We start from the raw sequence: 288,358 nt of genomic DNA, 5'->3' as shown, positions 1-288,358 counted from the left end.
TAAGAAGTTCCTTAATGTGCCCCAGAGTTCCCTCTATGTGAAGTTCTTTCCCTGTTAAGATAAGATGCCTCCAAAATTTAATATTGGCGGTTGGGAGGTTCCAGGTTAGCATATAAGGCTAGTGCATCCTGGTGATCTAGTGTCATGTCTCTGTTTATAGTGCGACCGATCCCGTCCCGCTGTTAGGACTTAGAACTTTCTTTCGTTTCAATTCCCTGCCCTACCACGTTTTGGTTGATACTGGGAACATTCAGGTTTGCAGTTCCCTGATGGTAAGTGTTTTCCCATAGGTTATCTGCACCCTAAGTGTACTAGGGGTATGTTCTGCTCCCCTGTTCAAGTGCAGCCCAAAATTGACCCCCTATACTCCCCTCTGATGAGGGAGAACACTGTGCAGCCCTAGAAGAGGTACTGCTGTAGGACTTACTAGCTGCCCCTCTGTGACTAGTCTCCATCTCATGGAGCTGCCAGTTACCTGCTCCAACAGCCGCTCCAGCTGGTCCCGATGCTCTCGGGCACCCAACCGGCTCCAATGCACATGATCACTGGCCATCGCGGCTGCTCCTGAAGCCGTTACTCCTGAGGCTGCTCCTACTCCAGTTCCGGCAGCCAGCCCAGGATTGACTCTCGGTGTTCCCCTCTGATGAGTGAGAAACTCTGTGCCGCCCCACAAGGAGTACTGCTGTGGGCTTGTTAGTTGCCCACTGTGGCTTTGCCTCTTTGGAGTATTTCCACTCTGCAGCCCCACAAGGGGTACTGCTCCTGCAGCCGGTCCAACCGGCTCCAATGCTCTCGGGCACTGGCCGCTCCTGGCTGCTCTTTATTCTGCATGCTGCAGCCGCTACAACCGTCCCCGGTGCTCACAGGCACTGGCCGCTCACGGCTGCTCGTCATGCTGCAGCCGCTCCAACCGACCCCGGTGCTCACGGGCACTGGTCGCTCGCGGCTGCTTAATTTCTCCTGCAGCCGGTCCAACCGGCTCCAATGCTTTCGGGCACTGGCCGCTCCCGGCTGCTCTTTATCCTGCATGCTGCAGCCGCTCCAGCCGACCCCGGTGCTCACGGGCACTGGTCGCTCGCGGCTGCTTAATTTCTCCTGCAGCCGCTCAAACCGACCACCATGCACATGGGCACTGGTCGCTCGCGGCTGATCCTCTCCCGACCGGCCGGGCCGGCGCGGGAGCGAAGTCGGGAGCGAAGTCGGGCACAGCTGTTCCCATTACGGGAGATCAGCATGCCGTTTGCTGCTGCTGCCGGCTGCCCGCAATTCTGCGGTTCTCCCCCGCCAGTGTTCCCGCATCCTTCGTGGATCTGGTCCATGTCTCCATCTAAAAGGTAAGTGGAAGGAACGCAGAGTCTCTTACCTGCTCCCGGCTTTCAAATTTTGCCGCTAAGGGGAACGTCGTTCCCCCTGCTGTGACTCATTGCAATGCGTGTAGCGATATGACACGCATGCGTCCTAGCGGGGTTCTTCACGTAGTCACTCACGTGACTCCAAAGTAAAATTCAACATGCAGGTGGACTGGGAAAATCAGATTGGTACTGGACCCCAAGAAAGGGAGTTTGTGGAGTGATTCTGTGATGGATTCATAGAACAGCTTGTATTGGAGCCTACCAGGGAGAAGCCAATTCTGGATTTAGTATTGTGTAATGAACCGATTTGATAAGGGAACTCGAGGTTAAGGAGCCATTAGGAGGTAGTGACCATAATATGGTAAGTTTTAATCTACAATTTGAGAGGGAGGAGCTGTCAGTATTACAGTTGAACAGAGGGGACTATGGAGCCATAAGGGAGGAGCTGGCCAAAGATGACTGGAAAGATACCGTGGCAGGGATGACAGTGGAACAACAATGGCAGGTATTATTGGGAATAATACAGAAGGTGCAGGATCAGTTCATTGCAAAGAGTAAGAAAGATTCCATGGGGAGTAAGGGGCCACCGTGGCTGACAAGGGATGTCAGGGACAGTATAAAGATAAAAGAGAAGAGGTACAACATAGCAAAGATGAGCGGGAAGCCAGAGGATTGGGTAACGTTTAAAGAGCAACAGAAGATAACTAAAAAGGCAATATGGGGAGAAAAGAGGTATGTAAGTAAGCTAGCCAAGAATATAAAAGAGGATAGTAAAAGCTTCTTTAGGTATGTGAAGAGGAAAAAATTAGTTAAGAGCAAAGTTGGACCCTTGAAGAGTGAAAAAGGTGAATTTATTATGGGGAACAAGGAAATGGCAGATGAGTTGAACAGATACTTTTGATCCGTCTTCACTAAGGAGGACACAAACAATCTTCCTGATGTACTAGTGGCCAGAGGATCTGGGGTGATAGCGGAACTCCACATTAGGCAGGACATGGTGTTGGGTAGACTGCTGGGACTGAAGGCTGATAAATCCACAGGGACTGATGGTCTGCATCCCAGGGTACTTAAGGAAGTGGCTCTAGAAATCGTGGACACATTGGTGATCATTTTCCAATGTTCTATAGATTCAGGATCAGTTCCTGTGCATTGGAGGGTAGCTAATGTTATCCCACTTTTTAAGAAAGGCGGGAGAGAGAAAACAGGGAATTATCAACCAGGTAGCCTGATGTCGGTGGTGGGGAAGATGCTGGAGTCAATCATAAAAGATGAAATAGCGGTACATAGCAGTAACAGGATCGGTCTGAGTCAGCATGGATTTACGATGGGGGAAATCATGCTTGACTAATCTTCTGGAATTTTTTGAAGATGTAACTAGGAAAATGAATAAGGGAGAGCCAGTGGATGTAGTGTAACCTGGACTTTTAGAAAGCATTTGATAAGGTCCCACATAGGAGATTAGTGGGCAAAATAAGGGCACATGGTATTGGGGATAGAGTGCTAACATGGATAGAAAATTGGTTGGCAGACAGGAAACAAAGAGTAGGGATTAACGGGTCTCTTTCAGAATGGCAGGCACTGACTAGTGGGGGTACCGCAAGGCTCGGTGTTGGGACCGCAGCTATTTACAATATACATTAATGATTTAGATGAAGGGATTCAAAGTAACATTAGCAAATTTGCAGATGACACAAATTTGCAGCTGTGTGGCAGTGTGAACTGTGAGGAGGATGCTATGAGAATGCAGGGTGACCTGGACAGTTTGTGTGAGTGGGCAGATGCTTGGCAGATACAGTTTAATGTGGATAAATGTGAGGTTATCCACTTTCGTAGCAAAACAGGAAGCCAGATTATTATCTAAATGGTGTCAAGTTGGGAAAAGGTGTCCTTGCTCATCAGTCAATGCAAGTAAGCATGCAGGTACAGCAGGCTGTGAAGAATGAATGGCATTTTGGCCTTCATAACAAGTGGAGTTGAGTATAGGAGCAAAAAGGTCCTCCTGCAGTTGTACAGGGCCCTGGTGAGACCACACCTGGAGTCTTGTGTGCAGTTTTGGTCTCCAAATTTGAGGAAGGACATTCTTGCTATTGAGGGAGTGCAACTTAGGTTCACAAAGTTAATTCCTGGGATGGCGGGACTGTCATATGCTGAGAGAATGGAGTGGCTGGGCTTGTATACTCTGGAATTTAGAAGGATGAGACGGGATCTTATTGAATCATATAAGATTATTAAAGGTTTGGACACACTAGAGGCAGGAAACATTGTCCCGATGTTGGGGGCGTCCAGAACCAGGGGCCACAGTTTAAGAATAAGGGGTAGAACGGAGGTGAGGAAACACTTTTTCACACAGAGTGTTGTGAGTCTGTGGAATTCTCTGCCTCAGAGGCCGGTTCTCTGGATACTTTCAAGAGAGAATTAGATAGGGCTCTTAAAGAAAGCAGTCAGGGGATTTGGGGAGAAGGCAGGAATGGCGTACTGATTGTGGATGATCAGCCATGATCACATTGAATGGTGGTGCTGGCTCGATGGGTCAAATGGCCTACTCCTGCACCTATTGTCTATTGTCTATTATCACATGGGATCAAAGGTGAGATAGCCAACTGGATTCAACATTGGCTTGGTAGAAAAAGTCCAAGGGTGGTACAGGTTTGTTTTTCAGAATGTGACCAGCTGTGTGTCTAAGAGATCAGCACTAAGTCCCCTGTTATATATCATATATATTAACAACTTGGATGAAAATGTAGGTCGCATGAGGTAGAAAACATTTTGACTTGGTTGGAGGATTATGACATGAAGGTGCACATAAAACTGAAGTCAATCGGCGTCAAATGTAATGTACTCCAAAAATTGGATTCATACCTCGTATAATGAAAGACGTTCGTGGTTGTTGTCATAAATAAATCATATGCCACAAAGAGGGTGAAAGGTAGCAGGCACATGGGAGCACCACCACATGCGGGTTCCCCTTTCATGTTGCACACCATCCTGACTTGGAAATATCCAAATGTTCCTTCACTCAGGCTCGGAGAAAATCCTGGTTCTCACTCCCTTCTCACCGGAAGGACCACAACAATTGAAGAAGCTGGCTCAACATTATCCCCTCAAGGACATTTAGGAATGTTGGGGATGGGACGGTCCTTGGAGCATCCTCCCCCCGTTCACTGTTTACCAATGAAGCCCAGATCCCCACAGTAAATAAAAGAATTGCGGAGATGGTCTTAATTATAATAATAATAATAATAATAATAATAATACATTTTATTTATGGGCACCTTTCAAGAGTCTCAAGGACACCTTACAAAAATTTAGCAAGTAGAAGAAAAACATGTAAGGGGAATGAAATAAATAGTAGAGACATGACTAGTACACAAATTAAAGACAGAATTCAATTCAAAACACAATATGAGGCAATTCATGCACAGATGAAAAGGGAGGGGGACGTGGGGCTAAGGATAGGCAGAGGTGAAGAGATGTGTCTTGAGGCGGGACTGGAAGATGGTGAGGGACACGGAATTGCGGATCAGTTGGGGGAGGGAGTTCCAGAGCCTGGGAGCTGCCCCGGAGAAGGCTCTGTCCCCAAAACTGCGGAGGTTGGACTTGTGGATGGAGAGGAGACCGGCTGATGTGGATCTGAGGAACCGTGAGGGTTGGTAGGGGGAGAGGAGGTCAGTGAGATATGGGGGGGCCAGATGGTGGAGGGCTTTGTAGGTGAGGACCAGGATTTTGTAGGTGATCCGGTGGGAGATGGGAAGCCAGTGAAGTTGTTTGAGGACTGGAGTGATGTGATGCCAGGATTTGATGTGGGTGATGAGTCGGGCGGCTGCGTTCTGGACCAGTTGGAGTCGGTTGATGTAGGTGGAGCTGATGCCAAGGAGAAGTGAGTTGCAATAGTCCAGTCGGGAGGAGATGAAGGCATGGATGAGTCTTTCAGCAGCGGGAGGTGTGAGAGAGGGTCTGAGTTTGGCGATGTTGCGGAGATGAAAGAAGGAGGTTTTAATGACATGGCGGATATGAGGCTCAAGGGAGAGGGTGGAATCAAAGATCACGCCAAGGTTGCGGGCCTGGGGAGATGGGGAGACAGTGGTGCCGTCGATGGTGAGAATGGGGTTATTGATTTTGCTGAGTGTGGATTTGGAGCCTATGAGGAGGAATTCTGTCTTATCGCTGTTGAGTTTGAGGAAGTTATGTTGCATCCAGGTTTTTATAGCTGACAAACAGGAGTTGATATGGGAGAGGGGGGGGGGGGGGGGGGGTGTGGGGGGATTTGGTGCCGAGGTAGATCTGGGTGTCATCGGCGTAGCAGTGGAAGTCCAGGTTGAAGTGGCGGAGTATCTGACCAAGGGGGAGGATGTAGATGATGAAGAGGAGGGGGCCGAGTACGGAGCCTTGGGGAACGCCTTGAGTGACTGTGGCTGTAGCAGAGGTGTGGTTATGGAGAGAGATGAAGTGGGATCTGTTGGAAAGGTAGGAACAGAGCCAGTTGAGTGCAGAGCCTTCAATGCCGAGGTCTTTGAGTCTGGTGAGCAGGATGTTATGGTTCACTGTATCGAAGGCTGTGCTCAGGTCGAGGAGGATGAGGATGTTGAGGGAACCAGTGTCAGCAGAGGTGAGGAGGTCGTTGAGGACTTTGAGGAGAGCAGTTTCTGTGTTATGTAGGGGGCGAAAGCCAGATTGGAGGGGTTCAAGTAGGTTATAAGCAAGGAGGTGGGAATGAAGTTGTGACGCAACGATACGCTCCAGGGTTTTTGAAAGAAAGGGGAGGTTTGAGATTGGGCGGTAGTTAATGAGAGAGGAGGGATCAAGACCAGGTTTCTTTAAGATTGGTGTGACAACAGCAGTTTTGAAAGCGGAGGGGACAATTCCTTGGGACAATGAGGTGTTGAAGAGATTAGTGAGGTAGGGGCAGAGAACGGGGAGGCAGGACTTCAGCAGGGGAGTGGGGAGAGGGTCGAGGGAGCAGGTAGTGAGTTTGGAAGAGCTGATGAGTTTGGAGATTTCAGTAGGGGTGACCAGGTCAAACTGGGAGAGGAAGCAGTGTGGAGGAGGGGTAAGGAGGTCAGTGGAGATGTTGAAAGGAGGGGCCTTGGTAGGTGGTGGAATAGATGCTGGGGAGTCGGGTACAGGGGATAAAGATTGATAGATGGTGCTGATTTTATCAGCGAAAAAGTGGAGGAATGAGTTGCAGAGACCCGGAGTAGAGGTAGGGAGAGTGTTGGCTCGAGGCTTGAGGAGGTTGCCCACTGTGGAGAAGAGGGTTCTGTGGTTTAGGCAGGTGTCGGTGAATATGGAGGAGAGGTAGGCAGATTTTGCAGCAATGAGGGCATCTTTGTAGTCAGTGAGGTGGAGTTTGTAAGCTTCATGGTGGACTGTGAGAGATGATTTATTTGTGAGTCGTTCAAGTCGGCGACCAGTCTGTTTCAGCTTACGAAGTGCAGGTGTGTACCAGGGTGAAGATGTGTTGAAAGTTACGGTTCTTGTTTTGAGGGTGGCCATAGTGTTACGGGAGGTAGACAAGGTGGAGTTGAGATGGTTTGTGAGATCATCAGGTGAGATATGGGTTGAGTCCAGGGGGAGAGTGGTGGCGAGCAAGTCAGAGAGATGGTGGGGATCAATGGATTTTAGATTACGGAAGGTGATTTCTCGGAGGAAGCGGGGGCGAGGTGTAGGAGAAGGGATGGTGAACCGTATAAGCTTATGATCAGAGAGGAGGAAGAGGCATGGATGGAGGTCGAGTACAGGTTGATTTGTGGAGCAGACCAGGTCAAGGATGTGACCTTTGTCATGGGTGGGAAAGGTGACGTGCTGAGTGAGAGAGAAGTTGTCAAGTAAAAAGGCGAATTCAGATGCGAGCTTGCACGTGGGGGAGTCCATATGAATATTTAAGTCACCAAGTAGCAACAGACGTGGGGAGAGGGATGAGGCAAGTGTGAGGAGTTCAGTGAAGTCAGATAGGAAGGAGGGGTTTGGTTTAGGTGGCCAGTAAATGAGGATGACTGTCATGGAGGAAAGGACTTTGAAGGCGAGGAATTCACATGATGCCATGGAGGGTGAGTTCAGTGATCCAAAAGTTCTGGTTGAAAATAACAGCGAGGCCACCTCCATGGCGGGAGGGGTGGGGTTTGGAGATGTAACTAAATCCAGGTGGGGATGCTTGATTGAGGGAGAAGAAGACATTGGGTTGTTGCCAGGTTTTAGTGAGCAGAAGGAAGTCCAGAGTGCATTGTGCATTGTGTTTACAACAGATGAGTCGGTAACTACCAGCTGACAGCACCATTTATATGCATCACATAAATTCTGCTTCACATAAAGTTGGACAACTGCATTTTCTATTACAGAGTTATCAATATCCTAACATCCAAATAAATTTGATGTTGTCGTGTATGGTGGTAACTCCGGTGCAGTGAGATGAATAGAGTGTGAGCCACATGAAGAATCTTTTACAAGATTTGCTGCGGGCTCTAACAGATGGATAGGCAGCTGATTACTGTGTTTTAGTTGAAAAGCACAAAATCAGTGGAGAACCCATAAAAATTGAACAAAACAGTGCATGATAAACAGCAGACAGTCTGTTAAAGGTTTCATTCAGCTTGTCACTGAGTATTTTTTATCAGCCTCCTTAATCTCTTTCGCATGACAACTCAAAGTAAATACCCCAATGAAATGAGTAGTGGATCAAATATCACAGAAAAACAGTGCAAGGAAACAGTAAAGCATCATCTGCTTTGTTCACTAAGGAGTGGGGGTTTGGGAACGGCCAAAGACAAGTTTCATGTCCAGGATTACCACTAACAAGGCCTCTACCCTATAATCTCTGGGAAAACTTTATGGCGAGGAAGCTGTATTTGTTGTTTGCTGAGATTAAATTCAGCGGTGTTATAAAATATAATGTATTTATGTAATGTAAATTATGCTGACCTACCTATATTTTGCCTGTCACGGCCACGAAATGTAACTTACCTACACAGACAAGAAAGCAATTACACATTTAATTATTTTAATAAAAGTATGGGCCTAAGATTTCATCCTTAAACTTACTGACTGTGTTTCTCAGTCCTGAAAAAGCCGACGGCTGAAGGGAAATTAGGATTCTGCATACCCCGAAACATTCTAATCAATCTCTTCTGCACCCACTCTGAAACCTTCCCAAATGCCAGTGATAAACAAGTTTTATAAAGGTGTGTTCCAACTTCTTTGCTGTTGTACTTCATGTCTCATGTTTCTAAACACTGTGCCTTTACGCATGATTAACTGCTTAGCACTTGTGCCAGCACTTTCGACAGTTTTATGCACTCATATACAAAGATCTCTTTCTTTCCATCTTCCTCCTCTTTGCAGGTGTTGTAGGAGGGAATTTTGTGTTATACCTGTACCCCAAATCTGGCTTTACTTTGGTCCCAGCTCAGATAGGAATAGACACAAAATAAAATATCTCGCAGATCAGTGTTGAGTTTCTCGAACAAGTCGGTTTATTGAAGGCTTTAACAGCATGCACTGGGAAACACTCTGAGAGAACCCACAGTGTTTCAAAGATTCACAGTACCTACAGCGTATTTATATTCACATGACAAAATGGTTAGTTATGGAATCTACCTTTATGAAATAATTCATCATTGATCAATGTCACTGTAACCTTTCATCCATGTCTTTCCCTATAGAAACATTTAACGTATACTCCCTATTATTTGCAAAACCACCCTCCCGTTTGTATATCAAATGGGTGCAGTAAATGTCAGTACCCCCTGATCAGTGTTATTATCCTCAGCTTAGTTTACATCCTCCAATGTTTATTATGACTAAACTAGCTGTGGTGTGGAGCCTACAATACCACAATATATCTATTTATTGCCTCACTAACTCCCTTAAGTTCCCTATGCTGCCCATTTTTCTGATTATACAAGATAGAAACATAGACACATAGAAATTAGGTGCAGGAGTAGGCCATTCGGCCCTTCGAGCCTGCACCGCCATTCAATATGATCATGGTTGATCATCCAACTCAGTATCCCGTACCTGCCTTCTCTCCATACCCTCTGATCCCCTTAGCCACAAGGGCCACATCTAACTCCCTCTTAAATATAGCCAATGAACTGGCCTCGACTACCCTCTGTGGCAGAGAGTTCCAGAGATTCACCACTCTCTGTGTGAAAAAAGTTCTTCTCATCTCGGTTTTAAAGGATTTCCCCCTTATCCTTAAGCTGTGACCCCTTGTCCTGGACTTCCCCAACATCGGGAGCAATCTTCCTGCATCTAGCCTGTCCAACCCCTTAAGAATTTTATAAGTTTCTATAAGATCCCCTCTCAATCTCGCAAATTCTAGAGAGTATAAACGAAGTCTATCCAGTCTTTCTTCATAAGACAGTCCTGACATCCCAGGAATCAGTCTGGTGAACCTTCTCTGCACTCCCTCTATGGCAATAATGTCCTACCTCAGATTTGAAGATTAAACTGTACGCAATACTCCAGGTGTGGTCTCACCAAGACCCTGTACAACTGCAGTAGAACCTCCCTGCTCCTATACTCAAATCCTTTTGCTATGAAAGCTAACATACCATTCGCTTTCTTCACTCGCTGCTGCACCTGCATGCCCACTTTCAATGACTGGTGTACCATGACACCCAGGTCTCGCTGCATCTCCCATTTTCCTAGTCGGCCATCATTTAGATAATAGTCTGCTTTCCTGTTTTTGCCATCTTGGATTAAACAGATTATAAACTACTCATCTTCCTTAAATTTCCTAAATTTCCAACAACATTTCTCCCTCTTCCCCAAGTAAGCTGTATTAACTAATACCATCTAATATACCTTCTGGAACCAATCAGGGGCGGAAATCACTATCAAACCATAGCGGGGGCACAATTTCTTGGCACCCACACGCGCATGCGCACACACTCGAGGCTTCGGAGGCTTCGGCCGTGGGCCCTGTGGACGGTAACATCGGGAACTGACCTGGTTGGTGACCTACTCCGAACTCCAGCAACAGCAGCTTCGCCACCCCCGAATCATGGGGCTACAATCGGCCCTTTGGTGGGGTTTCATCGACCGGCGTGGCTTAAAACCAGCCGCGGGATCTTCCATTGCCCGGAGGGGGCTTCAACATCGGGTGCCCTGATCGCCTCGACGCAGCAATTTGACCGAGGTAATGGAAGATCCTGCTGCCGATTTTAAACCACGCCGGGCCGGGCGATGAAAGGCCCTGCGAACGGGCCGATTCTAGCTCCGCTCTATGATCTTTACTCCACCAGGACAATAAACAAGATGGCGGCGCTGCCTTAGCAGCTGCGGCTCGCCTGCAGTCCGTTTGGTTTTTATTTTTTTTGTTTGTTCTTTTGTCCTGTTTTAGTTAATTTTTGGTTTTATTTTATTATGTTGTGTATGGGTGTGGGGGGAACGTGTTTTTGATCTCTTCCTTCAGGGGGATGCGACTTCTCTTGTCGTATCCCCCGTGTCCGTCTCCGTCTGCGCCGAGGCCTAATGGCGGAGCTGGGGCAGCGTTCCAGCGGCAACATCGGAGCTGTGGCGTTCCGGCAGCAGCGGCGACACGGCAGCGGTGCTGTGGCATTCTGGCGGCAGCTGCGACCCGGCATCAGAGCTGTGGCATTCTGGTGGCAGCGGTGCTGTGGCGTTCCGGCAGCAACATCGGAGCAGTGGCATTCCAGCGGCAGCGGCAGCAGCGATCCGGCAGCGGTGCTGTGGCGTTCCAGCGGCAGCAACATCGGAGCTGTGGCATTCCAGCGGCGACCCGGCAGCAGCGCTGTGGCGTTCCGGCGGCAGCGGCAACGGCGACCCGGCAGCAGTTCTGTGGCGTTCCGGCACCAACATCGGAGCTGTGGCATTCCAGCGGCGACCCGGCAGCAGCGCTGTGGCGTTCCGGCGGCAGCGGCGACCCGGCATCAGAGCTGTGGCATTCTGGTGGCAGCGGCGACTCGGCAGCGGTGCTGTGGCTTTCCGGCAGCAACACCGGAGCTGTGGCGTTCCAGCGGCAGCGGCAGCAGCGATCCGGCAGTGGGGCTGTGGCGTTCCAGCGGCAGCGGCGACCTGACCTCGGAGGACAACAACGTCGGGAGCTCACAGGTCGGAGCAGAGGGAGAACAAGGAGGGAAGAGACAAGAACTTTAAGATTTTTGCCTTCCATCACAGTGAGGAGGTGTTTGGTGTACTCCCTGTGGTGGATGTTAAATTTGTGTTTATTGGGTGTTTTTGTCATTTTTATTATATGTATGACTGCAGGCAACGAAATTTCATTCAGACCGAAAGGTCTGAATGACAATAAAGGCTACTTTACTTTACTTTACTTTACTTTCCCTCCTCCAATCACCGCTCTCTATCCTCAGTCCCACCCCCCTATTTCCACCTCTGACTGACACCTCCCTCCTCCAATCATCACGCTGAATCATCATGTCCCTCCCACCCCCCCCCCCCACTGCCTGCTGACCGACTCTCTCATCCAATCGGCGCACTCCCTCATCGGTCCAACCTCAACTGTCTCGCGGAAAGCGGAGATTTTTAATAATTTCTTTCACCAAATTTCAAAATTTGGATTACAAAACGTGTGGGGGATTGTCCCCCACCACTCAAAACATGGAGGGGACGCCACCCCCCCTCCCCCCCCCCGGATTTCCAATTGATGTCTATGTACTTCTCTTCCTACCAGCTTGACCAATATCAAGGTTTTTAACTTCATCCTGCTTCCTGTAAGGACTCCATCCCCTACTCCCAATTCCTCCGTCTACGCCGCATCTGCACCCAGGATGAGGTATTCCACACCAGGGCATCGGAGATGTCTTCATTCTTCAGAGAACGGGGGTTTCCCTCTTCTACTATAGATGAGGCTCTCACCAGGGTCTCTTCTATACCCCGTAACTCTGCCCTCACTCCCCATCCCCCCACTCGTAACAAGGGCAGAGTCCCCCTTGTCCACACCTTCCACCCTACCTGCTGTCACATACAACAAATAATCCTCCGACATTTTCGCCATCTCCAACGTGATCCCACCATTTGCCACATCTTCCCATCTCCTCCCCTGTTTCCCTAGACAATTCGTCCCTTCCCACCCATACCACCCCCTCTCCGGGCACTTTCCCTTGCAACCGCAGAAAATGTAACGCTTTACCTCCGCCCTTGACTCCTTTCAAGCAGTCGTTCCAGGTGCGGCAGAGGTTCACCTGCACCTCCTCCAACCTCATCTATTGCATCCGCTGCTCTAGATGTCAGCAGCTCTACATCAGTGAGACCAAGCGTAGGCTTGGCGATCGCTTCGCCAAACACCTCCGCTCGGTTCGCAATAACCAACCTGATCTCCTGGTGGCTCAGCACTTCAACTCCCCCTCCCATTCCAAATTTGACCATTCTGTCCTGGGCCTCCTCCATGGCCAGAGTGAGGACCACCGTAAATTGGAGGAGCAGCACCCCAGCGGGATGAACGTTGAAATCTCTAATTTCAGGTAGTCCCTACTTTCTCCTCCCCTTCTGAGCTCTCCCTCAGCCCACTGGCTTTACCTCTTCCTTTCTTCCTTTCCACCTCAGCCCCCCACCCTCATATCAGTCTGAAGAAGGATTTTGACCCGAAACATTACCTATTTCCTTCGCTCCATAGATGCTGCCTCACCCGCCGAGTTTCTACAGCATTTTTGTCTACCTTTTTAGCTTATCATATTGCTTTCTATAATACCACAATAAGAAGATCAAAACAATTTAAATCCCTAACTGTGCAAATACTAACCCAAGTGATAAATTCCTAATCCATGGGTGTACGTTAGCATTCAGTCCCCAGTTCCAGGCTCTTTCCCACCAACTCAATTTTTCAAAATGTCCTTTCCTGCTCTGCCATGCGTTCAAAAAGTCTTAGTGCTCTCGGACCATTCATGACAACCATCTCACCGTCCTTTATAAGTGCCTTTAAATCAACATGGAGGTATGTTATTGGTGTAAGTTTGGTTGCAATAAACCTCTTTAACGTCTCATCCGAGTCATTTCGTACTGTAACCAAGTTTACTGTTATTGAATATTCCTCTGATGGTACCATCAATTCCTTGTCTCCGTTAGTGATCTGTCTTGTAAGGATTATGACATTATGACCAGGTAGAGTACACTTCCAGACATTCTTTCCACACCATTTAGCAGAGGTAGAGACATAGTATTTGCCTTACGATAGAGCATCACTTGCAAAAGAAGCATTAGGTTTTAGATCAATGGCAAGCTTATAGTTATTATAATAATGTGTAAATCCACAACCAGAATCTATCATACTTAAAATTTCTTCTGGGCAGGCCCAGTGATTTCCTCTTCAATGAGATTTGTCCAATCTAATGCCCCATGATTCTTCATCAATTATTACAGCATGGTCAGGAGCATTGTGCACTGTTATCCAAGCTCCCTGTTAATATTGTCCAATATTATGCTCTGGTGTAGGACAAAAGTCTTGTTTAGTTTAGTTTAGTTTAGAGATACAGAGCGGAAACAGGCCCCTCGGCCCACCGGGCCCACGCTGACCAGCGATCCCCGCACATTAACACCATCCTACACACACTAAGGACAATTTTTACATTTACCAAGCCAAATAACCTACAATCTTGTACGTCTTTGGAGTGTGGGAGGAAACCGGAGATCTCGGAGAGAATCCAAGCAGGTCACGGGGAGAACGTACAAATTTCGTACAGACAGAACCCGTAGTCAGGATCGAACCTGGATCTCTGGGCTGGCAACTCTACCGCTGCGCCACTGTGACCACCGTGACTTATTCTTCAGCTGCTGTGGAACATGGAGAACAAGTCCAATAATATATGTTCCCTGAGCATCTTGGCGTATCTGATCCACTTCACTAGCTATGGTCAGCGATCTTAGCTGACAGTCAGGGTGCATGTCTTGACTCCACTGCTTCAGTTGTTAAGTTGATATTAAATTGGGGACTTGGTGGTTGGCTAATTGTAGAATGCTACCCTGTACCTGAGACATTAGCCGGTTGGAATAAACATCACACACCTGTTCTCTATGCTCTTCATGAGAAATATTATTCATTCTAACATTCTATTTATTGTTCCCTCTTACGGTTTGAGTATTTCAACTTCCTTAAGAAATATTTGCATTGCTTCCTCCTTTGTATTACTCAATGTCTTGGCATCATTAAATAACATTGTTGCCATTCTCTGTATCTTCCCTATCTTTTCCCTTACACGTTATAATTGTTCACCAGGTCCTGTTAAATCTATCACATTAACTGTTTATCCTACTAGTCCTCTTTGATTTATTAGTGTTTTTTAATCTCTTTTCAGTCACTGCTCCCTTAACAAATATTGAAATAATCCATTGTAGTTGTAGAGCACCATTCCGAACTGCCCAACCCTGTAAGGTTAAGCATTGCCTGAATGCGATGGTAATAGAAGACAAAGGTAATTTTCTCTTTGTTCCGGGTCATCACTCACCTGTGATCATCTACCATCCTAATATCCTCATCATAAAGGGTTGGGATCTCAGCAGTTGTGGTCCTGGGTAAGTGAGTTAAACACCCATTTAACTAAACCATATAACATTGATCTCCACGTATTACAGTAATGAGGTCTCTGAATGTCTCGTTTTCATTTTCCCCTCAGCTAACAATGAACCATTCTACATTTACCTTGATCACTGCCCTCTTTGATCTGTGTTTTCACACCTTACCCTTCCATATCTCTGTGTCTCCCTTTCCCCTGACTCTCAGTCTAAAGAAGAGTTTTGACCTGAAATGTCTCCCATTCCTTCTCTCCAGGGAAGTCTGTTGAATTATTCCAGCATTTTGTGTCTTTCGTAGGTGTAAACCAGCATCTGCAGTTCCTTCCTATGTATATGTTGTCCTACAAGCTACACACTCTCCCATTTGGCACATCAACTATCTGATACCACCCTTAACTTCCCTGATTTTGAGTCGCACTGTACAATGATGAGAGTGTAAAACTATTGTCCCCCTCACTGCCCATTTCACAGGTTGAGTGTTTGAGCACATCAGTGGATCTCAGCTATCACTGGACTTTGCCTAGTTGAATATTATGCAAATCTCCTCATTCTGTCCACATGGTTTGTGTTACTACTGCTTTTAGTACGCTCTCTCATTATCGCAGTCAAATGGAAGAATTTAGTCAAATGTGGGAGACCCAGTTTTGGGAAGAGGGTCAGGGTTTGCTGGATTTTTGCAAATGCCCAAATTTATTTCTCCCCCCAATCTACTTTCTCTATCTTCACTGTTTGCCTCCACTTTTTGTAAGATCGGATCTGACGTAATCGACTAGTACAGTACAGCATGGACTCACATTTGTATTTACCAGACACATGCTGAACTTCAATGACATACATTAGCTTTTTAGAATACAGGAATCCTGACTCCTGACTGCTCATTTACATTTTACAAAACAAATGTTGTGACTACATCAAAACATGCTTTCACAAATCAACTCAAACTCAAAATCAGTACTGTAACAATGGGGCAATATCTTTAAAACCTTCAGAAATACATTGTTATTAAGAAAAGCAATTTATAAGATTATTCCCCAATTGTTCCAATCTGTCTCACAAAATTTCAATTAAAAATTCCTGATCTAAATGTATACTAATCACAATTACCCTAAAGGCCAATTTATTTCTGAAATGGTGGATTCTCAAATCCAGAATAGAGACACTCACATGTCACTTTAACCTGGATACCACATGGCCAGTGTGGAATTCAGGTCTCTCTTTGAAATCAATTCAAAAGGAAAGAATTAGGAAGAAAACAAATTTAAAACACAGATAAGACAAAACAAAATTGCATCTTTGCATCTTTCCTTTGTTAAAACTGTTGCAAGTAACTAAAAATGAATAACTAGTAACTAAAGGATAAACAGTTAATTGAAACATTGAAAACTTCTAACAAATATCCAAACAATCTATACTATATCCAAACAATCTATACTATTACTAAAACTCTCATCTTGACCACTTCCATTCTGCGTTGTAATTAAATTTGCGCAAAAACGCTACCCTATATCGCTAGGATTATTTCGCCACCTTACTCACCGCTCTCCTCTGCTCCAAGCCACCAAGTTTTGTCCCGATGAGTAAAATATGAGAAAAGTTATGAAGGTTTAAAAAATCATGAGATCAGCAGATTGGTCTTCTCGCCTGTCAGTCACCATGAAGGTAACACCCCTTTCGGCACTCGCTGGAGAATAAAGCCCCGGAGGCGGGACTGATTAAACAAGCCATCCTGATTGAGTCCGTAAGAATGGAGGCGGGAAAGCCATTGTGTGGAGTCGGGAATGCCGCTGTATGAAGTCAGGAAAGTCACTGTGTGGAGTTGGGAAAGCCACTGTGTGGAGTCGGGTAAACCACTGTGTGGAGTTGGGAGGTGCTGTGTGGTGCCACAGTTGGTTGCCGCTGAGTGGAGTCCCCCCCCCCACACCACCCCTCCCCCCACAGCCCTCTTCCTCCCTCCCGCTTCCCCCTTTCCCCCTCCTACTCACACCCCCTCCCCCTTCCCCCCTCCCCCTGGGGAGCACTGTCTGAAATTCACACAGTGCAAAGCCAAGGTGATATTCAATTCAATTCAATTCAATTCAATTCAATTCAATTCAATTCAATTCAACTTTAATGTCATTGCACAAATACTGAGTATGGGTACAACGAAATGCAGTTTTGCGTCAGTCCGTAGTAGTAGTGCATATAGAAATTTAAAAAAAGAAGATACCGAATAATCAAAAATACAGAATAATTAAACAATGGGGACGGAGGGACCGGAGAAATCTATCGGCGGGACTCCGAGTTCAGCAATGTGATGGTATAATTGTAGAAGCTGTTCCTCATCCTACTGGTACGAGACCTGAGGCTCCTGTACCACCTCCCTGATGGGAGGAGGGCAAACAGTCCATGGTTGGGGTGGGAGGGGTCTTTAATGATCTTCCCAGTCCGTCTCAGACACCGTTTTCGGTGGAGGGCATCCATGGCAGGGAGCGGGGCACCGATGATGTGCTGAGCGGTTTTCACCACCCGTTGTAGTTCCTTCCTGTCCGCAACAGTGCAGCTGCTGTACCATACCGTGAAGCAGGTGGTCAGGATGCTCTCGATGGTACAGCGGTAGAAGTTGGTCAGTATCTGGGGGGACAGGTGGGCTTTCTTGAGCCTCCTCATGAAGTAAAGGCGCTGCTGTGCCTTTTTGATCAGCTTGGAGGTGTTGAGGGACCAGGACAAATCCTCCGAGATATGTACCCCGAGGAATTTGTAGCTGGAGACGCGCTCCACCTCAGTCCCGTTTATATGGATGGGGGTATGACTGCCTCCTCTGACCTTCCTGAAGTCGACAATAATTTCCTTCGTCTTGTTGGAGTTGAGGACGAGATTATTGTTGGCACACCAGGTTGTCAGGTGCTGGACCTCCTCTCTGTAGGCTGACTCATCATTGTCACTGATCAGTCCTACCACCGTGGTGTCGTCAGCAAACTTAATGATGGCGTTGGATCCGTACTTAGGGATGCAGTCGTGGGTGAAGAGGGAGTAGAGGAGAGGGCTGAGCACACAGCCCTGTGGCACGCCGGTGTTCAGTGTTATAGTGGAGGAGGTGAGGTTGTTGACCCTAACAGACTGTGGTCTGTTGGTGAGGAAATCCAGTGTCCAGTTGCAGAGGGAGGTGGAGATGCCAAGTCCGCTGAGTTTGGTGATCAAGCTGGCGGGGATGACAGTGTTAAAGGCAGAGCTGAAATCAATGAACAGCAACCTGATGTAGGAGTTGTTGTTGTCCAGGTGGGTCAGGGCAGAGTGTAGAGCCGCCGATATGGCGTCCTCTGTAGACCTGTTGGCCCGGTAGGCAAATTGATGGGGGTCCAGTGTGGGGGGGAGGCTGGCTTTGAGGTGAGCCAAGATCAGCCGCACAAAGCACTTAGCAATGACAGGGGTGAGTGCCACTGGGCGGAAATCATTGAGACTCCCTGTGGCTGACTGTTTGGGCACTGGCACGATGGTTGATGTCTTGAGGCAAGTGGGGACACCCTGGGCCAGTGAGAGATTGAAAATGTCGGTGAAGACTGGGGATAGTTGTCCAGCACATGCCCTAAGCACCCGGCCAGGGATGCCATCGGGGCCGGCAGCTTTGTGCTCATTCACCTTTCTCAGTGCATCTTGTACAGCAGAGGTGGAGAGACTGAGGGGTTGTTCATTCGGGGGTGGAGCAACTTTGGTGGCTGGGTCAAAGCGAGCATAGAAATGGTTTAGCTCGTCAGGAAGGGTGGCGTTGTCTGGGGGAGGGGTGTTAACTTTCTGGTAATCGGCAAGGGATTTGATTCCTTGCCACATGCGCCTGGGGTCAGAGTTGTTTTGGAAGTGCTCCTCAATCCGCCGTTTGTGATTGAGTTTGGCATTCCTAATTCCCATTCTCAGATTGGCCCTGGATGAGCTGTATCCCTCAGAGTCGCCAGATCTGAAAGCGGCATCGCGAGCCTTCAGTAGGAGTCTGACCTCCCTGCTCATCCACGGCTTCTGGTTAGGGAAGGTCTTTATCTCTTTGTGGGTAGTGACATTATCGGTGCAGAATTTTATATAGTCCATAACTGTTGAGGTGTATGAGTTGATGTCCACTTGTGAATTGAAGGTGGACTGGGTAGCAAACAGACTCCAGTCTGTCTGCTGAAACTGCTCCTGTAAAACAGAGACGGGGCCCCCTCAGGCTAAACCTTCACTGTCCTCATGGTAGGTTTCACACGTCTGATCAGAGGTGTATATTTGGGGAGCAGGAAAAGAGAGAGGTGGTCAGACTGACCAAGGTGGGGGAGGGGAAGGGCTTTGTAGGCTTCAGTAATATTAGTATAAACTAAGTCTAGAATATTGTTTCCTCTGGTTGGGCAGGAAACATGCTGATGGAACCTGGGGAGTATAGTTTTAAGGTTGGAGTGGTTGAAATCACCCGCAACAATAAATGCCCCCTCTGGGTGAGCAGATAGATGTTTGCTGATAGCAGCTTGCAGCTCTTCCATTGCTAGCCTGGCATTAGCGTCCGGGGGTACATAGACTGCAGTGATAACAGTCGATGTGAATTCTCTGGGCAAATAGAAGGGCCTGCACTTTAACATCAGGTAGACACACACCGCGATGAACAGGAAGGTTGGCGCTGCAATTAAGATGGCTAGCACAGTTTACGGTAAGTCCTTTAAAAGTGGGAGAGGGGAGAAGGAGGAGAGGGGGGGAGAGGGGGGGAGAAGGGGAGAGAATGGGGAAGAAGGAGTGGATAGAACGTTTAAGAAGCCAGACAACGTTTAATAAGCCAGAGATACACAGCTGTGAAGTTCGGCGGACATTTAACATTACCGGTCGGTTATCCTTGGTTCTGAAAACTCCTGCTTACTTTTTTTTTCCCTCAATGAGCCAATGAAAATGCCTGGTCTGCAAAGGTGATTAACTAAAACTACCTCCGACTACCTCGACTACCTACAACTACATGGCGACCCCACTACAACTGCACCTACAACTACAGGATATTCGATTATCTCCATGGCGACCAATTTTTGGTCACAGAAAATGTTTCAACAGGTTGAAAAATTTGCGGCAGCCATACTGAGGCCGCGACTAGTTCCTAGAATGCAGGAACTCCTCGCGACCATGAAGGAGACTCACCAGGGACCACCAGCGAACATGTGGCGACCATGTGGCAATCGCAGAGTCTCCTGCACTCGCCTAAAAAGTCGCCTAAGTGGGACAGGCCCATTAGTTCATCAACTCTACTCTAAATACTCCTTACATTGAAACACTTCAGTCCATCAGCCCATGCCCCTGCTTGTTCTTCCTTTCAGACATAGTTGTCATAATGACTAACTTTGCATTAGTCCCTCCGCTTGCTGATCTGCTGCTCTGGTTCCCACCTCATTACCACTGGTTTAAATTCTCTTGTATAGCACTAGCAAACCTTCTTGCGAGGATATTAGGTCCCCTCCAGTTTAATTGCAACTGCCCCTCGAAACCTGTGTCCCTGGCCCAAATGCACCAGTTCATCTCTTTTGCCTCCACCCTCCTTTGCCGTTACATTTCAAACCTATTTATCATTTCCACCCTTAGCAACCCCTAAATTTAGTAGTAATATCTTTCGTCTCTCTGTTAGAAATGATATCAGTTTATTATTGTCATGTGCATCAAGATAAGTGAAAACAATTGTTTTAGTGTGCTATCCATTCAAATTATACTGTACGAGTAAAGTCAAGCCACACACAAGTACAACAAATTGTGGAAAAAGGGAACTAATAGTGTGCAGAATGTAGTGTAACAGCGTTATTGTGTTACAGTTACAAAGAAAGTGTATGTAAAAAAAACACAAGGTCTGTAATGAGGTAGGGTGGGAGATTGGGACTACACTGCCTGATGGGAAAGTAGAGAGGAGGTAATGAGTGGGGTGAAAATGGCTCTTGATAGTTTTGAAGTTAGATGCAAAATGCTGGAGTACCTCAGCAGGACAGGCAGCATCTCTGGAGGGAAGGAATGGGTGCCGTTTCGGGTCGAGACCCTTTTTCAGACTGATGTCAGGGGAGTGTGAGGCACATGGATAAGGAGATGTGAGGAGATGGTAGGTGTGAAAACATGTTAAAAGGGAATGGAGATCAAGGAAAATGTAGAATAGATCATTGTTAGTTGGGAGAAAGCAAACAGAGATAAAATGTAGTCAGAGAACTGGGAAGGGGGAGGGGATGGAGAGAGAGAGGGAAAGCAAGGGTTACTTGAAGTTAGAGAAGCCAATGTTCATACCACTGAAGTGTAAGCAGACTGAGCGAAATATAAGGTGCTGTTCCTCCAATTTGCGCTGGGCCTCACTCTGACAATGGAGGAGGCCCAGGACAGAAAAGTTAGTGTGGGAATGGGAGGGGGAGTTAAAGTGTTTAGCAACTGGTCATATAAAATCTTGGTTATTTTGGCTGCTTTCACAAGGCAATGTGAGCGATAGATGGAGTTGATGGATTAAGTGGTGGACTGGGCAACATCCATAATTCACTGCAATTTCTTATGGTCTTGTTACAAAGCCAAGCTATGATGCATCCCACAAGGATGCTTTTTATGGAATTCGTGGAATTGCAGCGTTGTTGCAGACGTGCTGAACTTCTTTGGTCTTCAATGATTCAATTGAGCTCATTGAATTGAAACCCAAAGTCAATAACTAGATCCATCATCTTGGTGACATTGAGGTAGAGGTCGTTGTTTAGACACCATGTTACTAAGCTCTCTATTCCTTTCCTGTACTCCATCTCGTCATTGCTTGATCTCAAACTTGTAAATAAGATAGAGTAAAATTTGGGCACACAGTCTTGAATGTGTAGGGTGTATAACAAGAGGCTGAGAAAACGTCCTTGATGGGCACTGTGGTTCAATACATATGGATCTGCAACAAAGATTTCCATTGCTTACATAGATCATTGCTCATGTTTCCTATATACTGAATTCACCACGCTTGAAGTCTCAGATCACAGTCACTGCTTTCAAAATTGTACCTTATGGCTGAAGAGAAGTAATTCATTTGTAATCAAAATGAGTGGCCAGTTTCAATGATTGTACTCTTCCCTTTACCAGTCTGTTGGTCCCTTTGTTGAAAGAAACAGTATCCGAACAAGCTGCTGTACTTCTTGGTGATGTATCCCCCATGAGTACATAATAACGTAATTGTTGCACTTAAACCTGTTCTGCCATTATTAGCTGACTTGTAGCCGAGCCGTATTAAGCCACCATTCTTCTCTGTTACTTGATACTCAGAGGAACCAAACTAAAACAAAAAACAACTGAAACTGCTCAGCAGGTTTGGAAACTGATGAATTAAAACAGAGTTAAATGTTCAAGGTGATGACCTTTCAACAGAGTTGGAAAAAGTGAGAAATTTAGAATAATTTAACTTGCAAAGATGGAAGGTTGGAGATAACAGAGGTTGTGCTTGTATTAAGGTAAAAAGCAATGGACGTTGACTGATGCAACTGGTGGCGCTACTGACTGTGGGAGAATACTAGAGTCTTGTTAATCACAGATGATACATGTGCAGAAGATGCAATTAGAAGAAAATTAATGAGAATTGAGAATAAAAATACAATACTGGAACTGTGCGATAGAAAGCTGCATAAAATGAAGCAATGCAGTTAGAACAATTGAGGAAAGTTTTGGGGCAGTGACCAATCAAATTTGAAACCAATTTTTAATGAAATTGGCTCTATTTTGTTAATCAGCACCTGCACTATTTTATCTCCTAGGATCATTTGTTGACTTATTTGCACAGTAATTCAAGTCAACCAAAAAAAATGAGTGGTTGTAGGTTGTTGTAGAAGTCAAATCTGTTTGTTTCAAAGAAAAATTTGTATTGAAAATATGTACCTTCAAATGTACACAAATATAACAATCTCTTTACATGATTAGGTGTGTTAGGAGGAACGGCATATGCTGCTTTAAACCAAAGATAGGCACAAAAAGCTGGAGTAACACCCTATACACACAACACTGCCACCAAGGTCTGCTCTAACTCCAATTTTTTATTTTTTTTATTTGTATTTTTATTAGAAGCAAAGTACAGTAGTATAGCCTGCGGCATATGACAAAATACATTTAATGTACATCTTCTATTTTAAATTTACCAAGAGTAAAATAGAACAAGAGAGAAAGAACGAGAAAGAGAGAGAGTGAGAGAAATAGTAATGTGTAAACCCCTAGACTAGCATAGTGCAGTTCAGGCCTATAGAAGAGAGAGAAGACAAAAACAAAAGATAATAAAGAAAAAGAAGAGAAAAAAATAAAAAATAGACCCTTATGTGTTGATATACCTGCTTCATTGCTCACTGCACCCATCACCCTGTTCGTGAATCGGTTTAATTCCAAAGTTGTGTTGCACCATACTATACTTGTAATGAATCAATAAAAGGAGACCATATCTTTAAAAATTGCTCTGATTTTCCTGCTAAGACGAGTCTCATATCTTCAAGATGTAACGTCTCAGACATGCTTGTGATCCACATTTTAAGCGTTGGGGTAGATGCATTTTTCCAAAATTTAAGTATACGTTTTTTTTGCCATTATCAAGCCGTAGTTGAGGAACCGTCTTTGAAATATTGATAGCTCAACGCAGGCACCTGTTGTTCCAAAAATAATCAATTCTCTATTGGGGTCCAGTTTTATTTTTAATAATTTGGAGAAGATTTCAAAGATTTCTTTCCAAAATTTATGGAGTTTTATGCAAGAGGCGAAGGAGTGTGTTATAGTTGCTTCTTGGGATAAACATTTGTCACAGATGGAAGATACATTTGGGAAAATTTTGTTCAGTTTAGTTTTTGAGTAATATAGTCTATGTAGTATTTTAAATTGGTTTTGAATATGACTTACATTAATTGAACAGTTATGTACATATAGAAGATATTTTTCCCATTGTCTTTAGGAATTTTTTAACTTAATTCCTGTTCCCACTCTCTTCTAATTACATCTGACAATGGAATTTCTATATCTAGAATGATATTGTACAAGTATGATATTAAATTATTTGATTCTGCGTTTCTATTCATATCTTCATCTAATATGTCTGGCAGCAGAGTTTGATATTCGTGGGTATATTTTTATCAAGTAATCTCGAATTTGAAGATATCTAAAATATTGATTACCTTTCAGATTGTATTTGGGTTGTAATTTCTGAAATGATAAAAGGTTTCCCATTTCGTACAAATCTCCAACTTTTTAATTCCTAATCTTTCCCAGTGACTAAACATTTTATCTATAATTGATGGTATGAACGACGGATTATTAGCTATTGGAGAAAGAAGAGATAGATTTCTTAATTTAAGTTTTACTTGTGTCCAAATTCGTAAAGTACTATGAATATTGTATTCTTCGACTTTATTGGGTAGAGAAGGATCGCGCCTATGTTAAAATGCGAACAATCCTCTCTCTCCATTATTAACCACTCTAGCTGTTGACCTGAATTGCCAACCAGTGAATTACATTTTTAATATTCACTGCCCAGTAATAGTAAAATAAATTGGGAAGCGCCAGTCCACCGAATTCTTTGGGTTTACATAAATGTCGTCTATGAATTCAATGCGATTTGTAGTCCCAAATAAAATTTGTAATGTGGGAATCATGTTTTTGCTCTAACTCCACTTACAAGTTCACAGATTACATCACCATAGTGGGCCATGCCTCGAAAAATGACTAGAAGGAGTGCAGGAAGGAGAGCTTAATAAGACGGTGTCAAGACGACAACATCTCCCTCAAGAACAGCAAGATAGAAGAGGTTGTTATTGACTTCAGGAAACTAGCTGGTGTTGTAACGGCAGATTTTCATATCTTTCAGGTAATTAGCACGCTAGCCACTATTTGGATGAGAATGGTTGAAAGTGTTTTCTAAACGCATGCAAGGTTGCCGTGACGGAAATCGCTATCAAAATATGGAGGGGACTGGGGGACAGGGGGACACAATTTCTTGGCGGCCGCGCACGCATGCGCACACTCACACACACATGCGAGACTTCGAAGGCTTCTGCCATGGGCCCTGTGAATGGTAATTACATCTCAATCCAGTGCTAAATGCAGCTCACTCTGCCTGTCTCGCCGGGTTAACCTACAGCCCTGCCTGGATTGAAGGAATACCAGTCCGGAGCCGTGGAGCTAGCGCTGCTTCTCCGCACTAGCTGTAAGCCTGGGCCATATTTCCCTTAAGTCCAGGCAGGGCTGTAGGTTAACCGGCAAGTGCGGCAGAGTTGAGCTGGATTTAGCGCTGCTTTTCTGCGCTGGCTGTGGGCTTGGAGGCACTGCGCCCGTCTGACTCCCAACATCTCTGGCCACCAGGGGGTGTGGGGGGAGGGGGCACTCGGGTGGGGACGGGGGTGGTCCAGTGGCGGTTCAGCAGCGATTGCAGCGCTGGAGAGCCGGCAGGGATCGATCCTGGCTGCAGATGAGGTGCAGGCCTGTGTCCAGGGCTGCCGTTGTGACCCTGGGCACGTCTCCCTCCTCCAATCACCGCACTCTATCCTCAGCCCCACCCCCACTGTCTCGCGGAAGCAGAAATTTCACCGGGTTTTAAAATCCGGATTACAAAAAATGGGGGGGGGGGGGGGAGGGATCGTCCCCCACCTCTCAAAACAGAGGGGGGACATGTCCCTCCTGCCCCACCGGGATTTCTGCCACTGCATAGATGAAAAGGTGGAGAGAACAAAGGACATGACTGCAATACAGTAAACGTATAATCCAGGTTGCTTTTCATTGACTGCCGCTCGGTGTTCAACACTATCATACCCTCGAAATATATCTCCGAGGGCTTCCGGTGGCGCTATGGAGTAGAAGAGACTCGCGCCAACTAGCTCCGTGAAAAAACCGAAAAAACGGGAGGAAAAGACATATCCTACCTGCAGAAAACGGGACCGATTATTTTGCACTAAGCCCGTGACGTCATCAGGCGCGCGACACCGGCAGTATGTTGACTCAACATACTCCCCCCCACAAGGCAAAAAACGGCAAGACTAAAGAGGTAGGCCCAACTGAAGCCTCGGCCTCAGATTTAACAGCATCCCGAGAAGACATCTCAAAGAAGAAGAAAAAGACTGAGATGGAAGAATTAAAAACGTTCCTTAAGGAGGAACTTATAAATCTTAGACAGAACTTTCAAGAGGATAAAGAGGAGCTAGCATCTTTTAAAAAAGAAATGAAATAACAAATTAAAGAAGATGTTACAGAGATTGTACACGAAGTCCTTGAAGACTGGAAATTAGAAATGGAAAGAAATATGACTCAAAATGTTGAAGAAGTAAATGAAAAACTGAATAAGATGGATTCCAGATTTGATTCTAAACTTGAACCTATTCTCCTGACATTAAACCAACACTACAAGATTGTAAAAGAACTTGAGGAACTTGCTGAGACAAGCACCGCAACTACAAAACAACTCATCACTGAGAACCAACGCCTATCAAAGTTATTGTATCAAATAACTGAAAAATGTACAGACTTGGAGGGACGACAGAGGCGTCAGAACTTAAGAATCGTGGGCATCCAGGAAGGCAGAGAGGGGACTCGTGACCCCCGTGAATTTGCTGCAGAAGTACTGATAACAATTTTGAACCTGGATCAGGCGCCATTACTTGCCCGAGCGCACAGAGTGCCGGGACGTCCCCCAAAGGTGGGCGACCGACCAAGAATAATGATAGTAAAGGTCCAATATGACCATGTATTGGATGACATGATGAGGAAAATTGGCAAAAGCAGAAATCTTGTATATGAAGGAGACAAGATTAGCGTATTCAGAGATTACCCTGTGGAAGTTGCTAAGAAAAGAGCGTTGTTCACAGAAACAAGAAGAATACTGAAGAACATAAAGAATCTGAGATATGGACTGTTATACCCCGCAACACTGAGAGTCAGTTACGAGAAGAAGGAATACTTCTTCATCAAGCACACGGAAGCATTTGAATTTGCCAAGAACGTCGAGGACAAGATCGAAGATTGAAAAATATTCAACTCTTAACACCTACCTCGCAGAGAAGATATGGAACTCTAAACTTTAAACTATTATATTTAAGAGTTGCCTAAAATTCGCAATAAGAATTGGGTATATTTCCTGCAACGGATATATAATACTAACATTCTAGTACTAACCTCTAACAACTATTAATAATCAAGAATATTAACTAACACTAACTAATGATAATAAGATTATTTAGATTATTTAAGAATTAATTAACAGTATGAAATATAAGTAAAGTATGATTCAGGTATTTTATAATGAGAAATGTTTGATGGCTCTCTCTCTGATGTTTTCGTTTTTGATTATTCTTTGATAAATGTTTATATTATACAAAACGAACATTTCAATTTGAGACTACTAATTATACCATTAATGGAATATAATCAATATTTCTTTCCCCCCCACAAATTGTATGCATCGAATTGGAAACTTTCCTTTCAAGGAAAGTACGGAGCTAGTATTTTTATAAACCAAAAGCTACGGAAGTCCATAGATGCTTAGCCACATTGGCTAATCACTATCACTATTGACTATCACTAACTGCACTAATTGTAGTTGTAGTTGCTTTTCTTTTTTACTTTCCACACTTTACTAACCCTATTTGCTATCACCTTTTTTATCTTATATCATATTATATTTTGTATTTGGAATGGAATTGCATATTGTATTTAAGGAGATATGTTCGGATGGAAAACAGACGTGACCTAAAATTCATCTACCTGAAGTTCAAGTATAAGGTAGGGTTGAGTGTGCTGAATCATCTGCTCTACCACTTAATCACAAGATGCAAGACATGAATATAAAAATTGGGGGTGAGGGAATTAAATTCTGTAGTTGGAATGTTAAGGGAATTAATGAACCTATCAAGAGAGGCAAAGTGTTAGCTCATTTAAAATCATTGAAAACAGATATAATATTTCTCCAGGAGACACATCTTAAAAAGGAAGCACAACACAGATTGAAAGCAAAATGGATTGCTAAAGCGTACCACTCTTCATTCTCACATAAATCAAGAGGTGTTGCAATATTAATTCGTAAAGGTATACCCTTTAAACATATATCAACGATAGAAGACATTGAAGGCAGATATATTGTAATAATAGGGGAGTTATACTTAAAAAAGGTGACTCTCCTCAATGTGTATGGACCAAATTTTGATAGCCCTCTGTTTTTTAAGAGAATTCTTAACAATATCCCGGAAGGTACACAACAAAACTTAATAATCGGTGGAGATTTAAATTGTGCTTTGGATGCTTGTTTGGATAGATCATCAACTCAAATTAAACTAAAATCTCGATCAAGTGAATTTTTAAATTCATACATTAATACTACTAATATTAAGGACGTTTGGAGAATTGAAAATCCATCGGGCCGAGAATATTCATTTTACTCACTAGTACATAAAACTTACTCAAGGATAGACTATTTTTTAGTAGATTCAAAACTTATCCCATTTATCTATAACTCACAATATCATAACATCATAATCTCAGACCACGCCCCATTAACATTTATGATCAAAGTAAACGGAATGGCAGAGACACAGTCACAATGGAGATTTAATCCCCAAATCTTAAAAGATAAGTCATGTATTGAATATCTAGTAAAACAGATTAAAATGTTTTTTGAGGCTAACGATAGCCCTGAAATCTCTGCCTCCCTTCTTTGGGAAACATTTAAAGCATTTGTACGAGGAGCATTAATTTCTTCCCAATCATTTTTTAATAAAGAGAATAGGGCCAAACAACAGAAACTGGAAATGGAAATAAAGCAATTAGACACAGAAAATGCAGCAGCACCATCCACGATAAAACACAACAAAATTGCAGTATTGAAATATAAATTAAACAAGATTTATTCAGACCAAGTTATAAAACTTTATCAACATACAAAACAATTAAATTTTGAATTTGGTGACAAACCATAAAAACTATTAGCGCGTCAACTTCGCAAATTGGACGGGGAAAAAACAATATACAAAATTAGAACAGATAAGGGAGAAACATTAACACTGCCTAAAGATATTAATGATAGATTTCTACAATACTACCAAAAATTGTATTCATCTAAAATAACAGAACAATCAACGGGAATGGAAACATTTTTACAGAATTGTAAGTTTGCGGGTCTAAATCAGAAAGAGAGAGAATTGCTAGGGGCTGAAATTACGATAAAAGACATTGAAGAATCAATAAAGTCCTTAAAAAACGGAAAGTCGGCAGGACCCGATGGTCTAAATTCGGAATTTTATAAAAAAAATTATGATTTGCTTTCCCCACGCCTACAGACAATGTACAAATATGCCTATACTCCACAGAAACTCCCAGAAACTCTAAATGAATCTACAATCATACTTATACCAAAAACGGACAAGGATCTTGAAGACCCAGGTTCATACAGAGCTATAGCCCTCTTAAATACTGATCAGAAAATATTAACTAAGATTCTATCTAATAGATTGAGCTTAGTGATCAGCAAATTAATACATCCCGACCAAACAGTGTTTATCCCCAAACGGTATTCATTTTATAATCTGAGAAGATTATTTAATATTATATACTCCAATAGAATCCCTAACGCAGAGCTAGCAATTATCTCGTTAGATGCTGAAAAAGCATTTGACCAGGTAGAATGGCCATATTTATTTTCGGTGATGGAAAAATTCCAACTAGGAGAGAAGTACTGTACATGGGTTAAATTGTTATATTCTAATCCAACAGCTAGAATATTAACAAACAAAATGTTATCAACTAAATTTAATCTCTCTAGAGGCTGTAGACAAGGATGCTCACTATCCCCACTATTATTTGCTCTTGCAATCGAACCCCTAGCAGAAAGCGTTAGAAACCATCCAGGAATATTTGGATACAATACTAGAGACACAAGGAATAAAATCTCCTTATATGCAGATGATATACTAATATATATTACAAAATTAGAAACTAGTATTCCAAACCTATTAAATCTAATAACTCAATTTGGTCAGTTTTCAGGATATAGAATCAATTGGAATAAACGCGAAATCATGCCAATAACAAAATTCAATTTACATACAATACAACAATCCCCTTTTAAAATAGTTAAAGATAAATTTAAATACTTAGGAATCTATGTAACTAAGACATATACCTCTTTATTTAAACTAAATTTCCCACCCTTACTGAATAAACTACATAAGAATATTCAATACTGGAAAACACTCCCCATTTCTATGCTTGGGAGAATTAATGCTATAAAAATGATTTTTTTACCGCAACTGCTGTACCTACTTCAATTAATTCCGATATATATCCCAAAAACTTTTTTCAAAAAAGTCGATTCCATTGTTACAAGTTTTGTCTGGGATTATAAGAATCATAGAATAAGTAAAAAACATTTATGTAAATCAAAGATAAATGGAGGTCTGGCTTTGCCAAATTTCTTATTTTATTTTTGGGCAGTCCATATTAAAAACATGAATTTCTGGCTGGAAGAAATGGATCAACAACCAGATTGGCTAATGATGGAAAAGGAAGACTGTCTACCTTTTGAAATTGGACCGATCATATTTGCCCCCACAAAACTGCACAAAAAAACCTATAAAGAAAACCCCATAATACATAGTGGAATACGAATTTGGAAACAAATAAAAAAAGATTTAAAATTGAATAATATACCATTCTGCCTTCCCATTGTAAATAATCCTTTATTCAAATCATCCTTTATGGACAAAGGTTTCACACAATGGAAAAATTATGGAATCAAAAATATAGGACATCTTTATGGGAAAGGTACTTTTCTTTCATTTCAAGAGTTGCAACAGAATTATGGACTGCACTCAAATAATTTCTTCAGATATCTACAAATTAGAGATTATGTTAAATCTAATACACAAGTTTACAGGAATAGGGAATCAGAAATTCTTGATGAATGTCTGAACAAGCATCCTAATACTGAAAAATAGCTTATATTTATAACACCCTACTAAATAACGAGGTACCACCGACCGAACCATATAGATACAAATGGGAAAATGAAATAGGTCATCCTATCACGAAAGATATGTGGGACGAAAGTTTACAACAAATACATCAATGTTCATTAAATGCCAGACATACTTTAATACAATTCAAGGTCTTACATAGACTACACTTCTCTAAAATAAAACTAAATAGAATCTTCCCACAAATCTCTCCTATTTGTGATAAATGTCTACATTTAGAGGCTAATTTAACACATACGTTTGCAAACTGTATAAAACTTAAACATTTCTGGACTGATATTTTTGAAATAACTTCAGAAGTTATTAATACAAAACTGGACCCAGACACAAAATTAATAATACTTGGAATATCAGAACAAAGCTTAACACTCACAACAAACCAAAGAAACTTCCTCAATTACAGTATAATAACCGGAAAAAAATTAATATTAAAATTTTGGAAAGGCCCTACAACCCCCACAATTAAAATGTGGATTACGGAAATGTCGGAGACCCTATACTTAGAAAGAATTAGACTTGTCTTAATGGACAAACAAGATCTTTTCCATAAAATTTGGGCTCCATTCATTAACTATCTGAAGGGATAGATTGGCACAGCACGAGGACCCAGCTGAAACTTGAACTCAAGAATAGATGAAAAGCTACACTTTTTAACCTATAAACCTATCTCCATTGATGTATTACAGGTAACCCATTCCACCTCCCTTGTTTTTCTGTTGTATTTTTTTTTGCTTTCTTTTTTATTTGTAACTTTCTACCCTCTCTTTTTCCCTCTTTCTATAAAAAATAAAAACACTAGAAGCAGAAGTAATTGATAATGGAAAATTTTAATAATGTATGACTGATGGATATGAAAAGTTTTTTTTATTATAATATGTAACTACATTTTATAATATGTCTACTTCTAATAAATAAATTAAAAAAAAAAAAAAAAAAAAAAAAAAAAATATATATATATATCTCCGAGCTCAGAGATCTGGGTTTCTGTATCTCCCTTTGCATCGACTTCCACATCGGCAGACCTCAATCAGTGCAGATGGTTTAACAGCATCCCTTCCTCTTTCACCATCAGGGCAGGTGAACCTTAAAGCCTCGTGCTTAGCCCCCTGGTCTACTCACTTTATACCAGCGATGAGTTTATCATGAAGGAGACAGCTGTACTTTGCGTTCCAGGGGGACGGGTCCATGGAGTGAACAGGGCGATCATAGGATCGCTTATGCATTTAAATGGCTTAAACACCAGTTCATTACTACAGTACCTCTGACTGCTGATTTCAACTTTGAAAGGTCAGTATGTAAATAAACAACTTTTCCTGTGCATGCTGCCTGCAAAAAGTTGCATAAGAACATGGTACTGATAGTAATCTGAAGGATACCATAAATTATCTTTCTAACCACTTTCCTAACCCCCTAAATTAACTCATCACCTTTTCTATGTACTTCAGAGAATCATAGAAACAGAGCACAGAAATAGGCTGTATCTGCACACTTTTTTCTCGCAACCGTTGTTTATCTCTGTTAATTATATTTGCCTGCAGTAGGACTGTATCTCTCAGGGGTGCCCGAGAGGGGTGGAGGATGAGCACTTCAATTTGACGGATCAAAGGTTAACGACTAATGGCAATGGACAACCGACTATGAGTATCAAATGCAGATGTGGTAAGGTTTGCAAGAACAGCCGAGGCCTGAAGATTCACCAGACCCGGATGAAGTGTTTGGAGGGACAGGGAGGGTCACATCGCACAGGTATTTTACCTGGTGAGACGCAGGAGGAGCCGGGCCCGGAATCACCCCATAGAGCCCGAAGCCTCCAAGTGGTGCAACTAGTCCCTCGGAAACGTTCTCCGGAGAAGGTTCGAGTCAAATGGCCTCAGGCCTGCAAGACGGCAGTCTGGTATCAGTTCGACGAGGATGTCAACAAGGTGCTAGAAGCAACTGCGAAGGGAGACGTGGACCGAAGGCTGCGGACAATGACGACAATCATCATCAGCCTAGCTGTGGAAAGGTTTGGAGCAGTGGAGAAGAAGCCGGCCAGAACACCTTTCACCATGAAACAACGAGCACCAAAGATCCACAAGATCCGGCAGGAGCTGAAGTCCCTCAAGAAGCAGTATAAACAGACCAGCGAAGAGCAACGTGCCCCCCTTGGCTGAACTGTGAACCGAAGCTGATGACCCTCCGTAGAGCTGAGTGGCACTGAAGATGCCGGAAGGAAAGAGCCAGGAAGCGAGCATCCTTCATAGCCAACCCCTTCGGCTTCACCAAACAACTGCTAGGGCAGAAGCGCAGTGGGAGTTTGGCTTGCTCTAAGGAGGAGATCGACCGACACATCCAGCCGACCTACAGTGACCCCGTCAGGCAGCAGGAGCTGGGCCAGTGCAACATCCTGATAAAACCACCTCCACCCATCAAGGAGTTTGATAGTAGAGAGCCACTTCTGAAAGAGGTCCAGGACGTTGTGAAGAGAGCAAGAGCTGGTTCAGCTCCTGGCCCTAGCAGAGTCCCCTACAGGGTCTACAAGAACTGCCCCTTGTTACTGAAACGGCTGTGGAAGATCCTGAAAGTGATCTGGAGGAGAGGGAAAATGACACAGCAGTGGCGATTCGCTGAAGGAGTCTGGATCCCAAAGGACGAAGATTCCAAGAAGATCAATCAGTTCAGGATCATCTCCTTCTTAAGCATTGAAGGCAAGATCCTCTTCCTCTCCAGCAATGGCTACATCAACAGCTCAGTGCAAAAGGATGGCTTAACTGGAGTGCCCGGGTATCTAGAGCACACGAGAGTGGTGACCCAGCTCATCAGAGAAGCCAGGGAGAACAAGGGAAACCTGATAGTGCTCTGGCTTGACCTGGCCAATGCCTACGGCTCCATCCCGCACAAGCTGATCCAGACAGTCATGGCCAAGCATCATGTGCCGGGCCAAGTGGCAGATCTCATCCTGGACTATTACAACCAGTTCAGCATGAGACTCTCATCAGGGTCAGTAACATCAGAGTGGCACAGACTGGAGGTTGGGATCATCACAGGCTGTACCATCACTGTGATCCTTTTTGCCTTGGCGATGAACATGATCGTCAAGTCTGCTGAGCCAGAGTGCCGGGGACCTCGGACCAAGTCAGGAATGTGCCAAGCACCAATCAGAGCCTTCGTGGACGACCTGATTGTCACCACTGAGTCAGTGGCAGGAGGCAGGTGGATCCTGCAGGGGTTGGAGAAGCTGATTGGATGGGCAAGGATGAGGTTTAAGCCAGGAAAATCAAGGTCACTGGTGCTGTAGAAGGGCAAAGTCATGGACAGGTTCCGCTTCAGCATCGAAGGGACACCAATCCCAACTGTCTCCGAAAGGCCAGTGAAGTGTCTTGGCAAGGTGTTTAACAGCAGCCTGAAGGATACAGCATCTGTCCAGGCAACCTGTCAGGAGCTGGAGAGTTGGTTGAGAGCGGTGGACCAGTCGGGGCTTCCCGGCAAGTTCAAGGCATGGATTTACCAGCTTGCTATCCTGCCATATATACTCTGGCCACTGTTTGTCTACGAAGTCCCAATATCCATCGTAGAGAGATTGGAGAGGAAAGTCAGCAGCTTTCTCAGAAGGTGGCTGGGACTGCCCAGGAGCCTTAGCAGCATCGCCCTTTACGGACTGGGATGAAGTGGAGAGCCGGCAAAGCCGTGCTGCAAGCGGAGTCTCGGATACGCCACAGAGTCCTGGTGGGAGCAGTGACTCGGGGAAGAGCTGGTCTGGGAATCTTCCCAATCCCCAGTTTGACAAGGCCAAGGGGAAGGAGAGGTGCAGGCTGGTCCAGGAGGAAGTGAGGGCAGTCGTGGAGGAGGAGAGGTTTACCAGAGCAGTTGGATTGAGGCAGCAGGGAGCCTGGATAAGGTGAGAGCAGGCCATGATCGGAAAAGTCACATGGACTGATCTCTGGCAGGCTGAATCACAGTGCATCAATTTCCTGGTCCAGGCAGTGTATGATGTCCTGCCCAGCCCATCGAACCTCTTCATCTGGGGCAAAGCGGAATCTCCAGATTGCCCGCAATGCTCAGGCAAGGGGACGTTGGAGCGCATCCTGAGCTGCTGCCCAAAGGCTCTTGGGCAGGGCCAGTACACCTGGTGTCACGACCAGGTTCTTAAACCCATTTCAGAAGCCATCAGCATGGGAATCAACAGCTGCAGACGAGCGCGGCCCACCACCCAGATATCACCTTCGTGAATGCCGGAGTGCAGCTGCCAAGAACCACAGCAGCTTGGAATCCGTCAGGAATCCTGACGACTGCGCAGGACTGGTAGCTTTCTGTAGACCTGGTGAAACAGCTGAAGTTCCCACAGCACATTGCCACAACCACCCTGAGGCCAGACATCCTCCTGGTCTCAGAGGCGACCAAAAACATTGTCTTGTTGCAACTGACAGTGCCGTGGGAGGACCGTCTGGAGGAGGCTTACGAGAGGAAGATGACCAAGTATGAAGAGCTGGTCATAGGGCTGGAAGGCAAGGCGTATGCCCATCGAGGTTGGTTTGCAGAGGTTTTGCAGGGCAATCGCTCTACAAAGCCTTGAGTGCACTGGGCATCAACGGAATGGAGAGGAGAAGAGCCAACAAGAACACCACAGAGGCAGCGGAGAAGGCCTCGAGATGGCTCTGGATCAGGAGAGGAGATCCATGGGGAGGAGCGAATGCCACCTGAACACGTCGTGGTCTGATCAACCACGGCTAGGTCGCCTGGGTGAGTGTGTCTGATGTTGAAAGACCCGAAACACCCAATGACCCAGATTACATCACTGATGATGTGTTCAGGAGCATCAATAGATGATGTATTTGTATCAATCACAAGGAGTAGCTGGCTGGAGTAAATGAATACACCAGCTCATTGTCCCAAGTGAGTGCAATAGGATGAGCCAAATGCTCCATTTAACAATACACTGAGATGGCTTGTTATCTAAAGATTTATGGAGCTTTTTGTATAATGAAAACAGCAGTTAATATGTCTGGTGGAGATGTCTGATTTTTATGCACATTTTATGCACAGTGTTGCTTACTCAATGCCCTTCATAGAATTCAGTGAGCATCATGATAATAGTGATTAATATTGGTCGCATGTTAAGAATTTAAAGTCAATGTTTTTATTATTGGTCCTTTCCGACAAATAAGATACAAAGCGAGATATAAACATTTTAGCAGTAAGATTGCATATTGAGGTAGACTCCATTTTGAATCACTTCATTCTTTTGCTATTCCAAATATAATTAATAATGCTGATGTAGCATGAGCAATACTGATTAAATTATAGAAAAAGTAGTATAACTAAGTATTTTGCTCATATAAGTAGTTTGCTTATGATTGAAGGATGTAGTGTGATTTGCAGTAGCTTATTGGTGTGCTTATGTGCTATAGCTTAATTAGAACTAATTTTAGATTATAAAATATACATCTACATATTGCTCATTTAGAAAGTAATAACAATGTATCTCCTAAAGCCCAGCTAATAATATAATAGAATATCTTGCATTATTCTCATATGTGTATGTGACAAATAAACTTGACTTGACTTGATTACTTGAATTGAATTTAATTGAGTTCCTTTATTGTCATTCAGACCTTACGGTCTGAACGAAATGTCATGCCTGCAGTCATACATACAATCATACAATAATAAACAACACTAAACACAAATTAACATCCACCACAGTGTATCCTCCAAGCACCTCCTCATTGTGGTGGAGGCAAAAATCTTAGGGCTGCAGTCTCTTCCCTCCTCTTCTCCCTCTGCGCTGAGGCGATTCCCCACCGGGCGATGGCACAAACAGTCCCGCGGCTCACCGAACCCCGCAAACGGGCCGGCTCAAACACCGCGGCCCGGGGTGGTCGAAGCTGCCGCCCTCCAGTCCAGCGGAAGCAGCCGCTGGCCCGCGGCTGAACCCAGGACTCAGGTCATAGCCGCCAGAACGCCGTTCCAGCCACCCGAGCACCGTTCCAGCCCCGAGCCGGATCACCCTCACGTGAGTGCCATTCCTCCCTCGAGCTGGGCCGCTCTGATGGGAGCGCCATTCCACCCTCGAGCTGGGCCGCTCCGACGGGAGCGCCATTCCACCTCGGGCTGGGCCGCTCCGACGGGAGCGCCATTCCACCCTTGAGCTGGGCCGCTCTGACGGGAGCGCCATTCCACCCTCGGGATGGGCCGCTCCGACGGGAGCGCCACAGCCCCTCACGGGAGAGTCTTAGCCCCTCGCCAGGCCGCCCTCACGGGAGCATCACAGCCCCTCACGGGAGCGCGTTCCAGCCCCGAGCTGGGCCGCCCTCACGGGAGCGAGCCCAGGGTGAGTCCTGACAGGCTGCCTCCAGAGTCTCGAGGTCGCCAGCTCCGCCATTAGGCCTCAGCGCAGACGGAGGCAGAGAAGGGGGATACGACAAAAAAGTCGCATTCCCCCGAAGGGAGAGACAGCAAGCCCCGTTTCAACCTCCCATCCCCACATAAACACAACCTATAAACCAAAAACTTAACTAGACAAAACGAAAAAAAACAACACAATAAAGTAAAGACAAACGGACTGCAGGCGAGCCGCAGCCGTTCACCAGCGCCGCCACTTCCGGAAATTCCGCCACTTCTTCTAATTCAAATACCTCAAGGCCAAGCTTTAAATAGTTTATTAATAGAAGTGTAGATTGCGTGTGAGAAAATATTATTTATCAATCCTTCTAGCTATTCATTGTGTGGGAACCTCAGCTGTTTTGCTACATGGAATGTGAGATCAGCTCATGCTTTTTTGAAGCATCACCACGCCATGTGATGTTTGTCTGGTGCAACTAAGAGCAACAAAATGCACCTAAAGATATTTTATGCTTGTAGCTCAGCAACAGGCTGGCTCCACCTTCTCAAGGACAATACATAACAAAGACTCCTGGATTCTGAGCATGAATTTAACAAAAGACCTTCAGTACAATTGAACTGATCACCTCTTCAGATGCTTTCTTAACAGTTCATTTACATAAAATACTACAGCACATGATCATGTTCTTAAGCCCACAATATTCGTGCCAAACACGAAGCCAAGATCAATTAATCAAGACGCCAAAATTTACGAATACTGGGAGTAACAACTGAGTTCACCATGAGTTCACTGCGAACTTAATCAAACATGTACTCAATTTACCTGTGGAACTGGAAATTGAAGTGGCACATCGAATACCCAGATTTAAGCCAAGATCACAAGCATATCCAGCCCACCCACGACAGATCATAGTCAAACTTCGGGATATTTCAGCACTTGAAGAGCTGATGAAAAAAATCAAATACGGAGTGAAGATGACGTTTGGAAATGACTCTATCAAACTCCTCCGGGATTAACCCTATGAGATCGTGCAAAAGAGAAGAAAGTTCTCACAGACAAGACAGATTCTCCATGGAGTTAAAGATGTCAGGCAGCGGGACGATATGGACAAATTCTTTCCTTTTATTACTTCACAGAGAACACCCGAAGATAAGGGAAGAAACACCATTTTCTAAAAGTTTAAAATGGAAGAGCATTTCCACGTGCGCTGATCTAGACACCTTATCTCCTTTGGATGCTTTGGCATTCAACTCAAGGACATTCTTTGTTCAAAATGAAGGAAAGACTGATAAACAACGCAGAGACGAACAGGAGAGCCGAATGTGGAAAACATCACAAGGACAAATGGCGGTTTAATATCTTAAAATAGCTTTACAAAATATAGAGAATTAACAATAATTAACAATACTAATATAGAAATAGAAATGGAAACTAACTTGAACTATATAATGGGCAAAATGGAATAATGTTTTAAAAAGACTGACTATCTCGTATATAGAGCGAGACAGTTAAGCAGGGATAAAGAAATAAAAAATAACAAATTTTAGAACTAACGTAGATAATACTGAAAGTTTAAGTGCTATGTAGTTCGTGTGGGGAAGGGAGGAGACTCAGGCACCTGGCATAATTCCAGGAGCCTGATTCTAGTTAACCCTTTCAGCCAACAGCTTACTGTTATCAAAGGTATAACTAATTATAAATAATTAGTAGATAAAAGTGTTAGATATATAAATTTCACAGTAGCTGAACACACGATCTGATAAGTCTGAATTAAATATATATATATACATATATATATATATATATATATAGTGTAATTGGATGAAATATAACTGATTTTGAAATGGTACCGCCCTCCTAGGTTTAGAGTAATAAAAGGAGCGGAGCTAATTGTACACCATCAACATCGGAAGTCGAATAGATGTCGAATCCCACAGCCGGGTGGGACACTCACTACAGTGTCAAATACTCCAGACACTGTAATTTTACTTGTTCAATTTTTTTTTTTATCACAATATGTCACAACTATGTGTTTTTTTTTCAAGGACAATCGCAAAAGGGATCTACCAAGGAAGTCAGTAATATAAACGCCCCCCAAATATCCAGAGTCCTGAGGTATGGATGCACCGTATTAAATAAGGGTATTAAAATCAGCGAAAATGCAAGACGATAAACAAAAGAAAATGGGAGGAATCACACTGTGTAGCTGGAATATAAGGGGTATTAATGAACCAATTAAAAGGGGCAAGATCCTAGCTCAGTTGAAATCGTACAACACGGACATTACTTTTCTACAAGAAACGCATCTTAAACATCAAGATCAGATGAGATTGAGGGCGAATTGGAGAGGCCAAACATTTCACTCCTCACATACTTCGAAATCCAGAGGCACCGCAATTATTATTCGCAAAGGAATACCATTTAAATCAAAGAATATTATATCAGATAAGGAAGGGAGATATCTTATAGTTACAGGCGAGATCCATGCTACGCCAATCACTTTGGTAAATATATATGCGCCCAATTTTGATAATCCTCAATTTTTCAATAAAATCCTGAATACAATCGCAGAATTTAACTACCAAAATGTTATAATTGGAGGAGACTTCAACTGTGTTTTAGATCCGTACTTAGATAAATCGATGCAAAAACAAAGAGGTAATATGAAATCTAAAACTAGTGAACTCTTAAATACATATATAAAAAATACAAATATAGCAGACGTCTGGAGGATCGCGAATCCGACTGGGAATACTCGTTTTATTCAATGGTACACAAAACATATTCACGTATAGATTATTTCCTAGTGGATACAAAACTAATCCCTTAAACTATGAACCCTAAATATCACACCAATACGATTTCAGATCACTCCCCCGCTAACTTTCGTTTTAAAATTAGAAGGAATGTCTACGAACTAATCGTTCTGGAGGTTTAACTCGCAAATTCTGAAAGACCCACAAGGGAGTATATATCTAAAAAAACAGATGGACCTATTTTTTGAGACAAACGATACACCAGATATATCGGCCACTTTACTATGGGAATCCTTCAAAGCATTTATTAGAGGAGTCATTATCTCGTATCAAGCTTTTCAAAACAAAAAGAATAAGCATGAACAAAGACAATTAGAAGAACAAATCAGACAACTAGATATAGATAATGCTAAAGATCCAACTATGGATAAACATAATAAAATTTTAATACTGAAATTTAAGCTAAATAAATTATTGTCAGAGAAAGTTATAAGACTATTCCAAATTACAAAACAAGAACATTTCGAATTTGGGGATAAACCCCATAAACGTTTGGCACGCCAACTGAAAAAACGGGAAAAAGATCATGCAATTTTAAAGATTAAATCAGATAGAGGGGAATTATTAACACTACCTAATGATATCAATAAAAGATTTGCTCAATTTTACCAGAATTTATACACATCCAAAACGCTAATAGACAATAATAAAGTTTCAGAATTTCTGGACAATTGTAACCTTCCAAAACTAGAACTGAAGGAACAAGAGGAACTGGGAGCACAAATTACATCTAAGGAAATAGAAGACACAATAAACAAACTTAAGAATGGAAAAACACCAGGACCAGACGGATTCAGTAATGAATTTTATAAATGTTTTTACGACATAGTTACACCACATTTACAGAAAATGTATACATACGCTTTTAAAGAACAAATCTTACCTGAAACACTAGCAGAATCAACGATCACATTAATACTTAAAAAAGATAAAGATATAGAAGAACCAGGCTCATATAGAGCTATTGCTTTGTTAAATACGGATCAAAAAATATTAGCGAAAACACTAGCTAGAAGACTAAGTAAATATGTTAGTAAATTAATAAACGAGGATCAAACGGGATTTATACCTAAGAGACATTCATTTAATAACCTGAGACGTCTGCTTAACATAATGCATTCACACAAACCTCAAGAACAAGAGTTATCTATCATTTCATTGGACGCAGAAAAAACATTTGATCAAGTAGCATGGGATTATATGATTAAAGTATTGCAAAAATTTCAAATGGGAGAGAACTTCATCGCATGGATAAAATTATTATATAACAAACCCACGGCTAGAATATTAACTAATAATATACTACCTACGAAATTCCAATTATCAAGGGGTAATAGACAAGGATGTTCATTATCACTGCTGGTATTTGCTCTGGTAATTGAACCTTTAGCTGAAAAAATCAGAACACACCCGGATATTTACGGTTATAATACAAAATATTCAAATAACATAATATCTTTATATGCAGACGATGTACTACTGTATGTTACAAAACCCCAAATCAGTATACCAAACATATTAAATCTAATTGAGGACTTTGGATCTTTCTCAGGATACAGAATAAACTGGAACAAAAGTGAAATTATGTCGTTAAAACCGAAAGACTCAACACATCTCTTGAAATTCCCCTTTAAAATAGCCACAGAAAAATTCAAATATTTGGGAATTGAAATTACTAGAAACTATCACGCTATGTTTAATGCCAATTATAGTCCCTTACTTAAGAAACTAAATAGTCTAATCAAATTCTGGAAAACGCTCCCGATGTCTTTAATAGGTCAAATAAATGCTATAAAAATGATCTTTTTACCACAAATCCTATATTTATTTCAATCAATACCTATATATCTTCCAAAAAAGTGTTTCAAAAAATTGGACTCAGACATCACAAATTTTATATGGGATTATAAATCCCACAGAATACAAAGAGCACACCTTAGTAAACCAAAAGAGATGGGTGGTCTAGCGCTCCTTAACTTTATGTAGTATAATTGGGCAGTAAATATTAAAAATATGATTCACCTGCAGGACAACTCTGCCCAGCAGGTGGACTGGATTGTAATGGAGAGAGAGGACTGCTCTCCGTGTAATACAGGAGCGACTCTCCTCTCACCAATGAATCTGAATAACAAAAATTACAATAAAAATCCAATGATACATAGCACAATTAGAACTTGGAAACAAATAAAACAGAATCTAAAATTAAGAAATCTATCTCTTTTAATGCCAATAGTCAATAATCCGTCGTTTAAACCTTCAATTATAGATAAATCATTTACACAATGGGAAAGAATGGGAATCAAAACGCTCAGAGACTTGTATGAATTGGGAAAATTATTATCATTTCAACAATTACAACTGAAATATAATTTGAAAAATAATCAATATTTTAAATATCTTCAAATCCGTGACTATCTGAAAAAATACACAAAAGACTATCATAACATGCCACCAGACTTATTGGATGAAGCAATGAAGACAAAGGCTGAATCAGCAAATCTAATATCATACTTATACAACATTATTTTAAATATAGAAATACCTACAACTGATGGTATTAGAAGAGACTGGGAACAAGAACTAGCTATAAAAATTTCAAAAGAGAGCTGGGATAAACATTTACTATATGTGCATAAATGCTCGATCAACGTACGACATACTCTAATTCAATTCAAAACATTACATAGACTATATTATTCAAAAACCAAAATAAATAAACTTTTCCCCAATGTCTAACCCACTTGTGATAAATGTCAGTCTCAAGAAGCAACTCTTTTGTTTTTTGTATAAAAATTCAAAAATTCTGGATCGAAATATTTGACATTTTCACAAAATTAATTAAAATAAAACTTGTACCAAAAGCAGAATGGATCATTTTTGGAATGTCGGAAGGTAACCCCGAACTAAACGTGTTTCAAAAGAACTTACTTAATTACGGGCTAATAATGGGAAAAAGCTTATACTCAAATTCTGGAAAAACGCTCCAATACCAACAATAAAAATGTGGATTTCAAACATGTTCGAAACATTACACCTGGAAGAGATGAGACTCCTCCTAGCAGGCAAAGCAGACCACTTCCAAAAGACGTGGTCTGCATTTATGGAACTATTACAAGCATAAGGTGCAATAGTAATTTAAAAAATAAATGGCACCAGGATCTGGTAATGGGGGATAAAAAAACATGGTTGGTATATCCTTTTTTGCGGAGTTTTGTGTTATAATAGAGCGATTGTTTCTCCTTTTTTTTCTTTCCTTTCTGAGGTCTATTTCCTTTCTTTACTTCCTTCTCTCACTTCTTCTCTAAGGGGCTTTCTTTTCCCAACACTTTCCTGCACCTTCACGACTCTTGCTCACTTTCCTTACTTCTTTTATTTCTACCTTTTTTAAAGCTCGAAAAATGAAGTGGTACAACAAATGTAATAAGATATATGTGATGTGTATTACTGTAATTTACTGTACTTCTAATAAAAAAAAAATATATATATATTTTTTTAAAAAGATCAATTAATCTCATCTGCCTGCACATAATCAATATTCTCCATTCCATTCATATTCACGTGCCTATCTAAAACTGCTTAAATGCCACTATCGTGTTTGCCTCTAGCATTACCCTGGCGGCACGTTCCAGGCACCCACCACTCTCTGTGTAAAAAAATCGCCCCGTATGTCACCTTTAAACTTTGCCCCTCTCATCTTAAAGTTATGCCTTCAAGACGTTTGACATTTTCACCTTGGGAAAAAAATTCTGATCTATTTCAACTTCATCATCCTACTTGTAAGAGAATATTTTTTTAAATTGTATAATAAAGAAGCTCAACCTTGGAAGCTAGAAGGTGGGAGCTGGAAACTTCCTTTCTTTACCACAAATATGTATGCCTTTATTAATTAATATTTGAAAATATGAAATATGGTATCCATTCACGTCGCTTTGAATGCTCGTACTGCTGCTTACAACTCTGGCCTGGCATCCGGTAGCATGGATGATTACAAGGCAGAGTCCTATAGACTGAGAAGGGCAGTGAAGGACGCAAAAAGGAGGTACAGGGACAGGATGGAGTCGCAGATGGGGCAGCGTGACACCAGATGCCTATGGCAGGGGCTACGGACCATAACAAATTGTGGATTGGGTGAGCAGCTTTAAATACCTGGGAGTACACATCACAGAGGATCTGACATGGACATCACACACTGCCACACTGGTGAGAAAGGCAAGGCAGTGCCTTTACTACCTCAGGCAGCTGAGGAAATTCAGAGTCTCTCTGAGGATCCTTCACTTGGTCATTCCGGGCCAATTTATCATGGTAGCCTCCACGCCTGGATGACCACCGTGGATCTCCTCATAGTACTCATTTCGCAGGGATGAGGGGATGACCGTCTTGTGACCTTTAACAATCACTCCATCCTGTAGTACTAGTTCGTCACGCACTAGGAAGTAGGGTCGTAATTCAGCGGAAGTGCTAGATTGTTTGTTTGGCCAACCGCCTTTGATGATGGCAGTCAGCAGTTGGGAGGCTTTGTCTGCGGCAGTGTCTTCGGCGAGGCGGTGTGGGCTGTGGGAATAAACAAGACTTTCAAAACGGATAATTCATCCTGTTCGAATGGAGGTTGTTCGCTGGTGGTGCATGGAGCTCTAGATAGAGTGTGCGATGTGCATGTCTTTACCTTTATTGTAGACAATGCGAAAATCGAACCGTTGTAGCTGCATCATCATGCGTTGGAGCCTGGCTGGGGCAGCCTGAAGTGGTTTGCTCAGGATGGTGACAAGTGGTTGATGATCAGTCTCTACCGTGAAGGTTTTGACAAAAACAAAGTCTCTAAATTTGGAACAGGCGAAAACCACGGCAAGCAGTTCCTTCTCTAGCTGTGCGTACCATTGTTCAGTATCAGTTACGGTGCGCGATGCGTAGTACACGGGCATTACCTCGCCGGTGAAAGAAGTTTGCAGACATGCAGCACCTAGTCTGTACTGGGATGTATCGCAGGTGAGTGTGACAGGCAGATTAATAATAATAATATAATAATAAACTTTATTTATAAAGCGCTTTAAACAACCGCAGTTGCCACAAAGTGCTGTACATGAGAACTCATGGACAAAAAGTTATTACAAATCATTAAAAACCGTAAAACGAAGGACTAAAAACAGTAACAATTAAAAGACATTAAAAGCACTAAGAACAGGAGCAATGTCTCAGCCAGTGTCGAAAGCCAGAGAATAAAAATGAGTTTTTAGGGAGGATTTGAAGATGGACAGTGAGGGGGCCTGTCTGATGTGCAACGGCAAGGTGTTCCAAAGTGCCGGAGCAGCAACAGAAAAGGCTCTATCCCCTCTGAGCTTCCGCTTAGACCTCGGTACCTCAAGAAGCAGCTGATCAGCTGACCTGAGGCACCGGGCAGGAGCATATAGGTGGAGCAGCTCAGAGAGGTAAGGCGGGGCGAGCCCATTCAACGATTTGAAAACAAATAAAATAATTTTAAAATGAACTCGAAAGTGCACTGGGAGCCAGTGAAGGGAGGCCAAAATTGGCGTAATGTGCTCCCTCTTTCGAGTTCCGGTCAAAAGGCGAGCGGCAGCATTTTGAACCAGCTGGAGACGAGCCAATGAAGCTCATGCAACTCCAGAGTAGAGTGCATTACAGTAATCCAGCCTAGATGTAATAAAGGCATGGATTACTGTTTCAAAATGCTGCCGCTCGAGGATGGGCTTCACCTTTGCCAGCTTCCTTAGGTGAAAGAAGCTGGGCTTAACCACCGCGCCTATTTGTTTATCTAGTTTAAAATCACCGTCCATCCTAAAACCCAGGTTTAAAACTGTTGGCTTTACGGACAATGCCAGTGGACCCAAGTCAACAAAGGGAGGATCACGGCAGCCATTGGGGCCAAACGAAATCACCTCTGTCTTTCTTTCATTAAGTCCCAGAAAGTTTAAGGCCATCCAGGACTTAATGTCCTCAAGACAAGACAGAAGTGATTAGATTAGATAGATTAGATTAGATTTGGTTTATTGTCATTCAGACCTTTCGGTCTGAACGAAATTTTGTTTCCCTACAGTCATACATATAATTTAAAAAATGGCAAAAACACACAATCAACACAAATTTAACATCCACCACAGTGAGTTCACCAAACACCTCCTCACTGTGGTGGAAGGCAAAATCTTAAAGTCTCTGTCTCTTCCCTCTTTGTTCTCCCTCTGCGCCGAGGCGACGGTTCAAACTCCGCGGGTGGTTGCTGCCTCCGCCACAACTCCAGGGCCGAGTCGGGTCTCCGCTGCTGCTGCTGCCGCCGCCACAGCTTCGGTGCCGAGCCGGGTCTCCGCTGTGAATTTTATAAAATAAAAGTGAATTTTATAAAATAAAAGTGATTTTAGAGAGTAGTCGTCTTCTTTCCTGAGTGGCATATATAACTGGCTATCATCTGCGTAAAAGTGAAAGGAGATGCCATGCCTTCTTAAAATTGAGCCCAGAGGAAGTAGGTATAGAGAGAAGAGCAGGGGCCCTAAAATTGAGCCCTGTGGGACCCCATATGCCAACGGAGTGGAGGAGGATTCAAAGCCAGCAAGGCTTACACGCATGGTTCTGTCTGCCAGATAGGACCTGAACCATCCCAGGGCACTGCCACAAATGCCCACTTGGTGCTGTAATCGGGAAATTAAAATTCCATGGTCCACTGTATCGAAGGTGGCAGATAGGTCCAGCAAGACAAGAACCACATAATTACCGGAGTCGTTTGCCAGGAGGATGTCGTTAAAAACCCTTAGCAGAGCCGACTCTGTGCTATGCATAGCTTTGAATCCAGACTGGAAAACCTCCCGAATATTGTGCTCATCCAGGAAGAGTTTCAGCTGAGCATAAACTACTTTCTCCATGATTTTAGAGATAAATGGAACTTGGAGATCGGCCTAAAATTGGCCAGAACAGTTTGATCCAGGCCAGGTTTCTTAAGTAGTGGTTGCACTACTGCATGTTTAAAATTTACGGGGACAACCCCAGAACACAAGCTACTGTTTATGATGGCGAGAACCGACTGCCCTATACTCGGGAAAACCTCTTTAAAAAGAAGAGGAGGGACAGCATCACAAGGGGAACCCGACGGCTTAATATGCCTAACCACATCCTCTAGACCTGACAATGTCAGAGGCACAAACTTATCGAATGCCACCAGGCATGGGGCCGGAACAGAGGGGTCAGAGGCAGGAGCTGAGATGAGAGCCCTTATAGAAACAACCTTATTGATAAAGAAGTGCAGGAAGTCATTGCACAATTCGGACGATGCTTCCAGGCAGACAGGCTGTGGGGCATTTAAAACAGAATCAATGGTTTTGAATAACACACGTGGGTCGTGACGCATAGACACTATTATATTAGACAGGTAATATCTTTTGGCCTCTTTAACAGTATTTTGGTAATTTCGCCAGCTGTCCTTTAGAATTTGCGATGAAACCTGCAGCCTGTCCTTCTTCCACTTTCGTTCAGCTCTGCGACACTCCTGTCGAGCTGTACGAGTTGCGTCACTGAACCAGGGCTCGGGTTTAGCTCTGGGCTGCAAAGTTTTTAACGGAGCCACAGAGTCCAGTATAGTTCTGCAGGAGGAGTGGAACCAAGAACTAATCTCCTCCGTACCAAGGGAAGTGGACGCAGAGGGGGCACAGAGCTGATCGAAAGCAGCAGATAATTGGCCAGCAGCTGAAGGGTTAAAGGCCCGACAGCGCCGAGCAGACGCTACAGGTCTAACTGCAGCACTGGAAAAACCAACATCAAATAGTACAGGCATGTGATCAGAAAACACACTATCACAGACCTCCAAGTTCAACACAGGCAAGCCACAAGAGAGAACAAGGTCCAATGTATGTCCATGTTCGTGTGTCCATGTTGAACTATGCCAGGGTTGGTGCACTGGCGAGCTGTAATTTTAACGTCTCAAAGGATCGATGATGTGATGGGTACAGTTGACGTAGTGGGGCTGACAATTCACTGAGATTGGGGATGAATTTGCCCAAGTAGTTGACCATACCCAAAAATCGTTGAAGGCTGGTGACGTCGGTTGGTACTGGCAGCTCGTTAATTGCTGCAGTCTTCAATGGTTCAGGTTTTAACCCATTGTTGGTGAATACGTGACCAACGTAGGTGACTTCTGTAACACTGAACTTGCAGTTTAGAGGGTTGAGTTTAAAATTAATGTCTCTGGCACGGTTCAACACCCTTCTTAGGTTGGCATCGTGTTCGGTTTCATCTCGGCCGTATACGAGGATGTCGTCAACAATGATGGCACAAGGAATTTTGGCGAACATTGCTCGCTGGAAGACTTCACTGGCAGAGTTGATACCAAAAGGAATTCTTAGAAATCGGTAGCGGTCGAACGGGGTGGCGAAAGTTGTTAGTGCGGATGACGCCTGATCTAACGGGATTTGCCAAAAGGAATTCTTAGCATCTAAAACTGAGAAGATAGTTGTGTTACCGATCTGAGCCGCTACATCATCAGTGGTCCTCATCGGATAGTGTTGTCGTTTCATTGTCATGTTCAAATCTTTAGGATTGATGCAGATGCGTAATTCCTTCTTGTCTTTCTTGGTGGCGATGACCACTGTGGAGACCCAATCGGAGGGTTCGCTGACCTCGGCAATGACTCCGATAGAGACCATATGTTTTAGTTTGTCGTGTATTCTCTCTCGCATGCCGTGGGGGATGCGGTGAGGTGCACGAATAATCGGGGTGACTGTATGGCCAACAGAGATTTTGTATATTGTTGGTAGCTTGCCGAGTTTGTCGTCAAACAAGTCCTTGTAGTTGGATAGCATCTGTTGTGCTGGTCCTTCCGTCAAACAGAGTTTGTGGACAGCACGCCCGAAATAGACCAGACCTAAGTCATGGCAGGCATTGATGCCAAGCAGGGTTTCCGAGCTTGGCTGGACAATGTAAAAAAGTAAGTTCTTTGTCTGCTCGTTGATGATACATTTCAGATCAGCTTTACCCAATGGGTGAAGAATTTCACCTCCATAAGCATGTAAGGTGAAGGAGTCTTTTGTCATGAGCTCAGTGGTTCTTATCTTGTTGAACGCTTTGAGTGACATGACACTTACCCTGGCGCCGGTATCAACTTTGGCGATCAGAGGTTTGTTATTGATTATCATGGTCACCGCAGGATCAGTTACTACGTTTGAGGTGCGCAGGTTTAGGGAAAGTACGGTAGGCTCAGTGTCTGAGTTATCAGAGTCGTTCCTGTGGGAAGATTTGTCCTGTTCATGGGAATAAGAATCGGACGGGTCTTGTTGAATCAGGTGCAGCTTCGTCCTTGAAGCTGTACTCCCACTAGATCGACAACAATTGGCAAAGTGGTTGAGTTTCTTGCACTTATGAAATACTCTCCCATGGGCTACACAAAACTGGCTCCCCCTGGGGTGGAAATAGTTACAGTTAGAGCACCTCGTGGCAGGCACATTCTGATCTTTGCGGGATGCATTGAGAAATCTTTGTGGAGAATAGCTAGCCAGATTCTCATTCTGATTGTAACCTAATCAACAACTCAATAGTTGTTGATTAGGTTACCACTATCAAAGTCAGCAATTGGTGCTACAGTCTCAGCCATCCGACAAGCATGAATTGCTTGCTCCAAAGTCAGATCAGCAATACGGCTCTCAGCTTGCGGTCGCTCATTCCTCCCACAATTTTATCACTAGATCATTTGTAAACTCACTAAATCTGCAATGAGAGCTGATATGTCTCAGATCACTGATAAATCGTTCCACAGGCTCATCAACCTGCTGCATACGGGCAAAGAATCTCGTCCTCTCAAGGATCCTGTTAGACGGCAGATCACATAGTTCTCTGAACTTCCTCAGCAGAACCATAGAGTTGTCAATAGTTTCAGCCGGCACCACTACCAGACCATTCCCGTCCAGACTCCGACCATCGGGTCCGGTGACCCGCGCCACTCCACCCCCCTCCAGCAACCCACAGCCGTCGCCTTACCTGGAGCCTGGACTCTGCACTGGGCCTGCAGCCTCCACGCTGCTTACTCCCACTCTCCTGAACTTAACTCCACTGGGTCCTAGCGCCCGTCTGCCCAGCCGTGCTAACCTCAGTGGCTGCTCCACTGACCCTCCCCCATCCCCCCCCAACCATGTCACACCCGCTCTTCCCCACCCACATTACAGCCCTCTCTCCCCCCCACCCCCTGACCACCCACCACTCCTCCAACACCCACAACCCCCCCCCCCACATCGCCCCGTCCCCAGTCCACCCACCTGCCTTCCTCTGGCCCCAACTCCCACCCCTGCCGGGTGTTCACCACATCCCCCGACCTCCCCCTCTCCCCCACCCAACGGTCTGTCCTCAGCAGAGGTCTTACCTTTGTCCCCCTCCGCCCCCATCTCAATGAGTTCCGCGCCCACCATGACTTGGAGCGCTTCTACCGTCGTCTCCGCCTCACAGCGCACTTCCATGGGAAGGAGTCCTCGCCCCCCAATGATGACCCCTTTTCCCGTCTCCAACGCACCCCCTCCTCGTGGAACCCCCCTCATAAAGTCCCGGCTCTGGAACTCTTCATTCAGAACTGCCGCCGCGACGTCAACCGCCTCAACTTCTCCACTCCCCTGTCTCACGCTAATCTATCCCCCTCTGAACGCACTGCCATCGAATCACTCCGCAAAAACCTAGATTGGGTCATCAAACCAGCCGACAAAGGAGGTGCCGTGGTAGTCTGGCGCGCCGATCCCTACAAAGCTGAGTTCACGCGCCAACTCTCGGACACCTCCTCCTACTTACCCTTGGACCATGACCCCACTGACGAGCACCAGGCCACCATTTCTAGCACCATCACCGACTTCATCAATTCCCACGCCCTACCTGACCAAGCCTCCAACCTCATCGTTCCCCAGCCCCGCACGGCCCGTTTTTACCTTCTCCCCAAAATCCACAAACCCGGCTCTCCCGGCAGACCCATTGTCTCTGCGTGTTCGTGCCCCACCGAACTCATCTCCACATACCTTGACTCCATCCTATCCCCCTTGGTCAAATCCCTCCCCACCTATGTTCTAGACACCTCAGACACTCTCCGCCGCCTCCACGCATTCCACTCTCTGGGCCCTCACCCCCTCATCTTCACCATGGATGTCCGGTCACTCTACACCTCCATCCCCCACCAGGATGGCCTCGGAGCCCTCCGGTTTTTCCTCGACCAGAGGAGCAACCTATACCCAGCCACTGACACTCTCCTCCGCTTAGCGGAGCTGGTCCTCACCCTCAACAACTTTACATTTGACTCCTCCCATTTCCTCCAAACACAAGGCGTAGCTATGGGCACACGCATGGGCCCCAGCTACGCCTGCCTCTTTGTCGGGTACGTTGAACAATCCATGTTCGAGACGTACCAGGGCCCCATCCCCGACCTCTACCTCCGTTACATTGACGACTGCTTTGGCGCCACCTCCTGCACCTACACACAACTGACTGACTTCATCCACTTCACCACCAACTTCCATCCGGCACTCCAATACACCTGGACGATTTCCGACACGTCCCTACCATTCCTTGACCTCACCATCTCCATCGCAGGGGACAGACTCCTGACCGACATACATTACAAACCCACTGACTCACATGGCGATCTGGAATACACGTCTTCCCACCCTGCCCCCTGTAAAGACTCCATCCCCTACTCCCAATTCCTCCGCCTACGCCGCATCTGTTCCCAGGATGAGACATTTCATACCAGGGCATCGGAAATGTCCTCGTTCTTCAGGGAACGGGGATTCCCCTCTGCCACCATAGATGAGGCTCACACCAGGGTCTCATCCATACCCCGTAACACTGCTCTCTCTCCCCATCCCCGCACACGCAACAAGGGCAGAGTCCCTCTGGTCCTCACCTTTCACCCCACCAGCCGGCAAATACAACACATAATCCTCCGCCATTTCCGCCACCTCCAACGTGACCCCACCACTCGCCACATCTTCCCATCTCCCCCCATGTCTGCCTTCCGCAAAGACCGCTCCCTCCACTACTCCCTCGTCAATTCTTCCCTTCCCTCCCGCACCACCCCCTCCCCGGGCACTTTCCGTTGCAACCGCAAGAAATGCAACACCTGTCCCTTCACCTCCCCCCTCGACTCCATCCAAGGTCCCAAGCAGTCATTCCAGGTGCGACAAAGGTTCACCTGTATCTCCTCCAACCTCATCTACTGCATCCGCTGCTCTAGATGTCAGCTGATTTACATCGGTGAGACCAAGCGTAGGTTGGGCGATCGTTTCGCCGAACACCTCCGCTCAGTCCGCAATAATAATAATAATAATACATTTTATTTATGGGCGCCTTTCAAGAGTCTCAAGGACACCTTACAAAAATTGAGCATGTATAGGAAAAACATGTAAGGGGAATGAAATAAATAGTAGAGACATGACTAGTACACAAAGTAAAGACAGAATTCAATACAAAACACAGCATGAGGCAATTAATGCACAGATGAAAAGGGACGGGGACGTGGGGCTAAGGATAGGGAGAGGTGAAGAGATGGGTCTTGAGGCGGGACTGGAAGATGGGGAGGGACACGGAATTGCGGATCAGTTGGGGGAGGGAGTTCCAGAGCCTGGGAGCTGCCCTGGAGAAGGCTCTGTCCCCAAAACTGCGGAGGTTGGACTTGTGGATGGAGAGGAGACCGGCTGATGTGGATCTGAGGGACCGTGAGGGTTGGTAGGGGGAGAGGAGGTCAATGAGATATGTGGGGGCCAGATGGTGGAGGGCTTTGTAGGTGAGGACCAGGATTTTGTAGGTGATCCGGTGGGAGATGGGAAGCCAGTGAAGTTTTTTGAGGACTGGAGTGATGTGATGCCAGGATTTGGTGTGGGTGATGAGTCGGGCGGCTGCGTTCTGGACCAGTTGGAGTCGGTTGATGTAGGTGGAGCTGATGCCAAGGAGAAGTGAGTTGCAATAGTCCAGTCGGGAGGAGATGAAGGCATGGATGAGTCTTTCAGCAGCAGGCGGAGTGAGAGAGGGTCTGAGTTTGGCGATGTTGCGGAGATGAAAGAAGGAGGTTTTAATGACATGGCGAATGTGAGGCTCAAGGGAGAGGGTGGAATCAAAGATCACGCCAAGGTTGCGGGCCTGGGGAGATGGGGAGACAGTGGTGCCGTCGATGGTGAGAGTGGGGTTATTGATTTTGCTGAGTGTGGCTTTGGAGCCTATGAGGAGGAATTCTGTCTTATCGCTGTTGAGTTTGAGGAAATTATGTTGCAATAACCTACCTGACCTCCCGGTGGCTCAGCACTTCAACTCCCCCTCCCATTCCCAATCCGACCTCTCTGTCCTGGGTCTCCTCCATTGCCAGAGTGAGCAACAGCGGAAATTGGAGGAACAGCACCTCATATTCCGTCTGGGGACCTTGCGTCCTTATGGCATTAACATAGAATTCTCCCAATTTGGCTAGCCCTTGCTGTCTCCTCCCCTTCCTTAACCCTCTAGCTGTCTCCTCCCACCCTCCCATCCGCCCGCCCTCGGGCTCCTCCTCCTCCTCCCCTTTTCCTTCTTTCTTTCCCCACCCCCCATCAGTCTGAAGAAGGGTTTCGGCCCGAAACGTCGCCTATTTCCTTCGCTCCATAGATGCTGCTGCACCCGCTGAGTTTCCCCACCAATTTTGTGTACCCCCGTCCAGACCTGCTAAATTCAGCAACAATGAAGCTTTCAAATCATAGGGATCGTTTCGGTGAACGATGCGGATATAATGAGAGTAGTCCTTCTCAAACATTTGCCAACGCTCAGCAATATCGGAATCAAACACGAGCGGGCTAGGTTTTCGACAAGAGTTAGCCATGTCGTCAAAATCACTCACAAATAAAATCTGATAAATAAAATAAATTGCGATATACAGACGCGGGCTAGACCCGATTTTTTGACACCATGTAAAGAGGTCAAACTCACACAGGTTGAAACACAAGCATCTTTATTATTCAGGTCATAATCTTGTAAGCAGGTCATTACACGTTCACACTGCTACAGTTACCGGCAGGCAGTGGGCGAGTCTTTACACTATGAATGTTATAATTAGGCGGAATTATAATTACTAAGCTTTCTAATTGGCTAACATGCAAAAGCCAATCTACAGTGAGATTTAAAAACCATGTTATATTGTGAATTCTTGTGTGAATGAGATCAGTTTGTTATTTGGATACTTAGGCTATTTAAAAAATTTAGCCTTTTCTTAAGAAATGGATAGAAATTTAGATCTAGTAATTGAATTTAGATAAATTTAGCTGAATTTAATTGATTAGATGAATTTGATGAAACTGATGAATATGAATTTTTTGTTGGGTATTTACTCTTTGTTTTAGCATTTAACTTTATCATTTCTACCTTTTTTTCTAAAACTGCAAATAATAACTTGTTTCTGTTAATGCTGTTCAGTGTTTTTTTAATTTACATTATAAACAGATGTCTCCGAAGAAGAAATGCAACATTGTCAATCCAAAAGCCCAGCCAGGCATAGCTAGAGTTCACCTTGAAGTTAATTTCTCTGTCATGCCCGAGTCTAAGAGGGATCTTAAAAATGGACACATCTTGGACTTGTATACCTCGTATGGAAAAAGTCTGTCGGAAACTGAGAAATCGCTGAGTTCACATTTCTCTTTGTCGGATGCAGAAGGCTATTCATTTGCTGCTGTTAACTCAAGGGTGAGAACTCTCGTTAACCAGACTTTGCTTAAGTTTAAAATACTCAGCAAATCCCAAGGAACTAGGAGCATTTATGAAAATTTGTGATGAAACTTTTAAAGTTCCAGAAGGCCAGTCAACACATGTCTTTACATGACATTCCACCGCCTGGTGCTCAAGATCCTGAATCCTTGACATCTGCTGAAAGCCAAGTGCCCATAGTTCAAGACATGGGCGATGAAAGTGATTGTCTACATCCTCCACTGAATTTAGCAACGCCAACGACAGCTGCTGCCTCACCTGAACCAATGCCATTGACATCTAGTGTTTCAATAAGATGTAGCAGATAATTTCTAAGTCTTTCACCAAGGAAACAGAAAAGTAAGAAAAGACTAAACTTTGTCTACATCCAAGGTCGCTCTTGCACTAAAGTATCGCACAAAGATCATTGAACTTAGGGCACAGTTGAAAACTCCCAAACGTGTAGTTAATCAAGCCTTAAAGAGAAAGCAAAACCAAATAGATTTAAATGACAGAAAGATTCAGGAACTCAAAACCAAATGACGTGGGAAAACTTTTGCACGAGACCTTGCTGAAACCAAGGCAGAGCTTTTGAGACTTAAAAAAGCACACAGACAATTGCTCAAGTTTTGTAGCAGTAAGAACAAGAGGAAAACTGTTTCAATTCACCAGTACAGAAAAGTTCAGAAAAAACTAAAGGACAGGGAAGAGGAAGTGAGACGCCTCGAATTTGATAATCTTGTCTTCAAAGAAACAATCAAAACTCTGCAGGCTGCCAGTATTGTCAAGTCAAAGGTGGACCAGAAGACTTATTCCTCAACAACAAGGATGCTTGTGTTTGACTGTATTGTAAAAAAACTCCCACAGCAAACATTCTAATCCTGATAAATCAGTTCTACACGAGGTGTGGATTTAATCTGGATCATGTTCCTCGACGCAGTGCAGTTGAAGTTATGGCCCGAGAATTGGGAGTTATTGCTGAGTTACAGACAGCAGAGATGATCCTAGCAACAAAGTGTTTGACTGTGGGTTTTGATGCAACCACCCAAGAAGAGATCCATATTAACAGTGCACACTTCACCACCACAAATAAGTGTCTTTCTGCAGCAGTCGATGAATTGCCTGGTGGGACTGCTGAGAACTATGCGCAACATATTTGCCAAACAGTTGTCAATTTGTGTAAAACTTACACTTATTTCAGTGAGCAAGCAGATTTCCAAGACACCAGGCAAAAGATAATCGACAACATTTCAAATACACTGAGTGACAGGTGTGCAGCTAATCATGCTGCTATTAGGATTGTGAACAGTGAGTGGGGTAAATCTTTGAATGAGCTCTACTGCAACTTGCATCCTCTTGACTCCATCACAACATCAGTTCGCTCAGCCCTCAAAATGCAGAAACAATCCAGAGGAAAATTCTTGTTTGGAAAGGTCTGTCTAGCAGGAAATGTCATACTGCAGATGAACAAACTTCGTTACGAGAATGGAAAAGGGGACCCCAATAGGATTTGTTGCATTTTTGGATGAAAGGAACATCCCCTGAGGTGTCCTCTCATGGTACTGTGGCACCAGATTGCATATACTTTTCCATATTAGTGGCAAGCTCATAGAACATTATGATGACTTTGTTGCCCTGCTGAATAGTGGAACATCCTGTGGGGGGTTGAGAAGCGCCATCCTCCATGACTTCACCCAGGCTGAAGCAAAAGTAGAACTTCAGATATTAGGCTTACTTGACAAATATCTGACTGGGCCTTGGATGAAGCGCTTCTACACATCAAGCCAGAATCAGATCAACCATGTTGATGGCATCAAAGTGGTTAAAGGGGTGATTGCTGCTCTAAAGGAAGCCACAGAAAATCCAGAGAACTTGATATTGGCAAGGGAAGATTTCTTTGGTGAGGAGGTGGATCTTGACGCCACATTGACAAAACTTCAGGAGCTACCAGTACATCCACAGTTCAGTTCAATGTAGAGGAGCTGTCTTCAAGCTGTCATCACTATGTTGGAAAGGCAGTATAGTAAATTCTTTGAACTTGATGCAACTGAGAAACTGAAGGAGGAGACTGCATCAGCAAGATCACACAAAATTGATGTGGAGGAGATAATGGGGATGTTTAGCTCATCGAAACAGAAATCTCCCAATTCCACCATGTGTTATTTGTCATGTAGGATGCGGGCCTGCACGAATAGACCAGACAACTTCCTTGATAATCTCGAGGAGCAACGCAGGGAGGAGGTGCTCTGTAAGGAAATGAAATGGGGTAGAGTTCAGAGGAACGGACGGAAGAAAAAACAGAAGGAATTGAGAGCAGAAATCATCAAGCGACAGAAAGACAAGGAGCATGCTCGGCTCGGGACATGAAAGAGAGGAAAAATCGAGGAAAAAATTGAAAGAGACTGATTTAAACAGCATTCGCAGAGATTATCCGAATTTGGACTACTCCAAATGTGAATGCTTCAATCTATAATAACTGAAAATTTCATTAAATTCTCTTAATCTTTAAGGAAGTTATGGGCTTTTGACTGTCCTCGATCACAAGTTTTGTGTAAGTCAATGGAAAAGCAATAGGGAACAAGATGCTAATTTCCGAGTATGAAAATGACCATATTTTTTTTTATACTGAAGATTCGAAAATGATTTAGGTATCAAATGAAACTTCTTTTTGTGCTTTATCTGATGGGATAAATTACACTTGATTTTTAAAATCTCAAAATTTTGTAACATTCCTATACTCTGGTGCTGTAGAAAGCATCCTGGCCGGAAACATCTCTCTCTGGTTTGGCAACAGATCTGCTCAGGACAGGAAGGCTCTGCAGAGAGTAGTGCGTTCGACAGAACGCACTATAGAAACATAGAAACCTAGAAAATAGGCGCAGGATTAGGCCATTCGGCCCTTCGAGCCTGCACCGCCATTCAATATGATCATGGCTGATCATCCAACTCAGTATCCTGTACCTGCCTTCTCTCCATACCCCCTGATCCCTTTAGCCGCGGGCCACATCTAACTCCCTCTTAAATATAGCCAATGAACTGGCCTCAACTACCTTCTGCGGCAGAGAATTCCAGAGATTCACCACTCTCTGTGTGAAAAAAGTTTTCCTCATCTCGGTCCTAAAAGATTTCCCCCTTATCCTTAAACTGTGACCCCTTGTTCTGGACTTCCCCAGCATCGGGAACAATCTTCCTGCATCTAGCCTGTCCAACCCCTTAAGAATTTTGTAAGTTTCTATAAGCACCCCCCTCAATCTTCTCTGGGAACTACACTCCCCCCCTGCAGGACCTATACACCAGGAGGTGCAGATCCAGAGCCAGCAAGATAATGAAGGACCTCTACCACCCCAGCAATGACTATTCCATCTGCTGCGGTCAGGCAAGCACCTCTGCTGTCACACAGCAAAAACAGAGAAGCTGAGACGGAGTTTCTTCCTACAGGCCATCAGGTCTGTAAACTCTGATATCACCAGGGTGTAAATACTGTTGCGTCTTCTTTTTTTCATGTAAATACTGGTTCTGGTCTGTTCTGTTGTTTTGCACAATCCCGCAAGCATTGCCACTTTCATTTCACTGTACTTCTTGTATGTGCATGTGACAAATAAAGTTGACTTGACTTGACTTGATATTAATTTGTTAACATTATACGGGTTTCAGTCCATTAATGTTTGATGGCCTCCTCACTTGAGCAACATATTACCTGCCAGGCTTTGTCCTGCCACTCCTCTCTTCCAGCTTTCTTTTCTCCCCCGCTACAGTAAGACTGAAGCAGAATTATGAGGAGCAAAGATGGGGTAGATAGATCTGTATGAAGAAGCGTTGTGACCCAAAATGCAATTTATCTACGTTCTCCAGGAATGATGCCTGACCCGCTGAGCTACAGTAGCATGTTGGGTCTTCTTTTGTAAACCAGCATCTGCAGTTCCTTTTTTCTGCATTCAACTGAGTTGGTATTGTCTTAGCTGTGTTTCCAGCAACAACCTAGACAACACCAAGTCTTGTGGTATGTAATCTTTCACAATGAATTTTGGCAAAGATCTCTGCATTCTTTTCTTACACATCCCAGAAGGAGATTGAGGGAAACACAATGTACTGGAGTAACTCAATGGGACAGGCAGCATCTGTGGAGGGAATGGACAGGTGACATGTCGGGTTGGGATCCGTCTGAAGAATCACTCCACAGATGTGCTAAACCTACTGAGTTCCTCCAACACTCTGTATTTTGCTCAAGGTTCCAGCTTCTGTGTCTCCAGGAGATTGAGGCGGTTCAGTAATTGTTCCTGTGATGGCCAAGACTGAATGTTGAGGAATGTTTGAACCAAGTGCATACCTGCCAACATTTGAAAATGAAAAACCTTACTCTGAGTGACGGAGTGCGAGCGCCGAACGGGTGATTACCCATTAATCGCCCATTACGGGTGAATCATACCCATGTAAGAGTACAAGAATGCATAACTTGTTTACTTTGTATTTGTAATACAGTTTATTGCGTATTATATGTCATAGCAGCTTTCTTGCATTTGTCCAGAAGTTTATCATTGAAAGTCATTTGGTAGCAATGTTTCCCCACGGCCTGGGGAAACGTTAGGAGGATGGAATATCTATCTCTATCTCTATCTCTATCTCTATCTCTATCTCTATCTCTATCTCTATCTCTATCTCTATCTCTATCTCTATCTCTATCTCTATCTTTATCTCTATCTCTATCTCTATCTCTATCTCTATCTCTATCTCTATCTCTATCTCTATCTCTATCTCTCTCTCTCTCTCTCTCTCTCTCTCTCTCTCTCTCTCTCTCTCTCTCTCTCTCTCTCTCTCTCTCTCTCTCTCTCTCTCTCTCTCTCTCTCTCTCTCTCTCTCTCTCTCTCTCTCTCTCTCTCTCTCTCTCTCTCTCTCTCTCTCTCTCCCTATCCCTCTCTCTCTCTATCCCTCTCTCTCTATCCCTCTCTCTCTCTATCCCTCTCTCTCTCTATCCCTCTCTCTAGGAGAAAGAGTGGATAATTCAATCTTTCAAGACTGCTCTCCCATTTAACAAAGCTGGACAAGGAAAGCAGTCACATAGGAATACCACTCCTACATCTTCCTCTACAAGTCATGCACCTAATGGGCGTCATGGTGGTGCATGGGGGCAGCACAGTGGTGCAGTGGTAGAGCTGCTGAATAACAGAGCTTGCAGCGCCGGAGACCAGGGTTCGATCCCGAATATGTACGGAGTAAGTACGTTCTCCCTGTGACTGCATGGGCTTGCTTTGAGATCTTCGGTTTCCTCCCACACTCCAAAGACGTTCAGGTTTGTAGGTTAATTGGCTTGGTATAAGTATAAATTGACCCTAGTGTGGGTGGGATAGTGTTAATGCGCAGGGATCGTTGGTCGTTGCGGACTCAGTGGGGTGAAGGGCCTGTTTCCACACTGTATCTCGAAGCTAAAGTAAACAAAACCTGACGTGGGCATAGTTCACTGCTCCTAATCATATTAGGTCTAAATCCTAGAACATTCAACCCAAAAGTATTTCAGAAGTTTACTATGGTGGCTCACTGCCACGTTTTCAATGACAATTAGGAATAAGCAATAAATGCTGGGCTTGCTAGCAATGTCTTCATCATGAAAAAATGAATAATTTTTTTTTTTTTTTTTTTTGAAAATATTTTTTATTGGAGATAGGTACATAACCAAAATTACATGTCAATTATTATTACATTGTCTCCAATACTTTTTGCCTTTTTTTTTAAACTAGATAGAACTAAAGAGATAGATGAAGTAAAGAAAGAAAAGAAAGAGAAGAAAAACAAAAAAAAAAAAAAAAAAAAAAAAAGGTAGTTAAAGAAGAATGGAAAAATTTGTTAAAATAAAAAAGACTTCATTCGAGATATATTCGTACATTTCAGAGTATAATATTTCATCCATTATTTAGCCCGCGTGCTAGTCAGGTTCCTGTGCTGAACCATTCTGACCCTTTAAGTAATCAATAAAAGGAGACCATGTTCCAACGAATGATTCCTGTTTATCCAACAGGGAAAATCTGATTCTTTCCACGTTTAAGGTCTCCGTCATTTCTATAATCCACATTTTGATTGTGGGGGCCGTAGGGCCTTTCCAAAATTTTAGAATTAATTTTTTTCCTGTTATTAAACTATAATCCATAAAGTTTCTTTGTGTTGTTCTAAGTGTTTGATTTAATTCTAATATTCCAAGTATTATTAATTTTGGATCTGGGTCCAATTGTGTGCTGGTTACTTTAGATATTATACTGAAAATATTTACCCAGAATTTTTTAATTTTTATACAGTTTGCAAACATATGAGATAATGTAGCTTCTAAATGTTGACATTTATCACATATAGGTGAGATATGTTGAAAAATTTTATGTAGTTTTGTTTTTGAATAATGTAACCTATGTATTACTTTAAATTGTATTAGAGAATGTCTGGCGTTTAGTGAACACTGATGTATGCGTTGCAAACTTTCTTCCCAAGTATCTTTCGTTATTACTTGATTTAATTCTTTTTCCCATGTTTGTCTGTGTAAGTCCGTCGAGGGAATGTCACTGTCTAATAAAATATTGTATATATAAGATATTAATTTTTCTGTATTAGGATGTTTGTTCCAACATTCATCAAGAATTTCTGAATTTCTAATTCGAAAATTTTGGGAGTTCGATTTTACATAATCTCTAAGTTGAAGATATCTGAAATAATCATTTCCTCGAAGTCCATAAGTCTGTTGCAATTCCTGAAATGTCAGAAAAGTGCCTTCCTTGTAAAGTTGTCCCATATTTTTAATTCCATAATTCTTCCATTGTGTAAAACCCCCGTCCAACCATGAAGGCTTAAACAAAGGATTATTCACAATTGGAAGAAAAAGTGATAAATTATCTAATTTTAATGTCTTTTTTAATTGTTTCCAGATTCGTATAGCACTAAATATTATAGGGTTTTCCCTATAAATTTTTTTGTTTAATTTAGACGTAGCAAATAATATCGAACCGATATCAAAAGGTAAACAATCTTCCTTTTCCATTTTTAACCAGTCTGGTTGATGATCTATTTCTTCCAACCAGAAATTCATATTTTTAATGTTAACTGCCCAGAAATAAAACAAAAAATTGGGTAAAACCAAGCCTCCATTTATTTTTGATTTACACAAGTGTCTTTTGTTTATCCTATGATTCTTATAATCCCAGATAAAATCATTAACAATAGAGTCCAATTTTTAAAAAAAGTTTTTTGCCAGATATATCGGAATTGTCTGAAAAAGATATAATATTTGCGGTAAAAAAATCATTTTTATGGCATTGATTTTGCCTACCATTGAGATAGGAAGTGTTTTCCAGTATTGAATATTCTTATGTAGTTTGTTCAGTAATGGGGGGAAATTTGCTTTAAATAATGATGTATATATCTTAGTTACATAAATACCTAGATATTTAAATTTTTCATTTACTATTTTAAATGGAAATTGTTGTATTGTCTGTTTGTTATGTTCCCTTATTGGCATAATTTCACTTTTATTCCAATTTATTCTGTATCCTGAAAATGAACCAAATTGGGTTATTAGCTTTAATAAGTTTGGAATACTAATTTCTGGTTTTGTAATGTAAATTAATACATCATCTGCGTATAGAGAAATTTTATTCACTGTGTCCTTTGTGTTATACCCATGTATTTCCGGATGCCCCCTAACTCTTTCTGCCAGTGGCTCAATAGCAAGTGCAAATAATAATGGAGATAATGGGCATCCTTGTCTACAACCTCTAGATAGGCTAAATTTAGGTGACAACCTTTGGTTTGTAAATATTCTAGCCGTGGGATTTGTATATAACAGTTTTATCCATGTACAGAATTTCTCCCCTAGCTGCATATTTTCCATCACCGAAAATAAATAAGGCCATTCGACCTGATCAAATGCTTTTTCAGCGTCAAGTGAAATTATTGCTAGATCTTCATTAATAATTCTCTTAGAATATATAATATTAAATAATCTTCTTAGATTATAATATGAGTACCGTTTCTGAATAAAGCCTGTTTGGTCAGGGTGTATTAATTTATTCATCACTGTACCTAATCTATGCGCTAGTATTTTAGTTAAAATTTTCTGATCTGTATTTAAAAGTGCAATTGCTCTGTATGATCCCGGGTCTTCCAGATCTTTATCAGCTTTAGGAATAAGTGTTATTATTGATTCATTTAAAGTGTCTGGAAGTTTCTGTTGAGTATATATATACTCATACAGTCTTTGTAAACGTGGGCTAAGCAAATCATAAAATTTTTTATAAAATTCGGAACCTAAACCATCTGGTCCTACTGCTTTACCATTTTTTAAAGAGCCAATAGACTCCTCAATATCCTTTATCGTAATCTCCCTTTCTAATAATTCTCTATCGTTTGAATCTAAACCTTTTAAATTACATTTTATTAAAAAATCTGCTATTCCTTCTGATTGTGCTACGGTTTTAGTTGAATAAAGGTTATGATAGTATTGGAGAAATCTATCATTTATATCCTTGGGCATTTTTAATAATTCTCCTGTCTCTGTTCTAATTTTATGAATTGTTTTTTCCCCTTCCATTTTTCGTAACTGACGTGCTAATAATTTTTGTGGTTTGTCTCCAAATTCAAAATGTAGTTGTTTGGTTTTTTGATAAAGTTTTATTACTTGTTCTGAATACATTTTATTTAATTTATATTTCAATACAGCAATTTTATTATGTTTTAAAGTAGATGGCATTCTCGCATTTTCTATATCTAGTTGCTTGATTTCAATTTCCAATGTTTGTTGCTTAATCCTGTTCTCTTTATTATAAAATGCTTGAGACTTCCGGTGGCGCTATGGAGGCTTGAGTCCAGCGCCAACTAGCTCCGTGCCGAAGAAATTTAAAACGGGAGAAAATCGGGTCTTACCTGCAGCGATCGTGATCTGAACGGCTGCCTGCGTGACGTCATCAGGCGCGCGACTTTAAGATATGTCGTCGGTACAACATACCCCCCCCCGTGGGACACAAAAAAAAGTCGGTAAAGGGAGACAGCAGAAGGAAGAGGAAGGCCTTACAGAGGCCTCGACCTCAGTTACAACAACGGCCCAGGAAGACCCTTCGAAGAAAACGAAACCGAAAAAGTCTGAAATGGAGGAGCTTAAAATTTTTCTCTCTGCCGAGATGAAAACCTTTGGAGAGAAGTTTGGAGAGAAGTTTAAAGAGGAACTTGACTCTTTTAAGGTAGATTTTAAAGCAGAAATGCTTTCTACCGTTAAACAAATGCTGGAAATCTGGAAGAAGACGAGGGAGGAAGAGATCAAGGATCAGATGGAAGTGCTGGAAACCAGGCTTGTTTCGGTGGAAACGAAGGTGGACCCCATTTATCACATACTTGATCAGCACAGAACAGCGATAACCGAACTTGAGAATTCGGTGACGACAAGTGCGGAAACTGTAAATCGACTCCTTATTGAAAACCAACGCCTCTCCGATATGGTGATCAAATTAAATGATAAGTGTATTGATTTGGAGGGGCGTCAAAGACGTAAGAATCTAAGAATTGTAGGGGTGAAAGAAGGAAGTGAGAAGGAAATGGGTATGCGGGATTTTGTGGCAGACCTATTACAAAAAGCCTTAAAATTGGATCACAAACCTTCACTCGGTCGAGCTCATAGAGCGCAGGGACGTCGTATACAAGATGATGGCCGTCCAAGACAAATTATCGTAAAGGTACAATTGGATCATGAATTTGATGATTTAATGAAGAAAATTGTTCGAGGTGGACAGCTCCTTTTTGAAGGTGCGAGATTTAGTATTTATCGAGATTATCCGGCAGAAGTCTTCAAGAAAAGAGCGCTGTTCACTGAGACAAAGAGAATACTGAAGGAGGTACCTGATCTGAAATACAGTTTGTTTTACCCCGCAAGACTAAGAGTCCTCTACAAGTCCAAGGAGCACTTTTTTACAGACCATGAAAAAGCACTGGAATATGCCAAAAAAGTCAATAACATGACCATAGACGGAAGAATTTACATTACCCCTTAGGAGTCAAGCCAGATCTAAAAGGACCTTTAAAGTTCTTTTAAGAGCTTTAAGGACATTCGGAAACCGAAATGGACGGAGGACATTGGATAAAACCGTGATCTTTGTATTTTTGTTTATTAATCAATATTATTATCTGTATATTCATGCCTAACTATATAGGTAACAACTAATACTTATTAAATATCTATATTACCACTAAAATTATTAACATTAACATTTCTCATAAAAATTTAATACTGTATATGATTGATAACAATGATTAATAATTAATAGTCTTCGATTAACGTAGAAATGAATTACATACATATTATATAGGAAGATATGCAAGAGGTAAATTAGATTATGTCATTAAAAAAGTTTAACGGTTTTTCTCTTTATTTTTCGATTTAAAATTAAATTTATAGATTTAGCGAAAAAATTAATATGATATGTGAGAATAATAACGTTGGGAATTTTTGCTGTTTTTGAACTTTTCTGCAGGGTCACGTGTTTGTGTATGTATACATATGGGTATATATGTATATATAGGTATATGTATATATATATATATATGTGTGCATATTGTGCGTGTGTACGTATGGATATGTAAATAAGTTTGTTACTCCCAAAGAAGTTATTTGAATGTTAGAAATAATCTTTTTTTTCTTCGGGCACGGAGCTGGAAATTTTTTTTTTTTACAAAGGCTACGGAAGTCTTTAGAATTCTAGCCACGTTAGTGTGGCTATCACTAACTACACTAATTGTAGATGTAGTTCTTTTTCTTTCACCCTACACTAACCAACTCTATCACTTTTTTCACTTTAAATATTTTTATAATTTAATGTTTGAATGGAAAAATAAGACTAATACAAGGAGATGTGTTCGGAAGAACGATGTATATGATTTTAAATTCATCTATTTGAGGTTCGGGAGCAGGGTCAGGTTCTATGTGTTGTACCTTCTGCTCGGTTATAGACCACCTTAGAAACAATATGCAAGATGTTAATATGATAAGAGGGGGTCAGGGAATAACATTTTGTAGTTGGAATGTCAAGGGAATTAATGAACCAATTAAGAGAGGTAAAGTTTTGGCACATCTAAATTTAATCAAAACAGATATAATATTTCTACAAGAAACACACCTTAAAAAGGAATCTCAACATAGACTTAAAGCTAAGTGGATCGCTGAATCATATCATTCCTCCTTTTCCCATAAGTCCAGAGGAGTTGCAATACTAATTCGTAAAAAAATGAATAATTTAAGAACAAGATGTTCAATTTTGTGTTATTCAAATTAAATCCTGCACATTTAAAATATAATACTTTGAAAATCAAATTTCCACTGGAGATATGTGCTATTGATGCTGTAAGGCAGCAACTCTACCGTTGAACCACTGTGCTGCCCATGTCCCCGCCTGACCCGCTGAACGACACCCGCGCTCTGTGCCTTCAATTCTTAATCCCTGATGGATTCCTCCCCTTAAAAACAGGTGCTAATATACATGTAGTGCATTCAAACCCTAGCACACTTGTCTAATAACATGATCCCAACGTGAACTTCTCAGGAAAGAGATGTCCACAAGAAACATTTTCACACGCAGCACCTTCAGAAAAAAAAGGGTAGGCAATTAGAGGAATTTTTGTTTCAAAGTGGATATCTCAGCAGAAGTGACTTTTTCCGCAGCAGTCTTGTCTATTTCTATTGGCAAGACTCGTTTTGCTCAGAATAGGGAATTGAGCATTAGCCTTTTTATTGCTTGTCTGCAGAAGTAATTAATCATTGGCATGCAAACAATGTCTTCATGCAGCCTGTGAAAGTGTGGGCAGTCGGTCATAGTGCATGGATGTTGGAGTCCAAAGCTGCGGAGGCGAGTGAGTTCAGTCATCAATTGTGTGAAATTTTATCACAGGTGGGAATTCTTTCCACAGTGGAAATGACATCAGAATGACACAGGCAAATGGAGATCTTCATTGGAAACTTATGAACTATCTTTAATCAGACTTTGCACTAAATGTTGTACCCTTTATCCTTTATCTGTGCAACACAGATGGCATGATTGTATTCATGTAGTCTTTTCTTTGACTGGATAGCACGCAAACAAAAGCTTTCCACTGTACCTCGGTACATGTGATAATAATAAACTAAATTAAACTAAAATAATTCTTGAGGGTAAGATGATGGAGGTGGGGAGGGGCAAGCAAAGGTGGGGGCTGGTGGGAAGAGAGAGAGAGAGAGAGGGGGGGGAGAGGGAGAGAGAACTTGTGTAAATAGAGAATGTTGGTTGGAGTTGCTAAGTTGGGCAGAAGGGCTTGTTTCCACACTGTATAACTCAATGACTATGAGATCTTGTTATTATTACAAAAACATTTTTGAGTCTGAACAATAAGCACTGGATGGTTCAGAATTTCAATGACTGATGGGGAAAAGGAGAGACACTCTCAGGAGATTAACTCTGCGGAGGGAAAAAAAATCACTATAAATTAACTGTGCTATGACTGGAAGACCTGACTAAATGCTGCCACTGCATTCAGTTTTAAGATAATGGAACTTCACTATCATTAAGTGGTATAATTGAATACATTTTTAGGCAGACGATCAATGTTCACAAATCAATCATAAAGACCTGACTTTAATGCTGAAATGGCCTTGTACACACATTCCTTGGAAAATAATTAGAAAATCTGTACTCAAGTCTGAAGGTTATTAAGGAATTTTCAGGGCTGCAAGGTGGTGTAGCTTGTAGAGCTGTGGCCTCACAGCTCCAACCCTGGGTTCAATCCTGACTCTGATGCTTTCTGCAATCCTTTTACAACACAATCTACAGGTTTGCAGACTACACCTCCGTACAGGTCCATCACCAATATGGTGGTCCGGCGTCCCCCTTAACAAAATTATGAGAGTGCGCTTGAAATCCCTCTCAGAAGTTCCCCCCCGAAAATGTGGTGCCTAGGCCGGATGAAGTGGCCGATCTCAACCTTATTTGGGACTTCTGCGCTAATCGGTGGGCCGAATTTGCCCCCTGCGGCCAGGGCTCTGGAACTCCAGCAGATGAATGAATGAATGAATGTTCATTGGCCAAGTATGTACACATACAAAGATTTTGCCTTGGAGCTCTGCTCGCAAGTAACAACACAACATCCAGTAACAATTAAGAATGACACATAAAACATTAAACATTAATAATAAAACATCATAGTTTAAACATGTGAATGAAATAAAATACCAGAGCAAAGGAAGGCTACTGACTTTTGGCTATTGAGCAGAGCTACCACTCGTGGAAAAAAGCTGATTTTATGTCTGGCTGTGGCAACTTTGACAGTCTGGAATCGCCTTCCAGAGGGAAGTGCTTCAAAGAGTTTGTGGCAAGGGTGAGAGGGGTCAAAGATGATCTTACCCACTCGCTTCCTGGCCCTTGCAGTGTACAGTTTATCAATGGGGAGAAGGTTGCAGCCAACAACCTTCTCAGCTGATCGGCCGATTCACTGCAGCCTCCGGATGTCGTGCTTGGTGGCTGAGCCAAACCAGACCATGATGGAGAAGGTGAGGACAGACTCTACTATGGGCCATATAGAATTGGACCATCATTGCCTGTGGCAGATTGTGTTTCCACAGCTGCCGCAGGAAGTACATCCTCTGTTGGGCCTTTTCGACTGTGAAGGCCCCCCATTTCAGGTCCTTGGAGATGATGGTTCCAAGGAACTTAAAAGACTCCACAGATATGACTGTGGTGTTGTTGATGGTGTGCGGTGTGAGGGGAGGGGGAGCTCTCCTAAAGTCTACAATCAATTCCACTGTCTTAAGAGCATTGAGCTCCAGGTTGTTACAAAGGCACCAGGACACCAACTTTGTTACTTCCTGTCCGTTGGCAGATTCCTCTCCATCCTGGATCAGTCCAATCAGGGTTGTGTCATCTGCAAACTTGAGAACCTTGACTGAAGGGAGTCTGTGTGTGTAGTCGTTGGTGTAGAGGGAGTAAAGGAGAGGAGAGAGTATGCAGCCTTGCGGTGCTCTAATGCTGAGCGTTTGCTGGTCCGAGATGTGCTTTCCCAGCCTCACATGCTGCTTCCTGTCTGTCAGGAAGTTGGCGATCCACTGACAGAGGGGTTCAGGCACAATCAACTTGGAGAGTTTGTTGTGTAGTAGCTCTGGCACAATGGTGTTGAATGCAGAGCTAAAATCAACAAACAAAATCCTTGCAAAGGTTCCCTGGGATTCTAGGTGCTGGAGGATGAAGTGCAGGCCTAGGTTGACTGCGTCATCCACCGATCTATTGGTCCGGTATGCAAGCTTCAGAGGGTCCAGCAGGGGGTTTGTGATATTTTTCAGCTTGGCCAGCACATGTCTTTCAAGGGTCTTCGTGACTACAGAGGTCAGTGCGACAGGCCTATAGTCAATAAGACCAGTAATCCTTGTCTTTTTGGGTACAGGAACAATAGTGGAGACTTTGAAGCAGGCAGGGACAGTACAGGTTTGCAGGATATAATTCAGCAACATATATATATATATATATATTTTTTAAAATATTTTTATTTATTTGAAGCAAATGTACAAAAATAGAACCAACGGCATATAAAATTATACAGTTATGGTACAGCTTCAATTTTAACTTTTTAGCTTTAGTTGGAAGAAAAGAAATGAGAAAAAACAAGAAAGAGTGAGATGTGCAAAGATAGAACACCTAGACTACCAAAGTAGTGTAGCCAAAGAGTGAATAAATGAAAGAAAGAAGAGAGAATAGAAAAAAAATAAACGGACAAAAAGAAAAAGAGAGAAAAAAGTGGCGATATACCTGCCTCACATCCCTCCCCACCCAACTCACCCAACCCGTAATTAGATTTAAATCCAACGTTGTGTTGTGCCATGCTATCTTTGTAGTAAATCAATGAATGCTGTCCATGTCTTCGAAAAATGATCTGGTTTTTCTGCCAAGACAAGTCTAATATTTTCAAGATGTAGCGTCTCGGACATGTTTATAATCCACATCTTAAGAGTAGGGACTGATGTATGTTTCCAAAATGTAAGTATTCGTTTTTTCGCCATTATCAGGCCATAATTAAGGAAACGTCTTTGAAATAGTGATAGCTCAGAACAGGCCACTGTCCCGCTGGGCGGCGCGGCTCACGTCGCAGCGGCCTCTGCAGTCCGTTTGTCTTTTTGTTATTTTTTGTCCCGTTTTAATGTAGTTTTTATTATTTTTTTGATGGGGTATGTGTGTGTGTGTGTGTGGGGGGGAAACTTTTAAAATCTTTCCCCTGCACGGAGAACCCGACCTTTTCCCTGTCGGGTCTCCGTTGTCGTTGGGGCTGCAACGTGGAGCGGCCTCCAGCAGGAACGTCCTGGGGCTCCAGTCACGGAGCTGCGGAGCTACTCACCATCGCGGAGCTGGCCGAGTCCGGAGCGGGAGGAGCGGTGGTGGCGCGCTGCTGCGACCCGACCCCGGGGATTCGGAGGCTTACCGCAGGTCTGGTGGACAGTGATATCGGGAGCCCGCGGGCCCCTGGTGGGAGACCGCTTTTCGAGACTTCTGCAACGGCGACTTCACCCGCCTGAGTCGCGGGGTCGAGGAGTACCTGGAGCGGGGCCTTACATCACCGCCCGGTGCGGCTTCAACGGCTGCGGGACTTTGCCATCGCCCGCCGGGGGCTTTGACTCTGACATCGGGAGGGGAATGGGGAGTGCAGGGGAGAGATAAGTTTTTTTTGCCTTCCATCACAGCGAGGAGGAGATGCGCTGTGATGGATGTCTGTGTAAATTGTGTTGTGTCTTGGGTCTTTTTTTCATGTGTGTATGACTGCAGAAACAACATTTGAGCCTCTATGAGGTTCAAGTGACAAATAAATTGTATTGTGTATTGTGTATTGTGACGTACCTAGAGTGATCAGTTCCGTGTCGGGATCCAATTTTATTTTCAGTGTTTTTGAAAAAATTTCAACAATTCCTCACCAAAAATTATGTAAATTTATACAAGAGACAAAGGAATGGGTTATAGTTGCTTCCTGAAGAAGACATTTATCGCAAATAGGAGATACATTTGGAAAGATCTTATTCAGTTTAGACTGAATAATAGAGTCTGTGCAGTATTTTAAATTGAATTAACGAATGCCTAACATTGATCGAACAGTTGTGCATATATAGAAGGTTTTCCTCCAATCTATCTTTAAAAAAATTTAGGCCAAGCTCATCTTCCCAAGCTCTTCTAATTACTTCTGACGATGGGGTTTCTATATTTAAAAGGGTGTTATACAGATATGATATCAACTTGTTTGACTCCGAGTTTCTATTCATACATTCATCTAGTGTGTCTGGCAACAAAGATTGGTAGTCTTAGGTATATGATTTCAGATAGTCTCGTATTTGAAGAAATCTAAAATATTGACTACCTTTCAGATGATATTTCAATTGTAATTCTTGAAATGAGAGAAGAGTTCTCATCTCATAAAGATCTCCGACTTTTTTAATTCCTAATTTCCCAATGTGTGAACGTTTTGTCTAAAATAGATGGCTTGAACAAAGGGTTGTTGGCAATTGGTGAGCGAAGAGATAAATTTCTCAGTTTAAGGGTTGACTTCACTTGTCGCCAGATTCATAAGGTACTGTGGATAATCGGATTTTTCTCATATAGTGTTTTCTTCAAATTTATTGGAGAGAGAAGAATCGCGCCTATATTAAAAGGCGAGCAATCCTCTCTCTCCATTATTAACCATTTTACCTGTTGGCATGTGTTGTCCAACCAATAGATTACGTTTTTAATATTTGTTGCCCAATAATAGTATAAAAAATTGGGGAGAGCCAGTCCACCCATTTCTTTGGGTTTACAGCGATATCGTTTATGGGATTCTATGTGTTTTATAATCACAAATAAAGTTTGTGATCGAGAGTCAAGTTTAGGAAGTAATCGTTTGTTGAATAAGACAGGTTTTGGAGGAAGATCTCTTTATGGCATGTATTCTGCCTAGTATTCGAACTAATACGGATTTGGTATGGAGGAGGTTGCTAAATAGACAAGTTTATGGAATTTATGGTCTGAATCCAAGATAAATTTTTCCGTAGCAATTGTGAAAGGAATTTGAGGAGATGTTTCGGCTCTGGGTTTTATTTTATTGAAATAATTTGCCACTTTTGTTCAATTTGTTCTATATCCTGAAAAGGATCATTCCTTTATAAGATTTAATATAATTGGAATGCTAACTGGGAATGGTGATATAGAGTATGCATCATCTGCATATAATAATGGATTTATTATTAGAGTATTTAGTGTTGCAGCCGTGAATATTCAGATGTACTCTTATACTTTCCGCCACCTGTTCAATCGCAAGGGCAAATAACAGGGGTGAAAATGCACATCCAGGTCTATTGCCCCTGGATAGCTGAAATTTGGGTGAGAGTACATCATTAGTCGGTATTCTGGCAGTAGGCTTGTTATATAGCATGTTTATCCATGAAATAACATTTTCTCCCAAATGGAATTTTTGCAACACTGTAAAAAGATATTTCCATTCTACTTGGTCAAATGCTTTTTCTGCATCTAATGAAATAATTGATGTCTTCTTTTATCATTCTATGTGAGTACATTATATTAAACAGGCGTCTCAAATTGTTAAACCTCAAAAACGTAGCAAGATTAAGAGGACTCGTGTCAGCTCAAGACTTAGAAAAACTTGTAAATGCCTTTATTACTAGTAGGCTAGATTATTGTCACGGTCTACTTGCAGGTCTTCCGAAAAAAACTGTCAGGCAGCTACAGCTTGTTCAGAACGCTGTTGCTAGAGTTCTAACAAAGACCAAAAAATGTGAACACATTACACCAATTCTTAAATCCTTACATTGGCTCCCTGTATGTCAGAGAATTGATTTCAAAATCCTGCTGCTCACCTATAAATCACTACATGGTTTAGGGCCAAAGTATATCACTGACATGCTTCCACTATATAAGCCTACTAGACCGCTAAGATCTTCAGAGACCAATCTGCTAGTGATTCCCAGAGTATATACAAAACATGCGAAAGCAGGATTTAGTTACAATGCAACAAATAGTTGGAATAAACTTCCTGAAGATTTAAGACACCTCAACTTTGACCACTTTTAAAACAAGACTGAAAACTTTTATGTTTACTTTAGCTTTCAGCTAAATCTTAACTACATTGCACTTTTAACTTTTGCACTTTTTATAATGCATTTTTAATTTTGCTTTATTTTCTTTTAATTCTTCTATTTTATTTCATTTTATTGTATGACATGTTTTTATGTAAAGCACTTTGAGTCTGCCTCGTGTATGAAATGTGCTATATAAATAAAGTTGCCTTGCCTTGCCTTAAACGAGTGTCTCTTGGGTATAAACCCAGTTTGATCAGAGTGTATTAATTTATTAACGTATTTACTTAATCTTCTTGCCAGGGTTTTAGCTAATATTTTCTGATCTGTATTTAACAGGGCAATTGCTCTGTATGATCCCGGATCTTCCAGATCTTTATCTTTTTTGGGTATAAGTGTGATAGTTGATTCTGCTAAGGTTTGAGGTAGCGTCTGTTCTTTAAATGCGTGTATATAAAGATTATGTAAACGCGGGGGAATTACCTCGTAAAATCTTTTATAAAATTCATTACTAAACCCCTTCGGGGCCTGGTGTTTTGCCATTCTTCAATGAATTGATAGTCTCTTCTATTTCTTTAATTGTAATCTGTGCTCCTAATTCATCTCGTTCCACCGCCTTAAGTGTCGGAAGATTACAGTTATCAAGAAAGTTTGTAATTTTTCTCGTTTCTGTTGATGTTTTGGATGTATATAAATGTTGATAGAATTGGGCAAATCTTTCGTTAATATCTTTTGGAAGTGTAAACAATTCACCTTTATCTGATCTGATTTTTTGAATAGTATGGTCCTTTTCCACTTTTCTCAACTGACGTGCTAGAAGTTTATGTGGTTTGTCGCCGAATTCAACATGTTCCTGTTTAGTAATTTGAAATGGTCTGATAACTCTTGCAGAGAGAATTTGATTTAGCTAGAATTTTAATACTGCTATCTTATTATGTTTATCCATAGACGGATCTGTCGCATTTTCTGAGTCCAGCTGTCTGATCTGTTCTTCTAGTTGCAATTGCTCCATCCTATTCTTTTTGTTTTTATATATTTGATATGAAATGATAGAACCTCTAATAAAAGCCTTAAAAGATTCCCATAATAATGAGGGTGAAAAACCTGGAGTATCATTGGTCTCAAAAAAAGAGTTTCATCTGTTGTTTTATATATGTAAAGCAATCTGGGTTGGTTAGTATTTGGGGATTAAACCTCCTGAACAATTTATTATTTTACATTCCTTCTAGTTTTAGGGAGAAGGTTAGCAGGGAATGATCGGAAATAATACTATTATGGTATTTGGGATTAGTTGTAAAAGGTATTAATTTTGTGTCCACCAGAAAATAGTCAATACGTGTATAAGTTTTATGCACGGATGAATAAAAGGAGTATTCTCTTCCGGATGGATTTGCAATCCTCCATATGTCTGCTATATTTGTATTTTTTATATACGTATTTAGAAGTTCGCTGGATTTTGATTTTGTGTTATATCTCTTTTGTGAGGATTTATCCAAGTATTGATCCAAAACACAGTTGAAATCTCCTTCGATTATCAGGTTTTGCTGGGTGGAATCTGAAATTATATTAAAACTTTTGTTCAAAAATTGTGGGTTATCAAAGTTGGGAGCATAGATGTTCACCATAGTAGGTATACAAAATGCTGGAGAAACTTAGGGGGTGCAGCAGCTTCTGGAGCGAAGTAAATAGGCAACGTTTCCGGCCGAAACCCGTCTTCAGATTATGGATACCCAGTCTGAAGAAGGGTTTCAGCCCAAAACGTTGCCTATTTCCTTCACTCCATAGATGCTGCTGCACCCGCTGAGTTTCTCCAGCATTTTTGTGTACCTTCGATTTTCCAGCATCTGCAGTTTCTTCTTGAACAAACTGTTCACCATAGTAAGTGGGGTAGAGTATATCTCCCCAGATACTATGACGTACCTACCATCTTTATCTGCTATGGTGGTTTTATGTTTAAATTGTATACCCTTATGAATTATAATTGTAGTACCTCTGGTTTTGGAGAGTGATATATTTGACCAATCCAGTTCGCCTTCAGCCTGATATGAGCTCGATGTTTGAGGTGCGTCTCCTGTAAAAATATAATATCAGCATTAGTCGATTTTAATTGGGAAAGAACTTTACCCCTTTTAATTGGCTCATTAACGCCCCTAATATTCCAGCTACAAAAAGTAATTCCTCCAGTTTTCTTCAGAGGGTCGTCTTGCATTATAGCTTACATGGATTCCCTTGTTTCAGATGGGGCAACACAATAAATCAACCTTCTGGGTGTTGGGTGGGTGATTCCAATTTCAAAACCCTGCTGGTATATCACAAGAAAAATTGTCATCTGAAGAAAAAGTGAAAAAAGTGCTAAATGACGTAAATAATACAAAAAAATAGCATTTAAAATACTGTGTGTGCCCACCCCCTGGTGGGAAATTTCAAGTGAGCTTCGTGGGTGTTAATTGCAATTAGCTCATCCCCTTACAAAGTAATATTGCAAAAATGAAAAACTGGACTAAACAGGATATTATGTAAACAGAAAAAAAAACAGAACAAGGACTGTAATAATTTCCTCTAAGAGGGTTACATTTCTTCTTATAGCTTGTCTAAGTGGGTATTTACTATTTAAATACCCTATTTAAATTAACAAAAATCTTGCTTATTGATATTTGTTTGTTAAATACATAACTGGTTGAAAACCGTCAGGCTTGAAGGGGTTAATTGAAATCTCCAGCAGTCCACTGGCAGAACGAGAGCTCTCTCTCTCTCTCTCTCTCCCTCTCTCTCTCTCTCCCCTCCTCTCTCAAACCACCATCACATATTCCCTCTCGCTCTGACCTGGTAATTGCTGGAAGTTCCAACCCCCCCATCGGATAGATATTAAACATATTTTAAATATAAACCAATACATTGACCATTGCCTAGAATTCGTAAATCTCGTAACTATTAGGTATTAGATTAAAATAAACGGATTAGTATTAGGTATTAGGTTAAAATAAACGGTTTAGTACGTTTGTTAATATTTATGTGATAATAATAGCTTTAGTTATATAATTTGTTAGTATATTATATCGTTAGCATACATTTAAATTGTTTTAAATGCTGAGAAGTTCAAAGGTCTTGAACATTCACCTCAAAAACACAAAGACCTTGAACAATCTACCCGCTTACATTCCAATCTATCTCTGATAAGTATGTCTAGACTTAAACGCCAGTGAACCTGTCGGCCATCTTATTTGCAGGTTTTTATATATATTTGTATATGAAAGATTATATCAGTCTACCCCTTATAAATACATATAAAAGGTGTACGTTAAACACATGATTTAACAGAGGTTCAGTGAAAGTTCAGTAGGGCATAACCCTACTAATCAAACAGAGCTATGTCAATTATTTCTTATCTACTACATCCCTTTAGATCCTTTTTTAACTCTTGCGCATATTTAAATGCATCTTCTGGGTCGATAAAGAAACGTTCCGATCCTCCGTATGTGACCCTTAATTTGGCATCATTCATTATTCCATATCTCAGGCCTGGGATGTCTCTGAGAATAAGATGTGTCTTGGTGAAGAGAGCTCGCTTCTTGACCACCTCTGCTGGATAGTCTCTAAAGATTCTTATATTTTCTCCATCAAACATCAGAGTTCCTGCGCTTGTCACTTTCTTCATGATATCTTCAAGAACTGATATGTCGTGTAGTTTAAGAATAATTTGTCTTGGGCTCTCTGGACTCGATTTGCTTGACAATTCTTAAGTTTTGGCGTCTGGACCGGGCTTCAAGATCTAGGCATTTGTCGGTCATTCTGGCCAGTTGCCCAGAAACATGGTCTAGATCTTCCTTCAGTCTTTGTGTTGTGTCAGAGATGTCCATAGTTGTAGCTTTGAGTTCTCTGATAGCGTTGTTTTGTTTTTTTGAAGTGAGGAGAATGGGCTCCAACTTTTTGCTAAGATCTTCTTCAACCCGTTTGATTTCTCCTTTCAAAATGGTGTTTACCTCTTTGATGCGAACTTGTAGAATGTCAATTTTTCCGCCAATTTCTTTATTCCCGACATCCAGTCTTGTTTCTAGCTTTCCCAGCTTATCAGTCAGAATATCTCCAAAGTCTTTTGCCATAGCCCGTCTTAAAGATTGTTCTTGTTCTTGCATTTGCTCTTCCATGGTGGAAATGGCCTTCTTCCCCAGATTCTTCAGAAGTTACTTTCTCTTGCTCTTGAAGAACCTGCAGTCGGGTTCTTTGTCTAGTCTGAGGTCGAGTCGGCAGAATCCGTTTACTCATTTAAAAATTCCGGTATCCAGTTGGTATACGTCGATTTCTGATGACGTCACTTACGTGACGTCAGGCATCTAGCGGTAAGTATTTTTCAGTCGGTCCGTTTTTCTTTACAGGTCTTTTAATGCGTTTTTTTTGTTGTGTATTTTTGTTTATTTTATTAGAAGTTAATACAGTACAAAACAATACAGTGGTACCTAATTTTAGGTGCCAACTATGTCATAACGTAATACATTCTATGTTCAACCTCGAGTTTTATGTTTTTGAAAAGGAAGTAAGAAAAACAAAAACAAAAAAAAAAAGAGAGAAGAAAAAGAGGAAAAATAGATAGTGGAAAATAGAAAAATGTGAAGTGTGTATATATGAAAGGAAAAAGTAGAAAGTAGAAATAGGAGAAAAAGACGCATAAAAAAGAAATTTTCAAATCTTTGTTCGGAGATGTAAATCTATCCACGACCTGACCTGAAATCAGTAATCTTTACGGTACTGCTACATCACATGATTCCAAAAAGTCGATGAAAGGGGACCAACTCCTTAAGAATTGGTCATATTTATCTATTAGGCGGAGTCTCAATTCTTCAAGGTGTGCTATGTCCATCATATTCCTAATCCACATTTTAATGTGGTATAGCTGTATTTTTCCAAAATTTAAGTATCAATTTCTTTCCAATTATTAACCCATAATTAAAAAAAACTTTTTGGTCTTTATTTAAATTGATATCTTCTACAATTATTCCAAATATAATCCATTCCGTATTAGGTTCTATTCTTGACTTGAAGAGCTTTGTAAATATATCAAATATATCGCTCCAAAATTTATTCAACTTTGTACATCCTACAAATGAATGTTATATTAGCATTTTGAAACAAACATTTATCGCATCTGGGAGAGACGTTTGGGTAGAATTTATTCAACCTCTTTTTTGAATAATATAGTCTATGTAATAATTTAAATTGATTAAATTATGTCTTGCATTAATGGAACAATTATGTGTGTTCATCAGATACTTTTCCCATCTATCTTTTGGGATCTTTATCATTAGTTCATGTTCCCAAACGTCTCTTAGTGCCTCTGTTGAGGGTAATTCTCTATTTAATATCTATATTACTAAAAGTCTGATCTTGATCGCTTTTGGCCCACTGTGCTGCGATTTCCGAGAGAATGCCGCCACCTACGGCCGTCATTTTTGGCCACCTCGATCAGAGACCATGTCTGCCTTCCTGGACCAGAGTATTTTTCCCATCGATGAAAAATCAGAGAGAAATTAATGTTTTTAGTAAATCACCATTCTCTCTGCGGCCCCTGCTGGAGGGAGGGTGAGGGACTATAACACCAGGAAGTGGTGTGCCTCAATCAGTCTCTGCAAGATGGAGGTCACTCTGAGCTCTGAATGACACTGAACAAATGTCAACACAACTGTGAGTACCCTTAATGTGGTTTGAAAATGAAAATATGGTTAGTTTGAAGTAAAAAAGCACTGCCTGCATATGGTTGTTTGGGTTGAAGTAAAAAGGCACTTTCTCTCTCTCTCCCCTCCTCTCTCTCTCCCTATCCCTCTCTCTTTCTCTCTCTCTCCCCCTGTCTCTCTCCCTTTCTCTCTCTCCCCTCCTCTCTCTCCCACCTTTCTCCCCATCCCCCCCTCTCCTCTCCCCCCCTCTCCTCTTCCCCCCTCTCCTCTCCCCCCTCTCTCCTCTCCCCCCCTCTCTCCTCTCCCCCCTCTTTCCTCCCCCCTCTCCTCTCCCCCACTCTCCTCCCCCCCTCTCCTCTCCCCCCCTCTACTCTCCCCCCTCTCCTCTCCCCCCCCTCCTCACCTCTCCTCTCCCCCCCTCCCACCCTCTCTCACTCTCTCCCCTATTTTTCTCCACCTCCTCCCCTCCATCCCCTCCCCCACCGTCCCTCCCCTATACCCCCTCCCCTCCACACACCCCTACCCCCTTTCCTCCACCCTCCCTCCCCCTCCCTGCTCCCCACCTCTCCCCCTCCCCTCACCTCACCACCCTCTCAGCACACTCTCTCCCCCCCTCTCTCCCCCCTCTCTCCCCTCTCTCTCTCCCCCTCCCTCCCCCTCTCTCCCCCTCTCTCCCCCCTCTCTCATCCCCCCTCCCCCCTCTCTCCCCCCCTCCTCCCCTCCATCCCCTCCCTCCCCTCCACACCCCCTACCCTCCACACCCCTACCCTCTTCCCTCCACCCTGCCCCCTCCCTCCCCCTCCCTGCTCCCCACCTCTCCCCCTCACCCCCCCTCTCAGCACCCCCTCTCCCTCCCCTTCACTCTCACCCTCTCTCTCTCCTCCCCTCCTCCCCCACCTTTCCCCCCTCACCCACCCTCCCTATTCTCCTCCTCTCCACCCCCTCTCCCTCTTGCCCCTCTCACTGTGTCTCTGTCTCTCTCTCTGTCTCTGCCCCTTCTCTCTCTGCCCTCACTCTCTACCCCCCCCTCTAGATGTGACTGCAAGTTGGGGGCTATGCGTCAGTAGATAGGGTGGTTATGGGGTAAAAGGAGCAAATTAATAATATTAATATAATATCAAGGGGGGTAATTAGAGTGAGTGCGGGGGGGATAGTTAGTGTGTGTGACGCTGCATGCCGCCTCCACCCCCACAACCGCACATTGGGGGAACAGACCCAACGGATCTGCACTTGGTCCAGCACTATTATAAAAATATGATATTAGTTTTTGTGAATCAGCCTTAATATTCGTTGCTTCTTCTAAAGGGTCTAAAAATATAGTTTGAAATCTATGTATATATTTCTTCATAAAGTCACATATCTGTATATATTTAAAATATTGATTATCATTCAGTTTAAATTTTGATTTTAATTGTTGAAATGATAACAATTTGCCCAATTCATACATATCTCCTACTATCCTAATCCCCAGTCTATCCCATTTTTAATATGTTTTGTCGATAAGAGATCGTTTGAATGTAGGATTGTTCAATGTTGGGGTTAGTACTGATCGATTATTTAACTTCAAGGATAATTTTATTTGTTTCCAAATTCTTATTGTATTGTGACTAATTGGGTTCTTCTTATATATTATACTATTCAATTTTATCGGTGAGAACAAGATCGTTCCTATATCGTACGGGAAACACTCCTCTTTCTCCATTCTTATCCACTCCGACTGGTGAGTGGAACTATCCAACCAGTACATTATGTTCTTAATATGCACTGCCTAGTAGTAATACGTAAAGTTAGGTAATGATAAACCTCCAACTTCTTTAGGTTTACACAAATGCTTTCGTTGAATTCTGTGTGCTCTATAATCCCATATAAAATTAGTGATATTAGAATCTAGTTTTTTGAAAAATATTTTGGAATATATATTGGGATCGCTTGAAACAAATATATTAATTGTGGTAAGAAAGTCATTTTTATAGCGTTAATTCTACCTATCAATGAGAGCGGGAGCGTTTTCCTAAATTTAATCATATCATTCAGTTTATTTAATAGTGGCATAAAATTGGCACTAAATAATGATTTGTGTCTAGGTATTTTAATGCGTTTTAACGTATTTTTCAGAGTGGAGCTAAAAGGAGCGCCCCTTACTGCTCCATGGCGCCACCGGAAGTCTTCTCCAGCAACATATTGATTAGACAAATTTGGCTTTCGGTAACTATTCAGGACTGCCATGGTGATTGCCTTTCTTACCATCGTTCCTAGGTCTTTAGCTTTTGCCGGGTGGTTCACCTTTCAGGTGATGTAAGGAGCAACTTCCTCAGTTCTTTTCCATGATTGTGCTGGTATTTTGGTGTATTCAGCAGCTCCCTCTTTTCCCTCAACTAGTGCCAACACTTCCATCTCCCAATCCTATCCTTCCTACGGTTTAAATAAAGCTTCCAGCTCTTTATCCTTCCCACTCCTAACGTAAAACAGTGTAATGTGGAGTGGGGGTTCTTCGTCCAGATCTAAGGACCACCATTGAGGGGTCACTATGGAGTAACAGTGCTGTAAGGGAGCCCAGGGGGTCACTACTGTGCCTCTGTCGCCACATCCTATTTTTAATTGGAAAGCACAGAGCAAATCTCTAGCCATCAAATTGCCATCTAATCCGGTGGTTATCACAAATCTGTGGCTGATTGCCTTTCCTCCATATACTACTTCAACTGGCTTAGAGATGGGATACTGGCAGACTTGTCCTTGAAACCCGGGCAGGTTCTGATCGTCGTTTGATTCTGGGAGATTATAAATTGATTGAATGGATGACATGGATGCGCCTGTGTCTATTAAGAAGGTGCAGATTTTACCTTCTTCTTGTAGAGACAATATAGGTTCTTCGTCAGACTTGCATCCAGTCACTACTAGGTTTGCTGACCATAGGCATGTAAATGGGTTATTCTGGGAAAAGGAGATTTGCCCCCTTGCTTCTTGGTTTTCCTGCCAGTTCCTTCTGTGCTCTCTAGGATCCCGTTGATCTCTCCATTCTCTTTGGTCTTGGAAATTTTTTCTGTGACCCCTTCTTTCGTTCTTTTCTCTATTAGGGCACTCCCTACTCCAGTGACCTACCCCTCCGCAAGTATAACACTGGCCCACTCCTGATGACCGGTATCTTCTTAAATTTAATCTCTGATGGACTGGCTCCAGGGCAGGTATATCTCTGTGGTAGCGGTCTAGATATTCCGGGACTCTAATTTCTCCCAATCCGTAATTTGCTGGTACTCTGGGGTTCCATGATTTAGGATCAGATTTTGGCATTTCCTTTCTTATTACATATTCAGTCTTTAGTTTTACTGCAGGCGGACTCTCCTGCTTCCTTATGTCCCTCCAATGATATCTTACTGCCCGAGCCATTTGGCTGGCACTATTTTCTGTCCAGTCCATGTTATTATTTTAATGGATTCCGCTACGTTATTGGGAAGACAATTCAATGAGATGGCACAATATTGTGGAGAATTTACTCAGTTTCATTGATTTAAGTCACCCGATTGATCCAAATATAATTCAGAGAATCGCTCTAAAAATTCATCTGCTCCCTCTCCGTTTTTCAGTCTTACATCTAGAATTCTGGCTAAGTCAATCGGTTTTTGAAGAGTGTTTGCAAGGGCCGTTAAAACAGCCTCTTCCCTTGCACTATTGTCCGCTATTATATTCGCTAAAGCTTCATGCGACGGATGTCCTAAATTTGTTAGGAACCTGGTATGTTCACTTGTGGTAATTATTTGCTGCCCATAGACCTCGGGAGTTTGCGTGATATACGCGCTTTGAAGTTCTTAGGTGATCCACAAAAGAAGCAGGTGATTTTCTACGATCGGGTATTTGACTTAAAATGGCCATCATCTCATTGGGCTTCCATGAGGTATACACTCTTATTGTATGGGGATTATTTGCACTCACTACATTGGCCGGAGCAAAATAAGGATTAGGCATTTCCCTCACAGGGAACTGCCTAAGGGTTGTTTGTTTAGTTTTTATACTTTCTGCCATATTAAGATCGAGCTCCGTTTCTTCAATTGTTGTCTCACCCCCAGATGTATCTCCCCTTCACTAGTGGGTACACCGTACCTCCTAAATGTTTCCTTTTCTTCTCTCGCTACTCGTTCAACTCGTCTAGGTTTAAGCTCGCAAGAATACCCTGGTTTTTGTACCCATCCTCTACCTTCTTTGTCCTTAACTACCTCAGCTCTCTTTTCAGTTTGGCTTCTGGTACCGTGAACACTCGGTCTATTAATGGAGTGGTTGAGTTTAAGGAATCCTGTCCTACAGAATCTGATTGTCTATTCCGTTCACAAGCTACACAATGCGTATCTGAGGCATGGGGATCGTAAGATGAATAAGGTGGAGGGCGTGAATTCTTAATTTTAACACTTTCCCGATCTTCTAAATAATCATCATCATTGTAAATAAGGCATTTACACACGTGTAACTTTAAGATAGTCTTTAATGTACATTCAGACTAGACAACATGTTGGTAGTCACTGACTCCAGTCTGCTACCGAACTGCGTAGCATAGGAAGTGGGTGTTAGTATAAATGATACAGTAAGGCGGGATTAGTGATGCTGAGCTATATATGATTGGTTGCATGCATAAACCAATCTACATCCTTCCCCTTTGAAGAGTGAGTATAGTGAGCATCCATGCCATTAAATGTAAACAAAATCGCCATATCTAATAGGCGGTCTACTAACGCGGTCCGAACGCGTACGGACCAAATCCTCCCCTCCTTCACCGGAAAGATTAGAGGGAGGCGGTGGACCCAGAGGCGAGAAAGTCGCGGAGGAGGCCGGAGGTGGCGGAGAGGAGAAGCGTGCAGGAGGGGTAGCCCCGGGGTTAGCCACAGCCGCGTCGCGCGGAGGAGAATGGAACATGCGAGGTGTGTGGGGCAAGCGGGGACCAGTCGATGGATCTGCAGCAAACGGCTGGAACTGAAACGGGGAGCATAGGGTCACGCCGGCCGTGGATGGGGTTCCTGTACAGCAAGTAGATGTTGACGACTTCTGTGGTAGACTGGCCCCTCATAGTCCACAAGGTAAGATCGAGGCGCATCAGCTGTGCCGACAACAGTAGCCAGACGGGAATGTCCACTGGTAGTTTGTAAACGAACAACCTGTCCCGGCAGTAGAGGCAGGAGAGGTTTGCATGATTTGTCGTGCGACCGTTTCTGAATATCGTGTTTCTCCTGAATGCGCTTTTGGATAGAGGCAGGCTCCAGCACTCGAGGTATCAGCTTCTGCTGAGCAATAGAAATTGGAGGTCTTGTTGTTCTGGACATTAGTCGCTGGGCAGGTGATCCCAGTGTCCCGTCTCTGGTTATGTTCCTGAGGTTCAGGAGATCAAGGTAAAATTCCGAATTTGTCAGGCGCGACTGCTCCATCAGTTGTTTAGCGCTCCTGACAGCCCGTTCAGCAAGTCCGTTACTCTGTGGGTACTCAGGGCTGCTCGTGACGTGGTGGAAATTCCATCGGTTGGCAAAGAGCTTAAACTCGTGACTGGTAAACTGTCCACCGTTGTCGGTCTGCAGACGGACAGGTGAGCCGAATGTGGAAAAGTGTTTTCTTAGTTTTCGGATGACCATCTCAGATGTGAGGGAGGCCAGTAGGTCTACTTCGAATCAGTTTGAAAACGAGTCGGCGAGAACGAGGTAGTGCTTACCATTCGAAGATGTCTGCCTCCACCGAAGTCCAGGCCAGGGCCGGTGCAGGTTGTTGCAGTAGGGGCTGCCTCTGCTGGTGAGGTGCAAGACTATTGCAGGTGGGGCATGACGATATATGGACCCATATGTATTTGGCCATCCCAGGCCAGTAGAACAGGTTCTGTGCGTGGGTGAATGTAGCTTCAACTCCCGGGTGACCGCTGTGTGCCTCATTGTAGTATTTGTCGTACAATGATGAAGGGATCACGACTTTGTGGCCCTTGACTATAACGCCGTCCTGTATGACCAGTTCGTCGCGGACTAGGAAAAATGGCTGCGTTTCTGCTGGTGCACTAGCTTTGATCACTGATGAGAGTCTTTGGAGAGTGGGATCGGTGGGAGTATGTTCGACTAGGCACTGTAGTTGTTTAATAATAATAATAATACATTTATTTATGAGCGCCTTTCAAGAGTCTCAAGGACACCTTACAAAAATTTAACAGGCAGAGGTAAAACATGTAAGGGGAATGAAATAAATAGTAGAGACATGACTAGTACACAAAGTAAAGACAGAATTCAATACAAAACACAGTATGAGGCAATTAATGCACAGATGAAAAGGAAGGGGGACATGGGTCTAAGGATAGGCAGAGGTGAAGAGATGGGTCTTGAGGCGGGACTGGAAGATGGTGAGGGACATGGAATTGCGGATCAGTTGGGGGAGGGAGTTCCAGAGCCTGGGAGCTGCCCTGGAGAAGGCTCTGTCCCCAAAACTGCAGAGGTTGGAATTGTGGATGGAGAGGAGACCAGCTGATGTGGATCTGAGGGACCGTGAGTGGGAATGAAATTAACGCCGAGAACCAGAATCTCTTCCCGTTCATAGGGGTGGCGTTCACAGGATGCTCGAGGTGCACGAGAGAGAGTATCAGCAACGTGCATGTCCGTACCCTTTTTATAAACGAGGGTGAAGTCGAAACGTTGGAGCTGCATCATCATGCATTGCAGGCGGGCTGGTGCAGCATGGATGGGTTTGTTCAGGATCGTCACCAGTGGCTGCTGGTCTGTCTCGACCGTGAAAGTGTTTCCGAAGATAAAGTCCTTGAACTTGGAGCAGGCAAAGACGACAGCAAGCAGCTCTTTCTCGATCTGTGCGTACCGTTGTTCTGTGTCGGTCATGGTACGGGAGGCATAAGAAACGGGAAGCAAGGAACCATCTGCAGAAGGCTGTAGGCAGGCTGCACCGAGCCCGAATCGCGAGGCATCACAGGTGATAGTCACAGGGCGTCTCAAATCGAACAATGTCAGAGTCAGAGCACTGGTCAGCTTGGACTTTAAAGCGTCGAATGCTTGTTGATGTTGCGGGAACCAGGACCAGGAAGTGTCCTTTTTAGTCCGTTGTCGCAAGGGCGAGCTCAATTCGCTGAAGTTTGGTATGAATTTTCCAAGATAGTTCACCATACCCAGGAAACGCTGGAGGCCGAGCACGTCGGTGGGGGCCGGCATCTCAGTGATGGCAGCAGCTTTCTGTGGATCGGGCTGGATGCCGGCGGGAGTGAATACATGGCCAACGTAGGTGACCTCTGAAACACGGAACTTGCACTTGTTAGGGTTGAGCTTGAGGTTGATCTGGCGTGCCCGTTCCATGACACACCTCAGGTTTTGGTCGTGCTCTGTCGCGTCTTTGCCATACACCAGCATATCATCAACAATAATAGCGCACGGTAGGCCAGCGAACAGCTGCTCCGTGGTCCTCTGGAAAACTACACTGGCAGAGTTGATACTGAATGGCATTCGCAGAAGCTTGAATCTGCCAAACGGGGTAGAAAACGTGGTGAGGTCTGATGACTCCTTGTCCAGCGGTATCTGCCAGAAGAGCTCTTTGCATCGAGGACAGAGAAGACGGTGGCCTGTCTGATCTGTGCCGCAACATCCTCAACTGTCCTCATGGGATAGTGGGGGCGCCTGATGGCAAGGTTCACGTCTTTTGGATTGATGCACACACAAATTTCATTCTTATCCTTTTTGAGAGTAGCAACCATGGTGGACACCCAGTCGGTGGGCTCACTGACTGCTTCCAGCACACCCATGGAGACCATATTGTTTAACATGGACTCAACTTTGTCCTTCATGGCGTGTGACACACGGTGTGGTGCACGAACAACCGGTACCACCTTGGGGTCGGTGGATATCTTGTAGGTCACAGGCAGCTTGCCTAGTTTGTCATCAAACAGATCAGGGTATTCCTTTACCGGGTCCATCGATATCATCAGCTTGTGGACAGTTTTGTCGAACGAAATCAGTCCTAAATCTTGGCACACCTGGTTGCCCAACAGAGTCACAGAGTTAGAGTTCAAGACGTAGAAAGTCAAATCCCTTGTGGTTTTTCTCAGCACGCATTTAAAAGTAGCTCTTCCCAGTGGTACCAGCACCTCACCCCCGTAAGCATGTAAAGTGGAGCGGTCTGCAATCAGGAGCTCATTATTTCTTATCTTTTTGTAGAGGCTTATTGACATTACGTTGACCTTTGCCCCGGTGTCGAGCTTAGCATGAAAGTCGATGTTGTTGACGGTTATCAGAACAGTTGGGTCGGGCAGCCGGCCAGGTGCATGTAGGAGTGAATACATATTTGACTCCCCTTGCAAATTAATTGGACCGGTGTCGGGGGCAACGTCGAGCGAGGACTGGGAGTCATATTTGTTATCGCCTTGCAGCAGCATGTTTAGGTTAGGTCTGGAACTGAAGGGCATCTTCCCACGAGAACGACAGGCAGCAGAGAAATGGTTCATTTTCTTACAATAGTTACAGGCCTTTCCATAGGCAGTACATTGTGACTGCCTGGAATGCAGATAATTGCAATTGGGGCATCTCTTGGGGGGCTCACTACTAGATGTAGGGTTGGCCCGGGTCATAAATCTTGTACTTTCTGTCTGAGCTCGCGGTCTATTAAATCCAGTCAGATTAATTGTTTTAGTGTCTGAATCGCGCTGACTGTTTAACAGGTCAATGATTTCTGCCATTCTACAGGCATGCGCAGCTTCGTCTAAGGTTAAATCTGGTTTGCGCAGGAGCTCAGACCTCAGCTTCTGATCAATCATCCCTGTCACCAGAATGTCACTAGTTAACTGGTCAGTCATGGTTTCGAATCTGCACCTCTGGGCCAAATAACATAAATCAGAGATGAAGCTCTCGACAGGTTCGTCCGGCAACTGTTTGCGAGTAAAGAATCTCGCCCTTTCTAAAATGTGATTAGAGGGCAGGTCACAAATCTCACTAAATTTACGTAACAAGGCAGCAGGGTTGTCGGCTGTTTCTTCTGGTATCAGTACCTGATTGTTGGCCCCCAGGACCGCTGGGGAGTACCGGAAAGTTCTCGCTCTTTTCATGGCATCTGGGCCAGCAAGGTTGAGTAGAGGAGAGGCTCTGACAGCGTCTGGTACATTTCGATGCACGATGTTAATGTAGTGCCGGTAATCCAATTCAAAAGTAGCCCAGCGCTCAGCGATATCCGAGTCAAAAATGAGCTGTGCAGGCTTTCGGCAGGAAGAAGCCATCGCAAAAATGGAAATAACAACTTGATAAAATAAAATAAAAACCGATAAACAGGAGATGCAGGTCGTCCCTACTTGACACCATGTAAATAAGGCATTTACACACGTGTAACTTTAAGATAGTCTTTAATGTACATTCAGACTAGACAACATGTTGGTAGTCACTGACTCCAGTCTGCTACCGAACTGCGTAGCATAGGAAATGGGTGTTAGTATAAATGATACAGTAAGGCGGGGTTAGTGATGCTGAACTATATATGATTTGTTGCATGCATAAACCAATCTACAATCATCATCATCATCCCCATCATAACTAACGCCACCCATCTGATTCTCACGCTTGAAACTTATTGATGCCAGTTTCCCTGTGGAAGATTTTCTTCTCCCCTTTTCTTTAATACTTTCAGGCTCCTCTCTGAAGCTGCCTGGAGGTTCATATGCTTCGGTATCATCTATTTCTATCTCCCACCAGAGTTGCTTCCTTCCAACTTGCCATCCTTTCAGCCGCCCTACAGTATTTGCTTTCTGTTCCTCATAATAGTTTTTCCACAATCCGATTAATTCTCTTGCCTCTTCACTATCGCTACACTGCCATATAATCTGCTCAATATACTTCAATCCCTTCACTGTATCAATGCCACCTTCGGGCCAGAATTCGCTCCCTAATTCCCTTTTTAGTACCCCAGAAAGAATTCTCAATCGGTCAGCTTTTTGTGGAAACTCGCTGCATATTTCTTGTAACGGACTTTCAGAGTCGGCCATCATATCCTTATCCCTTTGATTCCCCATGTTTTTGGACAATGGAAGCAACTCCTAAGCCACTCACACCTCCTTATCTATTCTATTCAATTCACTCCTCCCTTTCAATCTCCAAGTCTACCAAGATTGTTCCTGATAAATGTCCAATGGCTCCGAAACGCTGATAGTCTTGCACCTTTTTCACACAGTTGCACAATCAATCCTTTCAATCTACTATTCAAATTATTTTCTTGTCTCTCCCAAATTCACATCATTCCCACTCTCCAATTCCAACAGTTCTCAATCATCCAAAACTTAAGGTGCTCCAGGGAACAATCAACAACAATCAAACACATTCCCGCCGCCTGTTTCCTTTACCAAGATTCACCTTAATCTAAACACATGCAAATGAGCTCCAAGCACGCAAGCAAAATCGTATGGGGAAAAGGCAGGCATGGGTTATTGATAGGGGACGATCGGCCATGATCACAATGAATGGTGGTGCTGGCTCAAAGGGCCGAATGGCCTCCTCCTGCACCTATTTTCTATGTTTCTATGTATCCAGAAAAGAAATGATACCACTTATTATTATTATACCCAACCACATTCCTGTATAAACCACAAGCATTCATCTAATATCGCATTCGTTAACCGTACAGTTTAGAAAATAATTCAGTATATTTTAATCCCTCCTCGTGGTGTGCTCAGTCAACGGAACAATCCCTTCCCCGAAGCAATCGATCGGAAGGACGCAAACCCCTGGCCGAACAAGCACGAGTCGGACTCCGACTATAACAGTCTAGATCAAACTATAATTTTATACAGCCGATTTAACAGTGTATCTAACACTCAAAATTTGAATCAGACAATACACGGCAAACACAATGCAATAAATGCAATCCTTGTTATACAGTTTCAAAAACAAATCCTACTTGATTCCAATTTTGCGATGCTCTGTTATCAACCATTGAACCTCTCCCTCGGATACAGAAGACTTTCCCCTTCCTCGGGTACTCTTTACTGAGGGGTACTACTTCTTAGTTAGCTACTTTTCCCCTTCAGATACTTTTCCTCTCACTAAGTGCTCAGACTTCTATTGGGGGACCCTTCCCTCCACTCTAAGTTCTCAGACTTAGGGGTACTTTTTCCCGTCCAGTTACTTTTCATTAACAAATCAGTTTCCCTTCTCTCAGTTACTCTTCACTATCAGGTACTAATCAACATCGATCAGAAGGGTACTACTTCTGGTTGATCAGCCGCTATTCGGAATCGATCTCAAACACACTACACAAACTTCGAAGTCATATATCTTACACAGAATTCTGAAGTACATGCCAGAACCTGTATATGAGATTCTGTATTTAGATTATTTAATTCGAAAAATTTCAGTTCGCTCTGACCGGACCAATTAGCTTTTTGGCGCGTAACTCGACTTACGCAAATGCAAATTCAAATTTAGTTCGGATTGACTTCTCGAATGATTAGAGTATTCTCAACCAATCTATACTCTAACCACCGAGTTCCCGATGCCTTTACGAGAGTCCTTTCCCGTCTTTGCAAAGATCCGGATATCTCAAACAGGCGTGGACTTTAACCAACATAGGCTCACCCTGTCAAAAGGACTTCTTCCTTTCCACCTGCTTGGCACCGGGTGTCAGCACGTAGTCTCTTCACACTGGCAGTCGATGCCGATTTTTGGAGCGTTCCTTTCCAATCTGCGCCCCCAGCAAGGACGAGCAATGCTTCACCGCTTAGAACGTAATACCCAGTTTTGTTTTTTACTATCCCGTCAATCAGATACCAATTCTGGGCAGGGCCTTTAACCCAGCTTATCTGCACAGAACAATTCTTTTGGTTTTCGCCAGCAGCTGCAGCTACTAACTATGACCAAGTTCTATGGGCCTTTAACCCGAAGGAGAGGGCCTTTAACCCAACCCTGATGCTATGTTATGGGCCTTTAACCCTGTTCTAGTAGGGCCTGTAACCTCAAAAGCACTAACACCCACAGTGCTTGCTAGACTCTGTTCTACGATCTCGTTGGGACCCTTTCCCAAGCCCGCGAATGATCGATCTGCTCCGTCTAGCAAAGTGACGAAAATCAATGCGAAAACCGCACCTTGGCGCCGATTTCTGCACTCGCGATCGGGAACAGCTCAACACCCTTAATCGCAAGCTTGTGTTTGGTGGTCCATTGAGATCCCGGACAAGCCCCCAATGTAAATATTCTCTTCTAAGCTTCCTCCCAGTTTAGTTCAGTCAATAAACCACTGATTCAAGCACTGGTACAACTAATCTTTATTTTTGGATAGCACAACAAATTACCCTATACGATACCTAAACCACTGCAGGTTCGATCCTTTTATCTGCCTGGCCAAGCCCTTTAGCCTCATGCAAGCTGAAACACTACAAAAGATCACGCAGTCCCAAGCGCTCTTCCAGAAGATCGACAAAGGATCTTGTGGGGGCTACCTTCTATAGGTCCCCAAACCTTGAGGGGCCGAACTACAGAGGGATGATCTGTTTACAATCCAATCCTCCATAACACATTACAACAATACAGTATTGACAGTTACACAGACCAATAACAGAATACCCCTTACATTGTTGCAGGAGAGGCTTCCAGAAGAAGCTAACAGAACTTGAATAATACAACATTTAACCTGGGATTCAAACAAACCAGACAGGGTTTATCATTTCAACCAATCAACAATTAACTGGGCAACTGTCTCGCAACATTATTTACAATATATACAAGGTTCTTGCAGAGATCCAATCAATTTTATGCATTTATGTTTGTCTGCAGAGATTATATACATTTTATCAATTGAGGGGAAATGAGGAGAACACCTGGATCCTTCAGCCTTACATATCAATCTGATGCCCAGACTGGTCAGTGCCATCCACAGCCTGTACATTTCCACTGACAAAGGTTAAGTAATTCTGACAAATGCAGGGATCCTCCATTTTATGGTGTCTTTAATTTGGTCAATATTAACAGAGTCAAGCTGTGAGTAGGTGTGAGTTGGTTGGGGAGGGGGGGGAGGGGGTACCAGGGTTAAGTTTTTGTTTATCGAACCTGCAGTAGAACTTGTGCAGGTCATTGGCCAAGGAGCGGGGGCTTTTCCTCTCGTAACTGGTGATTTCTTGCAAGCCCTTCCAAACTGAAGAAGAGTCACGAGCTGAGAACTTGCTCCTCAACTCCTCAGAGTACCTTTCCTTGGCAGCTCTGATTCCTCTTCTCATCTTGTACTTGGCCTGCCTGTAGATGTTTGCATCCCCGCTCCTGTCGGCCTCATCTTTAGACTGGCGGAGCTGTCTGAGTTCTGCTGTGAACCAGGGCTTGTCGTTGTTGAACCGGATCCTAGTGAGAATGCAACTGTCCTCACAAAAGCTGACATATGATCTCACAGTGTCTGTATACTCATCGAGGCGTGCGGTTGCTTCCCTGAACACATTCAAATCAGTGCAGTCAAAGCAGGACTGTAGGTTTTCAATGCCCTCGCTTGTCCAACTTTTCATTGTTCTGACCACAGGCTTAGCAGGTCCTTACAGGCTTCTGCCTGTAGTTCGGAATAAGGTGAACTGAACAATGATTCCTATAGCTGACTTCCGTGGCCAACTTTGCGGGTCAATATCTCGGCCGCTCCACGGCCGTGACCTTTGGTCGGGCAAAGCAGATAATAGAGAAATGCTCTGGAACCAAGGGTGCTGGAAAATCAGTGGTGGACCAGTAATGGACTGGATATCAAATAATGATTAGATGGTGTACAGAAAGGAGATTGAGAATCTTGTAATTTGGTGCCAAGAACAAACTCTCCTTAATGTTAGCAAGATGAAGGTGATAGTGATTGACTTCAGTAAGTGAAGCAGTACACACTCCCATTCTACATTGATGGTGCGAAGTAGAGATAAGCAAAAGCTTCAAGTTCCTAAAAATAAATATCAACAGCAATTTGTTCTTTACCAGCCACGTCAAAGCTCTGGCCAAGAAAGCACATCAAAGTCTCTACTTCCTTAGAAGGCTTAGGAATTCTGGTATGTCCCCAACACCCCTCAACGACTCCTACAGATGCTCCGTAGAAAGTATCTTACCAGGATGCATCACAGCATGGTTTAGGAATGGCTCTATCCAAGACTGTAAGAAATTGCAGATATTTGTGAACGTAGCCCAGACCATCACATAAACCAGCCTGTGTGGGAAGGAACTGATTTACACTGAAGGTAGACACAATATGCTGGAGTAATTCAGCGGGACAGGCAGCATATCTGGATAGAAGGACTGGGTGATGTTTCAGGTTGAGACTTCTTCAGAAGAAGGGACTTGACCCGAAACATAAACCAGCCTCCCTTTGACACCATTTACACTTAACACTGCCTTGGCAAGGCCCCTTGCATATTCAAAGGTTTCAAAGGTTCCACCATCGACTCCTTTAAGTCACGACTCAAAGCCTATTTCTACTCCCTAGCGTTTTTGAGCCCCTCTGAGGCGGCGCTGTAAACAGTTTATGTATGTATTGTTAGGTCTGTCTACCGTTGTATGTATCAAATTAGTACCTGCACTAATGTGAAGCACTTTGGTCAATGTGAGTTGTTTTTAAATGTGCTATACAAATACATTTATTATTATTATTATTATTATTATTATTATTATTATTATTATTATTATTATTATTATTATTATTATTATTATTATTATTATTATTATTATTATTATTATTATTATTATTAAAGGTTTCAGAGGTATTTTATTGTCACGTGTAACATTTAAGGTGCAGTGATATTTGAATTACCATACAGCCATATGAAAAAAAGCAACAAGCCACACAACTGCATAAAAGTTAACATAAACAACCTCCACAGCAGATTCCCCACATTCCTCATTGTGATGGACGGCAATAAACTCTAATCTACTTCCCTCTTTATTCTCCTGCGGTCGGGGCAGTTGAACCATCCGTCTGGGCGATCAAAGCTTCCACAGCTGGCGATTGAAGCTCCGCGTTGGGTCGAACGAAGCTCCCGCGATCAGGGCGGTCGAAGCTCCCGCATTGGCGCGGTTGAAGCTCCTGAGACTTGGAGCTCCCCGAAGTCGGTCTCTAACCAGATCCACGATGTTAAAGTTGGCAGGCTCCCGCGGTTGGAGCACCGAGGTTGATCCCTGGCAAAGGGATCACCAGCTCCATGATGGTACATCCGCAGGCTCCCAGTTGGGGCTCCCAAATCAATCTCCAGCAAGAGGTCGCCAGCTCCTCGATGTTAGGCAGCATTGCGGACGGAGATATGATACAGAAAAAAAGTTTGCATCTCCTTCGAGGTAAGAGATTAAAAAAGTTTCCCCCAGCACCCCACTCCCCCCACACCCCACATAAAACAAGCTAAAGAACTCTAAAACATACATTTAACACATCCAATTAAAATAACAAAGAAGGAAGGGACAGACAGACTGTTGGCGAGGCAGCCATTGCTGGCGTCACCCGGTCAAGCACTGGTCTCCTGCTTCTCCCCTCTTCCATCAGGCAGGAGGTACAGAAGTTTGAAAAAAGAGTACCGCCAGATTCATGGACATTTTCTTCCCAGCTGTTATCAGGCACCTGAACGGTCCTCCCATCAACCTGGGTGCTGTCTTGACCTCCCATTGGAAACCTTTGAACTATCTTTAATTGGAATTTATCATACTTCATAGTTATATCTTTCCACTAAATACTATACTCTTTATCCTTTATCTGTGCACTCTGTAATCATGTATACTCCTTTCTTTGACTGGATCGCACACAAACAAATGATTTTCACTGTACCTCAGCACACGTGTTAATAATAAACTAAACTAAACTAGACTTCTGTGTTGAGTTTGCATGTTCTCCCTATGAGTGCCTAGGTTTCTTCCAGATCATCTGGTTTCTACCCATCTATATATTTCTAAATCTCTGTTCTTGACCGCTTTTGGCCGTCTGTGCTGCGATTTCTGAGAGAACGCCGCCACCTACGGCCGTCATTTTTGGCCACCTTGCTCACAGCCCCCCTCCGCCGCACGTGTGCCGAGGATTTATCCCGTCGTTAAAAAATGACAGAGATATTAATGTTTTTACAAAATTCCCCATTATCTCTGCTGCCCCCGCTGGCGGCAGGGGGGAGGGACCATAAAACCAGGAAGTGGTGTGGTGTGCCTCACTCACACTTCAAGATGGAGGAAGGCAGAGGGTCACGTTTCTCTGAGCTGTGAATCATACTGAACACATGTCTACTCAAATGTGAGTGCCCTTAGTGGTTCTAAAATGCTTTCAAAAAGTGTCTATTGGTTCTAAAATATTTGCAAACAGTGTCTATTAGTTCTAAAGCTTGCAAAATGTCTATTGGTTCTAAAATGCTTGCAAAAAATGTCTATTGGTTCTAAAGCTTGCAAAAAAAATGTCTATTGGTTCTAAAATTCTTGCATAAAATGTCTATTCGTTCTAAAGCTTGCAAAAAATGTCTATTGGTTCTAAAGCTTCCAAAAAATGTCTATTGGTTCCAAAGCTTGCAAAAAAAAAGTCTATTGGTTCCAAAGCTTGCAAAAAAATGACTATTGGTTCTAAAATGCTTGCAAAAAATGTCTATTGGTTCTAAAGCTTGCAAAATGTCTATTGGTTCTAAAGCTTGCAAAAAATGTCTATTGATTCTAAAATGCTTGCAAACAATGTCTATTGGTTCTAAAGCTTGCAAAAAAATGTCTATTGGTTCTAAAGCTTGCAGAAAATGTCTATTGGTTCTTAAGGTTGCAAAAAAATGTCTATTGGTTCTAAAATGTTTGCAAAATGTGTCTATTGGTTCTAAAATGTTTGCAAAAAGTGTCTCTTTTCATTCTATAATGCTTGCAGAATGTGTGTTTTTGGTTCTAAAATGCTTGCAAAAAAAGGTCTATTGGTTCTAAAATGCTTGCAAAAAAAGTCTATTGGTTCTAAAATGCTTGCAAAAAATGTCTATTGTTTCTAAAGCTTGCAAAAAATGTCTATTGGTTCTTAATGCTTGCAAAAAGTGTCTATTGATTCTAAATGCTTGCAAAAAGTGTCTATTGGTTCTAAAATGTTTGCAAAAAATGTCTATTGGTTCTAAAATGTTTGCAAAAAGTGTCTATTGGTTCGAAAATGTTTGCAAAAAGTGTCTCTTTTGGTTCTACAATGCTTGCAGAATGTGTCTTTTTTTGGTTCTACAATGTTTGCAAAAAGTGTCTCTTTTGGTTCTACAATGTTTGCAAAAAGTGTCTCTTTTGGTTCTACAATGCTTGCAAAAAATGTATTGGTTCTAAAGCTTGCAAAAAATGTCTATTGGTTCTAAAGCTTGCAAAAAAAATGTCTATTGGTTCTAAAGCTTGCAAAAAAATGACTATTGGTTCTAAAGCTTGCAAAAAAATGACTATTGGTTCTAAAGCTTGCAAAAAAATGTCTATTGGTTCTAAAGCTTGCAAAAAATGTCTATTGGTTCTAAAGCTTGCAAAAAAATGTCTATTGGTTCTAAAGCTTGCAAAAAATGTCTATTGGTTCTAAAGCTTGCAAAAAAATGTCTATTGGTTCTAAAATGCTTGCAAAAAGTGTCTCTATTTGTTCTAAAATGCTTGCAAAGGTGGGAGGGGGAGGGACTATAAAACCCGGAAGTGGTGTGCCTCACAGTCTCTTCAAGATGGAGGAAGGCAGAGGGTCACGTTTTTCTGAGCTGTGAAGAACATATGTCTACTCAAATGTGAGTGCCCTTAGTGGTTCTAAAATGCTTACAAAAAGTGTCTATTGTTTCTAAAATGTTTGCAAAAAGTGTCTATTGGTTCTAAAATGCTTGTAAAAAGTGTCTATAGGTTCTAAAATATTTGCAAAAAGTGTCTATTGGTTCTAAAATGTTTGCAAAAAGTGTCTATTGGTTCTAAAACTTGCAAAAAATGTCTATTGGTATAAAGTTTGCAAAAAAGTGTCTATTGGTTCTAAATGCTTGCAAAAAGTGTCTATTGAATCTAAATGCTTGCAAAACGTGTCTATTTTAGTTCTACAATGCTTGCAGAATGTGTCTTTTTTTGGTTCTACAATGTTTGCAAAAAGTGTCTCTTTTGGTTCTGCAATGTTTGCAAAAAGTGTCTCTTTTGGTTCTACAATGCTTGCAAAAAATGTCTATTGGTTCTAAAGCTTGCAAAAAATGTCTATTGGTTCCAAACCTTACAAAAAAATGTCTATTGGTTCTAAAGCTTGCAAAAAAATGACTATTGGTTCTAAAGCTTGCAAAGAATGTCTATTGGTTCTATTGGCTAATAACGACTATGATATAGTTGGGATCACGGAGACATGGCTCCAGGGTGACCAAGGCTGGGAGCTCAACATCCAGGGATATTCAATATTCAGGAGGGATAGACAGAAAGGGAAAGGAGGTGGGGTAGCGTTGCTGGTTAGAGAGCAGATTAACGCAATAGAAAGGAAGGACATTAGCTTTGAGGATGTGGAATCGATATGGGTAGAGCTGCGAAACACTAAGGGGCAGAAAACGCTAGTGGGAGTTGTGTACAGGCCACCTAACAGTAGTAGTGAAGTTGGGGATGGCATCAAACAGGAAATTAGAAATGCGTGCAACAAAGGTAAAACAGTTATAATGGGTGACTTCAATCTACATATAGATTGGGTAAATCAAATTGGCAAGGATGCTGAGGAAGAGGATTTCTTGGAATGTATGCGGGATAGTTTTCTAAACCAACATGTAGAGGAACCAACGAGAGAGCAGGCTATTCTAGACTGGGTATTGAGTAATGAGGAAGGGTTAGTTAGCAGTCTTGTTGTGCATGGCCCCTTGGGCAAGAGTGACCATAATATGGTTGAGTTCTTCATTAGGATGGAGAGTGACATCGTTAATTCAGAAACAAGGGTCCTGAACTTAAAGAAAGCTAACTTTGAGGGTATGAGACGTGAATTGGCCAAGATAGACTGGCGATTGATTCTTAATGAGTTGACGGTGGATATGCAATGGAAGGCATTTAAAGACTGCATGGATGAACTACAACAATTGTTCATCCCAGTTTGGCAAAAAAATAAATCAGGGAATGTAGTGCATCCGTGGATAACAAGGGAAATCAGGGATACTATCAAAACAAAAGATGAAGCGTACAAATTAGCCAGAAAAAGCAGCCTACCAGAGGACTGGGAGAAATTCAAAGACCAGCAGAGGAGGACAAAGGGCTTAATTATGAAAGAGAAAATAGATTATGAAAGAAAACTGGCAGGGAACATAAAAACTGACTGCTAAAGCTTTTATAGATATGTGAAGAGAAAAAGATTAGTTAAAACAAATGTAGGTCCATTGCAGTCAGAAACGGGTGAATTGATCATGGGGAACAAGGACATGGCAGACCAATTGAATAACTACTTTGGTTCTGTCTTCACTAAGGAAGACATAAATAATCTGCCGGAAATAGCAGGGGACCGGGGGTCAAATGAGATGGAGGAACTGAGTGAAATCCTGGTTAGCCGCGAAGTGGTGTTAGGTAAATTGAATGGATTAAAGGCCGATAAATCCCCAGGGCCAGATAGGCTGCATCCTAGAGTACTTAAGGAAGTAGCCCCAGAAATAGTGGATGCATTAGTGATAATTTTTCAAAACTCTTTAGATTCTGGAGTAGTTCCTGAGGATTGGAGGGTAGCTAATGTAACACCACTTTTTAAAAAGGGAGGGAGAGAGAAAACGGGGAATTACAGACCAGATAGTCTAACGTTGGTAGTGGGGAAACTGCTAGAATCAGTTATTAAAGATGGGATGGCAGCACATTTGGAAAGTGGTGAAATCATTGGACCAAGTCAGCATGGATTTATGAAGGGTAAATCATGTCTGACGAATCTTATAGAATTTTTCGAGGATATAACTAGTAGAGTGGATAAGGGAGAACCAGTGGATGTGTTATATATGGACTTTCAGAAGGCTTTCGACAAGGTCCCACATAAGAGATTAGTATACAAACTTAAAGCATACGGTATTGGGGGTTCAGTATTGATGTGGATAGAGAACTGGCTGGCAGACAGGAAGCAAAGAGTAGGAGTAAACGGGTCCTTTTCACAATGGCAGGCAGTGACTAGTGGGGTACCACAAGGCTCAGTTCTGGCACCCCAGCTATTTACGATATATATTAATGATTTGGACGAGGGAATTGAATGCAACATCTCCAAGTTTGCGGATGACACGAAGCTGGGGGGCAGTGTTTGCTGTGAGGAGGATGCTAGGAGGCTGCAAGGTGACTTGGATAGGCTGGGTGAGTGGGCAAATGCATGGAAGATGCAGTATATTGTGGATAAATGTGAGGTTATCCACTTTGGTGGCAAAAACAGGAAAGTAGATTATTATCTGAATGGTGGCCGATTAGGAAAGGGGGAGATGCAACGAGACCTGGGTGTCATGGTACACCAGTCATTAAAAGTAGGCATGCAGGTGCAGCAGGCAGTGAAGAAGGCGAATGGTATGTTAGCATTCATAACAAAAGGATTTGAGTATAGGAGCAGGGAGGTTCTACTGCAGTTGTACAGGGTCTTGGTGAGACCACACCTGGAGTATTGCGTACAGTTTTGGTCTCCTAATCTGAGGAAAGACATTCTTGCCATAGAGGGAGTACAGAGAAGGTTCACCAGACTGATTCCTGGGATGTCAGGACTTTCATATGAAGAAAGACTGGATAGACTCGGTTTGTACTCGCTAGAATTTAGAAGATTGAGGGGGGATCTTATAGAAACGTATAAAATTCTTAAGCGGTTGGACAGGCTAGATGCAGGAAGATTGTTCCCGATGTTGGGGAAGTCCAGAACAAGGGGTCACAGTTTAAGGATAAAGGGGAAATCTTTTAGGACCGAGATGAGGAAATCTTTTTTCACACAGAGAGTGGTGAATCTGTGGAATTCTCTTTCGAAGAAGGTAGTTGAGGCCAGTTCATTGGCTATATTTAAGAGGGAGTTAGATGTGGCCCTTGTGGCTAAAGGGATCAGGGGGTATGGAGAGAAGGCAGGTACAGGATACTGAGTTGGATGATCAGCCATGATTATATTGAATGGCGGTGCAGGCTCGAAGGGCCGAATGGCCTACTCCTGCACCTATTTTCTATGTTACTATGTTTCTATGTTTCTAAGTAAAGCTTGCAAAAAAAATGTCTATTGGTTCTTAAGCTTGCAAAAAATGTCTATTGGTTCTAAAGCTTGCAAAAAAATGTCTATTGGTTCTAAAATGCTTGCAAAAAGTGTCTCTATTTGTTCCAAAATGCTTGCAAAGGTGGGAGGGGGAGGGACTATAAAACCCGGAAGTGGTGTTCCTCACAGTCTCTTCAAGATGGAGGAAGGCAGAGGGTCACGTTTCTCTGAGCTGTGAATAACACATGTCTACTCAAATGTGAGTGCCCTTAGTGGTTCTAAAATGCTTGCAAAAAGTATTTATTGGTTCTAAAATGTTTGCAAAAAGTGTCTATTGGTCCTAAAATGCTTGTAAAAATTGTCTATAGGTTCTAAAATGTTTGCAAAAAGTGTCTATTGGTTCTAAAATGTTTGCAAAGAGTGTCTATTGGTTCTAAAATGTTTGCAAAAAGTGTCTCTTTTGGTTCTACAATGCTTGCAGAATGTGTCTTTTTTGGTTCTAAAATGCTTGCAAAAAAATGTCTATTGGTTCTAAAATGCTTGCAAAAAAAGTCTATTGGTTCTAAAATGCTTGCAAAAAATGTCTATTGGTTCTAAAGCTTGCAGAAAAATGTCTATTGGTTCTAAATGCTTGCAAAAAGTGTCTATTGGTTCTAAATGCTTGCAAAAAGTGTCTATTGGTTCTAAAATGTATGCAAAAAGTGTCTATTGGTTCTAAAATGTTTGCAAAAAGTGCCTCTTTTGGTTCTACAATGCTTGCAGAATGTGTCTTTTTTTGGTTCTGCAATGTTTGCAAAAAGTGTCTCTTTTGGTTCTACAATGTTTGCAAAAAGTGTCTCTTTTGGTTCTACAATGCTTGCAAAAAATGACTATTGGTTCTAAAGCTTGCAAAAAAAGTCTATTGGTTCTAAAGCTTGCAAAAAATGACTATTGGTTCTAAAGCTTGCAAAAAAATGACTATTGGTTCTAAAGCTTGCAAAGAATGTCTATTGGTTCTAAAGCTTGCAAAAAAATGTCTATTGGTTCTAAAATGCTTGCAAAAAGTGTCTCTATTTGTTCGAAAATGCTTGCAAAGGTGGGAGGGGGAGGGACTATAAAACCCGGAAGTGGTGTGCCTCACAGTCTCTTCAAGATGGAGGAAGGCAGAGGGTCACGTTTCTCTGAGCTGTGAATAACACATGTCTACTCAAATGTGAGTGCCCTTAGTGGTTCTAAAATGCTTGCAAAAAGTATCTATTGGTTCTAAAATGTTTGCAAAAAGTGTCTATTGGTTCTAAAATGCTTGTAAAAAGTGTCTATAGGTTCTAAAATGTTTGCAAAAAGTGTCTATTGGTTCTAAAACGTTTGCAAAAAGTATCTCTTTTGGTTCTACAATGCTTGCAGAATGTGTCTTTTTTGGTTCAAAAATGCTTGCAAAAAATGTCTATTGGTTCTAAAGCTTGTAAAAAAATGTCTATTGGTTCTAAAGCTTGCAAAAAAATGTCTATTTGTTCTAAAATGCTTGCAAAAAAAGTCTATTGGTTCTAAAATGCTTGCAAACACGTCTATTGGTTCTAAAGCTTGCAAAAAAATGTCTATTGGTTCTAAATGCTTGCAAAAGTGTCTATTGGTTCTAAAATGTTTGCAAAAAGTGTCTATTGGTTCTAAATGCTTGCAAAATATGTCTATTGGTTCTAAATGCTTGCAAAAGGTGTCTATTGGTTCTACAATACTTGCAGAATGTGTCTTTTTTGGTTCTAAAATGCTTGCAAAAAAATGTCTATTGGTTCTAAAATGCTTGCAAAAAAAGTCTAATGGTTCTAAAATGCTTGCAAAAAATGTCTATTGGTTCTTAAGCTTGCAAAAAAATGTCTATTGGTTCTAAATGCTTGCAAAAAGTGTCTATTGGTTCTAAATTCTTGCAAAAAGTATCTATTGGTTCTAAAATGTTTGCAAAAAGTGTCTCTTTTGGTTCTACAGTGCTTGCAGAATGTGTCTTTTTTGGTTCTACAATGTTTGCAAAAAGTGTCTCTTTTGGTTCTACAATGTTTGCAAAAAGTGTCTCTTTTGGTTCTACAATGCTTGCAAAAAATGTCTATTGGTTCTAAAGCTTGCAAAAAAATGTCTATTGGTTCTAAAGCTTGCAAAAAAAGTCTATTGGTTTTAAAATGCTTGCAAAACGTATCTCTATTTGTTCTAAAATGCTTGCAAAGGTGGGAGGGGGAGGGACTATAAAACACGGAAGTGGTGTGCCTCACAGTCTCTTCAAGATGGAGGAAGGCAGAGGGTCACGTTTCTCTGAGCTGTGAATAACACATGTCTACTCAAATGTGAGTGCCCTTAGTGGTTCTAAAATGCTTGCAAAAAGTGTCTATTGGTTCTAAAATGTTTGCAAAAAGTGTCTCTTTTGGTTCTACAATGCTTGCAGAATGTGCCTTTTTTGGTTCTAAAATGCTTGCAAAAAAATGTCTATTGGTTCTAAAGCTTGCAAAAAATGTCTATCTAAACATCGGGAACATGTTTCCTGCCTCTAGCATGTCCAAACCCTTAGCAATCTTATATGTTTCAATGAGATACCCTCTCATCCTTCTAAACTCCAGAGTGTCACCTGTCGGGACCAGCCAGAACTCCAGCTTTGGCGACGGCGCAGCACTGAAACACCATCACGGAGCGGGCAATGACTTACCGGGTCGCCGAGCAGCAAGCTCCGGAGTACTGTGACCGCCGACTCCAACATCGAGGAGCTGCGGTCTGCGGAGTGTCCAGCCACGGACAGCGCTGGATTTAAAACACCGTGGAGCCTGGGATCTCTTGCTGAGATCGCCAGAGTCGGAGCTCCGACCAGCGCGGCCTGTGGACATCGGGAGCCACGGTCTCCAGGGAGGGAGCGGCCGTTCCAGGCACTCCAAGCCACTGAGGCGTGTTTCTCTCGATGCTGGAGCTCCATCATCCGGCAAGTGGGCCTGAAAACATCGGACTGGCTGCGGAGGCCACAAATAGGCCCCGACCTCGGGTGATCACAGAGGAAGAGGACTGAACTTTCTAGTGCCTTTCCCCACAGTGGAAATTTTTGATTCTGCTGTAGGGGGACGTTCATGTTAAATTCTATAATGTGTTGTGCCATTTTTTTTATTTTAATTTTTCTATGGATGTACGGAAACCTAATATTTCTTCTATGTAAAGCACTTGGTTTCAACGCGAGTTGATTTAAACATGCTATATAAATGAAATGTACTTACTTACTTACTTACTAAGTTGCAGACCAGTTCAGAATCTGATTCAGCGACAGTGTATAAAAATAGTTGTCCTTTGATTAGGTGATGGAAAGCTATCAACAATCTTGGAACTTTGGAAAACAATCTTCAAACTTTGGAAGTGGTAGATTACTAATAGCGCTTTCTCACGGGGCGACTTGACGCAAGAGTTAACCAGAGTTGAACATCGTGGGAACCTCTTGCGATAACCGTACGGCATTCGTTGACCACCGTGGACCACCGTGGCGCTAACGGCAGGTACTCGTGTAACTTGGTGACTCGAGAGAAAATTCAAACAAGCTTGAATTTCTCCAAGAGTGACGTACCTTTTGGTTGAACATTGCTACATTATATGCACGTAGTGGCCAGTGCGATATCCGTATTGACTCTTGCGTGTACCGTGGGAACTCCTGCGAACGGTGAACCCGGAAGCTGGACAGAGGGGACAGAAGGTGAGTAAAAATTGTCTTCTGTGGGATTGAATTTAAAAAATAAAGATTTGCATCCGCATATGGACATCAACTTATTCATGAGTTATGTTAATGAGATTCAAGAAAATAACTATAATCTTTAAAAGGGACTTTACTGAAAGGTCCCGCATTTTTATGGTCCGTGAGAAATTTTTCACATGTACTTCTTTAAGAGATACAGCGGAGTCCTCGCCGACTATCGATCGATGCCTTTCCGAAGCAGGGTCCGGAACGCTACCAATCAATGTTCTCCAGAGACCCGTGTAAAGGAATGAACTGCACATGCTGGTTTAAACCGAAGACAGACACAAAACGCTGGAGTAACTCAGCGAGTCAAGCAGCATCTCTGGAGAAAAATAGGTGATGTTTCGGGACGAGACACATCTTCAGACTCAATTCCGATTAGGATGTCTGAAGAAGGGTTCCGATTCGAATCGCCACCTATTCTTTTTCTCCAGAGATGCTGCCTGACCCGCTGACTTACTCCAGCTTTTTATGTTTTTCTTCCCAGATCTGACTTACCTGCTGAGTTACACCAACATTTTGTGTCCTTTTGTGCGTATTAACCAGCATCTGCAGTTCCTTTAGACATTACCTAACTTCAGATTTTACAGATATAGTGCGGAAACAGGCCCTTCGGCCCACCGAGTCCGCGCCGACCACCTATTCTTATACACTCCAGGGACAATTTTACAATGTTACCGAAGCCGATTAACTTACAAACCTGTAATCTCTGGAGTGTGAGAGGAAACCGGTGCACCCATGGTCAGGATCGAACCCCGGTCTTTGGGGCTGTGAGGCAGCCACTCTACCACTGTGCCACATGTAGTCAGATTTAATAAATTTCTGGTGTTGCTTCCAAAGACAGAGGCACTGATAATATTAGATCAGAATTACATCTTTCCGCTAATAGAGTCAATTATTAGTCAATTAATAATAGAATCAATTATTGTTGGTGACATTTCACCTACGAATATCAGACTATTTTCGCAGAGGTAAGGGCCAATTAGGCATAGCAAAAGGTATGAACACTTTTAAACATTTTTTTCCGACTATTTTGTCAAATGCAAATACAGGGAGAATGATCAAAGTGCTCACATGGCTCACTCTGTTAGAAGCGTTCTGAGTTTAAATGTTCCGTGTATTCCTTCTTAAAGTATAAATTTTTGTGTGGCCAGGGGTGCGATTGAGAACAGCTGGGAAAGGGCGGAGGGGGCGTCACGAATAACAGCGTTTCCCTGGCCATTTTATGGCCCATTCCCCAACCGTAACATTAATCAAGCTCTGTCTAACTCCGCCTTCACACCATCCCCCTGTGACATGGGTTAGTCATCGCTGGGCGGGCTGTGGGCCGAATGGCCTGCCAACGAGAGTCAGAGACTTGACACTGAGATCCATTGTGCAGGAAGGAACTGCGGATGCTGGTTTTTACCGAAGATAGACACAAACGCCACCTGTTCATTTTCTCCAGATATGTTGCCTGACCCATTGAGTTACTCCAACATTTTGTGTCTGTGTTCACTATGAACATTAAATTATTTAATTTTAGGTAACTTACACTCTCTCTCTCTCCCCCGCCCACCCCCTCCTGCCCCCCCCCTCCCCCCATGCAGTAAATGTCGGTTAACCAGTCCAAGGTTTGCAACGATGGTTCCCTCTTGGGATCACACTATCCCTAGCCAACAATTGGCCTATCAGGGAACCAAATATAGACATAAAGTGCTGGAGTGACTCAGTGGGTCAGGCAGCATCTCTGGAGGAAAGGGTTAGGCGACATTTCGGGTCGGGACCCCTCTTCAAAATACCCTGCTGAGGTCATCTGTTGTTGGCCCTGATATTGTCCCGGTCTTTTCTTGCTTCCAGTTCCCCCCTACAATCATCCCGAAGAAGTGTCCCGACCAAAAATGGAATCTATTCCTTTTCTCCAGAGATGCTGCTTGGCCCGCTGAGTTACTCCAGCATTTTGTGTCTAACTTGCTGATTCAGACAGTTTTTGATTATCAAGGATTCTGCGCTGACTCTTTACTCTGAAACACACGTTGGAAATTTAAACTTGGGCGCAACTAACATCGTCTTACTACCGTGGGAACTCTTTAACTCAGCGGGCAGGCAGCAGTTGATTGTTGCTCCCTTCAGTTTCCCAGGGGGTCGGGACGGGACTGGAGTTGGGAGGGAAAGGTGGGGGAGTCGAGGGAGAGGAGGGGGATACAGATGGGGGTGTCTTCATTTGCTGGCGGCGGGAGTATGTCACTGAAACAGGCAGGTGAGATTTCACATCCACCTTGTGTGTGCCTCTCTCTCTCTCCCTCCCTCCCTCTCACACAGGCTGAGAGACTCTGCCTCTGTGAGTGTACGTCTCTTACTCCCCCTCTCCCACACACAGTAATACCGAGGTACTGTGCTCAGTCCATCTGTGTCTCCCACATACACAGTAAAACTCTGCTTTGTGTGTGTATATACGTCTCCCCTCATTTCTCTCTCTCCCCCCCACCCCTCTCTTTCTCCCCCTCCCCCACCTCTCTCTTTCTCCCCCTCCCCCACCTCTCTCTTTCTCCCCCTCCCCCACCTCTCTCTTTCTCCCCCTCCCCCACCTCTCTCTTTCTCCCCCCACACACAATAAGACCGATGTATTCTGCTTAGTCTCCCTTCGCTCCCACACACACAGATAGACAAAGGTCATGTGCGCTCTTTCTCTTCCGCCAGTCACCCCGAAGTACATCACACTGCCTCTGTGCCTCTCTCTCTGTCTCTCTCCCCCTCTCTCCTAAGTAATGTGGCATCTTCCTGCAGTAAAGTCACGGCATTAATACAGGCATGTCTCCAAATGAGCCAATTCAACCAAGGGAGGATATTTATAGTTTGTGAAAAAAAAAGTGACATCATTTGTGCCACGTGATGATTTAACTACACTTCACAGTTCACAATGTTCATTCAAGATTTAACGGGAAAGCTCGGGAGACGGACAAGTCACTCGCACAAATAACAGAAATGCCGAGTACCGTGGGAACTCTTTATCTACACCCGCGTTATATCGTGTGATATCGTGCTAGACCACGACCACTTCACTCTGGTTACATCTTGCGTCAAGTCGCCCCGTGAGAAAGCGCTATAAAGCTCACCACCAGGAGCGCCACAAGATTGTCCGCCCTCGTCTGTTTTTACATCTTTTATAAAAAATGTTAGTGTGTGTTAAAAGTTTGTGTAAATGTTCTCCTGTTTGCTTCATGTGGGGGAAGGGGTTCAGGGTAAACTTTTTTCTCAGTTTCTTACCATGCCAGAGATGCGATTTTCTTTCAGATCACATCTCCGGCTGATCTACGGCCTACCATCGATGGAGCTGGAGGCTTCCTCGGACTGAATTGAGCCCCACCGCGGGGCATGGACTGAACATCGGAGTTGATCCCTCGCCTGGGATCGCTCCAACCGCGGCCTGCAGTGTTACCATTAAGAGCTAGCAGTCACGGGAGAGGCTAGTCGGGAGCTCCAATGACGCAGAGGCTCGACCAGCCCCGACCCGGGGTCCGATCGCTGGCGCGGCGGAGCTAACATCCCCCCAATGCATGAGCTGATTGCGCTGATGTGGAGGGCCCAAACACCACCAGCTACGGGAGTCAAAATCATCCGGTCAACGAAGGGCTTGAGGCCCCCGACCGCGTGAGAGCTTAGGGAAGAGATTTGAACTTTTTTCGCCATCCATCCCAGTGAGGAATGTGGAGGAGTCACTGTGGGGGATGTTTATGTTAAAATGTATTTTGTATATGCCGTTGCTTTTTATTTGTACGACTGACTTGGCAAATGAAATTCCTCGTATGTTGCAAAACATACTTGGCTAATAAAGTATTATTGTGATTGATTGTGAGAAAGGCAACACAAGAAGGAGCTGGAATAGCAGTTACATCTCTCACATATTACTCCCTTATATCTTTGGAGTCATTTCAATTGTTATCATGCAAATGAAACACAAATACTCCAGTATAAGTCCATAAGCAGTTTGTAGTTGAGATGCTTTTTGTGTGACTTCAAAAGCAAGATGGCTATGTCTCGAGAAAAACAAAAGAGTCAGCAAAAAAGTAAAACATACACCAACATTGGATCAAGTCTGACGAAGGGTCTTAACCCAAAACATAGTCTGACCATTTTTCCTCCACAGATGCTGCCTGACCCACTGAGTTTCTCCAGCCGTTTGTTTTTCGCTCAAGATTCCGGAATTTGCAATCTCTTGTGACTCTCCCTTGGATCAAGTATATTCAAGTGTATTCAAGATTACTAGGCATTACGTTAAATGGATTAAGCAGGAATATGGAGTTAAGGCAACTATGAGAAGAAACTTTGACTTCCAATAGCATCATCCTGTTCTGATTGTTGCCTCCACCTATTTTCTTGCTTCATCCACTCAACTTATTTCCCGATAATCTAAAAATCCAACTATTCCAACCTTGAATGTAGAAACAAAGAACAGCAGATGCTGGTTTACAACAAAAGCATCTCTGGAAAACATGGATCGGGGACATGCAGGGCCGGCACTGGTCTGAAGAAGGGTCCCATCTGAAATGTCATCTATCCATGTCGTCCAGAGATGCTGCCTAACCTGCTGAGTTACTCCACAATTTTCCGTCCAACCTTGAATTATACTTGATTCGGCCTCTACATTGGGGTAGAGGGTTCCAAAGATTCACATTCTTCTTGCAACAAGAAATCCCACCTCTTTGCAGGTTTAAAGGGGCAAGTCAAGTTTATTCGTCACATACACATACGGGATGTGCAGTGAAATGAAAAGTGGCAATGCTCGCGGACTTCGTGCAAAAAGACAAACAAACAAACAACCAAACAAAAAACAGAATCATATCTTCTTTTACATATTAAATATTGTGGGCGGAAGGAAAAAGTTTCAGTAAAGTAGTCCCTGGTGAGATAGGAGTTTACAGTCCGAATGGCCTCTGGGAAGAAACTCCTTCTCAACCTCTCCGTTCTCACAGCATGGCAACGGAGGCGTTTGCCTGAACGTAGCAGCTGGAACAGTCCGTTGCATGGGTGGAAGGGGTCTCCCATGATTTTATTGGCTCTGGAGTTGCACCTCCTGATGTATAGTTCCTGCAGGGGGGCGAGTGAAGTTCCCATAGTACGTTCGGCCGAACGTACTACTCTCTGCAGAGCCTTCTTGTCCTGGGCAGAGCAATTCCCAAACCAGATGGTAATATTTCCGGACAAGATGCTTTCCACAGCCGCTGACTAGAAGCACTGGAGGATCCTCGGAGACAATCTGAATTTCCTCAATTGCCTGAGGTGGTAAAGGCGCCACCACGAGTACTGCGGCGTGTGATGTCCATGTCATATCCTCAGAGATGTGGACTCCCAGATATTTTAAACAGCTCACCCTATCCACAGTATCCCCATTTATCCTCAATGGTGTGTACGTCCTCGGATGATGCGCCCTCCTAAAGTCCACGATCAGCTCCTTAGTTTTTTTGATGTTCAAGAGGAGGCTGTTGTCCTGGCACCAGAGTGCTAGATCAGCCACCTCCTCCTGGTAGGCCTTCTTATTGTTGTCTGAGATCAGGCCCACCACCACAGTGTCATCCGCAAACTTAATTATTGAGTTGGAGCTGAACCTAGCCACACAGTCATGTGTGTACAGGGAGTACAATAGGGGGCTGAGGACGCAACCCTAGGGCGATCCTGTGCTCAGGGTGAGGGACTTTGATGTATTCCCTCCCATCTTGACTACCTAGGGCCTGGCGGTGAGAAAGTCCAGGGCCCAGGCACACAGGGGGGTGTTGAGCCCTAATTCCAGTAGCTTCTCGGCCAGTCTGGTGGGGACTATCGTGTTGAAGGCTGAACTGAAGTCTATGAAAAGCATCCTCACGTAGCCCCCCTTCTGGCTGTCAAGATGAGAGAGAGCGGTGTGCAAAACCTGGGAGACCGTATCGTCCGTGGATCTGTTCGGACGGTATGCGAACTGCAACGGGTCCATGTTGCGAGGGAGGAAGGCGCAGATGTGTTTCTTCACCAGCCTCTCAAAGCATTTCATGACAACCGAGGTAAGGGCCACCGGACGGTAGTCATTCAGACAGGCTGGGGAGGCATATTTTGGTACCGGTACAATGATGGATTTTTTGAAGCAGGCTTTTACCCTGAGATTGCGACCTCAGAGGTAACATCCTCGCATCAGCTACCACTTAAAATAAGATGCCATTATGGTAACTACGCAAGAATAATTTGGATGGCGGTATGGCTAATTCTGAAGCCCAAGCCTTCCTTCCAAAGGCCAGGATTTTGTGTGGCCCTTTAGTCTTTGCTGTATCCATTGCCTCAAGTGGTTCTTGATATCATATAGAATGAATCAAATTGGTTGAAGGCTATGTTGATAGTTATTGCAGGCATGTTCATGACAGCGATGATAATGAATCCTTGTTATTAGCACTCACTTCTCTTCAAAATCTGTTGCCTGACCTGAAATGCAAAATTCCAACATGTTCTGACTTATTTTAACCTTTGTATTGTGTTGATTTAAATGAACTTACTAACTGGCACCAGAAACCAGAGTAAGAGACAAAATGCTGGTGGAACTCAGCCATCAGGTAGAATCTGTGGAGGGAAAGGACAATTGGCATTTTGGCTTGGGACCCTTCCTCTGTTGGATAAGGGGGGAGGGAGAGGAGCTTGAAAAGAAAGGCAGGGGTGGGGCAAAGCCTGGCAATTATAAGTGGGTGGAGATAGGGGTGATTTGCCGATGGATAAAGTAAGTGACATAGGTGAGTGGTGGAAAATAAGACAAAATGGTGCCAGATAAACATTCCACAGATGCTACTTGACCCACTGAGTTCTTCCAGCAGTTTGTTTCCAATCAGATTCCAGCATCTGTAGTTTCTTGTATCGGTCTGAAGAAGGGTATGGACTCAAAACATTGTCTATCCCCAGATACTGCTTAACCTGCTGAGTTCCTCTAGCAGCTTGATTCCAGCATTTGCAGTTTCTCGTGTCTCCAGAAACCCGAGTAGCTGACCTAGTCTCTAAATGTTCCCTGCCTTGCATGCATTATTGTGAGTTGTCCCAAGATATACTGTTACAAAAGGAGACAATTGGTCTGAAGCTGGTTAAAGAGTAGGTTTTAAGGACCATGTAAAAGGTGGAAAGATAGTTGAGGCGCTAGAGGACAGAGAAACATTGTGTATAGGCTGCAGATTGAACTCTGACAAAGGAAGTTAAGTAATGTCCACAGCACAGACTATATTGTGGGAGAGTGAATTGACAACCCATTGCAGGCTCCACACAACATTCATTATGAGAAATATCCAAACTCCATTTAATATTTTAGATGGTATTTACCCCTCGATTTCAGACGGTTTTTCAGCCTGAAGGATCCCAACCCAAAATGTCATCCATGTTCTCCAAAGATACTGGCTGACCTGTTGAGTTACTCCAGCATTTTGTGGGGTTTTTCCTATTTGGAAAGGTATGGACATATACCAATGAAATGGTGAAGGAAAGGAAGTGTCAACTTCTGCTGACAGTGCCACCTGATGTGAAGACAATGAATTGCATCCCAGATAGATTCCTGTGAAGTCTGTGATGTATGTGCCAACCACGATGCCAAATTAAGCTACCTGCCCAGACATGATCCACATCCCTCTATCCCTATTCACGAACCTGTCTAACTGTCTCTGAAATGTCATCCGCCCAGGCAGCACATTCCAGGCACCTACAACTCTCTGCGTAAAAAATGTGTTCTGCACATTTCTTTTAAACATTTTCCCTTTCACCTTAAAGCTATGCCTTTATTATTTGACAGTTCTACACTGGAAAAAAGTCTCTGCCCCGCTACCCTTCCTATGCCTAATTTTTTATATACTTCTAGCAGATCGCACCTCAGGCTCTGATGCCCCGGAGAAAACAATCCAAGTTTGTCCAAACTCTCCCTAAAGCTTATACTGTCTAAGCTTTGAACGGTTACATTCCTCTAGGGTCTCATGTGTGGTTGGAGAGGATACAAAGATCTATTTTAGGGCCCCTCCTCTCTTGTCTCACTCTCTCAATAACCAGGGATGGATACCTTCAGGCTCTGGGGATTTATCCATATTAATATTCTTCAATAGACCCAACAATACCTTCATCTCAATCTCAACATGATATAGAATATTAGCCTACCCCACAATGATCTCACTATCCTCCATGAAGACAAATGTAGATCCCTTACAATCAGAGACAGATTAATTTATAATGGGAAACAAGGAAATGACAGAACAGTTAAATGAGTACTTTGGTTCTATTTTCACTAAGGAAGACACAAACGATCTTCCAGAAATACAAGGGGACCAAGGATCCAGTGGGAAGGAGGAACTGAAGGAAAACCACATTAATCAGGAAATGGTGTTTGGTAAACTGTTGGGACTGAAGGCAGATAAATCCCCAGAGCCTGATGGTCTGCATCCCAGAGTACTCAAGGAGGTGGCCCTAGTAATCGTGGATGCATTGGTGTTCATTTTCCAATGTTCTCTCGACTCTCGATCAGTTCCAATAGACTGGAGAGTAGCCAATGCAACCCCACTTTTTAAGAATGGAGAGAAATAGAAAACAGGGAATTATAGACCAGGTAGCCTTACATTAGTAGTGGGGAAGATACTCGAGTCAATTATTAAAGATGTTATCGCAGCGCATTTGGAAAGCAGTGACAGGATCGGTCAAAGTCAGCATGGATTTATGAAGGGGAAATCATGCTTGACTAATCTTCTGGAATTTTTTGAGGATGTAACAAGCAGAATGGTTAAGGGAGAACCAGTGGATGTAATGTATCTGGACTTTCAAAAAGCTTTTGACAAGTTCCCACACAAGAGATTAGTGTGCAAAATTAGAGCACATGGTATTTGGGGTAAGGTATTGAGATGGATAGAGAACTGGTTAGCAGACAAGAAGCAAAGAGTAGGAATTAATGGGTCCTTTTCAGAATGGCAGGCAGTGACAAGTGGGATCCCTTAAGGCTCGGTGCTGGGACATCAGTTATTTACAATATATGTTAACGATTTAGATGAGGGAATTAAATGTGACATCTCCAAATATGCAGATGACACAAAGCTGGGTGGCAGTGAGAGCTGCGATGAGGATGTTTGCTATGAGGCTGCAGGGTGACTTGGATAGGTTGGGTGAGTGGGCAGAAGCATGGTAGATGCAGTATAATGTGGATAAATGTGAGGTTGTCCACTTTGGTGGCAAGAACAGGAAGGCAGATTATTATCTGAATGGTGTCAGATTAGACTAAAAGGGGAAGTGCAACGAGATCTGTGTGTGCTTGTACATCAGTCACTGAAAGTAAGCATGCAGGTACAGCAGGCAGTGAAGAAAGCTAATGGCATATAGGCCTTCATTGCGAGAGGATTTGAGTTAGGAGCAAGAAGGTCCTACTGCAGTTGTACAGGGCCCTGGTGAGACTGCACCTGGAGTATTGTGAGCAATTCTGGTCTCCTAATTTGAGAAAGGGCATTATTGCTATTGAGCGAGTGCAGCGTAGATTCACCAGGTTAATTCAATAGACAATAGGTGCAGGAGTAGGCCATTCGGGCCTTCGAGCCAGCACGGCCATTCAATGTGATCATGGCTGATCATCCCCAATCAGTATCCCGTTCCTGCCTTCTCCCCATATCCCCTGACTCCACTATCTTTAAGAGCCCTATCTAGCTCTCTCTTGAAAGTATCCGGAGAACCGGCCACCACCGCCCTCTGAGGCAGAGAATTCCACAGACACACAACTCTGTGAGAAAAAGTGTTTCCTCATCTCCGTTCTAACTAGCTTACCCCTTATTCTTAAACGGTGGCCCCTGGTTCTGGACTCCCCCAACATCGGGAACATGTTTCCTGCCTCTAGCGAGTCCAAATCCTGAACAATCTTATGTTTCAATAAGATACCCTCTCATCCTAAACTCCAGAGTATACAAGACCAGCTGCTCCAATCTCTCAGCATATGACAGTCCTGCCATTTCCCATTATGGCGGAACTGACATAACTGAAAGAATGGGTCGACTGGGCTTGTCCTCACTGGAAATTTGAAGGATGAGAGAGGATCTTATAGAAACATATAAAATTCTTAAAGGATTGAACAGGGTAGATGCTGGAATTTTTTTCCCGTTGTTGGGGGAGTCCGGAACCATGGGTCACAGTTTAAGAATAAGGAGTAGGCCATTTAGGATTGAGGTGAGGAAGAAGTTTTTCACGCAGAGAGTTGTGAATCTGTGGAATTCTCTGCCCTAGAAGGCAGTGGAAGGCCAATTCACTGGATGTTTTCTAGAGAGAGTTAGATTTAGCTCTTAGGAATTAAGGGATATGGGGAAAAAGCAGGAACGGGGTACTAATTTTAGATGATCAGCCATGATCATATTGAATGGCGGTGCTGGCTCGAAGGGCTGAATGGCCTACTCTGTGCCTAATTTTCTATGTTTCTATATTTTTAATGTTCTAATTTTAGGGGTCCTAGTCAAACTAGGACCGCGGCTTCCGGACTATCCATTTGTGTGGTGCCGTTACCCTTTCCGAAGCCCAGCAACCTGAGAGACGTGAAGATCGTGAAGACGCCAACCGTGGCGCTAACGGCAGGTACTCGTGTAACTTGGTGACTCGGGAGAAAATTCAAACAAGCTTGAATTTCTCCAAGAGTGACTTGTACACTTGTGGTTGAACATTGCAACATTATATGCACGTAGTGGCCAGTGCGATATCCGTATTGACTCTTGCGTGTACCGTGGGAACTCCTGCGAACGGTGAACCCGGAAGCTGGACAGAGGGGACAGAAGGTGAGTAAAAATTGTCTTCTGTGGGATTGAATTTAAAAAATAAAGATTTGCATCCGCATATGGACATCAACTTATTCTTGAGTTATGTTAATGAGATTCAAGAAAATAACTATAATCTTTAAAAGGGACTTTACTGAAAGGTCCCGCATTTTTATGGTCCGTGAGAAATTTTTCACATGTACTTCTTTAAGAGATACAGCTCGAAGTCCTCGCCGACTAGCGATCGATGCCTTTCCGAAGCAGGATTTAATAAATTGCTGTTGTTGCTTCCAAAGACAGAGGCACTGATAATATTAGATCAGAATTACATCTTTCCGCTAATAGAGTCAATTATTAGTCAATTAATAATAGAATCAATTATTGTTGGTGACATTTCACCTACGAATATCAGACTATTTTCGCAGAGGTAAGGGCCAATTAGGCATAGCAAAAGGTATGAACACTTTTAAACATTTTTTTCCGACTATTTTGTCAAATGCAAATACAGGGAGAATGATCAAAGTGCTCACATGGCTCACTCTGTTAGGAGCGTTCTGAGTTTAAATGTTCCGTGTATTCCTTCTTAAAGTATAAATTTTTGTGTGGCCAGGGGTGCGATTGAGAACAGCTGGGAAAGGGCAGAGGGGGCGTCACGAATAACAGCGTTTCCCTGGCCATATTATGGCCCATTCCCCAACCGTAACAATAATCAAGCTCTGTCTAACTCCACATTCACACCATCCCCCTGTGACATGGGTTACTCATCGCTGGGCGGGCTGTGGGCCGAATGGCCTGCCAACGGGAGTCAGAGACTTGACACTGAGATCCATTGTGCAGGAAGGAACTGCGGATGCTGGTTTTTACCGAAGATAGACACAAACGCCACCTGTTCATTTTCTCCAGATATGTTGCCTGACCCATTGAGTTACTCCAACATTTTGTGTCCTATGAACATTGAATGATTTAATTTTAAGTAACTTACACTCTCTCTCTCTCCCCCGCCCACCCCCTCCTGCCCCCTCCTGCCCCCCCCCCCCCCCCCCCCACACCTCCCCCATGCAGTAAATGTCAGTTAACCAGTCCAAGGTTTGCAACGATGGTTCCCTCTTGGGATCACACTATCCCTAGCCAACAATTGGCCTATCAGGGAACCAAATATAGACATAAAGTGCTGGAGTGACTCAGTGGGTCAGGCAGCATCTCTGGAGGAAAGGGTTAGGCGACATTTCGGGTCGGGACCCCTCTTCAAAATACCCTGCTGAGGTCATCTGTTGTTGGCCCTGATTTGTCCCGGTCTTTTCTTGCTTCCAGTTCCCCCCTACAATCATCCCGAAGAAGTGTCCCGACCAAAAATGGAATCTATTCCTTTTCTCCAGAGATGCTGCTTGGCCCGCTGAGCTACTCCAGCATTTTGTGTCTAACTTGCTGATTCAGACAGTTTTTGATTATCAAGGATTCTGCGCTGACTCTTTACTCTGAAACACACGTTGGAAATTTAAACTTGGGCGCAACTAACATCGTCTTACTACCGTGGGAACTCTTTAACTCAGCGGGCAGGCCGCAGTTGATTGTTGCTCCCTTCAGTTTCCCAGGGGGTCGGGACGGGTCTGGAGTTGGGAGGGAAAGGTGGGGGAGTCGAGGGAGAGGAGGGGGAGGCAGATGGGGGTGACTTCATTTACTGGCGGCGGGTGTCTGTCACTGAAACAGGCAGGTGAGATTTCACATCCACCTTGTGTGTGCCACTCTCTCTCTCCCTCCCTCCCTCCCTCTCACACAGGCTGAGAGCCTCTGTGAGTGTACGTGTCTTTCTCCCCCTCTCCCACACACAGTAAGACTGAGGTACTGTGCTCAGTCCATCTGTGTCTCCCACATACACAGTAAAACTCTGCTTTGTGTGTGTATATACGTCTCCCCTCATTTCTCTCTCTCCCCCCCACCCCTCTCTTTCTCCCCCTCCCCCACCTCTCTCTTTCTCCCCCTTCCCCACCTCTCTCTTTCTCCCCCTCCCCCACCTCTCTCTTTCTCCCCCCACACACAATAAGACCGATGTATTCTGCTTAGTCTCTCTTCGCTCCCACACACACAGATAGACCAAGGTCATGTGCGCTCTTTCTCTTCCGCCAGTCACCCCGAAGTACATCACACTGCCTCTGTGCCTCTCTCTCTGTCTCTCTCCCCCTCTCTCCTAAGTAATGTGGCATCTTCCTGCAGTAAAGTCACGGCATTAGTACAGGCATGTCTCCAAATGAGCCAATTCAACCAAGGGAGGATATTTATAGTTTGTGAAAAAAAAAGTGACATCATTTGTGCCACGTGATGATTTAACTACACTTCACAGTTCACAATGATCATTCAAGATTTAACGGGAAAGCTCGGGAAACGGACAAGTCACTCGCACAAATAACAGAAATGCCGAGTACCGTGGGAACTCTTTATCTACCCCCCCGTTATATCGTGTGATATCGTGCTAGACCACGACCACTTCACTCTGGTTACATCTTGTGTCAAGTCGCCCCGTGAGAAACCACTTTAAGAGTAAGTTAAGTTACATTTATTTAAATTGTAGAAACAAGGAACTGCAGATGTAAATTGTTAGTTTCTAAGCTTCCCCCCAGTCTAGTTTCAGTAAAAACACTGAATCAAGCACCTGAACAACTAATCTTTATTTTAACAAAAGCGCAATTACAGTTCAACTACTGTACCTATCCCACCGCGGGTTCGATCCTCGTATCTGCCTGATCAAGCCCTCTTGGCCTCGCTCAAGCAGAGACACTCCAGAAGGTCACAGTCACAAGCGTTCTCCCAGAATATCGATGCAGGACCTCGTGGTAGCTGAATTTAATAGGTCCGCGGACTTTGAGGGGCCGAACCACATGGGGGTGGTCTCTTTATAATCCAATTACAGATATTGATTAACCTCACACATAACTGACATTTCCCTAACCCAATAATACGGAGGCTAATACATTGTATTCAAACAGGGCTTCTTGAAGGAAACAAACCTTGCAACATTTACCCTGATTTGCAAGAAACCCAGACATGGCTCAATACCTCATCCAATCAACATTCAGTAACATAAAGCTTTGCAACATTATTTTCAATTATTTACAAGGTGTATGTCTGGTTTGCAGTCATCCAATCCATTCTATGCATTTTGCACCAGGGTCTGCACATGTTCTTATTCTTTTCCTGCAGCTTGGATCTAGGCTCTAGACAAACTGGCACCACTCTGCAGCTTGCCCCCGTTCCACAGAGAGCACATTCAAATTGACCAAATCTCCCAGCAGCCCTGAAGCTTTTACCCCATTTTAGAGTCCTAGCCTCTCCAATCTGGCCAGGATTAACATTCCTTACTTTTTTTTAAATCATATATGATAACCCATCATTTATGATAACCAAATAGTCCAATAATCAGATAACCAGATATACATAAGTGTGTCCTTTACATTTTCCATCTATCAGCAACACAAGATGATGTTTCTTCCCAGAATCTTATCAAGCTTCCCAAGTTTTCATGGGCGTAGCTTCACAATTTCCGTCTGATGAGTCTTCACCTCCCAGGTTTTCCTGGGTGCGAATTCCCTCCATCCATGTTGTTGCCCATTCTTCCATTCCTTTCCATAGTTGAACCTTAAACCTAAAATTTCTGAAAAACTTGGGACAAACCAAGTTACCATCATGCACCCATGCTTCCCCATACATTCACTATAATTTAATTTCACCCAAATTATTATATTTCTATTACTGTATCCCTATTCCTATTCTGTTCCCTAATATACTCTTTACTATCCTAGAATCAACACTAATCAGCCCTCTTCATATTCACATGATGTTATAATATGTATATCTGATGATGTGTTCTCATATAAATTTCAGCTGGGTTCAGTCCAGATTTCCCTACAGGCGTAACTCTAATTTAAGCAAACCATGAAAAGTGCCCCCTATTTAACCAAATTCAGTCTCAGCCTTCAATTAATATTTTAATTTTAGTGTCCATCTCATCTTTCTCATTCCACAGCATTGTGACCGATAACTCAATTCCATTCCAATTCCTGTGAAATTCCCAGCTGTTCAAATTTAAACAATCAATTTCCATATGCAGTCAATGTCAACATAAATCCAATTAAGAATGCCCAATCCAGGGACAATTTATTTCCACCTTGATAATAGAAGCCACTTTACCATCAAGGGTTAAACAATTTAAATCCATCGGTTAAATATGCATCGGCTACTATTCCTACCCCCATTCAATTTTCTCCCTCAATTAACTAGGTCTCTCCGCTCGTACTTCTCCTTACTATGTTAACTCTTTACTATTTTGGCTCCATTCTCAGTCTAGCGGTTCTTGCTTATACAAGTTCTTTTCATCTCTAAGTAACCCTTCTGGATGGTTAGTATTGACTTTCCGAGGGGAACTCATAAATTTTCAGTCTACCTCATCTTTTTATACCACCACCTTACATTTCCAGGGTATGTCTTAATTCACAATATCGGCTAGGGTCTGTCCCTTCCTTGATAGTAACTAAATAGTCCAGTCCCATCTTTGACTATCCTCCTATGGGTGAGAAAAGAGAAGAATGCCAGATTAACAGTCAATTCTCTAACAATTTTTAAGCCTTTGGCCCTCTTTAAATTAATTTACTTATAACTAAATTTTGGCGCAAAGTAAGTATGTTGCCCCGAACCACAGAGGTTTTTATTCTTTTTTATTCAGTTCGTCCAAAAGGAGCTTGTCCCAATAGTCGTTACAAGTTGTCAGTGTCATTTCTTTAGGAAAGATTAGATAGTGTTCTTTACTTTCCTTCCTTTTCTTTCTTCAAAAGCTAGATGATATTAAAGTTGGGCACTAGGGTAGGTCCTCTACTTCTTTTCTGGTGTCAGTTTCAATTTCAAGGGAGTAGGGATACTGAGAAGCTCTGTCTCCATGTGTTGGCCTTCCCAAATTGGTCTTAAAGGGGCAGGACCGTATCATTTCCTCCTGCTGGCTGATTCCTGTTTCTGGGGAGCTACATTACCTTTGCTGTCTTCTGCCCATTCTCAAGGGGTTTGTGTAGTCTTTACCTCACTCCCCAGATAGTATGTCGTCGATATACTGTCCTGCAGGCAGAAACTCAGTAACACGCTAATATAATATTTTCTTTCCCCACTCCCATACCTCCTGCACAATAAGTTTTTTTCTTCTCTCCCTAGTGTCATTTCCATTTCTTAGTTACTATTCCTTCTCACGCCAGCTACGGTGTCCTTTTGTTACTTTCTTTATTGCCCCCTGGTTTTTTTCCATCCTGCTATGTTCTGCCTTCTCGATGGGCACTCCTTACTCCAATGACCTAATTGGGTGCAGTTGAAACGAGCTCCTTGATTTACAATCTTCTTTGCTCTCAAGGGTTTTCTAGGGTAGTCATAAGATGGTTTACAATTCTCTTCTATGTGATTTTCAGTTTTTACTACAATAGTACATCCAATTCATTAATTCTGATAAATTACTTGAGGGGGTTCTAGAGTAGGGGTCATGTCTCCACGGCCACAATTCCAGGGGTAAGTCAGGACCAAGAAAATGGGTTAGCTTGAGAGAACGGTGTGTGACTTCTTAGTTCCTGACATTCGGGCCATCTTTCTCTCTGGTCTCTCGGGTCCCAATAGTCTCTTGAATTAAAGGACCTCCCATAATTCCTCGAATCTCGGATGTTTCTATATTACCTAGGATCTCTAATTTCTTCGTAATTCTGGAAATCCCTTCTTTGACCCCTCTCTTTCACTCGCTCTTTTATTGGGCAGGCCCGACCAATGTCCCATTAGGCAACATGGTTGGTCTTATTCTACCCCTTGGTTCCATTGGATTGGATTCTAAATTTGGAGCGTAGTGGTGATAATAATCTGAGTAATTTGGAACCCTAATTTCTCCCAATCCGTAATTTGTTGGTACTCTGGGAATCCATGGTTCAGAGTTAGACTTTGGCAATTCTTCCTTGGATATGCGTTCACTTTCTCTTCTGGTTACTGTTTCCTACCCTCCTTCCAATAGTGCCTCACAGCTCTGGTCATTTGACTGGCTCGGTTCTCAGACCAGTTCCTGTTACCAGTTTTAATTAAATCCGTTACTTCAGTGGGGAGACAATTCAATAGGATAGCACAATACTGAGGGGAACTTGCTCCATTCTGATAGTCTAAATCACCTGATTGGTCCATATATAAATTTGAAAAGTGGTCTAGAAATTCGTCTGCCCCTTCACCCTTTTTTGGTCTTATTTCCAGAACTCGTTCCTCGAAATATATTCTCCATAACCCTATTAATTATTTTTGGGCCGCCGAAATCATGTTCACTGTTCGGTCCGTCAGTCCCAGCTGTAGTAGTGGTATTTTTAAACTCTACAAATTAATAAATTTAAATAGTTATGGCATGGGTGGCTATCCCTAGTTACGGGATGTACCAACAAGTCTGGTCTATTCGGGATGGTGATACATGGTTCTAAAACCATGTTCAGTATCACTGGGAACCATGGTTGAGTAGGTCAATCGGGTACTATCAAAATACCAGACGCAGAGTCCTGCTGTATTTTCCTTAATACCCGACTGATGAGGCAGAAAGGAGGGAATGCATAAATAAACAATTTCCCCCAATGCAGTGAAAATGCATCTGTCGCCGCTGCCTCAGGGTCTGGTTCCCACGAAACATAATTTGATAACTGGTGATTAAGCCTGGATGCGAATAGATCGATATCTGGTGTTTCATATCGTGCTGTAATATCAGCAAATACTTTTTTGTTCAACATCCATTCGATGTTTTCATTAAATTTGCGTGACCTGGTGTTTGCCACTAAATTTAGTTTACCTGGTAGGTAAGTTGCTGATATCCAAATATCTCTCTGAATACACCATTGCCAAATTGTATTAGCCAGATTGTCACATGATGTCGATTTGTTTCCACCCATGTGGTTGATATATGCTACCACGGTTGTATTATCAATCTGTAATCTAACATGCTGGTGATATGACCCAGTACAATATGATTTTAGGCCATAAAATGCACCCAACATTTCCAGGCAGTTTATGCCCAGTGTGAGTAATAATGATGCTTCCTGAGCAGTCCATCTACCTCCACAGCTGGAGATGGAATTGCTGGCACCCCAACCAAGTGCACTGGCATCAGTTTGTAGCACCATTGAAGGGTTGCTGATAGTGATTGGATTGTAAAAATGCCAAATGTTATCTATCCACCAATTTAGTTCCATTATGGCTTTGATTGGTAGCTTCATTGGTCTGTCAAAATGACCAGCATTAATTTTGAGTGCTTGTATTTTTGCCCTTTGTAAATTTTGGTAATGTAAAGGTCCAAATTGTGTGGCTGGAAAGGCAGCCACCATTTTGCCAATTACTTTAGCTACCAATCTGATGGATGGTTTACTGATGTCAATGAGGATTTGCAAGGCTCTATTAATTCTATCGCCTTTGCCTTTGGAAAAGTCACCGATATGTGAACTGAATCAATGGTGAACCCCAAATAGTCCATTGTAGTGGAAGGTGTTAATTTAGATTTAACTGGATGGATAATAAACCCCAGTGTTTCAAATAACTGTTTTGTGGCTGTAACGGTTTGTTTGGCCAATTTCAAATTTTTGCCCACAATGAGCATGTCATCTAGATATGCCATGAGCATGTGTTTTCGTTTCCGTAGAAATGCTAGGGATGGTTTCAAAATTTTTGTGAACAGCCTGGGGGCTGATGTTAAACCATTTGGCAGTGCTCTATATTGCCATTTGCTTTCCCATCCAGTTGAATTTTAAGAAACATCTGTGGTCACCTCGTATAGGCACTGAATAGTAAGCATCTTTTAAATTGATGCTGGCCATGAAATAACTTTGGGAAATCAATTGTTTAGCAGTAACAAAGGTTTCCATTTTAAAATGAATGTATTGTACAAAAGTATTCAATTTGTTCAGATCTATGATGATGCGACAGCCACCATCTTTTTTGTTTTTGGTAAATATATTGGACACGAATTCTAATGGTTCGTGTGGGGATTTTTCGATTACACCTTTTGCGTAAAGCCGCTCCAGTTCAGTATGCGCTTCTGATTTCTCTTTACCAGAAAGTACGAACACTCGGTTCGCTATATGTTGAACTGGAGGGTTGTATTTGTGTATAAATTCTATAGTATATCCCTGGATACAGCTTAAAATATAAGTGTCAGTAGTTAACATGCTCCATGCACTCAGAAAGGAGTGTAATCTCCCCCCAACCTCCGTGCTCCCTGTATTTTGTAGGGAACCAGACCCACCTACCTCCATGGTTACCAGTGGCAGGTTTACTTATTTTTGTAAGTCCTTCGTTGATGTTGAGGCGGTGGATTCTGGATTTGTGGTTTGGTTGATGTTGGAGGTTCTCTTATCTTTCAAGAAGGTCGGCCTGGGCCATGGCCTAAAAAAGACTCATGTTTTGTGTACCGAACCTTCGAGCTTTCACCAGTCGGTCTCCCTGACCATCCTGTTCTACTGGTGGGTGCGTAGGGGTGCTGTCTGTGGCTGTAGTGGGTTTTGGATGAGTCCCTTTTATGAGTCCCAGGGTTTTTGCTTCTTCATCGAGCTCTTTTACTTGCTTCGATAAGTCCCCTCCAAATAGTAGTATTGGTGGTTTTGTGTTCCCAGGTTTGCACAGACCCGCGAATTTCGGATTTAGAGTGGGTCGAATGGCATTCTTTCTGATGTTGTTTAACTCATATTGAGTGTTACAAAACAATGCCAGTGCATCCTGTTCATCTTGGGACATGTCTTTCTCATCCACTGTGCGGGCGAATACTGTTATCCCTGCAGCTAGGAGTTTTAATACCTTCTGGAGTTCCCAATATGTTTCCATATGCAAGTGTTGACTGCTGGGTTATTCAGGGATATGCAGTTTCCTGGATATGCCAGATGTCTTGATGTGGTGTCCAATACAGCCTGTTCTTGTAGCTGGTTTAAAGACATATAGTCTATACTGGCAGCAAGCTTTTGCTCCAGGTTTTTGCCAGTCTGGTCTGGCTGTATGAAATTGGACACCATGTCCAGCAAATTTTCTCGTTCCTGCACCCCCTGCACACCTGATTTTTCTTCTGATAACCCCTCTTCAAGTTCAGCCCAGAACTGACCCCCAGTGCTCCCCTCTGATGAGGGAGAAACACTGTGCAGCCCTACAAGAGGTGCTGCTGTGGGTTTTCCATAGGGCCCACAGTGACTCGACTCCATCTCCCGGAGCCTGTCACGTTGGAGCAAAAGCTCCATGCACCGCTCCATCCGGCTCCAGCGCTCACATTCGCTGGCTGCCCGCGGTTGCTCAGAGTCGGACTCCTCTGAGTCCACGACTCTGTTAGTTTTTTGTCTAGCCTTACCGCCCGGCCGCGGAGTGGATTTGGCCGGTGCGGAGGCGACATCGGGCACAGCTGATCCCATTATCGGTGATCCAAGTGCCGCTGGCCGCTGCTGGCTGCCCGCTGTTCCGCGGTCCTCCCCCACCAGCTCCATCACTGCCCTTGTTTTCTTTGCTTTGTCCATGCTTCCCACCTGTAGTTGGTATAGGAAACACACACATTAACCACAGAATAAATCTTACCTGTAGGTTCCGGCTTTTTAAACTGCCGCTGCGGGGGAACGTCGTTCCACCACGCCTGATGTTTCGCAATGCGTGTAGCGATATGAAACGCATGCGTCCTAGCGGGGTTCTTCACGTAGTCACTCACGTGACTCCGAAGTAAAATAAACAGATAAAGTGCAATAGACTGTTATTGTTCAGAGCTTGTTTGATGTCGTATTTAGTAGCCTGACTAGACTAAGTGAGACCCGTTGGGCCCATGTTCACACGGGAAGGCTGGTCCCCCAACGCAATATTCCACCTCTCCACCAATTCCAATATTGGTGGCCAGTGGGAGGGGCTCTTTCTGTAGGGACTGGTTTCCAGAAGGCTAGTACGGACATTGTTGGACAAATGGATTCTTGGTCTCACAGTTCAGTCACCACGGCTGGTGGACTCGCAGTTCAGTCACTTACGGCTGGTGGACTCGCAGTTCATTTACTCACGGCTGGTGGACTCGCAGTTCACTCACTCACGGCTGGTGGACTCACAGTTCAGTAACTCAAGGCTGGTGGGCTCGCAGTTCACTCACTCACGGCTGGTGGACACAGTTCAGTGACTCAAGGCTGGTGGACTCGCAGTTCACTCACTCATGGCTGGTGGGCTGGCAGTTGACTCGCTCACGGCTAGTGGGCTGGCAGTGTACTCAAGGCTGGTAGGCTGGCAGTTGACTCACTCACAGCAGGTGGGATAGCAGTTGACTCACGGCTCGTGGGCTGGCAGTTCATAAACTCACAGATGGTGGGCTGGCAGTTCATTCACGGCTGGTGGGCTGGCATTTCACTCACGGCTAGTTAACTCACTGATGGCTGGTGGGCTGGCAGTTCACTTACTGATGGCTGGTGGGCTGGCAGCTCACTCACGGCTGGTTGACTCACTGCTGGTGGGCTGGCAGTTCACTCATGGCTGGTGGGCTGGCAATTGACTCACAGCTGGTGGGCTGGAAGTTCACCTACTAACGGCTGGTGGGCTGGCAATTCGCTCACTCACGGCTGGTTGACTCACTGCTGGTGGGCTGGCAGTTCACTCATGGCTAGTGGGCTGGCAATTGACTCACGGCTGGCGGGATGGCAGTTGACTCACTGAGCGGGACTTCCGGAGTGAACGGGACCTCCGGAATGACTGCGATCTTTGCACTTAGCACGGCGCAGATTCACAATTCAGTTCAATCAGCACAGCTCAGACCAACAGTTCAGTTCACTCACGGTGCAGACCAACAGTTCAGTTCACTTCCGGGGCGACTGACTCACGTCCGGCCTTCGGGGGTTTATTCTCCTGGCACCCGGAAGGGGCGTTACCTTCATCATGGTGAATGACAGGCGAGAAGACCAATCTGCTGATCTCATAATTTTTTAAACATTCATAACTTTTTAATTATTTCACCGATCGGAAGAAACCTTGGGGTGCTTGGAGGAGCAGAGGACGGTGAGTAAGATGGCGAAAAAATCATAGCAATATTGGGTAGCGTTATTTCTAAAATGTATTTACCACGTAGGCTGGAAGTGGTCAAGATGAGACTTTTAGTAATAGTATAGATGGCTGTGGGGAAGAAGCTGTTCTTGAACCTGGATGTTCCAGATTTCAAACTCCTGTACCTTCTTCCCGATGGCAATGGAGAGATGAGTGTGTGGCGAGGATGGTGTGGGTCTTTAATGATGCTGGCTGCCTTTTTGAGGCAGCGACTGTGATAGATCCCTTCGATGGTGGGGAGGTCAGAGCCAATGATGGAATGGGCAGTGGTCACAACTTTCTGCATTCTTTTACGCTCCTGGACATTCAAGCCATGATGCAGCCAGTCAGAATGCTCTCTACTGTCACCTGTAGAAGTTCGAAAGAGTCCTCCTTGACATACTGACTCTCCGTAATCTTCTCAGGAAGTAGAGGAGCTGATGTGCCTTCTTTATAACTGCATCAGTGTGCTGGGACCAGGAAAGATATTCAGAAATATGCACGCCCAGGAATTTAAAGTTCTTGACCCTTTTCCACCATCGTCCCGTTGATATCAAAGTCAAAGTCAAAGTAGTCAAAGTAGCCTTTATTGTCATTCAGACCTTGCGGTCTGAACGAAATTTTGTTGCCTTGCAGTCCTACATATAGTAAAAAATGACAAAAACGCACAAAAAACACAAATTAACATCCACCACAGTGAGTTGAATATTCCTCACTGTGATGGAAGGCAAAAGTCTTAAGTCTTTGTCTCTTCCCTTCTTATTCTCCCTCTGCGCCGAGGCGATCCAGGCTTCGGATGTTGTGACCCCGCCGGGTGATGGTAAGTAATGTCAGTCCCGCGGCTGAATCCAAGCTCCGCGGTTCAACCTCGCGGCCCGGGGTGGTCGAAGCCGCCGATATAAACGGGATTGTGGGTCCCCACCCTTCCCCTTCCAAAGTCTACAATCAGTTCCTTGGTTTTGCTGGTGTTGAGAGCCAGGTTGTTGTGCTGGCACCATTTGGTCAATCGGTCGATCTCACTTCTATACTCTGACTCATCGCCATCAGTGATACGTCCCACAACGGTGGTGTCGTCGGTGAACTTGATGATGGAGGTCACACTATGTCCGGCTACACATTCATGATGAGTATAGAGTACAGCAGGGGCTGAGCATGCAGCCTTGAGGTGCTCCCGTGCTGATTGTTATCGAGGATGACACATTTCCACCAATACGGACACTGTGGTCTGTGAATGAGGAAGATGAAGATCCAATTGCAGAGGGATGCGCAGAGACCCAGTTTGGTAATCAGCTTGGAGGAGATGATGGTATTAAATGCCAAACTGTAGTCTATGAACAACAGCCTGACATTTGATATGAGCATCTGAGGAAAGAATAAAAGAGTTAACATATTAGATTAAATACTTTTCTTTCCACAGATCGCTTCTAGTATTTTCTGTTTTTTTAGATTTCCAGCAGTTAAAGTGTTTTTTTTAAATGTCATTTTGTTGTTGAATTTCCTTTCAAGAATATAGTACCTCAAAATATTTCCCTTCTCTGTTTCTTTTGCTTTAATCACTTTTTTTTTTGCCTTATGTCTTGGATAAGGGGTTCTGATGACGACCTAAAACCTTAACTCTGTTTCACTGTCTACAGACACTGCCTGGTTTGTTCAGTGTTTCTGCATTTTTCTGTTCATTATGATTAGCTTTGTTGCTGACCTATTGGATTGGGTCTTGGTTTGCATGACTGGAAAGTGTGCTTTCAGGGTGACAGTGCCTAGTTAACATTTTGACAGTATTGCTTTAGCCGAAATGTTCTCCCATGTTTCCAGTTGTAATGGGGGTCTTTCCCTGTGCAGTCAAAATTTTGCATCTGGATACAAGTAGTTGATGTGACAATCTGTTTCAGGAGCTGTTGGCCTTCAATTCCCAGGATCTAGAAAGGTTTCTGTGGAAGCTAAGTGTAAACTTTGTTTCAGGAAAAAACAGGTTTAAAGCAGCAGATCTCTGAGAAAAGGATTTGTTCACAGTTAATTGCAGTAAACACTTGACTACAAACAAACACTGCATTATTTTCCATCTTCATGCTTTTCAATTTAAGCAAAAATGTGCAGTAGCTGGATATCTGAATGGGAAAGCCTTTTACATTTTTTAAATAAAAACGAAAATGTTTCTGATGTTGGAAATCTGAATAAAGAACAAGAAGATTTCTGTTTGCCATTTGATGGCTCGGAAGAACTAATGTAACAAATATGTAACACCAAACCGTTAATTAAATTCTGGCCATGACTGCTTTGTGTGACATTCACTTGTTTCTTACTAAAGTAGCATTACAAATAAGTGGAGACACGAACATGTTAAGCACAAAATGTACACAGAGGAACAGATTTTAGTTCAATGACCTTTTATCTGAACTCATCATCTAGAAACATTGACTTCTGTTTGCCCCTCCACATTTACTGGCTGACCTGCTGAGTATTTGTTAAGGGCTTGGACACGCTAGAGGCTGGAAACATGTTCCCGATGTTGGGGGAGACCAGAACCAGGGGCCACAGTTTAAGAATAAGGAGTAAGCCATTTAGAACAGAGATGAGGAAACACTTTTTCTCACGGAGAGTGGTGTGTCTGCATAATTCTCTGCCTCAGAGGGCGATGGAGGCAGGTTCTCTGGATGCTTTCAAGAGAGAGCTAGATAGGGCTCTTAAAAATAGCGGAGTCAGGGGATATGGGGAGATGGCAGGAACGGGGTACTGATTGGGGATGATCAGCCATTATCACATTGAATGCCGTTACTGGCTAGGAGGGCCAATTGGCTTACTCCTGCACCAATTGTATATTGTCTATTTCCAGGATTTTCTGCATTTACTTCAGATTTGTGGTATTTTGCCTTTGTTCCAGCAATACCATTTTGTCAAGCCACTTACCTCTTGTCACAAAATATAAGAGAGCGAGAGAGAGAGAAAGAGAGAGATAGGCTGTGATCCAGTGACATCAGCGGGTTGGGAGATTGCAACCTTCATGTGGTCCACCTTGTTTTGACTAATGCAATCAACCCGACGTGCACAAACAATTAGATCAAATAGAACAAGTTGACCTACAATTTCAGACTGTGCACGCCATATGCAAGAAGAAGTGACATCAGCTGGATAGTGGGAGCTACATCCTATATCATTTTTAGAATAAATAATAAAGACTTATTTTCAACATCCATTGTTTACAGCTGTGGTCGAAATTAGCACACAAGACCCCTCCACTTACTTCGCTTTTCCAGAACTATATGTCATTCAGTGAGATTTGAAGCCTGAGAGAATCTGTATAAAAAGATTAAAGGATGAACATTGCTTTCAACCTGCCCCACGGTAACCTACATCCTGCCCCATGGTAGCTAAGAGTATTTTAATTGTCATATGTGTTGACATTGGAGCAATGAAGTTCTTACTTGTAGTAACATAATAGACCTGTAAACACAGTAAATGTTGATAATATATAATAACAATTCCAAATTAATAACCGCAAAGCTAGTGCAACCGCCCCCCCCTCCCCCGCCCCCGAGTCTTTAGTCCATATACAGTGCATTCAGAAAGTATTCAGAACCCTTCACTTTTTCCACATTTTGTTACTTTACAGCCATATTAAAATGGATTCAATTATTTCTTTTTTTATCATTTATCTACATACAATACCCCAGAATGAAGAAGCGAAAACAGGTGTTTAGAAATTTTTGCAAAGTAATTAAAAAGAAATAACTGAAATATCACATTTACATAAGTATTCAAACCCTTTGCTACTGCCCACTGGTTCAGTCTTCTCCAATATCTATTTAAGAAAGAACTACAGATGCTGGAAAAATCGAAGGTAGACAAAAAATGGTGGAGAAACTCAGCGGGTGAGGCAGCATCTATGGAGAGAAGGAATAGGCGACGTTTCGGGTTGAGAACCTTCTTCAGATGATGGGGGGGTGTGGGAAAAATAAAGGAAGAGGCGGAGACAGTAGGACTAGAAGGAGAGCTGGGAAGGGGAGGGGGAGGAGGGAGAAGACAAGGGTTAACTAAAATTAGAGAAGTCAATGTTGATACCGCTGGGTTGTAGACTACCCAAGCGAAATACGCAAGCTTGTCTCCTCACTACATTTACTGCTGGCTCCAATCGCAAATCTGAGTTTTCGAGTGATCTGTGCAAGGCATTCATTGATGCTGGAATTCCACTGTAGAAATTGGAAAACAAATATCTCAAAGGTTTTTTAGAGAAATACACAAAGAAACATATATAAAGTGAGTCATCATTATGGAAAATGATGTTGACAGCAACTTCAACATTGCTGTGCAGAAAATTAGAGATGAAGTAGCATGCAACAAAATATGGATCTCAATAGACGAGCCAACCGATGCTGTGGAGAGATATGTTGCCAATGTGGTACACTGAAGGCAGGTCAACCATCAAAAGAGTATTTGTTGACATCAGAAGTATTGGAGAAGTCGAACAGCTCAACTATTGCTCAGTTGTTTACATCTCACTTGCTGTACTTTGGCCAGAAGGTATAAAACACAAGAATGTTCTTCTGTTTGTGACTGATGCTGCTCCGTATGTGAAAAAAGCTGTTCGTGCTCTTAAAGTTTTATTTCCCAAAATGTTGCATTTGTCATGCTTATTAGTTCAAGGACTTCATAGAATTGCCAAGCACATACGCAGCTTGTTTCCAAATGTCGATCGCCTAGTTTCCAATGTCAAGAAAATCTTCCTCAAAGCACCTGTGCAGTTGTTCAAGGAAATGGCACCCAAGATTCCGCTACCTCCTCAGCCCAGTTTGACTAGGTGGGTACATGGCTCTCTGCTGTACTCTACCATGCTGCAAATTTTGAAAAAGTCCCTCAACCACAATCTTGTGTTTATTGATTCCAATTTTGCAAAGTTCCCACAAGCTATCACTTCCCATAAGAAATGTGGTGAAACATTAGTGAATAACTTGCAGGATTTCAGCAAAGTACAGGCCCGTATGAAGCTTTTCAAAAAGGGGGGTGGCATGACAGGATTACAAAAATTATATGTGAAAATTCATGTTGAAAAACATGTTGAAAATTTAGCGGCAACCAGAAAGATGCTACGACTCTTGGGTGACTAGGAGACTAACGACCATACAGACGACACTCGCGCCATGACATCTGTTTTACATAGAAAATAGGTGCAGGAGGAGGCCATTTGGCCCTTCGAGCCAGCACCACCATTCATTGTGATCATGGCTGATTGTCCCAAATCAATAACCCATGCCTGCCTTCTCCCCATATCCCTTGATTCCACTTGCCCTTAGAGTTCTATCTAACTACAGTGATTTGGCCTCCACTGCCCTCACCTCAGTCTTAAATGGCCTTCCCTTTATTCTAAGACTGTGGCCCCTGGTTCAGGACTTGCCCAACATTGGGAACGTTTTTCCTGCATCCAGCTTATCCAGTCCTTTTATCTATATTACCAAAAGTCTGATCTTGACCACTTCCTGCTGTTCTGTATATTGATTTTAGAACAAACGCTGCCAGTTAAGGCTGTGATTTTTGGCCATCTTACTCAGAGTCCCCATCCGCTGCGCAGGACAAGAGGATTTTTCCCATCGATGAAAAATGAAACATTTATTAGTGTTTAAAAAAATGTTGAGATTCTCTCTCCTGAAGGCCATGCCCCTACCGGAGGGACTATAAAATCCGGAAGTGTTGAGTGCCTCAGTCAGTCTCTTCAAGATGGGGGAGCGTGAGGGTCACGTCTCTCAGTCTGAGCTGTGAATAACACTGAACACTACTAAACTGTGAGTGGGTTTACTGACATGTCAGTGCCCTTAATGTGGTTTGAAAATATAGTTTGGAAATGCTAAAGCTGTGTTGCCTTTGGTTTGGAAATGCTAAAGCTGTGTTGTCTTTGGTTTGGAAATGGTAAAGCTGTGTTGCCTTTGGTTTGGAAATGCTGAAGCTGTGTTGCCTAATTAAAGTTGCATTGCCTAATTAAAAGTTACCTTGCCTAATTAAAGTTGCCTTGCCAAATTAAAGTTGCCTTGCCTTCTATATAATTAAAAATCTAATCTTGACCACTTCCTGCTTGCGCTTTATATTGATTTTAGAAAAAACGCTGCCACGTACGGCTGTGATTTTTGGCCATCTTACTCAGAGTCCCCATCCGTACAAGAGGATTTTTCCCATCGATGAAAAATAAAAGAGTTATTAGTGGTTAAATAATGTTGAGATTCTCTCTCCTGTCAATCACGCCATGAAGGCCATGCCCCTTCTGGTGGGGGGGGGGGGGGGGGGTAGGGACTATAAAACCCAGAAGTGTGGGTTTTATAGTCTTGCACCCTGCTTGAAATGGTATGAAACTGCACTTGAATTTGGTGGCCTTGCACCCAGCTTGAAGTGGTAAGAAACGACACTTGAATTAATGGAATTTCAAGGAATAGCCGTAAGTCAACTGACAGCCCACCAGCCGTGAGTGAGTGAGCTGCCAGCACAACAGGCTTGAGTGACTGAGCTGCCAGCCCAAGAATCCATTCGGCCCACAATGTCCATACTAGCCCTCTGGAAACCAGTCCCTCAGCCCACAACACCCATACTAGTGCTCCAGAACCCCCCCCCCCCCCCCCCCCACTGGCCACCAATATTGTAATTGGTGGAGAAGTGGAATATTGCGTTCGGGGACCAGCTCTCCCGTGTGATGCTGGGACCCGACGTGTCCCACTTAGTCTAGTAATTTTATATGTTTCTATAAGAACCCCCCTCATCCTTCTAAACTCCAGTGAATACAAGCCTAGTCTTTTCAATCTTTCCTCATATGACAGTCCCACCATCCCAAGGATCAATCTCGTGAACCTACGCTGCACTGCCTCAATCACAAGGATATCCTTCCTCAAATTAGGAGACCAAAATTGTGCACAATACACCAGATATGGTATTACCAGAGAACTGTACAACTGCAGAATAACCTCTTTAATCCTATACTGAAATCCTCTCCATATGAAGACCAACATTCCATTAGCTTTCTTCACTGCCTGCTGTACCTGCACGCCAACTTTCAGTGACTGATGTACAAGGGCACCCAGGTCTCGCTGCACCTCCCCCTTACCTAACCTAACCCCATTGATATACAATACAATACAATACAATACAATACAATACAATACAATACAATACAATACAATACAATACAATACAATACAATACCGTTTATTTGTCATTTGAAACTCACATGAAGTTCAAACGAAATTTGGTTTCTGCAGTCATACAAGAAACGAACCACACATACACAAACACAATTTACACAAACATCCATCACAGTGAATCTCCTCCTCACTGTAATGCAAGGCAAAGTCTTGTCTCTCCCCTGCTCTCCATTCCTCTCCCAAAGTCAAAGTCAAAGCCCCCGGCAGGCGCTAGCAAGTCCCATGGCCACTTAAAGCCGCGCCGGGCGATATAAGGCCCTGCTCTGGGCCTTGATGTTGGAGCCCCCGGCGGGCGCTACCAAGTCCCGCGACTGTTGAAGCCGTGTCGGGTGATGTAAGGCCCCGCTCCAGGTCACTCTCAACCCTGCAATTCGAGCGGGAGAAGTCGCCGTTGCCGGTGCCCCGCAAAGCGGTCTCCCACCGGGGACCCGCGAGCTCCCGGTGTCACCATTCCCCAGAATCGGGTCACAGCAGCTCTCCACACCCCGAAGCCGGCCAGCTCCACGATGGTAGGTCCGCAGCTCCGCAGGCTCCGTGACTTGAGTTGTCGTTCCGGTTGGAGGCCGCTCCACGGCGCTAGGCCCCAACGGCAATTGAGACCCGACAGGGAAAAGGTCGGGTCCCCGTACAGGTAAGAGATCTAAAAGTTTCCCCCACATACACAGTCAAAAACCAACCACAAACTATATCCTCAACAGGACCATAAAAGACAGACGGACTGCAGAGGCCGCTGCGACATCGGTCGCGCCGCCCACCCAAGGCCAAGATAATAATCTGCTCCCTTGTTTTTGCCGCCAAAGTGGATAACCTCACATATATCTATATTATACTGCATCTGCCACACATCTGCCCACTCACTCAACCTGTCCAGGCCACCCTGCAACCTCCTAATATCCTCTTCACAGTTCACACCGTCACCCAGCTTTGTGTCATCCACAAACGTGCTAGTGTTGCTTCTAATTCCCTCTTCCAAATCATTAATATATATGGTAAACAGTTGCGGCCCCAACACCGAGCATTCGGCACTCCACTCACCACTGCCTGCCATTCTGAAAAGGACCCGTTCACTCCTACTCTTTGCTTCCTGTCTGCCAACCAATTTTCTATCCATGTCAACACCCTACCCCCAATAGCATGTGTTCTAATTTTAGTCACCAGTCTCCCGTGCGGGACCTTATTAAAGGCTTTCTGAAAGTCTAGATACACTACATCCACTGGCTCCCCTACGTCCATTTTACTTGTCACATCTTCAAAAAATTCCAGAAGATTAGTCAAGCATGATTTCCCTTTCATAAATTCATGGTGACTTGGACTAAGCCTTTTACTGCTATCCAAATGCCCCATTATTATCTCTTTAATAATTGACTCCAGCATCTTTCCCACCACTGAAGTCAGGCTAACTGGTCTGTAATTCTGTTTTCTCTCTCGCTCCTTTCTTGAAAGGTGGGATAACATTAGCTATCCTCCAGTCCACAGGAACTAAATCCATTGAACATTGGAAAATGATCACCAATGCGTCCACTATTTCTAGAGCCACCTCCTTGAGGACCCTGGGATGCAGACCATCCGGCCCACGGGATTTATCATCCTTCAGTCCCATTAGCCTACCCAATACTATTTCTCGCCTCATGAAAATTTCTTTCAGTTCCTCTACCCTTTTAGATCCTCTGACCTCCATCTGGGAGATTGTTTGCGGCTTCCTTAGTGAAGACAGATCCGAAGTACCTGTTCAACTCTTCTGCCATTTCCTTGTTACCCATTAATAATTTCACCCGTGTCTGCTTTCAAGGGACCCACATTTGACTTTGCTACTCCTTTTTCCTTAACATAGCCGGCCGGAGTGGCTCTTGGTGTCAGCGTCACGGTGCCAGCTCCTGGTGCCAGTAATGGGTTCAGATTCAGTGGTTCCCGCTCTCACCCGGCGACAGAACTGACCGCCGGCAGCGGACCCGCTCCCTGGACGCCAGGCTGACCAGCGGCGAGGCTCCGAAGCTGCGGATGGATGCGATTGACCGGGCACGCGGGCAGACACCGCAGCCCCGGGCCCGGAGAAATGTGCGGTCTTTTTTCTAAATCATCCTGCGGGCCGGATTGGACCCTTCTCGGGTAGGTTGACACCCCCTCCCCGCAACGCAATACCATTCCACAGCCCCACTCACCCAATCTAGGCCCGAGGCGATGAGTGAAAATGGTGGTGATTTGATCCCTCCCCACCGGGCCCACTGCGCAAGCGTGGAGAGACGGCGTCATTTTATGTCACTACTGCATCCCCGGCTTCCCCCAACTGTGCAGGCACGGATGGTCGCAAATAATTTTTCCCCTCAAATTATCCCGCGGGCTGGAACCAGAATTTTCGCATTTCGGGTAATTTCCTTCAAAGTGGAAACACTGATTGCGTTCCAATCTTTTTTGGGGGGGATTTTGTTTTACTCTGGAAAAAAAGGAGGGTGCAACCGTCCCTTCGGACGGCCATGAAGTAACTGACGATATTCGTAAAGTTCCTGGCGATGTAGGTAAAAACATACAAGGAAAATGTGAGAGAGTGATTTTAGCTAACAAAGATCTTGAAGAAATACAAAACATAGCTAAAGTTCTCAAAGGTAGTTGTAATACACAAGATATCAATATGAATATAGAGTCTGTAGCTTGTTTCGGGTATGCACAAGTGACCTCAGCTGGGGTACAAAGAAGTTTTTCACAACTGAAGCATATTCTGTTGACAGACGGTATAGTTTAACACCAGATAATTATGTGCAACCAGGCAACTTTGGTAATTTAATATAGTATACCTTTATATTATCATTTTTAACCATATTTTGGTGGTGGAAATACATGCCTTTGTATGCCTTTTTTTTGTCAATAAATGCCCTTTTCATGCCTTTTTTGTAATTTTATTATGCCTTTTTGCCTGCCTATTTCAGTTTTTTAGTGCCTAAACATCCTGGCTCCAGACATTATAGATGAGATCTTGAGGTTTGGCAGTGGAGCTCCCTCTAGTGGAACATTCCCCCTCACCATTTCCCCACCACACACTTTCCTCTTTGCATGAAGAAACATCTCCAAAACACCAGTTTTTCTTACTTCTGATGCTATATGATTAAGTCCTCCTCAGCATCGCTGTTGTTAATTGGCTAGAAATTGGATTTCATCTTTTCTGGTGTGCAAACCCAGTGCTATATATTGTCCATTCAAATTCCCTTTAAAAAATTTTGAAATCAATTGTAGGCATAAACAGGTATATCTCTGGTTGACAAGACGCGATGAGATTTGTGCGTGAGGGATCAATACAGAGACCTCAGCTTTTATTTTATATATATATGTGTCCTGGGTGATGACATTAAATGTGCTGTTGCTCAATCTGCTGATGACATAGATTCATACAACATGGAATCAGGCCCTTTGCACAACTTGCCCCTTCCAACCAGGATGCCCCATCTACACTTGCCCCTGCTCGCGTTTGGCCCATATCCCTCTAATCCTATCCTATCAATATATCTGTCCAAATGTGTTTTATTAAGTAAGAAAATATATGATTAAACAATTTGGCAAAGATCTAGCATATATAAAAGAAAATGGGAAACTATAAAATTGTCAATTTGGCATGACAATTATGAAAAAGGTTACTAAATGGTGAGATTGCAGAGGTCTGAGATGCAGAGAGATTTGAATCATGTTAACATGCTTTCCAGTCAAAAAATATTATACATGAGTTCAGTGAAGTCAAACACCTGTACAACAGCGATTTTAAATGAGTGGAACTATTGTAGTGAATAGTAGATCCATTTCTGGGACCAGCAAACAAAGAGTTGCTATGCTCTGGCACTTGCCCCGGGAGTGAATGCAAAAGATGAAATATTCAAGTACAACAATTAATTAGGAAATCCAATAGAATGATATAATTTATTGTGAGATATTTGTAAAGAAATCATGATTAATGCTATAGAACACAATGAAGTCTAATTTGGAATATTCTGGCCAATATTGGTTTCTTTATTCAACGAAAAATCGAAATAAATGCCGCCTCACCCGCTGAGTTTCTCCAGCATTTTTGTCTACCATCGATTTTCCAGCATCTGCAGTTCCTTCTTAAACATATATAAATTGGATACAGTTTAGAGAAAGACTACTGGACTAATAGTGTTTACGAAGGAACTGCAGATGCTGGAAAATGGAAGGTACACAAAAATGCTCGAGAAACTCAGCGGGTGCAGCAGCATCTACGGAGCGAAGGAAATAGGCAACGTTTCGGGCCGAAGAAGGGTCTGAAGAAGGGTTTTGGCCCAAAACATTGCCTATTTCCTTCGCTCCATAGATGCTGCTGCACCTGCTGAGTTTCTCCAGCATTTTTGGGTACCTACTGGACTAATATATGATTTGGGCAGATGATATCAGAGAGGAAGGTCGGTTTGTATCTGCTGGGGGTTACAGGATTGAGAGGGGACACATAAGATGTTGAGGAGTCCTGACAAGGTGGATGAGCAAAGGAGGTTACCACCTATGAAAATATTTAAAGGTTTCAAAGGTCTTTTATTGTCACATCTGCCAATTAAGGTAGAGTGATATTCATATTACCATACAGCCATACTAAAGAAAAGCTACAAGACACACAACCACATAAATTTAACATAAACATGCAGGATTCCCTACATTCCTCACTGTGATGGAAGGCAATAAAGTCTAAACTTCTTCCCTTATTTTTCTCCTGCGGTCGGGGCAGTCGAACCATCCGCGGTCAGGGTGATCAAAGCTCCCGTAGCCAGCGGTCGAAGCCCCTGCGTCGGGCCGATCGAAGCTCTCTCACGAGGTGGTTGAAGCTCCCACGTCGGGGCGGTCGAAGCTCCTGAGTGAGGATTAAGCAATTGCTCATGCAGATGGTTAGGTGGGTGGTTACGGTTTTATTCTGGGAAGACGGGTTTATTGAGAGGACCAAGGTAGATAGAGAGAGAAAGGGACAGAGGCGTATGGATTGCCTGAAATTGGAGAATTCAGTATTCTTGCCTTTGATCTGAGTAGCATATGATGTGTTATTTGTAAAACCATATCTTCTGCATTGAGTCAATGACAAAGGTAATCTTTTAGATTTGTTTAAAATTAGTGAAATATTGTATGTGTAACTGAAAAGCAAAATATATAGATGTTGGAAATCTGAAATTAAAACAATATTCTAGAACAGAATGCAAGTCAAACAGCATTTGTGGAAACAGAAAATATGCCAACATCCCATGCAAGAGTCTTTTAACAATGAATCAAGGAGTTTAACAATAACCATACCCATGGTTACTGAAGTTAGTGTAATCATTATTCTAGAATTAACATGAAGAATGCCATTTTTTTCGTCCCTTGGGTGGGTGGTGGAGGGAATATATGTTGGAGGTGCAGAAACCTCCTTGACTCCACTCTGCACTGGGATTAGTTGTGGACCCATTGATGAGGTTACAGCTTCCATGTCATTGTGGAGCATACAGCAGATGGTGATAGATTTGTGAGGAAGGCCGACTTTAAAGCGTCTCCTCACTGTGTTAGATCAGAGGGGACCGTGCGTTGCATTGATGCTCTGCATGCAGTTCAATTTATGAGAGATGTCACCATGCCCAAGGCAACCTTCCCCCTATGTATTGCTACACTCGATCTGGTAACTTTAGAACACAGTCGGGGTCAAGGAAAGAGTGTTCACGTCGTGGCCCTGTTTCCACCAATCTTTCCACCACTAGAACCGCAAGACTGTTTTCAGCTCTGGCTGAACAATTTCTAATCTTGTGATGTGGACTTGATAAGAACACAGTACAGTACATCAGAGGAACATGACCTTCAACTCAAGATGTCTGTGCTGAACATGATGTTAAGTTAAACTAAACTCTTCTCCCTGCTCGTACTCCATATCCCTTCCAGCATATTAATGCGCCTATCTAAAAGCCCTTACATGCCACTATTGTGTTGCTTCCATTATCCTCTCCTGGCAGTGCATTCCCGACATCTACCACTCTCTGTGTAAAAAAAAAACTTGCCCTGCACATCTCCTGTAAACTTTCCCCCTTAAAATTGTACCCTCTAGTATCTGACATTTTCACACTGGGGGAAAAAGTCCTGAATGTCTACCTTAAATATGATCTCTTTCTTGCTCTCTCTATCCAACTCCATAATAATGCCTTTATTGTCATTATATTTAGAAATACAACAAAGTTACGAGAGCTACTCCTGATCAGTGCAACCAAAACAAGTCCAAACAAGACAAAGTCACATCCAATACATTCAATACGTTATTTTGCACGGAGATTATTACACTTAAATTTAGTAATTACTTTAAAATAATTTTTTTTAAAAGAGGTAATATTAACTGTGGTCTGTTTTATAGTGGAATTGTAGTGGAAATATATCTCTCTATCTCTATCTTATATCTATTTAAAAAAAAATATATATATATAATCTCTCTCTGAGGTCAGGATAGTGGGGGGAGGGGGGATAGGGGGAGGTGAGGACTGGGGGATAGAGGGATAGGAGTGGTGGGGAGGGGTGAGGAGTTATGGAGGGAGGGAGGGAGTGACTGAGGGTAGGGGAAAGGAGAGGGAGGGACGGATTGGGGAGGAGAGGGGAAAGAAGAGGGAGGGTGAAGAGGAGAGGGAGGGAGTGCTGGGGGATGAGGTAAAATGAGCCGTGCCTGCACAGTTTGGGGCTATGCATGAGTGGTGCAATATTGCATTGGGGGGGACGGGTGAGTGGTGGAATATTGCGTTGGGGAACGGGTTGCGTTTGGGGACCAGGCCTCCCATGTGAAGGGGACCCAATGGGTCCCACTTAGTCTAGTATACACTATGTTATATTTAAGCCTCTGACGCTCCAGAAGAAACAATCCAAGTTTGTCCAATCTCTTCTTATGGTTATTACCCACAAATCCAGTTGGCATCCTGCTATACCTCAGCTGCGTCCTCTCCTAAGCCTCCACATCCTTCCTGTGTTTGCAGACATGCTCACTCACTCGGCATGAAAAAAATAAATACACTTTGCAAAGAATGAAGTTAATTTTTCACTGATTTTGTTTGCTAAGGTATAACATAACATAGGAATGAAGGTGAGTTTGAAAAAACAAAAAAGCACCATCTTTTCATCAATTTTATTGGCACTATTAATCAACATTAATCAAGTCTGAAGGAAGAAGTTTGATTTGAAATTCTGGTCTGGACACAATCAATAATCCTAATAAATACAAGTTCCTTGGCCTGTATTGTATTTTCAAATAGGAATGTTTTGAAAATTAAAGATATTTTCCTCCCTCTTCCATTTAAGAAATCAGAATGTCAATGATAAGCTAGCAACACATCATGTATTATCTTTGGTTAGTGAAGCAGCCTATTAAAATTTATGGGGCAAAACTCATAGCTACTAAATTCATGACTTTCCAAAATAGATTGAAAATGGTAAAGATTATTCATCACTGGTGGAAACTTGTTCTTGCTGTATGTTAATCCAGACAGTCCTGAACTTTTCCTGGTACTACCCCACTTTATTAAAGGAAGGGACTTCTTGTAGAGATACATGATGAGCTTGAAGCTAAGATTATTCTTGTGCTTCTAAACAGCGGAAGATCACTGGACAACAGCTGAGATTGGTAATCCAAGCTGGTTTTAATATTTCCTTATCCCATGTTTCATAAAACATGAACCTGGTGGTTCCCCTTTGGCTGAAAGTTTGTTATTGATAAATTACAAACTGGCATTCTCTGGAATGTATTCTCATCTATGTTAAGCAGACTTGGCCAATATTGTTGTGAATTTAGAAGAATGAGGGATGTTCACATTGACACATGCAAAACTGTATGGAAATTGGTAGGGTAGGTGCAGAGTTGATGTTTGCACTGGTTGGGGTGTCTAGATTATATCAGTGAGGAAGGTAGGTTTATATCTGCTGGGGTTCACAGGATTGAGAGGGGACACATAAGATCTTGAGGAGTCAACTTAAGATATTGGACATTCAAAATTGATGCGACAATTCTCCACCCAAAAGAGTTATGGAGACTCATGTGCTGTATAGTTATACCAGAGATCAATATTATTTTTATGAAGTCAATGGATTTGGATTAAGGCTCTGGGATAAGAGGTTGAATGGCCCATTCGCACTTCTACGTCTTATCATCTTACATGTTTGTGCTCTTCTATACTGAGTGTAAAAACTTGAACCCTCTAGCCTTAAGATAGAGGAGGGGTATTCCTTTGCCAATTGGTTGATTAGAGGTTGATCAAGCAGCATGTGCATACATTAAAGAAGATTTGGTGAGAATGATTATCAGATATTGTACAACTAGATCTTCCTTTATATAGGAACAATAATAATAACCAAAATACCACTGTTTAATATAATTAATGTATCTCCCCTATACCGAAAATATGAAATTAAAAACACAATCATACCCCAATAAATATTTCACCACCATATTATTATGAACAAGTTGCTAAATTGGATAACATTTTAACTATTTAGGAATATAGCATACCTTAAAATATACTCTAATAGTTAACCATATCTGTATAGAATCACAAATTTTAAAACATTCATTCATCCTTTCTCAAAAAGTCAGTGTTCTTATCATATAAAAATAAGTATCAAGACTTTTTAAATGACTTAATATTACAAGATTTGAGTTGATTACTTGGAGAAGGGAAGAAAAAGCAGGAGAGCTTTTCATTGTTCTTTTCTCAATAAGTGAGAATTATTTGTATCTACTGCCTTTTCCAGATTTTTCTGGGGTGGGGATAGGGGTGTTTGGCCTTCATGATCTGAGAGGCTAGCGAGGTCCCATCACAGGGCAACTCAGAGACAACCATATTGTTGTCGACCCAGAATCATATGTTGCCCAAGCCTCTGAAAATGGCAAATGGAGCAGTTAATTTTTCACAACCATCAGGCAGTTTAAAGGGATATCCACTGATTTAGGGTAAAATCAGATTTGCAGAGAATCACAGTTATATCTGAATTCACTGCATGTACTATTCAAATAACATAAAGAATACACTATTATTATATCTCTAAAATTTGACACATCTCCACCCAACTATTTAATCTTTCTTTGAACCATTGTTGAGGCTGGGACTTCCCAACGTTTAAGAAACAGTTGGACAGATACATGGATAGGACAGGTTTGGAGGGATATGGACCAAGCACGGCAAGGTGGGACTAGTGTAGCCAGGACATGTTGGCGGATGTGGGCAAGTTGGGCTGAAGGGCCTGTTTCCACACTGTATCACTCTATGACTCTTTCAGCCAATTCAGAGCAAAATTTATCATCATTTTTGATAAGACTCAGCTGGAGGAAATCAAAAATATTGTTCAAAGGAAAAGATATATTTTAAAAGGAGGTTTTTAAAAAATCCAGTACAATTTTCTGCCTCTCCTGATTTTTCTCTGTGTCCTTCTCCTGTTTTAAAAACTTATACCAGCAATTTTGGATACAGCAGTGACAAAGCAAGGCAAATAATTAACAAATAAAGCACAATATTTCTGACACATTGCTTGATTTAAGAGGTAGTGATCTGATAAGCATTATCCTTTCCTTATAATCAAATCCAGAGTGAACAGATACAATAAAATGAAAATATTATACTCTTCTTTTACCGAAATCCTCTGTCATTCCTAAAGATATTAAAGAAACTTTTGCTGCAAAGAATGTAAATGAAGATTAAGATAAATTTAAAATGGGCAGCTGAAATAATATTACTTGATATACATTACCACCCAAGTTCAAAATTGCCCCCATTGATTCTTACTCGGGTACAGTTACATAGACAGGAGTCCGTTACTTATTATGTGAGAAGCTACACTTTTTACATTATCATCATTTTTGGAATCTGGCTGTCATTAACAAGGCCAGCATTTTACTGGCCATCCCCAACCACCCTTAAAAAGACAGGAATAAGCGACATATTTTGGCAGAAGTTATTTGCATAGTTCTGTTGGACATAGTTCCAGGATGTTGACCCAGCAATAATAAAGTGCAGGTAAAATATTTCCAAGTCAAGATGGTGGGGAACCTGCAAATGGTGTTCTCATGTGCATGCTCCCCTTGGTATTAATGGTAGAGGTTGCGGGAGGTTTCATCATGTTAGCTTGGGTGAATTATTGATGTGCATTTAATTGGTTGTGCATGGGCCTTGGAAGAAATGAATGTTTAGTGTCTGAAGAAGCGTGCCTGTGTTGTGTCAAGCAGCTCAGTTACACACGGTGATTTCAGAAACTTGTGAGACCATTTTTTTGAGAATCCTTTACTCCATCCTTCTGGTAATCCTTACTGTGACAGGTCTTGGAATATAGTCTATATTTGGAGTCTAATTTTGGGCATGCAATCAATGTGATCTTGGAGGCGATTGAGTATAATTATGGTCACAATGCTGGAGATGTTGGTCCAGGAGAGAATGCTGATGTTTCTTCACTCATCCTGCCAGTGGATTTGGAGAACTTTTCCAGAGTCAGCATACTCGATAGCTCTCCATTGTGGGGCCTGCTGTAGGTAGTCCATGTCTCCAAAGTGTACAAATGTCAGTGACCACTGCTGCCACATGAGCATAATGCCAGCTTTGAGGTCTTAATCTCCATGTTTTCCTCAGCCAACTGCTGTACATGGTGAGTTGAAGTTGAAGGCTGGCCGTCTTCGAGCTGCGGCGGCGTTCGGGCAGCGGCACGACTCGGCGCTCCGGTGAGGATGGACGGCGCGGGGCTGAGACACTCCTGTGTGGGTGGCCCGGCTCCCGGCTGGAAGGCGCTCCCGTGTGGGTGGCCCGGCTCCCGGCTGGAAGGTGCTCCCATGTGGGACCCCGGCTCCCGGCTGGAAGGTGCTCCCGTGTGGGCGGCCCGGCTCCCGGCTGGAAGGTGCTCCCGTGTGGGCGGCCTGGCTCCCGGCTGGAAGGCGCTCCCGTGTGGGCGGCCCGGCTCCCGGCTGGAAGGTGCTCCCGTGAGGACGGCCCGGCTCCCGGCTGGAAGGTGCTCCCGTGGGGGCAGCCCGGTGCGGGGCTGAGACGCTCCCGTGTGGGCGGCCCGGTGCGGGTCGGAGACGGTGGTTCGGTGGCTGAGGCGGCGTTCTGGCGGCGGTGACCTGAATCCGGGGCTCGCCCGCGGGCCAGTGGATGACATCGTCGGGAGCTCGCGGGTCACAGGTTGATGCCTGTTTTCCGGAGCTCACGTGGCAACAGCTGCGTCCGCTGGACTGGAGGGCGGCAGCTTCGACCACCCCCGGGCCGCGGAGCTTGAACCGCGGGACTGACTTACCATCGCCCGGTGGGGTATCGCCTCAGCACAGAGGGAGAAGAGGAGGGAAGAGACAGCAACCCTAAGACTTTTGCCTCCATCACAGTGAGGAGGTGCTTGGTGAACTCACTGTGGTGGATGTTAATTTGTGTTTATTGTGTGTTGTTTATTATTACATGTATGGCTGCAGGCAACGACATTTCGTTCAGACCGAAAGGTCTGAATGACAAATAAAGGATTCAATTCAATTCAATTCAATTCAATTCAACAGTGATGTTCCCATCACATGCCAGAGATTATCTTTATTTCACACTAATCAATAGAACAGCCATGAGCTATATGACTAAATCAAACAGCCTATTTTCAAACTGAGTTATCTGGGTGATTTTAATTTATGAGGTAATTTCACAGATCATTATTATTCAAAGGTAACAACAAAGTGGTCCACAGATAATGTAATTGCTTAGAGGTAATCAATAATTATATATAAAGAATTATTAGAACATTAAAGGAAATCTATAATATAGGTCTGTTTTATAATGCAAGGTCGAAATCAAAATTCAGAATGAACGCACCACTTCATCCTCCCCTTTTCAACCTCAAAACCTGAATTCTTAGCCATTATTATTTTTCACTCAATCTCATATTAAGCTTCAACTAAAAAATAATTATCTAAAAGCCGTTGAATCTGGTATGAATTCTTGGCAGGTTGACTCCCGATAACATACTTTAATTTAGAAAATTTCTTGTTCACCAGCAGTCCTGCAATATTTACTTTGGACCTACATTAATGACAACATCCTTCCACTTGCAGTAAATCTGGTTAGGTTTAGTTAACAACTTCCTACTTCTTTGGTTTTAGGATTAACTTAACCCAAAAGACCCAGTGAATTAAGCATAGGTAATAATTTGATGTCAATTCATTTTAACTGAAAATTGTTATAATACCCCATAATATTCCTGAGATAACGTTAATAAAATCTGAACGTGCTTTTAATTTGACATGGACATGACAAAAATGCATAAACAGCCATCCAAATTATTAATATGCATCAAATTGAATTTAACCACTTTGAAGCATGTATTTACATATTTAGCCCAGCTATTCAAAGTTAAATGCAGGGGAGATATTTTCTCCTCTTTGATTATCTATACTGTATCACACAACAACTTCATTTTCTTTTACAGCCTTTCTATGGCAATTTTGTCTCTTAAAATGTGCAGCATTTAGATTTGTACTTTATGGAAGTGCAGTTTTCTGTTCAAGAGGTAGTGATTTTAACTTGAATTCAGTCGGATTTGGATATTCCCCCAAGACTGTTTCAGTTCTAGCAAATTCATGACTTGTCTTCTGGTTGGAAGATGGGTCCTGATCCGAAATGCAGAAACAAGAAATTGTAGATGCGGTTTGCAAAAGGCACATAAGCTGTCCATGTTCTCTAGAAATGATGTGTGACCCGCTGATGAACTCCAGCACTTTCTGTCTTTTCCTGATACAAAATGTCTGTCCATTTCCATTCACTGGTGCTGCCTGAGCCATTGAGTTCCTCCACCAGTTTGGTTTTTGGTCAAGATTACAGTGCCTGCAGTCTCTTATATTTCTTTTGGTTTACTTTGACACTTAGTGGCATTATTTCCATCAGATGTAAATCAAAATACTAGTGGAAGTTTTTATAACTTCAGAAGTTGAATTCTGTTGGAATTGGGGGATATTATTCCATGATGCTAAGAATACATGGTAATGTTACCATAGTTCAAATCTGGTCTATGAGCAACAACAGGCTATTCAAAATGTGCTGGAATCACAGTAATAGTCATAATGCTATCCTCATCCAATGCCTGTGTGTACACATATTATTGCCAAGGTAATTCAAAAGTTATTTCAGGACTAAAGCAAGAGGACCTTCTGGGACATTCTAACTAGTTATCCTGCATAGATTGGTTAAATATGCACAAACCAGCAAAGAATCGAGAACCTTTCGAGACAGACAATTAAAATTTACTGTCCTTTTGAGTGTTACATTTACCCAGCAACACACATGGTTAAGTAAATCAGTCTCTATCATGCTGCTTGAATGAAAGCACCAAGAAGTTAAACTAATTTAAATCAATCAGCATTCTTGAACATATATGAATGTAGGTTAATTGGCCTCTGTAAATTGCCACACGTGTGGAAGGAGTGGATGGGAAAGTGGGATAACATAGAATTAGTGTGACTGGGGGATTGGCAGTCGGCGTGGACTCAGTGGGCTGAAGAGCCTGTTTCCATGTTGTATCTCTCAACTAAACTAAACTACACCAAACTTTTAGTATCAACGTTGAAATGTTGAATGAGATGTTAAACCAACGTCCTAATGGAATGTCTCATCTGAATGGAAAATATTCCATGGTAGTGTATTTTACTGTGGAGGAGAATAATCCTTCCTGGTCACACCTTGGGCAAAGTTATTTATGGAACATGCAAATGTTTGCTCTATTTCTGACATCTTAAAAGTGACTATGTTTCAAAAGTACTTCACTGTATGCTTTAAAGCACTTTGAGATAATAAGGTGCTGCACACATGCTCATATCTACCTAACTCAAAATTAAGAATGGCACTTCACTCTATGATAATATTTTAATCTACCACAGGTAATCAAGTTTGCTCCCCCTCACCTTGCACACTGAGTTGGCAATCTTCCTTCACCAAAGAGGAGGAGAAATGAGATGAGTGTGGTTAGAGTTAGATGTGTTCCCGGTCGACACAGGTGCACTATATGATACTATCAATAATTTTGTACTTATTCGCTAGCAAATGAGAACTGGATTTAGTTGGATCCAGATGATAGTACATGTGTAAAAACTGGAGAAAAATATTCAGTTGTTGTAAGGAATGGTCATCTAAGGATAGACTTAAGGCACATTACTAGAAGGGAATAGTTTTCTTTTACATTTGCTGTCCTGAGTTTAAAGTAGTGTTCTACTCCCAACACCTAAATGATAATAGATATTTTATAGTATGTAGTGTTTGCCTGGATATCAGTCACAGTCTTGCAGGCTTAAACACCTTTAAAAAAATAAATTTTGTTATCTTTGGCAAGTGTCTTGGTAACATTGGCTTCGAAGTCTCCATCATGAACTCCTGTCACACGGAAAGCTCCTGCACCAGCATTCTTCTCCCAGTAATGATGCCAGTGCCCCAAATTGTTGGCACCAAATCCATAAACATCCACCTGCAATCCACAGAGGTCACAGATGTTAGAATAATAATGTAACCAAGAAGTATCATAAGATAACAAGTGATAGGAACAGAATTAGGCCATTCGGCCACTCAAGTCTACGCCGCCATTCAATCATGGCTGATTAGCCACGATCATATTGAATGGTTGTTCTGGCTCGAAGAGCCGAATGGCCTACTCCTGCATCTATTTTCTATGTTTCTATATCTATGTTTCTATCTATCTCTCCCTCCTAACCCCATTCTCCTGCCTTCTCCCCATAACCGCTGCCACCCGTACTAATCAAGAATCTATCTATCTCTGCCTTAAATATATACACTGACTTTGCTTCCACAGCCTTCTGTAGCAAATAATTCCACAGATTCACCACCCTCTGACACAAGAAATTCCTCCTCGTCTTCTTACTAAAAGAACGTCCTTTAATTCTGAGGCTATGAACTCTAGTCCTAGGCTCCGCCACCAGTGAAAACATCCTCTCCACATCCACTCTATCCAAGCCTTTCACTATTCTGTATCGTTTAATGAGGTCCACCCTCATTCTTCTACACTCCAGCGAGTAGAAGCCCAGTGCCGTCAACTGCTCTTCATATGTTAACCTACTCATTTCTGGCATCATTCTTGTAAACCTCCTCTGGATCCTCTCCAGAGCCAGCACATAATTTCTCAGATATAGTGCCCAAATTTGCTCACAATAAGGCCTGACCACAATAAAGCCTGACCAGCACCTTATAGAGCTTCAGCATTGCATCCCTGTTTTTGTATACAAGCCCTCTCGTCATAAATGCTAGCAATGCATTTGCTTTCTTTACTACCGATTCAACTTGCAGCTTAACGTTTTAATCGATATCCTCCTATGTTTCCCTTTGTTCTCTAAAGCATAATGCTTGCAGTAACTCCTGCTAAACAACTGATTTTTAGGATGAGACTGCCTTCTAGACATTAGCATCAATAATGTATTAAGCTTTGGGAAAAGAGGTGGAAGGCAATGTCCTTTTTTTGAACTTATCTGATATTCATATTCATTCCAACACGAGTAATCAACTAAAGCAATCTTCACTGAATATGTGCAGATACAAGTAAAGCCCATGGTTGTCACTCGTATTAGTTAACAAGGTGGACTCTGCATTATGACTTTGAAAGTGATCAAACTTTCTTCATTTTACATCAGAAACCACATTTACCTCATCGCAGACATGAAGGGCAAAAACTGTGACCAGCATTCCAGTCGATGAGTATCTCCCATGATGTTCATTCCAGTTGTCATAAACATACATAAAAAAATGTGGGCTCAAAACCAACACCTGAAAATACAAAGTTCAAGAAGATTTAGAAGAGATTTATTTTTGGTCTGGAGAATCTATTTTTTTTAAACTGCATATGCCAAATTTCCAAAATAAAAACAGAAAATGTAAGAAACGCTCAACTGGCCAGACAGCACCTGTGGAAAGAGAAGAGATCACGTTCATCAAAAATGGGAAAAATAGAGTTTCAGATGCAGACAGGGTGGGGGGACTGGACAGGATGAAGTGAATATTTCTGATAGAAGCTGGATAGGCTGGGTCGTTTTTATTTTGAAGTGTATGAGATTAGGGAGGGGGTGATTTTATAGAGATATCTAAAATTACGAGGAGAATAGATAAGGTGAATAGTCACAGTCATTTCCTCAGGTAGACAAGTCTAAAACTAGAGTGCATAGCTTTAAGGTGAGGTAGGAAAGATTTAAAAGGGACCTGAGCGGCAATGTCCATGGCATCCTTGACATCTGCACTAATGTTCCAGATATCAACCACTCACCGTATAAAACATTTTCCACTCCAATCTATCTATACATAATTAAACTCTGATCTTGTTATCTTCCAGTTTGTGCAGTCTTTCTATTTGTGCAAAAACGGTTCGCGATAGCGCATGCGCCGATCGATCTCTTCTCCTGCAGTTCAGCGCCACGCGGATTAGTCTCTTCCCCTGTCACTCACTAGGACGGTCCCCCCCCTTCCTGTGTCATCACGTCTTTACTGGAGCTGAGGATGGACGGCGGAGTTTTCCAACTGGACATAATTTTCAGAGGGATCCCAAGCAGCCCAGCCCCAAGCAGCCCAGCGTCGGAGACCCAGCATCGGAGACCCAGCCCAGCATCGGAGACCCAGCTCAGCATCGGAGGTCCAGCATTAGAGACCTAACCCAGTGTCGGAGACCCTGCCCAGCCCAGCCCAGCATGGGAGACCCAGCCCAGCCCGGAGTCGGAGATGTCACTGATATCGTCAAACGGAAAGTGGAGACTCTAACCCCGACAGAGGTGAAAGACCAGTGACCAGCGCCGCTGTGAGTCCCCATCACACCGCCAATTCCAGCCACTACCCCTCTGATACCTCTCGCTGGCTCCTCCCCCCTCCCCCGTGAAACCCCCCTCTCGCCCATGGCTCTTCCCCGCCTTTTCTCTGAGCTCACTCCCCCCTCCCCCCCTCCTGCCCACGCACCCCTCTCCCCCCACAACTCCTCCCCACACACCCCTCTCCCCCCACAACTCTGCCCCCGCCCACACACCCCTCTCCCCCACAGCTCCCCCAGGAGTGGGGGAGGTTGAGAGTGGGGAATAGAGGGAGATGAAGGCAGTGGGGGCGGTGAGGATGGATAGTGGGGGTATAGGGGGAGGAGAGTAGTGGGGGAGGTGGGGGATAGAGGGATAGGAGGAATGTATGGAGGGGAGAGGAGTTATGGATGGAGGGAGGGAGTGACTGAGAATAGGGCAAAGGAGAGGGAGAGAGAGGTGAGAGGGGGATTGGGGAGGGGAGGAGGAGAGGGGAAAGAAGGGGGAGGAGGGAGAGATAGTGCTAGGGATGAGAGGAAATTAGCTTCGCCTGTGCAGTTGGGGGCTATGGGTGAGTGGTGGAATATTGCGTTGGGGGACTAAGCCTCCTGTGTGACACGGACCCAACGGGTCCCACTTAGTCTATTCTCCATTAAAACACATTATTCTCCCCCATATCTAGTCTACATTCTAACCTACCTCCTTTCATGCATATGGCAATAAACCTGCACCGCTAATATCAAGTGCAAGTTTGTTGTCATATGCACGAATATGAGGCATTGGCACTATGGAAAACCGTGCTTGCAGCAGGCGCAAACGCACATGAAAAACTAATTAAATATCCAGCATCTGCAGTGATTTTCTGTTAGTTTTCTGATATTGTTAATCCATTTTAGCTGATTGCTATACAAGGAAGCACTGAATCCAGTGCATATTTTAGGAAGTGTTCTCTAGCTTTGAAATCAACAATGCAGCCATTCTGTCAGGAACCAGACCGGGTCACTCCAACAATACATGTTTTGTTTGAATGAACTTTAGCAATGCCCCACAGAATGTTGAGTGGGAACATAGAAACATAGAAACATGGAAAATAGGTGCAGGAGTAGGCCATTCGGCCCTTCGAGCCTGCACCGCCATTCAATATGATCATGGCTGATCATCCAACTCAGTATCCTGTACCTGCCTTCTCTCCATACCCCCTGATCCCTTTAGTCACAAGGGCCACATCTAACTCCCTCTTAAATATAGCCAATGAAATGGCCTCAACTACCTTCTGCGGGAGAGAATTCCACAGATTCACCACTCTCTGTGTGAAAAAGGTTTTCCTCATCTCGGTCCTAAAAGATTTCCCCCTTATCCTTAAACTGTGACCCCTTGTTCAGGACTTCCCCAACATCGGGAACAATCTTCCTGCATCTAGCCTGTCCAACCCCTTAAGAATTTTGTAAGTTTCTATAAGGTCCCCCCTCAATCTTCTAAATTCCAGCGAGTACAAACTGAGTCTATCCAGTCTTTCTTCATATGAAAGTCCTGACATCCCAGGAATCAGTCTGGTGAACCTTCTCTGTACTCCCTCTATGGCAAGAATGTCTAACACTGCCCCCCAGCTTCGTGTCATCCGCAAACTTGGAGATGTTGCATTCAATTCCCTCGTCCAAATCATTAATATATATCGTAAATAGCTGGGGTACCAGAACTGAGCCTTGCGGTACCCCACTAGTCACTGCCTGCCATTGTGAAAAGGACCCGTTTACTCCTACTCTTTGCTTCCTGTCTGCCAGCCAGTTCTCTATCCACATCAATACTGAAGCCCCAATACCGTGTGCTTTAAGTTTGTATACTAATCTATTATGTGGGACCTTGTCGAAAGCCTTCTGAAAGTCCAGATATAACACATCCACTGGTTCTCCCTTATCCACTCTACTAGTTACATCCTCGAAAAATTCTATAAGATTCGTCAGACATGATTTACCCTTCATAAATCCATGCTGACTTTGTCCAATGATTTCACCACTTTCCAAATGTGCTGCTATCCCATCTTTAATAACTGATTCTAGCAGTTTCCCCACTACTGACGTTAGACTAACTGGTCTATAATTCCCCGTTTTCTCTCTCCCTCCCTTTTTAAAAAGTGGTGTTACATTAGCTACCCTCCAATCCTCAGGAACTACTCCAGAATCTAAAGAGTTTTGAAAAATTATCACTAATTCATCCACTATTTCTGGGGCTACTTCCTTAAGTTCTCTGGGATGCAGCCTATCTGGCCCTGGGGATTTATCGGCCTTTAATCCATTCAATTTACCTAACACCACTACCCGGCTAACCTGGATTTCACTCAGTTCCTCCATCTCATTTGACCCCCGGTCCCCTGCTATTTCCAGCAGATTATTTATGTCTTCCTCAGTGAAGACAGAACCAAAGTAGTTATTCAATTGGTCTGCCATGTCCTTTTTCCCCCATGATCAATCCACCCATTTCTGACTGCAAGGGACCTACATTTGTTTTAACTAATCTTTTTCTCTTCACATATCTATAAAAGCTTTTGCAGTCAGTTTTTATGTTCCTTGCCAGTTTTCTTTCATAATCTATTTTCCCTTTCCTAATTAAGCCCTTTGTCCTCCTCTGCTGGTCTCTGAATTTCTCCCAGTCCTCTGGTAGGCTGCTTTTTCTGGCTAATTTGTACGCTTCATCTTTTGTTTTGATACTATCCCTGATTTGCCTTGTTATCCACGGATGCACTACCTTCCCTGATTTATTTTTTTGCCAAACTGGGATGAACAATTGTTGTAGTTCATCCATGCAGTCTTTAAATGCCTTCCATTGCATATCCACTGTCAACCCATTAAGAATCAATCGCCAGTCTATCTTGGCCAATTCACGTCTCATACCCTCAAAGTTACCTTTCTTTAAATTCAGGACCCTTGTTTCTGAATTAACGATGTCACTCTCCATCCTAATGAAGAACTCAACCATATTATGGTCACTCTTGCCCAAGGGGCCATGCACAACAAGACTGCTAACTAACCCTTCCTCATTACTCAATACCCAGTCTAGAATAGCCTGCTCTCTCGTTGGTTCCTCTACATGTTGGTTTAGAAAACTATCCCGCATACATTCCAAGAAATCCTCTTCCTCAGCACCCTTGCCAATTTGATTCACCCAATCTATATGTAGATTGAAGTCACCCATTATAACTGTTTTACCTTTGTTGCACGCATTTCTAATTTCCTGTTTGATGCCATCCCCAACTCCACTACTACTGTTAGGTGGCCTGTACACAACTCCCACTAGCGTCCCACTAACGAACGATGGAATAAGATGCGTTCTTCAGCCAAATTTATTTTCCAAAATGTGGCTTTAACAAGTTTAAAGTAAATTTCAATACTACTGTACCACTGAATAATACTACTGAAGCTGTCCCCTGAAAAAAAACAACTGGAGGAACTAGAAGCAACTATGGGGGAAAAGGCATCAACAGATAGCTTCATTGTATTGTAGTGTTACAATTTACTTTAAACTTGTTGAAGTCACCTTTGTCGACTTTTCGGGTTGAGACCCTTCATCAGAACATTTGTAATTATGATATTATGCAAATGCTAATTTGAACCAGGCCTGGAACATTGTAATCGCATTATCAATGGTCTCTAATAAATATAAACAGAAAATACTAAAAATGATACTTCAGGTATTCTGTGAAAAGAGAAACAGAAACAACATTTCAATTACCTTTCAAAAGAACAACCAATGATGTCCCCCCTCAACCTTCTAAACTCCAGCGAGTAGAGGCCCAATGACATCAAATGCTCATCATATGTTAACCCACTCATTCCTGGAATCATTCTCATAAACCTCCTCTGGACCCTCTGCAGCGCCAGTACATCCTTCCCCAGATATGCAGTCTGACCAGTACCTTATAAAGCCTCAGCATCCCTGTTTTTGGATACTAGTCCTCTCGAAATAAACGCTAGCATTGCGTTTGCCTTCCTTACTACCGATTCAACTTGCAAATTCACTTTTGAGAATCCTGCACTAGTACTCCCAAGTGCCTTTGCACCTCAGATTTCTGAATTCTCTCCCCACTTAGAAAATAGTCTACGCCTTTATTCCTACTATCAAAATGCTGGACTCCACACTTTATTACGCTGTATTCCATCTGCCACTTTTCACCCCACCCTCACAATCTGCCCAAGTCCTTCTGTAGAGTCCCTGCTTTGTCTGCACTACCGACTCCTCCACCTATCTTCGTATCATCTGCAACCTTGGACACAAAACCTTCAATCATCTAAATCATTGATATACAACGTGAATAGTAGCGGCCCCAGCACCGACCCCTGCGGAACTCTGCTAGTCACTGGCAGCCAACCAGAAAAAAAGTCCTCTTTAATGCCACTCTTTACCTTCGGCCATCCAGCCAACCTGCATTCCAGTGCATTCCAGACCACATTCCAGGTCCTCATCACTCACACCGGCCTTTTGTTTTGGTCTACTATTACCTTTAACCTCATGTCAGCCACCTTCCGTGTTAAGTTTCTGTGCTTTAAAGGGAAATTTAATGTCAAATATGCTTGCCCAGTATAGCATTTTTTTTTAACACGGACAGGGGAAAAGGTTTCTCCTTGGAATTCAGCCAGTCAAGTCCACAGAATGATATAGAGGGAGGGAGGGAGAAGAAGGAGGAGGAGATGATCAAACCAGCAAATGGTGGTTAGGGAAATAAACATACATTTCTGTGGTTATGTTGCCTCCCTAGTATCAGTGTTAGGATATCACTGGCAGGCTACAGATAATTCTGTCGGTATGGTTGAACAGCCAGAGACTGTGGTCCACTCTAGCATCAACGATAAAGATTGGGGATGCTGGCAGAGGGTAAAGAGTTAGAAAAGAGATTAAGAAGGCAAATCTCAGTGGTGTTAATATCAGATTTTTTTTCCAGTGTCACCTGCCACAGAGAATAGAAAGGGAAGGATAGAAACATAGAAAATAGGTGCAGGAGTAGGCCATTTGGCCCTTTGAGCCTGCACCGCCATTCAATATGAACATGGCTGATCATCCAACTCAGTATCCTGTACCTGCCTTCTCTCCATACCCCCTGACCCCTTTAGCCACAAGGGCCACATCTAACTCCCCCTTAGTCTATCCAGTCTTTCATCATATGAGAGTCCTTCCATCCCAGGAATCAGTCTGGTGAACCTTCTGTGTACTACCTCTAGGGCAAGAATGTCTTTCCTCAGATTAGGAGACCAAAACTGTATGCAATACTCCAGGTGTGGTCTCAGCAAGTCCCTGTACAACTGCAGTAGAACTTCCCTGCTTCTATACACAAATCCTTTTGACCCCCGGCCCCCTACTATTTCCGGCAGATTATCTATGTCTTCCTTAGTGAAGACAGAACCAAAGTAGTTATTCAATTGGTCTGCCATGTCCTTGTTCCCCATGATCAATTCACCTGTTTCTGAATGCAAGGGACCTACATTTGTTTTAACTAATCTTTTTCTCTTCACATATCTATAAAAGCTTTTGCAGTCAGTTTTTATGTTCCCTATCAGTTTTCTTTCATAATCTATTTTCCCTTTCCTAATTAAGCCCTTTGTCCTCCTCTGCTGGAATCTGAATTTCTCCCAGTCCTCTGGTAGGCTGCTTTTTCTGGCTAATTTGTATGCTTCATCTTTTGTTTTGATACTATCCCTGATTACCCTTGTTATCCGCGGATGCACTACCTTCCCTGATTTATTATTTTGCCAAACTGGGAGGAACAATTGTTGTAGTTTATACATGCGGTCTTTAAATGCCTTCCATTGCATATCCACCGTCAACCCTTTAAGAATCAATTGCCAGTCTATCTTGGCCAATTCACGTCTCATACCCTCAAAGTTACCTTTCTTTAAGTTCAGAACCCTTGTTTCTGAATTAACTATGTCACTCTCCGCCCTAATGAAGAACTCAACCATATTATGGTCACTCCTGCCCAAGGGGCCACGCACAACAAGACTGCTAACTAACCCTTCCTCATTACTCAATACCCAGTCTAGAATAGCCTGCTTTCTCATTGGTTCCTCTACATGTTGGTTTGGAAAACTATCCCTCGTACAGTCCAAGAAATCCTCTTCCTCAGCACCCCTGCCAATTTGATTCACCCAATCTATATGTAGATTGAGGTCACCCATTATAACGGTTTTACCTTTGTTGCACGCGTTTATAATTTCCTGTTTGATGCCATCCTCAACTCCACTACTACTATTAGGTGGCCTGTACATAACTCCCACTTGCGTTTTCTGCCCCTTAGTGTTTCGCAGCACTACCCATATCGATTCCATATCCTCCAAGCTAATGTCCTTCCTTTCCATCGCGTTAATCTCCACTGTAACCAGCAACGCTACCCCACCTCCTTTTCCTTTCTGTCTATCCCTCCTGCTTCTAGTATTTTTATTTTTTATAGAAAGCGAGAAAAAGAGAGGGTAGAAAGTTTCAAATAAAAAAGAAAGCAAAAAAAAAAAAAAAACACAACAGAAAAACAAGGGAGGTGGAATGGGTTACCTGTAATACATCAATGGAGATAGGTTCGTAGGTTATAAAGTATAGCTTTTCATCTGTTCCTGAGTTCAAGTTTCAGCTGGGTCCTCGTGCTGTGCCAATCTATCCCTTCAGATAGTTAATGAATGGAGCCCAAATTTTATGGAAAAGATCTTGTTTGTCCATTAAGACAAGTCTAATTCTTTCTAAGTATAGGGTCTCCGACATTTCCGTAATCCACATTTTAATTGTGGGGGTTGTAGGGCCTTTCCAAAATTTTTATATTAATATTTTTCCGGTTATTATACTGTAATTGAGGAAGTTTCTTTGGTTTGTTGTGAGTGTTAAGCTTTGTTCTGATATTCCAAGTATTATTAATTTTGTGTCTGGGTCCAGTTTTGTATTAATAACTTCTGAAGTTATTTCAAAAATATCTGTCCAGAAATGTTTAAGTTTTATACAGTTTGCAAACGTATGTGTTAAATTAGCCTCTAAATGTAGACATTTATCACAAATAGGAGAGATTTGTGGGAAGATTCTATTTAGTTTTATTTTAGAGAAGTGTAGTCTATGTAAGACCTTGAATTGTATTAAAGTATGTCTGGCATTTAATGAACATTGATGTATTTGTTGTAAACTTTCGTCCCACATATCTTTCGTGATAGGATGACCTATTTCATTTTCCCATTTGTATCTATATGGTTCGGTCGGTGGTACCTCGTTATTTAGTAGGGTGTTATAAATATAAGCTATTAGTTTTTCAGTATTAGGATGCTTGTTCAGACATTCATCAAGAATTTCTGATTCCCTATTCCTGTAAACCTGTGTATTAGATTTAACATAATCTCTAATTTGTACATATCTGAATAAATTATTTGAGTGCAGTCCATAATTCTGTTGTAACTCTTGAAATGAAAGAAAAGTGCCTTTCCCATAAAGATGTCCTATTTTTTTGATTCCATGATTTTTCCATTGTGTGAAACCTTTGTCCATAAAGGATGATTTGAATAAAGGATTATTTACAATGGGAAGGCAGAGTGGTATATTATTCAATTTTAAATCTTTTTTTATTTGTTTCCGAATTCGTATTCCACTATGTATTATGGGGTTTTCTTTATAGGTTTTTTTGTGCAGTTTTGTGGGGGCAAATATGATCGGTCCAATTTCAAAAGGTAGACAGTCTTCCTTTTCCATCATTAGCCAATCTGGTTGTTGATCCATTTCTTCCAGCCAAAAATTCATGTTTTTAATATGGACTGCCCAAAAATAAAATAAGAAATTTGGCAAAGCCAGACCTCCATTTATCTTTGATTTACATAAATGTTTTTTACTTATTCTATGATTCTTATAATCCCAGACAAAACTTGTAACAATGGAATCGACTTTTTTGAAAAAGGTTTTTGGGATATATATCGGAATTAATTGAAGTAGGTACAGCAGTTGCGGTAAAAAATCATTTTTATAGCATTAATTCTCCCAAGCATTGAAATGGGGAGTGTTTTCCAGTATTGAATATTCTTATGTAGTTTATTCAGTAAGGGTGGGAAATTTAGTTTAAATAAAGAGGTATATGTCTTAGTTACATAGATTCCTAAGTATTTAAATTTATCTTTAACTATTTTAAAAGGGGATTGTTGTATTGTATGTAAATTGAATTTTGTTATTGGCATGATTTCGCTTTTATTCCAATTGATTCTATATCCCGAAAACTGACCAAATTGAGTTATTAGATTTAATAGGTTTGGAATACTAGTTTCTAATTTTGTAATATATATTAGTATATCATCTGCATATAAGGAGATTTTATTCCTTGTGTCTCTAGTATTGTATCCAAATATTCCTGGATGGTTTCTAACGCTTTCTGCTGGGGGTTCGAATGCAAGAGCAAATAATAGTGGGGATAGTGAGCATCCTTGTCTACAGCCTCTAGAGAGATTAAATTTAGTTGATAACATTTTGTTTGTTAATATTCTAGCTGTTGGGTTAGAATATAACAATTTAACCCATGTACAGTACTTCTCCCCTAGTTGAAATTTTTCCATCACCGAAAATAAATATGGCCATTCTACCTGGTCAAATGCTTTTTCAGCATCTAGCGAGATAATTGCTAGCTCTGCGTTAGGGATTCTATTGGAGTATATAATATTAAATAATCTTCTCAGATTAAAAAATGAATACCGTTTGGGGATAAACCCTGTTTGGTCGGGATGTATTAATTTGCTGATCACTAAGCTCAATCTATTAGATAGAATCTTAGTTAATATTTTCTGATCAGTATTTAAGAGGGCTATAGCTCTGTATGAACCTGGGTCTTCAAGATCCTTGTCCGTTTTTGGTATAAGTATGATTGTAGATTCATTTAGAGTTTCTGGGAGTTTCTGTTGAATATGCATATTTGTACATTGTTTGTAGGCGTGGGGAAAGCAAATCATAAATTTTTTTATAAAATTCCGAATTTAGACCATCGGGTCCTGCCGACTTTCCGTTTTTTAAGGACTTTATTGATTCTTCAATGTCTTTTATCGTAATTTCAGCCCCTAGCAATTCTCTCTCTTTTTGATCTAGACCCGCAAACTTACAATTCTGTAAAAATGTTTCCATTCCCGTTGATTGTTCTGTTATTTTAGATGAATACAATTTTTGGTAGTATTGTAGAAATCTATCATTAATATCTTTAGGCAGTGTTAATGTTTCTCCCTTATCTGTTCTAATTTTGTATATTGTTTTTTCCCCGTCCAATTTGCGAAGTTGACGCGCTAATAGTTTTTGTGGTTTGTCACCAAATTCAAAATTTAATTGTTTTGTATATTGATAAAGTTTTATAACTTGGTCTGAATAAATCTTGTTTAATTTATATTTCAATACTGCAATTTTATTGTGTTTTATCGTGGATGGTGCTGCTGCATTTTCTGTGTCTAATTGCTTTATTTCCATTTCCAGTTTCTGTTGTTTGGCCCTATTCTCTTTATTTAAAAATGATTGGGAAGAAATTAATGCTCCTCGTACAAATGCTTTAAATGTTTCCCAAAGAAGGGAGGCAGAGATTTCAGGGCTATCGTTAGCCTCAAAAAAATTTAAATCTGTTTTACTAGATATTCATTACATGACTTATCTTTTAAGATTTGGGGATTAAATCTCCATTGTGACTGTGTCTCTGCCATTCCGTTTACTTTGATCATAAATGTTAATGGGGCGTGGTCTGAGATTATGATGTTATGATATTGTGAGTTATAGGTGAATGGGATAAGTTTTGAATCTACTAAAAAATAGTCTATCCTTGAGTAAGTTTTATGTACTGATGAGTAAAATGAATATTCTCGGCCCGATGGATTTTCAATTCTCCAAACGTCCTTAATATTAGTAGTATTAATGTATGAATTTAAAAATTCACTTGATCGAGATTTTAGTTTTCTTTGAGTTGATGATCTATCCAAACAAGCATCCAATGTACAATTTAAATCTCCACCGATTATTAAGTTTTGTTGTGTACCTTCCGGGATATTGTTAAGAATTCTCTTAAAAAACAGAGGGCTATCAAAATTTGGTCCATACACATTGAGGAGAGTCACCTTTTTTAAGTATAACTCCCCTATTATTACAATATATCTGCCTTCAATGTCTTCTATCGTTGATATATGTTTAAAGGGTATACCTTTACGAATTAATATTGCCACACCTCTTGATTTATGTGAGAATGAAGAATGGTACGCTTTAGCAATCCATTTTGCTTTCAATCTGTGTTGTGCTTCCTTTTTAAGATGTGTCTCCTGGAGAAATATTATATCTGTTTTCAATGATTTTAAATGAGCTAACACTTTGCCTCTCTTGATAGGTTCATTAATTCCCTTAACATTCCAACTACAGAATTTAATTCCCTCACCCCCAATTTTTATATTCATGTCTTGCATCTTGTGATTAAGTGGTAGAGCAGATGATTCAGCACACTCAACCCTACCTTATACTTGAACTTCAGGTAGATGAATTTTAGGTCACGTCTGTTTTCCATCCGAACGTATCTCCTTAAATAAAATATGCAATTCCATTCCAAATACAAAATATAATGTGATATAAGATAAAAAAGGTGATAGCTAATAGGGTTAGTAAAGTGTGGAAAGTAAAAAAGAAAAGCAACTACAACTACAATTAGTGCAGTTAGTGATAGCCACCCTAATGTGGCTAAGCATCTATGGACTTCCGTAGCTTTTGGTTTATAAAAATACTAGCTCCGTACTTTCCTTGAAAGGAAAGTTTCCAATTCGATGCATACAATTTGTGGGGGGGAAAGAAATATTGATTATATTCCATTAATGGTATAATTAGTAGTCTCAAATTGAAATATTAGTTTTGTATAATATAAACATTTATCAAAGAATAATCAAAAACGAAAACATCAGAGAGAGGGCCATCAAACATTTCTCATTATAAAATACCTGAATCATACTTTACTTATATTTCATACTTTTAATTAATTCTTAAATAATCTAAATAATCTTAATATCATTAGTTAGTGTTAGTTAATATTCTAGATTATTAATATTTGTTAGAGGTTAGTACTAGAATGTTAGTATTATATATCCGTTGCAGGGAATATACCCAATTCTTATTGCGAATTTTAGGCAACTCTTAAATATAATAGTTTAAAGTTTAGAGTTCCATATCTTCTCTGCGAGATAGCAGTGTCCAAGTAGGTGTTATGAGTTGAATATTTTTCAATCTTTGATCTTGTCCTCGACTTCTTGGCAAATTCAAATGCTTCCGTGTGCTTGATGAAGAAGTATTCCTTCTTCTCGTAACTGACTCTCAGTGTTGCGGGGTATAACAGTCCATATCTCAGATTCTTTATGTTCTTCAGTATTCTTCTTGTTTCTGTGAACAACACTCTTTTCTTAGCAACTTCCACGGGGTAATCTCTGAATACGCTAATCTTGTCTCCTTCATATACAAGATTTCTGCTTTTGCCAATTTTCCTCATCATGTCATCCAATACATGGTCATATTGGACCTTTACTATCATTATTCTTGGTCGGTCGCCCACCTTTGGGCGACCCACTCTGTGCGCTCGGGCAAGTAATGGCGCCTGCTCCAGGTTCAAAATTGTTTTCAGTACTTCTGCAGCAAATTCACAAATTCACAAATTCACAAATTCAAAGTCCTCTGGTAGGCCGCTTTTTCTGGCTAATTTGTATGCTTCAGCTTTTGTTTTGATACTATCCCTGATTTCCCTTGTTATCCGCGGATGCACTACCTTCCCTGATTTATTATTTTGCCAAACTGGGAGGAACAATTGTTGTAGTTCATCCATGCGGTCTTTAAATGCCTTCCATTGCATATCCACCGTCAACCCTTTAGGAATCAATTGCAAGTCTATCTTGGCCAATTCACGTCTCATACCCTCAAAGTTACCTTTCTTTAAGTTCAGAACCCTTGTTTCTGAATTAACTATGTCACTCTCCGTCCTAATGAAGAACTCAACCATATTATGGTCACTCTTGCCCAAGGGGCCACGCACAACAAGACTGCTAACTAACCCTTCCTCATTACTCAATACCCAGTCTAGAATATCCTGCTTTCTCATTGGTTCCTCTACATGTTGGTTTAGAAAACTATCCCTCGTACAGTCCAAGAAATCCTCTTCCTCAGCACCCCTGCCAATTTGATTCACCCAATCTATATGTAGATTGAGGTCACCCATTATAACGGTTTTACCTTTGTTGCACGCATTTATAATTTCCTGTTTGATGCCATCCTCAACTCCACTACTACTATTAGGTGGCCTGTACATAACTCCCACTTGCGTTTTCTGCCCCTTAGTGTTTCGCAGCACTACCCATATCGATTCCATATCCTCCAAGCTAATGTCCTTCCTTTCCATTGCGTTAATCTCCACTGTAACCAGCAACGCTACCCCACCTCCTTTTCCTTTCTGTCTATCCCTCCTGAATATTGAATATCCCTGGATGTTCAGCTCCCAGCCTTGGTCACCCTGGAGCCATGTCTCCGTGATCACAACTATAACATATTCATTAATAACTATCTGCACATTCAACTCATCCACCTTATTATGAATGCTCCTTCCATTGAGACACAAAGCCTTCAGGCTTGTTTTTACAACACTCTTACCCCTTATACAATTATGTTGAAAAATGGCCCTTTTTGATTTTTGCCCTGGATTTGTCTGCCTGCCACTTTTACTTTTCACCTTGCTACCTATTGCTTCTACCCTCATTTTACACCCCTCTGTCTCTTTGCTCATGCTCCCTTCCTCCTGCCACATTAGTTTAAATCCTCCCTGACAGCATTATCAAACATTCCCCTAAGGACATTGGTTCTATTCCAGCCCAGGTGCAGACCGTCCTGTTTGTACTGGTCCCACCTCCCCCAGAATTGGTTCCAATGCCCTAGAAATTTGAATCCCTCCCCCTTGCACCATTTTTCAAGCCACGTATTCATCTGAAATATCTTCCTATTTCTACTCTGACTAGCACGTGGCACTGGTAGTAATCCAGAGATTATTACCTTTGAGGTCCTACTTTTAAGTTTATCTCCTAGCTCCCTAAATTCACCTTGTAGGACCTCATCCCGTTTTTTACCTATATCGTTGGTGCCAATGTGCACCACGACAACTGGCTGTTCACCCTCCCCCTCCAGAATGTTCTGCAGCCGACAGATAAAAGAGATATTTTCAAAGCTCGAGAGATGAAGCAGGGGGGGACAATTAAAGTAATATGGACAGTGGAGAGGCAAAGCAAGGTAGGTTTTCAAAGGAGAGAGAATGTCACAGAATGGACTGGGGAAGATAAATAGATAACTTTTTTCCACAAAGGATATAAAATGTTCTAATATATATTTATAGTACAGGTCCAGCAACTATTTTCCAGCAACTGATGGTCCAGCACCTCCTATAATCTAGACAAAATTAAGAGAGTGCACTTGAAACCCCCCCCCCCCTCCGGAGGTCCCTCCGAAAATATGGCACTTAAGCCTGGTGAGGTGGTTGTTAGCAACCTCATCAGGACTTTAGCGGCTGATCAGTGGGTCAAATTTGCCCCCTGCAGTCGGGCCTCTGGAACACTGAACTGGCCAGAGCCGGCACATCCATTCCCACAGCCGACTTCCATGACCAATTGGCAGGTCAAATTTTCTTCCTGCAGCCTCGGCTTTGGAACTCCGGCCCAGCCGAAGCCATCAGATCTGTTCCCATAGGCGACCTCCGAGGCTGACTTTGTAGGATGGTATCTCAGCCCCTCGGTGGCCTAGACGGCGTGTCTTTTTTTGTAAACCAGTATCCGCAGTTCCTTGTGTCTTCACGATTTACTTAGTTTTGCTTTTCAGTTAAGTCAGGTAGATATGCCACACTCTTAAAAATGCCACCTTTATGGTTAGCAAAATTCATCCATTTGTACTTAATCTTAGGCCCTTCCCACCTGAATAAGACAAATTAAATTGTAACTCACCTTATCTTTATTTGCCTTGATCTTACTTAACACTCGAGTATAAGTACTGTTAATAAAATAATAAAAAAAATAAACATAATCAATTCATCTCAGTCAATACAAATATATTTTTTAATCTCTGGTACCTATTTGCCTCCAACCGACTAATTTGTGATCTGTTGTTGAAGAAATGTTACCTGCTGCCCAGTGATGTAACAACTTTGATCATTAATATTAATTTGTTCACAATGGACATCTCAATGATTTATCCACAACCAATGATACTGTATATATGTATGGACAATGAATAGGAGGTAATTGATGAATTACCAAATTTTATTGACCACATCATTCAAGTCATAAAGTAGAATTCACATTGATCATCATTTCACATCCACTTTTTGCTCACCTGGAGTTAAATCTGACAGTCTTCATAAGAGCTATTTGTAGGCTGTGGGCCGAGCATCAAAAATGTGTCTAGAATTTAACTTTCGTGACCCATGACTGGGAACTAGAAATTTTGCACAAATTTAGAAAAAATATAATTGAGAAGGAAGTCATAACAGGTCAGTGCCAAAAGTTGCACATTAATTAATTAAGCTAATTAGAAAATTAGATTGAAATAATATAATGAATATAATTGTGAGTGTGTGGAGGCACCAAATGTGATGAACAAATGGGTGACTTTATTCAGGCATAAAAGGTTCGTTAGACATGCACATTGGTCCTCTAACATAAAGCTGTTGCCTCGTGGGCTCGAGCTGAGCCTCTGCTGAGGTGGAAGGACACACACCGCTAGAGAGATGAGAACTGGTCAGCTCGAAGTAAGAGAGAGAGAAGAGAAAGAGGGTTGTCCCGGGGTTCAGTATATATACCAGGACACACCCCTATACCCCGTGAAAACTCCTCTCTGCCATTGCTGAGTCACGTGACCCTATCCCCAACTGCTGAGGGTTCATGTAGCTAGTGGCCCAAACACTGAGTGCCGCCACAGGACTCCCCCCCCCCCACCCCCCCAGAACCGGAGGTAGGAAAACGAGCTGGCTGACAAATCGCGGCAGCCTGACTCATAAATTCTACCGAAGGTGCGCAAGTATGGTCGAGGGCGGCTCTTGCTGTGTGGTCGGGGGCACCGCGGCTGTGGGTCGGGACAGAGGGGCCCATGGGCGCACTCGAAGCTCCTGCTGTGGGCCATCCCGAGGTGTGCCGAGGGGTGCAAGGAGGCCAACGTAAAAGCCGCAGGATGGACGAGGTATAGACCAGTCATGTCGACCAGCAGGGGATCGTGACCTCAGAAAGACGGCGGCAACCATGGAAACACAACAAGAAACTAATAGTAATATTAAGCTAGGTGATTACAGTGTACAGTGGGAAAAAAAACTACAGTGAGCAAACAGCAAAGATACAGCAAAGTCCAAAGTGGCCGGATTAGCTGTGCTTGAAAGTGGAGGCTGTAGTAACACCAACCGACCAGGGGTGGCGCTGTAGACGTCGGGCAGGCTGCATAGATGCCACTCGACCAGAGGTGGCGCTACTGACGGCGATCAGGCTGCAGAGTTGCCACTCGCCCAGAGGTGGCGCTATTTACGGCGGTCAGCAGGTCGAGTGTCGCTTCCGACTGGCCGGGACGGCCATGTGGCAGTTGGCCGCGGTGGCCATTTTGGCAGCCAGCATCGATGGGCCTCGCCCCACCGCTGCAGGTAGGATCTCCACCCACCGTCGCCGGTGTCACCGAAGGCTGGCTGTGCTGCCGCGCCCTCGGTGGAGGCTGGAAGCTGCCGGGGAATCCGTCACGGGACCGCTGACTCATGAACAGCCGAGGCGCCACCCCGCTGATGGCCCGGACGGGCAGCCAGCGCCCAGGGATCTTCGGGGTCAGCGCCGGTGAGGATGTCTTCGGGCAGCCGCCCAAGGTAGGCCCGCTCCATCGGGAGGCGTGCCAGTGAGGACGTCTTCGGGCAGCCGTCCCAGGTAGGCCTGCCCTATCGGGTGGCTAGGCTTTGAGCAGCGGCAGGCGGGGTAAAGGGCAGGCCCGCTCTCTCCCCATCCCCGAGGCCATCGGTGATGCTGGGGGCAGGGGGGCTGCTACCCTCGCAGCTCTTGCAGCAGCTGGACGGGGGAGCGGCGGCAGTCGTGGCCTCTTAGCCCCAGTGGTCGGCTCCGGGTGGGTCATGCGAGAGAAATAGTTAGGACCGAGGCTGCTGCACTGCTCTCTGCTGCGGTGGACCCGGAATGCCGGCGGGCAGCTCAGGCAGCCTGCGATTTATTAGACCAGGCATAGGTGTTAGTCGAGCGGCCCGACCGCGTCGGTAGGGCACAAGGCGGCGTCCGGGTGCAGCACAGAGTTGACGGCTGCATCCATAGCGGTCATTACTGTACAGCCGGGCTGCCGGCTGCAGACATCAGGTCACCAAGGTAGATGATCAGCTGCGTGCGTCGGAAAATCCAAAATCTCCATTTTGGAACGTCGGGGTCACCAATGTAGTGGCACCAAATGTGGTGAACTTTACTTTATTCAGCCATAAAAGATTTGTTATACATGCACGTTGGTCCTCTAACATAAAGTTGTTGCTGCTGCTGCGAGGCTGTTGCCTCGTGGGCTGGAACTGAGCCCCTGCTACGGTGGAAGAACTCACCTCTAGACAGAGAGAACTGGTCAGCTCAAAGAGAGAGAGAAGAGAAACAGAGGGTTGTCCCGGGGTTCATTATATATACCAGGACACACACCTATACCCCTTGACAACTCCTCCCTGCCATTGCCGAGTTAAGTGACCCTACCCCCGACTGCTGAGGGTTTGTGTAGCTAGTGGCCCAACCACCGGGTGCCACCACAAGTATGTATTTTGAATGAGACTGCCGCAGAGGTCCGGCTCCTGAACCAGCTAATTAATGAGTGAGGGCAGTTCTTGTGGGTTCCCCCGTTTACTGAACCCCACTAACTGCCAGTGGTCAAAGTGGGGGGTCACGGCCATAGTGGGACTGGGGCAGTGCCAGGCTGGGGGAAGGCTAAGGCACCTTCGACTGAGAAGAAAATGCCTAAACCTAACGCCCCCCTTCAGAGCTGCCCACGGCTGGAGCTGGAGCTGCTTTGGGACCGACTGTGGGCTTTGTAAGTGTGGCCGCTCAGTGCATCCACCTCGGCCAGCTTGCCCTTCTGGATCATCATGGTATTGATAGTGGGGAGTGGCACTGCCCTGCACGCCACCCGGGCCGCCTTCAGCACCCCTATAGCACCGGCTCTGTCAGTCTGCCCGCTTGCTCACTGCAACATCGGCCTACGAGCAGCCCGACGGACCTTTCACAGCATCCACAGGCCTACCGACAGCCCGACCGACCCCTCGCAGCACTGACTGGCAGCCCAACAGCCCGACCGACCTGTCACAGCACTCATCGGCTACCGACAACCCGACCGACCCATCACAGCATCCACCAGCAGCAAGACAGCCCGACCGATCCTTCGCAGCATCCACCGGCCTACCGACAGCCCGACTGATGGCCCGACCGACTGACTGATCGACTGACCGACTGACTGATGGGCTGACCGACCGACCGACTGATCGACTGACCAACGGGCTGACCGACCGACAGACTGACCAACTAACCCTAATCCTAATCCTAACACTAGCTGGACATTTTTATTATCATTTTTATTTAACAGTTCACATCATAACTTTACAAAGATAAATCAATTGTAAAACAAAATTATCAGCAAGGTTAGCATTACCTTTATTCCTTCGAAACCTTGCTATTGTTTTGATGTAATTAGGAGGCAGCCATGATCCCAGAGTGCTCGCTGCCTAGCTACCATGAAACAAAGCGTGTGCTTGGTCAATTGGTGTCCGACGCAATGTCAAATGTGCATTGATTGGACAATTACTACTCGGAAAATTTGAGTTTTTTTTCATATTTTAAAAATATGTGCAGATTTTGGTCTTGACGAGTTTCAGGTATGATTTCTATAATATTTTCACACAAAATGTTAAAAATTTAGGTAGTTACGTGATTTGGGTCACAAACTTAAACGATAAAGCGCCTCGGCCCACAGCCTTTTATTCAAAAAGCTGGAAGTGCCTGATGCCTTTGAGATACTATAACTCAGAATGAGTCAATGCTGTCAGGCCGGGAAGCAAGAAAGAAAAAAAAGAGTAACATGGAGAAAAATTGACCATCTTGAAATTGCTTTTTGTTTCTGTATGTTTCCATTGGGAAGAATTAACAACTGACTCACCGAGTGATATTGCCTGTTGTAAAGGCACTTATTAGCCACTGTAGATCCAATATTTTAAATGGTATCAGAACCAAAGAAACATTGTGCGCCAGATCTTGAGCACTTTCTGGGTACATGAAGTGATGTGTGGTTTTACTACCCACATCCCTCTCATAGCCAACAGTCTTTGCATGGTTCATCCTGCAAGATTTAAAAAATACAGATCATTAAGCAGATACTCAAACAATTGTTGTTCTTTAATGTGATGGTTAGAAAACAATAAATTCTAATTAGAGAATGAATTTTAGCCTGGTGGTGGCTAGGCCAAAACTGATCCTGTGACTAACGATTTTAAAACTAATAGTCTACTTTTTAACATAATGTTCTTTGAGGCACCTTGCAAATACATTGTCAAGTTTCCTACATTACAACAGTGAATAGATTACAAAAAAATTCTATCAGCTATAAAGCCCAATGCAATATCTTGAGAACCTTTTAGTTTCTATATATAAGCAGACGGTCTGTGTTTGTGGTCAGTAAATTTAGAAGCCTTATTATCTTTTGAGCCATCATCTGGATAGTTTATGGAAAAAGTAAAAAGTTGAGTCACAGAACTGATCCCTGTAGCACACCATGTATCACATCTTGTCAAACAATAGGAAACATTTATGACAAATCTCTGTCCAGCCAATCTTCAATCCACACCAACATGTTACCTCCGTCACCATTTAAAAATTTTCCATAATAGCCTTTGAGTTGCACCCTATCAATTCCTTCCTGAAATTAATTAACTTTGTCCTCAGCAGATGTTACGTCATCAACAGCAATAAATTGGTCAAATAGGTCTTAAAACCACATTAATTTTCTTGGTTGCCTTGAGAGTTTGCCCTGGAATTACATCTTTGGCAATTGCTTCTAAAATGTTTACTATAACATCAGTCCATAGTTTATTGATTTCTATGTGTCCATCTTTTAGCATAAGTTTATTTCAGATCCACATCAAAGAATGGCAGCAACCTAAATGGCTGAACCAACGAATAGTATAGAATTGAGATTTGGATTACATGCATTAATCCTATCCTCCTCCACTTTATATCCTCTTTAAATATGACTAAGATATCGCCATCATTGTGCAGTCAGTTGATAAATTCTATCTGCTCGAATATGTAATCATTAACAAACTTTAATCAAATTCGGAGCTTGCCCTATAGAAAAAAGAACTGCAGATGCTGGTTAATACACAAAAGGACAGAAATTGTGGGAGTAACTCAGCAGATCAGACAGCATCTCTGAAGAACATGGATAGGCAAAGTTTCTGGTCAAGATCCTTTTTCAGACTGATTGTAGGGGGCTGGGGGTGGAGGGAGAAGAAAGCTGGAAAATTGGAGAGGCAGGACAAAGCATGGCAGGTAATAGGTTGACTTGGGGGTGGGGGGTTTTAATGGTTGGAACAAAAGCCAGAGATAAGGATAGAAGGTGAGAGACAGATTTGAAGAGTTGTGGATTGTGAAGCCAGAGGGAAGAAAGTAGCAACGAGAGTGTTGGGAGGAGAGAGATAGAATCATAGAAAACAGGTGCAGGAGTAGGCCATTCGGTCCTTAGAGCTAGCACCGCCATTCAATATGATCATGGCTGATCATCCAAAATCGGTACCCCGTTCCAACTTTTCCCCCATATCCCTTGATTCCCTTAGCCCAAAGAACTAAATCTAACTCTCTCTTGAAAACATCCAGTGCATTGGCCTCCACTGTTTTCCGTGGCAGAGAAATCCACAAATTCACGACTCTCTGGGTAAAAAAGTTTTTCCTCATCTCAGTCCTAAATTGCCTACCCCTTATTCTTAAACTGTGACCCCTGGTTCTAGACTCCCCCAACATCGGGGACATTTTTCCTGCATCTACCCTGTCCAATCCTCTAAGAATTTTATATGTTTCTATAAGATCCCTTCTCAGCCTAAATTCCAGTGAATACAAGCCAAGTCGACCCGTTCTTTCATCATATGTCATTCCTGCCATCCCGGGAATTAACCAGGTACGCTGCACTTCCTCCATAGCAATAATGTCCTTCCTCAAATTAGGAGACCAGAATTGCACACAATACTCCAGGTGCGGTCTCACCAGTGCCCTGCACAACTACAGTAGGACCTCCTTGAACCTAAACTCAAATCCTCTCGCAATGAAGACCAACATGCCATTAGCTTTCTTAATCTCTGAATTAAACGTGTTTCACTCTCCATCCTAATGCAGAATTCCACCAAATATGGTCACTGTTGCCCAAGGGACCTTGCATAACAAGATCGCTAACTAATCTTTCCTCATTACACAATACCCAGTGCAGGCTGCCAGAATGTCGGTCCCCTTCCAATTAAGGTGCAACCCATCCCTTTTGTACAGTTCACCCCTGTCCCAGAAGAGATTCCAGTGATCTAGAAATCTAAATCCCTGCCCCCTGCACCAACTCATCAGCCACAAATTCAGATATTCTATCTCCCTGTTCTTACCCTCACTAGCATGGATTAGTTAGGGGTTACCTAAAAGTGGAGAATTCAATGTTCATACCGTTGGGTTGAAAGCTAGCCAAGCAGAATATGAGGTGCTGTTCCTCCAGTCTGCATGTGGCCTCACTCTGGCATTGGAGGAGGCCCAGGACAGAAAGGTTAACGTGGGAATGGGAAGGGGAGTTAAAATGATTAGCAACCGGGAGATCTAGTAGACCTTGGCGGACTGAGCGTAAGTGTTCAGCTTGCCCTTTTCATCTGCTTCAACATCAAGAAATCATAGTTAGCACCAGGTGGCTTACCTCATCACAAAATTATGGGAGTCAATTATTGGTCCATAATTGGATCCTATCAGATTTCCAGAATTCCCTACCACGGCACATGTCCTGCACCGGTTTGGTCCATGGCCTGAGAGCAGGTTGTCTCCGGGAAACAACTTAAATACTTGTTCCATTACGATGTTGAGATGGGGTGCATTTTTGTTACCTTGAAGCCTCTACCAGAAGATAATTTTAAATTAGTATATGTTAATAATACTATTACATTATAATAATAATCTTGAAGTCATGTAAGAATGGCTATTCAATAATTTATTCTATTACTGATTGCAATTATGATTTCCTTAAGCATAAATGCTACGAAATACATTACGGTAATTAGGCTCAACCTTCCCAAACACAATTCATAATAATATTATGCAGTGCTATCCTTTGAATTGAATTGAATTGAAATAATTTAATTGCCACACAACCAAGGTCGGTGGTATTTGGGTTGCCAGCAGCGGTACAATAATAAAGAACACAACCACAATAACATTTTTACACAAACATCCACCACAGCATTCATCACTGTGGTGGAAGGCACAGAGCTTGGCCAGTCCGCCTCCATTTCCCCCCGTGGTCGGGACCACCACCCTCCACAGCCGTTGCTGAGGGCGTCCAGATGGTAAGGGACAAAGTCAAAGTCAAGGTGAGTCCAGGATCGGCTCTTCCCAACCAGAGACCGCGGCTTCAGGCTGGTGTAGGCCGCAGGCCGGCGGTCAAAGTTTTAAAGTACCTGCCGTGCCGCAGCCGGAAGCACCGCAGTCTGCAGGGCCGGCGGTCGAAGCTCCCCTCCAGGGGAGATTGTAAGTCCATCCGCACCCGCGGTAGAAGTCGGCCGCGGGCCGGCGGTGGAAGCTTCTTCCCCCCGGGTCCTCCATGTGAGATCCCGGGCTGTAGACGCCGCACCAGCTGGAGTTCTGCAGACCGCGGCTTCAGGCTGCCGGCTGCCGCGGCCAGCATAACGGAGCGCTCCCCTCCAGCGAGGTCTCACCCGCTCCGCGCCGAGAGTCCACGCTGCGCCCGCCGCTGAAGCTCCGGGCGCGTCTCCGGGAAAGTCGGCGCTGATCCATGCTGTTAGGCCACGGGGGAGGCGGCCTGAAAAAGTCGCCTCTCCATGGAAGAGGCGGCCGAAACGGTTTCCCCCTCACCCCCCCCCCCCACACCACCCCCCACACATAACACACAAAGAAACATTCAAAACTGACTTTTAAACATACTAAAAAAATAAAAAAAGTTGAAAAAAGACGGACACGCTGCCGACAGGCGCTGCCAGTGCAGCGCCCCCTACCTTATAAACCAGTTTGGATAGAAGGATTGCTTCGTTTCTTAACAGATCCTTCTCAAACCTGGCAGGTATGCTCTTTCTGTGGAACTTCTCTACTCCCCTATCCTGTCCCAATCCATACTATATTCATGACAGAACAATCCAACCCATCATTGGGGCAGCAACATCTGTGCCAAGACACTCTGACTGCTTTTATGCTTGGTTCTTTCTGTTAGCATGAACACTGATGAAAACAATGGCCAAAATTTGAGCATGAGTGGTTTCTGCTCAGTGAAAAGCATGCAGCTTATTGCATCGACCCATAATCTTGTCCTGCAGGGAAAAAAATGTGAAATTGGCACAAAGCACATTTACAAAATTATAATTATGATCAACAAAATTGCTAACATCCACAGTAGTCATGGGGTAGAACATGGTGGAAACAGGCCAAATGGTCTAATTCTGCTCCTATGTCTTATGGAGCTAAAGCAGGAAGCCAAATGCCATTTATCTTTCCATTTGTCATAGGGAAACTTTACAGATGTCAAAGCAGGAAATTGTACATAATTAAATAAAGTCAATATAGCCATATGAACGGGTAAAAATGTTTGACCGATTTATTGGAGTAATGTGGTGTAGATAAAGGAAAACTGATAAACACTATATTTAGATTCTGAGGTGGCATTTGAAAGTAATTACAGCAAAGGATATGATGCAAAATGAAAGTTGACAGAGTATTTGCCTGGATGAACAATTGACTGGTTAATAGTAAGATTAAACGAGAACTTACCAGCTTGAAGTTTGATCTTTATTTTATGAGGAGTTACGATGAGAGATTACGTGAAGACTCCGTCCAGCACGCATGCGCGACATTCTTCAAAGCAGCGATGTGAAGTCACAGACAACAGTAGATGAAATAAACATAGTAAGATAAGAAGAACTGGGATACCAGTTGACCTTTATGATAGAGGGTGGGAGCGGAGGACACGTAATCCCTCATCGTAACTCCTCATAAAATAAAGATCAAACTTCAAACTGGTAAGTTCTCGTTTAATCTTACTATTAACCAGTCAATTGTTCATCCAGGCAGAGATGGCACAATGGGCCAAGTGTTCGGCTGGCAACCGGAAGGTAGCCGGTTCGAATCCCGCTTGGAGTGCATACTGACATTGTGTCCTTGGGCAAGACACTTCACCCACCTTTGTCCTGTGTGTGAATGTGTGTGAATGTGTGTGAGTGATTGGTGGTGGTCGGAGGGGCCGTAGGCGCAGATTGGCAGCCACGCTTCCGTCAGTCTGCCCCAGGGCAGCTGTGGCTACAGAAGTAGCTTACCACCACCGAGTGTGACTGAGGAGTGAATGAATAATGCGATGTAAAGCGCCTTGAGTATTAGAAAGGCGCTATATAAATCCCATCCATTATTATTATTATTAAACATCAAACTGGTGAGTTCTCAGTTTAATCTTACTATTTTACTTCGGAGTCACGTGAGTGACTACGTGAAGATTTTAAAGATCTGTGATTTCATGCCGTGGAACGAGTCCATGCTTCACTCACTGCCTTAGTTGACCAGGGGAGGAAGTATGTTATCATATTCAGACATGAATAATGACAATAGTAACCTCCCTTACCCGGGAGGAACTATGAACAGAACTTAACATAGTTCGTAAATACCCCCCCCCCCCCATCTGGCAATGGGTTAGTACTAAATGTGTGGAAAATTGCTAGATTGACCATCCTGCAACCGCTAGGGTGTGGTCCCGCTAACTTCAATAACCCTGCTGCTGAGGTTGTTTCAGCCTTGGTGGAGTGATTTGAAATGTCAGTATTTACTCCTGTATAAGCCAGACCCATAACCACGTGAAGATGGTCTGAAGTGATACCTTCTTTTGAGGGTAGATGTAACTAACAATATAGCTAGTTCAGAGTCTCTAGGCTCTAGTGATCTAACATTCTGGTGTAGATGTGTGACCATACACAATCGAAGGTTCATGGGATATGTGAACATCTAGTTTGAGATCTGGTGCCCCTGGTCTATACTGCTTGACTAAGTCATAACATAAGTGTTATTTAGCCTGCAGATATAATCATCCTATCCAGTCAACGTTTATATAATGACTAGACCCGTAGTGCTGCATGTAGGGCTATGAGCAGAACCACTTATAAGTGAGTTAGTCCAAGGACAGGGATGTAGCTGGAGCCCTTCAGCGAAGCGACGTAGCACAACGTTAACACCCCATATCTCTGCGTCCCTAGGCCTGGGAGTTTTCGAGTTGCAGATTTTCTTCATAATCTAGAGCTCAGAGGGTGACCCCCCCTGAGTGGATTCTACTCCTCTCAGCCAGTATGATGAAGCACTTAGGTATGGTAGATGACACTTAAGACATCATGATTTGTCAAGCCCTCATATGAGCCTGAACTACAAGACATCAGTCATCCGTGCCGAATATGTAATATAATTGTAAAACTAATACCTCCCATCTCCTTATGAGGAAATATTGATGTTTTTTAGTGCTATCCCTGCATCTGCAGTGAGCACGATCATGGTTGGTTTAACAACCCCAGATGCAGGAACTGTCTTCTCAGTCTCTGTAATACAAAGAATTGATTATATCATGCTTAGGACGGTTTCCCACGTCACGGCTAGACCAAAGCTTGTGTCTAGAATAACCATATATGGTTCTATCATTCCCCACATCAGTGGGAACCATGGCTGGCTAAGCCCGGCAGGCACTATAAAAATGCCTGAGGCGGGAACTTGCTGAATTTTGCAAACCTGTCTGTTGAGGCAGAAATGGTGGAAAACATAAAAGAACATTCCTCCTTAGTGTAGCTAGAATGTAACGAATGCTACCGATATGCCACATATTTTCCACTGGTGATTGAGCCTGAATGCAAGTTTCTTGGTCTTTAATGTTCACAATGTATTTTAATACTTTGTGATCCAACACCCATATTGTGTACCGTAATGAGTTTTGGGTAAACTATCACCGGATATTTTGACTTGTTTGCACCAATGTAAACAGACATTTGCCACCACCGAAGTGTATCAACTTGGACTAGAGCATGCAGATAGGCATATTCACATAACCCTTTAATCCCCAGAATGCACCCAGTGTCTATAGGTAGTTGATACCATGTAACTGAGGAATTGGTAACTCTACCATCCACATCTGTAACTAGATGGCATGAGCAAATTCTCATCCCGAACAATAGCATCAGTTTGTCATTTAATTAAAGATTTACTGATTTAGTGGAATAGCATAGAGCTGGTAACAATGACCACATGGTACTTGAGTGCTTACTTATTTTGCATGCTGTATAGTTCTGATTGTGCAAAGGCCTAAATAGCACAGCTGTAAGCCAATTATACTTGATGAACAGAAGGTTGCTTGATCAGTATTGTTACGGGCTTCAATTAATTCCAATCCCTTACCTCAGGGCGTAGTCCCAGACGATTAAATAGAGTTAAAGGTAATCCCAATCATCAATAAGTTCAGTTGGTATCAACTTAAATTTATCTGGACAGATGAGAACCCAATTCTCAAATGGGTTTTGTGGCTGATACAGCTAACTTAGCAAAATACAGCATTTAATCTCATCCAGATAGTTCTTAACAATATTTTTAAAACTCTGAGCAGCCGAAGCACTAATTTTTGTAAATAACCTGGGAGCTGAAGTTAACTTATTTTGCAATGTTTTAACTGTATCATTGCCCCATCCAGTTAAATTTCAGATATTTCCGGCGCCCTGTGAATGAAGCTGACCCCATGGGAATTAATAATCACGAAGTTTCAATGTCTATACTGCACATGCGAGTTGGGCTTGTTGATAATAAACAGGCTTCATTTGTCATAATAGCGAGTCTGCCTAAAGAGGCAACTCCAGCCATATTCCTAGACTGTCTCGCTTGTACTGTGCAGTATAAACTATCTCTTCCAACCTTCTTGTAAATGGTCCACAACCCCACGTTTCGGAAAGAACCAGACCCACCTACCGTCATGGCTACCGGTGGCTTTATGGTAAGCCCAAAAGGCCCCCGATGTGGGTTTGATTTCCATCCTTGATTGGGTCGTAGGGCTGCTGGTGTATGTGGACCCATGTCTTTCCAGGTGCATGGTAAATCCCAGCCGGCACCTGTTCCTCGGACATGCTTCGAATTCAGAGTCAGTTGCCAACTGACTCGTCGCACTCACCTTTGCAGAAGGGAGTTTTGTAGACAGCCCTGAAAAAGGGTGCTGCCACGGGCTCTCGAGGAGACCTGCGCTGATATGGCCCTCCCTGGCCAATTAGGATGGGTAAAACGTCCGAGGACGAACCCATATCAGAGGGGCCCTCCTGGCCTGACTTCAGTCTAGGCCTTTCAGAATCCTGCTCTTACCCTCCTCGGGCAGCAGGAGTCTGAATTCGCCGCCGGCTACCCGCTCTTCTGCGGTCCTAGCCATGTCTTCCACACGGTCCCCGTAGCTGGGGTGTCCCCCAAGCATGGATCTACCCGCGGTCTTCCACACGATCCCCGTGGCTGAGGTTTCCCCCATGCACGGATCTACCCGCAGCTTTTGCACGGTTCCTGTAGCTGAGGTTTCCTCCAAGCACGGTTCTGCCCATGGCCTTCCACGGTCCTGGTAGGTGAGGTTCCCCCCAAGCACGGTTCTACCCATGTTCTTCGCAAGGTCCCTGTAGCTTGGTTATCCGCAGTCTTCCCACGTTCCCTGAAGCTGGGTTATCCGTGGTCTTCCCATGGCCCCCGAGGCTGGGTTATCCGCAGTCTTCCCATGGTCACTGAAATTGGGTTATCCGTAGTCTTCCCGCGGTCCCTGGAACTAGGTTATCCACGGTTTTCCCACGGTCCACGAGGCTGCGTTGTCCCCAGTCTTCCCACAGTCCTTGAAGCTGGGTTATTTGTGGAGGTGGGGGGGGGGGGGGGCAAGGGGATCCAGCGTGGGGGTGCCGCTAGGTGGGGGGGGTGTCAAAAGGGGGAGCCGGCGTGCTTTGTAACTTGGTCAGCGCTGCAGGTGACTGCTATTTGGATACATTGTGTATGCAGAAAATCTCACTGTGCCTAGTCAAAAGTGACAATAACGTATTCCTATTCCTATTTGTAGCAAAGTAAAAAACTCAATCAAATTTGAGAGACACAATCTAGCAGGAGATGTAGCATGTCCCTATACTTCCTCCCACACAGGAACCCCAGCAGTCTATCCAGGTGAGACAGTGGTGCAAGTGCACCTCCTCTAACCTCGTTCCCGATGTGGCCTCCTCTGCATCGGAGAGATCAAGCATAGCATTGCCCATTTCGCCCAAACACCTGCTCGGTCCACCAAGGCTTATTGGATCTCCCAGTTTGCTATCTATTTTAACTTCGCTTCCCATTCCCATCCTGACCTTTCTGTCCATGTGCTCCTTCCATTGCCAGAATATGGTCATACGTAAACTGGAGGAATAGCATTTCATATTCGCTCGGGTATTTTACAACCCAACGATATGAATTATCATATTTTAGGTACCTAACCTACAAAAACTAATCCCCTTCCCCAGTTTTTCTCCCTCACCCCCCCCCCCCCGTCAATGGGCCACATCTGAACGTGCACCCATTTCCACCCTCCCCTCCCCTTGCAGCTATATCCCTTTCTCTGGCTTCACAATTTGCTCTTCAATCCTTATCCCGCACCTTTTGTCTTCTCATTTCTAGCCTTTGTCCAACCGTCTGACTAGATACCCGGCCTCACTTGTATCTCCACCACTATCAGTGTGAAGAAGGGTCCCGACCCAAAACGTCACCAATCCATGTTCCCCAGAGATGATGCCTTGCTCATGTTCTCCAGAGATGATGCCCGACCTGCTGAGTTAGTCTTTCAAACTTCTTAAAAGAGAATGCTATTGCTATTAGTCATGCAGCTGTCTGCAATCTCCCATCATATTTGTTTCTCTACTTCTAATAACCATTGTTGGCCTTTTGTACAATCCCAACAAGATGATCAGCCCCTTTTTTTTCCCTCAGTCCCACCCATTTGGTCTCACTGGATGATCCTTCAATAATGTAATCTCGGACTACTGCCATGATGTTCTCTTTAATCAGTAAAGCAACTCCCCCTAGTCTTTTATCCCTATCTCTATCACGTCTACAATACCTATACCCTGGAACATTAACCTGCCAAGCCTATCTCTCCCTTAGCCAGATTTCATAAAGGTTTGGCTGATGCAGTATAATGTGGATAAATGTGAGGTTATCCATTTTGGTGGCAAAAACAGGAAAGCAGACTATTATCTAAATGGTTGCCGATTAGGAAAAGGGGAGATGCAGCGAGACCTGGGTGTCATGGTACACCAGTCATTGAAAGTAGGCATGCAGGTGCAGCAGGCAGTGAAGAAAGCGAATGGTATGTTAGCTTTCATAGCAAAAGGATTTGAGTATAGGAGCAGGGAGGTTCTACTGCAGTTGTACAGGGTCTTGCTGAGACCACACCTGGAGTATTGCGTACAGTTTTGGTCTCCAAATCTGAGGAAGGACATTATTGCCATAGAGGGAGTGCAGAGAAGGTTCACCAGACTGATTCCTGGGATGTCAGGACTGTCTTATGAAGAAAGACTGGATAGACTTGGTTTATACTCTCTTGAATTTAGGAGATTGAGAGGGGATTTTATAGAAACTTATAAAATTCTTAAGGGGTTGGACAGGCTAGATGCAGGAAGATTGCTCCCGATGTTGGGGAAGTCCAGGACAAGGAGTCACAGCTTAAAGATAAGGGGGAAATCCTTTAAAACCGAGATGAGAAGAACTTTTTTCACACAGAGAGTGGTGAATCTCTGGAACTCTCTGCCACAGAGGGTAGTCGAGGCCAGTTAATTGGCTATATTTAAGAGGGTTAGATGTGGCCCTTGTGGCTAAAGGGATCAGAGGGTATGGAGAGAAGGCAGGTACGGGATACTGAGTTGGATGATCAGCCATGATCATATTGAATCGCGGTGCAGGCTCGAAGGGCCGAATGGCCTACTCCTGCACCTAATTTCTATGTTTCTATATTTCTATGTCCCAGACCCACATACCTCTCCATGTCTTGAGTTCATTTTGCTCTACAGTTTGGCCTCCATCATTGAAATAATTGCAATTGAATTCACCATCTTTCCTCACTTCCTGCTATGCTTCCTCTGTCCATTCCCTATGCAGATACTGCCCAAAGATCCTATAGCGGAGCGCTATAAGACCTTTGATACTGCCTGCCACACTGAGTTCCTGCAGCATTTTGTTTTTTGCTCAGGGTTCCTGCAGTTTCTTGTACTTTCCATTGTAAATGAGACAGTTAGTTCCCTCATCAAATCATTGATACTCATTGTGAATCGTTAGGATCTAAGCACTGATTCCCTGTGGAGCCGATGGGAACAGTCACTGTCTGCTACATGGAAAGAGATAATTATTTATACTCTCTGTTTCCAGTCTGTCCATCTGGCTGATGGAGTATTACAAGGAGAAACATGAAAGTCTGAACGTGAAAATATGACATTTTTAATTTTAGCAGGAAAAATAAAGTGGAAACAAGTAAAATGTGCTGGAAACACCCAGCAGGTCAGGCACATTTGCCATTACAAACCCAGAATCAGGAAAGAAAGAAAACATTGAGAATGGGCAAGGCACAGGATGAGGCCAGGGTTACGATAATGATGAGGTATTGATCAGTCCATCTGGTTAATGTTAATGAGGATAACTTGACAGAGGGAGAGAAAAAAAAACATGAAACAATACAGCATGCAAAGTGTGACCTGCTCCACACAAACCATGCTGATTGACCCTGATTAACCCATTCTCTTCCAAATGCAGGTAAATTTAAATATAAATGCCAGATAGTCATATTGCAGCTTTATAAAACTTTTGTTAGGCCACATTTAGAGAACTGTGCACAATTCTAGTTAGCACATTACAGGTAGAATGTTGAGGCTTTGGAGAGGGTGCCAAAGATTTTCACCTGGATTAGAGGGTTTAACTGTAAGGAGAGGTTTCAAAACTTGGATTATTTTCTCTGGAGCAACAGAGGGGAGACCTAACAGAAGTTTACAAACTGGTGAGAGGCATGGATCATTATCAAATATTAGAGGGTAGAGCATGAAGGTGAGAGAGGAAAGGTTTAAAGGAGAAGTGTGGGGCAAGCCGGTGGCTGGGACAGCGTTCTGAGGCAGTGACCTGAGTCTGGGGTTCAGCCGCGGGCCAGCGGCTGCGTGTGCTGGACTGGAGGGCGGCAGCTTCGACCACCCCCGGGCCGCGGTGTTTGAACCGGCCCGTTTGCGGGGTTCGGTGAGCCGCGGGACTGTTGTACCATCGCCCGGTGGGGAATCGCCTCAGCGTAGAGGGAGAAGAGGAGGGAAGAGACAGTAACCCTAAGATTTTTGCCTCCACCACAGTGAGGAGGTGCTTGGAGGATACACTGTGGTGGTGTTAATTTGTGTTTATTGTTGTTTATTATTGTATGATTGTATGTATGACTGCAGGCACGAAAATTCGTTCATTTCGTAAGGTCTGAATGACAATAAAGGTATTCAATTCAATTCAATTCAAGTATTCAAGAGAGTGGTGGGTGTCTAGAATGTAATACCATGGGTGGTGGTGGGAGCAGATAAGATGGAGGCTTTTAGGTAAGCACATGGATATGTAGAAAACGGAGTGATGTGAATCATGTGTAGGCAGAGGGGTTTGTTTAAGTTGGCACCATGTTTAGCATGAATCTCATGTGCCAAATCTGTGCTACACTCATGTTCATAAGTGATAGGAGCAAAATTGGCCCTTTGGCCCATCAAGTCTATGCCATTCAATCAAGATTGATCTATCCCTCCCTCCTAACCCCATTCTCCTGCCTTCTCCCCATAAGTTCTGACACCCGTGCTCCTGTGCTGTCCTGTTCTATGTTCAATGTAAAACGCAAATCTCCTTAAATTGCAGAAGGCTTGACAACCTGAGTGACCTATTTTTCCTAACTTATATGTATGAGAGAAGATAACTATCAGGAATCCAACAATGGAGGTGTCTGAGACGGTACTGAAAGTATTGCTGTATATAAGTAAAATCAACCTATCCAAGAAAAAGCTGACATTTCAGACTGATAATTGTTCGCTATGGTGTGGTATCAATATTTTCCTACAATTTGAAGCGTGAAAATGTGTAGCTTTCTTTAGGGAATAAATAAACATTGAATACACAGTTTAATTTATTTTATGATTGCCCGTTCTTCCAGTAATGATACTCCCACTTTGCTGCTGGAAAATAATTTACACCCAGTTACAGTAAAGGAATGACAATTTAAATCAGAATGGTGAGCAAACAATTTCTATCCTTGTCTCTGTTGGACTTGGGAGGTCATTAAGAGCAGTCAAGGCTGCTGGACTTACATGTATCACCTGTTTGCACGACAAATTTTCCCTCCCTAGTATAAGTGCAATGAAACCTCAGGCAGAAACTAATTAAACCAGCGTAAATAAGTACAGACTTTAAACATATGATTTTTTAATGGTGTTGATTTATGGAGTAGATTTACCTGCTAAGTATTTTAGGTTTCCATAATGTGCTGTGTATATTTAATCCATGTAGGCAGTACAGCAGTAGAATTGCTGGAAAAACTCAGCGAGTGAGGCAGCATCTATGGAGCGAAGGGAATAGGCAACGTTTCGGGTCGAAACCCTTCTTCAGTCTGAAGAAGGGTTTCGACCCGAAACGTTGCCTATTTCCTTCGCTCCATAGACGCTGCCGCACCCGCTGAGTTCCTCCAGCATTTTTGTCTATCTTCGATTTTCCAGCACCGGCAGTTCCTTCTTAACCAGCGGTAGAATTGCTGCCTTACGGCGCCTGAGACCCGGGCTCGGTCCTGACTACGGGCGCTGTTTGCTGAGTTTGTTCGTTCTCCCTGTGACTATGTGGGTTTTCCACAGGTGCTCCGGTTTCCCCCACATTCCAAAATACATTCAGGTTTGTAGGTTCATTTGCTTTGGTAAAAAAAGTTGTAAACTTTCCCTAGTGTATAGGATGGTGCTGGTGTATGTCGGCACAGTCTCACTGTTTCCGCACTGTATTTCTAAACTAAAACTAAACTAAATATGAATTACCACAATAACTTTATGATTTTTATAATTATGACACATGATATAATTTTAAAGGGAAAAATAGACTATCATCTCGTCAACTAATATGCCCAATAAACCAGTAAAGTTTCACCATTTGTCCTAATTTCAGGTAGTGGGATTATGAATGGCTTGAAACAATTTCTTGTAGATATTCTGTACGTACCGAAATACAGCATTTGTTTTAACCTACTTTATATGGTACATGTAATATGGTTAAACTGGCAATGTGAAGCTTTAATGTCCAAAATAAAGCAATTATATGGTTTTAAATAGCCAACATTACGTTTTTGATTGCAATGATTTATTTGATTGATTTTGGTTGATCACACCATTCTCTTTATCACCTTCCTGGCTCCTCTTCTTCTTGCATGTGACATGCACAGCCTAAAGTTGTAGGACAACTTGTTCTATTTGATCTTATTTGATTGTGCACGCCAGGTTGATTACATTCTTCGAAACAGGGCGGACCACGTGAAGGTTGCAATCTCCCACCCCTTCCTGGCTCCTGATCACTTACATCTTCTCAGTAATCTAACTAGTTCAAATGGTTTCATCCACTCTCAGAGTTCCATTGTTGCTCTCCATCAACATTTCATCTATTTACCCCAATCAAGGTTTAATCGTTATTGCCATCAATTTTTCACTGGCTGCAGTTCTATGACCCATCACTGTCATTTCAACTATTGGTTGTAATTATTCCCACCATTTGAATACCTTTTTAAATTCTAATATTGCCAAATGTTAAAATTCCATTCCTTCTGTTTCAAATTTCATCATCATGACCATTACAAAATTCCAGAAATGATTCTCATCAAAGTCCTATCATTTTTCCACCTTCCAAGCTTTTTGAGTGTTGAAGCTAGACATACCCAGACAAATGGAGAGATCACTGAATGTTTCTAAATGCCCTTAATGCTACTACCAAATACGTATTACCCCCTTTTCCACATGTTATAACCAGCAAACTAATTGTAATTACAGGGTCTTATGTCTAAATTTCCATGATCCTAGTTGTTCTCTTCCCCTCTTCCCCTCCCTCCTCCCTCTCCCCCCTGCCCCTCTCCCCCTCCCTCCCCTCTATTCCCCCTCTCCCCACCCCCTCCCCTCTCCCTCCTCCCCTCCCCCTCCTCCCTTCCCCCCTCCTCCTCCCTCCCCCCTTCCTGCTCTCCTCCCCTCTCCCTCATCCCCCTCTTCCCCCCTTCTCCCTCCCCACTCTCCCCTATCTCCCCCTCCCCTCTCCACTCTCTCCCCATCCCCCTCCCCCCTCCTCTCCTGTCACGCTCCACCTCCCCCTCTCCATTTCCCCCTCCTCTCCCTGCCTCTCCACCTCCTCTCCACCTCCTCTCCCCTTCCTCCACTCCAACCTCTCTCCCCTCACCCCCTCCCCCCTCTCTCCCCTCCTGGTAGTTAGTGGTGTGTGTTTGGGGTGGTTAGTGTGTGTGTGTTTTGGGGGGTTGGGTGGTTAGTGTGTGTGTTTGGGGGGAGTGGTTAGTGTGTGTGTGTGTGTGTCCCATTCCCCTCTCTCCACCTCCCCCTCTCCTCCTTCCTGTCTATCTCCCCCTCTCCACCTCCCCTCTCCATTTCCCCCTCTCTCCCCCCTCTCCCTGCCTCTCCACCCCCTGTGTACACACAAATGCTGGGGAAACTCAGTGGGTGCAGCAGCATCTATGGAGCGAAGGAAATAGGCAATGTTTCGGGCCAAAACCGAAAAGAAATCAGTCTGAAGAAGGGTTTTGGCCCGAAACGTTGCCTATTTCCATCGCTGTAAGGCAACTCCACTGCTGTTGCCAAATATGAGGTTATCCACTTTGGCGGCAAGAACGGGAGTTTCTCCAGCATTTTTGTGTACCTTCGGTCCAGTGGTGGTTCGGCAGCACTTGTGGCGCCAGGGACCCGGGTTCAATCCTGGCTGTGGATGAGGCACGGGTCTGTGTGCGCGCTCTCCCCTGTCTCCCACTCGCATCTGCCCCCTCTCTCTCTCGCTGTTACACCTCGCTCTCCCGCTACTTGGCATCCCCGTTCCTCAGATTAAATATATTTTAATAAATGAATTATGAATAAAGATAAGAATTTACACACAGCCTATACAGCCAGCGCTTCGTTTGTTTTTTCTTTATGGTGAATGACCTTTGACAAACCCTATGATTTCTTGATTGCTGATTTCAATGGATTTGAAATAACATTGCATGTTATATTGTTTCATAAAGTATCATTGCACAAGTATCAATGGAAGTAATTGCTTGTTAGTTTCCAAAACAATTCTTACGTGGCATCCTATGCTGAAAATGGCAGCCTGGGTTCTTTAGAGGCAATGGTATCTGATTACTGTGGGAAGCTTACATAGTATCAATGATAGACAAAAGTGCTGGAGAAACTCAGCGGGTGCAACGGCATCTATGGAGCGAAGGGAATAGGCAACGTTTAGGGCCGAAACCCTTCTTCAGACTGATGGAGTATCAATGATTTTGTTTTTAAACAAAAATGCTGGAGAAACTCAACGGGTGCAGCAGCATCTATGGAGCGAAGGAAATAGGCAACATTTCGGGCCGAAACCCTTTTGTTTTGTTTTGTTTTGTTTAAGACTGGTTTGCGTTCAAATTTAATATTATTCGTGAGCTTGTTCATGTGTATGAGTATCTACAATTTCGCAGTTGATATTGCTGAAGAGGGCCTTTATTTAATCGAAAAATATTATTGGCATGTGACAGTCACCAGGAAGGCTGGATTTTATTGTCCATCCTTTGTTGCCTACAGAAAGTGTTAGTTCTTTCAAAAAGTTGAAAGGCAGACACTAAGCATTAAAGTAGTAGGCTTATATCTCTAAAGTTTAGTCAGAAAATGTCCAGTTCACAGAAATATCTTTTGACTTTCAATCAGAATGCTGATGATATTCTGAAAAACTTTTATCTCTATTGAGAGCACACAAATAATCTGAATGTCTATAAAATCCCAGAATATATACAAGGGCGTTTTTTAGTTATCATACTCTTTCATTTATCAAGTATTTTCTTACATTTCATTTCAGTCCATGAATTATCCTTCATTTAAAGTGATCCAATCTCTGTAAAGTGTACCACCTACCTTCCACCAGTTGTAAGACTTCTCAGGAATTGTGTAGTTGCTTTTCATCAGGATGGGGTTCATGTTCGAAACGTAACGCTCGTCAAACCATTCCGATAGACCTAATTCAGAGACACACTCGCTACATTTGCACAGTCTCATTGTCATGAGATGGTGTTGTGAAATATTTTTTGTGTAGGTAAATAAGGCAGAAATCAGCACAACAAGAAACACTAAATATAACAAATATTGAAGCCTCCCCAGCCTCAAAAAAAGCTTGAAACCAGCATGGTGAAGCCTGCTTGGCAACAGAGAAAAACGAAGAGCAAGAAGTGGGTCCTGGTCAGTGAATCAGTGTGAGATGAATTCTGCAAAATATATACTTAACAAAAAGATCTCTGTGTACAACTCCAGTTTGCACAAAATAGTAGCTACTGAGCAATAACAGCAGTTTTACTGTGGAATACATCTCTGAAATAAATCTTCAGAATAGAATAATCAAAGTTTTCAGAAAGCATTCAGTTGGTGTTTTCTTTCACGTCTAGCCAGTGGAGTGGAAAGTTACTGTGGTGTCAAGTCACTTTTCAATATTTTTCAATGGGCAGAGCCATCAATAATACCATATTGTATTTGTGCATTTGGGAGCTGCATTCATTGTGGATAGGATGACGTCTTTCACACCGATGATTTGAATACCAGTAATGTGGTCAGTCTTCTCTTCGAATTTTCCATTATGCCACTATAATTGCACAATTTCTTGAGTCAAACTGGCTGAGTAAACTTCCTCCTAAAAGAAAAACAACAGGTAAATCATGTGTAGGAAGGAACTGCAGATACTGGTTTAAACCAAAGATAAGATACCAAAAGCTGGAGTAACGCAGCGGGTCAGGCAGCATCTCTGGTGAAAAAGAATAGGTGGCGTTTCAGGTTATGACCCGAAGTCGAATCTGAAGAAGGGTCAAGTATGAAGAAGGGTCTCGACCCAAAATGTCACCTAGTTCTTTTCTCCATAGATGCTGCCTCACCAACTGAATTACTCCAGCTTTTGTGTCGAACAGGTAAACCATATCTAATCCATCCACCCACAAGACTAATAGAGAGCCAATCTCACCAGGCACCACATCCAAAGTCGATCATTGGACTCATTCAAGCATTTATATTTATAATAATTGTGAAACTTTCATGAACAAATGACATTACTCATTATAAGAAAAGTCTAGTGAAAAGATTATCTTGGAGGTCATCAGAAACGTCATAAAAATAAAAGGAGGAATTTTATTCTGTTCCTGTGCTTGATTCACAGGAATAGCAAGTTAACAGTTGGTTTGTTTCTGATGAGTGGAGGTTGATTTAGAGTGCACAGCAGCTCCATACAATCTGGACATCTTGGACAGCATTGCCCCTGGATCACAAAATCGTTCTGTCATGTCCAAGTTGAAGTTGGTGTAAATTGTTAGAGGCATTCACAGATATCTTTAACCTCAGCTTTAAGCCCATCTGCTTTAAGAAGACCCCTATTGTCTCAGTGCAAAAGTAAGTCAGGTAACATGTAAGGTAATAAGATAAGACTTTATTGCCTTCCACCACAGTGGGGAATGTGGAGGAGCCACTGTGGTGGATGTTTATGTTAAATGGTTATGTGGTTGTGTCTTGTTGCTTATTTGGTATGACTGTGTGGCAAACCAAATTCCTCGTATGTTGCAAAACCTACTTGGCTAATAAATTACGATTATGATTATGATTATGATGTCTTAATGACTACTATCTAGTGGCCCTGACATCCACCATAATGAAGTGCTTCAAGAGATGGTACAATTAACTCCAGCCACCAGGACAACCCTGACCCACTGCCGTTTGCCTACCATCGCAGCAGGTCCACACTGGATGCAAACTTAATTTCTGGAACAACCAACAAGGCTGCCTATGTCAGACTCCTATTTATTGACTATAGGTCTGCTTGCAAAACCATAATCCCATTGCAAATTCACCTCTAATTACGTGGACCTAGGATTCAGCTTACACCTCTGCCACTTGATCCGTGACTTTCTGACCCTTAAACTACAATTAACGAGGAGAGGTGACAACATATCCTCCACAATAATTCTCAACACTGATGCCCTGAAAAGATGCGTTCTTACTCCCCTACTATACTCCCAATACATTCACAACTGTGTGGCCACTCTCTGCTCTGACCATCTACAAGTTTGCAGATGACACCACTGTGTGGTGGGCCGAGTCACGAACAATCATGAGATGGAGTACATGAAATCAGGACCACAGGCTCTCCCCCAGTGTCGGCAAGATGAAGGAGCTACCTATTGACTTCAGGAAGCAAGGTGGAGTACATGCCCCAATCAGCATCAATGATACCAAAGTAGAAATATTTGAGAACTTTTAGGTTCCAAGTCGTAAATATTACCAGCAATATGGCGTGGACAAACCACATAAGTTTGCTGATGACACTGTGGTGGTGGGCCTGATCTCAGACAACGATGAGAAGGCCGACCGGGAGGAGGTGGCTGATCTAGCACTCTGGTGCCAGGATAACAGCCTCCTTTTGAACATCAAAAAAACGAAGGAGCTGATCATGGACTTTAGGAGGGCACATCATCCGAGGACGTACACTCCATTGAGGATAAATGGGGATCCTGTGGATAGGGTGAACTGTTTTAAATATCAGGGAGTCCACATCTCCGAGGATATGACATGGGCATCACACGCCTCAGCACTCATGAGTAAGGCAAGGCAGCGCCTTTACCACCTCAGGCAATTGAGGAAATTCAGAGTATCTCCGAGGATCCTCCAGTGCTTCTACGCAGTGGCGGTGGAAAGCATCTTGTCCGTAAACATTACCATCTGGTTTGGGAATTGCTCTGCCAAGGACAAGAAGGCTCTGCAGAGAGTAGTGCGTTCGGCCGAACGCACTATGGGAACTTCACTTGCCCCCCTGCAGGAACTATACATCAGGAGGTGCAACTCCAGAGCCAACAATATCATGAGAGACCCCTTCCGCCCCTGCAACGGACTGTTCCAGCTGCTATGGTCAGGCAAACGCCTCCATTGCCATGCGGTGAGAACAGAGGTTGAGAAGGAGTTTCTTCCCAGAGGCCATTCGGACTGCAAACGCCTATCTCACCAGGGACTAACTCTACTGAACATTTTTCCCTCCATTATTTATTATGTAAAGGTATATGTGTGTTATGATTGTGTTTATAGTTTGTTTGGTTGTTTGTCTTTTTGCACAAAAGTCCGCGAGCATTGCCACTTTCATTTCACTGCACATCTCGTATGTGTATGTGACAAATAAACTTGACTTGACTTGACTTGACATTAAAGCAACAGACAAAAAAGCACACCACCTTTATTTCATCAACAGACTGGAAATTCAGCATGCAGAGTGATGTAAATGTAGCCTAGTCCATCACACAAACTAGGCTCCCCATCATTGACTCCATCTACATTTCATGCGGCCTCAGGAAAGCAGCCAACAAAATCATGCACCGTTCCCACCGCGATCATTAATTTCTTCTTCTCGGTCCCATCGGGCAGAAGATATAGAAAGTTGATAGCACGTAGCATCAGATTCTGGATCAGCTTATTCTCCTCTGTTATCAGACTTCTGAATGGCCCTTCCATAAACTAGGGTTCAATCCCAATTCTCCAACCAACCTCATTGCAGACATTGAAATTTTACTCTGGACCTTTTACAGTCCAATGCTGTGAACTATATTCTGCACTCTGGTATCTTTCTCTTCACTTCAATGTTATTCTTGTGTTTGCCTTGATTGTATTCATGAATAGTATTATCTGCTTTGATTGGATAGCACGCAAAACAAAAGGTTTTCACTGTTCCTCGATACACGTGACAAAAATAAACCTAAACATAACTGCCATTGATATGGCATTTAGGCAACCATTTTTTCCTCAAAATTAAGTCTGGTTCTGAGAACATCAAGACCTTGATGGACCTTAGACAGTGACAGACTGTTTTCATAGCCCCAGAGCTCAAGAGGCTTTGACATTGCCATCCTGTGTGAGACAAAATTGACTGCAGATGACCAACCTACAGAATAAGATGCAGTCTGAAAGAGTAAACTGAAGTATTGCTGTATTCTTTTGGTAGCATCTACCACCAACAATGAACTAGTCTCAGTTATGGTAACTCCCACTGTGGGGTAAGTGAACACATCATGACCCTCTCACAAATATCTAGCATGCTATGATCATCCACATATTTGTCCCATTTCAGGAAGTTACATATCTGGCAACAGCAGCAGAGTTGCCTTACAATGGTTACAGCACCAGCAACCAAGTTCGATCCTGGTGCTTGTCTGTACGGAATTTGTGCATTCTCCCCATTGACCTGCATGGGTTTTCTCCGAGGGTTTCGGTTTCCACCCACACTTCAAAGACCTACGGGTTTGTAGGTTAATTGGCTTGCTGTAAATGTAAAAATTGTCCCCAGTGTAGGGTAGTGGTAATGAGCAGGAATCGCTGGTCGGTGAGGACTCAGTGGGCTGAAGGGCCTTTGTCCGAGCTAAAATTATATTACTAAACAAAAGTAATAATACTTCTACACACATCTGGGATGTGGACTGGACATTTTTAAAGATCTGTGTAGAAGTATTATTACTTTTGTTTAGTAATATAATTTTAGCGCCAATTTCCTTGGACAAACCAATTTCCTTGTGCAACTGCAATGTCAGGGTTAGAAAAGACACGATCATCTGAAACGTACAAATGACAAGGATAAGAGCCTAACTTCTGAAAATATGCTTAGAGCATTTTCTTGTTATAAACAACATGTCTCTGGTCCAAACAAAGCCAAATATTCAATCACTTCCTTATCTGAACAAGAATTTGCTAAGATGTCCCCGTCATCTGCCACATGACTTTTGTGATTACTGATCGCCACCTAATTTGCTCCGTAATCTCCATCAGTCTGACCCCAAAACAATGATGGCGACAGAAATGTTGCTGAAACAAAATCAATGTTAAAGGACTCAAAGACCCTGCTTACAGACCCAGACCCTCCAGTCAATAGACAATACGCAACAGGTGCAGGAGTAGGCCATTCGGCCCTTCGAGCCAGCACCGCCATTCAATGTGATCATGGCTGATCATCCCCAATCAGTACCCCGCTCCTGCCTTCTCCCCATATCCCCTGACTCCGCTATCTTTAAAAGCCTTATCTAGCTCTCTCTTGAAAGTATCCAGAGAACTGAGGCAGGGAATTCCACAGACTCAAAATTCTCTGTGAGAAAAAGTGTTTGCTCGTCTCCATTCTAAATGGCTTACCCCTTATTTTTAAACGATGGCCCCTGGTTCTGGACTCCCCCAACATCGGGAATATGGTTCCTGCCTCTAGTGTGTCCATACCCTTAATAATATAATATGTTTCAATAAGATCCCCTCTCATCCATCTAAACTCCAGAGTATACAAGCCCAGCCACTCCATTCTCTCAGCATATGACAGTCCCGCCATCCCGGGAATTAACCTTGTAAACCTACGCTGCACTCCCTCAATAGCTAGAATGTCCTTCATCAAATTAGGGGACCAAAACTGCACACAATACTCCAGGTGTGGTCTCATTCAGGCCGTATCCAACTGCAGAAGGACCTCTTTGCTCCTATACTCAACTCCTCTTGTTATGAAGGCCAACATGCCATTCGCTTTCTTCACTGCCTGTTGTACCTGCATGCTTACTTTCATTCACTGATGAACAAGGATCCCCAGATCCCGTTGTATTTCCCCTTTTCCCAACTTGACACCATTTAGGTAGTAATCTGCCTTCCTGTTTTGCTAGCAGTGGATACCAAAGTCCCTCTTCATAGTTAAAAAGTAACATCTTGGTTAATCTCATCCATATTCTCTCTGGCGCCATCACATTTTTCCTATAGTGTGGCAAGAACTGCACACCGTACTCCAGGTGTAAGGTCTGGCCAACGTAAAGGTGTGACCCCATTATCAATATTCAAGGGTCACTCCTGACCAGAACTTCAATGTGACTGATGTCTACTACAAACCCACTGACTCCCATGGTTACGTTGACTATACCTTCTCACATCCTGCCTCCTGCATTCCTTTATCTCAATTTATCCATCTAAACCACTCTGCGCCTAAGATAAGACTTTCCATTAAGACATCCCAGATATCCGCTTTCTTCAGTAAACCTGGTGTTTTAAAAACGTTGCCTATTTAAAAAATGTTGCCAACCGAAACGTTGCCTATTTCCTTCGCTCCATAGATGCTGCCTCATCCGCTGAGTTTCTCCAGCATTTTTGTCTACCTTTGATTTTCCAGCATCTGCAGTTCCTACTTAAACAACTGGTGTTTTACTTGTTGTGGATGTATCCATCACCCGCTTTGTCCAGCAGATCTGCTCTTGCTCCCCCTACCCCTAGAAGGAACAAAGATGACATTTCCCTGGTCTTAAACGTTCATCCCACCAACCTTTGCATTCAACACCTCATTCCCCAAAATTCCACCACCCTCCACTTGTTTCCACCATCAGTAACATCTTCTCATCGCCACCCTTAAATCTCCTCCCTCACCTCCATCCAGGGACCATAGCAGCTCTTTACCTTACTTTAGAAATACAGCATGGATACAGGTCCTTTGGCCCACCGGGTCTGCAGTAACCAGCAATCACCCCGTACACTAGCACTATCTTACAAACTAGGGACAATTAACAATTTACAGAAACCAATTCACCTACAAACCTGTGTGTCTGAACCAGGGGTATAACCTAGAGAAAATCCACTTGGTCACAGGGAGAATGTACAAACACCATACAGACAGCACCCATAGTCAGGATCTAACTAGATATCTGGTACAATATGGCAGCAACTCTACCGCTGTGTCACTGAGCTCTTCCAGGTGAGATAAAGGTGGACATGCACCGTGTCAAACCTCACCTACTGGATTTGGTGCTTTCGATGAGGCCTACTTTACATTGGCGAGACCAAGCGTAGACGAGGTGATTGTTCCACCAAACATTTGCACCTAGTCTGTCAAGGCTTCATGGATCTCCCGGTTACTAGCCATGTTAACACCCCTTCCCATTCCCATACTGACCTTCCTGCCCTGGGGCCACCTCCATTGCCAGAGTGAGGCCACATGCAATTTGGAGGAAAATCGCCTCATATTCTTCTTGAGCAGTTCACAGCCTAATGGTATGAACACTGAATTCTCCAATTTTCGGTAACAACCGCCCATTACCCTCTCTCTTTCCTGTACCCTACCATCCTGGTGCACACCCCTTTCTCCCACTATCCCACCCCTCTATTTTACCTCTGCCCATGTTCCCTTCCACCTATATCCCTCCCTTTTTGCTTTACATTTCACCCTACTTGATACCCTTGTGACTCCTTTGAATCACCATTCTTTGTCCAGCCATCTGCAAAACAAACCTCCTTCAACTGTATGCACCTTAATTCCCAGGCCATGTCCTGTCCCCGCCTTTGGAGATGATCAGCCATGATCACATTGAATGGCGGTGGTGGCTCGAAGGGCCAAATGGCCTACTCCTGCACCTATTGTCTATTGTCTATTGTTCCCAGCTTTTTAGACAATAGACAATGTGATCATGGCGGATCATCCACAATTAGTACCCCATTCCTGACTTCACCCAATATCCCTGAACTCCGCTATCTTTAAGACTTCTATCTAACTCTGTCGTGAACGCATCCAGAGAATTGGCCTCCACTGCCTTCTGAGGCAGAGAATTCCACAGATTCACAACACCCTGGGTGAAAAAGTTTTTCTTCATCTCCGTTCTAAATAGCCTACCCCTTATGTTAAACTTTGGCCCCTGGTTCTGCACTCCCCCAACATTGGGAACATCTTTCCTGCCTCTAGCATGTCCAGACCTTTAATAATCTTATATGATTCAATAAGATCCCGTCTCATCCTTCTTAATTCCAGAGTATACAAGCCCAGTCTCTCCATTCTTTCAACATATGACAGTCCCGCCATCCCGTGAATTAACCTTGTGAACCTACACTGCACCCCCACGATAGCAAGAATGTCCATCCTCAAATTTGGAGACCAAAACTGCACACAATACTTCAGGTGTGGTCTCACCAGGGCCATGTAAAACTGCAGGACCTATTTGCTCCTGTACTCATCTTGTTATGAAGGCCAACATGCCATTGGCTTTCTTCACTGCCTGCTTACTTTCAGTGACAAGGACCCCTAGATATCATTGTACTTCCCCTTTTCCTAACTTGACACCTTTCATATAATAATCTGCCTTCCCGTTCTTGCCGCCAAAGTGGATAACTTCATATTTATTCACATTAAACTGCATCTGCCCACTAACCCAAACTGCCCATCACCCTGCATCCTCATAACATCCTCCTCACAGGTCACATGCCCACCCTGCTTTGTGTCATCTGCAAATTTGCTAATGTTACTTTTAATTCCTTCATCTAAATCATTAATGTATATTGTAAATAGCTGTGATCCCAGCACCAAGCCTTGCTTTACCCCAGGAATCACTAGTGGCCTGCCATTCTGAAAGGGACCCATTAATCCCTACACTTTGTTTCCTGTCTGCCAACCACTTTTGGTTCCCTAATTTGAGGAAGGACATTCTTGCTATTGAGGGAGTGCAGCGTAGGTTTACAAGATTAATTCCCGGGATGGCGGGACTGTCATATGCTGAGAGAATGGAGCAGCTGGGCTTGTACACTCTGGAGTTTAGAAGAATGAGAGGGTATCTCATTGAAACATATAAGATTGTTAAGGGCTTGGACACGCTAGAGACAGGAAACATGTTCCCGATGTTGGGGGAGTCCAGAACCAGGGGCCACAGTTTAAGAGACGAGGAAACACTTTTTCTCACAGAGTGTGGTGAGTCTGTGGAATTCTCTGCCTCAGAGGGCGGTGGAGGCGGGTTCTCTGGATGCTTTCAAGAGAGAGCTAGATAGGGCTCTTAAAAATAGCGGAGTCAGGGGATATGGGGAGAAGGCAGGAACGGGGTACTGATTGGGGATGATCAGCCATGATCACATTGAATGGCGGTGCTGGCTCGAAAGGCCAAATGGTCTACTCCTGCACCTATTGTCTATTGTCTATTGACTTCCTGTTATTTTCTGTTACTCTTTAATAGTTTCCCAATCCTCTGGCTTCCCGCTCATCTTTGCTATGTTAAACTTCTCTTTTTTATTTTTATTTTTGCTATGTTATACTTCTTTTTTTTGTTTTTATACTAGAAACATAGAAACATAGAAATTAGGTGTAGGAGTAGGCCATTCGGCACTTCGAGCCTGCACCGCCATTCAATATGATCATGGCTGATCATCCAACTCAGTATCCCGTACCTGCCTTCTCTCCATAACCTCTGATCCCCTTAGCCACAAGGGCCACATCTAACTCCCTCTTAAATATAGCCAATGAACTGGCCTCAACTACCCTCTGTGGCAGAGAGTTCCAGAGATTCAACACTCTCTGTGTGAAAAAAGGTTTTTTCATCTCGGTTTTAAAGGATTTCCCCCTTATCCTTAAGCTGTGACCCCTTGTCCTGGACTTCCCCAACATCGGGAACAATCTTCCTGCATCTAGCCTGTCCAACCCCTTAAGAATTTTGTAAGTTTCTATAAGATCCCCTCTCAATCTCCTAAATTCTAGAGAGTATAAACCAAGTCTATCCAGTCTTTCTTCATAAGACAGTCCTGACATCCCATGAATCATTCTGGTGAACCTTCTCTGCACTCCCTCTATGGCAATAATGTCCTTCCTCAGATTTGGAGACGAAAACTGTACGCAATACTCCAGGTGTGGTCTCACCAAGACCCTGTACAACTGCAGTAGAACCTCCCTGCTCCTATACTCAAATCCTTTTGCTATGAAAGCTAACATACCATTCGCTGTCTTCACTGCCTGCTGCACCTGCATGCCTACTTTCAATGACTGGTGTACCATGACACCCAGGTTCTCGCTGCATCTCCCCTTTTCCTAATCGGCCACCATTTAGATAACAGTCTGCTTTCCTGTTTTTGCCACCAAAATGGATAACCTCACATTTATCCACATTATACTGCATCTGCCAAACATTTGCCCACTCACCCAGCCTATCCAAGTCACCTTGCAGTCTCCTAGCATCCTCCTCACAGCTAACACTGCCCCCCAGCTTAGTGACATCCGCAAACTTGGAGATATTGCCTTCAATTCCCTCATCCAGATCATTAATATATATTGTAAATAGTTGGGGTCCCAGCACTGAGCCTTGCGGTACCCCACTAGTCACTGCCCGCCATTGTGAAAAGGACCCGTTTACTCCTACTCTTTGCTTCCTGTTTGCCAGGCAGTTCTCTATCCACATCAATACTGAACCCCCAATGCCGTGTGCTTTAAGTTTGTATACTAATCTCTTATGTGGGACCTTGTCGAAAGCCTTCTGGAAGTCCAGATACACCACATCCACTGGTTCTCCCCTATCCACGTTACTAGTTACATCCTCGAAAAATTCTATAAGATTCGTCAGACATGATTTACCTTTCGTAAATCCATGCTGACTTTGTCCAATGATTTTACCACTTTCCAAATGTGCTGCTATCCCATCTTTAATAACTGACTCTAGCAGTTTCCCCACAACCGATGTTAGACTAACTGGTCTGTAATTCCCCATTTTCTCTCTCCCTCCCTTCTTAAAAAGTGGGGTTACGTTTGCTACCCACCAATCCTCAGGAACTACTCCAGAATCTAAAGAGTTTTGAAAGATTATTACTAATGCATCCACTATTTCTGGAGCTACTTCCTTAAGTACTCTGGGATGCAGCTTATCTGGCCCTGGGGATTTATCGGCCTTTAATCCATTCAATTTACCCAACACCACTTCCCGACTAACCTGGATTTCACTCAATTCCACCAACTCCTTTGACCCGCGGTCCCCTGCTATTTCCGGCAGATTATTTATGTCTTTCTTAGTGAAGACGGAACCAAAGTAGTTATTCAATTGGTCCGCCATATCCTTGTTCCCCATGATCAACTCACCTGTTTCTGACTGCAAGGGACCTACATTTGTTTTAACTAATCTCTTTCTTTTCACATATCTATAAAAAATTTTGCAGTCAGTTTTTATGTTCCCTGCCAGTTTTCGTTCATAATCTATTTTTCCTTTCCTAATTAAGCCCTTTGTCCTCCTCTGCTGGTCTCTGAATTTCTCCCAGTCCTCTGGTATGCTGCTTTTTCTGGCTAATTTGTACGCATCATCCTTCGCTTTGATACTATCCCTGATTTCCCTTGTTATCCACGGATGCACTACCTTCCCTGATTTATTCTTTTGCCGAACTGGGATGAACAATTTTTGTAGTTCATCCATGCAGTCTTTAAATGTCTTCCATTGCATATCCACCGTCAACCCTTTTAGAATTAATTGCCAGTCAATCTTGGCCAATTCACGTCTCATACCCTCAAAGTTACCTTTCTTTAAGTTCAGAACCATTGTTTCTGAATTAACAATGTCACTCTCCATGCTAATGAAGAACTCAACCATATTATGGTCACTCTTGCCCAAGGGGGCACGTACAACAAGACTGCTAACTAACCCTTCCTCATTACTCAATACCCAGTCTAAAATAGCTTGCTCTCTCGTTGGTTCCTCTACATGTTGATTTAGATAACTATCCCGCATACATTCCAAGAAATCCTCTTCCTCAGCACCCCTGCCAATTTGATTCACCCAATCTATATGTAGATTGAAGTCACCCATTATAACTGTTTTGCCTTTGTCGCACGCATTTCTAATTTCCTGTTTGATACCATCTCCAACTTCACTACTACTGTTAGGTGGCCTTTACACAACACCCACCAGCGTTTTCTGCCCCTTAGTGTTTCGCAGCTCTACCCATATCGATTCCACATCCTCCAAGCTAATGTCCTTCCTTTACATTGCGTTAATCTCCTCTCTAACCAGCAACGCTACCCCACCTCCTTTTCCTTTCTCTCTATCCCTCCTGAATATTGAATATCCCTGGATGTTCAGCTCCCAGCCTTGGTCACCCTGGAGCCATGTCTCCGTGATCCCAACTATATCATAATCATTAATGGCTATCTGCACGTTCAACTCATCCACCTTATTACGAATACTCCTTGCATTGAGACACAAAGCCTTCAGGCTTGTTTTTACAACGCTCTTACCCCTTATACAATAATGTTGAAAAGTGGCCCTTTTTGATTTTTGCCCTGGTTTTGTCTGCCTGCCACTTTTACTTTTCACCGTGCTACCTATTGCTTCTACCCTCATTTTACACCCTCTGCTCTCTGCTCTTGTACCCATCCCCCTGCCACATTAGTTTAAATCCTCCCCGACATCACAAGCAAACACTCCCCCAAGGACATTCGTTCCATTCCAGCCCAGCTGCAGACTGTCCTGTTTGTACTGGTCCCACCTCCCCCAGATCTGGTTCCAATGCCCTAAAAATTTGAATCCCTCCCCCTTGCACCATTTTTCAAGCCACGTATTCATCTGCAATATCCTCCTATTTCTACTCTGACTGGCCCGTGGTATTGGTAGTAATCCAGAGATTATTACCTTTGAGGTCCTACTTATAAGTTTATCTCCTAGCTCCCTAAATTCATCTTGTAGGACCTCATCCCTTTTTTTAACCTATATCGTTGGTGCCAATATGCACCACGACAACTGGCTGTTCACCCTCCCCCTCCAGAATGTTCTGCAGCCGTTCAGTGACATCCCTGACCCTTGCACCAGAGAGGCAACATACCATCCTCGAGTCTCGTTTGCGGCCGCAGAAACGCCTATCTATTCCCCTGACAATTGAATCCCCTATTACTATTGCCCTTCCACTCTTTTTCCCCTCCTCATGTGCCGCAGAGCCACCCATGGTGCCATGAACTTGGCTGCTGCTGCATTCCCCTGATGAGCCATCTCCCTCAACAGTATCCAAAATGGTATACGTCTTTAGGAGGGAGATGACCGCAGGGGACTCCTGCACTACCTGCCTACTGCTTTGCTGGCTATTGGCCACCCGTTCCCTTTATGTCCTCTTACCTTTTACCTGCGGTGTGACCAACTCGCTGTACGTGCTATCCACGACTTTCTCAGCATCGTGGATGCTCCAGTATGAATCCAGCCGCAGTTCCAATCATTCAATGCGGTCTGCCAGGAGCTGCAGCTGTACACACTTCCTGCAAACGTAGTCACCAGGGACACCGACCATATCCCTGATCTCCCACATGTTGCAGGCTGAGCAAACCACGCTGAGCATACTGTCCTTGATTTCCCTTGTCAGCCACAGTAACCTTTTCCTCCCCTTAGAATCTTTCTTCCTCTTTGGTATGAACTGATCCTGGACCTTTCTCTCTCCACCACCCCCTCCAACGACAATCAGTCTGAAGAAAGCTCCCAAATCAAAATTACAAAGGGTCACAAACCGACAACCTGACTCACCTATCCATTCCTTCTGAATACATGCACTCAGTCCACCAAGGCATGTGGAAATTCCCAGTTGCTAACCAACTTAACTCCCCTTCCCATACTGACATTTTTGGTCTGGGCCTTTTCCATTGCCATATACAAACTGGAGGAACAGCACCTCATATTCCACTTGGGTAGCTTGTAACACAATGGTATGAACATTAAATTATCTAATTATAGGTAACATCTACAAAACACCCTCCTTCCCCATTTCTCCCTATAAACCCCTCCCCTTTCTTCCTCTCCCTCCCTCCCTCCCTCCCTTGAGCCCTGGCTGACTATCTTTCCCCACCCTCTCCACATAGATTCCTAAATAATTTATAACGCGTCAACCCTCTAGTTACACAATCCCATTCTCAACTCTCTATTCCTTTCATCTCAAACCTTATGTGTGTTCATTTCTGTCCTTTGGTCCAACTTTCTGCCAATCAAAATCTCTTCCTCACCAGTGTTCTTCTATCACCTGCCATGCTTTGTCCTGCCCCGCCACTCTTCTAGCCTTTTTTCCACCCACTGGTGTAGCTGGGACATGTTGGCCCGTGTGGGCAAGTTGGGCCGAAGGGCCTGTTTCCACACTGTATCACTCTATGATACAATGACACTCCTGCAATCAGTCTGAAAAAGGATACCGAACCAAAACATCACCTATCCACGGTTCTCCACAGATGCTGCCTGACCCACTAAATTACTCCAGCTCTTTGTGTCATATGCAAGATTCCAGCATCTCCATATCTCCAGACAGATCAATATTGTGGCTACAGGAGGTAGACACAAAATGCTGGAGTATCTCAGCGGGACAGGCAGTATCTCTGAAGAGAAGGAATGGGTGACGTTTCGGGTCGTGACCCTTCTTCAAACTCAGGCTTGTGGCTACAGGAGCTAGCTAGAGGCTAACTATCTTATGACGAGTGCTCACCTCCTGACGCCACAAGGTTTATTTTCACTATAAATCACAAGCCAGGATAATAACGGACTATTCTTCATATGTCTGAACTAGCAACAGTAACTCACAAGAAACCTGTCAACTTTCCTAAGCATTAATTCCATACACCACTGGTGCAGAGTGCCTATCATTTGTAGCAACAATAAAATGCATTGCCCTTGTTCACCAAGGTTTCTCTATTACCTCCCAAGCTTGTGATACTAACCATCAACACAAGGGTAGTGGGTGCATTCGCACACCACCACCTGCACCTTCTCCTCCGAGTGGCCGACCGCCCTGACTTGGAAACATATCTTCGGTCTTTCATTGTTGCTAGGTCTAAATTCCCGAATTGCTTTCCGACAGCATTGTGGGAATACTTCAGCAGAAGAACTACAGATTTAACACTTAGGCTCACCAAGTCAAGAGCCATTATAGTTATATGGACGGGAAAGGAATGGAGGGTTATGGTCTGAGCGCAGGTATATGGGACTAGGGGAGAATACGTGTTCGGCACGGACTAGAAGGGTCGATATGGCCTGTTTCCGTGCTGTAATTGTTATATGGTTATATGGTTATATGTGTCCCAGATAGGACAATTAAATTCTTACTTACTTACAGAATATGTAAACATAATAGAAAACGGAAGATAAAAGTTCAGCGTGTCGAAAGACCATGGACCATATATGCACAATAAATAAAGACATAGTACAATAATAATTATAGACTGTTATTGTTCAGAGCTTATTTGATGTCGTGTTTAATATCCTGATGGCTGTGGGGAAGCAGCTGTTCATGAACCTGGATGTTACAGATTTCAGGCTCCTGTACCTTCTTCCCAATGCAACGGAGAGATGAGTGTGTGACCAGGGTGGTGTGGGTCTATGATGATGTTGGCAGCCTTTTTGAGGCAGCGACTGTGATAGATCCCTTCGATGGTGGGGAGGTCAGAGCCGGTGATGGACTGGGCAGTGGTCACAATTTTCTGCAGTCTTTTCCTCTCCTGGATGTTCAAGTTACCGAACCAAGCCACGATGCAGCCAGTCTGTGTGCTCTCGACTGTGCACCTGTAGAGGTTCGAGAGAGTCCTCCTTGACATACTGACTCTCTGTACTCTTCTCAGGAAGTAGAGGTGCTGATGTGCCTTCTTTATAATTGCGTCAGTGTGCTGGGACCAGGAAAAATCTGCACGCCCAGGAATTTGAAGTTTTTTACCCTTTCCACCATCGTCCCGTTGATATAAATGGGATTGTGGGTCCCTATCCTACCCCTTCCAAAGTCCACAATCAGTTCCTCGGTTTTGCTGGTGTTGAGAGCCAGGTTGTTGTGCTGGCACCATTTGGTCAATCGGTCGATCTCACTTCTATACTCATCGCCATCAGTGATTCGTCCCACAACAGTCGTTGGCGAACTTGTTGATGGAGTTCACACTATGTCCGGCTACACAGTCATGAGTATAGAGTGAGTACAGCAGGGGGCTGAGCACACAGCCTTGAGGTGCTCCTGTGCTGATTGTTATCGAGGATGACACATTTCCACAAATACGGACAGACTGTGGTCTGTGGATGAGGCAGTTGAGGATCCAATTGCAGAGGGATGCGCGGAGACCCAGATCCGTGAGCTTGGTAACCAGCTTGGAACGAATGATGGCATTGAACGGCGAGCTGTAGTGAATTAGTAAAGGACAATAAACGAAGGCCTTGCCTGTGACACCCAGGACCAACATATCAACCCGACCATCAAGAGCCACACTATTTCCATATCATGCCATTATTAGCACCTGCAAAGTGATACCAGAAAACACTATGAATGACGAATTGCTTAAAAACCTGTGACCAACAATTCTCAATGGAGTTTTTCTGTGGAGATAATATGAAATACAGCACAGGAACAGGCCCTTCTGCCGAACATGATGCACAGTCAAACTAATCTCCTCTGCATGCACATGACCCATATCCCTTCATTCCCTACAAATTCATGTAAGGCTTTGTATGGTAGACCTCTCCAGAAGATTGGCACTTGGAATCCAAAGTGAGCTGACTGATTCGATCCAAACTTGGCTTGATGATAGGAGGCAGAATGTAGTGGTGAAAGGATCTTTTATTAATTGGAAGTCTTTGATCAGAGGTATTCGCCATGGACCAATACTGGACCCTTATTGTTTGTGATCTACATTAATGACTTAAATGTGAATGTAGGAGTTATAATCAGTTTACGCTTGTCATATAAAATTTGCTTTGTGGATAGCAAGTGCGCTTGTGTTAGGCTGCAGCAGAACATAGATCAGATGGAAAGTTGTGTGGAATGTTGGCAGATGGAAGCTGATTCCATCAAGAGCAACGTGATGCATAAGTCAAATAGAGGAAGGATAAACACAGTAATTGGAAGGATGCTAACGGATACTGATGAACAAAAGGACCTTGGGTTTCAGGTCCATTATTCCCTAAAAGTAGCAACACAGGTCACCAGGGTAGCGAAGAAGGCATGTGGCATGTCTGCCTTCAAAGGTTAGGGCATAGAATATAAACGTTGGAACTTAACGTTTCAATTTTACAAAACATTAGTTAGATTGCATGGAGTATCTGGTGCAGTTTCTGATGCCACAACATAGGAAGGACAAGGTTTAGCTGGAGTGCCGATGAGATTCATCAACATGCTGTTTGGATTGGAGGACTTGATTTTGGGAGAGATTGGATAAACAGGGTTAATTTTCTGTGGAGCAAAGAAGGTTGATTGATGACCTGAAGAGGTTTATAAAAGTATACGAGCCACAGATAGAATAGGTAGTCAGACTTTTTTTCCTTGTGGTAGTGTATCAAAAACAAGAGAGGGTATAGGTTGATGGTGAGGGAATAGAGTTTTAAAAAGGATTTGAGAGGAAACATTTTTACTCAGAGAGTGGTTGATATCTGGTACTTGCTTCCAGAGGAGTCAGATATAATCACTATGTTTAGGGGATATTTTGATTGAGACTTAAATATACAAAGTATGGAAGGATACAGAGCTAGTGCAGACAAATTGGATTAGTGGAGATGGGCAAAAAGCTCAGTAAGGTCACGGTGAGTTGAGTGACTGTATGAATTTGACAAATGGCGCTGAGGAAAATGTTCTGCCACCGTCTTAGAAACATAGAAAATAGGTGCAGGAGGAGGCCATTCAGCCCTTCGAGCCAGCACCGCCATTCATTTTGATCATGGCTGATCGTCTCAAATCAATAACCCGTGTCTGCCTTCTCCCCATATCCCTTGATTCCACTAGCCCCTAGAGCTCTATTTAACTCTCTCTTAAATGCATCCAGTGATTTGGCCTCCACTGCCCTCTGTGGCAGGGAATTCCACAAATTCACAACTCTCTGGGTGAAAACGTTTTTTCTCACCTCCGTCTTAAATGGCCTCACCTTTATTCTAAGACTGTGGCCTCTGGTTCTGGACTCGCCCAACATTGGGAACATTTTTCCTGCATCCAGCTTGTCCAGTCCTTTAATAATTTTATATGTTTCTATAAGATATCCTCTCATCCTTCTAAACTCCAGTGAATACAAGCCTAGTCTTTTCAATCTTTCCTCATATTACAGTCCCGCCATCCCAGGGATCAATCTCGTGAACCTACGCTGCACTGCATCAATCACAAGGATGTCCTTCCTCAAATTAGGAGACCAAAACTGTACACAATACTCCAGATGTGGTCTCACCAGAGCCCTATGCAACTGCAGAAGTACCTCTTTACTCCTATACTGAAATCCTCTTGTTATGAAGGTCAACATTCCATTAGCTTTCTTCACTGCCTGCTGTACCTGCACGGCAACTTTCAGTGACCGGTGTACAAGGACACACAGGTCTCGCTGCACCTCCCCCTTACCTAACCCAACCCCATTGAGATAATAATCTGCCCCCCTGATTTTGCCGCCAAAGTGGATAACCTCACATTTATCTATATTATACTGCATCTGCCATGCATCTGCCCACTCACTCAACCTGTCCAGGTCACCCTGCAACTTCCTAACATCCTCTTCACCATTCACACTGCCACCCAGCTTTGTGTCATCTGCAAACTTGCTAGTGTTGCTCCTAATTCCCTCTTCAAAATCAATAATATATATGGTAAACAGTTGCAGCCCCACCACCAAGCCTTGCGGCACTCCACTCGCCACTGCCTGCCATTCTGAAAAGGACCCGTTCACTCATACTATTTGCTTCACGTCTGCCAACTAATTTTCTATCCATGTCAACACCCTACCCCATACTTACTAAATGAAAATGCACGAGGAGCCGAAAAGCCTGCCCCTGCACACATTATTTTTCTATCTTGTAACTTGAAAATATGTAAGTGAGTTTACCACGATAATGTTGTGAAACATAGAACCACAAATGTCACAGCCAAGCCCATTTCTAATTTATTAATATCTATAGACCAGATGAAATATGAATATATTACAGCCCAAGCTCTCATCTGAACTTGTGGTATTTAGCAATTGATATTTGCATAAGGATACAAGGTGTGCTTTACAACATCAAATGTCGAAGATAAATTTTCCCCACAGGTGAACACGATCATGGTTATATTTGAGTCAAATCATGCCACTCTAAAAATGTAATCACCAATTCTGGTCATGTATCATCTCTGTACATCTAATAGCCATGTATTCAGATAAACACAACGTGCTGGATTAACTCAGCAGGTCAGGAGGTCAGGTAGCTTCTCTGGAGAAAATGGGTAGGTGACTTTCCGGGTCAGGACATTTCTTCAGGCTGATTGTAGTTTGGGTGGGGGAAGGGAGGAACTGGAAGTGAAAATCATGACTGCAACAGATAACCTTTGGCAAGGAGGTTACCAGATAGGCCGCTTATTGGTGAGGGACAGGTGTGAGCTCTAGAGGCATACATAGTTGTGAATTGTGGAGCTGGTTAATGGACGTTTAATGGAGGAAGGGAGGGGAAGGAAGAGTAGGGGTAGGGAGGTGTTTGTTGAAGTTACCTAAAATTGGAGAATTCAGCATTCATACCGCACCAGCACCTGCAATTCCTTTTCATAACGTGTATTTAGATAACGTCATTCATTGATGCACTGCCATGGAAATGAGTACACTTCACAAAAAAATGGGTTTTCACATGGAGGATAAGGAGAATCTAGAAGGAGGGGTCAGACTGTTTAAAAATATGATATTGCCCATTCAAGATATAAGAATATTTTTTCTTCCTGAGAGTGAGCATTTGGAGCTCTATACCCTAACGACCAATGGAAGCACAGTCTTTGAATATCTTTAAGAAAGAAGTAGACATTCACTTAATAAGGAAGTAGATGTAAGATTACGAAGTATTCACATGACGCACAATTGTGGTTATAAATGGATTAGTTACGATTCTGTTGAAAGCTGGTTTAAAGGACCATGTGACTCCCTACTGCTCTTAATTCTAATGTTCATATTGTAGATATTGTTTTGAGAAACACACATTGTTGTTCACTCTAAGAACAACCACTTCAAATGATAAAAAAATAATTGCTCGATCTGCCATGGCCTGCTGGATCTCACAGTTGCTAACCACCTTCCTTCCCATATTGAGCTTTCTGTCCTGGGTGAGGCCACACGGAAACTGGAGGAACAACACCTTATATGGGTAGATTACAGTCCAACTGTATGAACAATTAATTCTCCAATTTTTAGTAACTACAAAACGCTCCATCTCTCTCTTCTTCCTCCCTATCCCCCCTTACATTTCACCCTCTCCTCCCCTGTGCCCCATCTGTACTCACAAATTATTTACCCACCTACATTCCTTCCTCTAGTTTCACAATTTGCAACTTTCCAATCCTTTTGTCTCACACCTTCTGTCTTTTCATCTTTGGTCTTTGTCCACCATCTTCCGATCAAAACCGCCCCTCACCTGTAGCAACCCGCCGGGCTTTGTCCTGACTCTCCTGAGTACCAGCTTTCTTTCCCTCCCCAACAATCAGTCTGAAGAAGCGTCCAAACAACAAAACGTTGTATACCCGCATCTACAGTGCCTTGTATAGACCAAAACATTTGTTTGTGTTTCTCTTTCCATGGTTCCTGCCTGATCTAATGAACATTGCCAGAATTTTCTGTTTTTACTGTCAGGTATTAATAAAGCTAATTCAGGCTGACATCCAACTCAGTTAAGCCCCATTATATTCCCCCCCTTGTTCACTCACCAACTCCACTGATTGGCAATTCCACACTCGAAATCTCAACTGACTATCCCTCTCCTCTTGCAGAAGTGCCAGTCACCAGCCAGTTACCACCATCCATGTCCCACAAGGCACCAAATGAAATATTTGATGATAGACACAAAATGCTGGAGTAACTCAATGGGGCAGGCTGAGTTAATCTAGAGGTTGTTTTGGGTTGAGACCCTTCTTCAGACTTCAGAATAATTTGATTGGAAAAGGCACCAAAACCTATATATAAACAAATAAACAGTTCTAATAAAAGGATAGTGCAATATCTTTGAGGATTTCTGACTCTACATCGCTGCCTTTTGCTGCATTTAGACCTATCCACACAACTACCCCTTCCTCTGTAATGCTACACAATTAATTTTGACTTTTTGCTCAAATTTATCAACAAAAAAAACAAGATAATTGAGCAATGAATGATGTACAACTAATTTTTATTGATTTATAAAACATGAATTCCTCCACAGGGTAAAGAAGTGAAACTGTCCTCTTGTACAATTTCATCTGATCAACAAGTTGCAAAGTAATATTCACCTTTCACAGTCCCACCCTCTGTACTGCTTGGTCCCAACCGCACTCTCAGCCCTCCACACCTACAGTTAACGAGTGAATGAAACCTTTCCAGCCAGAGGTGGAACAGCAAAAGGAATGTTGCAACTGGTCACGCAAGACTGCCTTTTTAACTCTCCCATCCAACGATTTAATTACTAACACAACAGGCAATCTAGTCCCGAGATGGACTGTGAACAACATGACAAAGTAATATTCACCTTTCACAGTCCCACCCTCTGTTCTGCTTGGTCCCAACCCCATTCTCAGCCCTCCACACCTATAGTTAACGAGTGAATGAAACCTGTCCAGCCAGAGGTGGAACAGCAACAGGAATGTTGCAACTGGTCACGCAAGACTGTCTTTTTAACTCTCGCATCCAACTATTCAATTACTAAAGGGTCTGTCCCACTTACGTTTCCTTGGCATGCAAATTACGCGACCTCGTGGTCGCGTTGAGGCGTACGGGCATCGTATGGCCGTGCGGGGCCGGTCCCACTTAGAAGTGCGGAGGGGTATGTAGTTGCGCGCGACATCGCGCGGAGCTCTGAAATTTTTGTAGTGAACGATATCTTTGCGCGCCAATGGCCTGTCGCGGATCTGACGGCCAAAGTGGGACAGACGCAACGTCTCACCTTCAACAGCAGCAGAAGCAGGCAAACGATCACCAAACTCAACCTGAGGCTCATGGCCGTTGCAGTCCGGATCCGCCCCCACTTCTACTCCCAGAGCGAGGCCAAGAAAATTGAAGATAGACACAAAATGCTGGAGTAACCCAGCGGGACCGGCAGCAGCTCTGGAGAGAAGCAATGGGTGACGTTTCGGGTCAAGACCCTCATTTTCAGACTGAAGAAGAGTCTCGACACGAAACGTCACCCATTGCTTCTCTCCAGAGATGCTGCCGGTCCCGCTGAGTTACTCCAGCTTTGTGTCCATCTTCAAATGATGTCACGCGCTCCAGACGGCTGTGCGTACGCATGTAATCGTGCCCGACCTTCGCAGGACCATCGCGGCTCAACGCGATCACGAGGTCGCGTAATTTGCGTGCCAAGGACACGTAAGTGGGACAGGCCCTTAACACAACAGGCAATCTAGCCCTGAGGGACTGTGAACAACACGACAAAGTAATATTCACCTTTCACAGTCCCACCCTCTGTTCTGCTTGGTCCCAACCCCATTCTCAGCCCACCACACCTACGGTTAACGAGTGAATGAAACCTGTCCAGCTAGAGGTGGAACAGCCAAAGGAATGTTGCAACTGGTCACGCAAGACTGCCTTTTTAACTCTACCATCCAAAGATTCAATTACTAACACAACAGGCAATCTAGTCCTGAGATGGACTGTGAACAACACGACACACTGGGAACCAGTGAAAATCAAAGAACAACATTAGCGGGATTATGAAACAAAAGCTGAAAATAATTCTGACTGATTCCTGGGATGTCAGGACTGTCTTATGAAGAAAGATTGGATAGACTTGGTTTATACTCTCTAGAATTTAGGAGATTGAGAGGGGATCTTATAGAAACTTACAAAATTCTTAAGGGGTTGGACAGGCTAGATGCAGGAAGATTGCTCCCGATGTTGGGGAAGTCCAGGACAAGGGGTCACAGCTTAAGGATAAGGGGGAAATCCTTTAAAACCGAGATGAGAAGAACTTTTTTCACACAGAGAGTGGTGAATCTCTGGAACTCCCTGCCACAGAGGGTAGTCGAGGCCAGTTCATTGGCTATATTTAAGAGGGAGTTAGATGTGGCCCTTGTGGCTAAGGGGATCAGAGGGTATGGAGAGAAGGCAGGTACGGGATACTGAGTGGATGATCAGCCATGATCATATTGAATGGCGGTGCAGGCTCGAAGGGCCGAATGGCCTACTCCTGCACCTAATTTCTATGTTTCTATGTTTCTATAATGGAAAAAATCATCGGCCCAGCAGGTGAAAAGATAAATGAATTAAATCCTGTTGCATCAAATATGGCCAGACATTCCTTTTCCCTAATTCAGTTCCTTCTTGAACAATTATTAGTGGTGTCTACCAGGTTTTGTTCTAGGAAGAGGCACTGAATGCATCCCATTAACATCCTCAAGACTCCTTTGCCAATTTGATTTACCTATTCTGTATGAAGATTGAAGTTACTCAAAATGAATGCATCATCTTTGTAAGAAGTGGCTGGGTTTGTTCTCTCACCGCACCAGAGACCCGGTTTCGATCCTGACTATGGGTGCTGTCTGTAAAGATCCCGTGACCATGCGGGTTTTCTCCAGGTGCTCTGGTTTCCTCCAACATTCCAAAGATGTCCAAGTTTGTTGGTTAATTGTCTTCCGTAAATTGGTCCTAGTGCAAAATTGGATGCAAAAGTGGGATAACATGGAACTAGTGTACGGGTGATGAATGGCCAGCGTGGATTCAGTGAGCCAAAGGGCCTGTTTCCACGCTGTATCTCTAAACTAAAAGAAACTGATGGTTGGATGAATGAAAGGAAGGAAGGAAGAAAATAAAGAAGGGTCATAGGGAGAAAGGGAGTAAAGGAAGGAAATATATAAACAGGAAATCATATGGTTTAATAATAATAATTACCTCTCATAACTTCAGAATGCAACAATGCATTGCCATTAAGGGATTGCATCTGAAATGTATTCGCCTGTGCAAGTTTGTGAAATTTATCCACCAATCTGCAGCCAGCAAGCTCAAACAATGTGACAATGACCAAATAATATGTTAAAATGATTTATTTAAGGGACACGTAGGGCAGCACAGTGGCAGAGCTGCGATCTCACAGCACCAGAGACCCAGGTTCGATCCTGACTGTGGATGCTGTCTGTGTGGAGTTTGTACGTTCTCCGTGTGACTGTGTGGGTTTTCGCCTGGTGGTCCGGTTTCCCCCCACATTCCAACGACGTATGGGTTGTAGGCTAATTGGCATCTGTAAATTGCCGCTCGTGTGTAGAACATAGAACTAGTGATCGATGGATTCAGTGGACTGAAATAAACTAAAATTAATGGCAGGATGCTGCTTTTCTTTGAAGCAATGGCATCAATCAGGTCTATGCAGGATGTCAGACAGAACCTTAGTTTCTCATCTCATTTAGTTAATACAACCTGCTGCAGTACTACACTACAAGGTAAGGCTATATTTTTGAACAAAAAATACAAATGGCTGGTGGAACTCGACTGGTTGAGATGGGGAGAAAGGAATTGTCAGTCATGCTCCAGTCAGCATCGATAGTGCTGAAGTGGAGATGGTCATGAAAATGCATGGCCATGGATTTAAATATCACTAATATTTTGTCCTGGTCCAACCACATTGTTGCTGTGGGAGGAAAACACAACATTTCCTCTACTTCCTCATGAGTCTAAGGAAATATGGCATGTCTCCAACGACTCCTATCAGTGTCTAAAGATGCACTGTAGAAAGCGTATTATCAGGAAGTATCTTGGGTTGGCAACTGCTCTGCCCACGACAGCAAGAAATTGCAGATAATTGTGAATGTAACCCAGTCCATCACCCAAACCAGACCACCATCCCCAATCATCTCCATCTACATTTTATGATGCCTTGGAAAATCAACCAAAATAATCAAGGGCCACCTACCTCTTGGTTATTCCCTCTTCTTCTCTCTCTTTTTGGACAAAGATACAAAACATAGAAACATAGAAAATAGGTGCAGGTGTAGGCCATTCAGCCCTTCGAACCTGCACCGCCATTCAATATGATCATGGCTGATCATCCAACTCAGTATCCTGTACCTGCCTTCTCTCCATACCCCCTGATCCCTTTAGCCACAAGGGCCACATCTAACTCACTCTTAAATATAGCCAACGAACTGGCCTCAACTACCTTCTGTGGCAGAGAATTCCAGAGATTCACCACTCTCTGTGTGAAAAATGTTTTCCTCATCTCGGTCCTAAAAGATTTCCCCCTTAACCTTAAACTGTGACCCCTTGTTCTGGACTTCCCCAACATCGGAAACAATCTTCCTGCATCTAGCCTGTCCAATCCCTTAAGAATGTTGTAAGTTTCTATAAGATCCCCCCTCAATCTTCTAAATTCTAGCGAGTACAAACCGAGTCTATCCAGTCTTTCTTCATATGAAAGTCCTGACATCCCAGGAATCAGTTTGGTGAACCTTCTCTGTACTCCCTCTATGGCAAGAATGTCTTTCCTCAGATTAGGAGACCAAAACTGTACGCAATACTCCAGGTGTGGTCTCACCAAGACCCTGTACAACTGCAGTAGAACCTCCCTGATCCTATACTCAAATCCTTTTGCTATGAATGCTAACATACCATTCGCCTTCTTCACTGCCTGCTGCACCTGCATGCCTACTTTTAATGACTGGTGTACCATGACACCCAGGTCTCGTTGCATCTCCCCCTTTCCTAATCGGCCACCATTCAGATAATAGTCTACTTTCCTGTTTTTGCCACCAAAGTGGGTAACCTCACATTTATCCACATTATACTGCATTTGCTATGCATTTGCCCACTCACCCAGCCTATCCAAGTCACCTTGCAGCCTCCTAGCATCCTCCTCACAGCTAACACTGCCCCCCAGCTTCGTGTTATCCGCAAACATTCAATTCCCTCGTACAAATCATTAATATATATCGTAAATAGCTGGGGTCCCAGCACTGAGCCTTGCGGTACCCCACTAGTCACTGCCTGCCATTGTGAAAAGGACCGTTTACTCCTACTCTTTGCTTCCCGTCTGCCAGCCAGTTCTCTATCCACATCAATACTGAACCCCCAATACCGTGTGCTTTAAGTTTGTATACTAATCTCTTATGTGGGACCTTGTCGAAAACCTTCTGAAAGTCCAGATATAACACATCCACTGGTTCTCCCTTATCCACTCTACTAGTTACATCCTCGAAAAATTCTATAAGATTCGTCAGACATGATTTACCTTTCATAAATCCATGCTGACTTTGTCCAATGATTTCACCACTTTCCAAATGTGCTGCTATCCCATCTTTATCACTGATTCTAGCAGTTTCCCCACTACCGATGTTAGACTAACTGGTCTGTAATTCCCCGTTTTCTCTCTCCCTCCCTTTTTTAAAAGTGAGGTTACATTAGCTACCCTCCAATCCTCAGGAACTACTCCAGAATCTAAAGAGTTTTGAAAAATTATCACTAATGCATCCACTATTTCTGGGGCTACTTCCTTAAGTACTCTGGGATGCAGCCTATCTGGCCCTGGGGATTTATCGGCCTTTAATCCATTAAATTTACCTAACACCACTTCCCGGCTAACCTGGATTTCACTCAGTTCCTCCATCTCATTTGACCCCCGGTCCCCTGCTATTTCCGGCAGATTATTTATGTCTTCCTTAGTGAAGACAGAACCAAAGTAGTTATTCAATTGGTCTGCCATGTCCTTGTTCCCCATGATCAATTCACCTGTTTCTGACTGCAAGGGACCTACATTTGTTTTAACTAATCTTTTTCTCTTCACATATCTATAAAAGCTTTTGCAGTCAGTTTTTATGTTCCCTGCCAGTTTTCTTTCATAATCTATTTTCCCTTTCCTAATTAAGCCCTTTGTCCTCCTCTGCTGTACTCTGAATTTCTCCCAGTCCTCTGGTAGGCTGCTTTTTCTGGCTAATTTGTATGCTTCATCTTTTGTTTTGATACTATCCCTGATTTCCCTTGTTATCCACGCATGCACAACCTTCCCTTTTGCCAAACTGGGCTGAACAATTGTTGTAGTTCATCCATGCAGTCTTTAAATGCCTTCCATTGCATATCCACCGTCAACACATTAAGAATCAATTGCCAGTCTATCTTGGCCAATTCACGTCTCATACCCTCAAAGTTACCTTTCTTTAAGTTCAGGACCCTTGTTCCTGACTTAACAATGTCACTCTCCATCCTAATGGAAAACTCAACCATATTATGGTCATTCTTGCCCAAGGGGCCATGCACAACAAGACTGCTAACTAACCCTTCCTCATTACTCAATACCCAATCTAGAATAGCCTGCTCTCTCGTTGGTTCCTTTACATGTTGGTTTAGAAACCTATCCCGCATATATTCCAAGAAATCCTCTTTTTCAGCACCCTTGCCAATTTGATTCACCCAATCTATATGTAGATTGAAGTCACCCATTATAACTGTTTTACCTTTGTTGCACGCATTTCTAATTTCCTGTTTGATGCCATCCCCAACTCCACTACTACTGTTAGGTGGGCTGTACACAACTCCCACTAGAGTTTTCTGCCCCTTAGTGTTTCGCAGCTCTACCCATATCGATTCCACATCCTCCAAGCTAATGTCCTTCCTTTATATTGCGTTAACCTGCTCTCTAACCAGCAACGCTACCCCACCTCCTTTCCCTTTCTGTCTATCCCTCCTGAATATTGAATATCCCTGGATGTTCAGCTCCCAGCCTTGGTCACCCTGGAGCCATGTCTCTGTGATCCCAACTATATCATAGTCATTAATAGCTATCTGCACATTCAACTCATCCACCTTATTACGAATGCTCCTGGCATTGAGACACAAAGCCTTCAGGCTTGTTTTTACAACACTCTTACCCCATACTATTATGTTGAAAAGTGGCCCTTTTTGATTTTTGCCCTGGATTTGTCTGCCTGCCACATTTCACCTTGCTACCTATTGCTTCTACCCTCATTTTACACCCCTCTGTCTCTACGCTCATACATGTAAGAAACCCTTTCCCTTTAACTCCATCCTCAACTATCCCATTCGACACCCCACTTATTCAGTTTAAAACCACCCGTGTAGCAGTGGCAAACCTGCCTGCCAGAATGCTGGTCCTCCACCTGTTAAGATGCAATCCGTCTCTTTTGTACAGTTCCCCCTTACCCCAAAACAGATCCCAGTGATCTAAGAATCTAAATCCCTGCCCCGTGCACCAGTTCCTCAGCCACACATTCAGGTCCCGTATCTCCCTGTTCCTGCTCTCGCCAGCACGAGGAACTCGAAGCAAACCGGAGATAACAACCCTAGAGGTCCTGCTTTTCAGCATTTTTCCGAGCTCTCTAAAGTCACGCTGCAGAATATTCATCCCTTTCTTTCCGACATCGTTTGTGCCGACATGCACTACCACTTCTGGCTGTTCACCTTCGCCCTTGAGGATTTTCTGCACTCTGTCCGTGACATCCTGGATCCTGGCACCAGGAAGGCAGCACACCTTCCTCGAATCCTGTCTGTTGCCGCAGAAACCCCTGTCCGTACCTCTCACAATGGAGTCTCCCACTACAATGGCGTTGCCTGACTTAGGCCTTTTTGGTTTTGGCTCAACAGCCCTATTCGCATCGCAAGCCAGTCCGCCGCACAGTGTAAAAACGTCTTCTGTCCCAACAGCTTCTAAGTGGGTGAACCTGTTCACAAGAGGTACAACACCCGGGGACGATGGCATTCCATGCTTCCCTCCCTTTCTCACTGTCTCCCACCTTCTCTCTTCCAGTACCTTAGGTGTAACAATCTTACTGTAGGACTTGTCGAGGAACGACTCCGTTTCTCGGACGAACCTGAGGTCATCCACTTGCTTCTCCAGTTCCCCAACACGGTCCTTCAGGAGCTCTACCTGGATGCACTTCTCGCATTTGTAGCAGCCAGAGGCACCAGCGGTGTCCTTGACCTCCCACATACTGCAAGCATCGCACTGAATCAGCTTGCCTGACATCTCCTTCTTTCGTCTCTCCCTCTCAAGCGTATTGCGTAGTCTCCTCCCCTCAGCTTCCTCGCCGAAGACTCTCGAGCCAAAGACTCACACTTTACTCACAGGGCACTTCCATCACAAGGCCGCTCCCCAAGAGCAGTCTTGCTTATATTGACTGATAAATTGCCTAATTTACCAATTTACAAACCAAATTCCTCAGTTTTCAACTGTTTTCCCTGCACTAACTCACTTCTCTCCTCCCACTTGGGCTAGAGCCAGTCTTATCTCTTGCTTAGCTTCTCCTGCTGTTGCTTCCAAATCTACAGCAGCTATGAGTAATCTACAGCAGCTCTGAGTCAAAAGCCTGAAAGCACATACCACAAGTTTCATGAGTAACACCTTCCCCACTGCCGATAGCATCCTGGGGAAATTCTTCTGCATTCTCTCCAGAGCCTCCACATCCTTCCTGTAATGTGGTGACCAGAATTCCTCCCAATACTCCAAATGCCACCTAACCAAAGTTTTATAAAGCAGCAATATGACTTCCTGATTGTTATAGAGTCATAGAGTGATACAGTGTGGAAGCAGGCCTTCGTCCCAACTTGCCCATTCTGGCCAACATGTCCCAGCAACACTATTGCCACCTGCCTGCATTTGGTCCATATCCCTCCAAGCCTTTCCTATCCATACACATGCACATGGCCTCCCAACTTCTATACTTAATCCTAAACTTTGGGATAGTCCCAGCCTCAACTACCTCCTCTGGCAGCTTGTTCCATACACCCACCACCCTTTGTGTGAAAAAGCTATCCCTCAGATTCCTATTAAATCTTTTTCCCTTCACCTTAAATCTATGTCCTCTGGTCCTCGATTCACCTACTTTGGGCAAGAAACTCTGTGATTCTACCCAATCTATGCTTCTCATTATTTTATACACCTCTATAACATCACCCCTCATCCTCCTGCGCTCCAGGAAATAGAGACCCTATGGCTCAGACCCTCTACTCCTGGCAACATCCTCGTAAGTCCGGCTTGACAACTTTGTGATAACATGGTGTCCAGAACCGAACACAATACTCTGAATGCGCTCTCATCAACATCTTATACAACTGCAACATGGCCTCCCAACTTCTATACTCAATACTCTGACTGATGAAGTCCAATGCATCAAAAGCCTTTTTGACCATCGTATATACCTGCGACTCGACCTTCAGGGAACTATGCACCTGTACTTCTAGATGCCTCTGCTCTACAACACTCCCCAGAGCCCTACCATTCACTGTGTAGGTCATGCCCATGTTAGACTTCCCAAAATGCAACATCTTACATTTCTCTGTATTAAATTCCATCAACCATTCCTCAGCCCACCTGGCCAATCGATCAAGATCCTGCTGCAATTTATTCACAACCATCATCACTAGCTGCAAAACCACCCACTTTTCTGTTATATTCAGTGCCCTGACCAATGAAGGCAAACATACTGTACTGTACCCTTCTTCACCACTCTATTGCTATTTTTAGGGAGCTATGGACTTGGATTCCAAGAACTCTGTACATAAATGCTGTTACGGGTCACCTTAAAAACAAAATTCTGTGTTAAACATGACATATGTTGCATCCCAGCATGGAGTAAATTTTGCATTTCTGCCTTAACCCATCTGCTGAGTCCAGTCTAACCCTGATATTAAATTTATAAGTCCGTGTTCTTGATTCCTCACCAGTGAAATCAGTATCTCAATAATTACCTACATAAACCCCCTAACTTATTTATACACCACAATCTGTTAATTTGACTATTTTCACATTGGGCTTATCATTTCTTGATTTTCTGAAATTATAAGAAAAATTAACAGCACACGTATTATATTACAGGAACTTGTTACAAAGAGCACATTGTTTGTACATCACTTTGGACAATTTCATTGTGATAAGATAATACATAACATTTGATAACTTCATTTAATTGGTGCAAAGGTTTCCTAATACTTGATAAGACTATACAATTCCAACAATAGTCCAAATATTATATTCTAATCCCTGCTCTGATGAAAAGAGTTACCTAAAATTATAGTGTATAAAAATATTAAAGTACAATAAAGGAATAACAGAATTAGGTAGAGTTAAGAGTAAGAATACGTGGTAGCATCCCTGTAAAAAGGGCTTGAAAAAGATGATTGCATCAGGAGTCTGATAGCAGTGGGGAAGAAGCTGTTCTTAAGTCTGGACATCTGAGCTTCCTAGATCCTGTGTCTTCTCCCAGAAGGTAGAAGAGATAGAATGGACAGGGCAACAGGCATCCTTGATCATATTCCCATCCTTTCTGATGTAAACCATCACAAGGATGGACTGGATAGAAGAAAGTGTTCAGCCTGTGAAGGTCTGGGCTGCAATCACCTCTCTCCGGTAGTGCAGATGGTCAACAGCAGTGCAGTTGCCATAGCAGGTTGGAATGCATCCCATTAGAATATTTTCTAGAATGCATTTGTAGAGGTTTGAGAGAATCCTTGTGGACATTCTGAATATTTTCGGACATATAAAAAAGTAAAATCCTGATATGTTTTCTTGATCACCACATCTGTATGCAGCAACTAGGTTAGGTTGCTGTTTATATGAATGCCTTGAAAATTGAAGCTGTCGTCCATCTCTACAGCAGCTCCATTGATGAGAACAGGTTTGTGTTCACACCTTTGCATCCTTAGATTAATACCAGGTCTTTAGTCTTTAATGCTAAGGGTCAGGTTAATGTCCTGACATAATACCATCAGATTCTCAATCTCTTTCCTGTACTTCATTTCGTTGTTGTTGTTAATCCAACTGACAACAGTGGTATGATTGGCAAATTAAAGATACAGTTGGCGCTTTCTTAGCTACACAGTCAGGGGTGTACAGAGAGTAGAATAAGGCCAGGACCCTGAGGAGCATTAGTGTTGAGGGCCATGGGGGAGGGAATTCTATGACACCTGAGATGGTCAGGAAGTCCAGAGGCCAATTATCAGATGGATTCCCAGGATTAAGACCCAAGGCCAATGTGGAGGCCTCAAAGCCAATGTGTAGCCATTGGTAAGATGTATACATTGTATAATTCCATAAATAGTCATTATGATTAATATCTGGCAGCATCTCCAAGCCTCCATCTTTGCCTTGGGGCCTCCATCCAGAGCCACTTCTGATGACAGGGGTATCTAACATGGTAATTTACTTCTCTTTTTCTATGTTAATCAATCTACGAATATTACCCACTATCTCTTTTTCATTATACCCTGAGATAAGAAAACGAACATCCACTTACACAGCATGTTTCCTTCTCACAATGTACCGCAGCACTTTACAGGAGGAATGAAAAGACATCTACGATTGCAGCCTGTTTATATTAACACACTTTCAATCATCAAAATTCTCCAATAAAAGTGTAAATTCTTCAACTGTCACAGATATCTAACTTTAGTTATGGGCACTGGTTATAAAAGTGTTGAGAAATAATGCATGGCTTATTGTGTTGCTAAGAAGTGACAAATATACCATCATGCCTACAGTCAGGAAGTGGCCCAGTTGGCTTCCTAGGGCCATCGCCACAACCTGGAGCTCAATGCTCTTAAGAGAATGGAATTGTTTGTAGACTTTAGGAGAGTTTCCCCTTCCCGCCCCCCACTCACCATCAACAACACCACAGTCACACCTGTGGAGTCATTTAAGTTCCTAGGAACCATCATCTCCAGGGACCTAAAATGGAAGCCCACCATCGACTCCACAGTCAAAAAGGTCCCCAACAGTGGATGTACTTCCTGCGGTAGCTGAGAAAACACAATCTGCCACAGGCAATGATGATCCAGTTTTATACTGCCATCAAAGAGTCTGTCTTCACCTTCTCCATCATGGTTGGTTTGGCTCAGCCACCAAGCATGACATCCGGAGGCTGCAGCACATCGTTCGATCAGCCGAGAAGGTTGTTGGCTGCAACCTTCCCCCCATCAACGAACTGTACACCGCAAGGGCCAGGAAGCAAGTGGGTGAGATCATCTCTGACCCCTCTCACCCTGGCCACCTTTGAAGCACTTCCCTCTGGAGGGCGACTCCGGACTGTCAAAGCCGCCACAGCCAGACATAAAAACAGCTTTTTTCCACGAGCAGCATCTCTACTCAACAACTGAAAGTCTGTAGCCTCCTTTTGCTCTGGTATTTTATTTAATTCTTCACGTTTAAATTATAATGTTTTATTCTTAATTGTTTCCTGTATATCGTGTTGTTACTTGCGAGCAAAGCACCAAGGTAAATTCCTTGTATGTATACATACTTGGCTAATAACATTTATTCAATTCAATTGGCAATAAGATAAGCATTTAGAGACAAACAGATGAAGGATTAGCAAGCCAATCTCTGGTGCAATGGTTATGTACTGTAACTAGATTAACTACCTAACAATCTGGATTCAAGTCCCTCTTCGCAATGTTGATTTCACACTATAAAATGGAGACTCGAGACTGCACTTATCGGTTTCAGGTCAGCATCCTTTTTCAGGCTGACGACATTTTGGTTCGGGACCTTTCTGCAGTCTGATGAAGAGTCCTGAGCTGAGATTCCCTCCCGATTCACTGCGTTCCTTCAGCACGTTGTGTTTTGGTCTACTTCTCACAGTTGAGCCTGCATGTATCCAGTGTCAGACTGGCCAGGGTGTCAGCTTGCCCGATGGCAAGTGGGCCCCTGATGAAGTGGGCCCCCTATATCAAGTGGGCCCCTGATGAAGTGGGCCCTCTTTGTCTCCTGGCAACCAATATTTTTAGACCCAGTCCGCCACTGCATGTATCCTTGGGTCACGCACTGGCACCTTGTTGTTTTAGGTCTGCCCAGTGCTGCTTATGACATGATTCACAGACTTCATAATAATGTCAAAATGAAAGATATGCTGAATAAAGAGGGCAGAGATTGGGGTTGTTTATGTTTTACTGCTGCTCATGATCCACAATGCTTAAAGGAAGCCTAGATTTGAGTTTTGCCCTGCCAATGGGATGAGACATATGCTGGAATTGTGATGGAGGGGGGGAGGGGGGGGGGGGGGGGGGGCAGGGGATGGAGGGGCAGAGGGGGGGGTGCTTTGCTGTCCATGAATTAGGCGTGTAAGTCAGATTCTCAAACTGGTTTTAGTCTTTCTACTTTTCAATGTAGTGATTATGCTACAGCTGACTAGCAAATACACATACTGCTCAGACTGCAAAGGGTGGTAGATTTTTCCTGATGGACTTTCTCAACAGTCCTCCAGTAGTTTAGGTAATGATCAATGTAGATGAACCCGATGTTCTAGAAACCAGGCAATATCACAATTTTCTTTGATTTGTGAATTCTGTAAACCAAACTGCTGTTACATGGGTGGGCCATCTTCACCAACACCTAATTATTTAAAATATGTATGTAGATCAGACAGCTATCATAATCTGAAGAAGAGTCTTGACCCAAAACATCACCCATTCCTTCTCTCCAGAGATGCTGCTTGTCCCACTGAGATACTCCAGCATTTTGTGTCTATCTTCGATTTAAACCAGCATTCCTTCCTACACAGGCACTCACCCCTGTCATCGCAAAGTGCTTTGAGCGGCTGATCTTGGCTCACCTCAAAGCCAGCCTCCCCCCCACACTGGACCCCTATCAGTTTGCCTACCGGACCAACAGGTCTACAGAGGATGCCATATCGGCGGCCCTACACTCTGCCCTGACCCACCTGGACAACAACAACTCCTACATCAGGTTGCTGTTCATTGATTTCAGCTCTGCCTTTAACTGTCATTCCCGCCAGCTTGATCACCAAACTCAGCGGACTTAGCATCTCCACCTCCCTCTGCAATTGGACACTGGACTTCCTCACCAACAGACCACAGTCTGTTAGGGTCAACAACCTCACCTCCTCCACTATAACACTGAACTATAACACCGGCGTGCCACAGGGCTGTGTGCTCAGCCCTCTCCTCTACTCCCTCTTCACCCATGACTGCATCCCTAAGAATGGATCCAACGCCATCATTAAATTTGCCGACGACACCACGGTGGTAAGACTGATTAGTGACAACGACGAGTCAGCCTACAGGGATGAGGTCCAGCACCTGACATCCTGGTGTGCCAACAATAACCTCGTCCTCAACTCCAAATAGACGAAGGAAATTATTGTCGACTTCAGGAAGATCAGAGGGGGCAGACATACCCCCATCCACATAAACGGGACTGAGGTGGAGCGCGTCTCCAACTACAAATTCCTCGGGGTACACATCTCGGAGGATCTGTCCTGGTCCCTCAACACCTCCAAGCTGATCAAAAAGGTGCAGCAGCGCCTTTACTTCCTGAGGAGGCTCAAGAAAGCTCACCTGTCCCCCCAGATCCTGACCAACTTTTACCGCTGTACCATGGAAAGTATCCTGACCACCTGCTTCACGGTATGGTACAGCAGTTGCACTGTAGCGGACAGGAAGGCACTACAACGGGTGGTGAAAACCGCGCAGTACATCATCGGTGCCCCGCTCCCTGCCATGGATGCCCTACACCGAAAACGGTGTCTGAGACGGGCCGGGAAGATCATCAAAGACCCCTCCCACCCCAACCATGGACTGTTTGCCCTCCTCCCATCAGGGAGGCGGTACAGGAGCCTCAGGTCTAGTACTAGTAGGATGAGGAACAGCTTCTACAATAATACCATCACATTGCTGAACTCGGAGTCCCGCCGATAGATTTCTCCAGTCCCTCTGTCCACATTGTTTGATTATTCTGTATTTTTATTTCTATATTGCACTACTACTACGGACTGATGCTAAACTGCATTTCGTTGTACCCATACTTGTATCTGTGCAATGACAATAAAGTTGAATTGAATTGAATTGAATTGAATTGAATATGCAGGCAGAGGAAATTAGTTTAACCTGGCAACATGTTTGACAGAAGGGCTCATTACTGTACTGTACTGTTCTATGCTCTAGCTTTACTATATTCCCCAAATAAATTTGTGTGCAACCTACATTTTTCAATAGGCAATAGATAATAGGTGCAGGAGTAGGCCATTCAGCCCTTCGAGCCAGCACCGCCATTTAATGTGATCATGGCCGATCATCCCCAATCAGTACCCCGTTCCTGCCTTCTCCCCATATCCCCTGACTCTGCTATTTTTAAGAGCCCTATCTAGCTCTCTCTTGAAAGCATCCAGAGAACCTGCCTCCACCGCCCTCTGAGGCTCACAACTCTCAGTGAAAAAAAGTGTTTCCTCGTCTCCGTTCTAAATGGCTTACTCCTTATTCTTAAACTGTGGCCCCTGGCTCTGGACTCCCCCAACATCGGGAACATGTTTCCAGCCTCTAGCGTGTCCAAACCCTTAACAATCTTATATGTTTCAATGAGATGAGATCAATTCCTCCCAACCCAGATGTTAATCTTCATTAAACATCCCTTTATTAACATTCTGCAGATTAATTTCTGAGTTAGGGACACCATGGAAGTTCCTCTTTTCGAACCAATTGTTACGGTGAAATACAAACTCATTTTTTTGACTAATTTGTTCCCTTGAAGAGTTCTGCACACATTCCAGTATGATTCGCAGCAAGCTTTCAATGAATAATGCTTTAATAGAGGAAACGGAATTCCCAATCCAACAATACTTCAAAATTGGATTACTTTCAAAATAACATATTGTGTTTGAGTTAATATTGTCATGTCAGGAAAACCGGGATGAAACCTGGCCATTGACTTGCTTAGCTGCAGAGAATCAGAGCTTGCGGCAGCATGTGCCATGTGTTCAACAGTTCCGCACCTTCACACTGCAGCATGAGAGGACAAAACGAGAACCCGAGAACCCAGAGAAAACCAACGTGGTCACAGGCAGCACCTGCAGCAAGGATTAAATCCCAGTCTCTGGCACTGTGATGCCCCTGTTCCAATTAGGAAACCTGAACGGAAACCTCTGGAGACTTTGCGCCCCACCCAAGATTTCCGTGCAGTTCCCGGAGGTTTTTGTCAGTCTCTCTACCTGCTTCAACTACCTGCAACCTCCGGCAACCACCTGCAACCTCCGTGGAAATGCACGGAAACCTTGGGTGGGGCGCAAAGTCTCCAGAGGTTTCATTTCAGGTTTCCTAAGTGGGACAGGGGCATGAGGCAGCGACTCTACCACTGCGCCACTGTGCTGCCCTGCACTTCTTTAAAATGTGGAGGGAAACCAGGATACACGACTAACTGCACATGCTGGAATCTTAATCATCAAAGTGCTGGAAGAACTCAGCGGATCAGGCAGCATCTATGGAGCGAATTGGACAGACCATGTTTCAAGTCGGGTCTGATGAAACATCGTGATGCGAAACATGATCTGTCCATTTCCCTCCACAGATGCCGCCTGATCTGCTGAATTTCTCCAGCTCGTTTTTTTGAGTAGACCTAGGTTTTGTTACAACATTATTTTACAATAATTGATTATGTTTTAATTAAGTTACAAGTGAGCATGGTTTTAGATGTACTTCTTTTCAATATCTCTAAGTGTCACTTTCAATAATCAAAATCAAAACACTATTTTGTGCTTCGATTCAGAGGAACATAGTAACAGTGGTTTAGAGCAATGGAGAGTGTGAGCTGTTTACAAGGTTGTCAGGGCTATCCCCCAACAGGATCATCAGGAATGATGTGGCCTGCTGGTTGCCCCTTGGCCCATTCCTCCTTTTGGAATGGCTTCAATAGGGAGCCCAACACGATTCCAGGTGATATGCGACAGCAAACAGTTTGTACAACCCCTTGCATCCTACAAGAAGCAAAATGCAAATCCCAGGCAGTGTCCAGCAACATTTGGCTCTATGCATTGCTAATCAAACAATAATGGGCTATTTTACTTCAGAGTCACGTGAGTGACTACGTGAAGAAGGGCCGTCCATCTGCATGCACGTCATTACGTCTGAACGCAACGCGCGACGGACTGGCAGAGGCACTGCGTCCTCCCAGGCCGTTAGGATGGCAGGTAAGGAAAGTTGAATCACTTTCCTGCGTTCTTTCGGGCTTGAAACTTTTTGTAGTTTCAGGGCCCAGATGTCGAGGAGACGGTCCGCAGGGAAGTTGGCTGCCGAAGACCGCAGCATTTCCCAGTAGAGGGCAACGGTGTTTCCCGACATTTATCGCCAGCAGCTGAACCGGCAGGAGACTTGTTGCAGGAGGAGAGCTCCGTTGGTGGTCCTGCAGTACGGGAAAATCCACCCGCAAATCAAACAACCCGTTGACTCAGAAGAGTCCGGGGAGGGAAAGGGATACCCTCCCTCAACGGAGAGCGTCTGAGGACGACTCTCCCACATAGGAGCAACTTTTTGGAGAAGTTGCTCCAACAATGACCTGCTCTAAGGAGAGAGCTGTGTCAGCCCAGGCCTACAGCAGGCAGTACCGGGAGCCTCGCATAATGGGGCAACCCAATGTCTTCCCCATTGGAGGGGGAAGTACATATGGAAGAAACCACTCTGAATCAGAGTACAAAAGCAGGGGGGGGGGGGGGAAACCTTCCCAGGGACAAGCAGAAGAAAGGAAGTAAGTAAGTAACTTTTACTTATATAGCACTGTTTAAGTTAACTTGCACCAAAGAGCTTTACATAAAATAAATAATAAGCACAAAAGAAAAGAAATACTTCCGCAATCATCCAGGTTCCACTGGGTGCTTCCCTGGATAGAGATCTAGAAAATGTCTCCTGCTCTGAGGAGAGGAGCATTCACGGTCAGTCTGACCGAAAGCAAGAATCTCATTTAGGCCCGCTGGAGGAGCCATGTCAGCGCAGGTATTCTCAGGGGCCTGCGGCAGCACCTGTTTCCAGGGCTACCTACAAATCTCACTCTCAATGGAGGGGAGTGTGAGTGATCAGTAGGTAACTGATCTCGAATTACAATACTATACAATACCATTTATTTGTCATTTGAACCTCACATAACTTTCAAACGATATTTGGTTTCAAGATCAGTAGGTAACTGATCTCGAATTAAAGTATGAACATACTGAAGCACATGCATATGGCCTCAAGAGACAGCAGTTGGCAGAATATCCGCACAAATGCCGGCAAGGGAACAGCGCTATCAGGGTGACTTTGGAGAAACCAGCCGCCAAATCCTCTCTATAGGTAAGACCAGAAGAAGGAAGCAAAAGCTGTCGGACCAATCAAGGTACCAACGACAAGCAAACTTCATCAGAAGGCGACAACACACCCCACACCTCCATAGGGAGTAAGCAGTTCACTGAAGCCGGTGGTAGCTTGAAAGCTGGGCACGGAAATATGATCAGAGTCGTCTTTCAAGGCAGACTCAGAATTATGGCCAGAATTATCCGACAAGGCAGGCTCAATATGATAAGGTTTTCAGACCAAGACCCAAGCAGAGGTCAGGAGAAACATGGAATCCACACTTCCTACCAGTCCAACTCCCAATCAAGGAGAGAAAAGGAACCCGCTTCAGGGGCCTTTGGGCTTACCACAAGACCACCGGTAGCCATGGAGGTAGGTGGGTCTGGGTTTACTGAAACAAGGGATTGTGGACCAGTTACATGTTGGTAATTTTACTCTTGTGTTTTTGTTCAAAATGACAATAACATGAATTTCAGATCTGGTTTTAAAAAACAGATAACAACATGTGATTATTTTTACTGCACAACATACATAGGTTCCAAGCAGACTTGGAACTCGGACCGGAGTTGTCTTCAAGGCAGGCCCAGTATTTTGGGCAGGATTGCCTTCCAGGACAGGTGACAGATGGAGGATGTCACTTCATCCAGATTTAACTCATTTGTGCAGTACAGACTTTTAGAAACAGCAATTTTTTGTTACGGTCTAACTACTGTTTTATAGGAGCTTCCTATAAAATGGTCACATGGCATGCATCGGCCTCAAAGATGCATACTATTCGGTGTCTATTCATTAAGAACAGGAGATATTTGAAGTTTCGAGATGTTTTGGCGGGCAGTGAGCTGTAGCGCCTTCCTGATGGCAGCAGGTGGAAGATGTAGTGAGCTGGGTGGGAGGGATCAGAGATGATTTTCTTCACCCTTGACACGGACCGTTTGTGATGGAGTGATTCTATTGATGGAAGGGGAGTGCTGATGATTTTGGATCTCAAGGTTCTCTGTAGCGATATGCAACCGGCGCTTGTTCAAATTCAGATTGATAACACCACTGCGGTGGCATATATCCATTAACAAGGGTGGTGTAAAATCTGTATCTTACGACAGATTGTCGAACCTCATTTGGCACTGGTGTATCGAGAGGAATATTTGGGAAATCTACGAGGTAGATATAACACGGTGACAGATGCTGGATCACGAATGTTTAATAACAACACAGAATGGATGTTGAATCAGACAGTTTTTAACAAAATAACTACACGATTTGGCATACCAGATGTTGATCCGTTTGCATCTAGACTAACCATTAGTTACCCAGATATGTGTCCTGTGAGCTGAATCCAGGAGCAAGGCAGTGGATGCTTTCTCCCTCAATTGGGGAGGAATGTTTATGTATGCTTTCCGCCAATTTGTCTCACAAACCGATGCTTGACAAAAATCAAGCAAGACTAAGCCACAGGCATATTGGTAGTGCCAGATTGGCCTACTCAAGCCTGGCCTCCAAAGATTTTGGGAATTATAGTCCAGCCAGTAATGGCTGTACCCAAGAGCAGGGACCTCCTAGTGAACCCAGTTACAGGGAGCAAACATCCACTACATGAACGTATAACTTGTTGGTCTGCAGATTCTGAGGAGGCCATTTCAAGGCATAGGACTGTCCGAACAAATACAACACAGTTCGGATAACGGATGTCTTGGAGTTCCTATCAACTGTACTATAACTATAAACTAAGTTATAGTGCATCTATAGTGCCAGAGGCGCACTCTCCTCCAATCTGATGCCGGAAGCAGGGCACAGTTCGATAGGAACGCACCCCTTTACAACAAAATTCATGAAGGGTATTTACAATTTAAGACCTCCAAGGCCAAGGTACACTGACACATGGGATGTGAGCGTGGTACAAACCCTACTTTGACAGTGCGGACTGCCTATACCTAACCCTGAAGGTGGTATGCTGACAAAGAGTCCAGACACTGCAAAAGCTACGGTTGGACTACATGACCACCAATATGAACAACATAACATTCCTAATCAGGAACCTGATAAAACAGAGCAGGCCAGGAATGCCAGGGATGGAGATCCAGTTCTTGGCATATCCAGAGGACCAACGGTTGTGTGGGTGGTAACATACTGACACCACTATCTGAGAGTTACGGAGAACCTCAGAGGCTCAGAACAATCGGTCCTCATCAGCCATAAAAAATATATATTTTTTTTTAAAACCACACTAAAAGGTGTCAACTCAAACCATCTCCAGATGGTCAAAAGAGGTCATGGCGGTAGCAGGAGTAAACATTTATAATGGTTAAATCTCACTCCACCAGAGCTGCATCTACGTCAGCAGCAAGAGCTATGGACGTGCCCCTTGACGACATCCTAGTGGCTGCAGGATGGATGAATGAAATAACGGTCCACCGGTTTTATAACAAACCCATAACCGGACTGGGGGTGTTTGCACGTACCATTTTAAGTTCTGTCCCTTAGTTTCCCCCCCAAGGTTGGGAGGGGTAACTTTTTTTAAAACTTTTCTTTCATTTAAAGCATCAGTTTCTTTACTTAACTACGTAATGTCTGAATGCTTTAATGATTACACGCATCCATGGTCAATCCATTCAGTGTGTGACGCCTGGATTCGTAACCGCCGTAAAATCACAGAGCTTTGAAATCTTCACGTAGTCACTCACGTGACTCCGAAGTAAAATAGTAAGATTAAACGAGAACTTACCAGTTTGAAGTTTGATCTTGATTTTATGAGGAGTTACGATGAGCGATTACGTGCCCACCGCTCCCACCCTCATACTATCAAGGTCATATGGAAGTTCTAGTTTCTTCACAATCTTACTATTCTCAGGTCTTCTTTTTATCTGTGATTTAACACCGCTGCTTTGAAGATTGACGCGCACGCAGACGGACGGCCCTTCTTCACGTAATCGCTCATCGTAACTCCTCATAAAATCAAGATCAAACTTCAAACTGGTAAGTTCTCGTTTAATCTTACTATTAACTGGGATAAAATGAGTCTGGTTACTTGTTACCTTCCCCTTCAGCATTGCAATAGATGTGAAAGGATTTACATGACACCAGAATAACATGAAAATGCTGAAAACACTCAGCGGATCAGGCAGCATTCTGTGGAAAGAGAAAATTATTATCTCAGGCCTGGAGCCCTTCATCAGAACTGGGAAAGGGTGAAAACATATGTAGGAAGGAACTGCAGATGCTGGTTTAAACCGAAGCTAGACACAAAAAGCTGGAGTAACTCAGCGGGTCTGACAACATCTCTGGAGAAAAGGAATAGGTGAAAGAGGTGACGTTTTGGGTTGAGCCCCTTCTTCAGAGTGAAAACTTGTCAGTTTTAGGCTGCAGAGAAGGTGGGTGATGGACATGTATGGGACAAATGGAATATCACAGATAGGATGACATCGGATTACATAATTTGAAGTTTAGATCAGATACTGAGATTCTGCTGTGAGGCTGCAAATGCTCACTACAATGCAAATGGTTGTGGGTATGCAGAAACCCGGGTGCTCCAGTCTCCTCCCACATTTCAAAGACATGCGGGTTTGTAGGTTAATTGACTTCTGTAAATTGTCCCTAGTGCGTAGGCTAAAACTAGTGGGCTCGGTGGGCTGAAGGCCCTGAAATTAAAATTGATGGTGGGTTGCGACGAAGTACAGTTTGCAGGCTGCTATAGAGCTTTATAGCAGAGAGCAAGCAATTTGGTCGATGCCACTGGTAAGCATCTGACACTAATCCCATTTTATTCTCCCCAGATTCCCATCAACTAAAATATTATACCACTCACTTACACACTGGTGGTAATTTACAGTGACCAATTAAACGATCACACTGCATGTCTTTGGCATGTGGGAGGGAACTGGAGCATCCAGAGGAAACTTACATGGTCACAGGGAGCGTGCAAGCTCCAAATAGACAGCACCCAAGGTGGGGATTGAATCAGGGTTGCATGAGATCTGAAGCAGTTGTTTTTGTTGCTGTGCCAATGTGCCACTAAAATAAAGTTTACTTTACAACAGCACATCATAAAATGTTAATGTGACTCACGATTAAAACAAGATTAATTGTTGAACTGTATAAAACTCCTGATTTTGAGTCAAGGTAGAGTTGAAGCATAGGAGGAAAATCAAAATTCGGAGTAAAGATGCACAGGGATTTTGTATTGAGTCGGCTTAAAGCTAAAGAGTGGTAATGAAATGCAGGAGAGTTTAAAAACATCTTTCTGCTTCACACTCGTAATGAAAGATCATGTTTTCCTTTGTTAGCATATGTTATTCATGGTGAATAATTAAGATGTTAGTGAAGCAGGTAATGAACTTAGAAATCAGATGTTTTGGGCAGTTGTAAGAAATAAATGAGCTTACAGTAAACCATGGAAGGTGGGGGGGGGGGGGGGGGGGGGGTGGTATCCGTTATTGCAGATTTTCCGCTATATCTGAGTAATCTAAGGGGTTGTTTTGGCAGGTCTGCGAAGTTCCTCAAAACGTGCACTCATAGCAGAAACAGGAGGCGAAAGTTGTGTTCTCAGATTAAGCTTAGTTCAGAGGGCCCGAGCCCGAGGGCCCATCGAGTCCACGCCGACCATTGATCACCTGTTCACACTACTGTAGATCTGTAATTCCACTTTTGCATATTCTCCTGACACACCAGATAAATAGTCTCCTGACACACAAATGCCAATTAATTTACAAACCCATGCGTCTTTCGGATGTGGGGGGAACCACAGTGGTCACAGCAGCACAGACACACACAGGTGTCGCCCCACAGATGGACGAATCTCCTGATTCATCAAACCCCAGATCCCAGAATTAATGCCGTTTCTCTGTCACTCAGAGAGGTCACCCGCCAACTTTATCATTAGAAGACAACCAGCCAAATCTTGTTCATCAAACTGCAAGCAAGTCCAAAAATGTTGTTGTTTCCAAACGTTCAGGCTGACGATGGTTTCACAAGGGTAGACACAAGGTGCTGGAGTAACTCAGCAGGTCCGGCAGCATCTTTGGCGAAAAGGAATAGGTGACGTTTCAGGTCGAGATCCTTCTTAAGACTGAAGAAGGATTTCAACCCGAAACATCACCTATTGCTTTTCTTCAGAGATGCTGCCTGACCTGCTGAGTTACTCCAGCTTTTTGTCTCTAACGTTGGTATGAATGAGCATCTGCAGTTCCTTCCTACACAGTCGTGAGGAGAGAATCCTTTCAGCCCATCTTTACCCCCCCTACCGACCCGTTCACTGGTCCCAGGTCGTAGTCTACCGCACCTCTCCATTCCTGCTGACTGGATTTCTGATATTCTGCTGGTGGACGTTAACCCTCAGACACACAGTAAATCTCCATTTTACGAGGTTGTTTAACTATTTTCAATCCTGGAGTTCCCATAACCGTATAAAATGTGATAATTTCCTCACCTGTCCGATACAAATGGACATCTCGGTTATAATAGCTTTCGTCCACTACAGCAAAAATGCATTATAATGAGGTTTCTATAAACAAGGGTTTATTGCATTTCTTTGACATACTAAATTCTAACTTCTGCTGCTCACCTGCAGGTCTGAATACATGGAACAATGGAGTCCAGGTAAAGTATTTCACAAGAAACGTGGTTCAGCAAAAGAAGTCTGTTTGTGAGCATAACAGCCGATTAAACTCTTGCGGAGAAGCCATGAGATCTTAACTTGTAGTTCTAGGTAAATAAAACTGCCAAATGATGTTGTGTGTAGAGATATGCAAATTATGAAGTAATCTCGAAAGGCTAAGCAAATGCCAAAAGTGGTGCAATGCAACTTTATTGAGGAATTTTATTTTAAAAGACTGAAGTCTGAAGTAGTCTGAAGAAGGGTTTCGACCCGAAACATCACCCATTCTTTCTCTCCAGAGATGTTACTAGTCCTGCTGAGTTACTCCTTCATTTTGTGTCTATCTTCGTATTATACCAGAATTTGCAGTTCCTCCCCACACGAGAAGGAAGGGGGATCTGGCGGGGAGGGGACGTCTGCAGGCAGTAGATAAGTCTGTTCAGGGAACTTTTGTGACTTTATCGGCGCCAAAATGTGGCAACACTTGTGTACTGCCTAGATGAGGCCTGCTATATGATTTTACCAGGTTGTATGCAAAACAAAGCATTTCACTGTACCTAGGTACCAGTGACAATAGTATCATTGAATCATTGATCATGAACAATTCCTTTCATCCCACTCCCACTCCTGATTTTCCTATACCTTTGCTATCTATTCTCTCCCACTCTGCCCATCGATTTCCCTTTGTAATTAACCTGTGTAATTTTGCATTAGACAATTAACTACCAGCGCACCTTCAGGATGTGGGAAGAAACCAAAACTTCTGGAGGAAACCCGCAAAGACATGTAGAGAATTTGCAAACACAAACAACCCCAAGGCCTAGAATGATGAGATAAGAGTGTTATCTGTAAACTGCACTGTCACAGGGTACAATGTTTCACATTCTGTAGTTCACCTCTTCTGGTAGCTCAGCACTGGTTAGCACTGAATTGCAGTTAATAACTGAACTAGCTAGCAGACTTGAGTGACATGGTCTCTTAGAAATTACAATGGAAAACGCTGGAAACACATAGATGGGGGTTGATCCATGTTGATGAACTGGAAAACAAAAAACACTGCAGGCATTTGAAATAAAAACGGAAAATACTGGGAACTTTCAGCATGTCAGGGAAGAGAAATAGACTTGACACTTCAAGGTGAAGAACCGGATCTCTGGTTTTGGCCCGAACCGTTGCCTATTTCTTTCGCTCCATAGATGCTGCTGCACCCACTGAGTTTCTCCAGCATTTTTGTGTACCTTCTCTTTGAACAAATGCTGTTTGACCAGCTATTTCCTGTGTTTTCAGTTTTTGTACCAGATACAGTGCATTCAGAAAGTATTCAGACCCCTTCACTTTTTCCACATTTTCATACGTTACAGCCTTATTCTAAAATTGATTAAATTCATTTTTTTTTATCATCAATCTACACACAATACCCTATAATAAGTTCAAGTTCAAGTTCAAGTGAGTTTATTGTCTTGTGTCCCTGTATAGGACAATGAAATTCTTGCTTTGCTTAAGCACACAGAAAATAGTAGGCATTTACTACAAAACAGATAAATGTGTCCATATACCATGATATAAATATATTTACACATGAATAAATAAACTGATAAAGTGCAAATAGCAGAAAGTGGTTATTAATAATCAGAGTTTTGTCCGAGCCAGGTTTAATAGCCTGATGGCTGTGGGGAAGTAGCTATTCCTGAACCTGGTTGTTGCAGTCTTCAGGCTCCTGTACCTTCTACCTGAAGGTAGCAGGGAGATGAGTGTGTGGCCAGGATGGTGAGGGCCTTTGATGATACTGCCAGCCTTTTTGAGGCAGCGACTACGATAAATCCCCTCGATGGAAGGAAGGTCAGAGCCGATGATGGACTGGGCAGTGTTTATTACTTTATGTAGTCTTTTCCTCTCCAGGGCGTTCAAATTGCCGAACCAAGCCACGATGCAACAGGTCAGCATGCTCTCTACTGTGCACCTGTAGAAGTTAGAGAGTCTTCCTTGACAAACCGACTCTCCGTAATCTTCTCAGGAAGTAGAGGCGCTGATGAGCTTTTTTGATAATTGCGTTAGTGTTCTCGGACCAGGAAAGATCTTCAGAGATGTGCACGCCCAGGAATTTGATGCTCCTGACCCTTTCAACCATCGACCCGTTGATATAAATGGGGCTGTGGGTCCCCTTCCTACTCCTTCCAAAGTCCACAATCAGTTCCTTGGTTTTGCTGGTGTTGAGGGCCAGGTTATTGCGCTGGCACCATATGGACAGTTGCTCGATCTCTCTTCTGTACTCTGACTCATCCCCATCAGTGATACGTCCCACAACAGTGGTGTCGTCAGCGAACTTGATGATGGAGTTCGCACTGTGGTTGGCTACGCAGTCATGGGTATAGAGTGAGTACAGCAGGAGGCTGAGCACGCAGCCTTGAGGTGCTCCCGTGCTGATTGTTATCGAGGCTGACACATTTCCACCAATACGAACAGACTGTGGTCTGTGGATGAGGAAGTCGAGGATCCAGTTGCAGAGGGATGCGCAGAGGCCCAGTTCTGCGAGTTTGGTAACCAGTTTGGAGGGGATGATTGTGTTGAATGCCGAGCTGTAATCAATGAATAACAGCCTGACATATGAGTTTTTGTTGTCCAAGTGGTCCAGTGCGGAGTGGAGGGCCAGCGAGATTGCATCCACCGTTGATCTGTTGTGGCGGTAAGCGAACTGCAATGGGTCCAGGTTTTTGTCGAGGTAGGAGTTGATTTCCGCCATGATCAGCCTCTCAAAGCACTTCATCACCACCGGCGTTAGTGCCACTGGTCAATAGTCATTGAGGCACGTCACCTTACTCTTCTTGGGCACCGGTGTAATTGATGCCCTTTTAAAGCAGGTGGGGACCTCAGACCTCAGAATTGAGAGGTTGAAAATGTCCGTAAAAAAGTGAAAACAGGTGTTTAAACATTTTTGCTCAGTAATTAAAAAGAAATAACTGAAATATCACATTTACATAAGTATTCAGACCCTTTACTCAATACTTTTTTGAGGCACCTTTGGCTGCGATTACAACCTCAAGTCTTCTTGGGTACGACGCTACAATCTTGGCACACCTGTATTTGGGTCATTTCTCCCATTCTTCTCTGCAGATCCTCTCAAGCTCTGTCAGGTTGGATGGGGTGCGTCAATGCACAGCTATTTTCAGGTCCTACCAGAGATCGGATTCAAGTCCGGGCTCTAGCTGGGCCACTCAAGGACATTCACAGACTTGTCACAAAGCCACTCCTGCGTTGTCCCGGCTGTGTGCTTAGGGTCATTATCCTGTTGGAAGGTGAATCTCCAGAACGCTTTGGAGCAGGTTTTCATCAAGGATCTCTCTGTATTTTGCTCCGTTCATCTTTCCCCCGATCCTGACTCGTCTCCCAGTTCCTGCAGCTAAAAAACATCCCCAAGCATGATGCTGCCACCACCATGCTTCACCGTAGGTATGGTATTGGCCAGGTGATGAGCGGTGCCTGGTTTCCTCCCGACGTGATGCTTGGCATTCAGATCAAAGAGTTAAATCTTGGTTTCATCAGACCAGAGCACCAGAGAAAACAAACCTTTCGGAAAACTCCAAGCAGGCTGACATGTGCCTTTTTCTGAGGAGTGGCTTCCGTCCGGCCACTCTACCATAAAGGCCTGATTTGTGTAGTGCCGCACATATAGTTGTCCTTCCGGAAGGTTCTCCCATTTCCACAGAAGAACTTTGGAGCTCTGTCAGAGTGACCATCGAGTTCTTGGTCACCTCCCTGACCAAGGCCCTTCTCCCCCGACTGCTCAGTTTGGCCGGTGTGAAGAGTCCTGGTGGTTCCAAAGTTCCTGTTTATCCAGATGATTATATATATTATCTCTAGGTATCCTTTCCTTCAATTTGCCCACCGCTGACGTCAAACTAACAGGTCTATAATTGCTAGTTTTACTCTTAGAACCATTTTTAAACAATGGAACAACATGCGCAGTACGCCAATCCTCCGGTACCATTCCCGTTTCTAATGACATTTGAAATATTTCTGTCATAGTCCCTGCTATTTCTACACTAAGCTCCCTCAATGTCCTAGGGAATATCCTGTGGACATTGAGGGAAGTTAGTGTATTCTCAGGAATGGAACCCTTATGTAACCATGTGACTGTCTATATTCAACAAACACTAATCAAACAAAGTACCTGTTTTGTTTATTATTATGTAAGAATTGCCAATTAGGAAGCACCATTAAAATCTGCATGGTTTCTTAACAGTTCCAAGGAATCTCCAACATTCATCAGGACAAATCCATTAACATTTCATTCAAAGGATACCAACTAATGGAATAATGCTTCACTGTTGCCATGTAGTGTCAAGAGCAGATTTGGTCCATGGAAACAACATAACCAATGCAATTTAATAGTAAGATTAAACGAGAACTTACCAGTTTGAAGTTTGATCGTTATTTTATGAGGAGTAACGTTGAGGGATTACGTGAAGAACCCCGCCAGGACGCATGCGTGTCATTCTTCAAAGCAGCGGTGTGAAATCACAGATAACTGTAATGACTAAACATAGTAAGATTAGAGAAGAGATACCAGTTGAGTATATGATCAAGGGTGGGAGCGGAGGGCACGTAATCCCTCAACGTTATTCCTCATAAAATAACGATCAAACTTCAAACTGTTTTGATAAGTTCTCGTTTAATCTTACTATTTTACTTCAGAGTCACGTGAGTGACTACGTGAAGATTTTAAAGCTCTGTGATTTCATGCCGTGGAAACGAGTCCATGCATCACATCTGCCTTGATTATGGGGAGAATAGTGTTAATATCATTAGACATCAATACGATATTGAAAAACCAACGATAAATATATTAACACCAAATTATAGCCCCTATTTATGGGGTAAAATTATATTACAGAACTTAAAATTATTTCTGCAAATGTTCCAGGTTCAATGACTGGTTTGTTATAAAATCGTTGGAAAGTTTTCTCCGTTGACCATCCTGCTGTCTTGAGGATTTGGTCCATAGGAACATCCAACTTCATAGCTGCCGATGTAGCTGCAGCCCTGGTGGAGTGAGATTTAAAATGCTAGTGTCTACTCCAGCCTATATTAGGTCCTGTTTTAGCCATCTCGAGATGGTCCGGACTGTCACTTTTTTGTGTGGCTGTTTGTAGCTGATTAAAAGTGACATTTCTTTGCCTCTGATGATCTTAGTATACTCCATATATAATAGTAAGTGTGTTACTATACAGAGACGATCATCTGTCGGGTAGGCCCTGAATTCTGTTTTTAGGCCTGCTGACCCCTGTCTGTTCTGTTTGACTAATTCATTGATGTGAAAAGTTAAATTTCCAGATGAAATAGTCATGTTGTCCAGCCTTAGTTTCTGTAGCGACTGGACCATTTGTGCCGTGACCAAGGCCATCAGCATGACTGTTTTCATAGTCAGTTTCTGTAGGGACAGAGCTGTAGCTGGAGACCAGTTTCTTAACATTGTCAGTACACCCCATATTTGGGAGTACCTGTTTCTTGGGGGATTAACATTAAAAATGCCCCTCATGAGTTTGGTTACCAGGGGGTGTGTCCCAACAGAATGCCGCTCTGTTCCTTGCCACAGGTATGTTGACAGAGCACTTCTGGCGCAGTTGATGGCACTATAACTGAGCCCCTCATCGTAATGGAGGCTTGCCAGGAATTCCAGAACAGACGGGATGTTCATAGATCTGTGGGTGATGTTATTGTTGTAACAATACATTCCCCATTTCTTGATGTACACCAAGTACTGTTTTTTTGGTGGACTGTCTGTGGGCCGCTGAAATAATATCCACTGTTCGGTTCGTCAGTCCCAGGTGTGGTAGAGGTGCTTTCAAACTCTACAAATTAATGTTTATATAATTATGACATGGGTAACTTTCCCTTGTTGCGGGATGAACCAGTAAATTAGGTCTATGATGGATGGTGATGCATGGTTCTAATACCATGTCGAGTATCACCGGGAACAATGGTTGAGTAGGCCAATCGGGTACTATCAAAATACCAGATGCAGAGTCTTGCTGTATTTTCCTTAATACCCGACTGATGAGGCAGAAAGGAGGGAATGCATAAATAAACAATTTCCCCCAATGCAGCGAAAATGCATCTGTTGCCGTTGCCGCTGCCCCAGGGTCTGGTTCCCATGAAACATAATTCGATAACTGGTGATTGAGCCTGGATGCGAATAGGTCGATATCTGGTGTTCCATACCGTGCTGTAATTTCAGCAAATACATTTTTATCCAACATCCATTCAGTGTTTTCATTGAATTTGCATGACCTGGTGTCTGCCACTAAATTAGGTTACCTGGTAAGTAGGTAGCTGATATCCAAATATCTCTCTGGATACACTATTGCCAAATTGTGTTGGCCAGATTGTCACATGATGTCGATTTGTTTCCACCCATATGGTTGATATATGCTACCACGGTGGTGTTGTCAATTTGTAGTCTAACATGCTGGTGACATAACCCAGAACAAACTTAAGGCACGTAACATTTCCTGGTAGTTTATGCCCAGTGTTTGTAATAATGATGCCTCCTGTGCATTTCATCTCCCCCACAGCTGGAGATGGAATTGGTAGCACCCAAACCAAGTGCACTGGCATCAGTTTGTAGTACCATAGACGGGTGGCTGATGATTGGATTGGAACAATGCCTAATGTTATCTTTCCACCATTTTAGTTCCATTATGGCCTCTGTTGGTAGCTTCATTGGTCTGTCAAAATGACCACCATAAATTTTTGAGTGCTCGTATTTTAGCACTCTGTAAATTACGATAATGTAAAGGTCCGAATTGTGTGGCTGGAAACGCAGCCACTATTTTGCCAATTATTCTTGCTACCAGTCTGATGGATGGTTTAGTGATGTCAATGATTTTGCTGCAAGCCTCTATTAAGGCTGTAACCTTTTCTTTCGGCAAAGTCACTGACATGTGAACTGAGTTAATGGTGAACCCCAGATAATCCATTGTGTTAAATAACATCTGTGGTCACCTCTTATGGGTACTGTATAGTAAGCATCTTTTAAATCGATGCTTGCCATGTAGTAACCTTTGGAAATCAATTGCTTAGCAGTAACAAAGGTTTCCATCTTGAATGAATATATTGTACGAAAGTATTCAATTTAGTCAAATCTATGATGATGCGGCAACCACCATCTTTCTTGTTTATGATAAAGATTTTGGACACGAATTCCTGTGATTCGTGTTGGGTTTTCTCAATTATTCCTTTTTTATAAAGCCGCTGTAGTTCAGCATGCGCTTTTGATTTTCCTTTGCCTGTAAGCACGAACATTCGGTTCGGTACATGCTGAACTGGAGGGTTATGTTTTTGTATAAATTCTATGGTATAACCCTATACTGCTTAAAAATATAAGTGTCGGTAGTTAACTTATTTCATGCATCCAGATAGAATTGTAATCTCCCACCAACCTCCATGCTCCCTTTAATTCGTAAGGAACCAGACCCACCTACCTCCATGGCTACTAGTGGTAGGTTTGTTACTTTTTCGGCATCCTCCGTGGACGTTGAGGCGCCGGTGTCTGGATCTGTAGTTGGGTCGGTGTTGAGGGTTAGCGCATTTCCCAGGAAGGCCGGTCTGGGCCCTGGCCTAAAAAAGACCGATGTTGAGTGTTCCTGGCCTTCGAGCTTTCACCAGTTTGTCTTGGCCGACTGGTGGTGCATAGGGGTGCTGCTTCTGGCCGAAGTAGTTTTGAGACGTTGCTTTAATGAGCCCCAGGGTTTTAGCCTCTTCGTCAAGTTCTTTTACCTGTTTGGATAAGTCACCTCCAAATAGTAATATTGGTGGTTTGGAGGTTCCAAGTTTGCACAGGCCTGCAAATTTGGGTCTAAAGCCAGTTGGATGGCACTCTTCCTAATGCTATTTAACTCGTATTGGGAGTTGCAAAATAAAGCCAGTGCATCCTGGTGATCTTGTGTCATGTCTTTTTCGTTTATTGTGCGGGCGAAAAACCGTAATTCCCGCTGTTAGGACTTTCAGAACTTTCTGTAGTTTCAAGTCCCTGGCTCTGATTGAGGCTCCGACATGTTTCCAAATACACTGGTTGACACTGGGAACATTCAGTGATTTGCAGTTCCCTGGTGGTAAGTGTCTTGTAGTGGTGTCCAATAATGCCTGTCCTTATAGCTGGTTGAATGACAAGTAGTTGATACTTGCAGCTATTTTAGGCTCCAGGTTTTGGCCAGTTTGGTCGGATTGAATGAACTGGAACACCATAGCCAATAGGTTTTCTTGCACCCCATGCACACTAGGGGTATGTTCTGCACACCCCTCTTCAGGATCAGCCCAGAATTGACACCCGTACTCCCCTCTGATGAGGGAGAAACACTGTGCAGCCCTACAAGAGGTACTGCTGTAGGACTTACTAGCTGCCCACTGTGACTAGTCTCCATCTCCTGCCTGCCTGCCACTTTGGAGTATTTGCTCCAATAGCCGCTCCAACTGGCTCCAATGCTCTCGGGCACTGGCCACTCGCGGCTGCTCCTGTTCCTCCAGCCGCTCCAACCGGCTCCAATGCTCTCGGGCACTGGCCGCTCGCGGCTGCTCCTGAAACCGCTCCAACCGGCCCCAATGCTCACGGGCACTGGCCGCTCGCGGCTGCTCCTGTTCCCCCAACCGCTCCAACCGACTCCAATGCTCACAGGCACTGGCCGCTCGCGGCAGCTCCTGAAGCCGCTCCAACCGGCCCCAATGCTCATGGGCACTGGCAGCTCGCGGCTGCTCAAAGTCGGACTCATCGGAGTCAACGACTCTGTTAGTTTTTTGCTTCGCTTTACCGCCCGGCCGTGGCCGGTGCGGGAGCGAAGTCGGGCACAGCTGTTCCCATTACGGGAGATTGGCGTGCCGTTGGCTGCTGCTGCTGGCTGCCCGCAACTCCGCGGTTCTCCCCCGCCAGCTTTTTCGCAGCCTTCGTGGATCTGTCCATGCCTCCACCTGTGAAGTAAGTGGCAGTCTCCTTACCTGCTGTTCCCGGCTTTCAAATTCTGCCGCTAAGGGGAACGTTGCTCCCCCTGCTGTGACTCGTTGCAATGCGTGTAGCGATATATGGCACGCATGCGTCCTGGCGGGGTTCTTCACGTAGTCACTCACGTGACTCCGAAGTGAAATCTATCAGTAAAAGCCACAGCAAAAGTAAATGAGCAAGGACATTCCTGCCAGTCAAGCCTTTACCTACCAGAGGTTTGGAATGTTTTGATCATTCTAAAGTATCAAACATCACAACAAATTCCCACTTTCCACATCCATTCCCTTCCACAGATGTTGCCTGACTCGCTGAGTTCCTTCAGCAGTTTGGTATTTCGCTCAAGGCTGCACCGTCTGCAATCTCTTGTGTTGTCATCACAAGCATTGCTGGGAGTCGGATATTTAGCGGGTCAGGCAGCATTTCAGACAGAAACAATTGTGGGTATTTATCCAAGTGGCTTTTCATTAAGTACCCTGAAAGGAAAAATCACATGCAGGTTTTCTTATAGTCAATTACTCTCTTCACCCTCATTCCGGCAACAAAACAATGCTATGAACAGGAAAAATCGCAACAGAGGCTGCTATGTCAAGACACTGACTCTTTCTCTCTCCTTACTATTGCATAGGTTTTGTACAATACAATACAATACAATTCAATTTATTGTCATTTGGACCCCTTGAGGTCCAAATGAAATGCCGTTTCTGCAGCCATACATTACAAACAAATAGACCCAAGACACAACATAATTTACATAAACATCCATCACATTGCTGTGATGGAAGGCCAAAAAAACTTTTCTCTCCACTGCCCCCCCCCCCCCCCCCCCCCGATGTCAGAGTCAAAGTCAAAGCCCCCGGCGGGCGATGGCGAATTGTCCCGTGGCCATTAAAGCCACGCCGGGTAATGCAAGGCCGCACACCGGGTTCTAGATGTTAGAGCCCCCGGCGTGCGCTCGCAGCCCGCAGCCATTCCAAGCCGCGCGGGGCGGTGCTGTAAGGCCCCGCTCCAGGAGCTCTTCAACCCCGCAACTCGGGCGGGAGAAGTCGCCGTTGCGGGAGCCCCGAAAAGCGGACTCCCTCCAGGGACCCGCGGGCTCCCGGTGTCACTGTCCGCCAAACCCGCAGTTGCAGCCACCGAATCTCCGGGGGTCGGGTCGCAGCAGCGTCCACCACAGCTCCACCCGCTCTGGACTCGGCCAGCTCCGCGACGGTGAGGTGAGTAGTCGGCACCACAGCCCCCGGTCTTCCTGTTGGAGGCCGCTCCTCGTTGCAGCCCCAACGACAACGGAGACCCGACAAAGAAAAGGTCGGGTCTCCCGTGCAGGGAGAGATTTAAAAGTTACCCCCTCCCCCCCACACCACCCCCACCCCCCCACACACATACCCCAACAAAAAATAACAAAAACTACATAAAAACATAGACATAAAATAATAAAAACGCAGACGGACTGCAGAGGCCGCTGCTGACGAGAGTCGCGCCGCCTACCGGAGTGTGTGCGGTCGAGTGTGCAGTCTGAATGCAAACTGGAAACAACTTATATAAGTGAGGGTCTTACACTTTTTACAGTGTTCATTCCGATTTTGAAATGTCCCACACAGAAGTACGCAGCAACGATAAGACATGGAGCTCTTACATTCATTTCCACCTGACACAGAAGCAGCAAAGGAGTTCATTGTGAAATGACATTGACAGCAAGAAGACCAGTTCTCACCACCATCAGCCGCCCAAGCAACCTGGACTATGATACTTCTCCATTCTGTCACACCCCAACATACTTTCTGTATCTCGTCAGATCACCACCTATCCCCTAAACCCACTACTTTGGCTGAGGATTTACTTTAACACAGCATCAGCTCAATCTTCGACAACTTTTACAAGCAAGCTATGTTTGACCTGCAAAATGTAAATGGATTAAATGGCCCAGTATTGGGTCACTGGCCTCCCTATTCAAGTGTATGGGCTGACTAGAATTTCATCACCGAAGCAGTTGATACACCAAATGAATAAAACAGTAGATAGAAATAATTTGACAAAGCTAGAAGTCCGAAACAAAAATGGATAATGCAAGAAAGAGTTCAAGAAACTGCAGATGCTGGATAATATACAGTGACAAGTGCTGGAGTAACTCAGCAGGTCAGGCAGCATCTCAATGTGGTAGAGGTGAATTGGACAATATCCTAGCTTATGAAAGGACCGTTCAGAAGAACGATAAGTGAGGGGAAGAAGCTGTCCCTGTGTCTGGTGGTGCATGCTTTGAAGCTTTTGTGCCTTCTGATGGACAGGAGCAAAGAGAAGAAGGAATGACTGGGCTTCTGCAAAAAAAAACATATTACTGGAGAACTCAGCAAGTCAGGCAGCAAATGTGATGAGAAATAGGCAGATGATGTTTTGGTTTGAAATCCTTTCTTCAGACAGATGTAATAGTGAGAAAACTGCTATTGAAACATAGAGGTTGGAAACATAGAGGTTGGAGCAAAAACAGGCAAGTGATAGTTGAATACAGATGAGGGGGCTGATTGGCAAATGGTTGTAAACAATAACAAAATCGAGAGGTGAAATGGAGACCAAACAATGTCACTTAAGGAAGGAAGAGGAGGAATGAAATGTAAAGCTGGAAGGATGGAAGGCATTGTGGGAGAGGAAATAGGGGGGATAAAAGGGGAATGGGGATCATAATAGGGAGGGTGGTAGTGGAGTGGAAAGAGGAGGGGAAAGAAACAGTGGGACAGGCTAGCGGAGAAGGGAATGCATCAATGGGTAAGGGGTGGGGCAGATGAAAAAGGGGTGTGTAGGGGGTTTACTTGAAATTGGAACATTCAATGTTCATGCCATTGGGTTATAAGCTACCCCAAGCGGAATATGAGGTGCTGCGCATCCAGTTTGCATATGGCCTCACTCTGGCAATAGATGAGGCCAAAGACAGAAGGTTGGATCCAAAAGCAGGCAGGTGGGATTAATTTAGATGGGGCATGTTGGTTGGTGTGGGCAATTTGGGCCTGATCCTGTTTGCATGCTGTATGACTCTAATCGGAAGAGTTCAAATGGGTAGCATCCGGGAGCTCCAACAGGTCTTGGCGGATCAAACACAAGTGTTCAGCAAAAGAATTGTCTGCTTTCCACGTGAATTTGAGGGCAGGGTGGTGGCTGGTAGTGAGAATGATGAAAACGACTTTGGAACAAGTTCAGGAAAGAAGCTCCGATGCGGTCGTTGTAGTGGCGACAACGTTGGGAGTGCTACTTGGGTGTGTTTGGAACAAGAGTATTCAATGCAACCAACAAAAAAAGAATATCTGGGGCCAATGTGGGTGGCCACATCTACACCTTTGACTTGATGAATGTGAGAGGAGTTAAAACAAAGTTGTTATGGGTGACGAAAAGTTCCACCAGGCTGAGCAGAATGTTAGTTGAAGGGAATTGATTGGGTCTGTTCAAGGAATAAATGGGGGTTCCTGATGCCTTTCTGGTGGGGAATGGAGGTATTAAGGGACTGGGAGTCCATGGGACAGTTGAGGTGGTGGGACAAGCAGTGGAATTTACTTAAATGATGCAGAGGATTAGTGGAAGTCCTAGATGTAGGTGGGAAGGTACTGGGCAAGGGGGAAAATATAGAATAGAGGTATTTAGAGATGAGTTCGGTGGGGCAGGGGCAGGCAGAAACAATGGGCCTGCCAGGGCAGTCCTGTTTGTGGATTTGAGAAAGGAAATAGAGGTGCAGAGTTGTGGAACGATAATATTTGACGCTGTGTGGGGGGATCGCTGAAAACAATATGGTCTGTGATGCCATGGATAAAGGTGGACTGATGTTCATCAGTGTTGTTATGGTTCAGGGGTAAGTAGGAGGGTGTGTAGGAACTGCTGGTTTAAACCGAAGACGGATACCAAATGCTGGGGTAACTCAACGGGACAGCCAGCATCTCTTCCTTCTCTCTAGAGATGCTGCCTGTCCCGCTGAGTTACTCCAACTTTTTGTATCTATCTTAAGTATGAGGAGGTGATTGCTGGATGCCTGGCGTCAGCACGGTAGATATCAAGGGCACTTCGCATGACAGCGAGTCAACAGCATTGTTTGGTTGCTACATGTTTCCCGATGGTACATTTTACAATTGACTGGCTTGGCTTTTGCAACACTTTAAAAGTTCAGAAGTTACACAAAGGCGTTTTGTAAATGGAATCGCTGTCCTGTTTTACATATATTTTACTATTGGACTTTGCAACAAGAACCGAGGCTGATCGAAAATAATGACCCTGAGCGCCATCGTTGAATTTCCAAATCCACCCCCAGCAACCCCTCAATACCAGTATAAAGGGTCTCGACCTGAAACGTCACACATTCCTTGTCTCCAGAGATGCTGCCTGCCCCGTTGTGTCTATCTACCCTCAATACCAATGTCCGGAAATGGATTAACAATAGGGTTAGAGAACCATTCTTAAAACATTTGGAAAATTCCATTACAGATATTTACTGAAACATAGAAACATAAAAACATAGAAATTAGGTGCAGGAGTAGGCCATTCGGCCCTTCGAGCCTGCACCGCCATTCAATATGATCATGGCTGATCATCCAACTCAGTATCCCGTACCTGCCTTCTCTCCATACCCTCTGATCCCCTTAGCCACAAGGGCCACATCTAACTCCCTCTTAAATATAGCCACTGAACTGGCCTCGACTACCCTCTGTGGCAGAGAGTTCCAGAGATTCACCACTCTCTGTGTGAAAAAAGTTCTTCTCATCTCGGTTTTAAAGGATTTCCCCCTTATCCTTAAGCTGTGACCCCTTGTCCTGGACTTCCCCAACATCGGGAGCAATCTTCCTGCATCTAGCCTGTCCAACCCCTTAAGAATTTTATAAGTTTCTATAAGATCCCCTCTCAATCTCCTAAATTCTAGAGAGTATAAACCAAGTCTATCCAGTCTTTCTTCATAAGACAGTCCTGACATCCCATGAATCAGTCTGGTGAACCTTCCCTGCACTCCCTCTATGGCAATAATGTCCTTCCTCAGATTTGGAGACCAAAACTGTACGCAATACTCCAGGTGTGGTCTCACCAAGACCCTGTACAACTGCAGTAGAACCTCCCTGCTCCTATACTCAAATCCTTTTGCTATGAAAGCTAACTAATTCGCTTTCTTCACTGCCTGCTGCACCTGCATGCCTACTTTCAATGACTGGTGTACCATGACACCCGGGTCTCGCTGCATCTTCCCTTTTCCTAGTCGGCCACCATTTAGATAATAGTCTGCTTTCTTGTTTTTGCCACCAAAATGGATAACCTCACATTTATCCACATTATACTGCATCTGCCAAACATTTGCCCACTCACCCAGCCTATCCAAGTCACCTTGCAGCCTCCTAGCGTCCTCCTCACAGCTAACACTGCCCCCCAGCTTAGTGTCATCCGCAAACTTGGAGATATTCCCTTCAATTCCCTCATCCAGATCATTAATATATATTGTAAATAGCTGGGGTCCCAGCACTGAGCCTTGCGGTACCCCATTAGTCACTGCCTGCCATTGTGAAAAGGACCCGTTTACTCCTACTCCAAGTTATTGAATTAATTTTGCATGGCAATATTTTGAAAAAAATTAAGCCGCTTCTTCTTCCCCATAGTCCTCGCAAAATAGCGAAGGCTAATGTCTAAGGAGTTTGTCATAATTTAAATCTAAGAATTACGTCTACCCATTCGAAATTAAAATGACTATGACTGACAGCATACAGAGTAAAGTGGTGCAATTTTACTTTATTCTCTGAACCACGTTCACCGAGCCTTCGCCCAAAGTTTTACAATTTCAGTCTACATATAAACTTTTAGTCGTCAGATTGTTCTCTTTAAAATGCTTCGGATGCAAAACGATAAACGTAAGCGAACGGTTTGGGAAAAAAATGAAACAAAGTGCTGAACTTACCCAGCGATGTCCCCAAGTATCGATCGTTAACAATTGCCCCTTGTTTCCATTTTGAGATTGAAAAAACGATTAAAACAAAGGGAATCTTCCAGCAAGGGCGTGTGACCAGTTTCTTTAAACGTTACACAGGAGGGACCTTTTGTCGGCATTGAAACGAGCGCCTAACATTTCCTCCCGTCACTGTCTTCAGAAAGAGAAAGGCTTGTAACCAGCCCCGAAACACAAGGCAAGCTCCACCCCGCAGCAGAGCACGCAGTACGACCACACGATTCGCCAGCGAGTTGGGAAATACGCCATAAATCCCTACATGTCCTGGAACACGCGAGGATGGAGTTGTGAAAGTTTAATACGGTTGAACGGAAAGATGTGTAGGAAGGAACTGCAGATGCTGGTTTAAAAAAAAGATAGACACAAAAAGCTGGAATAACTCAGCGGGACAAGCAGCATCTCCAGAGAGAAGGAATGGGTGACGTTTCGGATCGAGACCCTTCTTCAGGCTGGTTAGGGATAAGGGAAACGAGAGATATATATGATGGTGCCGAGAGATAACAATGAATGAAAGATATGCAAAAAAAGTAACTATGATAAAGGAAACAGGCCATTTTTAGCTGTTTGTTGGGTGAAAATGTGAAGCTTGTGCGCTTGGGTGGGGGAGGGATAGAAGGGGAATGCTGCCTGAAGTTAGATCAATCAAATTTCATACCACTGGGTTGTAAGCTGCCCAGGCGAAATATGAGATGCTGTTCCTCCAATTTGCGTTTAGCCTCAGTCTGACAATGGAGGAGACCTTAGACAGAAATGTCCGTGTGGGAATTGGAGAAACAGCATCTCATATTAAGATAGGAGGAGGGAAATTGGTCTGCCAACAGTCATAAAATACAACAAGATGCATGAAACATGAAATTATAGTGACCAGTACAAAGTCCAGGATTGGGGATGTACAAAGATTGAGGGGGGGGGGGGGGGGGCGAAGGAGAGTCCGTCTACAGAAGGGGGAGGAGTTGTACAGTTTGATAGCCACAGGGAAAAGGGATCTCTTGTGGCGTTCTGTGTTGCACCTTGGTGGAACCAGTCTGAAGGTGTTCCTCAGGTTAATCAGTGTGTCATGGGGAGGGTGAGCTGTATTGTCCAAGATGCCCTGCAGTTTGAAGAGCATCCTCACCTCCAAGACCAGGCACGGAACTCGCTATCAAAATATGGAGGGGACCGGGGGACACAATTTTTTGGCGGCCGCGTGCGCGTGCGCACACTCACACACACATACGCGAGGCTTCGGAGGCTCAATCCAGCGCTAAATGCAGCTCAAATTTGCCTGTCTCACCGGGTTAACTACAGCCCTGACTGGACAGATGAGATACCAGCGCTGCTTCTCCGCGCTGGCCATATTTCCCGCAAGCCCAGGCAGGTTCACCTGGAGGGACAGGCAGAGTTGAGCTGGGTTTAGCGCTGCTTCTCTGCGCTGGCTGTGGGACTGGGGGCATAGCTCGCGTCTGACTCCCGACCTCTCTGGCCATCCGTGGGGGGGGGGGCACTCAGATGGGGACAGGATATCGCCGGAGACCCGGCCGGGATCGATCCTGCCTGCGGATGAGGCAGAGGTCTGTGCCACATCTCCCTCCTCCAATCACCATGCTCTATCCTCAGTCCCACTCCTCCCTCCTCCAATCATCGCACTGAATCATCACGTCCTGTCCCCATTGCCTGCTGACCGATGTCTCTCTCCTCCAATCGGCGCCCTCGATCAGCAGTCCCACCTCCACTGTCTCGCGGAAAGCGGAGATTTTAAAATCCGGATGACAAAAACTTGGGGGGGATGTCCCCACCTCTCAAAACATGGGGGGGACGTGTCCCCTCTGGCATCCCTGGGTTTTCTGCCCCTGTCCAAGACCACCTCCAGTGAATCCAACTGCACCACCAGGACAGAGCCAGCCTTCCTGATGAGCTTGTTAATTTTGTTGCAGCCCTCGGCCTTCACCTTGTTACCCCAGCACACGACAGCATCTTGCAGCAGATATTGAACGAGTGGAGCCTCCTCGGAAAGTACAGACAGCTCTGTCCCATCTTATACAGTGCCTCAGTGTTCCTAGACCAGACCAGTTTACTGTCCAGGTAATCTCCAAGGTACTTGTTCTCCTTGGTAAACTGCACATCCACACCCTAGATGGAGACAGGGGTGTTCCTCGCCTCCTAAAGTCCACCATTAACTCCTTAGTCTTGTCGGTGTTGAGCTGCCGGTGATTCATCCCACACCACTCAACAAAGTAATGGACTTTTAAGCTAACTTCTTTACTCTAAAGAATCTAACTTCTTTACTCTGAGGGGAACAGTGATATTGTCCCTGGTCTCTCTACTTGACTGAAGAAGCTAGAATCAATGTTAGAGATATATTTTTGGTGCCAGAAATCCTCAGATCTTTGTAGATTGCAACATCCATTCAACCCAATTTACCTGGTTAGACAAGGTCATGGAATCAATTCAAAATAGAGACACAGGTTGCTGGAATCTGGAGCGCAAACAAACTGCTGCAGGAACTCTGTGAATTGAGCAGCATCTGTGGGGGAAAGGAATTGTCTACATTTTGGGTGGAGGCCCTGCATCAGGATCAAGAGGCAAGAGGGAATATAGGTAGCGTAATATGGAAAGGGGGAGGTATGAGACAGGAGGCAGTAGGTGATAGGTGAAAAATGATGGGTAAATGTTAACTCAAATTTCACAGTACCTTAATTGGTACATGTGATAATAAACTGACTTTGAAACCTTGAAATGGAAGAGGGTGGCTGTTGATAGGCAGAGGCAGGTGAGTGATAGGTGGAAGCATCATGAGGAACTAAAAGGCAGATGGAGTCACCTGTGCTGGGGCGGAAATCACTTCTAAAGCATGGAGGGGACACAATGAGGCCTGACATCGAGGACAGGCGCCGGCAAAGCCCCTAACCCGAAATCATCCGGCCCGCAGGCGTATTTTTTTTCAATTCGTTTTTGCGACCTGGGAACTGCAGCCAGTCCCGGGGCATGCAGAGACCTGGGTGCTACAGCCAGACCTGGAGCAAGCAAGCAGACCTGGGCACTACAGCCAAACCTGCCAGCCAACCTGGGAACTACAGCCAGTCCCAGGGCACGCAGGCTACCTGGGCGCTACAGCCAGTTCCGAGGCAGGCGAGCTGACCTTGGAACTGCAGCTAGTCCCGAGTCCAGATTCTAGGAGCTGGCGACCTCCAACTGGAATCAACCTTGAGGGCTCCGGTCGCGGAGCCTGTGTGTGGACTTGCCATCATGAAGCTGGCTGACTTTGGAGGCTGTGGTGGCGTTGCTGCTGCGACTCGACTTCGGAGGCTTCGGTTTTGCTGCAACGTTTCACAAAACATGTCTGGCTGTATCAGCCAGGTCGCCTGCGTGCCCTGGGACTGGCTGTAGTTCCCAGGTTGGCTGGCAGGTTTGGCTGTAGTGCCCAGGTCAGCTCACTTGCCTCAGGTTTGGCTGTAGCGCCCAGGTTGCCTGTGTGCCTCGGGACTGGCTGTAGCGCTGATGTCAGCTTGCCTGGGGGGGATTGTCTCCCACCTTTCAAAACATGCGGGGGGGCAGCCCCAGGATTTCCGCCCATGTGGGTGGGTGGGGGGTGCGAAGGTGGAGAGTGAACTACTGGGCGATATCAAGATTGCAAAGGCTACCAGTGTTGGAATCAATTAACAATATGATAATGGGGAATGGGATAATCTTCTGGAAGATTAGAGTGCATGGAATCCAAGGGGAGCTAGCCAACTGGATTAAAAAGTAGTTTGGAGAAAGGAGTCAAATGATAATCGTGGAGGGTTGCTTTTCTGATTGGAGGTGCGTGACCAGAGGCATGTTACAGGGATTGGTATGGGGTCCACTGGTTTTCATCATCTAAACAATATGAATGACAATGTAGTTCACATTGTTAATAAAGCTGGTGGACACGGACATTGGTGGTATAGTGGACAATAAGGAGGGATATCTAAGTTTACAACAGGATATAGATAAGTTGGGAAGATGGGCCAAGGAATGGCAAGTGGGATTTAACTTTGACAAATTTGAGGCGTTACACTTTGTTATGTCAACCAGGTTTGAGCATTCCGCAACAGCAATGTCTCACTGAATGTCCATAAAACAAATGGCTTAATCATTGACTTTAGAGAGGGATAGGAGGGGGACCATATATCAGTTTTCATTGGGGGATTGGCAGTGGAGAGAGCTACAAATTCCTGAGTGATAATATCCCATAAATATCTCTTCTGGCCCCAGCACGTAGATGTAATCACAAAAAAGAATGCACAATCACCTCTAATTTCTTGGAAGAGTGCAGTGACACAACTGGTTGAGCAACTGCTTCATGACGCCAGGTACCTTGGTTCGATCCTGACCTCGGTGCTGGTTGTGTGGAGTTTAGTTTAGTTTATTATTGTCCCATGTACCAAGATAGAGTGAAAAGCTTTTGTTTACAAGCTATCCAGTTAAAAAAAAGACTGAACATGAATACAATCAAGCCATCCATTTGCAAAGATAAAGGATAAAGGGTACAATGTGTAATGCAAAGATATAACATTGAAGTCTGCATGTTTTCCCTGTGACCTCATGGGTTTCCTCTGGGTCCTCCAGATTTCTCCCATATCCCCAAACTGTGCAGGCTTGTTGTTTAACTGGCTGCCACATATTGCCCTTGGTGTGTAACGAATGTATGCAAAAGTGGGATAAAATAGAACTGGTGTGAACAGGTGATCGATGGTTGACGTGGACTTGATGGGCCAAACGACCTGTTTCCATGCTGTATTTTCAACCCAATCCTATCTCAGCAATGGAACACTACGGACCTCCTCTTGCACTATTGTGGAATTTTTGAACTAGTGACTTATTTTTCCATAGTTTTGCATGATTTATATATATATTTGTTTTGTACATTGTCTGAATCTGTGTGCCGATAATGCTGCTGTAAGCAAAATTCTTGTACTTGTAGCTCACTGTAGTCTCGCTAATGACAATATTGACTAATGACAATAAGCTTGACGACCTGACTGGAAGCAACAATCAGCAGCATGAACTCAGTGGGTTAAACAGCATCTATGGGGCAAAAGGAATAAACAAAATGTTGTCCCTCCCGCCAACAAAGATGCTGCTCGACCCATCAAGAAAGTTGCTATTCGACCCATGAAGTCCCTCCTGCTGGATTGTTCATTAATCCTTGATGAATCTGCCTACGTCTAACTTTACTGCCTATTTGCTTGATTTCTTAATTATTTGTCTCAGGTAACAAAAGCTGACATAAGAAATCATCCTCTTTCATTTCAAAGTGTGAAACAGAAAGATGTTTGTTTTTATTTAAACTATCGTCCATGCTATTATCACCCCCCAGCTTTTAGCTTCCTCAGGCCAAAATCCACGTACATCTTTACTCCTAATTTTCATTATCCTATTTTTCAACTCTGTCTTGACTCAAAATCAAATGAGTTGGTTCCTCAATAATTCATCTGGATGTTTTAATCTTAAATCATGTTATAATGCAGTGTGCAGGCTTGGAAGTGTTGACTACTCCGAAATTTGCTGCAGCAAGCTCTCTGCAGTAAAACAAGTCCGTGCTGCAGATGTGGATAAGATAATAAGCACCATCAGGTTTTGGGGGTAGAAGCAAAGAAGCACAGTGAAGATTAGCCTTGAGATGAGGACATAGGGTCGTGCTGACACAGTTCTGTGAACTCTCCTATTGTAAACCACCCAGTGCATCAAATAAACCAGCCTCTCCCATCAACACCAACTGCACTTTACTTTGCTTAGGGAAAAGAACCAAAAGAAGGGTCTCGACCCAAAACATCGCCCATTCCTTCTCTCCAGAGATGCTACCTGTCCTGCTGGGTTACTCCAGCATTTTGTGTCTATTTTCAGTTCAAACCAGCATCTGCAGTTCAAGGACTGTTACAATTCATTAATTCTCTCCTTTCCCCTATCCTATTGGGCAGAAGACGCAAAAATGTGAAAGTATGTTTCACCAGATTCAGGAACAACACCTTCCCTGCTATCAGACTATTTAATGGACCTTTCCGAGACTATAGGTGTATCTTGCATTTTTTTCTATCTCCACTTTCTCTGCAGCTGTAACATTTTCTGCTGCACTTGGTTTAATTTTCTTTTTGCACAAACTATTGTACTCATGAATGGCATGATTTGCTTGGATAGCACAGATAACAACGTTTTTTAATGTTATCTCACGACGCAAGACAATAGTAAACCAAAACTAATACCAATACCAATACCACTAAAGATTAAAAAGAGAGGCAAAGTTCTGGAGTAACTCAGCAGGTCAGAGAATATCTATGGAAGAAATGGATAAGCGACATTTCGGGTTGGGACGTTTCTTACCAATTGTCTGAATTAGTCTGATAGAAACATAGAAAAGGAGTAGGCCATTCGGCCCTTCGAGCCTGCACCGCCATTCAATATGATCATGGATGATCATCCAACTCAGTATCCTGTACCTGCCTTCTCTCCATACCCCCTGATCCCTTTAGCCACAAGGGCCACATCAAACTCCCTCTTAAATATAGCCAATGAACTGCAGGGATGCAGCCTAGTCCACTGAGTTACTCCAGCACCTGTTTTTGTTTAATCCACTAACTGCAATTCCTCATGCCCACTAAAGATTTAGTTCCAATAATCCTTAGTTTTGAGTATTTCTGTTCAGAACGTCAATGGATGCCCTAAGTGAAAAGGTGGGGGGTTGAAGGGTGGGGTGGGGGTTATATTTACGTATCCCTGGTTGAGAATGGTTAAATGGTGAATTTGTATGGTCCACTACGTCCAAATCACAGATTGCTGAACAAAAAAACTGTGATCATAGAGGTCATGAATTCATGTGGAGACTAGGTTAAAACTCTGCAAGTTAACGCTGAGAGGCGTTCCTCCTGTGAATTGATTCAGAGGGACTGGATGGAAATCTTACAGGGAAGACAGTCACTGCGGAATTAAGAGGTCATCCACACACTTTCCTGACTGCAGGTTGGAACCACAAGAGCCTCTCCACCTTCTGGCACAGTAGCGCAGCAGGAGAATTGCTGCCTTACAATGCCAGAGACCCGGGTTCGATCCTGACTATGAGTGCTGTCTGGAGTGTGCAAGTTCTCCCTGTTGGTTTTCCTGGGGTGCTTCGGTTTCCTTCCACATTCCAAAGATGTACAGGTTTGTAGGTTAAGTGGCTTCAGTAAAGATCGTAACTTGTATCCATTGTGTAGGATAGTGCTAGTGTACATGCATCACTGGTCAGCATGCACTCGGTGGGCCGAATAGCCTCTTTCCGTGCTGCATCTCTAAAGCTAACAAAACTAAACCAAGTACAGTCATCAAAAAGTGCTACGAGGTACCTAAGTGATAAATGGCCCGCATGGGTTGAATATGCTCAAGCCCTGCTGACTGAAATATTGGGAAGAGACAAAGAAAGTACTGACTAAATGAGCTCCTAAACTTAGTCAGATGACTGCAATAGCCAGTGGGTATGGGGGAAAGAAATTGTGATTTCAAAGTTAAAGAAGGAGTTAAAGTAGAAACAACAAAACAAGAAATAAGTAAGTTCTGAGGGAAGTAGCAAAGGAGGAACAAAGGATTCAGCTGCAGTCTCTACCTTGGCTGTCTGTACCTGGTACAGGTATCTTGGGTGTACCTGGTACCAAGTAGGTTATACCTGTACCTGACAATTTTACATGCAGCATTTTAGGAAAAGGAAAAAGCAGCCATGGGATGCAAAGCTGCGAATCAGGAACTACAGTGGTCACAGAAAAATGCAGAAGACTTCTGATCATGGACTCCATCTACACTTCGCACTACCTCGGAAAAGCAGCCAGAATATCACTTTTCATTAGCTAGAGTGCAGTTCATCAGCTACAGTGCGGTCCTAACCGCCTATCTACCACATTGGTGACCTTAGAACTAACTATCTGTCAATGGACTTCATCCTGCACTAAATGTTTTAGAAACATAGAGACATAGAAAATAGGTGCAGGAGTAGGTCATTCAGCCCTTTGAGCCAATACCGCCATTCAATATGATCATGGCTGATCATCCCAAATCAGTGCCACGTTCCTGCTTTAACCCTGTAACATTTATCTGTGCACTGAGGATGGCCTGATTGTAATCATCTAGTCTTTTTGACTGGATAACATGCAACAAAAGTTTTTCACTGTGCCTTTGTACACGTGACAATAATAAACTAAGTAAACATAATCAAAGAATTGTCCAACTGGCCATTCCTCTTCTCCCTGCTCCCGTATGGCAGAACGTACAGAAACCTGAAACCGTGCACCACCAGAATTAGGAACAGCATCTTCCCCTCTGTTATCAGGCTGAATGGTTCTTCGATAAGCTCGGATACTGTCCAATTCACCTCTAATCCACTGCGGACTATGTCTATGAAACCGATGTAATGCAAAGATGAGAACTATATTCTAGTATCTTCCCTTTTGCTCTATCTACTATACTTGAGTCAAACTTGATTGTGCAGCTCAGTTTAAAGGGGTTTGACGTCCAACTTTGGGGCTGCTGGGGTAGATAGATAGGGTGGTAAAGTAGATTGGGGAGAATTGGATGAAGTAGCGAGGAGGTATGGGGAAAGACAGTGAGAGAGCCAGTGTAAGACTTGGAATTTCTACGCCCTGGAGTGAAACTCAGGACCCAACACCATCCACAGCCATCGAGTCTGCTCCTGTGAACAAAACTACCACCCACAGACCCCAGAACACAGGCAAACCAAGTGGACATTACATACATTGCACTCTTTACAGTGGCACAGCTGTGAAATAAAGAAGGACAGCCCAATCTTTGAACACTCCATCAACCCCCATGAGTTCTTTGAATGGGTGTCCACCAGCAGAAGGACGTGCTTAGGTTCTATGACAAAGAGGAGACAATTCTCCTGCAAATGTGTCTGAGCCCCATGGTATTCCGTCTAGAATTTTTCAGTTTGAAACATTTTCCAAATCAGACTTTGTAGAATTCAATTATTTCTCTCAACCATGCCACTTGACTGCGAGTGGCACGCAGTGTGGAATTTCAGGCTTCTGCCCAATAAGGACGCTACCTTCTGCGTGTCCTAGGCATTGAAATGGGTGGCTTGATCTCAGCATTACCCAAGCTGCAGAATACTGGGGGAAGGAGCAGCAGCACATGAAGGAGGCTGTATTGATGGTGGTGGGAAGTGATAGATTCAAGATTCAAGATTCAAGAGTTTATTGTCATGTGTCCCTGATAGGACAATGAAATTCTTGCTTTGCTTCAGCACAACATAACATAGTAGGCATGACTACAGAACAGATCAGTGTGTCCATATACCATTATATAAATATATACACACATGAATAAATATACTGATAAAGTGGAAATAAACAGATAATGGGCTATTAATGTTCAGAGTTTTGTCCGAGCCAAGTTTAATAGCCTGATGGCTGTGCGGAAGTAGCTATTCCTGAACCTGGTCATTGAGACTGGATCCGACGGATGGTTTGAGCAAATGCATTCAGAAAAAAGATTTAATTCTCAAGGATATCATGGGCCAAAACTAAACAGACAAACTGCCTCACCCGCTGAGTTTCTCCAGCATTTATGTCTACCTTCGATTTTCCAGCATCTGCAGTTCCTTCTTAGACAAACACAATATACTGGAGTAATTCAGCGGATCAGGCATCATCTATGGAGAAAAGGAATAGGTTATGTTTTGTGTCGGAATCATTCATCAGACTCAAGGGTTTCGACCCGAAACGTCTCTTATTCCTTTTCTCCAGAGATGCCGCCTGACCCGCTGAGTTGCTCCTGCATTTGGTGTCTATCTTCGGTATAAACCAGCATCTGTAGTTCCTTCCTAAACAGACAAAACTGATTTGAATTTAAGCAACAGCACTGGACTCATACTTTAGTCGCACTTTAGTCGAACTTTAGTCGCACTTTAGTCTCTCTGAAAAGTCCCAAAAATCGTGATAATTTTGACACAAAGTGCAGGAGTAACTCAGTGAGTCAGGCAGCCACTCCGGAGAATATGGATAGACAATGTTTTGGGTTGGGACCCTTCATCAGACTGTTTATGATATGGGGATGGGGGTGGAGAGAAGGCTGGAAGAGAGATGCAGGCAAGTGATGGTGAATACAGGTGGGGGAGGAGGAGGGAGAGGGGGTTTGATTGGTTAAACAAATGGATTAAAAAGACTAAAAGTGTGAGATAAGGATAGAGGAAGCTTGAAATGTGAAAGAATATAGGTGGAAGGCAACAGGGGAAATGGAGAAACGGGTGGGCATTCAGGTGGGGCACAGAGAAGAGAGGGGGATAAAAGGAGGGGCTGGGTGGTGTCTGCAAGTTTCCTCAAATTGGATAATTTAATGTCCATACCACTGGGTTGTAAAGTATTTAAGTGGAATGTGAGATCCAGTTCCTCCAGTTTGCATGCTGCCTCATGATCATAATGAATGGCGGTGCTGGCTCAAAGAGTGATCCAAGGAGTACACACAGGAAGCTTTGTGGAAAGCAGAAAGGGGTGGGGGGTGGGATAATTGTTACCCACACTGAGTCATGGATTTTGCAATGAAGGATATGAATGTGGGAAAACAAAATGCTGGAATAATGTTTTTAATTGGAGAAGGAACAACTAGAATGGTTCCCCTCTGAGAAAATACCGAGCGCATTGTGAGGAGGATTAAAGGTCAGGTTACAGAGCAGCAGATGGATTGATAAACCCCAGTGCGGTTCCCTATCCACTGCGTTAACTGTGAGTCATTCCCAGAAACGTCCAACAAACAGGTTTTATAATCTGAATTCCGAGTCCCATCAGAGTTTGAAATGTGAGAAACCCTGGAGATTTAGTTGCCCTGGAGTTGTCACTCTTCAAACTGGTTGAATGTTTACTTTTGCAAGATTAATAGCTTTCAGCTTTATCTTAGTCTCAAAGTTTAAAGGCTTCATTCAAGTTTGCATGAATGTAGTTTAAAATGTATATTAGACTGTTTAACCTATTTTGTATGTCATGAACTGTTATGAATGATCTGAGTTTTAAAATGTTGTATGAGGTGTGGCAACTTGTAAATTTATTTTTATTTGCAAAGAGAGAGAGAGAGAGAGAGAGAGAGAGAGAGAGAGAGAGAGAGAGAGAGAGAGAGAGAGAGAGAGAGAGAGAGAGAGAGTATGAATGAATGATGTCAGTGCAAAGGCAATGTTTTTACAACATTTTATAATCTTTCAAGCAGTCACATCCTTTTCCATCAGGAGCATAAGGTTAATTCAAGACTCTCCCAATAAACAATGTCTGTTAAATCTATATGGAATGTAATGAGTGGAGTCGTACACACATCAAAATACAACACATATTTATTAAAGTCCACTTACAGCATTGGTCTGCAGGACGTTACAGTACCTAACGGCTACTCAGACTGAATTATGTAAGCAAGCTCTTGGTAATATTAATCGCATATTAGGCGGAGCAACTACTAACAAGCACTACAATTGGTTAGTAGGAAATAACCAATCTACATCTTTCCTTGCAGAACCAAAATAAAGCATAGATACGTGGAAACATGGTGGCCAAACAATATAGTAGCCGGAACGTTAATAAAGCATATGGGGAAGTATAGATAGTTACACAAAATCACCGTATCTAATGGGTGGCCTGCTGACCCATCCGGCACGTGTGCGGTACGAATCTGCATCCCCTCCTTTCACCAGTGAAGTGACTGGGAAGGGAACCGGGGAAATGACCGGGGACCCGCCGGGTGGAGGTGGTGAAATAGGCGAGCTAGGCGCTGAACGCCGTGGGGGACATAGTCTCTGGTAGTGGAGCAGCCGGACCGGTAGTGGGAGGGTTTACAAAACGATCTCTAAATTGTATAGTGATGAATTGGAAGGACTTTAAGGCTTGAGATTAGGAACTAACATGAGATCTGGCTTAGAAGTATTTAAAATCTGATTATTAACTTGGTTTTTTTATTGTCTCATCCCCAGACAGGCAACCAAAGATGGGAAGGGTTATGCAAAGAACATCAGGGAAGGATGGAACTTGGGAAGATCTGGTCAAATGGAGGAATATTCAGGGAACATGAGAGTTGGCATTGAAATAGTAAGAGAGAGGAAATGTGAATAGCAGAACTCCCCTTCGAGAAACCAAAGTTAACTACCTAAGAAAGAGTTACTTGAGGAGAAGTCTTATTGAATTAGAAGAAATACTAAGGGAATGGGTACTGGTGTCAGTCGATGTATTTGACCGGTGAATCTAAATGTGTCTAACCCTTGATAGTAAAGTGGCTTCTATTATCAAGGCGTAAAGAAATTGTCCTAGATACGGCATTCTTAATTGGCTTTATAATAAAATTGACAACATATGGAAATTAATTGATTACATTTGAACAGCTGGGAATGCCACAGGAATTGGAATGGAATTGTGATATCGACCACAAGCTGTGGAATGAAGAGGGTGAGATGGACCCCAAGACTTAAAATATTAAATTGAAGGCTGAGACTGAATTTGGTTGAATTGAAACATTCCTCATGGTTTGCTTTAAGTAAGAGTCACGCCTGTAGGGAAATCTGGACTGAACCCAGCTGAAATTTATATGAGAAACCATCATCAGATATACATTGAAGAACATCGTGTGAATACAGAGAGGGCTGATTAGTGTTGATCCTAGTAGGGGAAAGATTATACAGTATAGAATAGTGATAGTAAATAGAAAAGTGTATGCTCACAGAATAGTAATGGTACAGTTGATGAATGTATGGAAGACCATTAGTGCATGAATGGTAACTTGCTTCCGCCCAAGCTTTTCAGGAATTATAGGTTAAACCATGGATGGAGTACAGAGGGATTGACAATGCAGATAGAGGTGATTCGCGCCCACAGAATCTCGGGAGGTGAAGACTCATCAGACGGAAATTGTGAAGCTACACCCACGAAAACTCGTGAAACTTGATGAGATTCTGGGAAGAGACATCATCATCATCTTGTTGTTGTTAATAGACTGATAATGCAATAGTAACCCATGTATATCTGATTATCTGATTATTAGGTTAACATAAATGATGGTTTATCATATATGATAAAAAGGAAGGAATGTTAATCCTGGCTAAATTGGAGCAGCCATGGTATTAAAATTGAGGAAGGGCTTGTGTGCTGCTAGGCAATTTTGGTCAAGTTAAATGTGCCTTTGCAGAACTGAGATAAGCTGCTGAATGGTGCCAGTTTGTTTGTGGCCTAGATAAGAGCTGCATAGAAATAATGGGACATCTGCAGCAGTTTTACGATAAGGTGTAAAATGCATAGAATTAGATTAGATTAGATTAGATTAAACTTTATTAATCCCCTTATTCAGGGGAAATTCTGATGTCCTTGCAGCACACTAATAAAAATACAACATAGCATTCAAAAAGAAGTTCAACACAAAAACATCCCCCCACAGTGATTCCCACTGTGGGGGAAGGCACAAAGTCCAGTCCCCATCCTCTTGTCCACCCAAAGTCGGGCCTATTGAGGCCTCCACAGTCGCCGCCACGGCGCCCGATGTTCTCGCCGGGTGATGGTGCTCCGGCATCGGGAGAACCCCCAGCGGCTTGGGGTGCCAGGAACGGCCGCATTCCCACCGGAGACCGCGGCTTCCAAGCCAACAGACCGCGCCGGACGGAGCTCCGCACACTGGCGATCTCAGCAAGAGATCCCAGGCTCCGGGATGTAACGTTCAGCGTCGCAGCTGGCCGCTCCACAGAACCGCGGCTCCACAATGTTCTTATCGGCGGTCCCAGCATACTGGAGTCCCAGCGCGGCGACCCAGGAAAGGCATCGCCCGCTCCGCAATAGCGCTCCAGCGCTGCGCCGCCGCCAAAGCCGATGTTCTGCACCGCCGCCAAAGTCGATGTTCTGGCCAGGTCCCCTCAGGGAAACGTCGCTCCAGGACCCGCTGGTAGGCCGCAAGGACAGGTCGAAGTCGCCGCTCGGAGGAAGGCAACCCCTCCGACCAGGTAGGGACTCGAAAAGCAGTTTCCCCCTTCCCCCCCACCACCCCCCACACATAAAAAGATTAGGCCCCCTGACTGCACACTCAACGTACTAAAAATAATAAAAAAGAAGGGAAAAAAACGGACAGCTGCAGGACAGGCAGCCGTTCAGGACAGCGCCTCCTCCGGAAATTGATTGGGTTAATGCAACCCAGATAAACATAGTTTAAATAATGTTGCAATGCTTTATTTAGATAGTTGTTGATTGGTTAAAATGTTAAGCTTTGTCTGGGTTGTCTGAATCCCAAGGCACATGTTGCATTATTCATCTATGTTAGCTTCTCTCTAGAAGCTTCTTTCAAATACAATGTATTCAAGATTGTAATATTGGGTTAGGGAACTGTCAATATGTACTGTTATTATCAATATGTTTAATTGGTTTATAAAAAGACCACCTCCATGTAGTTTGGCCCCTAAAGGTTCGGAAACCTATAAAAAGTAGCTCCCACTAGGTCCAATGTCGATCTTCTGGAAGAACGCTTGGCACTGCATGACCTTTTGGAGTGTCTCTGCTTGCACAAGGCTAGAAAGGCGCACCCGCGGTGGTTAGGTATTGTATAGGGGAATTTGTGTTGTGTTATCCAAAATAAAGTTTAGTAGCTCAAGTGCTTGATTCAGTATTTCATTGACTGAAACTAGAACGAGCTATTTACACACAGCATTTATGCTTTGATTGTGCCTTTGAATCTGCTCCTAAGCTTTTTCTTCCTGGTTATTTGAAAGGTTTATGATGTTACACAAATACCAGCTGATACCTTTCGTATAATTGTCAGGAGCACTTTCTATGCACCTTTGTGCCTTAAGAAAGAACCCAACCAATAACACTTTTTGTATTAACCCTGAAATGCCGGGCAGAATAAGGAACACCAAACTGTGTTAGATTTATAAATGGGGCAAATTTACAATATTACAATAGAGTTTACTGAGGAAGTCAAATTACAATCGAGGTTATGGAGGAAGTAAAGAAAGTTTTGGATAACTATTTCTAAAACTATATGACTGAAATTGGTCCCTGGCCCAAGGATTTGCAATAAATTAAGCAACAAGTAGTCAAAGCCCACCATACAGTCATCAACATTCAGTAACATGGAGAGCTTGGGAAGGTTGTTAAAGAAATTAAGGATATCAGATAGAAACATAGAAACATAGACAATAGGTGCACGAGTAGGCCATTCAGCCCTTCGAGCCTGCACCACCATTCAATATGATCATGGCTGATCATCCAACTCAGTATCCTGTACCTGATGGTGGGACGATATTTGCACTGGGGTACAATTGATGATATTTAACCCGTAGGTGAGGATTGCCTCTCATGTGGTTATCATTGCAATGTTTCTAGCTTCAATATATCAAATATCTTCTAAAATGATTTTTAAATATTGGAAAGTTTTTATGGACATTTTCAACCTCTCACTTCTGAGGTCTGAGGCTCCCACCTGCTTTAAAAGGGCATCAATAATACCGGTGCCTAAGAAGAGCAAGATGAAGTGCCTCAATGACTATCGACCAGTGGCGCTAATGTCTGTGGTGATGAAGTGCTTTGTGAGGCTGATCATGGAGCAAATTTGTGGCGGCGCTGTGATACAGCTGCGGCTCGCCTGCAGTCTGTCTGTTTTTACTTTTTGTGTTGTTTTTTTTTGTCTAGTTTAGTAATTTTTTTGGTTATTAGGTGGTGTTATGTGTGTGGGGGGAGGGTGAAACAGAGCTTTCTGTCTCTCCCTTCGGGGGAATGCGACTTTTTTGTCGTATCCCCCTTCTCTTCCCCCGTCTGCGCTGAGGCCTAATGGCGGAGCTGGCGGCCTCCAACCTGCGACCGACCTCGAGGGTCCGGAGGTAGAGCCAGCCAGGACTCACCAACGCGAGGCTGGCCGTCTTCGAGCTGTGGCGACGTCCGGGTAGCGGCACGACTCGGCGCTCCGGTGAGGGCGGACGGCGCGGGGCTGAGACACTCCCGTGCGGCCGGCACGGCTACCGGCTGGAAGGCGCTCCCGTGTGAGCAGCCCGGTGCGGGGCTGAGACGCTGCCGTGTGGGTGGCCTGGCTATCGGCTGGAAGGCGCTCCGGTGAGGGCGGACCGGCTCCCGGCTGGAAGGTGCTCCCGTGGGGGCAGCCCGGTGCGGGCTGAGACGCTGCCTTGTGGGCGGCCCGGTGCGGGGCTGAGACGCTGCCTTGTGGGCGGCCCGGTGCGGGGCGGAGATGGTGCTCCGGCGGCTGAGGCGGCGGTGACCTGGATCCGGGGCTCGGCCGCGGGCCAGTGGAGGACAATGTCGGGAGCTCGCAGGTCACAGGCTGGTGCCTGTTTTCCGGAGCACCCGTTGCAACAGCTGCGCCCGCTGGACTGGAGGGCGGCAGCTTCGACCACCCCCGGGCCGCGGAGCTTGAACCGCGGGACTGATACCATCGCCCGGTGGGGTATCGCCTCGGCGCAGAGGGAGAAGAGGAGGGAAGAGACAGTAACTCTAAGACATTTGCCTCCATCACAGTGAGGAGGTGTTTGGTGAACTCACTGTGGTGGATGTTAATTTGTGTTTATTGTGTTTTGTTATTATTACATGTATGGCTGCAGGCAACAGCATTTCGTTCAGACCGAAAGGTCTGAATGACAAATAAAGGATTCAATAATAAATATAAACAGAAAATACTAAAAATGATACTTCAGGTATTCTGTGAAAAGAGAAACAGAAACAACATTTCAATTACCTTTCAAAAGAACAACCAATGATGTCCCCCCTCAACCTAAACTCCAGCGAGTAGAGGCCCAATGACATCAAACGCTCATCATATGTTAACCCATTCATTCCTGGAATCATTCTCATAAACCTCCTCTGGACCCTCTACAGCGCCAGTACATCCTTCCCCAGATATGCAGTCTGACCAGTACCTTATAAAGCCTCAGCATCCCTGTTTTTGGATACTAGTCCTCTCTAAATAAATGCTAGCATTGCGTTTGCCTTCCTTACTACCGTTTCAACTTGCAAATTCACTTTTGGGAATCCTGCACTAGCACTCCCAAGTGCCTTTGCACCTCAGATTTCTGAATTCTCTCCCCATTTAGAAAATAGTCTACGCCTTTATTCCTACTATCAAAATGCTGGACTCCACACTTTATTACGCTGTATTCCATCTGCCACTTTTCACCCTACCCTCCCAATCTGCCCAAGTCCTTTTGAAGAGTCCCTGTTTGTCTGCACTACCGACCCCTCCACCTATCTTCGTATCATCTGCAACCTTGGACACAAAACCTTCAATCATCTAAATCATTGATATACAACGTGAATAGTATCGGCCTCAGCACCGACCCCTGCAGAACTCTGCTAGTCACTGGCAGCCAACCAGAAAAAAAGTCCTCTTTAATGCCACTCTTTTCCTTCGGCCATCCAGCCAACCTGCATTCCAGTGCATTCCAGACCACATTCCAGGTCCTCATCACTCACACTGGCCTTTTGTTTTGGTCTACTATTACCTTTAACCTCATGTCAGCCACCTTCCGTGTTAAGTTTCTGTGCTTTAAAGGGAAATTTAATGTCAAATATGCTTGTCCAGTATAGCATTTTTTTTAACACGGACAGGGGAAAAGGTTTCTCCTTGGAATTCAGCCAGAGTCAAGTCCACAGAATGATATAGAGGAAGGGAGAAGAAGGAGGAGGAGATGATCAAACCAGCAATTGATGGTTAGGGAAATAAACATACATTTCTGTGGTTATGTTGCCTCCCTAGTATCAGTGTTAGGATATCACTGGCAGGCTACAGATAATTCTGTCGGTATTGTTGAACAGCCAGAGACTGTGGTCCACTCTAGCATCAACGATAAAGATTGGGGATGCTGGCAGAGGGTAAAGAGTTAGAAAAGAGATCAAGAAGGCAAATCTCAGTGGTGTTAATATCAGATTTTTTTTTCCAGTGTCACCTGCCACAGAGAATAGAAAGGGAAGGATAGAAACATAGAAAATAGGTGCAGGAGTAGGCCATTTGGCCCTTCGAGCCTGCACCGCCATTCAATATGAACATGGCTGATCATCCAACTCAGTATCCTGCACCTGCCTTCTCTCCATACCCCCTGATCCCTTTAGCCACAAGGGCCACATCTAACTCCCTCTTAGTCTATCCAGTCTTTCATCATATGAAAGTCCTTCCATCCCAGGAATCAGTCTGGTGAACCTTCTGTTTACTGCCTCTAGGGCAAGAATGTATTTCCTCAGATTAGGAGACCAAAACTGCATGCAATACTCCAGGTGTGGTCTCACCAAGGCCCTGTACAACTGCAGTAGAACTTCCCTGCTTCTATACTCAAATCCTTTTGACCCCCGGCCCCCTGCTATTTCCGGCAGATTATTTATGTCTTCCTTAGTGAAGACAGAACCAAAGTAGTTATTCAATTGGTCTGCCATGTCCATGTTCCCCATGATCAAGTCACCTGTTTCTGACTGCAAGGGACCTACATTTGTTTTAACTAATCTTTTTCTCTTCACATATCTATAAAAGCTTTTGCAGTCAGTTTTTGTGTTCCCTGTCAGTTTTCTTTCATAATCTATTTTCCCTTTCCTAATTAAGCCCTTTGTCCTCCTCTGCTGGACTCTGAATTTCTCCCAGACCTCTGGTAGGCTGCTTTTTCTGGCTAATTTGTATGCTTCATCTTTTGTTTTGATACTATCCCTGATTTCCCTTGTTATCCACGGATGCACTACCTTCCCTTATTTATTATTTTGCCAAAATGGCAGGAACAATTGTTGTAGTTCATCCATGCGGTCTTTAAATGCCTTCCATTGCATATCCACCGTCAACCCTTTAAGAATCAATTGCCAGTCTATCTTGGCCAATTCACGTCTCATACCCTCAAAATTACCTTTCTTTAAGTTCAGAACCCTTGTTTCTGAATTAACTATGTCACTCTCTGTCCTAATGAAGAACTCAACCATATTATGGTCACTCTTGCCCAAGGGGCCACGCACAACAAGACTGCTAACTAACCCTTCCTCATTACTCAATACCCAGTCTAGAATAGCCTGCTCTCTCGTTGGTTCCTCTACATGTTGGTTTAGAAAACTATCCCTCGTACAGTCCAAGAAATCCTCTTCCTCAGCACCCCTGCCAATTTGATTCACCCAATCTATATGTAGATTGAAGTCACCCATTATAACTGTTTTACCTTTGTTGCACGCATTTCTAATTTCCTGTTTGATGCCATCCTCAACTCCACTACTACTATTAGGTGGCCTGTACATAACTCCCACTTGCGTTTTCTGCCCCTTAAGCGGCCTTTTCACGGGGCGACTTGACGCAAGAGTTAACCAGAGTTTAACATCGTGGGAACCTCGTGCGGTAACAGTACGGCATTCGTGGACCACCGTGGACCACCGTAGCGCTAACGGCAGGTAATCGTGTATCTTGGTCACTCGGGAGAAAATTCAAGAAAGTTTGAATTTCTCCAAGAGTGACTTGTACACTTGTGGTTGAGCATTGCAACATTATATGGACGTAGTGGCCAGTGCGATATCCGTAATAACTCTTGCGGGTACCGTGGGAACTCCTGCGAACGGTGAACCCGGAAGCTGGACAGAGGGGACAGAAGGTGAGTAAAAATTGTCTTCTGTGGGATTGAATTTTAAAAATAAATAAAAATAAAGATTTGCATCCGCATATGGACATCAACTTATTCATGAGTTATGTTAATGAGATTCAAGAAAATAACTATAATCTTTAAAAGGGACTTTAAAAGGGACTTTACTGAAAGGTTACGCATTTTTATGGTCCGTGAGAATTTTTTCACATGTACTTCCTTGAGAGATACAGGTCGGAGTCCTCGCCGACTAGCGATTGATGCCTTTCCGAACGCTACCAATCAATGTTGTACAGAGACCCGTGTAAGGAGTGAACTGCACATGCTGGTTTAAACCGAAGACAGACACAAAAAGCTGGAGTAACTCAGCGAGTCAAGCAGCATCTCTGGAGAAAAATAGCTGATGTTTCGGGACGAGACACATCTTCAGACTCAATTCCGATTAGGATGTCTGAAGAAGGGTTCCGATTCGAATCGCCACCTATTCTTTTTCTCCAGAGATGCTGCCTGACCCGCTGACACTCCAGCTTTTTATGTTTTTCTTCCCAGATCTGACTTACCTGCTGAGTTACACCATCATTTTGTGTCCTTCTGTGCGTATTAACCAGCATTAACCAGCGTCTGCAGTTCCTTTAGACATTACCTAACTTCAGATTTTAGAGATATAGCGCGTGGGAACTCCTGCGAACGGTAAACCCGGAAGCTGGACAGAGGGGACAGAAGGTGAGTAAAAAAGGTGGTCTCAATATCGACAAGGGAACATGTGTCCTTCGAGGACGTCCCACCTAATTGTCATTGTTGGATAATCTTTTTAACAGGAACACTTGCAGAGATGGCTCCCAGAAAATCTCAAAGAAAGGGGGTAAAGCGTGTCAGAGATGTTTTTGCCATGTTGCTCTATTCAGTTTCTATATTGTTTCAGTTTCTATATCTATATTGTTGCTCTATTCAGTTTCCCAGGGGGTCGGGACGGGACTGGAGTTGGGAGGGAAAGGTGGGGGAGTCGAGGGAGAGGAGGGGGAGACAGATGGGGGTGTCTTCATTTACTGGCGGCGGGTGTCTGTCACTGAAACAGGCAGGTGAGATTTCACATCCACCTTGTGTGTGCCTCTCTCTCTCTCTCCCTCCCTCTTACACAGGCTGAGAGACTCTGCCTCTGTGAGTGTACGTCTCTTTCTCCCCCTCTCCCACACACAGTAAGACTGAGGTACTGTGCTCAGTCCATCTGTGTCTCCCACATACACAGTAAAACATGTCTCCAAATGAGCCAATTCAACCAAGGGAGGATATTTATAGCGTGTGAAAAAAAAAGTTACATCATTTGTGTCACGTGTAGTTCACGATGTTCATTCAAGATTTAACGCGAAAGCTCGGGAGACGGACAAGTCACTCGCACAAATAACAGAAATGCCGAGTACCGTGGGAACTCTTTATCTACCCCCCGTTATATCGTGCGAGACTCGTGCTGGACCACGACCACTTCACTCTGGTGACATCTTGTGTCAACTCGCCCCGTGAAAAAGCCCCATAAAGGCAGCAAGCAATCCTAAAGATACACGTGTGAGGTAAATGTTGGGGGGAAAGGCTGCCTTGTATGATGGTGGCATCAATGTTTTAAACATTACTTGTGCAACTAAACTTGTGTATAAATGAATTGCAGCAAGTTAAGGACTTGGATCTCTACGTTTTTAAGAAGGAACTGCAGATGCAGGAAAATTGAAGGTAGACAAAAGTGCTGGAGAAACTCAAAGGGTGCAGCAGCATCTATGGAGTGAAGAAAATAGGCAATGTTTCGGACCCAACCCCTTCTTCAGACTGATGTGGGGGGGGGGGAGAAGAAAGGAGAAAGGAAGAGGAGGAGCCCGAGGGCTGAGGGCGAGCTGAGAAGGGGAGGAGACAGCAAGGGTTACCAGAAATTGGAGAAGTCAATGTTTATGCCGCTAGGATGCAAACTGCCCAAGCGGAATATGAGGTGCTGCTCCTCCAATTTCCGGTGGTGCTCACTCTGGCCATGCACGAGGACTCGGATTTGTGAGGGGGAGGTTGAAGTGCTGAGCCACAGGGAGATCAGGTTGGTTAATGCGGACCGAGCGGAGGTGTTCGGTGAAACGATCGCCAAGCCTACGCTTGGTCTCACCGATGTAGATCAGCTGACATCTAGAGCAGTGGATGCAATAGATGAGGTTGGAGGAGGTGCAGGTGAATGACTGCTTGGGTCCTTGAATGGATTCGAGGGGGGAGGTAAAGCAACAAGTGTAGCATCTCTTGCGGTTGCAAGGGAAAGTGCCCGGGGAGGGGGTGGTGTGGGAGGGAAGGGAAGAATTGATCAGGGAGTTAGAGAGGGAGCGGTCTTTGTGGAAAGCAGACAGGGGGGGATATGGGAAGATGTGTCGAGTGGTGGGGTCACGTTGGAGGTGGCGAAAATGATAGAGGACTATTTGTTGTATGTGACGGCTAGTGGGGTGAAAGGTGAGGACTAGGGGGACTCTGCCCTTGTTACGAGTGGGGGGATGGGGAGAGGGAGCAGTGTTACGGGGTATTGAAGAGACCCTGGTGAGAGCCTCATCTATAGTAGGGGAGGGGAACCCCCGTTCCCTGAAGAATTAGGACATTTCCGATGCCCTGGTGTGGAACACCTCATCCTGGGAGCAGATGCGACGTAGACAGATGGAATCGAACCCGGGTCTCCGGCACTGCATTCACTGTAAGGCAGCAACTCTACCGCTGCTCCATCATGGCCGCCCAAAGTCTTTGAATGGATGACAGTCTTTGAACCAGCTTCTGCAGTTACTTGTTTAAGCAATAAGAATGTTTTGGGAACCACAATAGAAAAGGCAATAAATTATAACACACACTTTGATAATCAAGGAACCAAATATTTTAGACAATTGTGATGTGGTGCTAGCAGGAATTTGTAGGGGAGTGGGACCGACATCCCTGCGATTAACCATCAAAAGAAGAGGGCCTTGAATTTGAAACTCAGAGAAGACAGCAACCCTGTCAGAGTGAACCTTGCCAAATTAATTTCATACGGGTGGTATTAGACAATAGACAATAGGTGCAGGAGTAGGCCATTTGGCCCTTCGAGCCAGCACCGCCATTCAATGTGACCATGGCTGATCATCCCCAATCAGTACCCCGTTCCTGCCTTCTCCCCATATCCCCTGGCTCCGCTATTTTTAAGAGCCCTATCTAGCTCTCTCTTGAAAGCATCCAGAGAACCTGCCTCCACCGCCCTCTGAGGCAGTGAATTCCACAGAATCACCACCCTCTGTGAGAAAAAGTGTTTCCTCATCTCCGTTCTAAATGGCTTACTACTTATTCTTAAACTGTGGCCCCTGGTTCTGGACTTCCCCAACATCGGGAACATGTTTCCTGCCTCTAGTGTGTCCTAGCCCTTAACAATCTTATATGTTTCAATGAGATGCCCTCTCATCCTTCTAAACCCCAGAGTGTACAAGCCCAGCTCCTCCATTCTCTCAGCATATGACAGTCCCGCCATTCCGGGAATTAACCTAGGCTGCACTCCCTAATAGCACGAATGTCCTTCCTCAAATTAGGGGACCAAAACTGCACACAGTACTCCAGGTGTGGGCTCATTAGGGCTCTGTACAACTGCAGAAGGACCTCTTTGCTCCTATATTCGATTCCTCTTGTTATAAAGGCCAACATGCCATTCGCTTTCTTCACTGCCTGCTGTACCTGCATGCTTACTTTCATAGACTGATGTACAAGGACCCCCAGATCCCGTTGTACTTCCCCTTTTCCCAACTTGACGCCATTTAGATAGTAATCTGTCTTCCTGTTTTTGCTACCAAAGTGGATAACCTCACATTTATCCGCATTAAACTTCATCTGCCATGCATCTGCCCACTCCCCCAAACTGTCCAAGTCACCCTGCATTCTCATAGCATCCTCCTCACAGTTCACACTGCCATCCTGGTTTGTGTCATCTGCAAATTTGCTAATGTTACTTTGAATCCCTTCATCCAAATCATTGATGTATATTGAAAATAGCTGCAGTCCCAGCACCGAGCCTTGCGGTACCCCACTCAATCATTCCCGGGATCATTCTTGTAAACCTCTTCTGGACGCTCTCCAATGCAGGCATATTCCTTCTCAGTGTTTAGTATATTATTTTGCTCATGGATTTTCCACATGGCCATTGTGCTATTAAACATTCAACTACTTTTTATAGTAGAAGTTTCCATATTGTCCTGAATGTCCTAATTGATTGAAACAAAGGTAGACACAAAATGCTTGAGTAACTCAGCGGGCGAGGCAGCATCTCTGGAGAGAAGGAATGGGTGACGTTTCGGGTCGAGACCCTTCTTCAGACTGATGTCAGGGGAACGGCACAAAGATAACAGTTAGTCTTGGACTTGCCCTCAAACAGAAATATTTAACCTCACCTATTCTACCTACATACTTCAAAATATTAAAGATCAGTTAACAGAGGGCGGCACAGTGGTGCTACCTTACAGAGCCAGACACCTGGGTTCGATCCTGACTAAGGGTGCTGTCTTTTACGGAATTTGTGCATTCTCCCTGTGACCGTATGGGTTTTCTCTGGGTGTTCTGGTTTCCTCCAACACTCCAAAGATGGTACAAGTTTGTAGGTTAATTAGGTTTGAAAAAAATTGTAAATTGTGCCTACTGTGTAGGATAGTGTTAGTGTACGGGTGATCGCTGGTTGGCGGGGACTAGGTGGGCCAAAGGGCCTTTTCTATGCTGTGTCTCCAAAGTTTAAAGTCTAAATCAGTTTCCATCTCATTCTGTTGTCATTGTCAACACCCCAAAATGTAGCAAATATTTAATCAGTGCTTCAAGCGGAATTTGTTGGTCAGTGCTATCCAGTCAAGAAATAATCATGAAGTCTAAACATTTGGTGACTTGCATGGTATTTTTCAATTAGTACATAGAGAATCCAGGAAATGCTGATAGAAAATAATCAACATGAAGCATTTGACATTTTCTCTCTCCTCAACATGACTCGCTGAGTATTTCTTACCTGTTTTTATTTGAGATTTCCAGCCTTCGCAGTTTTCTCATGTGCCCTCACAAAGAAATAACAGCTTCTGGGAATCTGATTTTTTTTTACACAGAGATTGGTGGGTGCCTGGAACATGCTTCCTGGGGTGATGGTGGAGCCAGATTCAATGGTGACTTTTAAGAGGCTTTTGGTATTTAAGTCCAAGCCTGAGTCTTAGAACTTAATGAAACAAGTGATAATGGGAACAATAGATTTAATGTGATATTTCTGGAGGTCATGTATGCATAGATATTTAAGTCACTTGAGTGCTAATAAAGAATAAATTGTACTAAAGCTTGGTTTGGAGTCCTTTTATTCAGTACATCAACAGTGTCAGTGCAATCCAGCCCGATTGTATCTGGATTTGTAGATTTATAGTGTTAAATAGCATGGAAACATGCCCTCTGGTCCTACTCATCCATGCTGACTGAAGTGTGTGTCTCAGCTAATACCATTTACCTATGTTTTGCCTAAATTTTTCTAAGCCTTTCCTGTCCATGTATAGTCAAAAGGTCTCTTAAACACTGTACTCTACTACTTCCTCTGACAGGTTGTACCATATACCTACCACCCTCTGTGTGAAAAAAACCTGTTCCTCAAGTCTCCTCCAAATCTTTCCCCTTAAATGTATGCCCTATAGTTTTAGACTCTCCTACCCTGCAGAAAAAAACTGTGACTTTCTACCCTTTCGATGCTCCTCATAATTTTATGTACTTCTAAGGTCACCCCTCAGCCTCCTTTGCTTCATGGAAAATAATCCCAATCTATTTAATGCAGACAAAAATGCTGGAGAAACTCAGCGGGTGAGGCAGCATCTATGGAGAGAAAGAAATAGGCAACGTTGCCTATTTCCTTCGCTCCATAGTTACTGCCTCACCCGCTGAGTTTCTCCAGCATTTTTGTCTACCTTCGATTTTCCAGCATCTGCAGTTCCTTCTTAAACACCAATCTATTTAATTCCTCTTTATAACTCAAGTCCTCCAATCCAACAATATTTAGGGTGGCACAGCGGCGCAGCAGTACAGTTGCTGCCTTACAGTGCCAGAGAACTGGGTTCAATTCTGACTATGGGTGCTGTCAGTAGAGAGTTTGTAAATTCTTCTTGCGACTGCCTGGGTTTTCACCGAGTGCTCCGGTTTCCTTCCACATTCCTAAGATATATAGGGTTAAGTTTGACTGTTCCTAGTGTGTAAGATAGTGCTAGTGTTTGGGGATATCGCTGGTTGGTGTGGACTTGCTGGGTTGAAGGGCGTGTTTCCACGCTATATCTTTAAAGTTTAAAGTCTAAAGTAAATCCTTGTAATTCCTCTGCACCTCATTAGCTTAATCACATCATTCCATAATGTGGCGACCAGAACAGCACACAGTACTTTCAAGTACGGTCTCATCGATGTCAAGTCAGATTATAATATGAGATCATATCGTTTGGACTCAATGCCTCGTCCGATGAGCTCATGCGTGTCACATGCTTTCTGCACCACACTGTCTTACTGTATCCCCATTTTCAGGGAATTCTCAGGTATTTGTACCACTTGTTTATTCTGTTCTACAATACTCCCCAGGGCCATATCATTCACTGTATGTCCTGCCCTGGTTGACTTCCCAATATGCATCATTTGCACGTGTTTGAGTTAAATTCCATCTGCCATTCTTTTACCCACTTTACCAGTTGATCGATATTCTGTCCACTATACCACCAATATCATCTGCAGTCTCAGTAATCATACCACCTACATTCTCAACCAAATACAAACAACAGAGGACGATTTTGAAGTTATTGCAATCTTGGATAGACAATATTACTTTTAAATTAAAGCTCTATTCATTGATTGCACATTCCAGATCATATGGAATGTATGCAAAACTCTTCAAGGGAATTGTGTAGTCAGTGTTTCACAAAACGTTTCACAGACACAAAGTGCCAAAGTAACACAGCGGGCCAGGCAGCATCTCTGGAAAATATGGTTAGGTAATGTTTCAGGTTGGGACTCTTCTTCAGACTGATGTGGTTGTGATGGAGAAAGCTAGAATGGAGGTGGGGGCAGGACAAAGCCTGGCAAGTGATAGGCAAATACAGGTGAAGGGGAGATAGGTAGATAGTTGGATTAAGGCCAGAGATGAAAAGACAAAACAAAATTACAGGAATCTGAAGAAGGATGCTGACCCGAAACGTCACCTATTCATGTCCTCCAGCCTTGCTGCCTGACTCGCTGGGTTATTCCAGCACTTTGTGTCCTTTTGTGTAAACCAGCATCTGCAGTTCTTTGTTTCTACCAGAGCACTGCAGGCCATTGTGCCTGACATCAGCAGTGGGAAAGTGACTGGAGGGAATTATGAGAGATAGGATCAGTAGAATTTGGAAGGATAAGGACTGATTAGAGATGGTTGGCAATATTTAGTGTGAGGGAAATGGGGTCTCTAAAATTTGAGGGTAATAGACATTTCTGCATGGACTTCAGTCAGTTCTTTGACAATGCTCCATGTGGTAGGTTAGTCTGTAAGGTTAGGTCACATGGGATGTCGTGTGAGCTGGTCAAGTAGATATAAAATTGGTTGAGTGGTAGGAGTCAAAGGGTGGTCATGGGGGGTTGTTTGTGTAATGGAGGTCTGTGACCAGTGGTGTGCTGCAGACACAAGCACTGGGTCCTCTATTGTTTGTCAACTGTATTAACAATTTGGATGAGGATGTAGCTGGCATGCAGATAACAATTTGATCTGGTCCAAACACAAGGAAGCTACAGTCAAGAAAGCACATCAAAGCCTCTACTTCCTCAGAAGACTAAGCGGTTTCCTTGGTGTAAATAATTCTAACAATTTGACCAGGTGCAACCAGATCCGTGCTGTGGCTAAGAAAGCACAGGAGAGGACTAAGAATATTGGGAATGTCTCCAATGACTCATTTCAATTTCTGCTGATATATCGTAGAAGGCATCCTACCCAGATGAATCAAAACTTGATATGGCAACTGTTCTGCCCAAAACCTCAAGGAATTGCAAAGAGTTGTGGATGCAGCCCAGTCTATCATGCAAACCAGACTCCCACCACCCTCATGGATTCCTCCTGCACTTCACACTGGCTCAGGAAAACAACAAACATAATCAAGGATCACTCACAATCTTGTGTGAGAAGTAACTGCAGATGTTGGTTTAAACCGAAGATAGACACAAAAAGCTGGAGTAAATCAGCGCGACAGGCAGCATCTTTGGAGAGAAGGAATGGGTGACATTTCGGGTCGAGACCCTTCACACACTCTTCATGTTCTCTCATCTCCCACTTGATTAGGCTGTACATGTCAAGGGGTGGGGCATAGCTCTGCATTCATTACATTCTACATCAGCTACATTCCTCAACCGGACCATTCACATTCTCCCATCTCCCTTCTCTCCTCTGGCAAAAGATACGGAGGCTTGAAAGCATGTATTACAGATTTTATAATGGCTTATTTCCCACTGATCAGAATACTGAAAGGACTTATCAATAACTAAGAATATATATTCCCGATCTCCTTATCTACCTCATGACAGTCCTTGCAGTTATTTTTAACTGCACTTTTTCTGTAGCTGTAACACCATATCTGCACTCTGTTCCTTTCATTGTGCTCATTGTTTGATTTGATTATACACATGTAGAGTATTATTTGCCTCAACAGCATGAAAAACAAAATGCTTCCACCCTGTCTCGGTATTTCGTGACAATAAAAACCAAAACAAATACCAATAATAAGTTTGTGAATGGAATAAAATAGTAAGATTAAACGAGAACTTACCAGTTTGAAGTTTGATCTGTATTTTATGAGGAGTTACGATGAGGGATTACGTGAAGAGCCCGCTCAGCACGCATGCGCGGCATACTTCAAAGCAGCGGTGTGGAATCACAGATAGACACAGTTATTGAAGTAAACATAGTAAAGAAAAGGAGACATCAGTTTATCAGTTTGACCCATATTATTGAGGGTGGGAGCGGAGGGCACGTAATCCCTCATCGTAACTCCTCATAAAATACAGATCAAACTACAAACTGGTAAGTTCTCATTTAATCTTACTATTTTACTTCGGAGTCACGTGAGTGACTACGTGAAGACTTCAAAGCTCTGTGATTTCAAACCGTGTAACAGGTATTACTTCACGCACTGCCGAAGTCCTTGAGGGAGGAAGTGTGTTATCGTAATCAACCAATGAATCTGTTTGTAGAAAAACACAATGGTATTTTTTAACAATAACAACAAAGAAATTAAATTGCTCCCCTGGGCTTAAATTAAATATTTGCAGTCTGTAAAAAAAAAAATTTCTGCAAATAAAGCAGGTTTTGCCAACGGCTTATTGTAAAATTTCTGAACGGTCTTTCCCCCGACCATCCCGCTGTAGCCAGGATGTGGTCTATAGGCACATCCATTCTTTTGGCCGTCGACGTGGATGCTGCCCTGGTGGAGTGAGATTATCCTTGAGACTCTTGAAAGGCGCCCATAAATAAAATTTATTATTATTATTATTATTTGTACATGTTAGTGTTTATCCCAGCAGCTTTTAGCACCTGCTTGAGCCATCTCGAAATGGTTTGGCTCGTCACCCGACCATAAGGTTTTTTATGACTGAGGCTTTTCATCTCCCTCGAATATTTTTGGTTGTGTCTATGTAGGATAGTAGTTGGGTCATGGCACACAACCTTGGTTCTGGCGGGTAAGCCCGGAATTCCACGACTGGATTAGGTGTTCCTGGTCTGCTCTGTTTGATCATTCCCTGGATAACGACAGAGATCTGGTCTGGAGCTGTGAGCATGCTGTCCAGTCGCAATAGGTGTAGTGACTGGACCCTCTGTGTGGATACAAGTGACATCAACATGAGTGTTTTGAGCCTAGATTGTTCCAGGTTGAGGGATCTGGCTGGTGGCCATCCCCTGGGGTATGTCAGGACCACACTGACATCCCATATATGGGTGTACCTTGGTCTAGGGGGTTAGAGTTGTAAATACCCTTCATTAGTTTGACCACCAGCGGGTGGGACCCCATGGCCTGTTGTCCTGGAGCTGGTTTTAAATAGACAGACAGGGCACTTCTAGCTGTGTTGATGGCTCTGTAACTGAGTCCTTCATCGTGGTGAAGGTTCGCCAGGAATTCCAGTACGTTGGTAACTGTAGCGGTTGAGTAGGTGGTCCCTGTATCCAAGCAGTACTTCTCCCAATTTTTTGATGCTGGACAAGTGCTGTTTTTTAGTGGATGTTCGGAGGGATGCTGACATGGTGTCGACAGTTTGTTCTGATAATCCCAGTCCCAGAAGTGGTTTGTGCAGAATCTACAACCCAGGAGTTTTATTTTTATTTTTATTTTTTTCATGGCACGGGTGGCTTGTGCCCGACACTGGGTGTTAATAACTCTGGGTCACTGGGGAATACCATCGGAGTTTCAACAACCATGTCATGGTGTATTGGGAACCATGGCTGCGTAGGCCAGTTGGGTACTATCAAAATACCTGAAGCAGAGTCCATTTGTATTGTGCGTAGTCCCCGACTGATGAGGCAGAAGGAAAGGAAATGCATAGAAGAAGAATTTCCCCAATCCAGCGCGAACGCATCTACCGCTGCTGCCTCAGGGTCTGGTTCCCAAGCGACATACATAGGTACCTGGTGATTTAGCCTTGATGCAAATAAATCAATATCTGGCGTGCCATATTGCTTGATAACTTTTGCAAAATTTTTTGGGGTTTTAACATCCATTCGATGTTGTCATTAAATTTACGTGACCTGGTGCCGCGGCATGCGTGCTGAGCGGGCTTTTCACGTAGTCACTCAGGTGACTCCGAAGTAAAATTGGTTGTATAATGGCCTGTGAAGAAAATTGGCTGAGGTTGTAACAGAATCAACTGGGAAAGTGGCCAAAGAAAAGGTAGATGAAGTGTAAAATGATGCATATTAGACATTAAACCAGAACAGGACATACACAGTGAAAGGTATAGTCCTGGGGAGTATTGGAGAACAGAATGACCTTGAGGTACAAGTACAAAGTTCCTGAAAAGTGGCAAATGCAATTAGAAAGTGTGGCGAAGAACGAATGTGGCATGAATTATCTCATCAATGAGAGGGAGGGAAAAATTGATCAGCCGTGATTGAATGGTGGAGCAGATTTGAAGGGCCAAATAGCTTATTTCTGCTCCTCTGTCTTATGGTCCAAAACGAGGAGACGGGGGAGTTGTTTGTCGGTTATTTACATTAAATTGGAGGATTGGGGGTTGATGAGGGCAGGGTGGGGATGTTGTTTTACACGGGTTTTAACAAAGCCTCTGAAAAAGACGCACATGGTCGGCTAGAAGGTTAGGAGGCTCCAACCCACGCGATGAGACTGGACCGACGAGACCGATTATAGCGGTGAGTGACTCCATTGTCCGAGGTATGGACTGGAGATTCTGTGGCGGCAGCCAAGACTCAAGGATGGTCTGTTGCCTCCCTGGTGCCAGGGTTAAAGTTATCACAGATCGACTTCAGAACATCCTCGAGAGGGAAGGTGAACAGCCGGCAGTAGTTGTGCGTGTGGGCACGAACGACATCGGGAAGAAGAGGAAGGAGGATCTGCAACGGGAATTTAGAGAGTTAGGAGGAAGACTGAAAAGCAGGACTTCTAGGGTGGTTATCTCTGGATTGCTTCCAGTACCTCGTGCTAGTGAAGGCAGGAACAGGGAGATATGGGATCTGAATGTGTGGCTGGTGCAGGGAGCAAAGATATAGCTTTATAGACCACTGGGATCTCATCTGGGGTAGGGGTGACCTGCACAAAGAGGACGGGTTACACCTTAACTGGATGGGGACCAACGTTCTGGCAGGCGGGTTTGCTAGGGCTACATGTGTGGGTTTAAACTAAACAGTGGGGGAGAGAGATTGACAAATTGGGAGTATAAAGATGGCGTTAAAGGGGAAGTGAGTACAGGAAAAGTTACAAAAGACTCCCGAATTAATGGGAAGGAAAGTTCGAGAAGGGATAAGAGAGTAAGGTCAGGGCCAATAGTGAGTGGTGTGAGAGGGGAGGTGAATACTGAAGTCAAAATGCTGTATATGAATGCGCGAAGTATAAGAAATAAAGTGGACGAGCTTGAGGCTCAGTTAGAAACTGGCAAGTATGATGTTGTGGGAATTACTGAGACATGGCTGCAAGAGGGCCAGGGCTGGGAACTGAATATTCAAGGGTATACATCCTATCAAAAAGACAGACAGGTGGGCAGAGGGGGTGGGTTTGCCCTGTTGGTGAGGAATGAAATTTAGTCCCTTGCAAGGGGTGACATTGAAACAGGAGATGTGGTGTCAGTATGGATAGAGCTAAATAATTGTAAGAGTAAAAATACCCTGATGGGACTAATCTACAGGCTCCCAAACAGTAGCCTGAATATAGGACGCAAGTTAAATCAAGAGTTAAAGTTAGCATGTGGTAAAGATAATGCTACGGTTGTTATGGGAGAATTCAACATGCAGGTGGACTGGGAAAATCAGGTTGGTACTGGACCCCAAGAAAGGGAGTTTGTGGAGTGATTCTGTGATGGATTCATAGAACAGCTTCTATTGGCGCCTACCAGGGAGAAGCCAATTCTGGATTTAGTATTGTGTAATGAACTGATTTGATAAGGGAACTCGAGGTTAAGGAGCCATTAGGAGGTAGTGACCATAATAGTAAGTTTGAGAGGGAGGGGCATAAATCGGAGATGTCAGTATTACAGTTGAACATAGGGGACTATGGAGCCATAAGGGAGAAGCTGGCCAAAGATGACTGGAAAGATACCGTGGCAGGGATGACAGTGGAACAACAATGGCAGGTATTATTGGGAATAATACAGAAGGTGAAGGATCAGTTCATTGCAAAGAGTAAGAAAGATTCCATGGGGAGTAAGGGGCCACCGTGGCTGACAAGGGATGTCAGGGACAGTATAAAGATAAAAGAGAAGAAGTACAACATAGCAAAGATGAGCGGGAAGCCAGAGGATTGGGTAACGTTTAAAGAGCAACAGAAGATAACTAAAAAGGCAATATGGGGTGAAAAGAGGTATGTAAGTAAGCTAGCCAAGAATATAAACGAGGATAGTTAAAGCTTCTTTAGGTATGTGAAGAGGAAAAAATTAGTTAAGAGCAAAGTTGGATCCTTGAAGAGTGAAAAAGGTGAATTTATTATGGGGAACAAGGAAATGGCAGATGAGTTGAACAGGTACTTTTTATCTGTCTTCACTAAGGAGGACACAAACAATCTTCCTGATGTACTAGTGGCCAGAGGATCTGGGGTGATAGAGGAACTCCAAATTAGGCAGGACATGGTGTTGGGTAGGCTGCTGGGACTGAAGGCTGATAAATCCACAGGGCCTGATGGTCTGCATCCCAGGGTACTTAAGGAAGTGGCTCTAGAAATCGTGGACACATTGGTGATCATTTTCCAATGTTCTATAGATTCAGGATCAGTTCCTGTGCATTGGAGGGTAGCTAATGTTATCCCACTTTTTAAGAAAGGCGGGAGAGAGAAAACAGGGAATTATCAACCAGGTAGCCTGATGTCGGTGGTGGGGAAGATGCTGGAGTCAATCATAAAAGATGAAATAGCGGCACATAGCAGTAACAGGATCGGTCTGAGTCAGCATGGATTTACAATGGGGGAATCATGCTTGACTAATCTTCTGGAATTTTTTGAAGATGTAACTAGGAAAATGGATAAGGGAGATCCAGTGGATGTAGTGTAACCTGGACTTTTAGAAAGCATTTGATAAGGTCCCACATAGGAGATTAGTGGGCAAAATTAGGGCACATGGTATTGGGGATAGAGTGCTAACATGGATAGAAAATTGGTTGGCAGACAGGAAACAAAGAGTAGGGATTAACGGGTCTCTTTCAGAATGGCAGGCACTGACTAGTGGGGGTACCGCAAGGCTCGGTGTTGGGACCGCAGCTATTTACAATATACATTAATGATTGAGATGAAGGGATTCAAAGTAACATTAGCAAATTTGCAGATGACACAAATTTGCAGCTGTGTGGCAGTGTGAACTGTGAGGAGGATGCTATGAGAATGCAGGGTGACCTGGACAGGTTGTGTGAGTGGGCAGATGCTTGGCAGATACAGTTTAATGTGGATAAATATGAGGTTATCCACTTTCGTAGCAAAACAGGAAGCCAGATTATTATCTAAGTGGTGTCAAGTTGGGAAAAGGTGTCCTTGCTCATCAGTCAATGAAAGTAAGCATGCAGGTACAGCAGGCTGTGAAGAAAGTGAATGGCATTTTGGCCTTCATAACAAGTGGAGTTGAGTATAGGAGCAAAAAGGTCCTCCTGCAGTTGTACAGGGCCCTGGTGAGACCACACCTGGAGTATTGTGTGCAGTTTTGGTCTCCAAATTTGAGGAAGGACATTCTTGCTATTGAGGGAGTGCAGCTTAGGTTCACAAAGTTAATTCCTGGGATGGCGGGACTGTCATATGCTGAGAGAATGGAGTGGCTGGGCTTGTATACTCTGGAATTTAGGATGAGACGGGATCTTATTGAATCATATAAGATTATTAAAGGTTTGGACACACTAGAGGCAGGAAACATTGTCCCGATGTTGGGAGCGTCTAGAACCAGGGGCCACAGTTTAAGAATAAGGGGTAGAACGGAGGTGAGGAAATACTTTTTCACACAGAGTGTTGTGAGTCTGTGGAATTCTCTGCCTCAGAGGCCGGTTCTCTGGATACTTTCAAGAGAGAATTAGATAGGGCACTTAAAGAAAGCAGTCAGGAGATTTGGGGAGAAGGCAGGAATGGCGTACTGATTGTGGATGATCAGCCATGATCACATTGAATGGTGGTGCTGGCTCGATGGGTCAAATGGCCAACTCCTGCACCTATTGTCGATTGTCTATTATCACATGGGATCAAAGGTGAGATAGCCAACTGGATTCAACATTGGCGTGGTAGAAAAAGTCCAAGGGTGGTACAGGTTTGTTTTTCAGAATGTGACCAGCTGTGTGTCTCAGAGATCAGCACTAAGTCCCCTGTTATATATCATATATATTAACAACTTGGATGAAAATGTAGGTCGCATGAGGTAGAAAACATTTTGACTTGGTTGGAGGATTATGACATGAAGGTGCACATAAAACTGAAGTCAATCGGCGTCAAATGTAATGCACTCCAAAAATTGGATTCATACCTCGTATAATGAAAGACGTTCGTGGTTGTTGTCGTAAATAAATCATCTGCCACAAAGAGGGTGAAAGGTAGCAGGCACATGGGAGCACCACCACATGCGGGTTCCCCTTTCATGTTGCACACCATCCTGACTTGGATATATTCAAATGTTCCTTCACTCAGGCTCGGAAAAAATCCTGGTTCTCACTCCCTTCTCACCAGAAGGACCACAACAATTGAAGAAGCTGGCTCAACGCTATCCCCTCAAGGACATTTAGGAATGTTGGGGATGGGACGGTCCTTGGAGCATCCTCCCCCCGTTCACTGTTTACCAATGAAGCCCAGATCCCCACAGTAAATAAAAGAATTGCGGAGATGGTCTTAATTATAATAATAATAATAATAAATTTTATTTATGGGCGCCTTTCAAGAGTCTCAAGGACACCTTACAAAAATTTAGCAAGTAGAGGAAAAACATGTAAGGGGAATGAAATAAGTAGTAGAGACATGACTAGTACACAAATTAAATACAGAATTCAATTCAAAACACAATATGAGGCAATTCATGCACAGATGAAAAGGGAGGGGGACGTGGGGCTAAGGATAGGCAGAGGTGAAGAGATGGGTCTTGAGGCGGGACTGGAAGATGGTGAGGGACACGGAATTGCGGATCAGTTGGGGGAGGGAGTTCCAGAGCCTGGGAGCTGCCCTGGAGAAGGCTCTGTCCCCAAAACTGCGGAGGTTGGACTTGTGGATGGAGAGGAGACCGGCTGATGTGGATCTGAGGGACCGTGACGGTTGGTAGGGGGAGAGGAGGTCAGTGAGATATGGGGGGGCCAGATGGTGGAGGGCTTTGTAGGTGAGGACCAGGATTTTGTAGGTGATCCGGTGGGAGATGGGAAGCCAGTGAAGTTGTTTGAGGACTGGAGTGATGTGATGCCAGGATTTGATGTGGGTGATGAGTCGGGCGGCTGCGTTCTGGACCAGTTGGAGTCGGTTGATGTAGGTGGAGCTGATGCCAAGGAGAAGTAAGTTGCAATAGTCCAGTCGGGAGGAGATGAAGGCATGGATGAGTCTTTCAGCAGCGGGAGGTGTGAGAGAGGGTCTGAGTTTGGCGATGTTGCGGAGATGAAAGAAGGAGGTTTTAATGACATGGCGGATGTGAGGCTCAAGGGAGAGGGTGGAATCAAAGATCACGCCAAGGTTGCGGGCCTGGGGAGATGGGGAGACAGTGGTGCCGTCGATGGTGAGAGTGGGGTTATTGATTTTGCTGAGTGTGGATTTGGAGCCTACGAGGAGGAATTCTGTCTTATCGCTGTTGAGTTTGAGGAAGTTATGTTGCATCCAGGTTTTTATAGCTGACAAACAGGAGTTGATATGGGAGAGGGGGGGGTTGTGGGGGGATTTGGTGCCGAGGTAGATCTGGGTGTCATCGGTGTAGCAGTGGAAGTCCAGGTTGAAGTGGCGAAGTATCTGACCAAGGGGGAGGATGTAGATGATGAAGAGGAGGGGGCCGAGTACGGAGCCTTGGGGAACGCCTTGAGTGACTGTGGCTGTAGCAGAGGTGTGGTTATGGAGAGAGATGAAGTGGGATCTGTTGGAAAGGTAGGAACGGAGCCAGCTGAGTGCAGAGCGTTCAATGCCGAGGTCTTTGAGTCTGGTGAGCAGGATGTTATGGTTCACTGTATCGAAGGATGTGCTCAGGTCGAGGAGGATGAGGATGTTGAGGGAACCAGTGTCAGCAGAGGTGAGGAGGTCGTTGAGGACTTTGAGGAGAGCAGTTTCTGTGCTATGGAGGGGGCGAAAGCCAGATTGGAGGGGTTCAAGTAGGTTATAAGCAAGGAGGTGGGAATGAAGTTGTGACGCAACGATATGCTCCAGGGTTTTTGAAAGAAAGGGGAGGTTTGAGATTGGGCGGTAGTTAATGAGAGAGGAGGGATCAAGACCAGGTTTCTTTAAGATTGGTGTGACAGCAGCAGTTTTGAAAGCGGAGGGGACAATTCCTTGGGACAATGAGGTGTTGAAGAGATTAGTGAGGTAGGGGCAGAGAACGGGGAGGCAGGCCTTCAGCAGGGAAGTGGGGAGAGGGTCGAGGGAGCAGGTAGTGAGTTTGGAAGAGCTGATGAGTTTGGAGATTTCAGTAGGGGTGACCAGGTCAAACTGGGAGAGGAAGCAGTGTGGAGGAGGGGTAAGGAGGTCAGTGGAGATGTTGAAAGGAGGGGCCTTGGTAGGTGGTGGAGTAGATGCTGGGGAGTCGGGTACAGGGGATAAAGATTGATAGATGGTGCTGATTTTATCAGCGAAAAAGTGGAGGAATGAGTTGCAGAGAACCGGAGTAGAGGTAGGGAGAGTGTTGGCTCGAGGCTTGAGGAGGTTGCCCACTGAGGAGAAGAGGGTTCTGTGGTTTAGGCAGGGGTCGGTGAATATGGAGGAGAGGTATGCAGTTTTTGCAGCAATGAGGGCATCTTTGTAGTCAGTGAGGTGGAGTTTGTAAGCTTCATGGTGGACTGTGAGAGATGATTTCTTTGTGAGTCGTTCAAGTCGGCGACCAGTCTGTTTCAGCTTACGAAGTGCAGGTGTGTACCAGGGTGAAGATGTGTTGAAAGTTACGGTTCTTGTTTTGAGGGGGGCCATAGTGTTAAGGGAGGTAGACAAGGTGGAGTTGAGATGGTTTGTGAGATCATCAGGTGAGATATTGGGTTGAGTCCAGGGGGAGAGTGGTGGCGAGCAGGTCAGAGAGATGGTGGGGATCAATGGATTTTAGATTACGGAAGGTGATTTCTCGGAGGAAGCGGGGGCGAGGTGTCGGAGAAGGGATGGTGAACCGTATAAGCTTATGATCAGAGAGGGGGAAGAGCATGGATGGAGGTCGAGTACCGGTTGATTTGTGGAGCAGACCAGGTCAAGGATGTGACCTTTGTCATGGGTGGGAAAGGTGACGTGCTGAGTGAGAGAGAAGTTGTCAAGTAAAAAGGCGAATTCAGATGCGAGCTTGCAGGTGGGGGAGTCCATATGAATATTTAAGTCACCAAGTCACCAGAGGCCCGGGAACCGTTGGAGCGAGTGGAGGAGGGTCAGAGCTGTGAGTATTTAAATCGAGCGCGGGGCTTTTACCGAAATCTGTAACGTTCCACACTTCATAGGGAGGGTTCTGGTGGAAGCCGCTGATTGGTGGAAGCAGACTAGAGGAAGCAGCTGATTGGGTGCAACCTCAGGTTAGCATTTCTGCTTTCTGGTTAAAGGTACAGTGCTTTAGTAAAGGTACAGTGAGCCAAGGGTACAGTGAGCCAAGGGTACAGTGGGCTAAAGGTACAGTGCTTTAGTAAAGGTACAGTGCTTTTTGTTTATATAATAAAGGTACAGTTTAAAGGTCAAGAGGGAGCAGCTGTTGTGAGTCAGATACCTGCTGATTTCTCCCAGCAGTTTCTATTGTATTGTACTTGTATCGGATCCAGGGTAAGGCGGGAGAATGACAGCCAGAGCAGTGTACTGTTCTGGATGTCAGATGTGGGAGGTCTTGGTGTCGGATGGCCCTCCAGACGTCCACATCTGCACCAGGTGCATCGAGATGGGGCTCCTAAGGGACCGTATTAGGATCCTGGAGCAGCAGCTCGATGACCTCTGTCTGGTCAGGGAGAGTGAGGAGGTCATAGAGAGGAGTTATAGGGAGCTGGTCACTCCAAGACCATGGGAGAGAGACATGTGGGTCACGCTAAGGAAGGGCAAGGGGCAGAGGCAGGGACGAGTGAGTACTCCAATGTCAGTACACCTTGCAAATAAGTACTCCTGTTTGAGTACGGATGGGGGTGACAGCCTGCCCGGGGATAGCGACAGCGGACGGGCCTCCAGCACAGAGACCGGTACTGTTGCTCCGAAAGGTAGGGACAAAAAGAAGAGGGCTACAGTAATTGGGGACTCTATTGTTAGGGGGTCGGATAGGCGATTCTGTGGACGCAGTCGGGAGACAAGGATGGTGGTCTGCCTCCCTGGTGCCAAGGTCTCGGACGTGTCTCAACGCGTCCAAGATATCCTGAAATCAGAGGGAGAGGAGCCTGAGGTCGTGGTACATATAGGTACCAATGACATAGGTAAAAAAGGGGACGAGGTCCTGAAGGGAGGATTTAGGGAGTTGGGAGGAGAGTTAAGGAAAAGGACCAAAAAGGTAACAATCTCAGGATTACTGCCTGTGCCACGCGACAGTGAGAGTAGGAATGGAGCGAGGTGGAGGATAAATGTGTGGCTGAAAGACTGGTGCAGAGGGCAGGGATTCAAGCTTCTGGATCATTGTGACTTCTTTTGGGGAAGGTGGGACCTGTACAGAAAGGATGGGTTGCACTTGAACCCGAGGGGGACCAATATCCTGGCGGGGAAATTTGCAAAGGCTACTGGGGAGACTTTAAACTAGAATGGTTGGGGCAAGGGACTCAAATAGAGAAAGCTAGTAGACAGAATGGGAGGCAGGAAGCAGAAAAGGGAAGCACTCGGACACAAGAGGAGAAAGAAGAAAAAGGAAATAAACAGAGAATAAGAGGCGGAGGGTTTCTTAAATGTGCATATTTTAATGCTAGGAGCATTGTAAGAAAGGTGGATGAGCTTAGAGTCTGGATAGACACCTGGAAGTATGATGTTGTGGCGATCAGTGAAACATGGTTGCAGGAGGGCTGTGATTGGAAACTAAATATTCCAGGATTTCGTAGCTTCAGGTGTGATAGAATTGGAGGGGCAAGAGGTGGAGGTGTTGCATTGCTAGTCAGGGAAGATATTACAGCAGTGTTTTGGCAGGATGGAGGGCTCATCTAGGGAGGCTATTTGGGTGGAACTGAGAAGTGGGAAAGGTATAGCAACACTTATAGGGGTGTATTATAGACCGCCAAATGGGGATCGAGAATTGGATGAGCAAATATGTAAGGAGATAGCAGATATTAGTAGTAAGCACAAGGTAGTGATTGTGGGAGATTTCAACTTTCCACACATAGACTGGGAAACACATTCTGTAAATGGGCTGGATGGTTTGGAGTTTGTAAAATGTGTGCAGGATAGTTTTTTGCAGCAATACATAGAGGTACCTACTAGAGGAGGGGCAGTGCTGGACCTCCTGTTAGGAAATTAGATGGGACAGGTGGCGGAGGTATGCGTTGGGGAGCACTTCGGGTCCAGTGATCACAATACCATTAGTTTCAATATAATTATGGAGAGGGTCAGAACTGGACCTAGGGTTGAGATTTTTGATTGGAGAAAGGCTAACTTTGATGAGATGCGAAATGATTTAAAAGGAGTGAACTGGGACATTTTGTTTTATGGGAAGGATGTAGAAGAGAAATGGAGGACATTTAAAGGGGAAATTTTAAGAGTACAGAATCGTTATGTTCCTGTTCGGTTTAAAGGAAACAGTAAAAATTGGAAAGAGCCCTGGTTTTCAAGGGAAATTGGACATCTTGTTCGGAAAAAGAGGGAGATCTACAATAATTATAGGCAGCATGAAGTAAATGAGGTGCTTGAGGAGTATAAGAAATGTAAAAAGAATCTTAAGAAATAAATTAGAAAAGCTAAAAGAAGACATGAGGTTGCTTTGGCAAGTAAGGTGAAAGTAAATCCAAAGGGTTTCTACAGCTATATTAATAGCAAAAGGATAACGAGGGATAAAATTGGTCCATCGGAGAGACAGAGTGGACAGCTATCTGCAGAGCCAAAAGAGATGGGGAAGATATTGAACAATTTCTTTTCTTCGGTATTCACCAAGGAGAAGGATATTAAATTATGTGAGGTAAGGGAAACTAGTAGAGTAGCTATGGATACTATGAGTTTCAAAGTAAAAGAAGTACTGACACTTTTGAAAAATATAAAAGTGGATAAGTCTCCAGGTCCTGACAGGATATTCCCTAGGACATTGAGGGAAGTTAGTGTAGAAATAGCCGGGGCTATGACAGAAATATTTCAAATGTCATTAGAAACGGGAATAGTCCCCAAGGATTGGCGTACTGCACATGTTGTTCCATTGTTTAAAAAGGGTTCTAAGAGTAAACTTAGCAATTATAGACCTGTTAGTTTGACTTCAGTGGTGGGCAAATTAATGGAAAAGATACTTAGAGATAATATATATAAGCATCTGGATAAACAGGGTCTGATTAGGAACAGTCAACATGGATTTGTGCCTGGAAGGTCATGTTTGACTAATCTTCTTGAATTTTTTGAAGAGGTTACTAGGGAAATTGACGAGGGTAAAGCAGTGGATGTTGTCTATATGGACTTTAGTAAGGCCTTTGACAAGGTTCCTCATGGAAGGTTGGTTAAGAAGGTTCAAAAGACGCGAGTTTAAAAGGGCAAGCAGTATTTTATATGGACATTCTGAAGTTCGTTATGGCGTGATCTATCCAGCGAAAATGCTAATTACGTTTAATGCTAAGCAACGCTCATTCACGGACCCGGACTCTGCTTGCAAATATGCCCAGGAGATGTTAAACAAAATTCAAGGAGGAACGTAGACATTTTATCTGTGGAACTTTGATTTTTCTGTTTCAATTAAGACACTAGATCGCTTCAGACGGTTACCAGACAGGCTTATCTGACAAGAATGTGTTGTTCAATAACAGAGGCCGAATTAAACTTCTGAACTGAAAGCACAGATGGAAGCTCAAGGTCGCAAGCTCGTCACCAAACCCTTCAGCACGGAGAACTATGAGACCGTCTCCTTTTGAAATGGCCATGATATGAGGCATCTGTTCCACACTATATGACCTATTATTTATATATATAACTAACTAACTAATTAACCACTTACGCGCAATAAACTCAACTAACGTTAAAGGCGTAATACTATACTAACACGACTAACTATATAGCAGGAAGGATGGGGGAGGTTAGACATATATTTTAAATACTAAATACTAATTATGAATTAATTAACATACAGGTAAATGAAAAGTGTAATTATTGACGAGGTACTTTAACCCATAATTTCTTTTATTTTAATCCAAATCTTCTACCTTCTCTTTTATTTTATTTTATTTTATTTTAAACTGTTCAGCGATTAACTGACCTGATATGATAATTTTGGTAACAATTAGAGGGAACCGACTAACGTTGGGACAAATTCTAATAGGGGGATAAGGCCCAGTGCATAATTTCATCGACGGAGGTCAATTTAAAAACAAACCTAGCTACCTTAGGCGGCTTTTTTGTAATTTATCGCTTTTTTGATAAATTACATTCACTTTTTTTGTTTATTCACAATTATGTGTTGTATGACAATAATTTTTATGTACACTTTATTTTATGTTTTTCTCTTTCCCTTAATTATGTTTAATAGTGTCAGGAGATGTAAAACTACTGTAGAAATTATGAAGGACAACTCTGGATTCGGGATTCCGAGGTACTTGGCTGCATCACATGAATCATACAGTCTGGTAATAATAGCCAATGCAACATAATAGTCGAATAAATATCGGAGGTCTCACCTTCTGTAGTTGGAACATCAGAGGTGCGAATGAGCCAATTAAGAGGGGTAAAATTCTGGCACAATTAAAATCATTAAATATGGATATTGCTTTCCTACAAGAGACACATCTGAAACAACAAACTCAGATCAGATTAAGGGCAAATTGGATAGGTCAAACCTATTACTCCTCATTCACCTCTAAAGCAAGAGGCACGGCTATTATAATTCGGAAGGGTATACCTTTTAAATGAAAGAAATCTATATCTGATAAAGAGGGAAGATATGTTATACACGGGAGAAATTTACAATACACCATTAACTATGATAAATATTAACGCGCCTAATTTTGATAACCCACAATTTTTTAGGAAAATAATAGATTTAATCGCAGAGCATAATTATCAAAATATAATAATGGGGGGAGATTTTAACTGTGTTATAGATCCATACTTAGATAAATCAATAAAGCTAGGGAAGCGTCTTGTTAAAACTAAGACCTGTGAATTTTATAATACTTATATAAAAAATAATAACATAGCTGATATTTGGAGAATAGCAAATCCAAGTGGTAGGGAATGCTCATTTTATTCATCAGTTCACAAAACTTATTCGCGAATTGACTATTTTTTATTGGACACAAAATTAATCCCGTATACGAATAAACCATCATATCATAATAGTATTATTTCTGATCATTCACCATTGACTTTTATACTTAAAATTGAGGGAATGCCGAGTATAAAACCTTTTTGGAGATTCAATGTACATATATTAAATAACCCGCAGGGTTATGAGTATATAAAAGAACAAATAAAACTTTTTTTCGAAATAAATGACACGCCGGGTATTTCTGCACCGCTATTATGGGAAACCTTCAAGGCATATATTCGCGGTGTCATAATTTCTTACCAAAGTTTTCAAACTAAGGAAAATAACAGAGAACTTCAGCGGATAGAACAGAAAATAAAACTACTAGAACTGGACAATGCAACTGACCCAACCATAAATAAACATAATAAGATAACTTTATTGAAATATAAAGTCAATAGAATACTATCGGCTAGAGTAATAAGATTATTCCAAATTACAAAACAAGCACACTTCGAATTTGGGGATAAGCCACATAAACTACTTGCGAGGCAACTGAAGCAACGAGAAAAGGAAAAAACTATTACTAAAATTAAGTCGGATAAGGGTGAGTTTTTAACACTGCCTAAGGATATTAATAAGAGGTTTGCCCAATTTTATCACAATTTATATACATCTAAAATAAATACAGATGTAAGTAAAATTACAAATTTTTTAGATAATTGCAAGCTCCCAAAATTGGATAGTTTAGAATAAGAGCAATTAGGAACACGGATTACTAATGAAGAAATAAAACAAATAATAAACTCACTGAAAAATGGGAAGACCCCAGGACCAGACGGTTTTAGTAATGAATTTTATAAAAGATTTCAGGAGTCAATTGTACCAAGATTATTCAATTTATACACGCAGGCTTATACTGAAAATAAACTACCAGAAACCCTAGCAGAAGCAACAATAACACATACCAATAAAAGATAAAGATTTAGATGAACCGGGTTCTTATAGAGCTATTTCACTGCTAAATACGGATCAAAATATTTTAGCAAAGATTCTAGCTAGAAGGCTAAATAATTATATTAACAATTTAATAAATACGGATCAAACGGGATTTATAGCCAAAAGACAATCATTTAATAATTTGAGAAGGCTTTTCAATATAATGTACTCTCATAATGAGGACAATGAAGATATTTCAGTTGTCACGCTGGATGCAGAGAAGGCATTTGATCAAGTAGAATGGCAGTATTTATACAAGGTACTCCAAAAATTCAATATGGGAGAGAATTTTATTAGATGGGTTAAACTACTTTACGATAGACCTACGGCAAGAATACTAACTAACAATATGCTATCTCCAAAATTTTACTTATCAAGAGGTACTAGGCAAGGGTGTGCCTTATCACCATTGCTATTTGCCCTTATGATAGAACCGTTGGCCGAAAAGATTAGAAATCACCCGAATATTCACGGATATAACACTAAGGACTCAAAGAATAAAATTTCACTATATGCTGATGATATCCTTTTATATATTACTAATACACAAACGAGTATACCCACCTTAGTGTTAATAACTAAGAATAGAGGATAAAATAGAGGAATTCGGCTCTTTTTCAGGATATAGAATAAATTGGAATAAAAGCAAAATTATGTCTTTAAAACCACAGGATTCGAGACACTTACTAAAATTCCCCTTCAAAATTGCAACAGAAAAATTCAAGTATCTGGGTATTCAAATTACGAGAAGACACAAATCATTATTTAGTGCCAATTTTATACCACTATTAAATAAATTGAATGATATGATTACATTTTGGAAAACGCTTCCGCTCTCATTGATAGGTAGAATTAACGCTATAAAAATGACTTTCTTACCACAATTAATATATTTGTTTCAAGCGATCCCAATATATATTCCAAAATATTTTTTCAAAATACTAGATTCCACTATCACTAATTTTATATGGGATTACAGAACACATAGAATTCAACGAAAGCATTTGTGCAAATCTAAAGAAGTTGGGGGTTTATCATTACCTAACTTTATGTATTACAACTGGG

The 288,358-nt window shown here is 43.7% G+C and overlaps 1 protein-coding gene across 2 annotated transcripts; it reads right to left on the bottom strand.

Annotated features, from left to right (window-relative positions):
* Window positions 1-145,517: 145,517 nt before the first annotated feature.
* Window positions 145,518-243,773, bottom strand: LOC116972375 (CMP-N-acetylneuraminate-beta-galactosamide-alpha-2,3-sialyltransferase 1-like). Of its 2 annotated transcripts, XM_033019966.1 has the most exons (7): window positions 243,544-243,773; window positions 184,239-185,004; window positions 169,769-169,962; window positions 166,991-167,170; window positions 162,784-162,829; window positions 147,696-147,815; window positions 145,518-146,508 (listed from the first exon to the last, which is right to left on the bottom strand). In XM_033019966.1, exons 2-7 carry the CDS (start codon window positions 184,383-184,385, stop codon window positions 146,335-146,337), a joined length of 861 nt encoding a protein of 286 aa, XP_032875857.1. In that variant the 5' UTR covers window positions 184,386-185,004; window positions 243,544-243,773; the 3' UTR covers window positions 145,518-146,334. The 2 variants fall into 2 exon arrangements, with proteins under 2 accessions (XP_032875857.1, XP_032875858.1); XM_033019967.1 differs by lacking the exon at window positions 184,239-185,004.
* Window positions 243,774-288,358: the final 44,585 nt, after the last annotated feature.

This window comes from Amblyraja radiata, chromosome 4 (genome assembly GCF_010909765.2).
Source record: "Amblyraja radiata isolate CabotCenter1 chromosome 4, sAmbRad1.1.pri, whole genome shotgun sequence".
In the NCBI taxonomy this organism is placed as follows: Eukaryota; Metazoa; Chordata; class Chondrichthyes; order Rajiformes; family Rajidae; genus Amblyraja; species Amblyraja radiata.
Note: the sequence above shows the minus strand (reverse complement) of the source record. Positions and strands in the feature narration are given on the sequence as shown.

Excerpts from the sequence above, each read along its gene's own strand:
- LOC116972375 (XM_033019966.1), bottom strand. The coding sequence starts at position 184,385 with ATGACAATGAGACTGTGCAAATGTAGCGAGTGTGTCTCTGAATTAGGT. Across the intron at positions 162,830-166,990 it reads ACAACAGGCAATATCACTCG|TACTTATACTCGAGTGTTAA; the intron begins GTGAGTCAGTTG and ends TTTTATTAACAG. Across the intron at positions 146,509-147,695 it reads CCCTTCATGTCTGCGATGAG|GTGGATGTTTATGGATTTGG; the intron begins GTAAATGTGGTT and ends TGTGGATTGCAG.